Source organism: Cheilinus undulatus, linkage group 1, assembly GCF_018320785.1.
Source record: "Cheilinus undulatus linkage group 1, ASM1832078v1, whole genome shotgun sequence".
NCBI lineage: Eukaryota > Metazoa > Chordata > Actinopteri > Labriformes > Labridae > Cheilinus > Cheilinus undulatus.
In genome coordinates this window covers 6170340-6448600 of record NC_054865.1, presented here as the reverse complement: position 1 = coordinate 6448600, position 278261 = coordinate 6170340, and the positions used below count along the sequence as shown (strand labels likewise).

General features: G+C 39.1%; 7 protein-coding genes across 13 annotated transcripts; 2 read left to right on the top strand and 5 right to left on the bottom strand.

Annotated features, from left to right (window-relative positions):
* Window positions 1–54835: 54835 nt before the first annotated feature.
* On the bottom strand, window positions 54836–63272 carry LOC121511456. Its single transcript, XM_041790163.1, has 7 exons — window positions 63233–63272; window positions 60920–61270; window positions 59232–59558; window positions 56336–56386; window positions 55893–55943; window positions 55141–55227; window positions 54836–54942 (listed from the first exon to the last, which is right to left on the bottom strand). Exons 1-7 carry the CDS (start codon window positions 63270–63272, stop codon window positions 54836–54838), a joined length of 1014 nt encoding a protein of 337 aa, XP_041646097.1.
* Window positions 63273–73749: 10477 nt separating this feature from the next.
* On the bottom strand, window positions 73750–94235 carry LOC121513781 (T-cell immunoglobulin and mucin domain-containing protein 2-like). Of its 3 annotated transcripts, XM_041793751.1 has the most exons (12): window positions 94121–94235; window positions 90845–91195; window positions 86443–86769; window positions 83428–83514; window positions 82647–82697; window positions 76344–76394; window positions 75917–75967; window positions 75489–75539; window positions 75062–75112; window positions 74634–74684; window positions 74171–74257; window positions 73750–73972 (listed from the first exon to the last, which is right to left on the bottom strand). In XM_041793751.1, exons 1-12 carry the CDS (start codon window positions 94158–94160, stop codon window positions 73866–73868), a joined length of 1305 nt encoding a protein of 434 aa, XP_041649685.1. In that variant the 5' UTR covers window positions 94161–94235; the 3' UTR covers window positions 73750–73865. The 3 variants fall into 3 exon arrangements, with proteins under 3 accessions (XP_041649685.1, XP_041649693.1, XP_041649701.1); XM_041793759.1 differs by lacking the exon at window positions 83428–83514; XM_041793767.1 differs by lacking the exons at window positions 82647–82697; window positions 83428–83514.
* A 12803-nt stretch (window positions 94236–107038) lies between these two features.
* On the bottom strand, window positions 107039–211263 carry vps13c (vacuolar protein sorting 13 homolog C). Of its 4 annotated transcripts, XM_041793276.1 has the most exons (84): window positions 211103–211263; window positions 195498–195541; window positions 195299–195341; window positions 193972–194067; window positions 187110–187211; window positions 184935–185044; window positions 184144–184203; window positions 183998–184057; window positions 182473–182553; window positions 180121–180178; window positions 179401–179528; window positions 179088–179194; window positions 178449–178623; window positions 177409–177471; window positions 177179–177320; window positions 176207–176307; window positions 174767–174909; window positions 174470–174662; window positions 173830–173944; window positions 173617–173753; window positions 172277–172409; window positions 172065–172182; window positions 171852–171984; window positions 169262–169334; window positions 169070–169170; window positions 168824–168977; window positions 167964–168043; window positions 167315–167374; window positions 165360–165513; window positions 165162–165278; window positions 164967–165070; window positions 164661–164828; window positions 159850–160154; window positions 159611–159758; window positions 157970–158078; window positions 157704–157837; window positions 157207–157363; window positions 156987–157066; window positions 155235–155294; window positions 154561–154714; window positions 154341–154460; window positions 154161–154264; window positions 151843–152010; window positions 151379–151683; window positions 151048–151195; window positions 149235–149373; window positions 148963–149084; window positions 147629–147795; window positions 146754–147007; window positions 146163–146389; window positions 145581–145673; window positions 145071–145304; window positions 144857–144988; window positions 143984–144073; window positions 143011–143166; window positions 142146–142410; window positions 141657–141817; window positions 141427–141548; window positions 140429–140726; window positions 139601–139990; window positions 139249–139353; window positions 136328–136483; window positions 136082–136207; window positions 135864–135997; window positions 134756–134882; window positions 134191–134426; window positions 133801–133945; window positions 133230–133370; window positions 132360–132441; window positions 130319–130388; window positions 129428–129539; window positions 129214–129327; window positions 128284–128414; window positions 128093–128174; window positions 127852–127965; window positions 124654–124729; window positions 124340–124503; window positions 124215–124260; window positions 122497–122620; window positions 116710–116824; window positions 112298–112389; window positions 111773–111896; window positions 110937–111020; window positions 107039–110845 (listed from the first exon to the last, which is right to left on the bottom strand). In XM_041793276.1, the coding sequence occupies exons 1-84, from the start codon at window positions 211200–211202 to the stop codon at window positions 110744–110746; spliced, it is 11097 nt and encodes a 3698-aa protein (XP_041649210.1). In that variant the 5' UTR covers window positions 211203–211263; the 3' UTR covers window positions 107039–110743. The 4 variants fall into 4 exon arrangements, with proteins under 4 accessions (XP_041649210.1, XP_041649223.1, XP_041649214.1 ...); XM_041793289.1 differs by lacking the exons at window positions 193972–194067; window positions 195299–195341; window positions 195498–195541; window positions 211103–211263 and adding an exon at window positions 190181–190278; XM_041793280.1 differs by lacking the exons at window positions 193972–194067; window positions 195299–195341; window positions 195498–195541; window positions 211103–211263 and adding an exon at window positions 187358–187411.
* Window positions 211264–221387: 10124 nt separating this feature from the next.
* Window positions 221388–226293, top strand: LOC121513508 (agouti related neuropeptide). Of its 2 annotated transcripts, none has more exons than XM_041793316.1 (4): window positions 221388–221400; window positions 222171–222364; window positions 223573–223670; window positions 226093–226293. In XM_041793316.1, the coding sequence occupies exons 2-4, from the start codon at window positions 222226–222228 to the stop codon at window positions 226279–226281; spliced, it is 426 nt and encodes a 141-aa protein (XP_041649250.1). In that variant the 5' UTR covers window positions 221388–221400; window positions 222171–222225; the 3' UTR covers window positions 226282–226293. The 2 variants fall into 2 exon arrangements, with proteins under 2 accessions (XP_041649250.1, XP_041649241.1); XM_041793307.1 differs by having other exon boundaries at window positions 223570–223670.
* Window positions 226294–229207: 2914 nt separating this feature from the next.
* LOC121509846 (chymotrypsin A-like) lies at window positions 229208–232178 on the bottom strand. Its single transcript, XM_041787549.1, has 7 exons — window positions 232121–232178; window positions 230472–230575; window positions 230306–230385; window positions 230055–230133; window positions 229792–229972; window positions 229521–229654; window positions 229208–229442 (listed from the first exon to the last, which is right to left on the bottom strand). The coding sequence occupies exons 1-7, from the start codon at window positions 232170–232172 to the stop codon at window positions 229281–229283; spliced, it is 792 nt and encodes a 263-aa protein (XP_041643483.1). The 5' UTR covers window positions 232173–232178; the 3' UTR covers window positions 229208–229280.
* Window positions 232179–238894: 6716 nt separating this feature from the next.
* On the bottom strand, window positions 238895–241464 carry LOC121509782 (chymotrypsin B-like). Its single transcript, XM_041787447.1, has 7 exons — window positions 241373–241464; window positions 241049–241152; window positions 240869–240948; window positions 240644–240725; window positions 239832–240012; window positions 239590–239723; window positions 238895–239184 (listed from the first exon to the last, which is right to left on the bottom strand). The coding sequence occupies exons 1-7, from the start codon at window positions 241422–241424 to the stop codon at window positions 239023–239025; spliced, it is 795 nt and encodes a 264-aa protein (XP_041643381.1). The 5' UTR covers window positions 241425–241464; the 3' UTR covers window positions 238895–239022.
* Window positions 241465–253951: 12487 nt separating this feature from the next.
* galr1b (galanin receptor 1b) lies at window positions 253952–270297 on the top strand. Its single transcript, XM_041790149.1, has 4 exons — window positions 253952–254044; window positions 254192–254911; window positions 259532–259597; window positions 268781–270297. Exons 1-4 carry the CDS (start codon window positions 253952–253954, stop codon window positions 269108–269110), a joined length of 1209 nt encoding a protein of 402 aa, XP_041646083.1. The 3' UTR covers window positions 269111–270297.
* The last annotated feature ends 7964 nt before the right edge of the window (window positions 270298–278261 follow it).

The following is a 278261-nucleotide window of genomic DNA, read 5'->3' as shown; positions in this document are numbered from 1 at the left end:
TGGGGTTAGTTTTGAGTAAACAAACATTTTGACAAGAAGAAACTGTAGCCATAGACCATAGACCATGACTAGATTTGAAGGATAATTTAAAATAAAATTGACAATTGAAATAATGATGTGCCTTGCAGTTTGCAAAAAGATGTATATTCAAGCACATCTTTAACTACATCAGCCTGGTTTACTAACTTTAACAGACCAAAGGTAGGCTATATCAAAGTGGCCTCATCAGCCTGATATTCTTCTGAATGCAGCCTTCATTGAAAAAAAGAGTTTCGAGACCAAACAGTTAAATTCACCCAGAAAGTCAACTCTTGAATTAAAATGAGCAGCAAAAAGAAAAATCACAAACTATCTGAGTGCAAAAACAAGCATGCACATCCTATTATTAGTTCATTAGTTACTACCAGGGTTAAAATAGGCCCTGAAATTTGCAACAAACGAGCCCTGTTTAGAAACAAACAAAAACATTTCAGCAGTACACAGATTTTGAATTTTAAGCGGACTTTTCTCTGTCAGTGAATCAATAAAACGTTTTGCTTGGATTCGATATTCAATTCATCTTCTGATGGCACGTACTGTAATTACAGCGAGCTGGACAACCGCAGATGCTTTCTGCTCGTTCTTTTATTTTCGATGTGGATGGCACATCAGAGGGGCCGTCCTGCTGCAGTTATGATGATTTCAGACACTGTACTAAAGTTTGCTCTGAAGAAATGCCCTGACATTTGAGAATCTACTCATGGTTCTGCTCTCCCTGTGTGAGCGTGCAGTCATACCACCGAAATATCAGAAATTTATCCACGTAAGGAGCAGCTTATTAAGGCTGTGTCCCCACAAACTGCACACCACAAACCAGCTGCATGACTCAAACAGGTCAGAATAGCCGAAAAATACACAGTCTGTGCCTAAAAGGCCAGCTGGAAGATGTGGCCTTTTTCCCCAACAGTAGCATCCTGATTATGAGGGCCTTCCCTCAAAGCAGTCAGAGAGATTGAACAAAATATGTGGAAGAATATTTTCAAAAGTAACCAAGGTCTCTTATAAAGAGGGAGAAGGGAGGGTCAGCCTTATGGAGGGGGCGGGGCCTATGGTGGTCAGCAAAAACCTCAGAAATCATCACCTGTTAGAGGAGCAAAAAGAGTGTTTTTTGCAATACTAGGACCTTCAAATAGATCACAAGATGCCAACAAAAGGAGAATCCCTGGAAAAAGCTGGCCTGCTGATTTAATGACAACACTTAATTGGGAACATTTTTTTTCCCATTTATGTCTAAAAGCTAACATAAGCCAGTTAAAAAAGGCTAACACCCCCACTGCTGATCTGAAGCACAATCACTGTTATTGATTCACATGCTGCAAGGTCAACATCCAATAGGCCTTTCAGGGGTGCTGACATTTCTTTGGGCTGACCTGCAGGTGACAAAGTGTCATACACCAAAATATGATGTGAGCTTTGTTAGTTGGTTGGCTTGCTACTGTGAGGATATTTCTCATATGTGTCATTTATTTTCCAGAGCCTGATCCTTTCATGCCTCTGCAGTGGTGATAGCCAGGGCTTCAAGGGATTTTCTTCAGACTTCGCACAAACGTCTGGTTCAATTCAAAAGTGAACTTATTAAACTTTGAGGCTCAGAGGTCAAAGGTTAATGTCACTGGGCTTCATGTTCTTCTCTTGTTTATTAAAGTGATATCCCAAGAGCGCTTTGAGAGATTTTCTTCAAACTTTGCACACATGTTCACTCAGACTGAAGGTTGACTGAAATCATTTCAGAGGTTCAAGGTTCAGATCACTGTGATCTCAAATCTTGTGAGCACAATATTTCCTGATTGCATTGAGGGATTTCTGACAAATCTGGCACAAAACTACACTTGACTTGGGGGAAAAGTTATCAAAATTTTGGAGGTCAAAGGCCATAGAAACTTCCCAGCCTTTCTATAATTATATTTTAGCATTAAAAATATCATTTGGGTTAAAGAGCTTCTACATATTGGTGTATTAACCATTGCAGAAACATCAGAAATGATTATGGTAATTACCAATGCTGTTATGCACGTATGTGTGTGTGTGTATACATTTTTATATGTGTATGTAGGTGCATGCATGAAGGTGTAAACATATGCATGTATATATAATTACCATTATTATGACTCACCTTATGAGTATTGTTCAATTTAGTATTTAATCTACTGTTATTATTATATGTCTAATATCACTGTTGTTTTAATAATAAAAATTACTTTTGTGTTGGTACTATTATTATATTTCAATTTCTGATTCAATTGTCAGTCTAGCCCCATTTATTTTATTTTATTTTATTTTATTTCAATGTACCTTATTTTTAGGACAACTAAACTTCTTTTATTGCCCTCTTCTTTCCCTTTAACCCACAAGACTGGAATAATATATACTGTTTAAGCCAAGACAACCTACCACATCACAGACTATACAACACCAAGGCCATAATAATGTCTGTTTTTAATTTTTCTTAATCAATAGATTTTGTTTGTTTGTTTGTTTGTTTGTGTTTCCTTTGTTACTGTCCTGTGTGTTTATTTTCACTTTATTACCAATAAAAAAAAAAGAATAAAATATGGGTTTATGAGATTTGACAATCACTGCATTCTGTTTTTATTTACATTTTACATGTTGTCCCAGCTTTTTTTGAATTTAGGTAGTAGTTCACTATTTCTTGATTGGAGGAGTTTTCACTGCTCTTTTGTCACGCTCTTTTTAGATACAAGTTCAAAGTGATTATTTTGTCTTATGTGGGTAAAAATGTTACTGACAACATGAACGTTTCCAGTTTTCAGGTCTGAGGGAGCCTAAATCACCAGAGGGAAAAACTGTTGTGATGAAATGAAGTGGACTTTAATGTCTATCTCTGTCTAATAATGAACCTCTCATAGCTGGTTTGGTATTTTTCATCTCCAGTGTTTGTTATTTAGAGTCTGTACTGAATAAGTTATCTATAATGAAAAGGACAGATTGAGAACTAAAGTTAATCACACTTCAGTTTCTAAGTTAGACTTTTCTTATAAAGGATGATCAGTGAGAACTTCAGTTCATTTCTGCTGACGCTGATGTACATGTGTTTCTATAACTATGAGCTTTGATGAGAATTTATTTCATATCAGCATGAAAGAGACAGAGTCATACTTTAAAGGTGTTCTCATGTCAAAATTCATCCATACTGACAGAGAACCACCAGAGAGACTGTTTTTACACACTAATATCATCTAAACTTGTCCTGAATTTAAAGAAACATGATATTCAACCCAACTTCAAAGACATTAATGAACTTCTACAACCTTGAAATGCCTTTTTGATGGGACACAGAGGAGCAAACATCCTGCAGGCTTCCTGAAGTTAAAGGATGTTTCATATCTGCTGCTCCCTAAAATAAACCTCCACCCACGACCTGTGACTCTCACACAGAAGCACACAGACTCCCACTCCCACCGAGCAGATAACAGTAGAAACAGCCGTCCCTGTGATGATAACGACATGGCAAACACTCTGTGGGTGTGTTTGATTTGTGTCACCGAGCATTAAAATCTGGATGAAGACCCAACCTGTTACCAAACTGAAAAATAACAGTAAAAATATCAGTCTATCTGTAGGTGATCATGCAAAGGCCCAGTCCTCTTATGAATTAGCCCTGCCCTGATGTTATAAACCAGTGGTTCTCAACATGGGGGTCGGGACCCCTTGGGGGTTATAAGACACTGAAAGGGGGTCACCAGATACCTTCCAAAAACAAAGAATATCTTAAGATGATGTAAAATTGTATATTTTACCAATTCTTATAAACAATGAATGTGCATGTACTAAGCTGTATAATAAAAACATGGTCATTTGGTGAGATTGATGCTGAAATCAAAGTGATATTTAAAAATCCTTGAAATTCAAGTCTGCACATGACTATTCTTGATTTTGAATTCAGATATGCTTCAACCACCAGTGGGGCTCCTCAGTCTCTAGAACCTTTATTTTGGGGGTCCTGGGCTGAAAAGTTTGAGAACCCCTGTAATAAGGTGTCCCAAATCTTGTTTAAATGGGGTTGAAGTGCTGAGGCTGCATGGCCCTTCAAACTTTGATTTTCCAGAGGCTTTCTCTAAACCCAGTGTTACAGGATATCTCCCAGAATGCCATCAATATCATCTAAAAGGATGGCACCAATCGAATTTCACAAATAAATGTTGTTTCAATGCATTATGCTCCTTTTTATTTCAAACAAGTATTTCGAAAAAAGGTAGGAAAAACAGTAGAAATGTCCAGTTTTGTCTGCACATCTGTTTATTTAACTCTCTGGTACCCCTTGTGCCAAAAATGTACACTTAGTTGATTTTTTTTTAATTGTCCTCTTTCATAATTAATATTATCATGTATTTTATTTTTTGTTCATTTTTGCACAATTTTCAAAATTCTGTCCCAGCCACAACAATCAGCCTGACATAAATAAAGTAAACCTTTTTATAGCGTTAATATCCTGGTGTGCAAAAAAATGCGCATTGAAACCCATTCAAACCACTTCTTTTGATCCATACGCCATTAAGGCATGAATCATGCATTTTCTGGTTTCTGGGCTTCATTTAAGAGTTGGGGCTTTACATTTGCACCTGGACCATTTATTCACACTGTGACATCGCATTTAACATATATGGGCGAGGGCAGGAAATACATGTTTTTTTCCACCAGATTTCAGTGTTGTACTGCCCTTTGCTTGCAAAAAAAAATCGTTTTTTTTATGTATTTTGCATCTAAAAATGCAGTGACATCATCAATGAAACATGGAATTTAAAGGGTTAAAAAAATTAAAATGAATGAGTATTTGACATTTATGATTAGGGCTGACCTTAAATGAGAAAAATATAATTCAATAACAGTAAAACAATTTTAAAATGTATGATATTTATAACATGATTTAAAGGTGTGCATTTTTTTGCACAGAAGGTTGAAAAACGTATTTTAAAGTAATTGACCTCACAAAAAAACTTATTATGCATGTTAACTAATATTGCTACTAATCAATGACATATGCCAGGCTGCAATCATCCATGAATAAGTTATTCACTTTCAGTGTAGTATCTTAAAAAAATCAATTTGTGTTTTTTTTCATCAAAAAATGTTGTTTCCATTGCAAACATGGCAATTAAAAGGTTAAAAGATATGACAATTATTGATTATTTGGTGTTTTTGTTAAAGGCACAAGTTAATGAAACAAGGAAAAAATTAAACAATTAAAAATAAACTAATGTAACTTTTTCATTTACAGTAATAACCCCACTGTGCATCTTTTGCACACAAGGAGGAAAATGAGGCAGCAATTTGTAGGGATACCAGAGGGTTAACGCTGTTAAGGTCAGACCAGTCAGCTGGCCAGTCAAACACAGTAACAACACAGTCACAAACCAGTTTCTGGTAGTTCTGGCTTCACCATCTCCATACATTTCTCATCAAACATGTTTGATATTGCCTTTGTCTGGTCTCATGCAAAATGTGTTTTCAATGACGTGAGCATCATCAACAACCAATGGGAGCCAGAGTTGTGTGTAAGCGCATTAAAACACCCTTTATCAGGTAAGTAACTGAATGATTTGGGAAAATAATCTAATTTTGATTTTTTTATATTGTGATTTGATATGCAATTATTTCTGAAGTTCCTCATCTTAGGTATTTTCCAACAAATACAAGCAACGAATCATTCTGCAGTATAACCAACATAATATTAGATCAAACAAGGGCTAAAAAGAAAATTAATCTTATTTTATATCTAATTGTGATGATTTTGACTTGTTTTGCAAATCGGACATAAATTCTAGTAAGGGAGTGGTGATTTTGATGTCATTCTCATTTTCAATGAGAGAAAACCTACAAAAATAAGGAAAGTGGATTTTTTGTAGACTATTCTTAGAAATGGCATTTAAATGATTGCATGGCATGTAATGCATAACCACTCTGCTGCAAAAAAAAGCATTAAAACTGGTATTAGGCACAAATTTTGTGTAAAATAAAAATATCGCACTTTCTTTGATTTGAAAATTGTAGCAGCAATTTAATCTAATTTACGATTAATTGCCCTGCCCTCATAGCAACGCAGCCCAGTGACTTCTCTCAGCAAATCAGCGTACTCCTTCACAGAGAGTGACATCACGCCCTTAGACCAATCAGCAGTGCATCAAAGCTTGTCTAACTTCTCTTTACTCATAAAAGTAAATCATCATCATTTTAATGCATTACAATAACACTCTAAGATTGAAAATTTGAATCTTCACGTATTATAACGTGTGCCCAATTAGGGGTTAACATGAACATGAGCATTGTTAAGCCTGAAGCAGCTGAATGTCTGCTCATAACTACAGAGATTGAGGATTTTTCTGCTCAGAGCTGCAGGCAGATCTCTGCTGTGTATCTTCTCTGTCAGTTCATTCCAGGCTGACATGATCGGTTTGGTAAACCTGTACCCGGTCTTTCAAAGTAAAAGCCCAATCAGTTTGTTTCTGTGGTGAGACAACTCAAGTTTTCATATGGTACTTTTATTCTGAAGTGTGTCTGGGGTAGTTCTTCAGTTGCAGTAACTTGCAAAGTTACTTCAGTTTATTCTCATAAGGAATCGTATTCTAGGGAACTCCAGTCTTTGCAAAATCTTAGTCTGGGATTAAAAACTCAGCGACTTGCTGACAAGTCTTTTAAAAGTATTAGCACAGTCCTCTAGTGCAGGGGTCAACCTTTTCACCCCGCGACCCCCAAAATAAAGGTGCCAATGACTGGGGACCCCCACTGTACCTGAAGGTGTTTGAACACAGCCATGCACATTCAAGAATAGTCATGTGGCAACAAGGCTGTCTATTAAGGGGGAAGAATGGGAGAGCTTTCTGGGGCCCAGCCAAACTGGGGGCCAGCAAATCATGGTCCATTGTAAAGTTAGACTGTGGTATTTTATATTTAACCTGAATAGAAACCACTCTTATCAAAGAAACCGATTTTAAATCATTTGTGTCTTATGTAGCCCTCTTAAAAATGTAAATCCCTTTGTCAAAAACCAAACTTAAAATACGTTAAAATATCTAAAATGGGTTAATAATGGCAAAAAATTGTGGAAAAGGTGGTGAAATTAGACTTTTAAAGTAGCAGAAATGGGTTAGAAATGCCAAAAATTAGATAAAAGTGGTAAAAATGACCAGAAATGGCAAAATATGGGCATATAAAGTATTAAAAGGGGATTCAAAAGTGGCTGAAATGGCCTGAAAGCATCAAAAATAGGTGGAAATCTGGTGAAATGGTATGAAAATGGATATAAACTGGCAAAAAAAGGGTTAGCTGGGGCAGAAATAGTCAGAAACTGGCTAAAATGGGCATATCAAATTGTGAAATGTGGCTTAAATTTGGTAAAAGGGGTTAATAGTGGGAATAATGTGTCAGCAGAGTCAATAATAGGCAGAGAGTTGAAAGATTTGGTTCAGAAGTGGCAAAAACAGGCAGAAAAAAAGGGTTTAAAATTGACAAAACATTGATTTTAAGTTGCAAAAATATGTTAAAATTGGCAAAATTGGTGTAAAGTGGCAACAGTGTAGTTCAAAAATGTTCTTAGTTTTTTAAGGCACCTAAGGACCCCCTCTCAGCATCTCGTGACCCCAAATTGGGTCCCGACCCCAACATTGAGAACCCCTGCTCTAGTGTAAGGCCAGCATTGATGTTAGGGTTATAAGATCCAGTCTTTGTTTATTTACCCGCCTGTAGTACATGCCACAGCATTTTCAGCACTCACATCCCTCAGCGGAGGAAATTCCCTCGGTGAGGAATGCTCTGAAACTCAGGTGTGAGCGCTGCTGGTAAAAAAAAAAAAAAGCCCCAGCTGTGGACACAGGCCCTAAATGTGTTAGTAAAGCATTAACTCTATCCTGAATTAGAAATCCTGCTCCAATCAGGCATGAGTGAGTTGATGCAGAGATGGTGCAACCAGTGCTGATGTGCTTCAGCATTTCTGAGATTGCCTTCAAAGTGATGAAACAGTACTGGCTGATTTATGTGCAATCAGATAAATAATAATGAATCATCACTGTAAACCTTTTGTGTTTAATCTAAAACAATAAACAAAGCTCTGACTTTGTTCAGAGGACTTTCTAAACACAGAGAGCTGCAGACGTGTCAACTCCTGACTAAACTCTGATAAAACCTGTTGATGTTTCTATTCCAAAAAGAACAACAGAGTGTGGCGTTAAAAACACGCCTGCACAATGGAAAAATCTGTATCAGATCTCATAAATCATGTGTTGACCCCCCCTGAAGGGCCCCACCCTGCCTGGGTGGAGGTTTAGACCACCCAGACTCCATCACTCAGACTAACCACTGTTTGCAGTTTTATGGGGCTGTTTTTAAATGGGGCTTTTGTATTAAACACAGAGACGCATTCCTGAGCCGCAGCCTCAGGTGAGACGCACAGAGACAAAGAGAAGGCAGCACTTTATAGTCACATAAACATTCATCTCCACTGCGCTGACACGTTTGTGTCCTATATTTGCCCTGTTAAATACTCATTTTAGAGGGAGAGTTTAATGTAGTTTTAATCCTTTTATGGTCTCTGTTTCCTGGAGGATGCAGACGTTTGACAGGCTGTGGGGGCATTAGGAGGAAGTGGTGTAGCCAGACTTTTAACAGGGGTTGCCCAGCTGTGGTGGTGTAACGTATGGCTCTAAAACACAAGAATATTAAAGCGCAACTGAATTTCAACACTGTCAGTCCTCATCACTTTTATCTAATAATGTATAATAAGACATCAGAAGTCACAGGTACAAGTGCTAACAAAGGCAAATGTGCCATGAAAAGAGAGCTCTAAGCAGCCTGCAACACAGCCCAAAAACTGCTGCCATAGATATGCCCTCATTAGGAGGGGGCACTCATCACCATGAGAAACACTGAACATGTTTGAGTCAAGTCTCCAGGACTAGACCCAAACACATTCTAGCACTTTGGGTCCTCACTAAGCATTTTTGGAAATTCATAAGCGAGTTGCTTGCAGCCTATGCTGACTTCTGGAAGGCGTTCAACTCAAACTGGAGGATTCTGGAGCTCCACAGCTCGTCCAGCTGATGTCTGCCCTATAATCTGGTCCAGAGTGCTGTGAAGAGTGGTGGCTCCATCTCTGACTTCTTCTCAGTTGATTCTGGGGTGAGGCAAGGGTGCATCTTAGCCCCTACACTCTGAAGTACCTGTATAGACTGGGTAATGGTGCAGGGAACAGGGGCACAGAACTGTGGAGTCACTTGGTGACGATTAGATCACTGATCTGGACTTTGCAGATGATGCTGTGATCCTTGTGGAGACTGTAGATGTCCTTGTGGGGCTCTTAACTTGCTGAGCAGGCTAAAGCGTCAGGAATGCACTCCTGGGCAAAACAAATATCCTGGGATTTGGGGATGCCTTGGATGCTTCAATTGAATCTGTGTCTGTGAATGGTGAAAGTGTAAAAGTTGTGTAGCGGTTCAATCCATAAATTTGTTGACTATTTGTTGAGATAAACTGCAGACATGGAATCATACATGGGTGATGGGTTTGCTGGGCAAGGCAGTGTGGTACTCCTGGTATCTGAGCATGCAGACAAAAATCAGAGTCTTTTGGTCCTTGGTCCTCCTGGGCTTACTGTACTCTTGTGAGGCCTGGGGTCTGACTGATGGCCTGATGCACTGGCTGGACTCCTTTGTGGCAACTTCTCTCCAGCGCATTGTTGGGTATCATTGGCAAGACCGTGACTTTAATGCTGACATGCTCAGGATACTCGGGATAGGAAGGGTCAGCTGCTGCATACTGGGTGCCTGGGTTGGACCATGTGTGTTGTGGAGGAGTTAGCTGGGAGGGGGCACGGGCCTGGCACAGGCCAGGATAAGGGCCATCAGAAGTCCAGAGAAGGACAGAAGCAAGGTTGACACAGCAAAGAACCGAAGTGACATATGCTCCTATACCTGAACTGACCCAACATTGGTTTATAACAACATTCAAACAGAAACAGACCCTTCATATTAAATTCCACATGGCAGTGTTCCATGAAAAGTCCCTGAGCATGATGCTTACTGCTTGGGGATATTTTTTTTTATTTATATATATTTTTAGTAAGCTTACATATGTATTTGTTGAGAAATGCTGAATTGGATTTTCAGCTTTAACAGTCAGGTGTTGATTGTATTCTGGAGGATACATACAATAAAAGACAGAAAATTGACTGGTGACATGTCTTTGTGTGTACATAATCAATAATATAGATTTGTGAAATATCGATGATTATTCATTTTACTCCTAGACTCAGAGGTGTAGGTGATGGTTTTCATTCTCACTGGTCTGTCCACCACAGGGATGGTCGTACAGAACAGGATGTTTGGTTTATACATCTTAGTATGCATGGGATTATTTTGAATAGGGTAAATTTTTGTTAAGAGACTTTGCCAAAATTAAAAGTATAACTTATATTTCTATTTAAAAAAAAACACTACATTAAAAATAAACTAATAACACATGTTAGCCAATTATATTTCATGAACGGTACTAAATTCTAACCACCAGTAGATCCTGAAATGAAACCTGAAAGAGAAAAATACATCAGTGTGACTGATTTATTGAGCTCCAGAGGTCACAGACTATAAAATCTGCCTGACCCGTTATCAGCAGAGTTCATCTGATCTGAGATCAGTCAGATGGCTGAACAAAGGATCAATCAGTCTTGATTTTTATAGCTCCAGTTCATCAGGGAATCTTGTTTCAGGTCACTCTATGTCCTGTCACAGTAAAACTGAAATAAGACCGATGCATGACCAGGCTGCTTAACTCTTAACTCTGCAAAGAAATCAGAAAAACCTTTATGATGCTTGAAAAATAACTGTTAGAAAAATATTCAATGTTTAGTTTTAGTCATAGGTTCTGAATTTTAAAGTTCAATAGGATGAAAAACAGCAGGAATACTTCAACACAACAGAAGCTGCCCACAGAAAACGGATTTCGAGATATGAAACTTACTTTTTGGTTTGACAAATGTTTTTCTTCTGCAGTCTTAAGTTTAGATGTTAGTAAATTCAAACTCTTTTTAATTTTATCCCTGACCTTTTGGTTAAAATAAAAAAAAAATCAACATAAACAACCTATGCTAGCATAAGTGCTAGTAGCTAATATGAAAGACTTTATTATGGCTGTTCAGTCAGGGGCAGTTGTGATACTTTTACAGTTGTGTTGCAATAGCCATAACCCACTACAAGCCATACTGCCTCATGTAAGAACATGCCAACTTAATTTTTCTTTTTAAGAACAGATATATTAAACAAAAGAAAAAAAGGCATTATAATCAATCTTGTTTATGTAGCGATGTTAATGTGTCTATTTTGCACAGTTTATTAAACTTTAGCTACAGAGAGTTCTTGACTGGTGAATCTGAAATTATTTGGATGTATCCAAATAATATATGTACTGAGTAGAAAATAATTATTTCTGTGACTTATTAATGCAATGAGCTGTGGTGTGTCCATAAATAGATACATATTTTGCTTTGATTTCATATTACAGCCCACTTGAACTGAGGAAAAATCCTTATTAATTTTATGTGGTACTGTAGCAGAAATTCAGAATACTTTGGAGCAGTGTTACTCAACCCTGCTACACCAAAGAGCCAAACTGTTAAAAAAAATACCCTTGCAAGAGCCACAATCTAAGAGGTGAAGTGGCAAAAATGGTCAAAAAGTGGCAAAGAAGTGGCAAAAATGGGTGTAAAGGGGGAAAATAGGCATAAATTGCAAAAACTAGGTTAAAATGGGGAGAAAAGTGGCAAAAATATGGCAAAAATGGCCAAAATGCAGTAAAATCATGGCAAGAAAATGAGTGAAATGTGACTAAAATGGGCAAAAAGCAACAAAAGTCACAAAAATGGCAAAAAGGGCAAACAAAAGTGCGGGGAATTGCAAATAGCAAAACTGGAAAAAAGAGAAAAGAGCCAAAAATTTGATAAAAGTTGCAAAAATGGGCCAAAGGTGGCTAAAAGACGTGGCAAAATTAGTTTAACCCCCCCCCCAAAAAAAAATTGATGCAGCAAAAAAACAAAAAAAACAAAAAAACAAAAAAACAAACAAAAAAAAAAAAACAAAAAAAAAAGAAAGAAAGAAAGAAAAAGAAAAAAGGGGAACAAAATTACAAATAAGGGCAATGGAAATGTATGGGCAAAAAATATAAAGGTTGGCAATTAAAGCCAGCTGCACACGAATGCAAAACAAACTGATTAATGAAGCCTGCAATGGATAATTTTTGAGGTCAAAGTTGAGCTTTTTTAAGGTTTCCTGGGCAAAAAATATTTCAAATAAAGACATAGAAGAGCCACAAATCATCACAAAAGAGCCACACACCACTGAGAGAACTATCACTGCTTTAGATTAAACCCTAATCAGAAATATAGAGGGTAAATATGATGTTTCTGGTCAATGTTACAATTGCCCCAAACACTGTTACATTACGGGGGCAATTATAACACCCTGACTACTTTGATTGAACTGAACAAAACAGTCATGCCTTTATGAGTTAAAATACAGCAATAGCTTTATTAACTCATGCAAGAATAGATGTTTCTTGTATTTAAAAATGCTGTGTGCATTCCAAGTAATCTGTGAGTTATGAAGGAAAATGTGAAATGTGAATTTTGAAAATTCACACAAAAAGGGGCAGGAGTACAGAGACTAAATACTGACTGGACAAATCTGACACAGGAGAGACTAAGTGCACAATCACAGTGGAGAGAAACACAAGAAAGTACAACTAGACGTGAGACAAAAGGAACAAGAACTCCAAAATAAAACAGAAAACTCAGCAAGTGTGTAATTTTAGAGAAACACATGAAAACATGGGGAGAGAAAGATGACAAACAAAACCAAATATTACAGACTTAAAACTAAGAAAACTTTGCAGAAACACACCAGAGAGAATGGAAACACAGGATTGACATAATGTACGACAACATGCTGATCATTCTGTTATTAACATTATTAACTCTGATGCTAATGTAATGCAGAGGGGATGCTGGTGATTGTTGCTGTTAGACTTGAGCAGATCTCAGATTCCGCTGCAGAGTCCGGCTGAAGGGCACAGTTCAGGCCACAAGCTTTTACGGCCCTCTCGGCCGTCTTCACAGGAATAAAGTGAAAAACTGTTAACATTCCTGAGGTTATTGTTTACAGAGGAGCCTGAAGGCAGCACGCTGTCAGTCATTAATCAAAGACTTTTCTGATAAAGATGGAAAATGTCTGCTCTGTTGTCTTTGTTTGGTCTGTTCATGGAAACACTGAGCATGCCTGTCAGAACACGCTGAGGGAAACAACACTCCACACTACTGTCTGTGTTAGGAAATACCAAGAATTAAGACTATTAATAACCATCAGAACAAACACATCTACACCTCATCAAATCAGCTTTAAGTCTATCCTCAAAACATCGACAGACCTGGATCAGCCTGCTCAAGCTACTTTTTTCTTTTTGTAAAAGCAGATTTAAGAATTTAAATTGATAAACAGTGATCATGCATACCTGATATTTCTATCTGATTTCACTTATTTTGACCCTCATGTGTTTCTGCATGTATCTGTCTGTTCCCTTTTAAATTGTATGATGGAAGACTTTTTATGTTTTTGTCTTTTATTTAATGGCGGTCAAACAATTGCTTTAAAAAAACATTATTAGATTCTGCATTTCAAAAGTTAATTGCAATTAAGAATTTTAAATTGCATGCTTAAAATTCACTTATTTAATGGTAAACTTTATGACTAAATAAGTGAAGCAATTCTCACCAGTGTATTGATTAAGGGCTCAAATGGATGCAAAGAGATGTGCTCTATGATGTTGACTCTTAGATTTATTTTTTAAATGAAACGAAGCTCACGAGTTACTTCTGACAATAATCTCGAGTGCAATCATTCACACCTGACATGCATCTTAATCAAATCACATTACTAACGTGACGTCCTCCTAAATTAGTGGGCTATTTAAGCTGCAAGATTCCTGGTATCTTCCTCTGCAGCAATCACTGCGCCTAGATCAACACTGTGCTCTCACCTTCAACCCACCTCCACCCCAGCATCCACCTGTTGGCTCTGACTAGGGGTTTAAGCTGTTATCTAATCACTCCTCAAATTCTGTATATAAACCTGGGAAGTGTGATTAAGTCGGAGCCTGACCCATTATGTTGCATAATAAATGCTTAAACAAACTATGTGAGATTATTGGCTGAAATGAGTGCTGCAGGGATGCACCGCTGTGGTCTGAGACCTTAAATTACAGCTAGGAAGCAGCTATAAAGCGCTTATTCTTTCAAATACACTGTTCAACACTGTAATGCATTAACAAATATGCAGGAGTGCATGTACAAAATGACCCCTACCCCGGTCAAAGTGACAGCATTTACACTTTTCAGAAGTTAATATTTAGTTTCCTTCTCTCTGATAGTAACCTATTTAAGGTCAACAAATAATGCTTTTACTTTGTAATCTTTCGTAAGTCAAGTGAAGAGTACATTGCTTCCTGTTTGGATAAAAAAACACCTTTATTTTGAAAGAAAATGAAAGTCAATGAAAATATCCAAAGAGGGGAGCACGGATGGTCGGGTGGCTTAAGGAGCTTCCCATGTACACGGGCGGCCCAGGTTCGAGTCCGGCCTGTGGCCCTTCACGGCATGTCTCTCCCCACTCTCTTCCCTGTTTCTGAATCTATCAACTGTTCTTCTTCTGTCAAATAAAGGCATGAAAAAGCCCAAAAATAAATCTTGAAAAATAAATAAATAAATAAATAAACTAAATGAGCAATATTCACTTGATAAAATGGCAGATGAATTTTCTGTAAAGACTGGAGGAATTGTGTTTTTTGTCCGTGCATACACTCTGGCAATTCTTGAGAACATAAAAACTTAAGAATAATTAAATAGATTTTCTTCAAACTTTGCAGAAAATGCTCATTCAAACACAAGGATGAACTGAGTAGATTTAGGTGGTCATAGGTCAAAGTTAGTGTCACAGGGCAAATGAGCGTCTATTACTTAACACTATCCCTCAAGGATGCTTTAGGAATTTTCTTCAAACTTTGCACATAGTCTACTATTGCATCTACTGTTGCATGACAGCAAGAAGGTTCCTGGTCTGAATCCCAGCCAGGACCTTTCTGTGTGGAGTTTGCATGCTCTCTCCATGCGTGCGTCCCTCCAGGTACCCCTCCCACAGACATGGCTGTTATGTTAACTGATGACTCTAATTTGGCTGTAGGTGTGAGTGAGAGTGAGCTTGGTTGTTTGTCTCTGCATGTCAGCCCTGTGATTAACTGGTGACCAGTCCAGGATGTACCCCGCCTCTCGCCCCATGGCAGCTGGGGGTGGTTGAAGCCCCCTGCGAGCCTGAAAAGGAAGTGTAGAAAATGGAACACTAAGATCTAGTCTTGTCGGGTGAATATGGCTTAAAATGAGCGTAATAATGAGCATAATAATGTTTTGAGGAATTTTGCCTCATCTACAATTTAGTTTAACAAAACTTGGATTGATTTTGCAGGTTTTATTTATAACACAAACAAAATGTATCACATTGATTTCTTTAAGTTAGATGCATCTGTATAAGCCTTTAGGCTGAAACACAAAAACTGAACATGTACAGTGCCATCAAAAAGTATTTGCCCCCTTTCTGATTCCTTATTTTTTTGCAAATTTATCACACTTAAATGTTTCAGATCGTCAAACCAATTTTTATATTTCACACAGACAACCAAGTAAATACAAAATGCAATTTTTAAATGATGATTTTACTAAGGGGAAAAAAATCCAAACCTTTCTGGCCCTATGTGAAAAAGTAATTGCAAAACATTGAAGTGTGATAAATATGCAAGAAAATCAGGAATCTGATGGGGGCAAAAACTTCTTTAGGCACTGTAGGTCCATATTTTTTGTGGTCCATTTATCATGGTGTTATTAAAAAAAAAGAACTGTGGTGTCATTCCTTAGTTTTGGTCTTTGTAATGACTCACAGGGGTTGTTATATTCTTCTGTTTCCTCTTCTTCTAAAAATCAGGATAAGGTTGTCCTGCAACTTGATCTGGTTTGAACTGAACCAATGCAATTATACCAAAGAAAAACTACACCAAAAGTAAAAGATAAGCTGATTATTGATTAGCAAAGCTGTGAATCCAAACCCAGATAACTGATTCACTATTACAAACATTCACTGTAAGCTTTACAGCCCTATGACTGACCATCAGATGTGAGAAAACATGGAACGATGACTCTATGGTATCCTGAAAAGTCAAAAGGGTTGGTAATAAAGAGAAAAGTAATAATAGACATTACATTTCCACTCAGGTTTAAAAACAAACGTGCTGATGGGTTATTACACTGAATAAATGATGGTGATTAGTTCTGTTACTTGTATATTATTCTGAATCCCACAGATGCTGTTGATGCTTTTACACTTGTAATTGAGCGCTGCAGCTCAAAGTAACTCAAGCAGACTGTGAAAACAGAAACCTAAGTGCCTGTTATCTTCCAGAAGAAAAACAATCAGCTCTGTTAATGAGCTCCAGTGATGTTCAATGAACATGTCAGTCTGGAGGAGCTATGTCTCCTCTCTGCAGAAACAGTGAAATATTCATCATGTTTAACATCACAGGACTGTGCAGATATATCTATATAATATTCTTCTATCATTCCTGGAATTGTTATGGCCCAGTTGAACATTAAATCATCTTTATGGAAGGTCTTAGTGGAATTCTCTGCAGCAGGATGCAGGTTGTTGACCCTAAGGCTGTCAGACAGACCAGAGGCCAAAGCCCCGCCCCTGCTCTGTCACCTGTCCAGCCTGCAGGTGATCACCTGGCAGCCAGAGCTCAGGTGTAAACAGTTAACCAGTCCACTATCATAAACAGAAAACCCTGCAGACAGAAATCTGAGCACAATGTATCCTGAAAATTGCTCCTCTTTATTTAATTGATCCTCCTTTTACAGAAAGTTAAAATTGTTTTCCACACAATTCAACATATTTTTTTTCCATCCAAACTTTATTTGCTCTGTTATCTGTTATCAGCAGCTGACCCTCCCTGCAGGTGTAAATGAAGCCTCCTCTAATCTGTTTTTAAGTGCTGTTGTAAAACCATAGAAGTCATCCAGAGGGTCTCCTCCTGTTGTTTTGTTTGTGATGACTTCCATCAGTGGGGTCAGGGGCCCACAAAGAAGAATTTAAGATGCAGTTAAACTGAGTTAAACGTCTGATCATGTTTAGCCTGGATCTGACCCCCATCTGTGCTCTCAATAATGGAGAAACAGATATTTTGCTATTCAGTTCCCTGGAGGGGACGGACTCGTCAGAAATGAGAGGCATCTCTTCAGCAGCAGTGATACAGTTTGTGTTGGGTCAGGAATACATTTTTAAGAAGCCTTCAGATCATCAAAGACAGGGCTGTAAAGAGGATCACTGCAGTGTGTCCTTGGACAAGACACCTTAATCCAGGTTTGCTCCCAGTGTCTCATCAGTGGTATGTAAATAGTTATGGATGCGTTTAAATGGGATTAGCTCATGCTGATGGCCAAGTCTCATACTCCAGCATCAGTGTATGAATGAGGAGTGAATGGGTAAGCGTGACCTGTGGTGTAAAAGCGTTATTACTAGTCAGATGACTAGAAAAGCAAAAGCAAGCTTAAGTCCATTTACCATCAGCAAAATTTGTGAAAGCATCACACTACTACAACCCAAACTCCAAAAAAGGTGGGGCGCTGTGTAAAATATAAATAAAAACAGAATGCAGTGATTTTCCTATGTCATAATCCCATATTCATTGACAATAGAACCTAAACAACATATCAGATGTTGAAACTGAGACATTTTACCATTTCATGAAAATATTAGCTCATTTTGAATTCAATCTCAGCAACACATTTCAATAAAAGTAGGGATGGGGCAAAAAGGCTTTTAACCTTTTAACAACACAAAACATTTGGAGCATCACAGAAGGAAAAATCTGGTTAATAAGACTCAGGACTGTTAAGCTGCTAGAATCCTACAACAGAAAAGAGTGGGACAACATTCCTCTTCAAAATCCAGCATCTGGTCTCCTCACTTCCCAGATTTTTACAGACTGTTGTTAAAAGAAGATAGGATTTACAATGGTAAACATGCACCTGTCCCTACCTTTTATTAGATGTGCCATATTTTGGTATGAAAATGGCAAAATGTCTCTAACATCAGATGTGTTGTCTGTTCTATTGTGAATACAATATGGATTTATGAGATTTGATAATCATTGCATTCATTGCACCCCAACTTTTATGGAATTGGGGTTACAGTTAAAAAAGCTCCAACTATGCCGAAATATACATAAAAGTTATGTAGTTAACAGAGATTAATAACTTGCAGCCCAGTTTATGAGGGCAGCTAGGGTTGTTTCTTCCTTTCCTTTAGCCAAAGGCAGTTCCTTCAGCCTGGTTCCTTTCTTGGAGCCCTGGTTCTTTCTAGTTGCCAAATTCAAAGTTGCCTTCTTTAAACCATTATATACATTGTCTCCTGCAGGCTGGTTCCTTTTCAACAGTTCAGGCCTTTCAGGTATCATCATCCCTCTCTTCAGTTGAGTTCTCTGCTGTGTCTTCCTGCCAAGTACTAGGGCAGATCAGGGTCTTCTCGGCTCCATACTTCTTTTCTAGAAACCTTTTTCCTTTCCAGGAACCCAGGTCTTTTCCTGCAGCTTGTTTCCATTCTAGCAGCCAAGCTCATTCAGGAAGCCCAGGGTTTTTTCATCAAAGTATTTCTCTTCAAGCAGCCTGGTTTCTCTCCTGTAGCCAGGTTCCCTCAGTGGGAACCTCGGTTCTTTAAAAAAGCCCAGAGTCTTTCCTGCAGCCCAGCTCTTTGCCAGGCAAGCAATGCAGACCATGTACCTCCAAAAAGCCCGGTTCTTCATTAGCAGCCTGCTTTCCTCTGGTCCAGTTTGACTCCTGCAGTGAGTTACCATCTGGGTTCCCTTCCAACAGGCTGCACCTTTTTAACAAAGAACCTGGCTGCTAGTTTCCAAAGATTTGGATGCAGTTCAATTTTCCCAGCCTTGTCCTTTACCTGCAGCTCACATCATTTTTGGAACTTAGTATTTTACCTGCTGTCTGGTTTGTTTTAGCCACATTGGTGGCTTTTTTTCTCACATTCAGCTGAATTTGTTTCTTGCCACCCAGCTGCTTTTCACCTGCATTGTTCCTTCACAATATCCAGGTTACTTTCCACCAGTCTGGTTTATATTTGCTGGCCCAGTTCCACTCCTGCAGTCAGATTTCATGTGTCCTGATGAAGCTGTGGTGAGGAGTCCACACTAAACTCTACATGACAAATGCAGCAATGCTGGTGGGTCAGGTAATTTTTAAACTGGGTGCAGTCATTTCAGATAGGAGTTTTGTGAGACGGATGTGACCCATGACAGAGACTGAATCTGATCAGCCCATCAGCTTTGTGAGGTCTATCTTTTTTGGTAAGCTTGTGAATGTCCTTGAAATGCGGACAAAGCTTATGATATTATAGAATAAAGGGGAAAAACGGTCCATTATTGACACCAGAGTAAACAGACAATACAGTGTTGCCAAAAAGTGTTTGCCCCCTTCATGATTTGATATTTTTTTGCATATTTGTCACACTTACATATTGCAGATTATCAAACTAAGTTTTAATAGCCAAAGATAACCTGATTGAATACAAAATGCAGTTTTTAAATGATTATTTCATTTATTAAGGAAAAAAAAAAACATCCAAACCTCTATGTGAAAAAGCCATTGCCCTCTCAACCTATAACTGGGTGTTCCACCATTGGTGGCAACAAGCAAGCATTTGTGATAACTTGCAATCTTTCACTATGCTGCTGATTAATTTTGGTCCACTCTTCTTTTCAGAATTGTTGTAATTCAGCCACACAAAAGGGTTTTCCAGCATGAACAGCCTGTTAAAGGTCATTCTACAGCATTGCAATTAGATGGCCTGATATTCTCCTTGAGAAGGTTCTGGAAGAGAGCAGAATCCATGGTCCTCAGCCCCAGACTATTTACCTACCATCATGTTTGACTGTTAGTATGTTGTTTTGATGAAATGCTGTCTTGGTCTGCAGTGGTTTTGGCCTTGGAACTCTCCCATGGATGCCATTTTTACCCATTCTCTTTCTCATGTTGCATCATGAACACTGACCTTACCTGAGGCCAGTGAGGCCTGCGGGCCGTTAGATGTTGTTCTGGGTTCTTTTGTGACCTCCTGGATGAGTCGTCGATGCACTCATGGAGTCATTTTGTTTGGCAGGTCACTCCTGGGAAGGTTCACCACTGTTAAAACTTTTCTTCATTAGTGGATAATGGCTCTCATTGTGTTTGGCTGGAGTCCTGAGGCTTAGAAATGGCTTTGTAACCCTTTCCAGACTGAAAGGTGTCAATGAATTTGTTTCTCATCTGTTCATGAATTTCTTCTGGATTACAAATTACATTCAAAGTGGACAAAACTGAACTTAAGCAGTCCTGGTGGTCTGGTGCTGGTTCCCTGGACAAGCACTCCCAACCATTTCTAGCAGTCTGGTTCCTATCCTCTGGTCCATTTCATTACCTGTAACTGTTTTCTTTTTGGAAGTGTGGTTCCCCTTTGACAGACTTTCATTTAGCTGCAGCCTGATTTTTACCTGCACCCGTTAAACCCTCACTTTTCAGCAGCATAGCTCTCCTGTGATAGAGAGCTCCTCACCTGCAGCCTTCCTTTCTAGCAGCCTGGTTTGAATTTTTCAGGCAGGCCGAGCAGTGATACCTGAAACCTGCAAACCCCTCTCCGGTCTCTTTTAGTGTTTTCAGAGCAGACTTTATGTTCTACATGGGAACAGATTGTGAATCAGAACAGATGTTGGGATTTAGTGAAACACCTTCAGCGTGCAGAGCCATTCCAGCCCGCACTCCTCTGGTTCGGTTTGAACTCTGACTGATATCAATCATGGTTTTCAGGAATGTTTGGGAATGTGAACCAGTGGAAAGTGGGTCAGGAATTCCAGGCTCGGCTTCACCAGAAACACGACCACCACATATTAATGGAATTTCAACAGCGGAGGTGGAAACATTGCTGCCTGACTGACAGACGTATTTCAGCAGGAGGGGATAGAGAGGGGGGGCAGGATAACGGTGGAGTTAAACATGAACATCCTCAGCTGCAGTGAAGACAGACATCCAGGAGGAGGAATTTAAATCCTTTCACCAAATAAAAACTCCTGGATTTAAAATATAACTAAAGTTCACTATATGCAAAAAGCATAGTACCAAAAGTATTTAAAAAGTGGCTCCTATATGTGATTAATATTAGTGTTTATTAGTGCACTGTAGAATCTGCATCCTTATTTCTATGCTCAGTGTTTGCTTTATATGAATACTCTGAATGGAGGTGGCTGCAGCAGTTAAATAAACTGGATTTAAAGAGTCAAATATTTCCACTGGAGTCATGAGGGAGTAGAAGGAGGAAATGGTGTTGAATGTAAATACTTAGATGAAGAAAAAGTCATCAAACTGTACTGAGATGAAACATCTTAATGTTTTCACTCTTATAGCTTGTTTGCTGTGTTCCAATTCAGGTGATAATATCATACATAGTTGCATTTTCCCATGGGTAGCAATCCTCTAAACCAGGCCAGAGCACACACCTTATTTTTAAAATCAAACTTTATTCAAGTATCAGCAATGGACATAACCTGACTCATCAGATTGACTGACTCCATAGCAAGGGATACTGTATATTTCACATCTATCTAGGCCAGTGCTTCTCAACCTTTTCAGCCCATGACCCCCAAAATAAAGGTGCCAGAGACCAGGGACCCCACTGTACCTGGAGGTGGATGAACACAGCCATGCATTTTCAAGAATAGCGCAGACAAGGCTGTTCATAAAGGGGGAGATCTCTTGGACCCAGCCAAACTGGGGGCCCATGGAGGTTAGCAGAACTATGGTCCGTTGTGAAGTTAAGCTGTGAAAACCATATTTTATACTTGACCTGAATAATAACCACTCTTATCAAAGAAACAAATGTATTTATTTATTCATTTGTGTAGTGATTCGCCTTCTTTAAATGAAAAAAACTTCTGTTAAAAACATGATTAATGTGGGCTAAAAATTGTTAAAATTGGATAATTATTGCAAAAAAATGTAGAAAGTTGGGAAAATTAGATTTTTAAAGAATATATTTGGGTTAAAGTGGCAAAAACGGGCATAAAAAGTGGTACGAGGGGGTTATAAAGTGGCTCAAATGGCTTTTAAGAGCAAAAAATTGGAGGAAATTAGGTGGAATGGGATGAAAATTTGATATAAACTCACAAAAATGGGTTAACTTTGGTTAAAATAGGCAAAAAAAGGGTTGTAAAAAGTTATTGATGGAGGCAATAATGGGTCAACAGAGGCAACAATAGGCAGGAAGTGGCAAGAATTGGTTTAGAAGTGGCAAAAACAGGCAGAAAATGTGACAGAAAGGGTTTAAATTCGACAGAAATGGGTTGTAAGTGACAAAAATGTTCTAACATTGGTGTTAAAAAGTGATGAAAAGGGGTTGACATTAGGTAAAATTGGGGTAAAGAGGCAACAGTGTAATTTTGAAAATATTCTTAGTTTCTTTTTAAGGCATCTTGTGACTCCCTCTCAGTGTCTCGCAGCCCCTAGGGGGTCCCGACCCCAAGGTTGAGAACCACTGATCTAGGAGATGGTTTTTGGTTTTTGTTTCTTTGACGAGAATTCCTAAGGGTGATTAGACGAATGTTTTGTCCGCCACATTCATTATCAACAAACATGCGAGCGTGCACAGCCCCACACAGTGTTAGAACAGATGATCTATTTAAGTATTTGATGAAAGAGATATTTTAATATTCTTGAAGTTGCATTGTGTAAGGTAATTAGCAATAGCATGCTGGAGGAAGCCAGGCCATAGCCTGAAGCGTAGCAGGCGCTAAGCTTAAACAGAGTTTCAGGTAAAAATTGGTTAAAAAAAAGATTTTAAAAAAGGGAAAAAAAAGTTGGCCTGGTTATAGGAGAAAGCGTTATGTCTTTTTTGTTTTTTTTACTCAGAAAGCCCCTGTATTTGGCACTATTTTGTAATGCGAGCTTCAGCTATGGGCTACATGCTCTTCTGCCTCAGCATATCTGATCAGCTGTGAAGTCTGTGGGCTCTGTAAGAGGAAACAACATTAAAACTGAAATAAAACTAGTTATTTCAGCTCAGTCTTCCACTTCAACTGCTGGCACAATGTTATCATAAAGTAAATATATCATGTCATTGGATGAGCTCCTCTGATCAGGGTTAGTTTGTCCAAGTTTTCTTTAGAAAGTTAAGGAAGGTTGCTAAAACGCCGGTGTCCAGTAATGCAGGAAACCCTGGATGGAGTGTGATGACGGCTGCAGGAATCTGTGAGCTGATAGCAGGTCAGGCATGGGAGCATATGCCTGTTCAGCACTTTACTTTTGTCGACCTTAGTCCTGTACTTCACTGCCCACCTGATGGTCATTGTCCATGATTGTACCAGACCCCTGCCCAACCCATCCAGTTATCCTCCCAGCTGACCCCTCCACCATGCACATGGTTGCCCCCAGCGTCTGGACCAGCTCACCTGGGCACCCAGTATGCAGTGAGCTGGATCAGGCCCAGGAAAGTGTGCCAGATGCCTGTACAAGCACAGGTACTGCTTCCAGCAGCTGACCCTACCCATCCCCGCATTCCTGAGCGTACCAGCATTAGACACAGTGTTGTCAATGATACTCGAAAATGCGCAGAAGAAAAGTTGTCATAAAGGAGTACAGGCCAGGCGCCTCTGGCCATCATTAATCTAGGCCTCACAGGAGTACAGCAAGACCAGGAGGACCAAGGCTCAAAAGACCCACCCATATGCTCAGATACTGAGCAAGTCTATGGTTGCGCTCAGCCTTACAGTCAGCAGATTGATGGATTATGCCACCAAGGTAGGTGAACTGCTCTACAACTTCCACACTCTCACCATGCAGAGACACAGATTCAATGGCAGCAACGAAGGCATCCCCAAATGCCTAGATCTTTGCTCTGGCTCAGGAGACGTGCATTCGTCATCCTCCTCACTCAGCAAGTTAAGCAGTGAGCTCCTTTCCTCCATCAGGAATGTCCTGAAGAAGCATTGATAAATCCCACTCTCGACAACTGCAGCTTTCTGTGTGAACAGTTTCCTCACATACACCAGGTAACTTGAGATCTCTCCTGCTTATTTGACTCCACTGATGTGTCTCTCCCCTCGTTCTTTCTGCAGTCTCCACCTGTATACCTAGACCCTGTCCAGACAGAGACAAAGACGATACATTTCCGTTTCATTTTGAAAATGTTTTCTGGAAAGACGGGATCGTTTCAGGAAATGTCTGCATTAGCATGGAACCACTGAAAACGACTGAAAACGCTGTAGTACATATGCCAAGCCTGTAAGTGGTGCTGTATTGCTGCCATGGAAATGCACCAAAAAAAAGAAGAAGATCACAGAAAACTGCCACAAGCTTTCTCCTAGTTGCCCTTCTGGTTGTTCTCTTGTATATGTGGTTATTTGTACCTTGCCTCTCTCTGTAAAGCACTTTGGTCAGCTAGTGCTGTTTTTGAATGTGCTATATAGATAAATTTGACTTGACTTCTCTGCAGTGGATTTAAGAACATCTGGTGTACACTGTTCACCGTGGTGGTAGAGGAACATCAGATTTTGCTGTAAAAGCCATAATAAGCTCAATAACTTCTGCAGCACACACTCCCGCAATCCGCCAATCCGATGTGCACATGCAGGGTAAGTGAGCTACGCTATGTATGATGTCATCGTTTCAAGAAAGATGCAGTTGGCCCGGAGATGAAATGGTAAGCGTTTACAGATTTGTTCAGTCTGGGACCTGGTTTCAAAAAGTAGCATTTAAGGCCTCCCAAAACACAGTTTCCATGTGGATGAAACGCCAATACGACACAAAAAGTTTGCGTATACTCCTTGATTCATCTCCGTGTGGACGGGGCCTTAAATGTGCCAATTCACCATCACCTATTTGTATTTGCATTGTGCGCCTTACACTCAAGGGGGCCCACCATGAGCCTTGAACACCTTAAATCAGGGGTGTCCCAACTATGGTCTGGGGGCCAAATGTGACCCGTAGCCCATATCTAGAAATAAAATAATAAATGGGAGATGATGAAGCTTGTGCTCAACTGTATTGTACTTTTTAGTTTCAGCACTTGGCTGTGCGACCATGTTGATTCTGTAGACATTTTGACGAGAGCATATCTTGATTAATAATGTCCTGATAGATTTTTGCAGCAAATGGCAGCACCAAAGGCATTGTCAGCTATTAAAAAGCCATTGAGGTGTATTCAATTTCTTTACATGTATTAACTTACACTGGATTGATCCTACTTAAATATCCTCAAGGCGAGGAATGTGAAAATGGTCGCCCCCATTCTTATATATTTCTGTATGTGGCCCGAAGCAGAAAAAGTTTGGACACCCCTGCCTTAAATGAAACCCTAGACATACTGTAAAACTGCCAGGCTGTCTCCTCCCCAGCTCCTTTCCTAGCCCCACTTGCCTCAGCCTGTTTGCACTGGAGCGACTGGTTTTCTCTTACAACAAGGAGGTTTGAATATTTTGGCATTAGCGTATTGTATTGTATCGACAAAAGTTCAGTACTGTGCTCTGTGTTTAATACTGTAATTTGCTTCTTTTCCTCTTCCTGTATGTAAATGAGCACTGTGCTCCCCATGCCTCATTCATCCCATATGCAGTCAATCCAAGTCTGCTCACAGAGTGGAGCAGACTTGCTTTTTAACAGCTTTTCCCCCTTAAAGGAAACAGTGATAAATTGTAGAGTAAATAAACCAATTGGAGAAAAAGTTCAGAAACTTGACTAAACTCAAAAATTCGGTTTGATATAGCTTTGCTGCTATGGTTAAAAAGATGTCCTTGAGTCCCCTTGAGCCTAACCCGGCCTGGGCCTAAAGGGAGGAGTGGAAATCCTGGCCTGACCCAGGTCCAGGCCATGGGGCCACATTGGATCAGTCTCAGACCCAAGCAGAGAATCTAACCTCTATGCTCAGTAAAGATGAATTTAGCAATCATTCAATGACAGAAATGGAACAGGGCCCAGAACAGATCCCTGGGGTCTGCCTGATGTAACCGGCAGTAATCTAGCCTGGGTTTCTCCCCTTACTGAGAACCTGTCTTCTATCATATAAATGATTTTGAAATTAGCCTCAAGCGCCCCTTTCACATCCAGAACTGAGCAATCTTTAAAGCAGCATGACTCAAGCAAAGTTCAAAAACATATTTTATCCTTTTATATATTTTTAACAGTCCAGGTCCATCAAAAAAAATGTGGTAAAGTCTTAATTATTCTGTCTTTCTTTCCCTTTGTTTAATTTTCATTTTAATGTCTCAGGTTAGCCTAATGTCATATCTCTGTTAAAGCTCTTAAAGCTTCTAGAGCTGTTCTGTATGGGAATGGTGCCTTATAAATAAACTTGCCTTGCCTTGTCTTGGGGTTCACCTAGTCATTGCCCTGTGAAGTCATAAGTAGACTAGTTTGTTTGAAGGGTTTTGAACCCTTGCATCTCCAAACTGATCATAAACAGCAGTGACAGGTGGTCAACAGTGTAAAAGAACAGTCAGCCGTCTCCAACAAAGTCCACATGTAGGCCAGACACTCTGCTGCTTCCATCTGAGTGGTTCTGCAAACTTAGACCAGGAGGTCTCTGCTGTATCTGGTCACCAGTCGGAGGTGTTTATGGAGTTCCCAGTCAGCTGTAGGTTTATGTGAATTTATCAGTCCAGTTAAAGCTCATCACTTTAAGCAGAAACAGCTTCATATTTAGTCTGAGTCTGCAGCAGGGTAACTAATCTAAACGGAGTTTACAGTCGTTGGGGGTGGAGAACATACCTGGGGGCCGAGTTAACCCTCACTCTGCTTTTTCCACTCAACTCAGTAACCTCCCCCATCCTCCCTGCTCTCTCTTTGTTTATTTTACTTCCATCAGGATCTTTTCTTTCCACAGAGAGAGAGAGAGAGCTGCTGCTGCTGCTCAGGTTCAGAATCACTGAAGTGCAGAAGGACGAGGGTCCAGAGCAAGAAGATCACTATCACTATCACTGCCATATAAACACCATTATCAGTCTCTTTAAACATCACCATCATCACCATCCATGCTATCTTCAGTCCAAACAACATTATAATCAGTACAACACCTTCACCTTCATCACAGAAATTACCATAATTACAGTCATAATAATCATCACTGGAGCACCATCAATTTAATCAGCATTATCACCATCATCAACACTATCATCAAATTCATTTCCATTACAACACAATACTTCTTATCAGGACATAATCTTCAGCTTCATCCCCACTGTCACAAATCTAAATATCACATAGGATATTATCAACATGATAAAATCACAATCATCATAACTATCATCTACAGCAGTGGTTCTCAAACTGGGGTCCAGGGACCCCTGGGGGTCTGTGATATTCTAAAAGAAATTATTAAAGTAATGCCATAATTTATTTTGAATTATGACGTTCTTGTGTTTCAAATACATGGGCAAGACGGGATGTAAATAAAGCAACGTTGGTTCAGCACGTCGATCAAAGGTTCGTAAGTGTAAAGCAGAAAGCCTTCCACATTAAGGATGTGAGTCTCCTCCTCCTTAGTGTCGACTTTGGGATGATCTCGGTGTACAGGGTGTTATTAACGCCATGAGATTTCTCAAACATCACCGGGTTCTCCAACCATGCCTAAATCGTACTCATCATGGCGTCCATGTCCATGTGCTCTGGACATGGCGATTGGATCTTTCTGTAGAATAGTAGCAGTTTTATCAGAACTGGTTGAGAAAAGAATGTTTTTGTTGAGAAAAGAGCCCAGAATCACATTAAAGGATCTTTAAGATAGTTTTGCTCTCCTCCCAGTCAGTTTAGACATGACTTTCTTTCATCAACTGTCTCAAATTAATAGTTTTCAACCATAGCAGCTACTGTGGTGACTTCACTCTGAAGGTGCATGCAACCTCATATGCTTTGTCACCCTGGTTAGTCTGTTATCAATGAAACAGAACAGTTGTCTAATCGCCCTTTAATTATCCCCTTCCCATACACTTTCATAGGGCTTTGGACGGATGGATGTGATACATGTCCCATGAAATGGTTAAGTGAAACAGTCTGTCCAGCTTTCAGCTTGGATAACTTCTTAAAACTTTTAAAAATGCATCTGCAGTGCTTTGCATATGGGGACTTGAATTGAATAAAAGTGTAATTTTCCAGGCATATATTTTGCAATCACAGTTTTAAGTGAAAAATCTTGTCTCATCTGGTTTTCATGAACCCATCCCCCCCATGGCTTAGTCTCATCTCCGTCTTGTCTCGTGAGCTTAGTGTCTCGTCACACCCCTTGTCATCATCATTTTGTTCTCACTGTCACATCGTCACAGTCATCATGGCACTTACTCAATGTAAGAAGCTCTCGTCTGACTTAACCACAAGACCAGCACACCTCAGTGAATTCCTTAAAACAAAACAAAAAAATCTCATTCATAAATGCTGTGAAAACAGTGAATAGGCCCTGAGACTGGTCTAAGCCATCTCCCATGCAAAGCATGTGATAATGGAGCACACGTGTAAGAGTCGGGGGAAAACTGACAACACACACAGTGAAGCCTGATTGTTTAAAACATTTAATTCAATAAATATCAAACTTTACTCCATGCTCCACATCTTAATAACCCTTAAACTGACAGTTGTATTTTTTCACATGCCATCCTTCTATCCATCCATCCACTTTCTTTTTCTTACCTGGGGTCAGGTCGCAGTGGCAGCAGGTTAAGCAAGTCAGCGCAGACATCTCTCTCCTGTGCAACATTTTCCAGCTCCTCCTGGGGGATTCCGAGGCATTCCCAGGCCAGATGAGATGATCCCTCTTAGTCTAGCCCAGGGTCTCCTTCCAGTGGAGGTGACCAGGAGGCATCCTGATCAGATGCCCAAACCACCTCAGCTGGCTCCCTTTGACATAAAGGAGCAGCGGCTCTACTTCAACAACCCTTTGGATGTCCAAGCTCCTCTAAGGCTGAGCCCAGCCACCCCCCTAAGGGAATCTCATTTGGTTCACTTGCCCCATTCTATCTGCTCCGTGCTGAATTCATGCACGGGGCTTCGGCGTCTGGCAGAAATAGAAGTCCAACATATCTGCTGGAGGAGAGATGCAGAGCAGCGGAGCTGGTGGAAGCTAACTTAACACGCCAGATGGATTTATTTCTTGGATTTATAAATACAGACAAAAAAATAAAGGTTGACAATTAAAGCTATAGCTGCACAAGAGTGTAGCTTGCATTGGATAGTTTCTGAGGTTAAAGTTTCCCTTTTTTTTAGGTTTTCTGGGCCAAAAATATTTCAAATGAAGTCATAGAAGAGCCACAAAAAATCACAACATAGCCATTGTGGCTTGAGAGCCATATGTTGAGTATCACTGATTTAAGTCAAAGGTGTTTGTGGATAAAAGCAACATGTGGCCCAAAAGTCATTGCTATCAAGGAAACAATGCACGTTCTGATGGGAAGTTAGCCTGTCCTCAAAACTAGTCATGAGTCTCAAAAATTCGTGTCTGGATAAGCTGAGAATCACACAGTGTACAGATAACTTTATGGACTTTATGAGTAGTCAACCATGTAAGCACCAAACCTTCTTATCAAACTTGAATCACTTTTATATAAGACAACCAAACCTTTACACCCCTTCTGAAGAGACAACTACACCTCCTTGACCCCCCTAGGATGACTCACTGACTTCATCAAACCTCATCATCAGGCCCTCAAACATCTTTACACCTTGATTCCAAGCCACCAAACCAGGCTGATTTCCTAACTCAGCTCCAAAACCTCACTGGCCTCATATAAAGACCACCAAACCCCACTGACCTCATTTACAGACCACCAAACCTCACTCTACTTATTCACCAGATCAACAAAACCTCAAGGACCTCACCACCAGGCCACCAAACCCTTCTAACCCCATCATCAGACCTCTTTATCTAAATATTGTTTGTTTGAGTTTGGTGAAGGACTCTAACTTTGGTTGGGACGTCAAATGTTTAACAAGTTAACTTCAGCAGGTCACAACGTTTGTTTCTGACTGTGTAGAAATCAAACATCCTCCTCTGCTCGGCCTCAGGCAGCTGGAAGTCATTACCACCACCCACCCCCTCCTTGTCCTACGTCCCACTCTCTCTCCCCTCCCCTTCCCTCACACACAGCCTGACTGTGTTTTCACCACATTATAAATCCATTCAGGACGCTGAGCCAAGTGTGTCGACTTTAACAATATGTTTACTGGTTAGCTGGAAGATCCCAAACACGCCCAACAGAAAGCGTTACATCTACACTTTTAGAAAGCTCAGAGAATTGCGAGAATACTTTGAGCTATTGTAAGAAAACTGAGGCAACACTGTAAAAACACTTAAACACCACAGAGAGAACAATACGCTGAGACAATGTGGCTTTAGTGACGCACTTCTACGAGGAAAATCGAGAGAGAACATTAAGATCAGTGTGGGAACACTGACAACCCTAATCGAACACTGTAACCGCAGATAGAGAAAAATCAGCATCTCACTGAGAGCTCACATTTTATTTTATCAATCAGTCTCTGTTAATGTTCTGTCAGTGGTGTCAGTTTTCTCATAGCGTGTTCTCACAGTTCAACCTTAATGTTCTCTCAGGGTCTGAATCCTAAAGAAAGGGCTGCCTCTAAAAGGTTTAAATTGTGCATCACTTGCTCCCGCTTTACAAGGTGTAACTCAAAAGCATACAGCACTAATGATATCCAGAAGCAAACATGTGACAAATATTGTCCTGCTCCAAGCAGTTTGCACTTTTTTGTGTCTTCATGTGAACAAAGCTACCTGCACCGTTACTCTGCCTGGAGCTGCACTATTATTCTGATGGAGCTAAAGAATTAAAATCAGCTTTATTGGCCAAGTATGCTTACGCAACAAGGAATTTGACTCCGTTAGATTGGCTCTCTCCGTTAGCATTTTAGCACTTCCAGTTCCCTAGTCTGAAAGTCTCTGGGATTTTTGAAAAAGTTTTCAGTTAAATGCCTGAAATAAGGTCTGTGCTGAACTCAAGCTCAAGAGAGTTTAATGTTTTATCCTACAACGTAAAATACATCTGAAACGTACCCCATCTTTGAATTGTGTATCTGTTCACGTCTTAATAAGGCGGTTGCTAAAAGAAAGCTAACAAGGACTACAGTGTTTGTCAGGAAGATTATACGCCATCATCCGAAGCATGGCTGAGCCTGGCGTTCACTTATATCCAAGGGTGATGACATTAAATTCAGTCGACCATGTTGTAGTTCAATATAGCATGATGTTAGCTTTTGACTTTCGTCAGTTAGATTGACGAACCAGTTATGATGCTTATAGTATCAATTTACGAAGATTATCTTTGTGAACAAACATTCAAGTTTCATAAACTTTAACTGGACACAGATCTTATTTTCAGCAATAACTCAAAAACCCGTTGAAAATCCCATGGGCTCGACGCCGAGGGAACCTATGGTACGCAGAGTTCCGGGTTTGCCTACAAAATTACATCACAACTGCACCACTCTATCTGGCAAGAGTCTAATCTTCACGTATTTTGTTGCTCTGATTGGCCCGTAAAGATGTGACAGACAGAACGTTCATCTAATCACCCTTCCATTTTTTTTTTTTTCAAAGGCTCTGCCCTTTCCCAAACACCATCTACGGTCTATGGGAGGTTTTCCAGATCTGGCATTTTAGGTTACAAGAAGTAAGCATTAAATACAAAAACTGTAAAAATATAAAATATTAAGATTTAAATATGCACAGGCTTTTGTAAGTATTTTTATAGTACTGTATATACAAGTCCATATGTCTTGTAAATGAGATTTTTGATCTCAATGAGGTTTTCCTGGTTAAATAAAATTAAATAAAATATGCAGTGATAGTATAGTTGCAAGACCAGACATGACATGTCAGACTAGACATGATCAGAGCATAAACATGCAAGGACGTGGGCAGATTTATATGTGGTAGATAAGAAATTTTAAGATGGTTGATCAGTGCGATGTGCATATGTAACAGATAGGGAAAATAAAAATGCATAAAAAATATTGTTTTTTTATTTTTTTGCTATATAGGATAGTTTTTTAATGTATTGAGAGTTCATTTCACCAAAACCCTCTGTTTTATCCATGTATTTTTAAGTCTTTACTTTACTATTGGTGATATTACAGCGCCCTCTGGTGGCAGTAAGAGTGTATATTGCATCATTTCCGCCCTCTCGTCAGCCTATTCAGAGCTCAGAGGTATGTACTCGCTCTAGCTTGTTCATAAAGTGCAAAAATAAAATTTCTAAATTTGATTTAACTGCTAAAACCAGTTTTGTTGTTATGAGTATCTGTACAGGAGATGGAATGAATGACTTTTCTTGTGTATTTAGTCTGTAAATCAGGGTTAGAGAAGGTTAGCTTAACACGTGTTTGTTATGTGTGCTTGTGGGCTGTCGCGGCCATTACATCTTCTATGAGACACGTTTTGAGCATTTCTTTTTCTCGTGTTAGGCGTGTTGTGAAGATAGAACCCATGTTGACAGCGCTTTGCTCTATCTGAATTCATTCAGGTATGTATATCTTGCTGTGCATTTGTTACTGTGTTCATAAAAAGTTCATTTGATGTTCACTGTTGTAAAATGTGGTTTCAATGCACAGCACTTTATGGTAAGGCTTTGCAGAGTCTTTTTTTATGTATTTTATGAACTTTGTATGAGTCTGCTCAGAGCTCGACTGCCAGAGGTGCGTTGTGAAAATAGCACCCATGTTGACAGCGCTTTACTCTCTGAATTAAAATCAAGTCAGTGAGCGAGTCAGCCTCCTTCCACACACAATCAACAAGACAAGACGTGATAAAGTGACCATAGTGTTTAAAGCTGAAAGGGGTAACCATAAATAAAGGACAATACTCGCGACTTAGAAAATAAAAGTAAGGTAAAAGTAAGAATTTGACTTGGATTAGTGAAAATGTGGTTAGTAAATGCAAAAGCAAGATAAAGTAACAATACCTCCAATAGCTAAAACATCGTAGATGAATCAAAATGGAAATATGGTGTTCTTAATATCGCTTGGTTTTTTTACAGGCTAATACGTTATACCTAGGTCCAGAAGAGGGAAGCTTGGAAAGGGTTGGAGTTGTCTTCAAGAACCTGTAATATTCTCATATATTATAGAGATAAAGAACAAAATCAGCAGTATGTTAACAATAGACAATTTACAATGAAAACAATATTCATAAGTTAATATATAACAAGGATATTGTCCCATATTCCTCTTAATTTAATTTTTAAAAATCAACATATAAAATATCATAAAAGACAAGAAGTTCAACAGCTCCTCCGACGCTGTTTTTTCTTTGAAAATTATAAGTATTTCCTCTTAATTTAAACTGATATAAAAATATTAAAATAGCCTACATGATGAAAATAATCATACAATGCAGCCAGACGTGATATTTTACTTTGAAAGTTAGAAGTATTTCTCCCCATTTAACATGAAATATAAATATACACAGATATTAACATGCAACAAGACGTGATCTTTTACTTTGAAAAAACAAAAACAGAATTAAACATACAGTACGACCAGATGTGATCTTTTATTTTGAAAATTAGAGCACGGGTGTGGGACATCACTGTAGCCTCCAGGAGGTCTTTACGCTACGCTACCTATCTGTCAATCAGAATGCTAGCTAGCTTAGCTGACAGGAAGTTGAGCTCAGTAGCTGCTTTTTAAAGAGCTTCACCGTATATTTTGCTGCAGCTATTCATTGACTTACATTTGTATAGATGCCATCCAGCATGCGGTATTCCATGCTGGTTGGCTTCTGCTGTTTGTCTCTAAAGGAGTTATTTTAAGTGAGCTGTGGCCGTCAGTGTTTTGCACGGTGGCTTGTTTGATAGTTAAAATAACATTACAGACCAAATATTACCATTTAGTGCAGTGTTTCTGTGCCCTCTGGTTATTTTAGGACATCTTTTGGACTGGAAACTATCAGCTTGATCTGGCATCTGCAGGTAATTGAGAGTGCACCGAGCTGAAAGCAGAGCTAAGAATTGCTACAGAAGCAACAATGCCAACTAAAACATCAGCACCAAAAAAAGAACACAACAGCTCAGTAGGAAAAAGGGGGAAGCAGCACTGAGTCTGAAGGTTGATCTCCAGCTCTGATGATAAAGCAGGTGTCTGACGGTCTTCAGCTGAGGATAATCCAGGCTTTCAGACAGGCGTGGCCCAGCTGAATCACAGAGAAAAAGACAACTCCCTTTCAACGAGAGGCAAGAGTGAGTCAGTGGACCCGAAAGTTTGGTATGTACGTAAACAATTTGCACATTATTCCTGCCCAACTGTTTAAACGTGGTGGTCGGCCTGTGGCCTCCGGTGAAGCTGATGCTCTGCGGCTTTGACAGAAAGAGTGAAAATGCTTTCCAGGTTTGTTTCTGATGCTGAGCGTGTGTCAGGATGTGATTCATTTTTTTTTTTTATACCTCCCACAAGTCAAATTTAATGAGTTTAACTTCCAGCAGAGAACAAACACTGTGACTCACTGCTGCTGTTCAAACAGTTGCCTGTTAAACTCAGGTTTATACAGCAATAAAAACTGTTGCACAAACAACAGGGGCCACATTAAACAGAAAGCTGCACTCAGGCAATCTGCAGGGATGAAATACCTCTGTTATACTGGTTTAAGACCAGTTAAAAGCCAAATGAAACCAGTTTGACTGGACAAAGAGTGCAGACAGCCTTGAAACAACGGAAGAGATAGAGAAGAGGAGAAACACCCAGCGATATAAAGTCAGTATTTCTGGTCTTTTTTATCAGAGACAAAGGAAATCAGCACGTCCTGAACAAACAAAAAAGAATCAGACTTTAATACCTAGAAATTCAAAATAGAAATTTACTGGAAATGATCAAACTCTGATCCTGCTTCCCAGAAAAAGTTCAAACAGGAAATACAGATTCTCACGATGTGGTGAAATATTCAGAGACAGGTTTTTTGCACAAGTTCATGAATCACCACCCATAAAAATCTTTTTTTACATTTACCACTCTTTCACTATAACTCCAAATCTGTTTGTAACTGTGGTTTGCTTTCAGCACGTCATTGATCTGCTGTGTGACATTCAGATTGTTCCTATTAACTGAAGCAGGCAGGGAAGAATGAGGTGCAGTAGACTTGAAAGAGGGTCAGATTTTCTGCATCACCAACTGAATATCTAGGTTTCTGTGACACATTTTGTGCTGTGTTGACTGAGTGGTTTTGTTCAGTGTCATCACAAATGTTTTGTTACATGAGCTTTTTACATAAATTCTTCTATTTAAGACACATGGCTTATAAACTGGCATTTTCAGGAAACAGATTAAACTTATGGTGCTGTGAAATAGAATTTGCCCGACTACTGATTATTTATTTTTTGGCATACTTGTCATACTTAAATGTTTCAGATCATCAATCAAATTTTAATTCAAGACAAAGGTAAAAACAAAACAAAATTTTTAAATGATGATTTTATTTATTAAGGGCAAAAAGCCATCAAAACCCACATGGCCTTAGTGAAAAAACATTTTCCTCCCCTTGATAAATCATGATTTAACTATACAACACATCATTGAAGCATCCAAAGAAATTCAAGGATGGATATGAAAAAAGGTCATTGACATCTATCAGTCTGGAAAATGTTACAAAGACAGCTCCAAGGCTTTGGGACTCTAGCCAACTACAGTGAGAGCCATTATCCACAAATGGAGAGAACTTGGAACAGTAATGATCACAGAAGAGCCCAGAACATTATCGAAACAGAACATTATCGCAGGCCTCATTTGACCCAGTTAAGGTCAGTGTTCATGATTCAACAATAAGAAAGAGACAGGGCAAAAATGGCATCCATGGAAGAGTTCCAAGGCGGAACCACTGCTGACCAAAAAGAACATCCTGATGATCCCTGAGATTTCTGGGAAAAGATTTAGTTGAGTAATGAAACAAAGGTTGAACATCTTGTAAGGTGTGCATCCTGTTACATCTGGAGTAAAATAACAGCATTTCATTGGAAAGACCCTCATACCAACCGTCAGACGTGGTGATGGCAGTGTGATGGTCTGGGGCTGCTTTGCTGCTTCAGGACCTGGACCACTTGCTGTGATTCATGGAAAAATAAAGTCTGCTCTCTAACAGAAAATACTGAAGGAGATCGATTTGTGATTCACGGTTTTCTGACAGCTTGAAGTGCTTTTTACACCACAGGTCACTTTACCCATTCACATTTTATTCACAAACTGATGGCAAAGGCTGCTGTTTAGTGTTAAAGTGTATGAGGTATTCATGCACATTCACACGACACTGTCACAGAAGCAAACTGGGTATCGGTTTCTTAGCCAGGGACACTTTGACACCTACCAGAAAGTCCTGAAGGAGAATGTCACCAGCAAGTCCACCTCTGAATAGATTAAAATAACAAAATGAAGTCAAAGTCTGGACTTTAATCCGAATGAGATGCTGTGGCATGACCTTAAACAGGCCATTCATGTTCATGTTCAAAACCCCAACGTGGCTGACTTAAACAATTCTGCAAAGAAGAGTGGGCCAAAATTCCTCCACAGCGATGAGAAACACTCATTACTATTTACTGCAAATGCTTGCTTTTATTTATTGCAGCCAAGGGTGGAACAGCCAGTTATTAGGTTTAGGGGTTTTCACATATGGCAAGGTTGGTTTGGATATCAAATTTAGCCAGAAGTTGAGACAACCACATTACTGCCTCCCATTGGGAATGACATAATACACTGTACATAGTGTGATATAATCAAATTGGTCAAGGATGCTGACGATCCCACTTTGAGTTTGACACCCTGACCTAACATGAATGACATGTATCCTCACACTAACCAAAAGGTTAGCATTTGACCCCTTGCTAAGCCCTGCCCCTCTTGGTTACTGTTGCTATGCATGTCGAGCTTTCACATCCACCGTGCTGAATAACTAGTTTTCCACTGTGTAAGCAGGGGGTATTCTGAAGGAAATAGTACTATCAAATTTGTAACGAAAAGTGTTCAAAAATATCAGAGGAGACAGAAGTGTCCTCAACACGCTTGCAAAAGCTACATGCACAGTATTAATTGTTGACAAAGTGTAAGCAGATAAGTTGGCATTAGGCTAAATGCCTAATAACTAACACATAAGCTAGCACATGGCTTATGAAGGAAGCAAATATTAAATGAACATGTCATGCTAAATATCTTCGGTAAAGTAAAACTACTGGATTTTGATCTAATCATGGATGGAGGATGTAAGGAAGCTGAAACCTGGAGGACTGCAGACAGGTTAGTAATATATACAGGAAGCAACAGCATTGAGTTGAACTTCTGTTTCAGCTGATCCATGGACTAGAGCAGTGGTTCTCAACTGGTCTAGCCTCAGGACCCACCAATATATTTGATGACAAATCACAATCCATAACAAAAAATAATAATAAAAAATCAACAATGGAAGTTTTAGTTAATGTGAACTTCAGATCTTGGATGGAACAGAATTTATGACAGGAACAAGAGACAAGACAAAACTCTCGTTTTACACCCCACCTTTCCCCATGATAATGTGTAAATTTTAGTCAATTTTCTAGAGGTCTTGAGAGTATACTTTGGTAACATGATGAAAGCAGCTCTTTTATTGCAAGAAAAGGAGAGAAATACAGTGAAATATTGATAAAACCTTTAAATTTACCCATTAACACAATAAAATAAACGCTATGGTTGCATTATCTTCATAGACTTTTGCCACCATTTTTTTTTCCAGACACACATTCGTGACCCACTGAAGATTGCTCCATGACCCACTTTTGGGTCCTGACCCACCAGTTGAGCACCACTGGACTAGAGAACACCAAAGTAATCTTAGTGGAAGTTTATCTTTCTCTTTGCCACATAAACCGCCGTGGTTGGATTTTATAGTTTTAGCTGAACATTAGGCTGCAGCTGAGTTCTTCAGCTGATGAAGAAAAAGACGTTAAGACCCCATTTTTATTGAAATACTGAGTTTAAATGTGGTGTCTGATGAGAACTGATCACTGGTTAGCTGTTTCTTGTAATAGTTTGTTGGTGTTTTTGCTTATTTGGCTGTTGTATGGTAGTTGCTAACGGGCTAACATGAAGCTAAGTGCTGGTGTTTAATGCAACAGTGTGTGTGTTGTAACAGACTGTATGTACAGTTGAAACCAGAAGTTTACATACACTATATAAAAAGGCACACAAACTTTTTTTTTCTCACCGTCTAACATTAAATCAGATTAAACTTTTCCTGTTTTTGGTCAATTAGGATTACCAAAATTATTTCTATTTGCTAAATGCCAGAATAATCAGAGAGATCATTTATTAGAAAATTTTTTATTATGTTCTTGAGAGTCAGAAGTTTACATAGATTTCATTAGTATTTGGTAGCATGGCCTTTAAACTGTATGACTTGGGTCAAACGTTTTGGATATGCTTCCACAAGCTTCTCGCAATACTTTGCAGGGATTTTGGCCCATTCCTCCTGGCAGAACTGGTGTAACTGAGCCAAGTTTGTAGGCCGCCCTGCTCGCACATGCATTTTCAGCTCTGCCCATAGATTTTCAATGGGATTGAGATCAGGGCGTTGTGATGGCCACTCCAAAACATTGACTTTGTTATCCTTAAGCCACTTTGTAACCAGTTTGGCAGTATGCTTAGGGTCATTGTCCATTTGGAAAACCCATTTGCACCCAAGCTTTAACTTCCTGGCTGATGTCTTGAGATGTTGCTTCAGTATTTCCACATAATGTTCTTTCCTCATGATGCCATCTATTTTGTGAAGTGCACCAGTCCCTCCTGCAGGCAATTTTTTCTTTCTTCAAAGTCAGAAGTTTACATACACTAAGATTGCTATGCCTTTAAACAATTTGGGAAAGCCCAGATGATGATGTCATGTCTTTGGAAGCCTCTGATAGGTTTATTGACAACATTTGAGTTAATTAGAGGCACACCTGTGGATTTATTTTAAGGCACACCTGAAACACACTGCTTCTTTGTGTAACATCATGGGAAAATCAAAAGAAACCAGCCAAGATATCAGGAAGAGAACTGTGGACTTGCACAAGTCTGGTTCATCCTCGGGTGCAATTTCCAGATGCCTGAAGGTGCCACGTTCATCTGTTCAAACAATTATATGCAAGTATAAACACCATGGGAATGTCCAGCCATCATACCGCTCAGGAAGGAGACGGGTTCTGTGTCCCAGAGATGAACGTGCTTTAGTCCGAAAAGTGCATCTCAACCCAAGAACAAAAGCAAAAGACCTTGTGAAGATGCTGGCTGAAGCTGGTAAGAGTGTGTCATTATCAACAGTCAAACGAGTCCTGTACCGACATGGGCTGAAAGGCAACTCTCCCAGGAAGAAGCCATTACTCCAAAAGAAACATAAAAAGCCAGATTACAGTTTGTAAATGCACACAGGGACAAAGACCTTAATTTTTGGGGACATGTTCTGTGGTCTGACAAAACTAAAATTGAACTTTTTGGCCATAATGGCCATCGTTTCATTTGGAGAAAAAAGGGGGAAGCTTGCAAGCCTGAGAACGCCATCCCAACTGTGAAACATGGGGGTGGCAGCATCATGTTGTGGGGTTGTTTTGCTGCAGGAGGGATTGGTGCACTTCACAAAATAGATGGCATCATGAGGAAAGAACATTATGTGGAAATACTGAAGCAACATCTCAAGACATCAGCCAGGAAGTTAAAGCTTGGGTGCAAATGGGTTTTCCAAATGGACAATGACCCTAAGCATACTGCCAAACTGGTTACAAAGTGGCTTAAGGATAACAAAGTCAATGTTTTGGAGTGGCCATCACAAAGCCCTGATCTCAATCCCATTGAAAATCTATGGGCAGAGCTAAAAATGCATGTGCGAGCAGGGCGGCCTACAAACTTGGCTCAGTTACACCAGTTCTGCCAGGAGGAATGGGCCAAAATCCCTGCAAAGTATTGTGAGAAGCTTGTGGAAGCATATCAAAACGTTTGACCCAAGTCATACAGTTTAAAGGCAATACTACCAAATACTAATGAAATGTATGTAAACTTCTGACTCTCAAGAAAATAATAAAAAATTGTCTAAAAAAATGATCTCTCTCATTATTCTGGCATTTAGCAAATAGAAATAATTTTGGTAATCCTAATTGACCAAAAACAGGAAAAGTTTAATCTGATTTAATGTTAGACGGTGAGAAAAAAAAAGGTTATGTGCCTTTTTATATAGTGTATGTAAACTTCTGGTTTCAACTGTATGTAGGAAACAGCTGATCATGTTTTTCATGATGTTAGTTTAAATAACCAACATACAGAAGATAAAATAGTGATTTAAATAGTAAACAGTAATTTTCACGCTCTGATCATGTGTAATCCGTGTTAACAGGCAGGCTGTAACACAGCTCAGGTTTATTGTCAAGCTCTGTTTTTATGGTCAGAACTCAGACAGAAATATGTGGCCCATTGGGACAAACAGTGAAACAAGACTGCTCTTGTTCAGCAGAGTAATTTAAGAGATTATTACATTTTAATCTAATGATGAGTTAGTTTTTAATTTACATACTAACTAATCATAGGCTCTGCCTCTGTTCATGTGGTTTCAGTCTTCCACACTGTTATTTATATCTCACGTCTTGCTTCTGTTTTTTTTTTTTTGGCTTTGTGAAAGCGGAACATTCAACACCCCACTGCAAAGATTTAAAGGTCCCGTAAGCTCACTGCTTTGGTACACTAGCGTCTGCTAAAAGCTTGCCAGGCCTCCCATGCATAGTTTCAGTTGCTAAACTAGGATTGGAGAGTGACCGTTCCAGGGAGGCGCTTAGCGGAGACTCAATTGTTTCACTTCCTAAACAACAACATCAAACAGATCTAACACCCAGTCTTTCCCCACTCTGTTTACATCCAGCAAAGTCAGTACAGCTAACTAACTGGACTATTATTCTAGACATGTTATCACATTTGCATTTCAACTTCTGTTTAAAGGGTAGCCAGTCTGTATTCAGAGGTTTCAAAAGTATTCACATTCATTACTCAGGTAGAAATATAGATACTAGGGTTTAAAAAGACTTTGGTAGAAGTTGAAGTATCAACTCCAGCTTTTTACTCAAGTAAAAGTGTAAAAGTACTGGTTTCAAAACTACTTAAAGTATAAAAGTAAAAGTAATGTAAGGGGGGAAAAAATGCCATTAAGGACAAAAGCTTAGGCCACACCACAGGGGCCAATTCCATTCTACCATTCCATGTCACCATTCCATTCCATTATACAATTCCATTCTACCATTCCATTCTATTCTACCATTCCATTCCATTATACTTTCCATGCCATTCTACCATTCCATTCCATTATACAATTCCATTCCATTCCATCATACAATTCCATTCTACCATTACATTCTATTCTACCATTCCATTCCATTATACTTTCCATGCCATTCTACCATTCCATTCCATTATACAATTCCATTCCATTCCATCATACAATTCCATTCTACCATTCCATTTATTCCATTCTACCATAGTGCACTACCCAAAAGACTACCAAAAAAAACATGTTTCTAAAGGCCATAATGACTGAAATGTTATTTTAAAATGTTAATGTTGAACAATTTGGGGTGCACCTGTTTCAGCCGCATTTATGCCCATTGAAAATTGACACATTTTGGTACAATGAAAGTACATTCAAGAACCACATATGTGTGCTATTGAGCATTAACGTGTTTCATGGAGCAGAAGATATGTTGACTAGTTGCCTATAAGTATTGGTCTTCCTGGCTACCAACCTCCTCGCTGGTGCTTGGTTGGGACACTTCACTCGAGTTCTCTTGAGTCTCTGCCACAGACATCTTCGTACTAGACTACATACGTCTGCTATTTCCTTGCTGGAGTGTGACGAGATTTGTGTCATGTGAGCAGGTGCAATGGATCGTGTACAAACCGATAGGGTGTCAGAATGGTGTTATGTTTATACTTCTCATCCAACCACAATCAACTTCACCCCATCCAGATGGCGCGGTTTATCTTGATAGGTTTAAGGGTTTTTTATTTGTGTTTATTTGTATGAAAACAAGCTGAAATGAAATAGGTGTAACGAGGTTATTTTTAAAATGTAAAGAGTAGAAAGTACAGATGATTGCATGAAAATGTAAGGAGCAGAGGTAAAAAGTCGGCTGAAAAATAATTACTCCAGTAAAGTATAGATACCCAAAATTTCTACTTAAGTAAGGTGACAAAGTATTTGTACTTCGTTACTTGACACCTCTGTCTGTATTTATACGGTTAAGTCCACAATAGTCGCTGACAGCATACCATGACTGGTTGGGATCACTCTGGTAGTGTTTCCAGTTTCTTGGCCAAGAAAGGACAAGTTTTTCATAGCGTAGTCAGACATGGTGATATTGCAAAAGACAAACAACATAATATAGTCTGATCGAGCCATTCAGCATATATCTTGTTTTTTGAGGATTTGATTCTAAATAGGACGAAATTTACGAAAAGGAAAAGATGCTGTATTGAAGAACATGTAGAACTAGAGACTGAGGTCATGAAGTCATTACATGAAATGTTTAAGGAATGAATCAACAACTAAGACGACTCATTTATTACACTAGTGATGTCTCTGTAATTACTGCCATTACACTACCCATTCACCCCACATTCCCACACTGATGGCAAAAGTGTTTATGTGTCTTAGTTAATACTGTTCATGCACATTTGCACACCACTGACACAGCGGTGGGAACAAACTTGGGTTCAGTGTCTTACCCAGGGATGCTTCGACATGTGACTGCAGGAGCCGGGGATCAAACCCCTGATCATCTACTTGAAAGTATCCGACTCTACCACTAAGTCATGGCTAATTTACAATAAATCAGCGTCTACTTCCAGTCTGTGAGTGCACCCTCAGAGCTGTAAAATAACAAACTGACCTCAGAGAGAGTCACAGCCTCCACATCACTGCTCTCTGAAGTGAGAAGCTGCTGGAGTCTGAGCGTCTGAGGGAAACTGTGAGTCAAACGTAAACCTGAAGCGTTTAAGATGAAGAAGAGGAGGAGGAAGAGGTCAAAGAGCTGCACTTGTTTGAGTTAAAGGAAGGATAAAGTAAACAAGAAGCTCTCTGTCACTAACGTTTGATTACAGTGAACGCAGCTCTGCTGTAAACATGCTGTGGCTTCAGCAGGTCAGTGAACACTTCACTGTCCGCTGGTTCATTCAAAGAATCATCATCTCATCTTACTGTAGATGAAATATGGTGAAAACCAGACTCTGGATCATTTAGCTACACATAAATGCACACTGACTGAATCTTAAAGGCAGCTTTACACTTGGAGTGTTTCCTGAGACATTAGAGCTCATGTTTCTGGACACTGAAGGTGTTTGCAGTAGCTTTTTCAGGCTTAATGGGTAGGACAGCTGAGGATAGACAGGAAATACAGGGAGAGAGTGGGAGAAGACATAAGCCAAACAGAGCGGGATTAGGATTCAAACCTGCAACCAGTGCATCGAGGTCCGTAGCCTCCGTATACTCCTGCTCTGTCCACTGAGCTGAACTGCCCTGGTGTCTCTTTGTTTGATGGTGTTCTCATCCTTCTGCTTATTTGAGTTGTAAATATCAGAATGCATAATATGGGAAATGTATTAGTTGTGCGTTTATCATTGGTTTGTGTTCCTCTCACTGCAGGTGGATTGTTTTGAATTTGTATCATTTATTTGCTTCATCTTAAATGTGTATATAGAGTGACCACACATCCCAGTTTGACCAGTGCGGTCAGGGATTTCCTCAAGCATCAGTCGATGGCCAAGCAGAGTTACTGTGGGTGGGCTGCGAGAGGTCATTTACAATAACTCATAATCATCGAAGTATAAAAAATTGTGAAAATCACATTTAAACATCAGGCAGGAAGGATAATCAACACAACCCAAGTCTTGCTCTAGATTTCCTTACATAATAACAGGAGCATGGGAAAATAATCAGTTGAAAACAATAACAAAGTCAAAAACAAAAACTTTAGGGTGGCATGAGGGGTGGATGTGGCAAGTAAGTATGGCCTGGGGCAGTGGTTCCTGCCATATAAAGAAGCTACTACCCCCAGGCCCAAAATCCAAACATAACAGGCCATCATACACATGTCCTTGCTAAAAAAAAAAAAAAAAAAATCTATGTATAAACTATAAAATATTACAACAGCATAACTGAAAAAATATAAAGCAATGAAAGGGATCTGTTATTTACAACAGTGAAATGAAAAATTTCAAGTGTAAAAAGTCTTGGATTAAAAAAAAAAACTAAACATTTTTTACTTTAAAATCATTAATATACATGTACCAAAACTTGGAGTTCTTAAGATTATAAAGTAAAAAATTGAACCACTATTTTGAGTTTAGTTTCTTGTGGCTTTTTTAATTTACACTGTTGTAGATTTTTGACACTGGAACTTGAAATTTTTGAGTTTCTGTTAAAGTTGAAGACTTTTTCAACTCAGAATTTCAAAGGTTTTTTTCTTATGGTCACAACTGTTTCAACTTTTCTAGTGAAGGTTTCTTGTAAGCGTAAGACTTTATGATCTCAAGAGATTTACCTTTATCAAACATTTTTGATATTTACAGTTTGAGGTCTGGTAGGCTACGGTGCAATTTGGAGTAGTAAATAATCCTGTTGACAGCACACATGAGGATTATTCAGACAAATCATCCTTTGCAACAAGGCTCCATCAGGGATACCCTCCACAAATCTTGCCGCAAATCGGGCTTAAACTCCTGTAGTGTGTGTCCAGCCTTAGGACCAGTGAGGCAAGTCTCACCATTTGGGATCATATTGTATTAAATCTAAAAGTACTTTATTCTTCTATATGCCATTTTTTCTGACTGCATTATAATGGTCTTGAAAGAGGATAATTTGTTAGAAATAAATGTACTTGTCCCACTTAGTTTTAACTAGATGTGGCCCAAGCAAGCATCAGCAACAGAATCAGCCTGATTACCCTGATTCCTATGGTAATATACTGCATTCCTCTTGTGCTAGGACTGAACAATTTGCAAAAATAATCTTACTGCGATTTTTTCAAAAATATTGCAATTGCAATTTAGTATGTGATTATTATTAGCTTCCTCATCTCATTTATTTTTCAACAAATTCAAGCAATAAATTACTCTATACCATACCCTACAACCAGTGAAGAACACTAATCATACATTAAACCATTTCATTAAAAAATGGATATACAGAGATGCTCCCTTCCACAGAGCACATAGCTAGAACCCCCCATATGGATAGAAACCTTTAAGACAATGTATACTGAAAACCAAGAAATCATTTCAGAAGTAACTAATCCATAGCAGCATGAATCTGAATATGAGTATGAGGGCAACAAGCTTTAAGCTATAAAAGAGGAGGCTGGGGTGGAGGAGGTAAAGCTTTGCCAGCAGCAGTGTGGTGCATTAGCATGACTGCAAGCAAGGTTAGTGAGAAGTATGAATATTTAGATACACTGCTGTGTTGAGAAAAAGAGCTGTGATTGGCTGTGGGAGCTGGGAGGTGATTATCAGTATTAGCTGGTGAATCAGCGTTAAGCTCCATCAGTATTAGATAGAATAAACTGGGGCAGAACAATGAAATATATGATTGCAGTTATTGTTGCTGATATTGCAAATTTGTTATCAGTTGCTTTATTGTAGGGGCTTATCATTTTTATGTCACTTGTTTTGATTAAGAAAATAAACATAAAATCAGAAAAGGAGGATTTTTGTAAAACATCTTTAAAAAATAGCACTTGATTGTTTGCATAATGTGTATAAACTCTCTTCTACAAAAAAACAATCAATGTATTAAACTGGTATTTTGACACATATCAAGTTAAAGCAATATTGCAGCTTCTGCAGTTTGTAAATTGCAGCAGGCCATATTGCAGTTTAATCTAATTTGCGATTAATTGCGTAGCCCTTTCTTGTATGACTGTTGCACAGGAGGAATACAGCATGATGCAGGTTTCCCCTGTCTCATTGTTCCTATTTTCCTGTCCGTTGCTTGCTTTTAGACGGGTTAAGAGCAAGGAGAGAGGCAGATTACATGGCATTAAGAGTGTATGAAAGGAATATTTCATTTATATCACTCAACTGAGCTTGGTAGCTTTCTGTTGTGAAACTATTTGTGTTTGTGTTTTCTGTTGATGCAAAGCATTTTGAATACATTTGTGCTTTGCCTGTTAAATAAATCAAAAGAGTTTTGAGTATGCGTTCATGCTGCTTCTGTTTTGATTTGTGTTCCATCATTTCTGTAAATACAATGTATTTTGAATATGCATTATTGTGAGACTGAATTGATTATATTCATACAAATTCCTGCACAAGACCTGCCCTCTCTGTAAAGTGTCTTGAGATAACTTCTGTTATGAATTGGCACTATACAAACAAAGATTGATTGACTGTCATTCACAGGTCACTGACACAGCAGTGGGTTAAATGCCAAGGACACATCAACATGTGACTGCAGGAGCCTAGATCAAACCCGAAACCTTATAGCTGAAAGACGACAGAATACCTACTGAGCCACAGTCAAAACAGGCACTCACTACTTAATGTAAGTAGTTTAAGTATTAAACAGGATATATTCTGGAAAAAAAACAACGTTTTTGCTTGAAAATCTGCGTCCAGGACTCCTGGACAACCTTTCAATGGGCTCTAAAGTTCCTGGGTGGTTTCCAGGGGTCATTGAAAAGTTTTTTAATCCTAACCCTCCCCCTGAGGCCTTTCAGGGTGAGTAAGAGGTCACTGAGTTTCTGCAGGTTTGAGGACAGCTCCAGGACCTGTTGAAGAATCACTAGAGGGGTTTCTAGGATCATTGAGAAAGAACTAAAGGCAGATATCTAGTAAACATGATCACAAGTGATGCTGAAATGTGCTGAAGAGGAAACGAGAACATGAGCACAGACAGGCTTTGATCAGGGATTAGTTTTATCCACTCTCGGAGGTCAGAGTGGACTTTTCAGACTTAGACTCTTTGTTTGATTTATTTTGGATTTATTTTGACAAAAACTATCAAAGCTTCAGTCTGCTGCTCAGCTGCCTCTTAAAATAGACACTCTGACTTTTCCAGACGGGTTTCATCTGGTAAAGTTGTTTTCATTGCTGAAACACTGACAGATCCGCCCGCTGGACTCCAGGATCCTTGAACAAGTTCCAGGAGCGCTGGAAGGATGGACGATCCCCGAGGGTCAGTGAGGAGATTTCAGGACTCCTTGAAGTGGTTTAAAGAGGTTTCCTGAGTTTCAAGTAAAGTTTGAAAGACATTATTCATGCATTGAACTTCTATTCATGCATTCACACATCTGTGCTGGAATATATATTTATTTTTATAAACACACAGCAGGTAATTATACGGCTGAATGCCCCCTCCTGTTCTTTAATTGTTGATTTGAGTTTGCACTTTCCTCTCGGTCATTACACCATGAGGACATGCTCATCGGATGCAGGTAGATTACAGGTGTGTTTTATTCTCCAGGTGTGTGCTGTTTAATGTTCTCATACAGGTCATAATTATTCCCTCCTGTACCAACAGGTTTTCATATTTTATACAGATCTCTTAAATCACTGAAGAATAAGTTTAGTTCAGAGATCAGTACCAGCTGGAGAATAAAGACCCATAGGTAAGGAGTTTTAGATGAAAGTTTCAGTCCTTGATGTTGTTTACCTTTATTGTGGTTCAAACTTATGATGAGGTAGCTACCTGACTCCTTTGTTGGTTTGCCACAGGTGAGCCTTTGTCATCTTTGAAGCTCCGCCCTTTCAGGAAGCAGAGAGGCAGGTAGAGGAGACTCAGCAGAGGAGGGGATTTTCCACAATCACTTCAGGCCTTTCTCAGACTGGACTTGTCTCTGAGTGAAATCTGTTTGAAGTCAGGATAAAAATAACTCCTTATTCTTTTAGCACTCCTTTTTTAAGCATGGTTAGAGCAGGGGTCTTATTTTTCAGTCATTGTAGAACATTGGTTCCCAACCTGGGGTATGGGACCCCCAGGGGAGGCGCCAAAGATCATGGGCAGGGTGCAAGGCTTTGTCTGATCTGAGGCTGCCAAAAATCGGATTTGTAAATATTGACCAAAACCATGATAAAGCAGTTATAAAGTAGTTTATTCAAAGGTCTTTTGATAAGAAACGCATGCGCAGGCCTTTTTGTAGGGCTTTATCAATGAAACAACCAAAATCTATGTTGATTTTTGATGGCAGTGTGTCCCTTTTTCTTCACTCTAGGGTCCTAGGGAGGGGGGCTCCGCTTTTCTTAGGTACATATAGGGGGGCTACATGGAAAAATGGTTGGGAAACACTGGTGTAGGATATTTTTTTTTGCAAATTTATTGGAAAATTTAGAAAATGAAATATCACACTGACTTAAGTATCCACACCCTTAACAAAAACACATTAAATTGATTGGACATCATTCAATTTCTCCATAGAAGGCTTTTATAGAAGAGCAAAAACCAAGCCATGAGGTCAGAGGAACAGCCTGCAGAGCTCAGAGACAGGATTGTTGCAAGGCACAGGTCTGGGGAAGGCTACAAAAAAGTTTTTCTGCACTGAAGGTTCCCAAGAGCACAGCGGCCTCCATAATTCTCAAATGGAAGAGGTTTGGCACATCTAGGACTCTTCTAAGAGCTGGTCGCCCAGCCAACCTGAGCAAACAGGTGGAGAAGGGCCTTAGTAAGAGAGGGACCAAGAACCCACTGACTGAGCTCCAGAGATCCTGGATTAAAGTTCCAGTATGTAAACCATCCCTGCAGCCCTCCACTGATCTGAGCTTTGTGACTAGAAGGACGACTCTCCTCAGTGCAAATCACATGAAAGTCTACTTAGCTTTCACAATGACTTTTTGTTGGAAACTCCAAGTGGGCTTTTATGTGTATTGCACTTAAGCCCAGATTAGTGGATGCTGCTTTTTTTTTCTTTTTGCTCTTAACACTAATTTTCTCTCACTGCACTATTTTCTCTCTTTATCTCTTCTGCTACCTTCCTGTCCTTCTCTGATCTCATATTCCTCTCCTGTCTGTAAATCTTCTTAGCAGTAGATATGTTTGTTGTTTGTCTTTATTTTTAACATATTTGATAAAACTGGCCTTCACTCATCAGAGCCCATGTCCCTGAAACATGGCTCACACATATGGCACTGACCTGCAGGGATGTGATGAGTCTTCGCTTCCCGTCTCAGCTGTTCAGGAACAGGGAGTCATCAAACTGTTGTCAAGGAAACCATAAATCATTGGAAATGTTTCCGTGGAGACAGGATAAGGAGGTGGTTTATCAGCAGACTGATGTCCTGAAATGAAAATTATTAATCAGAGAGGAAGCTGGACCTCCATCATCACCAGAAACTGGACAACGCTAAACTCTGGTGACACGACAGGATGAAGAGCAAACTGCTGTCCTCACACACTACTGTTAATATTCCACTACTGTGGAGGAGAAGACAACATGTGGATCACAAACTGGAACATCCTCAGTGTAATATGTGTGGAAGACTACTTCAACATGCAGTTTTTAAATGATGATTTCAGTCAAGGTAAAAACAAAAAAGCCATCCAGACTTCCTGGCCCAGTGTGAAAAAGTCATTTCCCCCCTTGTTAAGTCATTTTGATAGGAAAGCTGGGTTCAGTTTCACTAGGCACACCCAGACCTGATTACTGCCAGGCCTGCTGAATCAAGAAATCGCTTTAAAAAGGCAACACAAAACCAACACATCATTGCATCACCCCTAGAAATTCAAGAACAGATGAGAAACAAAGTCATTGACATCTATCAGTCTGGAAAGGGTGACATTTCTTAGGCTTTGGGACTCCAGCAAACCACAGTGAGAGACATTATCCACAAATGGAAAGAACTGAACAATAGTGAAACTTGCCAGGAGTTGCTGACCTTCCAAAATGACTCCAAGAGTAAATTGACAACTCATCCAGCAGGTCATAGAAGAACCCAGAACATCATCTAAAGGCATGCAGGCCTCCCTTGACTCAGTTAAGGTCAGAGTTCATGATTCAACAAAAAGAAAGAAACTGGACAAAAAATGCTATCCAAAACCACTGCTGACTAAAACAAACACAAAGGCTCTGCAGCAGGCATGGTCTGATACTGCATGGAAAGGTTTGGCAGAGTCGGCAGAAATAGTAAGATTGGGGCGCGCAGATGGTTGAGTGGTTAAAGGCGCGCCCCATGTACGCAGGCAGCCTGGGTTTGAATCCGCATGCTCCCCACTCCCACTACGTTGTCCCTGTTTCCGGGTCTATCCACTTTCCTCCTCTATCTAATAAAGGCATAAAAGGCCCAAAAATAAATCTTTTCAAAGAAAGGTATAGTGAAGACTTCTTTGATCAAAAGTAAGTAACAAATAGCTGAAAATAGCATAAAAATAGCATAAATGGCATAAAAGTAGCTGAAAAAGGCATTCGATAGCTAAAAAAGAATAAAATAAGCTGAAAGTAACCTTCAAAAAGCTAAAATAGCCTAAAAATAGCTTTAAAAAACATAAAATGCCATAAAACAATCTGAAAAGGAAATTCAGAAGCTAAAAAAAGGACAAGAATAACTGAAAGTAGCCTAAAATAGCTGAAAATAGCATAGAAGTAGCCGAAAATAGTCTCAAAGGAGCTGAAAATTGGATTTGATGGCCGAAAAAGCATAGAAATAGCTTAAAATAGCATGAAATAGCTGAAAATAGTGGAAAAAATAGCTGAAAAAAGCATAAAAGCTGAAGAGTACAATACCTGAATTGCGAAGAATGTGAAATCATTGCTCAAAATATAGAGTTTGCTTAACAAAAAATTGAACACTGCCTTATTGACAGAGTAGCCTCTTGAGTATAAAGGCTGAAGGTGTGTGAGATTGAGCGGTGAAGCAAAAGCAGCTTGAAGTACAATAACAATAAGTTAAAGGTGGCAAAAATGGTCAAAAAGCAACAAAAATGTGTGAAAGGGGGTGAGAATGGGGATGAAAAGTGGAAAAGGGGTCAGAAAGTAACAAAATGGGTGAGAAGTGACAAAAAATGAGTTATAGGTTACATTAAATGGTCCAAATGTGGCAAAAAATGAGTGAAAAGTGACTCAAATGGGCAAAAAGCAGTGAAGAGTGGCAAAAATGGGCAAAAAAATAGGAAACAAGTGGTATTTAGTGGCAAAAGGCAGCTGAAATGGGTGAAAAGTGATGAAAAGGGCAAAAATGGGATAAAAGTGGTGAAAACGGGCAAAAAAAGAAGAGGCAGGTGGTATTTAATTGCAACAGGTAGCTTAAATTGGTAAAAAAAAAAAAACAGCAACAAAAATGGTGAAAAGGGACACAAATTGGGATAAAAGTGGCAACAAGAAGTGGCTAAAATGGGCAAAAACTGGGACAAAAGTGGTATTTAATGACAAAAGGTAGCTTAAATAGGTGAAAATTGGGAGAAGAAATGGTGAAAAAGGGCAACAATGGGATGAAAGTGGCTGCAAGTGGTTAAATAGGCAAAAACTAGGAAGAAGGTGGTATTAAATGACAAAAGGTACCTGTATTTTTTTGTCACCTCTAACCTAGTTTTTTGCCATTTCCTGCCTTATTTGCAACTTTTTCGCCCCATTAATGTAACTTTTCATCAAGGTTTTGCCATTTTATGCCTACTTTTTCCCTTTTCATCCTCTTTCACCCCTTTTTGCCACATTTCACCGCTTACATTGTGGCTCTTGCAAAGGTATTTTTCAGTAATTTGGCTCTTTGCTTGAGCAGGGTTGAGTAAAACTGATTTAAAGCATCATAACAGAGATTTGAGCCAGAAAACGGACTTTGTCTCTTTTTCGAAGGTCAACAAAAAGGTCAAGGGGCAGGCTAATGGTGTGAGTGCTTTCCTCAGTTCTGATTATAACATTTTTGTTTAAATTTGAAGGATCATATTTCTCCTGAGTGGGCATGACTTTAGCTCATTCAACAGACACGCCCACACCATCCTGAAGCAGATTGCGAAGCTGAATTTTATAAACTTAAAGATGATTTATTTGATTGAAATGTGACCTGGGGGTTCATAACACAGTGGCCTGTTATACAACAAACCTAAATACCGATCTATTTCCCCTTTACAGGGTCTCAACAGAGAGAAAATCAGTAAAGTGGCTAAAATGGGTTAAAAGTAGCAAAATGGGGACAGAAAACAGTGAAATGCGGTTATATTTGACAACATGTTTGGTGTAAAAAGTGGTGAAATGGGGTCAATAGTGGTAATAATGGATCGTCAGAGGTAATAAAAGGCAGGAAGTGTCAAAAAATTGGTTTCGAAACAGAGAAAAGTTGCAGAAAGGGGTTTAAGGTGGCTGTAATGGGTTAAAAATGGCAGAAACGGCTTTACAGTGGACAAAATGGACTGAAAAGGTATAATGGGATTAAAAAGTGGCAGACATGGGTTATAAGTGGCAAAAAATGGTAGAGAAAAGTGAGGAAAAGGGGTTAAAATGTATCAAAATTGGTGTAAAGTGGCAAAAATGGGCATAAATTATTTCAAAATGATGATGAAAAGTGGCTAATAATAGTGATGTGATTGGGTGTGAAAAGGGGTTAAAGGTGCAACACGTGATTTTAACATCAGTACCCAATAGCAGTGCTACACCATTTTCAGCTCCAAAATGAAAAATGTTGCTCTGATTGGCCCGTGGACAGTACTCGAGATGAGGGGGGATGAGGGGGGATGGCTTCCCCCCTGAAATAAAAATGGTCAAAATCATCCCCCTTCTAAAACGGTCATCCCCCCTTTCCATCCCTTGAGCTATTTTTATCAATGAATGTTGAAATATTACTATTTTAACACTGGAAATATTACCACCATTTCAACATTTAGGAGGCTTTGAGAGGGCTTGACATTTACACCCGCCAACTAGCCAAATGTGGGTGGATTTAGGCCGTGGCAGGTGCGCGCTGAGTGCGTTCGCTCTCCCTTTCTCTCTCTCTCTCTCTCTCTCTCCTGAGCAGCACAGAAACTCTAATCACGTGTGGCCTGTATATACACCTGTTATTCTGCAACCTCTCTTGTCAAAAGTCAGCTTCTGCTATAGTAGAGGCTATAGTAGATCCTTTAGTTTGTGAATTTATGGTAAAACTCCATAAAGCTCCCGCGCTGGTTCTGATCGATGTCGTGGAAATTCCTTGTGCTGATCAGCTGTTTTAAAATCAGATCACGGGTGAAAACAAATAAAGAAAACGTAGGAATATTCTAAGGTGATATAATAAAATAAAGCCTACTGATAATGACACAGAAACATAGTGAGAGAGATACAAAAAAGGATGAGCTGCTGTGCGAGGGAAGGGGAGGGGTGCAGGGGGGATGAGGGGGGCAAGATCACTGGTTTATGCTAGTTTAATTCTGAGGGAAAAACCCCAATAAAACAGAGCTAAAAAAATGTGGGCTTAATGTTATGATGAAAATAAGTCTTAAAAAAGTCAGATAGACATTAAAAATGTTATCTTTATTATTGCAACAAGCAATATGATCATTGAAAGCTCACAAAAATGTGAGAAAAATGGTCATAAACCCTGGCTACAGCCCTGACCATCCCCCCTGTTTTTTTTTTTTACAGCTCGACTACTGCCCGTGGAGATGTGACAGACAGAACGTTCATCCAATCACACTCAGAGTTTTTTTTTCAAATCCTCTGCCTTTTCTCAAACGTTTCCTATTGAAGCTTTCCCAGATGGATGTGTGAAACAAATCCACCTGGCATGTCAGGTTAGGTCTTTGGTGAACTTGTAGGGATCTCTGTAGAAGGCGGTCCTTGTTCACTCTTTCTTCTTATGTTGTTTTCTCAGGCGTTCTGCTCTTCGCAGCGTTGCCAGATGCTGCTTGATGTCGACCTGAAGCACCTCAATTCCTTTCCTTTCCACTTCTGTGGCCCTCTTCCACCGTTTCCTCAGGCACCTTCTTTCTTTCACAAGTTGCTCAATTCCTTCACTGCCTCCTGGACTTGAGATGAGCTGATGGTTTCTTCTGAGAACAGAGGTTCTTGCTTTTCACTCCAAATCTCTCTGCGCCGTAACTGTAGATGATTTCCCCCATCTTCTCGACGCCCCCTTTCAGAGTTTGTAGGAGATGGACAAGGTCTGTGTTGATGTTTCTCCACTCCTTTCCTGGCAGGATTTGAGCCACAGAAGATCCTTCTCCGATGTTATCTTTTTCCAGCCGCAGATGCAGCTCTGCAACTTGGGTCCTGCCAGTGCTGTTTCTCCCTCAATAGCCATGCTGATCATCGGTGTCATAGTCGTTTCCATTTCAACGTTTCTTACCATGTGGTCCATCAGTGAGTCATCTTGCGCCCCCGTTCTCGCAGACTCAGGGGGTATTCTTCCTCTTGAAGTTTTCGTAGCCATGGTTGGGTGGATCCAAGCCATTACGTTGTGACCGAATCCTGCCGACATGGGTAGCTAGCCCATGCTGGCCCCTTTATATCAAATTCAAATGATCACATTTCCTGTTTTACTTGACCTATTGACATCCAACACAAACTGAAAGAAAGCTTAAAAATGAGGCGTTTTACACTGAGTGATTGCAGAATGTGGCTTTGTTTTCATGCTATCATGTGACAAAAAGAAAACTTTTAAAAAATGGTGACACTTTTCAATAATTATTTTACTCGCTTTATTTATGTCATGAGACTGAGTTTACGTCTGTATAAAATGGGTCATACTAATCAAATCAAATCAAATCAAACTGTTGCTCCTGGTTTTCTTGCGGATGTAGAGGATGAGGATGATCAGCATTAACACACCAGCCACACACACACAGATGACCAGAGGAACGAGGTGACCTGGAGAGACAATGGAGAGAAAATACATGAAAGTTTATATTTACATGATTGACTGGTCGGTTGTTGTTTAATTTTGTCATGATGAGCCAAACAATCACAGGTTTATTAGACACCACATATACTGTTGCAGTTTTCCCAAAAGAAAAAAAACAGTAATATCATGGTCAGTTTTTGATGTTATAACTTTTTCAGATTCACCTGTAGGTAGTGTATTCTGAAAAATGAGCCAGGAGCTGTCAGAAGTTGTCTCAGTCGTCAGTGGGGGACTCTCAGTGGAACTGGGATCTGAAACAGGGTTTATGAATAATCATTAAATTAATAATAATTAACACAGCTACACACCTCTGCCTTTATTACAGGGGTGTCAGACTCAGTCACAGCAGGGCTGGGTTCTGGATTTAGGTCTGACCTGAGGGCCTAACAGGGTCATCATTTAACCGTAAACTCTCAACCTCAACTTTACCAGTGACAATTTTTGCAAAAAACGTGGCACTGATGATAAATGATTCTGAAACAAACAAACAAACAAACAAAAGACAGGGGAATCATAGTTTAAAGGCTAAGATTTTTAAAAAATTAACGTAACGAGATTTTACAAAGACAAAATGATAAGTTTGAAGACTAAAAAACTGAGAAAAAATAACATCTTATTAATGCAAAAGGTCAACACAGAATTCAAGATTTGAAACAGTGTTTTAAATTGAAAATATATGAGATAAAGGGTCAAAATCCTGAGGTTAAATGGTCAAAATATAACTTGAAATTCAAATTAAGGAGTTGAAAAGTAATAAAAACTTAAAATATTTAAAGAGATAATATTCAGTTTTGAATTTAAAAGTTCACATGATGATGTAACATTTTAAATTATGAGTTCAAAAAGGTTAAAATATCAGTATGAATTCTAAATTGTGAGTCTCAAAGTCAAAATATGAGATAAAATTTAAAATCACCAGCAGAAGTCTTCTCAGTCGTCAGTGGGGGACTCTCAGTGGAACTGGGATCTGAAACAGGGTTTATGAATAATCATTAAATTAATAATAATTAACACAGCTACACACCTCTGCCTTTATTACAGGGGTGTCAGACTCAGTCACAGCAGGGCTGGGTTCTGGATTTAGGTCTGACCTGAGAGCCTAACAGGGACAGCATTTAACCATAAACTGTCAACCTCAACTTCACCAGTGACAAGTTTTGCAAAAAATGTGGCACTGAAGATAAATGATTCTGAAACAAACAAACAAACAAACAAACAAACAAACAAACAAAAGGGAATCATAGTTTAAAGGCTAAGATTTTTAAAAAATGAACGTATTCGTTCAAAAGGTCAAAATATGTGCTCCAAATTAAAATTATGGGTTTTAAGGTCAAAATATGAGATAAAATTTAAAATCACCAGTAGAAGTCTTCTCAGTCGTCAGTGGGGGACTCTCAGTGGAACTGGGATCTGAAACAGGATTTATGAATAATCATTAAATCAATTATAATAATGAAAACAGCTACACACCTCTGCCTTTATTACAGGGGTGTCAGACTCAGTCACAGCAGGGCTGGGTTCTGGATTTAGGTCTGACCTGAGAGCCTAACAGGGTCATCATTTAACCATAAACTGTCAACCTCAACTTTACCAGTGACAAATTTTGCAAAAAACGTGGCACTTATGATAAATGATTCTGAAACTAAAAAAAAAAAGAAAAAAATTAAACTTTAAATTCAAAAATAAAAAAAAATCAAACGTATTAGTTCAAAACATAAATATATGAGCTCAAAATTGAAATCATGAGTTTTAAGGTCAAAATATGAAATAAAATTTAAAATCAAGAGTTTTATAGGTTAAAATATGAGATTAAATTCTAAATCATGATTTTTAAAAGGTCAAACTGTCAGTCTAAGTTTTAAATTGTGAGTCATAAAGGTCAAAATTTAAAATCACGAGTTTTAATGGTCAAAATATAAGATAAAATTTGAAATCGTCAGTTTTAAATGCTAAAATATAAGATAAAATTCTAAATCATGAATTTTTAAAGGTCAAAGTGTGTCTTAGTTTTAAATTGTGAGTCTTAAAGGTCAAAATGTTAGATAAAATTTGAAACCATGATTTTTGAAGGTCAAATGTGGCTGAAAATTTAAAATTGTAAATCTTAACATTCAAAACATTAAAAAGTCAAAATCAGCAGTTCAAGTACTAATTGTGAGATGCAAAATTGAAAATATTAAATCAAAACACAAATTCATTTCACATTCCTGACATTTCACCTAATTAGTGCCCAAGCACTGACCTAGGGTCGGCGAGGACCGTATTGTTTCTGTTTTTTCTGTCAAGTTGAGGCCTGTTTTGGGGGCGTTAACATACCCCAAAACTCAACAAACTTTCCCTAAAATTGTCCCCCTGTGGAAATAGCCATCTGGTGGTGGAATGGTGCAAGTTCATCACACAGTCGTCTCTGGGGGGCGCCAAGAGTGAGACAGGGCCCTGGGTAGGACCTACATGCATGAAAATCAGTACTCATATGTATCATGATGAGATGACAAAATAATTACATCATGACCACCCTCTAAAACGTACAAGAACCACAGTACAGATGCAGAAAAGTCAAAATTTGGCCTTTTTTGGCCTTTTCTATTGACGGACACTTTGCACATTTGAACGAACTTGTCCAAGGGATTTTATCTGATTGACTCCAGAATTTTTTTACTCAAACTAGACAACCTTGAGAGCTAAAGTTGTGCAAACTGTGAGTGTTCTCCATAGAGCGGGGTCGTTATCGTTGCCTATTTTCTGCTGTGAGATTACACAATATTGCCCTATCATGTGAGATTTGCTGCAAGTGAGAAGTTTCATAGGAGTAACAGTGACTTCCTGTGAAATGGCCTTATAATGAATTGCTTACCAAAGAAGAAATTGCCCAACCCTGTCTCTTCCTGTTGCCAGTGAGGGTGCTACATCAAAATGACTAAATTAACCCTTGAATATGTAGAGGGCAGACCTTGAGCCTACATGTAAAATTTGAAGGCAATTCGATGTTTGGTATGAGAGTTGTACATACTTCCTGTCAAATTGGAGAGATTAAAATGCTTGCCATCTTAAGTAAGAAACATATCTGTCATATTGGCCAATTATGAGGCCTTCCTTTCAGAGCTCAAAAGGTTGAGTACAAAAAGAAGAATGAAGACATGACCCATTTGTGTAATTTCCTGTTGGCAGTGGGTGTGGGTGTGGGGGGGATGTTTGCATTTGAGTGAGTTCAGTGTGATACTGTTGTCTTGCATTAAAGAGCAGAAGATCATAGAATATTGTTTACTAAAGTTATAATAGGTTAAAGTCTTTTGGCCCCAACAAAAATGCTTTATTTAGAAATAGAGATGAACTTGTGGACTTCTTGTTGGGATTTGGACATGGGTCCAGGAGGCTCTTTTGTAGGTCCATATGCAGACCAAGAATCATAAGTCTAGGCTGGATGGTGTGCAGGGGCTGAATATTCAAAGGGGGAATTCAGAAAGGTTCAATTCAGAGGGGTGTGCATTGACAAAGTAATGATTTTGAATTGAATGTGTTGAGAATTAATGTGTGTACTTTCACTGCAAAAAATGTAAAAAAAAAAAAAAAAAAAAGGTTCAGGCTTTGGTCACGGCCACTCCCTACAATGAAAACTCCCAGTTCGCTTAACTTTAGATCTCCAAGTTGTCTAGTATGAGCAAAAAAAATCTGGAGTCAATCGAATTAAATCTCTCAGACTAGTTCACTAAAAAATAAAAAATTGTTAATCATCCAAAAACGCCAAATTTTTACCTTTAGCTGGTTGTAGTGAGCTTTCTGTACATTTTAGAGGATGGCCCCAAGAGACTTTTTTTTTCGTCTTATCATGATACATATGTGTACCAGGTTTCATGCACATAGTTTGTACCCGGTTCCCGATCTAACGTTTGCCTGACAGACTTTCATGATTCCACCTAAATATGAAAATTTCTACTGGGGGAAAATTTTCAGTAAAGTTTGGAAAGTTTTTGACCTTGTTAAAGCCCCCAAATTAACAACAACAACAACAACAACAAAAAAAGCATACAGATACAATAGGGTCCACACTGACTGAGGTTGGTGCTCGGGCCCTAATTAATAATCTCTGTCCCTTTCCAGGAGATGTGGCGTGCAGGATCAGTGACATCTTTTCAATAAAAGGATTTGCAAGTCACCTTGCTGTTTTTTCTCACATTTCACCACACATCCCAACTTTTTGGGAATTAAGGTTTGTAAACATCGCATCAGAAATGTCCGACAATCACACAACACTCACCAGCAATGACGATGAGAGGGAAGGTGTTGTATGAATCTGAGGTCAGCGCTCTGCCATAACCACACCTGTACCATCCAGTGTCAGACCTGGTCATGTTTGAGATGGTCATCTCCAGTCCAAATAGGGAACGTGTGCTATACTCAAGGCTGAATCTGCCTCTCTGAGCGGCGTTGCCATTGGTTTCAACAAGAATGTCTTCTTCTTTAACACAGTTGCCCCTGCATAGGAACTTCCACCCTCCAGGGAGGGGATCACTGCGGCATCCATGTGTGTTGGTTTCTCCTTCAACATACGTATAAGCAAACCCAGATTTTCCATGAACTGGCGCTGAGGAGAAGACAAAAGATGAACAGTAGCTGTGATTAGCTCCTCTAAGATTTAGGTGTAACATGATCCTCTGAGTCATTTAGCACAGCTAATACTAGAGCACTAAGGGGTGGATCCACTAAAGAATAGTGTGGCTTCATGAACAGCTTTTACTGTAAAAATGGCAATAATGATTATATCTACGGTGGCCGAGAAGGGTCACTACACACGCAAACGCCACAACACTTGTATATTCAGAAAACACATGCAAACTCAGAAAACACCTGCATCGATTTTACATTATGTGCGCTGCAAATGCCAAAACACCTGAAAACTCAGAAAACACCCGCAAACTCAAAAAAAGCATGCAAACTCAGAAAACACATGCAAACTCAGAATACACATGCAAACTCAGAAAACACATGCAAACTCAGAAAACACATGCAAACTCAGAATACACATGCAAACTCAGAAAACACATGCAAACTCAGAAAACACCCGCAAACTCAGAGAACACATGCAAACTCAGAAAACACCCGCAAACTCAGAGAACACATGCAAACTCAGAAAACACATGCAAACTCAGAAAACAGAAATGTTTCCAGGGGACCAATATCAGTGACAGACCCACCCAGTGATGTAGCGAGCTAGCTTCAAGCTAACAACGTTTCAAGATTGCTTAACATGCAAGAGTTTGCAGGTGTTTTCTCAGTTTGTGGGTGTTTTCTGCCTTTGCATGTATTTTCTGAGTTTGCATATCTTTTCTGAGTTTGCGGGTGTTTTCTGAGTTTGCATTTGTTTTGGCATTTGCAGTGCATGTGTTGTAAAATCAGTGCAGGTGTTGTCTGAGTTTATGGTTGTTTTCTGAGTTTACAGGTGTTTTTTGAGTTTGCATAGGTTTTCTGAATTTGTGGTTGTTTTCTGAGTTTGTGGGTGTTTTCTTAGTTTACAGGTGTTTTCTGAGTTTGCGGTGTTTTCTGAGTTTGCATGGGTTTTCTGAGTTTACAGGTGTTTTCTGAGTTTGCAGGTGTTTTCTGAGTTTGCATGGGTTTTCGGAGTTTGTGGGTAATAATATTAATAATTATAATATTTCAAGTCTTTATTGAATATAGCCATTAAACATTCACGGTGCTGCTGGAAAAAAGTGGACCTTTAGGCTAATGACTCTTAAAAAAGCTAACTGGAGTCAGGAGTTTTTTGAGAATTTGAGCCAGGTGTAGAGCTGTGACTAACAAAAACACTCAAGAAGCACGCTCTGCTGATGTCAACCATGCCTCACAAAAAAAGATCTCAGAAGACTTTCCTGTCTGCTGACCCTGTGTTGGGATTTTGAAGAGACACAGGGATGCATAGATAATGTTTTTAATTGTCTTCAAACTCACCATCAGTGACTCTGACCTGAACATCACAGTGAAATCGCGGGTAGTCGGCCCATCCGAACCCACTACTGTAGCGCCCTGAGTCGGACTTCTTGAGGTCTGTGATGGTTATGATCAAAGCGCTCACCGATTTGACACCCTTTTCTTTTCTGTATTGGACACTGTATCTGCCATTCACAGCCAAATCAGCATCTGTTTCAACAAGAATATTCTCTCCTTTGCAGTCGTCCTTACAGAGGAAAATCCTGTTAAAATGCCCCGGGTAATGACAAGTAAAGGTCCCATTCCCGCCCGTAGCTCCGGTGTAGATGTTGAGTCTGGCAGTGATGGGATGAATGTTTCCAGCACACAGAGCTGTGGGAGAATCAGAACAAACCTACATCAATGCTGACTGCTAGAACTTTCTTTAGTGTAGACCAGGGGTTCTCAACGTTGGGGTCGGGAACCCCTTTGGGGTCGCATGACACTGAGAGGGGGTCTCCAGATGCCTTAAAGAATAAAGATACACATTTAAATGACACTATTGCTACTTCATACCAATTTTACACAATTTTAACCAGTTTTCATAAATTTTTCAACAAAGTTTTGCCTCTTAAAACCCATTTTTGTCCATTTTAAACCCTTTCCACCACGTTTTTTCTGCCTGTTCTTGCCACTTCTAAACTAATTCTTGCCACTTTCCTTTGGCACTGTTAACCACTTTTGAGGCCTATTTTTGCTCATTTTAATACATTTTAACCACATTTCATCATTTGATATGCATTTTTTTGCCAGTTAAACAATTTTTTCCCCAAATTCTGTCTATTTGTCTGCCTTAATTAACCCTATTTGCCAGTTTATATACATTTTTCATCCCATTTCACCAAATTTCCGCCCATTTTTATCACTTAAAAGCCATTGCAGCCACTAGTTAATCCCCTTTTACCACTATTTATGTCCATTTTGCCACTTTAACCAATTCTTTGGTATTTTTGTTGGCACTTTTACCTAATTTTTGCCACTTCTAACCCATTTCTACTACTTTTAAAACCTAGTTTCGCCACTTTTTCCACCAATTTTTGCCATTATTGACCCACTTTAGTTATTATTACTTTTAACCCATTTTTATTCTGGTTTTAACAAAAGGGGTTTGCATTTTTAAGAAGGATATTTACTACACAAATGAATAAAAAAAGGTTTTTTTTTCTTTGATAAGAGTTTTCATTCAGGTTAAATAAAAAATTCGGATATCACAGCTTAACCATGATTTTGCTGAGCTCCCCAGTTTGGCTAGGCCCCAGAAGGCTTTCCCATTTATCCCAGTGGGGATTAAGTGGGGGTCCCCGGTCTCTGGCACCTTTATTTTGGAGTCGCTGGCAGAAAAGGTTGAGAACCCCTGGTGTAGACTGCAGGTTTACCTCATATTATACTTCAGTATCATTAACCCATACACTAATGAACCAACCATTATCTTCTTCCCTGATCCCTTCAGCTGTCTGCTAAACAACACATCACTGAGTGATGTAATGCAGGGTATGCCGCATAGGTTATACAGTGGCATGAAAAAGTTTAGGCACCCCTGGTCAAAATTTCTATTAATGTTAACAGTTAAGCAAGTGGAAGATGAAATGTTTTCCAAAAGGGTGTCAAACTCATATTGACTCCAGGGCCGGATTTGCTTTAATGACACATCCTGAGGGCCGTACTATTTGGTCCAGAGTTGTAAAAGTCAGTCACAGCAGGGGCCAGATACTGAATTAGGGAATACGGGATTTAAAGTAAATATCATGAGTGTAAAGGTCAATATATGGGATTTAATAGTCAAAATCACGAGTTGAAAGGTAAATATATGGGATTAAATAGTCAAAATCACAAGTTTAAAGCCAATATATGGGATTAAATAGTCAAAATCACAAGTGTAAAGGTCAATATATGGGATTAAATGGTCAAAATCATGAGGTTAAAGGTCAATATTTGGGATTAAATAGTCAAAATCATGAGTTTAAAGCCAATATATGGGATTAAATAGTCAAAAGCATGAGTTTAAAGCCAATATATTGGATTGAATAGTCAAAATCATGGGTATTAAGGGATGGATGAGGGATTTTTACCCATTCTTCCTAGCAAATGTTCCCAGTTCTGTGAGATTCCTACAAAAATAATACACTAATTGTGCTTAAAATATTGCACATGAGTAAGTGTTTCATGTTCAACTTTATGAACAAACAGAAAGTGTGTCTCAACAACTGGCATTTGAAACATTACTGCAGTGATAATAACAATTATTATTTTTATTATTGATTATTTTAAAGATGTACTCTGTTAACGAGTCCTTACCTGATAAGAAGACAAAGAAGGCAACCGCCTGGATATTCATGCTGAGTTTATCCTGGTGGAGACAGACAAAGAAACTGACTGAAGACTTCTGTCCTATGTTAGTCTCTCTGATGGAGATGCACCTTTGAATTTAAGTCACTTTCATAAGTTTTACTTCTGCATTTTATTTCAAGGAACTTTTTAAAAAAGAAAATAAACATGTACAATTACAAGAGAATATGGTTTTAACAAAGGTTAACTCCCATCCTTCCTGTATGAGTCAGCCTATACCACATAAATTTATCAGAATCACCCAGGAATAGGATGTAATGGTTTCACATTTTCATGTGTTTAAAGTCTTTGCAGCTTAAGCTGGGATGACTTTCTTCAGCTGCATGCATGCAGTAGTGAGAAATGAACCCATCTCTGCTGTCAGTCTCATACACAGTCTGATAATGCCTCTGCAAAATAACAGAGTTTTCAACTTTACTTTTAATCATCCAGATTTTAGAATAAAAGGGTGATTTTCCTGAAGTTCAACATTTGAGTACGTTCACGTTTAATTTTTGACATATCTGGAAATGTGTGCTGTTTTAATCTGTGTTTCACTATTTCTATGTTACTGTTGTAGCGATATGAAATATCACTGATAAATGTTGAATAAACCTTGTGTAAGGGCACCACCGATTGATAGTCAGTCTCAAAAATTGTAATTTTAGAAGTAATCACCAATTTTAAATTATTAATTAATAAAATTAATTATGAATCAGTCTCATAACTCAAGTGTGACTTCTCCATACAGCGACTAGGTTACTTCCCAAAATAAAGCAGAGAAATGATTAAGTTTTACAGATTTATTGCAAACCACAAGATTACAGTGTATAAACCATGTAACTAACTGAATTATAATTGGGACAAAGGGAGCAGGAGATGGATAACTATAGCAATAAAAGTAATATTAATACGGTCTGATGAAGGATGAATTTGATTATGATCCGAGAGAAAGTGTTATGGTGTTGTGGGATGTAAATTTTGGTAAATAAACCAATTCAATTAGGTTAGTTTAATGGGACCGAGCAAACCCACCACCCCCCAGAGAACTCTGGATCAGAGATCGCCTACCATAGAGAAGACTGAGTCTTACTTGAGTATAATTTAATTAATATTTGCATCATTATTATTAACACAGTCATAGTACTTGGTTATTTCAAGTTAATGTACAGGTAAGTGATAAGGAAAAAAATAAGAGCCTGTAGCTTCAAGAAGATCTGATGAGCTTGGTTGTGCTAGGTGACTGTGTGCAGACGGCATGAGAGCTGAGAGGAGCTCACAGTTTTTCTGACCATGTTCAGACTGTTGGGAGGTTTTTCGTACATATTTGAGGCCGTGTTGGACAGAAAACGCAAGCAGTTGGATTCCGCTGTGTATTTTATTTTTTTGTATTTGTTGTTCAATAAATCTGAGAAGGCGAATTTTTGTGGGAGACGCACTTTTTGAAACACGTGTCAGTCATAAGCTCCGGTGGATGGTTTTACTGGAAAACCTACAACACTGGAGACTTGGTGGTGCTTAAATGGGTCTCTCAGATGACAGTTGAACTTACAGGCGATATCTCCTTCTCAGGTCCAGTTGGCTTGTCAGATCCCAAAAATGGACGGTTATTATTTTGCCCAATTAACTAAAAATAATAATAATAATAATGGTGTCTCTGGTCAGTTAACACCACTTTTAACGTAGTTACTAGAGGAAAATAGGTAGACTGCCTCGACTGTGACGTCAGGGCTCAAATGCTAAAAATCAAACAAGCTGTGGCTACAGGAAGAAGGTCAACGGTATAGTGTCGCACTAGGAAAGCGGCTGGAATTATTTATTTATTTATTTTTTGCTCTTTTTATTGGCTTATTGCAGAGTACAAAACATTTATGTACAATAAAACAATTGAATAGAATCTGCAAAGAAGGAAACAAAATAAAATAATCCCACCCCACCCTCCCCTTCTTGGCACACTCCCTCTGCACATAAATCAACATCGAGACAAACAGAGCATACATAGACAGTGTTTAGGCAAAAAAAAAAAAAAAAAAAATGTAAATACACAAAATAAGTCACTGTATAAAGTGACCTCAGAGTATAAAGTCAATGTGTCCAGTCTTTAGCTCAGTTTGGTGTAAATACAAATTGTGTGCCATTAATTAGGGCAAAAAATAGGTTCCAAATATTATCAAACTTTCCTGATCGTCCACAAATTGACAGCCTAATTTTTTCAAGTCTTACAAAATTTAAAACGTCCTTTAGCCACTGTGTATCAGAGGGAGGTAGAATAGACTTCCACCTTAATAAAATTAACCGTCGGGCAAGAAGAGTGGCAAAGGCCAAAGTGTCTTCTTGTGAGGAAGAGAGGCTGAGTGGGGGCAGCAGAACCCCAAAAATAGCTGTAAATGGATTTGGTGGGATCAGTACACCTATAATTGTAGATAAAGTGGAGAAAATTTCTTGCCAGTATTTAGACAGATGTGGGCACTGCCAAAACATATGAATATAATTAGCTGGGGTTCGATGACAGTGATCACAAGATGGTGATACATCCTTGAACATTTTTGCCAAACGTTCTTTAGTATAATGAGCACGGTGTAGAATTTTACATTGAATAAAACAATGTTTGGCACAAATAGAGGATTTGTGCACTCTGCGTAGAGCCTTATTCCAAATATTTTCTGAAATCTCCATTCCTAAACTAGCTTCCCAGGTTGTCCTATAAGCTTCCAAGGATTCTGATCTAAGTTTATGAATGTTAGAGTATATAGAGGACACAGCCCCTTTAAGAGATGAGAGAGCATTCACAAAGCTGTCAATATCAGCGTCTAGAGGCAAAGCAGGAAAACATGCATATGTCTTTGAGACAAAGCTTCGTACTTGAAGATATCTAAAAAACTGGCTTTTTGGCTAAGAAAATTTGGTTACTAATTGTTGAAAAGAGGCATATACCCCATCTATAAATAAGTCCCTGACGCACCTCACCCCCAATTGAGCCCATGTTGAGAAAGCATTATCTATCAAGGATGGAGTAAATAGGTGATTGCCAATCAAGGGAGATTTAGTAGAGATTGGAAACCAAAATAACGACAGAACTGAGCCCATATTTTCAATGATGATGCCACAATAGTATTCTTTGTATACTTGGAGACAGAGGAGGAGAGCTGTGAGTGTAATAGAGACTGTAATGTGACCGGATGTGTGGAATTAGCCTCTATAGTTAACCACATAGGAGGATCCTCAAGGTTTCCGTATTGAATCCAAAAATTTAGATTTCTTATAATCACCGCCCAGTAATAAAATAGCATATTTGGTCATGCCATCCCCCCCAACTCTTTAGCTCTTTGAAGTGACTGTAATCTTAACATGGGTTTTTTCTTCTTCCAAATAAAATCTAAAATAATACCGTCAAGTTTACGACAAAAGGAGCGGGGAATGAGAATCAGAATGTATTGAAACAAATACATAAAACGAGGTTAAACATTCATTTTTATTATATTGATTCTGGCAGCTACAGATAATTGTAAAAGGGACCATAGATCAAAATCGCATTTAATTTGAGTCATTAGCGAAGTGAAATTTCTCTTGAATAGTTTGTCATATGTATCTATTACATGAATGCCTAGGTAATCAAAGCGTGTCCTGGCTAATTTAAATGGTACATTTTGGAGGGGTAACAATCAGAAAGTCCATTGATAAGAAACAGCTCGCTCTTGCTAAGATTTACTTTATAACCTGAGATTTTACTAAAAGAGTCAAGAATAGAAAGCGCTACTGGAATAGACTGAGATATATTTGAAGTGAATAGAAGGAGGTCATCTGCATAGAAAGTGAGTTTGGATTCCACTCCATTTCTGGTAATTCCTGTGAATTTAGGGTGGCATCGAATGGCGATAGACAAAGGCTCTATAGCTATAGCGAACAAGAGGGGGCTGAGTGGACATCCCTGCCTTGTGGATCTTTGAAGTGAAAAAGGGGTTGAATTTAAGCCATTGGTTTTTACTGTAGCTTGTGGTGAAGAGTAGAGCAATTTTACCCAGGTTATAAATTTAGCACCAAAACAAAACTTCTCCAAAATAGAACACAAATAACTCCATTCCACCCTGTCGAATGCCTTTTCGGCATCCAACGAAATCAAAGCCTCTCTGGAAGTGGAAGAGTCATTGTTATACATTATATTGAACACTCGCCTCAGGTTAAAGAAGGAATGCCTGCCTTGAATAAAGCCTGTTTGATCCATTGAAATGATGGAAGGGAGTGTGGCTTCCAGCCATCGTGCTAGCTATTTAGATAATATTTTAAAATCTACATTAAGTAGGCTTATTGGCCGGTATGAGCTGCAGAGTAACGGATCTTTTCCCTTTTTTAATAATAAAGATATACAGGCCTGAGATAAAGTTTGTGGAAGGGAGCCACGATCAAAGGATTCTGTATAGGCTTCTAGTAATAATGGAGCCAATTTCTCCCAAAATACTTTAAATACACACTGCTAAGCGGCTGGAATTATAAGCGGCTTAAGAAAATCTCAAAGGCCAAAACTTAAGAGGGAAAAACTTAGGAAAAAGCCCAAAGAAAAGCTGGCGGCCCATGGAGTAAAAATGAAGAGTAACTAAGACAAAGAGCGACATCACACGAACACAGCCAGTGTAAGAGTAAGATTAGGGAGAGTATGTGAGGTGAAGGAAGCTTAAGAGAGTGGAGAAGAGAAGACAGGAGAAAATTAAGAGTATGATAGCGGGACGCTCCTTTAAAGTGGGGGTATTATGCCTTTTTTCAAGGCTTTACACCATCTCTCTGATACCCACGAAGTAGCTTCACATGGTTTACATCAACTCCTCATGTTTCTCACACTGGTGTCCTGAAAAAGCTTTATTTTAACCTCCATCTGAAACGCTTTGTTTTCGCTGCTGTCTCTTTAACACCCCCCGTTCCACAGACCTACTTTCCTCCGATTGGCTGATTTTCCGGGGGCTGGCCGGTGGCAGGACTCAATGTTTTGCCCCCTCTGATGTGGCTAATGTTGTTATGCTAGTAGTTGAAAATTTTGAATGAACCGGTCCAACTGAGTAAAATATGGTGAATTTTGATATACGCTGTACGTGTTAGACCCGGAGTCTGATCCTGATAGTCTGGAGCACATGATTTTAACATCAGTACCCAATAGCAATGCTACACCATTTTCAGCTCAAAAATGAGGGAGCTGTTAGCCAGGTAACCATTGCTATCAACTCATCACAACTAGGCAGGGCCCAGTCTCTCTGGGTTTGTCAGGGGCCCAGAGCCAAATCAGCAGGGGAGTTAAAACAGCACTATGTAACTTTCACTTTTTTTTTTGTTTTGCGGCGCCGGTGGACAAAAGCGGTAGTGCTTTACCAGAAGGAAGACTCAATTACCCATGAGCGCCAGCGCGTACGGCCGTAAAGATGTTCATTCTTGTCTGGGCATTTATCTTGTTACTCTCCCGGTTTCTTTTTTTTGTCTCCTCTGATAAAACTTTTCTTTTCTTTGGGTATTTCGCTGCTTCTGCCATGATAACAACTCTACATTTAGCTTTCGCCTCAACTTCCCTCTTTTCAACGAATCGGGAATGAGGGGGAAGTGACGTCTGCCGTAAAGCAGTCAAAGCAGTAGAAATTTGTAGTTTTTTAGTGTGGAAGGGTTCCTACCATCCACCTCGAAGTTACATTGTGCCAGTGAAGGCGATACAGACCCCCCCAGACCATGACAGAAGTGTCATTCAACCTGTTGTAAGGTGATGTACCATCACAATGACTCTCGAAATATTGTATTAAGGTGGAAAAACTACAGTGCTGCTTTAAACAGTGTTAAAAGAGAGAGAGACTGGTGGCATCCAGGGAGGGTTAGGGATCAAAGTTCTGGATTGATTACTATGGGAAGGGAAACCCAGCTAGAGCTGAAACCAGACATCAGCCATAAAAACATTTAAATGTGACAGAGCGATGAAGAAAGAGGAGAATGTCTCCAACAGCACCCAGAAAGATGCAGACAAAAGACTTAATTTACTGGTTTTCATTTATATTTATATATGTATTAATATCTGAATGTACTAACAGAGGAAGAAGACCCAGATGAACACCTGCTGGATGGTCATGTTTAAACCCTGACCGTTTCTTTGCAACTTTTTTCCCTCTAACAGACCAAGAAGTTAATTTCTGATCGTAAGAGCGTCCATCCTCTAATAGCCCCGTCTTTAATCCCATCTATTTCCTGCAGGTTTCCTGTCAGAATCCTCGCTGTTCTGGTAAGTCAGTTCAGGCCACAGTGAGTCAACAGCATGCAGAGTATGATAGAAAGGATAAACTCAGAAACGACCAATGACAGAGAGATAAACCTGGATGGATAACGAGTGTCTACACAGCTGAAGAGGAGAAAGTATAGCATCCACACTGGTTGTGGCGCCAGGGGTATCTGCCTTGGGTAAGGCTGGTCTTGCAACCCACCAGGATGTGTTTGAGAGTTGCTGGGGCAGCACACTGGAGACAGGCTGGATCCTCCTCAAACCAGAGATGTAAGTTGGTTGGAGAGGGCAGGACGTCGTATTTGGCTCTGATGGTAAAGCTCAGGATACTGGACTCCATGTTCCACAGCTCACTCCAGGTGATTTTTCTCCACTCCACGGCATCCCACTTCATCCAGCGGCCTTGCTTGGCTTGAGACACAGCCCTAGCACACCTATCTGCCTCCTCCTGGTGGCACACCTCCTCTATCACAAGGCGCCAGCGTTCTACTGGAGTAGCCCTCTGCCATGTGGATGTTGTTGCTCCCAGGCCTAGGCCCCCTCTGCCAATTTGGACTTGGCCCACTATGTCTCAGAGTCTCAGGGCAGACTTTACTTGTGCCACTGCTGTGCCAGGCCTCCACTTCCTCCCTGTTGCCAAGGTGGGGGCAGCACCTCTGATGAAGGGATCCCGGGATTCTGTGAGGGTCATTTCAATCCTTGCTTTGGAGCATTTGTATTCCTCCACCAGGCTTGAGATTGGGAGAGAGAGAGCTCTGTTGCCGTACAGTCCTATGCCGGTGAGGCATCTGGGTAGTCCAAGCCACTTCCTTACTTCCGCATTCACCAATCTTTCCAGCCGCTTGGCATGGGATAAGGTGACCTCATAGATGGAAATTGGCCACATGAGGTGAGCCAAACTGTAAGCACCAGAGCTTCAGCTTCCCTGGGAGAGCAGTGTTGTTTATTTGCTTGAGGCCGCGGATGGTATCCTGCCTGAGTTGTTTCACCTGTTCGGCGTCTTTGTACCAACAACCAAGGCTTTTGATGGGCTCTTCCAGTATCGTTGCTATCGGCTCATTGTTAATATGGAACCTCTTGTTGGCGAGCTGGCCCTTGACGATAGCGATACCGCAGGATTTGCTGGGTTTAAACTCCATTCGTGCCCATCTGTTTTAGCCTGGAGTTTGTCCAGCAGGCGCCTGGTGCATGCCTTAGTTGATGTAATAGTTGTCATGTGATCCTTAAACGCCCTGATCGGAGGAAGGCGCAGTCCACTCTTCAGGTGTTCCCTCCAACCACCCACCAAGAAGCTCGAATTATTAACTCCATCGCCATGGTGAAGGCCAGTGGGGAAATGGTGCAGCTCGCCATTATGCCAATCTCCAAGTGCTGCCAGGCAGTTTTACTATCCTGGGTTGTAATGCAGAGCTTGAGATCCTAGAAATAGGCTTTGACAAGCCTTGTGATGCCCTCTGGGACTTGGAAAAAGTTGAAGGCTGGCCACAGCATCCCATGAGGTATTGACCTGAAGGTGTCGACAAAGTTGTTCTTCTGCAGAAATGCTGAGTCTTTGGGCCACAACACTTAAGAAAATCTTTCCTTCCACGTTCAGTAAACTGATCTGGTGGAACTGGTAGATGGTTGCAGAGTTCTTCTCTTTAGGAATCATGATCCCACCTGCCCTTTGCTATGCCTTAGGTATGATGCCTTTTTCCCATGCCACTTTCATCAGCTTCCAGAGGTACTTCAAGACACCTGGTGTGTTCTTATAGAGCCTAAACGGAACGATGTTGGGCCCAGGGGCTGATGCCATTCTTGCCCGTTTTATTGTGGTCTCAACTTCACTCCATGTAGGGGCTCTTTTGTCCAGCTGGTGCTCAGGTGGCTGGATTGGTGGCATGTCATCTGGGATGGTGGCTAGGGCATGCCTCTGGTTGTCAGAGAAGGTCTTTCTCAGGTGCTCCTCTAATTCCCCTCACAGGTACTTTAAGGATCCCGGTTTTCTCCTTGACAAAGAGGTCTTTGGTAACCTTGCAAAGCAGATGGATACGCCCGTTTCTTTGTTTTTCACTGGCGAATCCATCTTGCAAAGCTCCCATCCGAACCATTTGGCCCGGGTTAGAAAGTGACAGGACCAATCAGCAACAAGGGGCAGTACTTTCAGGTGCAGCAGAGTCGTGATGTAAACGAGCAGCAGCAAGAGCTCGTGCAGTTATAGTCGCCATGTTTCGCGTTATTCCTCACTAGCTGCACACGTGCTGCTTAATAGCAACTACGTCACGTGTTTTGTTGCTCTGATTGGCCCGTGGACAGTACTCGAGTTGAGGGGGGATGAGGGGGGATGGCATCCCCCCTGAAATAAAAATGGTCAAAGTCATCCCCCTTCTAAAACGGTCATCCCCCCCTTCCATCCCTTGAGCCATTTTTATCAATGAATGTTGAAATATTACTATTTTAACACTGGAAATATTACCACCATTTCAACATTTAGGAGGCTTTGACAGGGCTTGACATTTACACCTGCCAACTAGCCAAATGTGGGTGGATTTAGGCCGTGGCAGGTGCGCACTGAGTGCGCTTGCTCTCCCTTTCTCTCTCTCTCTCTCTCTCTCTCTCTCCTGAGCAGCACAGAAACTCTAATCACGTGTGGCCTGTATATACACCTGTTATTCTGCAACCTCTCTTGTCAAAAGTCAGAAACATAGTGAGAGAGATACAAAAAGGATGAGCTGCTGTGCGAGGGAAGGGGAGGGGTGCAGGGGGGATGAGGGGGGCAAGATCACTGGTTTATGCTAGATTAATTCTGAGGGAAAAACCCCAATTAAAACAGAGCTAAAAAAATGTGGGCTTAATGTTATGATGAAAATAAGTCTTAAAAAAGTCAGATAGACATTAAAAATATTATCTTTATTATTGCAACAAGCAATATGATCATTGAAAGCTCACAAAAATGTGAGAAAAATGGTCATAAACCCTGGCTACAGCCCTGACCATCCCCCGTTTTTTTTTTTTTACAGCTCGACTACTGCCCGTGGAGATGTGACAGACAGAACGTTCATCCAATCACACTCAGAGTTTTTTTCAAATCCTCTGCCTTTTCTCAAACGTTTCCTATTGAAGCTTTCCCAGATAGATGTGTGAAACAAATCCACCTGGCATGTCAGGTTAGGTCTTTGGTGAACTTGTAGGGATCTCTGTAGAAGGCGGTCCTTGTTCACTCTTTCTTCTTATGTTGTTTTCTCAGGCGTTCTGCCCTTCGCAGCTTTGCCAGATGCTGCTTGATGTCGACCTGAAGCACCTCAATTCCTTTCCTTTCCACTTCTGTGGCCCTCTTCCACTGTTTCCTCAGGCACCTTCTTTCTTTCACAAGTTGCTCAATTCCTTCGCTGCCTCCTGGACTTGAGATGAGCTGATGGTTTCTTCTGAGAACAGAGGTTCTTGCTTTTCACTCCAAATCTCTCTGCGCTGTAACTGTAGATGATTCCCCGCATCTTCTCGATGCCCCCTTTCAGAGTTTGTAGGAGATGGACAAGGTCTGTGTTGATGTTTCTCCACTCCTTTTCCTGGCAGGATTTGAGCCACAGAATTTAAGGCTTTTGTCCATCCATCTTCCTCTTGACTGCTGACCGTGGCTGGATGGGGTCTGGGCTCATGTCCATTGGTGGAGCTGTGCCTGGCTGAGCTTCGTCTGGGGTTCTGATACCCTGTGGACTATGCTGAGTTTCCTACCATTGGGCTTCAATCGACTGATTTACCCTACCTCTAAGGAAGTGGTCAATGCGAGTTCCCTTGGTAAGCTCTTTCAGGCACTTTTTCCTGCCTTGGTGGATCTTGAGACCCTTCTCCGATGTTATCTTTTTCCAGCCGCAGATGCAGCTCTGCAACTTGGGTCCTGCCAGTGCTGTTTCTCCCTCAATAGCCATGCTGATCATCGGTGTCATAGTCGTTTCCATTTCAACGTTTCTTACCATGTGGTCCATCAGTGAGTCATCTTGCGCCCCTGTTCTCGCAGACTCAGGGGGTATCCTTCCTCTTGAAGTTTTCGTAGCCATGGTTGGGTGGATCCAAGCCATTACGTTGTGACCGAATCCTGCCGACATGGGTAGCTAGCCCATGCTGGCCCCTTTATATCAAATTCAAATGATCACATTTCCTGTTTTACTTGACCTATTCACATCCAACACAAACTGAAAGAAAGCTTAAAAATGAGGCGTTTTACACTGAGTGATTGCAGAATGTGGCTTTGTTTTAATGCTATCATGTGACAAGCAGAAAACTTAAAAAATGGTGACACTTTTCAATAATTATTTTACCCGCTTTATTTATGTCATGAGACTGAGTTTACGTCTGTATAAAATGGGTCATACTAATCATATCAAATCAAATCAAACTGTTGCTCCTGGTTTTCTTGCGGATGTAGAGGATGAGGATGATCAGCATTAACACACCAGCCACACACACACAGATGACCAGAGGAACGAGGTGACCTGGAGAGACAATGGAGAGAAAATACATGAAAGTTTATATTTACATGATTGACTGGTCGGTTGTTGTTTAATTTTGTCATGATGTGCCAAACAATCACAGGTTTATTAGACACCACATATACTGTTGCAGTTTTCCCAAAAGAAAAAAAACAGTAATATCATGGTCAGTTTTTGATTTTGTAACTTTTTCAGATTCACCTGTAAGTGGTGTATTCAGAAAAATGAACCAGGAGCCATCAGAAGTCTTCTCAGTCGTCAGTGGGGGACTCTCAGTGGAACTGGGATCTGAAACAGGATTTATGAATAATCATTAAATCAATAATAATGAAAACAGCTATACACCTCTGCATTTATTACAGGGGTGTCAGACTCAGTCACAGCAGGGCTGGGTTCTGGATTTAGGTCTGACCTGAGAGCCTAACAGGGTCATCATTTAACCATAAACTGTCAACCTCAACTTTACCAGTGACAAATTTTGCAAAAAACGTGGCACTGATGATAAATGATTCTGAAACAAACAAACAAACAAAAAGAAAGGGAATCATAGTGTAAAGGCTATGATTTAAAAAAATTAACTTATTCGTTCAAAAGGTCAAAATATGTTCTCCAAATTAAAATCAGGAGTTTTAAGGTCAAAATATGAGATAAAATTTAAAATCACCAGCAGAAGTCTTCTCAGTCGTCAGTGGGGGACTCTCAGTGGAACTGGGATCTGAAACAGGATTTATGAATAATCATTAAATTAATAATAATGAAAACAGCTACACACCTCTGCCTTTATTACAGGGGTGTCAGACTCAGTCACAGCAGGGCTGGGTTCTGGATTTAGGTCTGACCTGAGAGCCTAACAGGGTCATCATTTAACCATAAACTGTCAACCTCAACTTTACCAGTGACAAATTTTGCAAAAAAACGTGGCACTGATGATAAATGATTCTGAAACAAACAAACAAACAAAAAGAAAGGGAATCATAGTGTAAAGGCTATGATTTAAAAAAATTAACTTATTCGTTCAAAAGGTCAAAATATGTTCTCCAAATTGAAATCAGGAGTTTTAAGGTCAAAATATGAGATAAAATTTAAAATCACCAGCAGAAGTCTTCTCAGTCGTCAGTGGGGGACTCTCAGTGGAACTGGGATCTGAAACAGGATTTATGAATAATCATTAAATCAATAATAATGAAAACAGCTATACACCTCTGCATTTATTACAGGGGTGTCAGACTCAGTCACAGCAGGGCTGGGTTCTGGATTTAGGTCTGACCTGAGAGCCTAACAGGGTCATCATTTAACCATAAACTGTCAACCTCAACTTTACCAGTGACAAATTTTGCAAAAAACGTGGCACTGATGATAAATGATTCTGAAACAAACAAACAAAAAGAAAGAAAGGGAATCATAGTGTAAAGGCTATGATTTAAAAAAATTAACTTATTCGTTCAAAAGGTCAAAATATGTTCTCCAAATTGAAATCAGGAGTTTTAAGGTCAAAATATGAGATAAAATTTAAAATCACCAGCAGAAGTCTTCTCAGTCGTCAGTGGGGGACTCTCAGTGGAACTGGGATCTGAAACAGGATTTATGAATAATCATTAAATTAATAATAATGAAAACAGCTACACACCTCTGCCTTTATTACAGGGGTGTCAGACTCAGTCACAGCAGGGCTGGGTTCTGGATTTAGGTCTGACCTGAGAGCCTAACAGGGTCATCATTTAACCATAAACTGTCAACCTCAACTTTACCAGTGACAAATTTTGCAAAAAAACGTGGCACTGATGATAAATGATTCTGAAACAAACAAACAAACAAAAAGAAAGGGAATCATAGTGTAAAGGCTATGATTTAAAAAAATTAACTTATTCGTTCAAAAGGTCAAAATATGTTCTCCAAATTGAAATCAGGAGTTTTAAGGTCAAAATATGAGATAAAATTTAAAATCACCAGCAGAAGTCTTCTCAGTCGTCAGTGGGGGACTCTCAGTGGAACTGGGATCTGAAACAGGATTTATGAATAATCATTAAATCAATAATAATGAAAACAGCTATACACCTCTGCATTTATTACAGGGGTGTCAGACTCAGTCACAGCAGGGCTGGGTTCTGGATTTAGGTCTGACCTGAGAGCCTAACAGGGTCATCATTTAACCATAAACTGTCAACCTCAACTTTACCAGTGACAAATTTTGCAAAAAACGTGGCACTGATGATAAATGATTCTGAAACAAACAAACAAAAAGAAAGAAAGGGAATCATAGTGTAAAGGCTATGATTTAAAAAAATTAACTTATTCGTTCAAAAGGTCAAAATATGTTCTCCAAATTGAAATCAGGAGTTTTAAGGTCAAAATATGAGATAAAATTTAAAATCACCAGCAGAAGTCTTCTCAGTCGTCAGTGGGGGACTCTCAGTGGAACTGGGATCTGAAACAGGATTTATGAATAATCATTAAATTAATAATAATGAAAACAGCTACACACCTCTGCCTTTATTACAGGGGTGTCAGACTCAGTCACAGCAGGGCTGGGTTCTGGATTTAGGTCTGACCTGAGAGCCTAACAGGGACAGCATTTAACCATAAACTGTCAACCTCATTTTCACCAGTAATAAATTATGGGTAAAACAACGTGGCACTGATGATAAATGGCTTTGAGATTTCACAAAGTCAAAATGATTAGTTTGAAGACTAAAAAATTGAGAAAAAAATAACTTATTAGTGCAAAAGGTCAACACAGAATTCAAGATTTGAAACAGTGTTTTAAAAGGCAAATATATGAGATAAAGGGTCAAAATCCTGAGGTTTAATGGTCAAAATATAACTTGAAATTCAAATTAACCCTTTGATGCGCAACATAAGTACCCCCCCTCTAATGCGCAACATGGGTCAAAAATGACCCGCATTCATTTCCCTGTCTATTTAATGCTGGCTGAGTTTATCTTTGTTCCATCTTTTGAAATAAATTAATTTTATAGAAAAATTGCTACAAATATTCTTTCAATATGCTTTTTGTGATTACCAAATATCATTATTTTATTTTTTTTCCTCTTTATGTTATGAAAAAAAAAAACAGTTTTTATATTACAATGTCAAGTTTACACACATGGGTCAAAAATGACCCATCCTTCCATGTGTGATTTATAATTGAATGATTTGATCTTGTATTATTTCTTTAGCAGTAAGTGGGGCCAAACACTTTTGTAATCAATATTTGCAACTTGTTTATTTGTACTTTTGTCACAAATACACAGAAAACAGATAAAGCAGCGACTGAACTGAACTGAACTGTACTTTAGTTCTATAACAGAAAACTGCTGAATTGTGTTCTGTGTTCATTTAAACACAGCACTTCAGTAAAGCGCAAACTACCATCCTAATTTTTGCATGCCTCACAAAAGATCACAGTCTTTTTGTGCAGTGGTGGCTGTGTTGTCTTTTTTTAACCCACATCTTCCCATTGCCTCGATGACATGCTTATGGAGTTTCAGCGTGCCCTCCATGCGCCTCTTCATATATGGTATTACAAGCTCTTTGCCCAGCTCCTAATGTGAAGCTAACTGTTGTTGTTTATGAGTTTAACGTGGGCGTATATTGTCTAACTGACTGCGTGTGTAAGGAAAAGTGCACAGTCTCGATTTTGATACTTTAAACCACCTACACAAAGAAAAATAAGAGAAAGACTTTGTGCAGTCGGTTCAAGGGTCTAATCATGTGTCTGTAATAACAGGGTAATAATTACCGTACTCAGGTTTACTGTCGGCTTGGTTTCTACTGTCTCCGTTTTGGGTCAGGTCTGGAAATAAAATGTCCTAAATCCAATTTAGCGCAGACTTGTATGTATCAATGTATCACAGAATGTCAGATTTATGTGTTTTGCTGTTGTTAATGCAGCAAAATAATGTTAAAGCAAATGTCCGGTAGTTGTTCTAAATGGCCGGAATTCTTGAGGACTGCCGGTCATTCTGACCGGGGGAGTCTAGCGAAAACGCTGCTATATAGTTTTATTTGATGACTTGTCTAAGATAGCTTAGCTTGATGCTTGAGTATGATAGATTAACTCTTTGACCGAAATAGTTTAGCTAATCACTGACTAAGATAGATTAGCGCACTGATCAGCTAAAATAGCTTAGCTAACTACAGTAATTTTCTAAACTGTCTAGCAATAAAATTAGCTAAGTAGATAGCTAACTGCAAATGTTAGAAACTAAATTAGGATGAGCTAACTAAAACGGATTAGCTCACTGTTTGGCTAAAATATCTTAGCTAGCCACTTTTCTAAGCAGCCTAGCAATGCTAACTACAAAGGTTATCAACTAAATAAAAAAATGAAATAAAGCATAAATAACATGGATTATCTCTGTCAACAATTGTTTTAACCGTCACTCTCTGACAAGGAATGTATTCTTCCTCCTAAGGTAACCTAAAATTATCACATTATTTACAGTAATTTTTTAGAACTGTCTTTTTATTTTTTCAGAGGTAAGGTTGTAATAATTGTAAACAACAACAAAAAACAAAATCTTACATCTACCAGATGTGCAAGGGCGGCTGTGTTGAGCTGTGAAGTGTCTGAAACACATTACAGTATCCCACAATGTACTTTTATGTGTGCAGTTCATTTCTGACCCGTGTGTGTAAACTTGATGTAGGAATACAAAAGGTCTGATTGTTACGGTGGCCCTGAAGGCCAACAGGAAATAAATATTTCAAAAGCGCAAAATATATTTCAGAAAACACAAAAACATTTAACAATACACAAAAACATTTCACAATACACAAAAACATTTCACCGATCGCAAAATACATTTCACAAAACACAAAAACATTTCACAATACACAAAAACATTTCACAAAACACAAAAACATTTCACACTACACAAAAACATTTCACAATACACAAAAACATTTCACAATATACAAAAACATTTCACAAAACACAAGAACATTTGACCGATCGCAAAATACATTTCACAAAACACAAAAACATTTCACAATACACAAAAACATTTCACAAAACACAAAAACATTTCACAAAACACAAAAACATTTCACAAAACACAAAAACATTTCACAATACACAAAAACATTTCACAAAAACACAAAAACATTTCACAATACACAAAAACTTTTCACCGATCGCTAAATACATTTCACAAAACACAAAAACATTTCACAATACACAAAAACATTTCACAAAAACACAAAAACATTTCACAATACACAAAAACATTTCACAAAAACACAAAAACATTTCACAAAACACAAAAACATTTCCCAAAAACACAAAAACATTTCACAATGCACAAAAACATTTCACAAAAACACAAAAACATTTAACAATACACAAAAACATTTCACAATACACAAAAACATTTCACCGATCGCAAAATACATTTCACAAAACACAAAAACATTTCACAATACACAAAAACATTTCACAAAACACAAAAACATTTCACAATACACAAAAACATTTCACAATACACAAAAACATTTCACAATACACAAAAACATTTCACAAAACACAAAAACATTTCACCGATCGCAAAATACATTTCACAAAACACAAAAACATTTCACAATACACAAAAACATTTCACAATACACAAAAACATTTCACAAAACACAAAAACATTTCACAATACACAAAAACATTTCACAAAAACACAAAAACATTTCACAATACACAAAAACATTTCACAAAACACAAAAACATTTCACCGATCGCAAAATACATTTCACAAAACACAAAAACATTTCACAAAACACAAAAACATTTCAAAATACACAAAAACATTTCACAATACACAAAAACATTTCACAAAAACACAAAAACATTTCACAAAACACAAAAACATTTCACAATACACAAAAACATTTCACAAAACACAAAAACATTTCACAATACACAAAAACATTTCACAAAAACACAAAAACATTTCACAATACACAAAAACATTTCACAATACACAAAAACATTTCACAAAAACACAAAAACATTTCACAATACACAAAAACATTTCACAAAACACAAAAACATTTCACAATACACAAAAACATTTCACAATACACAAAAACATTTCACAAAAACACAAAAACATTTCACAAAACACAAAAACATTTCACAATACACAAAAACATTTCACAATACACAAAAACATTTCACAAAAACACAAAAACATTTCACAAAACACAAAAACATTTCACAATACACAAAAACATTTCACAAAAACACAAAAACATTTCACAAAACACAAAAACATTTCACAAAACACAAAAACATTTCACAAAAACACAAAAACATTTCACAATACACAAAAACTTTTCACCGATCGCTAAATACATTTCACAAAACACAAAAACATTTCACAATACACAAAAACATTTCACAAAAACACAAAAACATTTCACAATACACAAAAACATTTCACAAAAACACAAAAACATTTCACAAAACACAAAAACATTTCCCAAAAACACAAAAACATTTCACAATGCACAAAAACATTTCACAAAAACACAAAAACATTTCATAATACACAAAAACATTTCACAAAACACAAAAACATTTCACAATACACAAAAACATTTCACCGATCGCAAAATACATTTCACAATACACAAAAACATTTCACAATACACAAAAACATTTCACAATACACAAAAACATTTCACAAAACACAAAAACATTTCACAATACACAAAAACATTTCACAATACACAAAAACATTTCACAAAAACACAAAAACATTTCACAATACACAAAAACATTTCACAATACACAAAAACATTTCACAAAAACACAAAAACATTTCACAATACACAAAAACATTTCACAATACACAAAAACATTTCACAATACACAAAAACATTTCACAAAACACAAAAACATTTCACAATACACAAAAACATTTCACAAAAACACAAAAACATTTCACAATACACAAAAACATTTCACAATACACAAAAACATTTCACAATACACAAAAACATTTCACCGATCGCAAAATACATTTCACAAAACACAAAAACATTTCACAATACACAAAAACATTTCACCGATCGCAAAAATACTTTTCACAAAGAGAGAGGACATATTTGATTGCAATTAAATGTTCCTTTGTTTTTTACAGTTCTTTACACTGTGAAACACTTGTTTTGAGTGGGATGTAGTTGAAGTGGACGATGTGTTGAAATAAATGGTCTGAAATTGATCTCTCTGTACATAAATCTTGTTCAGACTGGTCAATAGACAAGTTAATATTCAGTGATATGGCTATGCAGGACCTTTATTTTGAAATACCTCAAGGCGGAAGTGGGAAGTGGATAGTGCATGTCAGCAGCTTGACGCTAAAAAGCGCTAATAGAAGACGATAAAAGTTCTGAAGAAAATATGTCGATTACTCATGTACAGCAGTGTGGACCCAAATTTGATGACCAACACGCCGCCAAAATACAATGACAGGACGCAGGAGGAAAAAGATGCGTTCTCAGTTCAGCGTAATGAGTGTGCATCAAGCTGCAGTATCAAAACGTTTACTTAAAAGATCTTATTTTAAAAGATATTACCGACAAAAACACGATAATGATGAATAAAACAGATGATCAAAACTAATCTTCTGCTTTATACATTCTTTTATTGTCATTTTTATTCACTGAGGCGAAATCTACGCCTGATAGTCGATAGTCAGCTCCTTCGGCAAAGGCGGAATGTTTTTGTGTTTTGTGAAATGTTTTTGTGTATTGTGAAATGTTTTTGTGTATTGTGAAATGTTTTTGTGTTTTTGTGAAATGTTTTTGTGTATTGTGAATGTTTTTGTGTATTGTGAAATGTTTTTGTGTATTGTGAAATGTTTTTGTGTATTGTGAAATGTTTTTGTGTTTTGTGAAATGTTTTTGTGTTTTGTGTAATGTTTTTGTGTAATTTTGAGAAATGTTTTTGTGTAGTGTGAAATGTTTTTGTGTTTTGTGAAATGTTTTTGTGTATTGTGAAATGTTTTTGTGTATTGTGAAATGTTTTTGTGTTTTGTGAAATGTTTTTGTGTTTTCTGAAATATATTTTGCGCTTTTGAAATATTTATTTCGTATTGGCCTTCAGGGCCACCGTAGATTGTTCATAAAGTAAGGAAGGGAAAATAAAAATGATGATTTGTACATTTCAAAAACAAGATATTCACTGCATAATTGGAATAGTTACTGATAAAAAATTTTTTTGAAAGAAATATTATAGAAACTCTCTGCCATTTACATGAAATAACACAGGAAATAGATATGGGTCATTTTTGACCCATGTTGCGCGTTAGAGGGGTAGTCATGAAAAAAAGTGGTTTCACTCAAAAAGTAAGACAGTGGAAAATCAAATAAGGTTTTTTATGATTAAAAACAAGTTAATTGAGGAATACCTGGAGGACTGAATGATGAAATTAATGTTTTCCAAAGATATAGATAAAAGAAACTCATCCGGGTCACTTTTGACCCATGTCGCGCATCAAAGGGTTAAGGAGTTGAAAAGTAATAAAAACTTAAAATATTTAAAGAGATAATATTCAGTTTTGAATTTAAAAGTTCACATGATGATGTAACATTTTAAATTATGAGTTCAAAAAGGTTAAAATATCAGTTTTAATTCTAAATTGAGAGTCTCAAAGTCAAAATATGAGATAAAATTTAAAATCACCAGCAGAAGTCTTCTCAGTCGTCAGTGGGGGACTCTCAGAGGAACTGGGATCTGAAACAGGGTTTATGAATAATCATTGAATTAATAATAATTAACACAGCTACTCACCTCTGCCTTTATTACAGGGGTGTCAAACTCAGTCACAGAAGGGCTGGGTTCAGGATTTAGGTCTGACCTGAGAGCCTAACAGGGTCAACATTTAACCATAAGCTGTCAACCTCATTTTCACCAGTAATGAATTATGGGTAAAACAACATGGCACTGAAGAAAAATGATTCTGAAACTGAAAAAAATAAAAAATCAAAGTTTAGAGTCAAAAATTAAAAAAAATCAAACGTATTAGTTCAAAACATAAATATATGAGCTCAAAATTGAAATCATGAGTTTTAAGGTCAAAATATGAAATCAAATTTAAAATCAAGAGTTTTATAGGGTAAAATATGAGATTAAATTCTAAATCATGATTTTTAAAAGGTCAAACTGTCAGTCTAAGTTGTAAATTGTGAGTCATCAAGGTCAAAATTTAAAATCACGAGTTTTAATGGTCAAAATATAAGATAAAATTTGAAATCGAGGTGACCTGGAGAGACAATGGAGAGAAAATACATGAAAGTTTATATTTACATGATTGACTGGTCGGTTGTTGTTTAATTTTGTCACGATGTGCCAAACAATCACAGGTTTATTAGACACCACATATACTGTTGCAGTTTTCCCAAAAGAAAAAAAAAACCAGTAATATCATGGTCAGTTTTTGATGTTGTAACTTTTTCAGATTCACCTGTAAGTGGTGTATCCTGAAAAATGAACCAGTAGTCATCAGAAGTCTGTTCAGTCGTCAGTGGGGGACTCTCAGTGGGACTGGGATCTGAAACAGGGTTTATGAATAATCATTAAATTAATAATATTGAAAACAGCTACACACCTCTGCCTTTATTACAGGGGTGTCAAACTCAGTCACAGAAGGGCTGGGTTCTGGATTTAGGTCTGACCTGAGAGCCTAACAGGGTCAACATTTAACCATAAGCTGTCAACCTCATTTTCACCAGTAATGAATTATGGGTAAAACAACATGGCACTGAAGAAAAATGATTCTGAAACAAAAAAAAATTCAAAATAAAAAATCAAAGTTTAGAGTCAAAAATAAAAAAAAAATCAAACGTATTAGTTCAAAACATAAATATATGAGCTCAAAATTGAAATCATGAGTTTTAAGGTCAAAATATGAAATAAAATTTAAAATCAAGAGTTTTATAGGTTAAAATATGAGATTAAATTCTAAATCATGATTTTTAAAAGGTTAAACTGTCAGTCTAAGTTGTAAATTGTGAGTCATCAAGGTCAAAATTTAAAATCACGAGTTTTAATGGTCAAAATATAAGATAAAATTTGAAATCATGAGTTTTAAAAGTCAAAATATGAGATAAAATTTGAAACCATGAGTTGTAAAGGTCAAAATATAAGATAGAATTTAAAATCACGAGTTTTAATGGTCAAAATATAAGATGAAATTTAAAATCGTCAGTTTTAAATGCTAAAATATGAGATAAAATTCTAAATCATGATTTTTTAAAGGTCAAAGTGTCTGTCTTAATTTTAAATTGTGAGTCTTAAAGGTCAAAATATGAGATCAAATTTGAAACCATGAGTTTTGAAGGTCAAATGTGGCTTAAAATTTAAAATTGTAAATCTTAACACTCAAAACATGAAAAAGTCAAAATCAGCAGTTCAAGTACTAATTGTGAGATGCAAAATTGAAAATATTAAATCAAAACACAAATTCATTTCACATTCCTGACATTTCACCTAATTAGTGCCCAAGCACTAACCTAGGGTCGGAGAGGACCGTATTGTTTCTGTTTTTTCTGTCAAGTTGAGGCCTGTTTTGGGGGCGTTAACATACCCCAAAACTAAACAAACTTTCCCTAAAATTGTCCCCTGTGGAAATAGCCATCTGGTGGTGGAATGGTGCAAGTTCATCACACAGTCGCCTCTGGGGGGCGCCAAGAGTGAGACAGGGCCCTGGGTAGGACCTACATGCATGAAAATCAGTACTCATATGTATCATGATGAGATGACAAAATAATTACATCATGACCACCCTCTAAAATGTACAAGAAACACAGTACAGATGCAGAAAAGTCAAAATTTGGCATTTTTTGGCCTTTTCTATTGACGGACACTTTGCACATTTGAACGAACTTGTCCAAGGGATTTTATCTGATTGACTCCAGAATTTTTTTACTCAAACTAGACAACCTTGAGAGTTAAAGTTGTGCAAACTGTGAGTGTTCTCCATAGAGCGGGGCCGTTATTGTTGCCTATTTTCTGCTGTGAGATTACAGAATATTACCCTATCATGTGAGATTTGCTGCAAGTGAGAAGTTTCATAGGAGTAACAGTGACTTCCTGTGAAATGGCCTTATAATGAATTGCTTACCAAAGAAGAAGTGGCCCAACCCTGTCTCTTCCTGTTGCCAGTGAGGGTGCTACATCAAAATGACTAAATTAACCTTTGAATATGTAGAGGGCAGACCTTGAGCCTACATGTAAAATTTGAAGGCAATTCGATGTTTGGTATGAGAGTTGTACATACTTCCTGTCAAATTGGAGGGATTAAAATGCTTGCCATCTTAAGTAAGAAACATATCTGTCATATTGGCCAATTACTGAGGCCTTCCTTTCAGAGCTCAAAAGGTTGAGTACAAAAAGAAGAATAAAGACATGACCCATTTGTGTAATTTCCTGTTGGCAGTGGGTGTGGGTTTGTGTGTGTGGGGGGGGGTTTGCATTTGAGTGAGTTCAGTGTGATAGGTTAAAGTCTTTTGGCCCCAACAAAAATGCTTTATTTAGAAATAGAGATGAACTTGTGGACTTCTTGTTGGGATATGGGCATGGGTCCAGGAGGCTCTTTTGTAGGTCTTATGATGACCCATATGCTGACCAAGAATCCTAAGTCTAGGCTGGATGGTGTGCAGGGGCTGAATATTCAAAGGGAGAATTCAGAAAGGTTCAATTCAGAGGGGTGTGCATTGACAAAATAAATGATTTTGAATTGAATGTGTTGAGAATTAATGTGTGTACTTTCACTGCAAAAAATGTTTAAAAAAAAAAAAAAAAAAGGTTCAGGCTTTGGTCACGGCCACTCCCTACAATGAAAACTCCCAGTTCGCTTAACTTTAGATCTCCAAGTTGTCTAGTATGAGCAAAAAAAATCTGGAGTCAATCGAATTAAATTTCTCAGACTAGTTCACTAAAAAATAAAAAATTGTTAATCACCCAAAAACGCCAAATTTTTACCTTTAGCTGGTTGTAGTGAGCTTTCTGTACATTTTAGAGGATGGCCCCAAGAGGCTTTTTTTTGTCTTATCATGATACATATGTGTACCAGGTTTCATGCACATAGTTTGTACCCAGTTCCCGATCTAACGTTTGCCTGACGGACTCTCATGATTCCACCTAAATATGAAAATTTCTACCGGGGGGAAATTTCCAGTAAAGTTTGGAAAGTTTTTGACCTTGTTAAAGCCCCCAAATTAACAACAACAACAAAAAAAAAAAAGCATACAGATACAATAGGGTCCACACTGACTGAGGTTGGTGCTCGGGCCCTAATTAATAATCTCTGTCCCTTTCCAGGAGATGTGGCGTGCAGGATCATTGACATCTTTTCAATAAAAGGATTTGCAAGTCACCTTGCTGTTTTTTCTCACATTTCACCACACATCCCAACTTTTTGGGAATTAAGGTTTGTAAACATCGCATCAGAAATGTCCGACAATCACACAACACTCACCAGCAATGACGATGAGAGGGAAGGTGTTGTATGAATCTGAGGTCAGCGCTCTGCCATAACCACACCTGTACCATCCAGTGTCAGACCTGGTCATGTTTGAGATGGTCATCTCCAGTCCAAATAGGGAACGTGTGCTATACTCAAGGCTGAATCTGCCTCTCTGAGCGGCGTTGCCATTGGTTTCAACAAGAATGTCTTCTTCTTTAACACAGTTGCCCCTGCATAGGAACTTCCACCCTCCAGGGAGGCGATCTCTGCGGCATCCATGTGTGTTGGTTTCTCCTTCAACATACGTATAAGCAAACCTAGATTTTCCATGAAACGGCGCTGAGGAGAAGACAAAAGATGAACAGTAGCTGTGATTAGCTCCTCTAAGATTCAGGTATAACATAATCCTCTGAGTCATTTATCACAGCTAATACTAGAGCACTAAGGGGTGGATCCACTAAAGAATAGTGTGGCTTCATGAACAGCTTTTACTGTAAAAATGGCAATAATGATTATACTACGGTGGCCGAGAAGGGTCACTACACACGCAAACACCACAACACTTGTATATTCAGAAAACACATGCAAACTCAGAAAACACCTGCATCGATTTTACATTATGTGGCCTGCAAATGCCAAAACACCTGCAAACTCAGATAACACCTGCAAACTCAGAAAACACCCGCAAACTCAGAAAACACATGCAAACTCAGAAAACACCCGCAAACTGAGAAAACACATGCAAACTCAGAAAACACCCGCAAACTCAGAAAACACATGCACACTCAGAAAACACCCGCAAATTCAGAAAACACATGCAAACTCAGAAAACACATGCACACTCAGAAAACACATGCAAACTCAGAAAACACCCGCAAACTCAGAAAACACATGCAAACTCAGAAAACACATGCACACTCAGAAAACACCCGCAAACTCAGAAAACAATTGCAAACTCAGAAAACACATGCAAACTCAGAAAACACCCGCAAACTCAGAAAACACACACAAACTCAGAAAACACATGCAAACTCAGAAAACACCCGCAAACTCAGAAAACACCTGTAAACTCAGAAAACACCCGCAAACTCAGAAAACACATGCAAACTCAGAAAACACCCGAAAACTCAGAAAACACACGCAAACTCAGAAAACACATGCAAACTCAGAAAACACCCGCAAACTCAGAAAACACATGCACGCTCAGAAAACACCCGCAAATTCAGAAAACACATGCAAACTAAGAAAACACCCGCAAACTCAGAAAACACATGCAAACTCAGAAAACACCTGCAAACTCAGAAAACACATGCACACTCAGAAAACACCCGCAAACTCAGAAAACAAATGCAAACTCAGAAAACACCCGCAAACTGAGAAAACACATGCACACTCAGAAAACACCCGCAAATTCAGAAAACACATGCACACTCAGAAAACACATGCACACTCAGAAAACACCCGCAAACTGAGAAAACACATGCAAACTCAGAAAACACATGCAAACTCAGAAAACACCCGCAAACTCAGAAAACACCTGTAAACTCAGAAAACACACGCAAACTCAGAAAACACATGCAAACTCAGAAAACACCCGCAAACTCAGAAAACACATGCAAACTCAGAAAACACCCGCAAATTCAGAAAACACATGCAAACTCAGAAAACACATGCAAACTCAGAAAACACATGCAAACTCAGAAAACACCCGCAAACTCAGAAAACACACGCAAACTCAGAAAACACCCGCAAACTCAGAAAACACCTGTAAACTCAGAAAACACACGCAAACTCAGAAAACACCTGTAAACTCAGAAAACACACGCAAACTCAGAAAACACATGCAAACTCAGAAAACACCCGCAAACTCAGAAAACACACGCAAACTCAGAAAACACATGCAAACTCAGAAAACACATGCACACTCAGAAAACACCCGCAAATTCAGAAAACACATGCAAACTCAGAAAACACATGCACACTCAGAAAACACATGCACACTCAGAAAACACCCGCAAACTCAGAAAACACATGCACACTCAGAAAACACCCGCAAACTCAGAAAACACCCACAAATTCAGAAAACACATGCACACTCAGAAAACACCCGCAAATTCAGAAAACACACACAAGCTCAGAAAACACCCGCAAACTCAGAAAACACCCGCAAACTCAGAAAACACACGCAAACTCAGAAAACACCCGCAAACTCAGAAAACACCCACAAATTCAGAAAACACATGAGTTTGCGGGTGTTTTCTGAGTATGTGGTTGTTTTCTGAGTGTGCATGTGTTTTCTGAGTTTGCATGTGTTTTCTGAATTTGTGGGTGTTTTCTCAGTTTGCGGGTGTTTTCTGAGTTTGTATGTGTTTTCTGAGTGTGTGGTTGTTTTCTGAGTATGTGGTTGTTTTCTGAGTGTGCATGTGTTTTCTGAGTTTGCAGGTGTTTTCTGAGTGTGCATGTGTTTTCTGAGTTTGCAGGTGTTTTCTGAGTTTGCAGGTGTTTTCTGAGTTTGCGGGTGTTTCCTGAGTTTGCAGGTGTTTTCTGAGTTTGCATGTATTTTCTGAGTATGTGGTTGTTTTCTGAGTGTGCATGTGTTTTCTGAGTATGTGGTTGTTTTCTGAGTGTGCATGTGTTTTCTGAGTTTGCAGGTGTTTTCTGAGTTTGCAGGTGTTTTCTGAGTTTGCGGGTGTTTCCTGAGTTTGCAGGTGTTTTCTGAGTTTGCATGTATTTTCTGAGTTTGCGGGTGTTTTCTGAGTGTGCATGTGTTTTCTGAATTTGTGGGTGTTTTCTCAGTTTGCGGGTGTTTCCTGAGTTTGCATGTGTTTTCTGAATTTGTGGGTGTTTTCTCAGTTTGCATGTGTTTTCTGAGTTTGTATGTGTTTATTGAACACATGCAAACTGAAAAAACACCTACAAATTCAGGAAACACATGCAAACTCAGAAAACACCCGCAAACTCAGAAAACACCCACAAACTCAGAAAACACCCACAAATTCAGAAAACACATGAGTTTGCGGGTGTTTTCTGAGTGTGTGGTTGTTTTCTGAGTATGTGGTTGTTTTCTGAGTGTGCATGTGTTTTCTGAGTTTGCATGTGTTTTCTGAATTTGTGGGTGTTTTCTCAGTTTGCAGGTGTTTTCTGAGTTTGTATGTGTTTTCTGAGTGTGTGGTTGTTTTCTGAGTATGTGGTTGTTTTCTGAGTGTGCATGTGTTTTCTGAGTTTGCAGGTGTTTTCTGAGTGTGCATGTGTTTTCTGAGTGTGCATGTGTTTTCTGAGTTCGCAGGTGTTTTCTGAGTTTGTATGTGTTTTCTGAGTTCGCAGGTGTTTTCTGAGTTTGCGGGTGTTTCCTGAGTTTGCAGGTGTTTTCTGAGTTTGCATGTATTTTCTGAGTTTGCGGGTGTTTTCTGAGTGTGCATGTGTTTTCTGAATTTGTGGGTGTTTTCTGAGTTTGCAGGTGTTTTGGCATTTGCAGGCCACATAATGTAAAATCGATGCAGGTGTTTTCTGAATTTGTGGGTGTTTTCTCAGTTTGCATGTGTTTTCTGAGTTTGTATGTGTTTATTGAGTTTGCGGGTGTCTTGCGAGTTTGCATTAATTTTGGCATTTGCAGCACATGTGTTGTAAAATCATTGCAGGTGTTTTCTGAGTTTGTGGTTTTTTTCTGAGTTTGCGGTTGTTTTCTGAGTTTGCATGTGTTTTCTGAGTTTGTGGTTGTTTTCTGAGTTTGCATGTGTTTTCTGAGTTTGCAGGTGTTCTGGCATTTGCAGCGCATGTATTGTAAAATCATTTCAGGTGTTTTCTGAGTTTGCAGGTGTTTTTTGAATAAGCAAGTGCTGTGGTGTTTGCATGTGTTGTGACCTTTTTCGGCAATGGTATATATCTGATCTACAGCACACTTGCAAAGGGGAAATCCATGCTAACCACAAGCAAACTGCTCAGCTGAGCAAACTAAGGCCTGTCACATTTACATGTGCAAGAAAAAGTTGGTGAACCCTTTGAATGATTTGGTTTTCTGCTTTAACTGGCCATCAAATGTGATCTGACCTGATCTGCATCTCAGTCACAAATATAGAAGAACACAGTGTGCTTAACCTAATAGCACACAAATAATTATAATATTTCAAGTCTTTATTGAATATAGCCATTAAACATTCACGGTGCTGCTGGAAAAAAGTGGACCTTTAGGCTAATGACTCTTAAAAAAGCTAATTGGAGTCAGGAGTTTTTTGAGAATTTGAGCCAGGTGTAGAGCTGTGACTACTAAAAACACTCAAGAAGCACGCTCTGCTGATGTCAACCATGCCTCACAAAAAAAGATCTCAGAAGACTTTCCTGTCTGCTGACCCTGTGTTGGGATTTTGAAGAGACACAGGGATGCATAGATAATGTTTTTAATTGTCTTCAAACTCACCATCAGTGACTCTGACCTGAACATCACAGCGAAATTGCAAGTCGTTGGCCCATCCGAACCCACTACTGTAGCGCCCTGAGTCAGACTTCTTGAGGTCTGTGATGGTGATGATCAAAGTGCTCGCCGATTTGACACCCTTTTCTTTTCTGTATTGGACACTGTATCTGCCATTCGCAGCCAAATCAGCATCTGTTTCAACAAGAATATTCTCTCCTTTGCAGTCGTCCTTACAGAGGAAAATCCTGTTAAAATGCCCCGGGTAATGACAAGTAAAGGTCCCATTCCCGCCCGTAGCTCCGGTGTAGATGTTGAGTCTGGCAGTGACGGGATGAATGTTTCCAGCAAACAGAGCTGTGGGAGAATCAGAACAAATCTACATCAATGCTGACTGCTAGAACTTTCTTTAGTGTAGACCAGGGGTTCTCAACGTTGGGGTCGGGAACCCCTTTGGGATCGCGAGATACTGAGAGGGGGTCTCCAGATGCCTTAAAGAATAAAGATACACATTTAAATGACACTATTGCTACTTCATACCAATTTTACACAAATTTAACCAGTTTTCATAAATTTTTCAACAAAGTTTTGCCTCTTAAAACCCATTTTTGTCCATTTTAAACCCTTTCCACCACGTTTTTTCTGCCTGTTCTTGCCACTTCTAAACCAATTCTTGCCACTTTCCTTTGGCACTGTTAACCACTTTTGAGGCCTATTTTTGCTCATTTTAATACATTTTAACCACATTTCATCATTTGATATGCATTTTTTTTGCCAGTTCAACCATTTTTTTCCCCTCAAATTCTATTTTTCTGCCTTAGTTAACCCTATTTGCCAGTTTATATAAATTTTTCATCCCATTTCACCAAATTTCCGCCCATTTTTATCACTTAAAAGCCACTGCAGCCACTAGTTAATCCCCCTTTACCACTATTTATGTCCATTTTGCCACTTTAACCAATTCTTTGGTATTTTTGTTGGCACTTTTACTTAATTTTTGCCACTTCTAACCCATTTCTACTACTTTTAAAACCTAGTTTTGCCACTTTTTCCACCAATTTTTTGCCATTATTGACCCACTTTAGTTATTATTACTTTTAACCCATTTTTATTCTGGTTTTAACAAAAGGGATTTGCATTTTTATGAAGGATATTTACTACACAAATGAATAAAAAAAGTTTTTTTTTCTTTGATAATAGTGGTTATCATTCAGGTTAAATAAAAAATTCGGATATCACAGCTTAACCATGATTTTGCTGAGCTCCCCAGTTTGGCTAGGCCCCAGAAGGCTTTCCCATTTATCCCAGTGGGGATTAAGTGGGGGTCCCCGGTCTCTGGCACCTTTATTTTGGAGTCGCTGGCAGAAAAGGTTGAGAACCCCTGGTGTAGACTGCAGGTTTACCTCATATTATACTTCAGTATCATTAACCCATACACTAATGAACCAACCATTATCTTCTTCCCTGATCCCTTCAGCTGTCTGCTAAACAACACATCACTGAGTGATGTAATGCAGGGTATGCCGCATAGGTTATACAGTGGCATGAAAAAGTTTAGGCACCCCTGGTCAAAATTTCTATTAATGTTAACAGTTAAGCAAGTGGAAGATGAAATGTTTTCCAAAAGGGTGTCAAACTCATATTGACTCCAGGGCCGGATTTGCTTTAATGACACATCCTGAGGGCCGTACTATTTGGTCCAGAGTTGTAAAAGTCAGTCACAGCAGGGGCCAGATACTGAATTAGGGAATACGGGATTTAAAGTAAATATCATGAGTGTAAAGGTCAATATATGGGATTTAATAGTCAAAATCATGAGTTGAAAGGTAAATATATGGGATTAAATAGTCAAAATCACAAGTGTAAAGTTCAATATATGGATTAAATAGTCAAAATCACAAGTTGAAAGGTCAATATATGGGATTAAATAGTCAAAATCACGAGTGGAAAGGTCAATATATGGGATTAAAAAGTCAAAATCACAAGTTTAAAGGTCAATATATGGGATTTATTAGTCAAAATCACAAGTTTAAAGGTCAAAATATAGGATTAAATAGTCAAAATCACAAGTGTAAAGGTCAATATATGGGATTAAATAGTCAAAATCCCAAGTGTAAAGTTCAATATATGGATTAAATAGTCAAAATCATGAGTTTAAAGGTCAATATATGGGATTAAAAAGTCAAAATCAAGAGTGTAAAGGTCAATATATGGGATTTAATAGTCAAAACCACGAGTGTAAAGGTCAATATATGGGATTAAATGGTCAAGATCACGAGTTTAAAGGTCAATATATGGGATTAAATGGTCAAGATCACAAGTGTAAAGGTCAATATATGGGATTTAATAGTCAAAATCATGAGTTTAAAGGTCAATATATGGGATTAAATAGTAAAAAACATGAGTTTAAAGCCAATATATGGGATTGAATAGTCAAAATCATGAGTTTAAAGCCAATATATGGGATTTATTAGTCAAAATCATGAGTTTAAAGCCAATATATGGGATTAAATAGTCAAAATCCAAAGTGTAAAGCTTAATATATGGGATTTAATATTCAAAATCACGAGTTTAAAGGTCAATTTATGGGATTAAATAGTCAAAATCATGAGTTTAAAGCCAATATATGGGATTAAATAGTCAAAATCATGAGTTTGAAGCCAATATATGGGATTAAATGGTCAAGATCACGAGTGTAAAGGTAAGTATATGGGATTAAATAGTCAAAATCATGAGGTTAAAGGTCAATATTTGGGATTAAATAGTCAAAAGCATGAGTTTAAAGCCAATATATGGGATTGAATAGTCAAAATCATGAGTGTAAAGGTCAATATATGGAATTAAAAAGTCAAAATCATAAGTTTAAAGATCAATATATGGGATTGAATAGTCAAAATCACAAGTTTAAAGGTCAATATATGGATTCAATGGTCAAAATCATGAGTGTAAAGGTCAATATACGGGATTTAATAGTCAAAATCATGAGTTTAAAGGTCAATATATGGGATTAAATAGTCAAAATCATGGGTATAAAGGGATGGATGAGGGATTTTTACCCATTCTTCCTAGCAAATGTTCCCAGTTCTGTGAGATTCCTACAAAAATAATACACTAATTGTGCTTAAAATATTGCACATGAGTAAGTGTTTCATGTTCAACTTTATGAACAAACAGAAAGTGTGTCTCAACAACTGGCATTTGAAACATTACTGCAGTGATAATAACAATTATTATTTTTATTATTGATTATTTTAAAGATGTACTCTGTTAACGAGTCCTTACCTGATAAGAAGACAAAGAAGGCAACCGCCTGGATATTCATGCTGAGTTTATCCTGGTGGAGACAGACAAAGAAACTGACTGAAGACTTCTGTCCTATGTTAGTCTCTCTGATGGAGATGCACCTTTGAATTTAAGTCACTTTCATAAGTTTTACTTCTGCATTTTATTTCAAGGAACTTTTTAAAAAAGAAAATAAACATGTACAATTACAAGAGAATATGGTTTTAACAAAGGTTAACTCCCATCCTTCCTGTATGAGTCAGCCTATACCACATAAATTTATCAGAATCACCCAGGAATAGGATGTAATGGTTTCACATTTTCATGTGTTTAAAGTCTTTGCAGCTTAAGCTGGGATGACTTTCTTCAGCTGCATGCATGCAGTAGTGAGAAATGAACCCATCTCTGCTGTCAGTCTCATACACAGTCTGATAATGCCTCTGCAAAATAACAGAGTTTTCAACTTTACTTTTAATCATCCAGATTTTAGAATAAAGGGTGATTTTCCTGAAGTTCAACATTTGAGTACGTTCACGTTTAATTTTTGACATATCTGGAAATGTGTGCTGTTTTAATCTGTGTTTCACTATTTCTATGTTACTGTTGTAGCGATATGAAATATCACTGATAAATGTTGAATAAACCTTGTGTAAGGGCACCACCGATTGATAGTCAGTCTCAAAAATTGTAATTTTAGAAGTAATCACCAATTTTAAATTATTAATTAATAAAATTAATTATGAATCAGTCTCATAACTCAAGTGTGACTTCTCCATACAGCGACTAGGTTACTTCCCAAAATAAAGCAGAGAAATGATTAAGTTTTACAGATTTATTGCAAACCACAAGATTACAGTGTATAAACCATGTAACTAACTGAATTATAATTGGGACAAAGGGAGCAGGAGATGGATAACTATAGCAATAAAAGTAATATTAATACGGTCTGATGAAGGATGAATTTGATTATGATCCGAGAGAAAGTGTTATGGTGTTGTGGGATGTAAATTTTGGTAAATAAACCAATTCAATTAGGTTAGTTTAATGGGACCGAGCAAACCCACCACCCCCCAGAGAACTCTGGATCAGAGATCGCCTACCATAGAGAAGACTGAGTCTTACTTGAGTATAATTTAATTAATATTTGCATCATTATTATTAACACAGTCATAGTACTTGGTTATTTCAAGTTAATGTACAGGTAAGTGATAAGGAAAAAAATAAGAGCCTGTGGCTTCAAGAAGATCTGATGAGCTTGGTTGTGCTAGGTGACTGTGTCGGACGGCATGAGAGCTGAGAGGAGCTCACAGTTTTTCTGACCATGTTCAGACTGTTGGGAGGTTTTTCGTACATATTTGAGGCCGTGTTGGACAGAAAACGCAAGCAGTGGGATTCCTCTGTGTATTTTATTTTTTTGTATTTGTTGTTCAATAAATCTGAGAAGGCGAATTTTTCTGGAGGACACACTTTTTGAAACGCGTGTCAGTCATAAGCTCCGGTGGATGGTTTTACTGGAAAACCTACAACACTGGAGACTTGGTGGTGCTTAAATGGGTCTCGCAGATGACAGTTGAACTTACAGGCGATATCTCCTTCTCAGGTCCAGTTGGCTTGTCAGATCCCAAAAATGGACGGTTATTATTTTGCCCAATTAACTAAAAATAATAATAATAATAACTCTGGTCAGTTAACACCACTTTTAATGTAGTTACTAGAGGAAAATAGGTAGACTGCCTTGACTGTGACGTCAGGGCTCAAATGCTAAAAATCAAACAAGCTGTGGCTACAGGAAGAAGGTCCACAGTATAGTGTCGCACTAGGAAAGCGGCTGGAATTATAAGTGGCTTAAGAAAATCTCAAAGGCCAAAACTTAAGAGGGAAAAACTTAGGAAAAAGCCCAAAGAAAAGCTGGCGGCCCACGGAATAAAAATGAAGAGTAACTAAGACAAAGAGCGACGTGGCACAAACACAGCCAGTGTAAGAGTAAGATTAGGGAGAGTAAGTGAAGGTGAAGGAAGCTTAAGAGAGTGGAGAAGAGAAGACAGGAGAAAATTAAGAGTATGATAGTGGGACGCTCCTTTAAAGTGGGGGTATTATGCCTTTTTTCAAGGCTTTACACCATCTCTCTGATACCCAGATAGTAGCTTCACATGGTTTACATTAACTCCTCATGTTTCTCACACTGGTGTCCTAAAAAAGCCTTATTTTAACCTCCGTCTGAAATGCTTTGTTTTTGCTGCTGTCTCTTTAACACCCCCGTTCCACAGACCTGCTTTCCTCTGACTGGCCAATTTTCCGGGGGCTGGCTGGCGGCAGGACTCAATTTTTTGCCCCCTCTGATGTGGCTAATGTTGTTATGCTAGTAGTTGAAAATTTTGAATGAACCGGTCCGACTAAGTAAAATATGGTGAATTTTGATATACGTCCGTACGTGTTAGACCCGGAGTCTGATCCTGATAGTCTGGAGAGAGAGGGGGAAGAAAACCAGCAGCAGCGAAGGATAAAGCAGGACGTATCTGTTTGGTAAGTGTTTAATTACTGTGTTTCTAAATGGCTAAATGGCTAAAAGGCCTTGTAGTGGTGGAGATAACCACAACAATTGTTCACTTTGTGATACAAGCATGATGTACAGTTATAGCCAAAGGCATTCCAAAGAAAACTGGAAATGGAGGCATCCCGAATTTTCAACATGGTGCCCATGGAAGCCATTTTTCAAAATGGCCACCAATGATAACTGTTTTCTCATCAATTTTCTTATCAAGGATGATAATAAAGGATGATGAAGAATAAAAAAATGAAGAATAATTATTTTGACAGTAGTCATGTGTTACAGACAATGTAATAGAGTGGATGTCGAAGCACAGCCAGGGCACACAGGTGACACCACTGCTGTGAGGGGTCCAGTGTCAGCTAAATACATTAGCCATTAACATCACTATTTCTGTAGTCAGTATCAATCTACTCCTTTTAGTGATAGTTTATTGGTAGCGTAGTTTAGTTTCCTAAATGCTATCTAATGTTAGTCCCACATCTAGTTGACATTGTGCATATTTAGATGCAGTTAGATAGCTGCACCTGAATTGACAGGATGTGCCAGCGCGGTAGAGCCGAGCCAAGGGTAATGGGGCTTTACATGACTTCATGTAGTTACTCGGATGGTGTACAGATCGCGCAGGAATTAAATGGCACTGGATGAACGATCGGGCTAGGTGTAGGTCAATTTTTACATCTGAACCTAGTTGTTTCCCATACCTGAATGTATGTTTCTGGTGGTAAAAGGATAACCCCTCGGCCTTTACTGTTAGACAATGTCGATAAAATTGTTCAAGAACTTCAAACTTGTGCATCTTGATGGTCAAAGACCATCAGCTTCTTGGATAGCTAAGACTGACTGGAAGCTCTGTATCAAATGCCAAGAAGACAAGACAGAGGCATTGACATGTCCTTTGCAGTCCAGGCGAACAGACAAAGGAAGTGGATACAGTTCACTTGCAGAGCAACTGATTCAGTTTAATGAACTTGGCCAGCTCCCTTCAACACTCCCACTTGAAAGACTGGACGAGGGCCAAGGTTGAAGCAGCCATGGTTGCGAACAAAGCTCAATATCATAAAAAATGCAGGCTGAACTATAATACAACTATGCTGCAAAAAGCACAAAAGTGAACACTGGGAATAGGCAGTGTAAGTCATGACCCACAGATAGAGTACAAGTGCACAAGGTCCAAGTTATCAAGTACTTCTGAAATGAGACAAGACACCCGCTTTTTCCGCAGAGAACCTGCTGGCCATGATGGCCTTCGTGAAGCTACACCATTTCAGTTGGACCAATGTGTGGCACTTGTGCAACCTTACTTCAAGACACAGAACTACTGCGGCAACTTAGTGCTGGGGATATGATGGCCATTGAAGCAAAGTATCACATCAAGTGCCTAGTAGGTCTCTATAATCGTGCCAGAAAGGCCAACCTAGAAGGTCTTGATGATGATGGCCAGGGAAATGCAGCATCAGTCTCCTACATTGTGTTTGCTGAGCTGGTACTTTACGTAGAAGAGACCAGGCAAGATGAGGAGACAGCTGAACTTGCACAGCTCTACAAGTCATAAATGGAACAGCTTGGAGTAAAGGTTGATACCGGAATTAACTCTACTCGACTGAGAAAGAGAATTCCTACTGAATTCCCTGATATGCAATCATTCAAGAAGGTAAGAGATGTCCTGATGGTTTTTAAAGAAGATGTTGGTGCTGCTCTTGCCAAAGGCTATGAGCAGGACAGTGACAAAGATGCTGTGCACATCCCATGTGCTGCACAAATTGTCTGCCGTCAGATATTTGGCGACACCAAATCATTTAATGGTTTCCCTGGAAGATGCCAAGAGGACTCTGTGCCACCGTTGTTGCTTACCCTGGTGAATATGATCTTAGAGGGACCCAGCATCAAGGACCAGATGGCAGAACAAACATCGCCAGCTGCACTTGCAATCGCTCAGTTGCTTAAATTCAGCAGTGTAAAGCACCCATGGGCACCAGGCACAGCAGTTTTTGTAAGACATAGGACTTCACAGGAGACACCAGTTCCTTTATATATAGGACTGATGCTGCAAGCCCACATGTGCAAAAGGAAACATGTAGAGAGAAAGGCACTCCTGGGGTTGAGCATATCATGATCGTGTTCTTCAGCTCTTCACACAGATGGGGAACAATGTCTGCCAGCAGTTTTGAAAGAGAGCAGTTTTTTACCTAACCTCCACCCTTTCCAATGGTATGGTAGACAAATTAAACTAATTAGGTCCTTAATATCAGTAAATATCAATTCCTGATGAGAAAATTGATAAGAAAACGGTTACCATTGGCAGCCATGGCTGCCATGGGCACCATGTTGAAAATTCTTGATGCCTCTATATCCACATCTCGAATGCCTTTGGCTATAACTGTACCAAATTTCATGCTTGTATCACAAAGTGAACAATTGTTTTGGAATTTCTAGTTTTGCTGCCCCACTATTGTGGGGGCGGTCTGTTCCTCTTTGCTGACAGCACGGATGAACCACGAACCAGTCAGGAGAGCCTATTGCGATGACCTCATCAGTTTGCTCCATCGAAATCTCATCTCGGGAGAATCTCAGAGAGATTTTCAATGAACCGTTTTCATCAGTTTACACGCACATTCCAAGATTACTGCCTTATATGTTTATCTTGTGGTTTGAAAATTTGCATACGTGGAGTATGGACACCCAACATTGTGACTTTATATTTATGTTTTAAAAAACAGAAAAGTATAATACCCCGTCTTTAAAGCCAGAGGCAGGGTTGCTGTTATTCCTGGGCTAGGAGAAAGTATCGTGTTTCAGCTTCACCCTTCATCAGATAAAAATCATACTATACTATAAAAGAAAGAAACATTTATAGCACCAAGGAAATAAGATTGAGACACACACATCCTGGATTAGCTCTCATTTTCTTAGGTATGCTTAACTTTTAATCATGGGAAAGTCACATTAATAACTATCATTATATGAGGTAAGCAAAGATAATATAAACATTATACATAGTGATGGCATGGCAACATCAAATCATCTTCTGCATAATCAAACAAGATGAATGAGCATGCACAGTATTAAAATCTAAATATTTGAGTAGTTACAGCCTCTCGTATGGGGAAGCTGTGATAACCGAAACGGCCTGTAGTGGGTGCTTGGCAGATTTCAGAGTCAGGCAGCATATGTCCGTTCTCAGTTGTTGGGAGGATAAGATTAAAGAAAAATATATCAACATGCTGCGTTTTTCATACTTGAGATGCATATGGTGCATAAGGTATTGTTAAGAACAAACAAATAATTATAGTCCTTTTGGGGATTTCCAGTCCACGCGGAGAGGACACAGGGAATTTATGACCGCCCGGATGTTCTGCAGTTGGCACTGGCAGCTGTAGGGATTAAAAAACAAAAGATGCCCTGAAAACCAATACATTTATTTTTGTCCACAATTTTTTTAATGTAATCATCTTTTAGGGGCTGGATAAGGAGCTTTGAGGGGCATGATATGAGCCCCAGGCCTCCAGTTGATGATCACTGCTATATACAGTTGTGTCGTATTTGTTCAAGCCAAAAGGTGCCAAAGACAAATTTTCCTCCTGGTCCAGCGCTGCTTGTGGTTTCTTCAAATTTGGTTTCAAATTTACAGCCCTCCTGGGTTCATGAAGTAGAAGAGCAGAGAGCAGAGCAGTACCTGAGCCAAGCTCAATGATTGGTGGACGAAAAAGCACCTTGGGCTCCACCTGGTGGATATTCATAGAACCATGTATTTACTGACTGGTTTATACCGCTGTGTAAAACTGGAACGTCTGTATTGATATCTGTGTGCTGTAGCTTTACTAAACCTTTCAGCACAAGTGATTGTGTTTGTGTGTGTAGAGAAAAGTAGAGAGAATGTCACTGCGAGTGTACATGGGGAACCTGGTGCAGATATAAACAAACACCCAAGAATACAAATAAATAAAATAAGACTAAAATTTTAAATTGACTTTTTTTTATTTAGCTCTCTCAAATACAAAATGCAATTTTTCAATGATGATTTCACCTATAAGGTAAAATAGCCATCCAAACCAACCTGGCCCAGTGTAGAAAAGTAATTTTCCCCTTAACCCCATTAACTGGTTGTTCCTGCCTTGGAACAATGCTGTGGAGGACTTTTTGCACACTCTTCTTTGCAGAATTGTTTAATTCAGCCACATGGAAGGTTTTTTCAAGCAAGAACGGCCTGTTTACAGTCATGCCATAGCATCTCAATCAGATCAGACATTGACTAGGCTGCTCCAAAACCTTTATTTTATTTTTTTAAGCCTTTCAGAGGTGGACTTGCTGGTGTGTTTGGGATCACTGTCCTGCTGCATAACCCAAGTTCATTGAGCTTGAGGTCATGAACTGATTGCTAACCATTTTCCTTCAGGATTTTCTGGTAGACAGCAGAATTCATAGTTCCATCAATCACAGCAAGTGGTCCAGGTCCTGAAGCAGCAAAGCAGCCCCAGACCATCACACTGCCACCGCCATGTTTGACTGTTGGCATGATGTTCTTTTTATGAAATGCTGTCAGTTTTACTCCATATGTAATGGGACACACACCTTCCAAAAAGTTCACCTTGTTTCTTTTCAGTCCACAGAATATTTCTCCAAAAGTCTTGGAGATCATCAGGATGTTTTTGTCAAATGTGAGACGAGCCTTTGTGTTTTTTGGTCAGCAGTGGTTTTGGCCCTAAAACTCTCCCATGGATGCCATTGTTGCCCAGTGTCTTTCTAATGGTTGAGTCATGAACTCTGACCTTAACTGAGGCCAGTGAGGCCTGCAGTTCTTTGGATGTTCTGGATTCTTTTGTGACCTCCTGGATCAGTCGTTGATGCACTCTTGGAGTCATTTTGGTTGGCTGACTACTCCTGGGAAGGTTCACCAATGTGCTAAGTTTTCTCAAATTGTGGATAATGGTTTTCACTGTGGTTGGCTGGAGTTCCAAAGCCTTGGGAATGGCTTCATAGACCATTCCAGACTGAAAGATGATTTTTTTTTTTTTATCTGTTCTTTAGTATCTTTAGATTGCGCCATGATGTGTTACTTTTTGAGACCTTGTAGCCTACTTCACTTTGTCAGACAGGTTCTATTTAAGAGATTTCTTCATTCAACAGGTCTGGCAGTAATCAGGTCTGGGTGTGGCTGGTGAAGTTGAACTCAGCTTTCCAAAAAATGTGATTATTCAGAGTTAAATCATGATTCAAGAAGATAAAGAAATTCCTTTCTCACATTGGGCACACAGGAAGGTTAAGATGGCTTATTGTTCCCCATAATAAATGAAACAATTTTTTAAAAATTGCATTTCATTTTTATTTGGGGTATCTACAGTCTGCTCTAAAGTATTGGAATGGTGGGCCCAATTCCTTTATTTTTGCTGTAGACTAAAAACATTTGGGTTTGACACAAAAAGATGAATATGAGACAATAGATCAACATTTCAGCTTTTTATTTCCAGGTGTTAGAAGATATTATTTGTTTGAACCCATCCATTTTTCATGTAAGCAAATATTGGAATATGTGACTGACAGGTGTGTTTTGTTGCCCAGGTGTGTCCTATTACATATATTATTCACACAATAAATAGTGCTGAATGTCTATGCTCAGTTTCAGATTTGGGTTTTGACTGTGCAGACTGCATTTATAGTTAGAGGTGTAAACAATATAAAAATCAGAGAGCTGTCTATGGGTGAAAAACCTATAGCGATTGTGGATCTGAGAGAAGATGTGAAATCAATCAGAGCCATTTCACAACAATGGCCATAGACAGTACAACCATTAGGAATGTCCTGAAGAAGAAAGAAACCACTGGTGTACTCAGTAACAGATGTGAATGGGTAGACAAAAATAAAACAGCTGTTGATGACAGAAACATTGTGAGACCTGTAAAGAAAGACCCTAAAAAAACTGTTAGTAACATCAGCGACAACCTCCAGAGGACAGGAGTGAAGGTATCAACATCTACTGTTAGTGACATCAACAACAACCTCCAGAGGACAGGAGTGAAGGTATCAACATCTACTGTTAGTGACATCAGCAACAACCTCCAGAGGACAGGAGTGAAGGTATCAACATCTACTGTTAGTGACATCAGCCACAACCTCCAGAGGACAGGAGTGAAGGTATCACCATCTACTGTTAGTGACATCAGCGACAACCTCCAGAGGACAGGAGTGAAGGTATCAACATCTACTGTTAGTGACATCAGCCACAACCTCCAGAGGACAGGAGTGAAGGTATCAACATCTACTGTTAGTGACATCAGCGACAACCTCCAGAGGACAAGAGTGAAGGTATCACCATCTACTGTTAGTGACATCAGCGACAACCTCCAGAGGACAGGAGTGAAGGTATCAACATCTACTGTTAGTGACATCAGCCACAACCTCCAGAGGACAGGAGTGAAGGTATCAACATCTACTGTTAGTGACATCAGCAACAACCTCCAGAGGACAGGAGGGAAGGTATCACCATCTACTGTTCACAGAAGACTTCATGAACAAAAGTACAGAGGCTGCACCAGAAGATGCAAACAACTCATTAGCAAGAAGAACAGGAGGGCCAGGCTGGAATTTGCCACAGAGTACAGAGACCACCCTCAAACATTCTGGGAATTTTATGGACTGATGAGACAAAGAAAAACCTTTACTAAAGTGATGGAAAGGCTAAAGTTTGGAGAAAGAAAGGATCTGCTCATGATCCCAAACATACAAGCTTATCTGTGAAACACAGTGGCAGTAATGTCATAGCTTGGGCTCTGGGACGCCTCTTTTTCACTGATGATGTAACACATGATGGCAGCAGAAACGAACTCAGAAGTCTACAGAAACATTTTGTCTGCCAATTTAAAGAAAGATGCAAGTAAACTGATTGGGAGATCCTTTATCATGCAGCAAGATAATGACCCAAAACACACTGCCAAAACAACAAAGGAGTTCATCAGGGGCAAGATGTGGAAGGTTTTAGACTGGCCAGGTCAATCTCCAGATTTGAGCCCTATCTAGCATGCATTTAATCTGCTAAAGAGGAGACTGAAAGGAGGAACCCCCAAAACAAACAACACCTGAAAGAGCCTGCAGTGAAAGCCTGGAAAAGCATAAAAAAGAAGAATGTAAAAGTTTGGTGATGTCAGTGGGTCACAGGATTGATGCTGTTAATGCAAGAGAAGGATTTCCAACTAAATATTCAGTCTTATTCACTTTAATGGATTGAGTGATTGTACTGTATTCATGTATTTTAAGCCTCATGAATTAATGTTTGTTTTATCTTGTGACCTGCCAAGGGACAACAGATGCAAATTAGCATTTTTGCTAACTCTGGTGCATTTACAATATGTACTCCGTACATCTGTATATTAATGTGCACTGTCCCTTTTAAATAAATAAATAAATAATAATCTGCTCAATGTCTCTCTGTTCCAATACTTTTGCTCACCTAAAAATGTGGTGTTCAGTTACAAATAAAGCTGTGTATCAGTTCCAGATGTAAACACCTGGAAATAAAAGCTGAAATGTTGATGTCTTGTCTCATATTCATCTTTCTTTGTCAAACTCAAATGTTTTCAGTCTACAGCAAAAATAAAGGGATTGGGCCCACTGGTCCAATACTTTTGGAGGGGACTGGACGTCAAATATTGACATTTGTTTCATGATCTGAAACATTTAAATATGACAAGTGTGCATAAAAATAAGAATTGAGGACGATGGGAAATATTTCTTCACTGAAATGTATGTATAGACAGTAAGTGTGCTAAAAGGAAAAACCTTTTTGGTTTGACTGTTTTTAGAGCAGCGTCATTCCCGTCAAGCCTACATCCCCTTTAAAACTGATCCAAAGGTAAAAATGACTTCTCTGTTGTGTTCAGACATGGTATCTGATTAAGGCTGACAATCAAAGACATCTCCCTCATTAGTTCCACTTTTATTTTTCTTGTAATATTTTTATTATTCTTACATCTACCTGTACCCAAATAAAACTTCAGAGAGAAATGCAGTAGAATCTAATCAAATCCCTCCAATTAGACATAAAGCTCAGCGTTTTATAAAAACTGGATGTTGTAAATCAAACATCTGAACCAATCAGCTCAGAGCTCAGACATGTGATAAACATCAGTTCATTCTGTTGCATGGAGCCAGAAATCAGCTGTTTCTGTTCCTGTTCCAGATGTTTCCCCCAACAGCAGCAGACCCGAGGTCACGTTACAGCCGGAGAATTACCCAGGGTGCACTGGGAGCAACCAATCACATCATACTCCAGCCTGAAACTGACCAATGAAAAAACAGCTGGGTCTGTTTTGAATTTATTAATATGTCAGCAAAACATCCAACATCTGGTAATCATCAGCATGCTTTTTTTTTCTACTGTTGCCATGATGAAGGAGTTCAAAGCAACGGGCCCTCATAGTGTTACCAGTGAAACCAGTAGGGTTTTTATGGTGCTGAAAACTGGACAGAATATTAACCTCTGAACTGGAGTCTAGATTCAGGCCAGTGTGTCACTGATGCCCCCTGCTGGTCTGAATGAAGCGGAGAAAATCTCCAAATAAACAATTGTCATTTTAAATCAAAAGAAAGAGGAAAGAAACTCTTTGTTCTGAGTTTGCAGGATGATTTAAAACCAAATAGACGGATCGTTATTGCCAGGTATGAATAAGATGCACCTTGATATGATAGCCTGTGACACTCTTGGGAACATGTTATCTCAAGAATGCTTTAAGGGATTTTGTCCAAACTTTGCATCAAAGTTCTCCCCGACTCAAAGATGAGCTGAATACATTTTGGACAGCAAAGGTCCAAAGGTTACTGTAGGGTAACTATACTTTGTGAGCACAATATTTCATGAATGCATTGAGTGATTTTTGTGAAATTTGACATAGATTTACACTTAGACTTCAGGATGAAATGGTTAGAGTTTGGAGGTCAAATGGCAAGGTGCCTTTACATAATGTGAAGTCACAGTGACCTTGTACCATCTTGTACCTTCTAAATGAAATAGGATTACTAATCACGACCACAAAAGCCAGCCAAGTCCCTCCTCTTGACTCACCAATGTCCCTTCAATGTCCCTCAGTTGTTTACATCATGGAGGCTTAGAACCACCAGGTGGTAGTTTGATGCTACCAGAAGACCTCTAGGGAGATGATCCTTATCAAAACTAACTGAACTGGCTCATTTTGATGCAAAGGAATAGCAGCACTTCTCCAGGTTGTGTCTGCAGGGTTTTAAAAAGTATTAAAAGGTCCTAAATGCAAGCCACTATGGCTCTTGAATTTTGAAGCTGTTTTCATTTTTTGTACTCGTTTGATTTGGCAACAGCCTTGGTCAAGGACAAAAAATGATTTCACTAAAACTAGAGACAATTCATGGGCTTTATGTTGACTGGACTACAACTATTAAGGGTAGAAATTACTAAAATGTAACTAAAACTAAAAAACAGCATTTCAATCTGATAGCTGCCAAATTTAAAACTGGAACAATAACAAATACTATCTTCATTTTCTTGACTGTTTTGTCTCATTTTATCTCACAATCTGCACAAAACATGCACATACCTGTGCCACCAATATAACTAGTTAGGATTTAAAGATGCAAAGGGGTCTTAAAATATATCGAGAGGATATTGGGGGGGAAAAAGTCTTAAAGTATTAAATTTAATGTCAAATCTCTGTATATACACTGTTCTCAGACATGTCTCTGCCTATGACTCATTACTCCATATTTTATTATTATCATTATTATTTTTAATAGTATCATTATTATCATTATTATTGTTATAATAATAATATTGTATTGTAATTATTACTATTTTTTTTTTAATTCAATAGTTAATTTCGTATTTATTTTACAGATTGGTGACCCTTTGTCCATCTTTACTTCTGAGAGACTCTGCCTCTCCAAAATGCTCCTTTTATGCCCAGTCATGCTGTTGCTGATTAAACTATTTTAAAAATGCTCCTCCTGCTGTTTTTCATTAGTAACACTTACTTTTCCAGCCTTTTGTCACCCTGTCCCTACCTTTTTTTCTTGTGTTGAAGCCACCAATTTTAAGTGAGCTAATACTGTTCTATGAAATGGAAAAATGTCTGTATCATCTGATATGTTGTTTATGTTTTATTGTGAATAAAATGTGGGTTTATGAGATTGGAAAATCATTGCATTCTATTTTAATTTACATTTAACACAGCGCTCTAACTTTTCTTTGATGAATTGGGACTGTGGAATCTGCAAAGTTGGAAAGATGTTTTAGGTTTATAAAAAAAAGTCATATGTATGGCATTTAAAAACTATCATCACTTAACAGGCAATAAGAAAAAAGCCTTAGATAGATAAGCCCCCCACAAAAGCACAGCAGTCATCAAGAGTTCTTCACAGATTTGTATTCAGATCTTATTTTTCTGCAGCAAACAAAAAGGAGACAATTATTTGGTTACAGCAAAGATTATAAAGAAACAAACTCAACAACAAAAAGATTTAAGGTTCACATGTAAACAAGGCACCTCCATTAGTTTTTAATAACAGCTCTAAATCTTCGGTAGGTTAATAGAGAAAAATCTTAGATTTGTTGATCTAAGGACAATCATTTCACTTTTCTCTTCTGTGATTATCATGATTCACACTGTTTATTTCTCTGAAGAAGAGTGGCAGCACAAATTCATCATCATCAACAACACACTGATTATTGCAATAGCTTCTTTAGTGCAACAAGTTGTTTTTATGGCTTCATCTTTAAACATTCGGCAGTGCAACCTGCAGGCAAACAGCAGGGACTGAAATACCCACGACAGTCCATCTGAAGAGACTCAAGTCCAATAAAAAACAAAATATTAAAAAAGAAAACCCTCACACTGACTGGAAGAAATAACTTGCATAATTGAATTAATACAACTGTAACTGAGTTTGATTTTTAAAAAAATAGCCCTAAACTCCTTTAAACATCATTTCAAATCCTCCAGCTGTCAGTTTTAACATTCGTACATCGGCTTGTGTTTTACTTTCAGCAACATTGTATCATATTTCTTTGAAAATAGATGTTACAATAAAAAATAAAAAAGCAGAGAGCTCAAAAGGAAATACCGATGTGACAATGTGGACTTTCATAATAAGGAGACACTGAAGACTGTATAAAAAGATGGACGGCGTAACAGCTTCACAGAAGTGAAGCTAAGTCATTTAAAGGTCCCTGTGCTCACTGGCTGCAGTATTTCAAAATCAAAGCCTTTCTAATGTGAACAGATTACAGATTAAGATTTTATGTTATAGGGGAGTAATGTGGCTCCACAGCGACAGCGAGAGGAAAGAACACTCACATGAGTCACTGAACTTTGGATGACGTAACGACTGATTTAAACCGACAAGAATCTGGACTGTGGCAACGTCAGGAAGCTTTGATACTTTATCAGCAAAATAAATGTGTTTTTGAACATCAATACTGCTTTAACAACTGATCTGTCCTGCACAGACTCTGGCTCCAAATGTCCAATATGTCATCGCCCATCCGACTGAGTTTAATTACACCAGGAGGAGCTAGAGATGTGTCGTCCATCTTTATACAATGGGAGAAAGAAATTTCATCAGGGAGGCAAACATCCACCTACCAAGTTCTGTTTTCGTACACCGCAAAAACTCAAATCTAAGCACATGTATTTGTCTCATTTCTAGTTAAATATACGAAAATATACTGACTGATGAGGATGCACTGGTGTAGATAGCAATTTTGGGTAGTAGTGCTAAAACCAGGCCCAAGTATTCGTATTCAGAACATTACAGAAACCAAAATAGCTTTACACCATGATGTTTGTCTCTCTTATTAAAGCAGGTATGCAAAGTTGTAGCCATGTCTGCAGTTTATCAATATTGTTACTAAAGTACAATGAGGACTACAGTAAAGCAGGCTGCACACTATGCACCACTTCACTGTCAAGAGGAAGGTTAAGGAAAATCTGATAGCATTAAAACATCTTTCTCTCTTACTAAGAACTTTAAAGGTATTATTTAAGATACGTATGTTAAATTTAGCATTTTAATATCTTTGTTTTAAAAGTGACCAGTCCTATGTCGGGCTCTCTTGTTACGCAGGCTGCCATTGGTTGTAAGGTCAATTGCCAAAACTCCCCTCTGGAAAATGGAAACCCCCCACATTCATCATTCCTGGTGAGTTAAGACCAGCAGTACTCAGTGTTGCTTCCCTCTGAATACTACTTGTTGTTTTAATTGATGACTGTTCATAAAAATGGTACCTCATTAAATGTATTTACCAATAAGATAACAGATTTTGATTTTCAATCAGAAATTAAATGCACTTAAAAAGTGCACTTCTGCATTCCCGCTGGGAGTGACACCATAGCGCAGTGGTTGCCAAGGTGGGTCACTGTGTCTGCATTTTGGATTGGAGTAGAAAAGGTGTACCCACTACTGGGCAGGAGAGTGGCTCTTCCCTTTCGCAACATCCTGCCAGTGTGAGATAGGGTTTTCTGCTGTTGCCTCAATCAAGATAAAGTCCAGATCAAAACTGTAGATAAAAAATAGAACTGAGAGAGGAAGTCTCACAACTGCACCCAGGACCCGAGAAGCTCTGTCGCACAAAACAATCCAACAGAAATCAATGAAATTATTGTATGACTAGAAGTATAAATCTTACAAAATGCTCACAAAGTTTAATTTTTAGGGAATTGTTCATTTTCAGAGAGTCAGTTTTTCAAGACTGTTTAAGAACATGGTTGCTGTTATTTATGCAAAATTTTTTCAATGCTTCTGTCTTGTGGCAAATAAAAAATGCAATTTATTGGCAAAAATCAGGGGCAAAGATATGTTTGTTGTGAGTTCATGTTTTTTAAATTTAATTTGTACAGTAAGGGGTAGGGAGGGCCTGGGAGAAAAAGTTTGGGAACCACCGCCATGGAGCCTGAGCATCCTTGGATCCAAGAGCAGATGAGAATTCTGGAACCACTACCAGTGCACCTTTAGGTGCATTTCTCCCTCATAATAAGAAACTTATGAATGAATATGAAACGTCGGTTTCTATTAGGTAAATATGTCTTATGTGGTGCTGTTTTTATTTAGTACCTCAGCTCGAAACAAGAGGTTAACAGTGGTACTAGTGCATCCCGATTAACTGATATAAATGGGTCAAATAATTTCAAATTATAAAGCACACCAAATTCTCTTGTATAATGAGATATTTTTAACATCAAATTAGACAAATACACTTTAGATTTAAGTTTTGCAGTGTAGGCTGTAGAAAATACTAAGAAAATTAGCAGAGGAACACCTTCCCTGCTAAGTTTTACTGACCTTTTCCTGTAACAAATAAACTGATATGCACATCTTGAGCCTTGAAAAATAAAGCAGTATTTGACTTTCAGGTATAAAATATACATAAAGTTGTTAAAAAAATGGTGTGGGTGGTAGTTAGATTTTCAAAACATCATTGACTTCAGAATTTGATGACAAAAATTAGTTAAGTTCAAAAGTAATGAACAATAAAGTAAAAAATGTAAAGAAAAGAGATTAAAAGTGAAATAAAAATGAGAAAAAGATGGCAAATCATACACAGAAGTGCAACAAAAGTGGTAAAAGTGCCATTTTCTATTCACAGTGTAACCTGCAATTTCCACGGAGTCTGTCTGCAGCTGCCCACGCCGCACACTTTGGAGCTCTTTCTAGACAATCTTTGGGTTTCCAGCATGTGCTGTGGTCTCTGTGGAGCGTGCCAGAATCTCCACTCTGCTCTGCTTATATGACATGCAGCAAGACTATCTGCAGAACCCCTGCCATCAAGTTGAACAGCCAATTGATATGGGAACATGCACTGCATCTGGTAGATTTCAAAATAAAACACCAAATACAGAGAGACTGTCCCAGTACTAAATTAACCTGAAATCAGGAAGTAGAAGGCTGCAAACACAGGCACTATGGGAATTTCAGGTAACCCTTTAGACAGACAACTCAGTAAACATAGATATGGCAGTTCCTGCAAGTGATTTAGATTTTTAAAATTGTTGTTAAAGGTACAGTGTGAGATGTTTTATGTGAGATTTCTATAACTCAGCATCAAACAGGAAGTGACTTCAGTGCTTGCTGTTCTGTTTCAGGAAGCGTTGTGACTTCTGTCTCGCCATGCGGTGCTGCTGCTGAGCCACCTGAGCATCTGATATGGTCGCCTGCAGCTTCTGTTGGTAGTCATGGTAACAAAGTGAGGGAAAGGTGGAAGGGTAGAGATATCTATAAAAGACAAGTAAAAGAACATGGAGTTGTGTTTACCTGAGCGATGACTGTGTCTTTGAGCTGGACGCTCCTCACCGGCTCCTGATTGTCTTTCTTTGGCAGCTTCAACTTCTGCTGCTCCTGAAACAGACAGACAGAGAGTGGGGCAGGCGGATTGATAGAAAATGAGTCAGATGGACAGTGGGATGGTAGGACAGGGATAAAGTAAGAGAACACTCATCCATCTCATCCACTTCTGAGCCTTTCTTTGAAAATCCCTGTCCTTTCCAAACACTTTGTACATGAGGTTTTTAGATGAATGTGAACTATATCCATGCAGTGGATATACACTCCCACTCAAAATTTTAAGACCAGTTGAAAAATTGTAAGAATTCGCATTTTGCACTGTTGGATCTTAAGAAGGTTCTAAGTAGAGCTTCAAAATGCAAAAAGAAGAAGTGGGAGTGAGGCAAAAAAAAAAAAAAATTGAGTAACCAATTTATTGAAAACAATTAAACTGAAATAGGCAGTACATCAGCTGATCAAAAGTTTAAGATCACAGCTCAAAAACCCCCAAAATACCCTCAAAACAGAAATAAAAGTTTCAAAAAAGGACTCAGTAATGAGTAGCTCCACCGTTCTTGTTGATCACTTCAAAAATTGGTTTGGGCATGCATGATGCAAGTGTTTCCAGGAGACTTCCCTAGCCATCCATCCCCAGTCTTAGACTGAGATAATAAGGCTGGGCACAGATGGACACTAACCAAAGGTGAGACGATCTAACCAAGCGTTTAAGAGACAGAGAGAGTCGGGTGGATAACAACTGAGATAGATGGGACACAACAAAATCAGATTAGGTGGACAAGGAGAAACAGACAGACTTGTTCTGTTACCTTGCAGTAGATCTTTAGCTCAGTTCCCATCACAGCTGGAGGACGGTAGAAGTTATCATACAGACACTCCCACTCTTTGTTGAAATGACCCACAAAGTCGATTTCCTTCACACACATGACCCTCCTGCACAATAACATGAGCACATTTTAATAATCAAAGAAAACAACATATTTAAGCATTTGGTAACACTGTAGATGAAGAAAAGAAAGAACTCTAGAAAAACAAACAGACAATAAATAAAACATCAATCACATTATAACGTGCAAACAACAAATACAGCAAAACGAAGAATATATACAAATGCATGACAGTGCCAAACAACAGACCACACATCTGACAGTAAATTACACAACAAACATTTATGAACACTAAAAACCCATTGTAGCCCAAGCTAAGCAAATAATAATGGTGTAAACACAACAAATAGATAAAATAAATTACAATAGATAACATAAATAACAATACTTTCTAAGACAATCTAAGATAATACAGAGCAATATGCTGGTGTTTGTGAGGGTTGTTACCTGTTGGTGACGATGATGTTGGTCTTTCGGTGTCCAGGATACAGACAGTGGTCTCTGAAAACCTCACCCTCCAGCTGTTTGATCTCTGAGCGCTGGAACAGGAACAAAACATGTTCAAACACATTTTTACATGTAACTTTGACATTATATTCAGCTTATTAAAACAGTGTAATTTAGTGAAGCAAAGTAAAGGAAAGTAGGAACTACAGTTCCCATCAGCCCTTGTGTACCCATTATCCTTTGCACTCCACTCAGCTTGATCTAAAAGCGTGAAAATGATGATACTATGAGTGGCGTGGGAGAGTAAGTCTACAGGGAAGATTTTGAAATTGTGGAGACTTCCAAATCTGACGTGTGGAGGCATTTTGGTTTCTTGGTGTTAAGAAATGAGAAAAGGTGATGGACATATAAAAACAATGTGCAGACAGTGCCAGCCTACAGTGATGGGGAGTATGAGTAACACAAGGTGCCACTTGGTAAATCACCATCCCAAAAAAATGCGTGAAATTGCAAGGAGGAGAATCCAGCCAGGCAAAAGGCTCTTAAGAAAGTGTTCACAATCCCACTTCACCAGACAGCGTTAGAGCTTAACAGATCACAAGATGTATTAGTGAATATATCTCCAAAGACCTACAGCTGTTTTCAGTGGTGGACAATGAGGGTTTTAGAAGGTTTGTAAACACACTGGAGCAAAAGTATAAGATTATAATTTTAAGCCTAATGCACACCTACGGCACTGATTTTGCCATGTTGTAATACTTAAAGTGCAACTGTTATTTGATAAATGCAGTGCTCCCCCCCCCCCCCCCCCAAGTTCTTATATGTTGTTTTGACTTTTTATTACTGGACTGTGAGCTTTTGATACCGTTACATCCTTAACTACACGTGGTGCCAAATTAAATAACTCTTCCTCTTTAGTGTCATATGAAGCAGCACGACATCCACTTAAGAATTATCAAAGTATTTCAAAGTATTGTGAATGTTTTTACAGTTAATCTAAATTTGACATCTTGCTTCTCCTGTGTGCCTTCCGTGATTGCACACTACACTGCAGTCTCATTTCTGTATATGGGCTTAAAAGGGGTGTTTCTCTTTGTCAATTAGGAGGATCCAGCCTATGAGCACCTGGCATTCATTAGCTGAAGAACAGGTGAGAAAAGTTCAGTAACTATCGTGAATCCCACATCTGTTTCACTTAAACTATTAAGACCAGTCCTTCACCAGGAGTGACGTATGTGTTGGGTCATTGTTGAGTTTGAAGACAAAGCGAAGACCAGGACCCAGTTTTGCTCCTGACTGCTTCAGGCTTTCTCTCAAAATCTTCACATAGCCTTCTCTCTCCATGATTCCTTCCACCTTGACGAGATTCCCAGTTCCAGAAGCATCCCCACAGTGCAATACTTCCACCACTGTGCATCATGTCTTTCCAGAGTCTTCAAAATCTTTCTCTTTCTACCTTTGCTGGGCTTGTTCTGGACTGTGTGGCTCACTTTGAATTTCTTGATGATCATTCTCACTCCAGTTTTTGACACGTGGAGACATTGTTACAACTTTCTACATCCTTCTCATGCTTTATGAGGATCAACAATTTTTTTTTATGAAGTCTAAACCGATTTGTTTTTGCCATGATGCTTTCTCCAGTGCAGCTAAAATTCGTACTGAAGATTTTTTTTACTGTTTGTGAACTAGAAGATAACCCTCAATTTTAACTTGATTTTACAAGCTTTGAGCATTACAAAGTTGAAGCACATCACTGCAAAAAGTGTTATGGCTCAACAAAAATATCAGTTTTAAAGGGGATATCAATTTTAACCCTGGTAGTTTTAGTTTTTTTGTGAAATAATTTTGTTTCTGTGTGCAAAATAAAATGATGGATGGGTGAGGGGTAATAATTTCTTCCTCATCTGTAGAAGAAAGAGGTCTGTTGTACTTAAAAGTAGAAATATTCTGCAGAACTGAGTAGGAAAAAGTGAGAATGAGGAATGTAGTTTTATTAAAGATCAGGTTTGAAAGTTACAGAAGCCACACACTGTTACAACTGAGGAGAAAACACAAACACACAAAGTTACACACAGCACAACAACATGAGGATTAGAAGTCATGCGACAACAGCGATGAATATAATCAGTTCAGATTTACATGTACATATAAATCATCACAGAGACACAAATATTAAACATCATCTACAAGTCGGGAATGGAAAGTGATGCTACAGTCTTTTACAAAAATAGTGCTAAGATCTATGGGAGGAAAAACAGTTCGATAATAAAATAATCTCCAATGTTTGATTCATGTAAGTAAATTATAAATGTCTGTAAACAAAACTATAATACAAGCTGTTATTTAGAAATGGTAAACAAGCAAAAAAAAAATTTATATTAGTAAGATGTTTCAGAAATAAAAAGCAGATTATTTTTCCTTGTAGAAAAAAGTAATAAAACTGAGCAGAATGTAAAAATGTCTGAGGTATGAGAGGAAGAGATTCGTTTTTTGGCATGCATAAAAACCTGAATTAGCACAATATTTATAGGTGTGTATATAACAATATTCATATATTTAGATATTACTAACAATATTTATACAATAAGGTGGAAATTACATTTCATATTTATATAGATTATGATTGAATAAACTTTAGACTGGTCATATAAAGGATTAATATAGTTTATGGTCCTTAAAGCACTTGAAGGATAAAGTAGACCCAAGCAAACCCTGATTATTCCTCATCCGGCTGCATGTAAGACAAACACAAGAAGAAGAAGGAAAACAGGAAAAGGAAAGAAGTTAGAGGCAGAAAAAGCAGAACCCACAAAGAAGAACACTCAGTTATTCGAAGGGATATTCTGCAGGAACCAAGGTTTTGTTGTTGTGATAAAAAAACAGTTGATAAAAAACAGCACACACTGAAGGTGTAAACCTACACTAGACGGGTTTTACTAACTTAAATACAAGAAGTTGAGGTCGTAGTCATTCTTATTTTCACCTGTATGTAGCCAGTGTTAATTTTGGCAGCTATTTTTAATTTTATTTTTAGTCTTTAAAAGAAATGCATTTTAGTTTTAGTCATATTTTAGTCATTTCTATCCTTTTAAGTTTTAGTCGGCGAAATCTCAAAATATTTTAGTTTAGTTTTAGTCCAAGCATTTATTTTCTTGCCAAATCATAGTAGTGTTTTCTCTGCACTCTGCTAAACCTGGGGTCCCTGCTTTCTACAGCTTAATAGATACAGATGCATTGTATTTTAACAGATTTACCCACAGTGGAGAAATATCACAGATTTTGAATGTTCAACAAAAACTTCATTACATTTTGGTCTAGTTTTAGTCATCTTGACAAAAACTAAACTTAGTTTTTGTCAGTTTTAGTCATCACAGATCTATTTTTGTTAGTCTAGTTTTTGTCATAGAAAAAAAGGCTGTCGACGAATAGTTTAAGTCATAGTCTTAGTCGACGAAATTAATACTGTATGTAGCCGTTGGTATAATAAGATTGGAGACCACTGCTGTACACTATATACCTGGCATACTGGTCCCAACAGCTGCACCCCACCATCGTCTACTGATACAAAGACTTTACCCCAACTATAACACATACAATTTAGATGGTTCATTCACTTCATTCAGTCAAGGAGGAGAAAAACAGCCTTAAAGCAGTAACATCTACACTATATGGACTAAAGTATTTGGCCACACCTGCTAATGACCGAAATGAGGGGGTTCAATCAGACCTGTTGCCACAGCTGTATAAAATCAAGCAGCTAGCCATGTGGTCTCTCTTTGATTGGTGAAGACTTCACACAATGGTAAGTTTCGCAACATCAAATTTGAGAGATAAAATGAGGGGTGACGAGTACCTTATTCTAATGTTCTTTTTAAATTGTGTGATCTTAATTTTTCTTGTCTTTTTGGGTCTTGCCCCCTGACAAGTATCACATTTAACTGAAATAACTAAAACTAGCAATAAAAACTGAAAAAACTAAACAAAAATGAAGCATTTTTGCAAAATAAAATTCAATTAAAATTGGAAACAGAAATAAAAACAAACTAAAAATAAAAAATAATGAAAAAGCAACTACTCTAACCTTGTATTTGACCCTTATAAAGAACCTTGGACATTATTCATGGTTGTAGGATGTCTTGTGAAAGCTTGAGTAGACCCTGCCCATCTTTTCTAACATTTCTGCAGCTTTATCAAAATTAATTTTGATGCTGTCAAATGTTCCAGACCTGAGCTGTAAAGATGTTGAATTTTACAAAATTCTAACAGCAACCTGTGGCCCTATAACATAGGAGTGCACACTAGGGCAGACATAAAAATTGGAAGAAAAATTGTCTAAATAGTGTTATAATGGAGTTGCAAAGTTCTTTTGTTGTTGTGAAGAGTGGTGTGAAACAGAGTCATTGTGATTTTACCTGAAAAAGGTCAAAGCCCTGCGACTCCGTCAGGTCATATGGTCGAATTATCCCGTCCTCCCTGATCAGACGCACCGGCCTCAGTTTGGTCACTTCCTCCGTCGACTCCGCCACTCTGACATCACAAAACACACAAATTCTCATAAACTTCATGACTTAACTAAAATAAGAGTTAATAAAAAAAATACTTTAACTCAAAGTGGATCAGTTTAAAGGGAGTTCCTCTGCATGTGCTCTCATTAAGTTCATCAATAAATAAAACGTTGTGGTAAACACCACAACGTAAAGGCTGGTGAAGCAAGCAGTTTCACCCTCACCCACCACTGTAAGATACACCTGTTTAACTGCTCATTAATGCAAATATCTAATCTGCCAATCACATGGCAGCAACCAACGAATTCGGCATGTAGACATGGTCGAGACAATGTGCCCAAGTTATAGCTAGGCATCAGAATGGGGAGAAAAGGGAATTTAAGTGACTTTGCTTTGGATGTTGGTACCAGTTAAGCTGGTCTGAGTATATGTACATTTGTACAACATTCTCTAGGGCCGTGTTTCCCAACCATTTTTCCGTGTTGCCCCCCCCACATGCTCCTCAGAAAAGCGGAGCCCCCCTAGGACCCAAGAGAGAAGAAAAAGTGACACATTGCTACCAAAAATCAACATAGATTTTAACTGTTCCACTGATAAAACCCTAAAAAAGGTCCATGCATACTTTTCTTAACAAAAGAACTTTGTATGAACTACTTTATAACCGCTTTATCATGCTTTTAGTCAATATTTGCAAACCTATTTTTGGCAGCCTCAGAGCAGACAAAGCCTCGCGCCCCCCCTAAGATCTCTGGCGCCCCCCCTGGGGGGTCCCGGACCCCAGGTTGGGAACCAAGGCTCTAGGGTTTACAGGGAATAGGGGAGAAAGAAAATATCCATAAGCAGCATATTTCTGGACCTTGTTAATGGTCAAAAGTCAGAGGAGAATGACCAGACTGGTTGGAGCTCATAGAAAGACAACAATAACTCTAAAAACACCCATTAATACCAGGGTATGCAGAAGAGTATCTCTGAATGCACAACACTTCAAACTTTAGAGCAGATGGGCTACAGCAGCAGAAGACCAAACAGGACACCACTCCTGCCAGACAGTTTTACCAAAATTGGACAATATATACTGGAATAATTTTGCCAGCTTACGATGAGAATTTGGCGATGCCAACAACCATGGCATGTTCAAAGTCGCTTTAACCACCTTCCCTACTCACTGATGCTCAGTTTGAACTTCAGGGCATCATCTCAACCATGTCTACATTCCTAAATGCATTGGTTGCTGCCATGTGATCAGCTGATTAGATATTAATCTTAATAAGCTTCTGAACAGGTATACCTAATAAAGTGGCTTGTGAGTGCATATGAAGTGCACACGATGCTGTTAAATGCCTCTACCCGTCTAAATATCTCACCTTTCTTGACCTCTACAGTGACAGCATGAAACAGCAACGTTTAACAGGTTATCAGGAACTGACTGATGTGTTACATGACAGATGGATGCCTCATACAGAGGGAGAGGATGATGAAGATCACTGAGGCAGTGGGGAAGTGTTTCAAGAACAGAAGCAGGTTGTAGAGGCAACCAAAGATTTAATAGAATTTTAAATGTTTGAATTTATCACCTCAGGTTTGATTTAGCTCATTAAGTCATGTTCATGAGTTTAACTAAAACCTGACATAACTTTTAATTGTAGCAAATATTGATGGTTATTGATTAGAAGCTGCTCACAAACATCAGCATTACATTTTAAACATTACTAAATGTTTCCAACTTTCAGTCATGGTAATATCTAACGCAACTGTACTATTTAGCAGAGTTTATATCTTCACTAAAGATGTTAGTAAACTATATTTTTTCATGAGAAAGACCAGACTGAGACTACCTGAAAAAACTAGTGCAAAAAAGTAAGTTCAGTTTTGGTCAAGGAAACTAAAATAGGTTTAAACAGGTAGAGCTGGACTGATGGACATTAAAAATCTGTGATATTAACCTGGTATGTGTGTAATCTGTCAAAACACAAGCAGAGATTTGAAGAAAGAGCATTCAAGGTATGTCAGCAGGACTGGACATGAACTTTTTTGCTTACCAGCCACCGGGACTAATGGATCTGCAAAGTTACTAGCCACTCAGAATTTTCATAAGTCACAATTTTGTTGTTGGCAAGTTAGGTTTTGTGAGCCAACGAAATTCCCTAATAGACCTGATCAAAATAAGTTCTCCTTTAATGAAGCACTTCTCCCAGCGCTGAACAGAACAATACAGAGAAATGTGTCAGACTTTGCTCTTACAGACAGCCGCTGAGACATCAGAGATGAGATGTTTTGGTTAAATTCTTGGCTGATTCTGATGTCTGATTTTTCCTGGTCTTACCTGCGGACACCAGTGCTCTGCAGATAATAATTTCCTTCCTTAAGGCACTACAATTGTTGGCAGATACAAATGATTTGGGGATTTTCTTTGATAAAACTAATAATAAAACACTGACTGTTAATTAACTGCTTTTAAAGGGAATTAAAAAAACTGCAGCAGGCTACATGAAAATCTCTGATTCAGAGACAAATCTCCACTAGAACATGCGGAGTGTCAAACCTTGCCATTTCCTGTGTCCTCCTTTAAACTCTGACCATCATTCATGCTGGAAGTGACTTGAGTTAAAAAGCTAAGATTCAGTCTGTCATATCTATTGTATATCTCTCAAATATAAACATATTCACACTGTATTCATTAAAGTTTCTCATCAAAAACTACATGTTCCCATTTTTATGTGACATTTAAACACATCATAACATATAGAATACAGTTGTCTAATTTACTGAGGTTACCTGAACACATCATTTTTTCCATCTTCAGCTCGTAAAGTTCACGATTTAACTTCAAGTTTGCCGATTCCACCATGGATTTCTACACTGGATTAACATTGCTAAAAAACAGGACTTACTCAAAGTTTTGGAGCACTTTTATCTGAGCAGCTGAAGAAAAAAACTGTCCTGAAGCAGCTGAAGAGAGTGGTATGACCAAGGCTTGATCCTGTGTTGTTGTTAGCACCTTTGCTAACATCAGCAATGATGTGCTTTGCCTGAAGGTGGTACTTAAGACTCATTGTGATTTGGTGTAAAGACAGTTCTTCACTGCATCATGTACTCACAATTTTGGTTTAATCTTAAGTAACATTTAAAAAGCTTTTTTAAAAAGAAAATTGCCATTAAGCAGACCTGAGTCTGTCTCCTCACTCATCACTGCTGGCTGTGTCTGACCTCTCACCTCTTCACCCCCCAGGCACCTAAACATCCGTGCTGGATGACTACAGGAGAAAGTTGTGGTCAAACTTAGTCATATGATTAAATTGCATCATTATTTTTTTAACGCGTTAAGTTTTCAAGATTAATCACAAGCATTAACGTGTTAATGTTAACAGCCCCAGTCTTTATATGTGTAAAGTAAAATTTTAAAATGCATTAAATTATCTGTTAAAACACTGACTGCGATGTACGCATTGAGAATGTAATTAAAGTGGCCTGAAGCATATCAGGCTGCCACTTCTGTGTTGGGTGTAAACCAAAACCTTAAGTTTTGTCACTTCTGTGACTAATCTATAACAAACTGTCTGCTATTACCATCAGTAGTCAGAGCAGTGAGCGCTGTGCTTACAGGCGACACTGCAGTCAAAGATGTGTAGGGATGAAGCACCAGGAAGATATATAACAGACCTTAATTGAGTGTATTTGCTCTATCAGCAGCACCTCTTCTGGTCTATGTTAGATTATAGTCCATGACAGCACAGATGCTCTAATAGACAATAAGCACTGACACCACTTTCAACGTGCGACAGGACTGCTCAGCCGGGCTGAAAACAGATGAAAAACAGACTAATATCCGTTTAAATTAGGGATATTTGGACTGGACGGAGATACGTACTGTTTCCTAAAGATACAGTGGACGGTTTACATTGATATATGGTTATATTTCAAGCTCTACTTCAAGCATTTATAATGGACCTTGTTTCTAGTATACACTGCAGAGTCTGAAGGCAAACATCAGCCTGGTCCATCAGTGATGGTGGGAAACTGAATTAACCTTGAAAAGTTCTGATTTGAAGCTACTCTCATGTGGCTGATCATGTAAACTAAACATAACTTTGAACACAGTTAGAAATAATTGATGACACAATAGTAATGTAATAAGGTTTATAAAACAAACAAAGACACAAAAAAAAAAAAAAACAGCCACTCAGATAAACTGTTTTCTCTCTCCTAACTCTCTAACCATATCTCTAATCCTCTCTTTTCCATTTCCTCCTTACATGATTTTGGGACCTAAATAAGAAAAAAAATTATTGTCTGATATATAGTTAATATAAAAAAGGCACTATCCATTTTGATTCATTTTTGTTAAGAAACACTGCAATATTTTACAGGGAGAAAATATATCAGTTTTTTTCTAATATTGCTCAGGCCACACTGGAATTTTGTTCTCAGACTCATCCTGATAAACAGAAATGTGTCAGAACCAATCCAGCTGAGTGATGTGGTAAACTAGTCAGCTGATCCCTGAGCAGATGTCAGGTGATTCTGGATTTTATTTTGCAAAGATTCATGTGACTGTTCCAGGGTGTAGTGATGTGTTTTCAGTGATAAAGTTGTGTCTAATACTGTGTACCTCTGCCCTGTGGGTTGTCGTGTGATTAGGTTACATCATATCTCTTATTCCTGTTATCCTGCTGCAGAGCTGCACATTATGGGCTATAAAGGAAAGGTGTAGAGTGGGCACATAGACATACAGTGGACTGCGTGCAATCTAGATTGTTTCACCAAAGTGTTACAAGTCAAAAAATAGTTTTCATTTTTTGGATCCCAAAATTGCTTGTGTTACGTTTCTTAGTATGTAAAACTATGAAATAAGTTATTTTTATTGATAGTGGCCTAAAAACCCCACAGAGTCACATTATCATCACTGCTCATGACACATTCAGAGCGTACAGTGCACTCTGACGTCTTCTTCACTGCATGCTGCATTCTTCAGCTTGACTGAATTGAGAAGTGCACATTTCATGTACTCAGATCAAGATTTGACACACCCCTCAGGGGTGTAGCCTGTACGACTCAAGATGCCGCAGCAAGCTGAGGGGGCGGGGCTACGAGCATTGTTACGATGATAAATGTCGTATGAATGAGTGATGAAGATTTTATTTATAACACGATGCAGAAACTTACCACCGCCCTGCTTCCAGACAACAGTAACATGCAAAAACACACAGAGCTGCCGCTGAAGCTCGTCTCCTTCATCTCACTCATTGGTCTGACTCGAGCAGACAGGAAATGTTTAATCATTGCCAATAGAAACATGATCTGGTTCTGACCCTGATTATCAGACTTAGAGCACTGATGAAGGAGCCCAACTTCAGCCATCTTAATGGGAAATACTCACACACCAACACCACAAGAAAAAAGAAAAAACTCCAGGAAACAACGATACAAGACAGAAACAAAAGCAGAAAATGTGAAATTAGTGAGCAGACAAGAAGAAAACAGAAGCACACAGACAACACAGAAGATTTCATTGAGTGAAATCCTGGAAACAGTTCATAGTAGCACTAAAAATACCAGAGAAAAAGAATACAGGTATAGAACTGTCTAGAAAACAAAAGAAAATTTCACACCAAACTGGATCGATCTAAAAGATGAAAGACATAATCTGAGAACAGAAACACAGATGTTCTAAAGGTTTCATGAAGTGCAGCGTACCTTTGGATGCCCTGGAAGGTGCTGCTGGCCATGTCCACGATGCCACCTGTTGGCCGAGCCACCACGCCCACCAAGCCTTTCCCAATGCCCTTAAAGAAACCTGCTGCTCCCTCCTTCTTCGCCCCTGCATAGATAGAGAAGGACATAGACACTCTCAACCATCACTACTCTAAATCTACCTTTGTTTATTATATCCTAAATTAAACTGTTATTTATCACCTCCATAGTGAAATCTAACCTTTCATATTCTCACTAATATCCTTATAATCCAACCTCTTTTTTGTGTATGAAAGCAAATTTTAAGGACTGAATGTCCCCTTTGGGAATGTGATTGTGCCTGGTTGTCTGTCTCTATATGTCAGAGCTGTGATTGAATGGCGACCAGTCCAGGCTGTACCCCGCCTCTTGCCCAGTGACAGCTAGGATAGGCTCTAGCCCCCTGTGACCCCCAACGAGATAAGCAGTATAGAAAATAGATGGATTGAAAAAGTAGTGCTACATCTGACTGCACAACAATCTCTTCATTTCTGAATTTAAAGGCACTGGAAACACAAACAGACTTAATTTAGACCTTGTTTATTTTCTCTAACTGCATGGTGCAACGGTTTCTCTGTACAGTGCATTCAGAAAGTATTTAGACTCAAATATTCTGGGATCAACTTTTAATACTTTTTAAGACCCTGCAGACAGCCTGTATTATGAATGAAGCTATGAAAAGAGAGCCATCACTTATCATAGGCTGGCCTACATTAGACAATTTTCAAATGTTAAAGTGTAAACCCTCAGCTCAGAGCTAACTCCACCCACTTCAGACTAGGGCTGGACGATTTTGGAAAATAATCTAATTGTGATTTTTTTTCCCCCAATATTGCAATTTCAATTTGATATGTGATTATTCCTTAACTTTCTTTTATTGCCAAACAAGGGCTGAACAATTCTTTAAAAGTGTTTGATTCTGATGATTTTGACTTGTATTGCAAATTGGATATAAATTATGGCATTGAAGGGTTCTTGTCATTCTTATATTTAATATGAAAAAGTAAAAAAAGAAGAGGGTAGGATTTTTTGTAGATTATTCTGAAAAAAAAAAATAGCTCTTGAATAACCCCATATGTCATGCATAACATCTCTGCTGCAGGAAAAAAAGTTTAAAACTGTTTCTCTGCCCCAAATTTCACTTCAAAGAAAAAATGCACCTTTTGTGATTTGAAAATTGCAGCAGATCATCTTGTGATTTAATCTGATTTCTAATAAATTGCCCAGCCCTACTTCAGACTTTTGAAAAATGCACAAAAAATGGGCAGTTTGGTACTGAGAGGAGGCAGGGGAAAAAGGACAGAGTTTTCCAGATGAGGCGGGAGTGACAGTGATGTTCCCTTGCCAGAGAGCGATCTTTAGAGGTGGAGGATTTTTCCCCTCCAGAGTCCCCTAAAGCAGACTGTAGAGTGGTGGTGGACCGTAGTAGTCCTGAGCACTATCTGTTTGGGCCATTGGCTCCAGCACCGGCTTTACTAATGCCGGAGCTCTCAGAGTTGAGGCAGTGCAGGTGCAGGAGAGGATAGGTGTGGTCTACAGGTTATATAGAAATGTTAAAATATCTAGAGGTGATGAGCAAGTAATGTGCAAACGCCTGTATTTACAGTCTTTTTTTGGTAAATGTGCTTAATGAAAGTCATCCTGTTTGAATCAGTGATTTTTAATTACTATTCAACACTCACCCTCCACAGGTTTGGTGACGATGCCTGTAACTCCGCCTACAACTCCCTGCAGAGACAAGAGTTTATCAGACCATCACTGCTGGCCTCAGATTAGCTGATTTAATGTTTACGTGTTCTCTCTGTACCTTCAGCAGTCCTTTTCCTCCTTTAGCCAGACTCTCTCCAAAGTCTTTGGGCTGTCTGTTCATCTCCTCTCGTCGTTTCTGTTGGTACTCTTTGTCCATGGTGATCGCTGCCAGACCTTTACCCACAGACCCAGTGATCCTGGAGACCATACCTGCAGCCCCACCTGCAGGAAGACAGAGGGAGGACACAGTGAAGTGATTATACAGACTGCCACAAAGTTTTATAAAAGTATCACACAGTCTGAACTTGTGAGTCTTTAATATCAACAAGTAGACATGACAACAGATGATCATGTTCAGGCATAGCTTCTTACCCACAGTGTGACCCAGCAGGCTGCGGACTCCGATCACAAAACCTTCTGCAAACTCCTCAGGACCCTGAACAGCCCCCTGATGGACACACAACAGCAACATTTATCCACGTGCGGCCAACATGAGTGAACTATCCAACTACTACAAGAACTAGACTTCGATGTATCTGAAAATAATTTCACACATGAGAGAGTTTCTCCTTGGTAAACTCTAACACAGCTTGAATTTCATTTTGTTTGCATGTTAGTAGGTCACAGCTTTCAGACTACATGTTTGAGCGCCATGTCTCATACCTAATACACATGGAGAATCTAGAGAATAGAGGGCTCGTCTGTATTTTCTTCTATTGTTTATACTTATTTTTTTGGGTACTTCTTGGCCAAAATAGAGAGGAAAATAATAAAAAAACAAACTTAACTTGTTTCAGCAAATATGTTCAGTTGTGTTCAAAATAACAGCAGTGTGTTTGAAAAAGTGAGCAAAGCTCAAAATCCTACAAAAATTAATTTTGTATACAGCTAAATGCACTGGGAACACTAAAAAAATTACTCCAAATCAATACATGAGGAAAAATTGATCATTTTTGTTATTACTTAATAAAAAGTGAAGAAAACGGAATATTAGGGTATTCAAAAACAAACTCAAACATTTACTGTATAAACTGAAAAAAATTCTTGAAGATTTAGCTTTCCTATGAATCACTGAACAAAAATTTAGTTGTCTAACCACTGTTTCTGAGAACTGCTTCACATCTGTGGAGTTGACAAACTTCTGGCACCTGTGAGAAGATATTCCAGCCCAGGATGATTGGACTATATTCCACATTCCCTCTGCATTTCTTGGTTTTCACTCAGAAACAGCATTTATGATGTCAGCCCACAAGTCTTCTATTGGACTGAGGTCCAGGGATTGGGCTGGTCACTCATAATCTTGTTGGTCTGGAACCTTCTTGAAACACCCATTTCAAGGAAATATCCTCCTCGGCATAAGCCAACATGACCTCTGCAAGCGTTCTGATGTCTTCAAACTGATCCATGATCCCTGGTATGTGACAAATAGACCTGACACCATAGTGTAAGGAACACACCCATACCATGATCATTGCTCCACCATGCTTCACTGTCTCCAGTGGACTGCTGCTTAAATTCAGTGTTTGGGGGTCGTCTGACAAACTGTCTGCTGCTCCTAGACCCAAAAAGAACAATCTCGCTTTTGTCAGTCCACAAAATGTTGCTCCATTTCTCTTCAGGTCAGTCAATGTGTTCTTTGGAAAATTATAACCTCTTCAGCACATGCCATTTTTTCAGCAATGGGACTTTACAGGGCTTCTTACTGGTAGCTTGGCTTCACCTTCTTTGATTATCCTGGATCCGATCACTGGCAGAGTCTTTACCAATTTGGCTATTCTTCCATCCATTCGAGCGGTAGTTTTCTGCCATTTCTTTCTGGTTTTGGTCGCCATTTTAAAGGATCTGAGATCATTTTAGCTGAGCAGGCTATCATTTTCTGCACTTCTTTATATGTTTTCCCCTCTCCACTCAACTTTTTAATCAAATTTCTTCTAGACAACGTCATTTTACTTAGATTCTGGGAGTAATGCTCTACAACCAGCATGAACATTTGCTGCCTTTGACCTTAAATAAGGGTCACCTGTTTGACACCTGTTTTACAGAATGAATGACCTCACTGGTTGAACTCCACACTGTTGTTATTTTGAACACATCCTTTTAAATCGATGATTCATTTAGACAAGGGGTGTCAAACTCATATTAAGTCCAGGGCCAGATTTGTTCCAGTGAGACATCCTGTGGGCTGAACTATTTGGTCGAGAGGTGTCAAAGTCAGTCAATGCAGGGTCCGGACACTGAAGTTAGCTCTAACCTGGGAGCCAAACTGGGTCAACATTTAACCGTAAACTGTCAACCTTATTTTCACCAGTAATAAAATATGAAAAAAAAAACAAAAAAACAACTTAACAGTGAGGATAAATCATTTTAAGCCTAAAAAAGACAAAATGATAAGTTTAAAGGCTCAAAATCTGAGAATAAAGTCAAACTTATTAGTTCAACAGTGCAAACACCAAATTTAAAAGGCAAATACATGAGAAAGTGAAAATCATGAATTTAAAGGTCAAAATATGGGATTAATAACCCAAAATCAGGAGTTTAAAAGGTCAAAATATGATATAAAAAGCAAAATTAAGAGATTAAAAGGCCAGAATATAAATTAAAAAGTAAAAACACAAATAAATATCTTTTACCACCTTCCTGACTTTTAATCTAATAATTCTTAATCTGTGCTTTTCATACTTTTATGATTTACCAAGTAGAGCTGGGCAATTAATCGGAAAATAATTAAAACTGACATTTAGAGCCTAAAACCAACAAATACCTGCAAGGTCAATTATTTCAATTTTTTTCCCTTGTAATATCTCCTTTGACTAATGCACCACCCCCTTAAAAACTAACTACTAGCTCTGTAGCCATGTGATAGGCAGCAAGGTAGTTTCATGCGCTGTGTATTTTGATTTCAGTTGTCTCAATAAATAACCATAAATTTTTAATCTCTGCATGTTCCTCTCAGTTATTCGTTTTGAAATTATACAGATATTTACAGAACAAACAGAGTCGGAGGTTGGGGGTGGAATAATCGTTCATTAATTGTAATCGAGGTAAAAAGCCCAATTGCGATTTTGATTTTTGCCATAATCGCCCAGCCCTATTACCAAGGATTTTTTAATTAATCAAGGTTAAGTTTACACTTTTATACTGTAGGAAATCTGCAAACTTCAAACTGGTGGGCCAGTTAAAATAAAATATGATATGATCTTGTGGGCTGAGTATAACAGTATCACGGGCCGGACTTGAGTTTGACACCTCGATTTAGACAGAATCAGCAGCCTGCATGTCATGAATGTTGGATCTGTTAGCTTTCTATTACTCTGCTACACCTACTAGTAAATTATTTACCACCTAGAAATATAATTTCTACCAAAAACAGTAATGGATCTTGTTAGTGACGTTCGACTGTTATTATTTTAAACACAACTGTGTATCACTTTTCAACTGAAACTGCAATATGTGCATGTACTATAGTCATATCATGAAGATGTGCAATGTTATCCATGTGACCTCATGTTTGCCACTTCTTGTCAGAGAGTGAGCATGGTACAGTGGGAGCTGCCTGTGTATGTGTGCTACCTGGAATGGTTCGTAGAAGAAGGCCTCCACTCCCTCAGACAGACCTCGGATCAGTCCAAACGGGTTTCCCAAAACATCCAGACCCAAAACAAGGACGTACATCTGCTTCAGGAACTGCACACAGAAACAAACTGGTGTTAAATCTGAAGCTCAGGATGAGTTTTCACATTTAAAACTTTTAACAGCAGCATGCCTAAGACAGGAGGCTCCTGATGTGCTGATAAACCGACAGCTGTCATACCTGCTCAGTGTAGTGTCTGACGACAGTCCACATCAGTTTGTCTCTGCTGTAGAACTGGTACTTCACCTCGAAGAAGGCCAGTCTGACAGAGACGGAAATACAGAGATTTAACATGACAACATCATCTTCATAGCCCAGCATGCATCTCTCTCTTATATAAACAACACTGTGAGCAGCAGGAGGTTTCTCACTTGAAGATGAGGTCGTCCACATCAGTCAGCGTGGCGCCGATACTTTTGAGCAGCAGGTTAAAGGACTGGATCGCCGCTACATCCTTGGACGAGTCTGAGCCGCTCGAGCCAAGAGACAGACTGAGATGGAGCTGAAATATCAAATATTAAGTCCATTTTGAAGAGATCACAGCACATATGAGGGCATGACTGATACCATACATGATGTAAGGCAGTGTAAATAAACTGAATTAATGTTGTTAAAAATAAACCTAAGGGACTTTAAGCCTTATTCACCAACCGATCTTAGGAAAAATCCCCACAGAGATTTTGTTCTTTACTTAGTCTGATGTGTGCCATCACTGAAGAGGGAGCTGTCACAGTAAGCAAAGGCATCCAGTTTATCTGTTTGAAGTGTAGCCTTTATATAATCAGCCTGTTTCGGTTTTATTTTGGACAGCACTACATCCTCTTTAGAGCCTCTTAACTAGCCTGTTATTTTTACTTTGTGCCTAATGTGCAATCATTTTTACCATTTTAAGGTTTTAATTTAATGATTCCTAATGTCCATCTACTTCTCTACTTGACTGTGTGACTCCTATTTTTGCACACAGCCCTGCAGTCTCATGCCCCTATATGATTATAACAGGGGTGTCCCTCTATGCTAAGAAATATGCACCTGTTTCCAGCTTATGACAACATGGTATTTGCCAGTTAAAGAGCAGCTGTATAAAGAACAGAACAGTTTGAGAACAGCTGTATGAATCTGTCCCAGACATTTTTAAGGATCTTTTTAAGAACACATTCATAAAGAACCTTAGAAATGTATGGTGTATGAGGCCCATTTATTGAATTAAAGTAATTAATAGTATTTGGTGTTGAAAGGCTTCAGTTTAGGTCTGACACAGTTAAAAAGATTACAAAAAAGTTAGAGCATGTGTGTCTCCTTACCTTGATGGGTGAGATGTGGAAATGTTCAAAGAAGCTGAGTCCTGACGCATCGTTGCTGGACACCTCTGCCAGCTCGGCCTGCAGCAGCTCTAGATCTTTCTCTATCAGCTGTGTCTGAAACAAAACAAAACAAAACAAAAACATGACTAATAAACAGTCCATGTGCTGTAAATGTGTCAGGAAGTTCATCCTCCAACCCTCTGCCTTGCTCTACCTTCTGTCTGTCGGCCTGGGGGTCAGCAGCCGGAGTAAACAGAGACAAGATGGCTCCCAGGAAGCCCTGATCGATCTTCACTGCCATCTCCTGCACCAGGGCCATGAAGTACCTGGCATGCAAACAAACATGAATATGATTCATCCGTTTTATCCATTGCATCACGGTTTTAGACTCGGGCTAAAAATCACAACTAAGTCAAACAGATTCACTTAGCTATTAAAACAAGCAGAAAAAAACATGATTATGATGGTAAAAATGCTTATATTTATGTGTTTAGTACAACAACCAAGGCTTTAATGCTTCAGTTGGTCTCCATTGTAGGAGGTGTTTATCTCATAACTGGAGTTACCATCAGAATCCCTTCAGGTAAGAAGTTAAGCACCACTGTTGCATTAAAAACTAGGGATAATTCATGCAGTCATACAACAAATACATCTGAGTGAAGAACAAATGCCATCACACACAAGGCAGTATCAACCCCCTTAGTAGGTGGTGGTCATACTTGCAAGTGCTTGCTTAACAACTAACAAAGAAGAAGGAGGAGATGCAGCAAAAATGAAGAGGAGTAATATAGTGAGATGGCACAGTGGCGCTAGAAGATCGGCCAGCTTCTTTAAATCACTTGGAAGGGGACATGTTTGGTTTGCAGCATGGTAGATCCTTAGAAACTTGTTGAATGTTTTGTTTTCCTCTCTTTTTTTAATGTTCAAAAGACCGCAGGGTGTAAAAGCTATAGCAGACAGCTCTAAACAACAATAGATGGAGCAGACTGTAAACTTCACTAGTTCCAGGTACGAACTGACCCATGACCTTTGTGTGATGTTAAAGTCCTACTTTAAACCGAGCTGATACAGATGATTCTTTAGATGACTTCTGATTGTGACTCACTTGAACTGCATGACGTTGCTGTGCTGGTTGAACCTGGTGATGATGGAGACGTCAATGAAAGGCTTTGGCTCTGTTTGAGCAAACATAAAGAAACCCAAAGAGAATCAAAGACACATTCCTTTATAAAACATTTTCTTTTCCCTCTGTGCTTTCTGGAAATAACAGAAAAAATAGACATCTTAATAAGGGCTGTTAAATGATTAAAATTATTATCCAAATTAATCTCAGGTTTCTATGGATTAATCATGATTGATCACATATTGATGCTCGACTTCTCTGTTTAGAAAGGTCCTATGCTCAGTGATGGTGGTTTGATGCAGCGTTCCACATGAACTCCCTTCACTCACCATCGATGCTTTGTGTTGAGGTGGTACTGGTATTGTGTTGGTTAAACAATAACTTCTTCTCAGAGAGTGTATATATCACTTTGGTTTTATTGAATGTTTCATCTTTGGTTCCCATCCAGAAGGTCATCATGTTTATCCAAATTATCTGTTTTCTTTGTCTGTTTGGATAGATACTACTGTCTGACTGCGAGCTGCAACAAGTGCAGATAGGGTGGAATTGAGGATATGTTGGAAGGCTCGTTCTGTGCATGCATTAAAAAAAAATTAATTAATTAATCATGTAACTTAATCATAACTTGTTAATGCATTATTTTTCACAGCTCTAATCTTACTACAATTAAATGGCCTACCTTTACAGTATATCAGAGCAAAAAAAACATATCTATTTTAGGGCTGCCAAAATTAATCACATTAATCTTATCCAGCTACGATCTACAATTAGTGCACTATTTTTCGTTGCAATTAATCGCATGCTTTATTGACCGTTTCAACAAACTTTGGTTAAGCTACATTGCAACTCACCGCAGCCAGGGTGATGCTAAGTAAGTCCATCACTGCTTCTTAACATGTCATTTTACTTCAAAAAAAACTCACCGACAGATCAATGGATGAGTAAAACACCATCGGAACCATCTGTTATCAGACATTTACCTTTTCACTGTGCATTTATTTCCTTTTATTTCTATAACAAGTTCCTTTTTAAGGTTAAGTTCATGTTCAAGTTTGAATCAATCTATAAATGCAAGTCTGTATCTAAACTGTGAGTAAGTTATCATTAATTCAAGAGAGTAGAAATATCCAAGAATGTCACACAAACAGTTTAAAATGCAAAATTGTGGAATTTTAGAATGAGATAAAAAGGGTGCAATTAATCACGATTAGAACATTTAAAACTAAATGTTTAAGATTATTTTGGGGGCATTTTTGCCCTATATTTAGATAGGTTAGCTGACGAGAAACAGGAAATGTGGGAGGACATGCTGCACCACACATGCACCGAGACAGAGAATCAATCCCACGACCTGTGCATTGAGGACTATAGCCTCCTCCAGTGGGTGCTTGCTCTACCCAATGAGCTACACAGGTGCCTGAAAAACAGTCATCTTAATACGATGAAACTGTCTTCCTTTGTAGTAACACCAAATGTTACACATTACCCTGAAGAAAAATTTTACTTACGTTCTTTTCAAGTTCACTTTTTCCTTCAATTGTCAAGGTGATTTTCTTCAGGGATGTTAGTTTTTATATTTTGGTTGTTTTGTTGAACTCTTGAACATTTAACACATTACTATAGGAACACCAGCTTTGTTACTCAAAGACAAATACTGTAGGTCGAGGTCTTGAGAAAATCCTGGAATCCCAGGTACATATTCCTAAGCCACTAAAAAAACCTCTGTGATCAACTATTGGGCCCCAACCCAGAAGCTGAGAACTACTGGCACAGACTGACTGATGTTGTGGCTTATGATGAAAGCACAGAGGAATGAGAGGTTATGTTTTACCACTCTCTAACCCAACCAGCCTCGTCATGAGACATTTTAAATGCTTTCTCTTTTAAAGACCTTTTAAAGACATGTTTGAAGAAAAGGAAGCCTGATGATACATCTCAGAAACACCCCATGAGAGCTCAGTAAGCTCATTAGTTTAACAGGAAATAAAAAGAAAGAAAAGACTCTGAAAGATAAGATGATCACCTGAGTCCAGAGCGATGGATTTGGGAGGAGGAACTGGATGGAAGACAATGGGGAAGATGGCACCTGGCAGCTGGTTATCAACCTGTGAACAGAAACCACATCAGCTATGGCAAGCACTTCAAAGCATGTGTAGAATAAAACAGAGGAGAGGGCATTTAGTGCCATTATAAAACATACGACTGAAATAGGAAGATACTTCAGCTTCAGTGTACCACATTTAGGTATAACAGTCTTACAATGACAGCCTGCATTCAAGAAATATAGTGCATTGTAAAGTGGACAGTTTTTATTAGAGGGTTTGAAAAATGGATACTGCTCCAGGGTAATTTGATATGGAATGGCAGGAATGTAAATTGCACAATATTAAAGTGGGGAATAGGAGAAGATAATGTTCTCAACAATGGATGTGTGTCAAGCAGCAAATGCAGAACTGGAAAAAGCTGCAGTTCCTGGACTGTCTGCTAGAATGTGGCTACAGAAGTATCAGATATTAGTTACAAATCCCATTTTTACATCAGAAATAAACATTTTACAGCCTGGTTAAAACATGACTTTAGTGAAATTTGTTGATGTCTTAAATGACTTTATTATTTACTAACTTGTCTGAATTGCTTTACATAAGAATATTGAGATATGCATAATTAGGAGCTGGCTGATATAACTAACTCAGAACAGTATAGCTGTTAGTCAGGAAGCTTAAGACCCACCTCAGCCCCACCTCTTTGTTTGTAGGCTGATCTGAAATAATTTTGTGACAGCATTTTTAATACTGCAGTTGCCAAAGATTGCAACCAAAAGCCCCATTTACTGATGTCACTCAGTCTTTGCCCAGTATTTTAATATTTTCCACCATCTTTTGAGTGTTTTTACCTGTAGCCAGTGCAGCTGGGCTCTCAGGCTGCGCTGATGAAGAGACTGTTTAAACTCCACCTGGATCCCTGACAGGAAGTTTCTCCTGATTGGGCAGGAAATTGGCTGACGCATCATCATGGTGGCCCCTGAAAAGTTCACCTGACAACCGATGACATCACACACTGTCACTCATTCTATTGGACTAACAATGAAATATTGTTTCACAAGAGAATACAAAGTGTCTTTATGCTTTTATTTGCTTAAAAAGCAGCATGTTTCAGCTGAAAACTAACAGGACTGTGTGGGTGCTGAAGCTAATAGATTTGAAGAACTACATGAGGGCTGTCAAAATTAAATGCATTAATTGCAATTAGTTACAATCCACAATATGGGCACAATTGTTTATAATCTTGATTAATCTTATGCTTTGATATATCTTTCAGCACACTATGGTTAATTAGTTAATAAATGAGTTCTTTAACTATATCAAGTCAGGATCACAATGTCTTGCCGTATTGTCATTTGTTCTACCCTCTAAGAATTCGGGCAGTCTAAAATGTACTGATAAGAGTTTGTTTGTGTATCTGACCTCTATATTGGTCTCCAGTTTGACCCAGCCTCCTTCTGTCTTTGTGTTCAGCTGATCCTGGTACGTTTTCTCCAGCAGGTTGATGTTTTTCTGACTAAATGGCTTCCATCGATTCTTTGGCTTCATCTCCCAAACAACACCTGAGCTGTAACACAAAAACACTCTGTTCTTCACCTGGTAAAGGGTTTTCCTATTGATTAGATAGAGGTGACACCTGCTGATTTGATTTTGTTTACCTGCTGTTGTTATGGAGTTTACCTGTTGATGTGATTATGTTTACCTGCTAATGTAATCATGTTTACCTACTGAAGTGATTATGTTTACCTACTGACGTGATTATGTTTACCTGCTGATGTGATTATGTTTACCTGCTTAAGTGATTATGTTTACCTGGTGATTCCGATGTATGAAATCTCCTGTCGGCTTGCATTGTTAATAAGTGACAGTCCCAGGTTTTGCAGTGACACCTTCACTTCCTGTTGGAATTGCTCAAGTTCCTCTGCCTGCCGAGCCTTCGTCACCACACCGACATCTTCAGTGAACAGCAGCACCCGCTGGCGGCCATCCAGGAAGGACACCCAGTGGACCTGAGACAGGCTGTCATAGGCGAACTGACCCACCTCGTCCTGAACCAAAGACCAGACCAGACAGTCAGAGGACTTGGATTGGACATTTGTATTTTCTTTGAAGTATAAACACAAGTGACTTTCTTGTTAAAATACGTCTCAGAGATGTTCTTTGTGCTCTCCTTGCTTTTATTAAAGAAGACAGAGCTAGAAATAGCAAAACTGTGAACTTTGATATTATCCTAGAAAAAAATCAAAAGATTCTGATATCTTCTTCAATGCCACAACAACAAAAAAGTCCTTAACATGTATAACTGAGAAATGAACAATTTTTCCACATTTCTTTCTGTTAATTATTTATGAATCTAGTCAACCCAATAGTTTCAAACCTTTAACAGGTCTAGCTCTCCAGAATGTTCCATGCAGTTCCAGCAGAGGGTTCTGACCCCGGCCGGGTCGTCCCACACAAACCGCCGAGCCTCCCCAGGTTTCAGCTGATGGGTCACTGTTGAGCCACTGAGGAAGAGATAAAGAGGACGACTTAGGATACTACCACACTGTGAACAGGAAGACATAAAAGGTGGCATCAGTAACTTATGTTTGTAAACTCTAGATCTGTTATCACAAAAAAAACAGAAAAAAGAGAAATGCCTGTTTGCTTTTTGACACTTTAACACTTAAAGGCAGGAAAGTTACTTAAATATGAATGACAATAATCTATTAAACAGTTAAAAGCTTCATATAAAAAAGGAAAGAGTTAACATTTCTGCTCTGTTATTTGGACCGAGGGCTGTCACTCCTCCAAGATGACTGAGGATCAACAGTGATGGAGCCTCCTGCTGTGAAAAGTAACCCACAAATTCCACATACTCCAATTGCGCAGGGATCTGCTAGCAATGCGTACTCTGGATCAAATCACTCCCTTTTTAGTCAGTCTTTGAAACTCCATTGCACATGCTCCGGTGTGTCTCCTGTGTGTCCCTACAGTGCCACTCCACTCAGCTCGAGATTCATTCAACTTTAAAATACATCACAGTGCACAGACTCCTGGTAGTAAATTTTACTATATCAACATTATGTCTATGAAAAGTTAACTTGTGAGATGGAAAATCACAGAATTTTACATGAAACCACACATCCTTTGTAGAAAACAAAGTTTTTTTGCTTCTACCATTCTTGACCCATGATAGAAGCAAAAAACAATCATGAAATCATGAAATCATGTTGATATAAATAACAAATCAACCCCAGAAAGCCAAAATAATCTGTTTACATTCTCCCAGCATGAACTCATAGTTATCCTGTGATTTCAAGTCTCTAGCTGCTTGGGGTTGTGCGGCACAGCGCTCCAAGAACACTTCTAGTGAGCAAGTTCACTTGCCATCAGTTGGAGCAAAGCACTGAGCACCCGTTGCATGCAGTGATAGCGGAGTATGTGGAATTTGCGGGTATGGCTTACCAAACATGAGTGTGCTTATGTGAGAGTTGATGTCTGACCTCTGCCTGTAGCTGAGGTTGACCCAGGGTGTGTGGTTGAGCAGCAGAGCCGGAGCGGCTCCTTCGTAGTAATCACTGAAACTTATAACCGTGGACATATCGGAGATGTTGACGTCTACGATGATCCCACCACACTTTAATACAAACACATGCTAAATGTTAAAAACACCTCTAAGAAAACTAAACTCCACTGTGACTGGTTGGGCAGAGACACTGACCATATCCAGGCTCAGCAGGGTGCCGTTATCCTGCCGGTTAAATAAGAAACACTTGGAGGTAGATTCAGATCCAACCACGCGGATACACAACTTCCCTGAAGTGTTCTCTGGCCACAGGGGGGCACACTGCAAACAAGGGTAATAAAACAATAAATGATCCATTTTACTCCTGCAGACATTATGTCAAAACATTGCTCACTGGGGGTCTAATATGGCCTGTGGGAGAAAAACATAACTACTGCTCACCTCAGTGGAAGCCAAGTAGTGCCACTTAGTGGAGTTGGAGTTGATGATCTCCCCCACCTCTAGCTCGTATGACGACTTGTTGACCAGTGTGTAGAACGGACTCATGGTGACAATCCTGGTCAGGTTGAAACTGCTCATCTTGATACTGACTCCAACCTGGACAGAAAGAATGATGCACAAAATTACGACATCCAGAAAACAAAAAACAGGGAAAAAAAATCAAACAACTTCTTCATCGATCAGATTTTTGCCTTTTGAAGGTCACATAATCTATCTGTGATAGATTATGTGTCATAATCAGACACATAATCTGTCACAGATATGGATATCATAATGCACAACTATTGTATCTCCACAGGCTACTGTTGAGAGAGGAAAGAGAATGAATATGAATGTGTCATCCTATTTCATACTGCAACTCTTGAAGCAGTCAGAACACTACAATAGGAATCAATGTAATTAAGCTGATTTTGATGCTGATGCACAGTCATGTCACATTTAGATAAGACATAAAGATAGTAGCTTAAGCTTACTTCACATTTGCACAAAACTCCTGAAAATGACCATAATCTTTGAGAGTCGGTGTCTTTTAAACATGTATGATCATCCTGTTAGACATAACAGCATTATTAGATTTTTCCCTAGGATTTGGGGTTTTAGTCTAATGTTCAAGTAATAATTTAAGAACAACTTCTGATGGCGCTGACCTACTGCACAAATTCTATTCATCCATGAAGCTCTGCCCAGCTCTGCTGCCCACATGTCTTGAATTAAATATATTATTTTCAGTAAAAAACACAATGTAAGCTGCTTATTACTAAGTATTATATTGCTGCTACTTATAATGCATGTTGTTGCATCAAAAACTTCAACTGAACATCTCTTTATGTCAGAGTTTACTGATGAAGTTTGCAAGTAACATTGCAGACTTCAGTCTCTGTTGACAGACTGATTCTCTCCAAAAAAACGCTCCAGCGTCCATTCAGCATGCACTAATGTCTATGCATCTGCTCATCATCACTGCTCAGTTTATTATAAACTACAGCCATGGACGAAAGTATTAGCACCCCTGGAATTTTTCCAGAAAATACACCATTTCTCACAGAAATTGTTGCAATAACAAATCTTTTTGGTATACACATGTTTATTTCATTTATGTACATTGAAACAACACAAAAAAGCAGAAGAAAAAGCCAAAATTGACATAATTTTCCAAAAAACTCAAAAATGGGTCAGACAAAATTATTGGCACCCTTTTAAAACTGTGGGGAAATAATTTTATTTCAAGCATGTGATGCTCATCTAAACGCACCTGTGGTAAGTAACAGGTGCTGGCAATCTAGAAATCACACCTGAAGCCAGTTAAAATGTATAAAAGTTGACTCAACCTTTGTGTTGTGTGCCTGTGTGTGTCACACCAAGCATGGAGAAGAGAAAGAAGAGCCCAGAATTGTCTGAGGACTTAAGAAGCAAAATTGTGGAAAAATATGAACAATCTCAAGGTTACAAGACCATCTCCAGAGATCTTGAAATTCCTTTGTCCACTGTGCGTAATATAATCAAGAAATTTATAACCCATGGAACTGTGGCTAATCTCCCTGGACGTGAACGGAAGAGAAAAATTGACAAAAGAATGCAACGCAGGATAGTTGGAATGGTGGATAAACATTCTCAGTCAACACAAATTCAGGCTGTCCTGCAGAGTCAGGGTGCAAAAGTGTCAGCTTGGACCATACGCCGTCTTCTGTATGAGATGAAGCGCTATGGAAGGAGACTGAGGCGAACCCCACTGCTGACAAAGAGACATAAAAAAGCCAGACTGGAGTTTGCAAAAACGTTCCTGAGTAAGCCTCAAAATCCTTCTGGGAGAACATTTTGTGGACGGATGAGACTAAGGTAGACCTTTTTGGAAAAGCACGTCATTCTACTGTTTACAGAACGCAAAATGAGGCCTACAAAGAAAAGAACACAGTACCTACAGTCAAACATGGTGGAGGTTCAAAGATGTTTTGGGTTTTTTTTGCTGCCTCTGGCACTGGGTGCCTTGACTGTGCGCAAGGAATCATGAAATCTGGAGACTACTAAAAGATTTTGGGCCTCCATGTAGGGCCTAGTGTTAGAAAGCTGGGTCTGCGTCAGAGGTCATGGGTGTTCCAGCAGGACAACGACCCGAAACATATCTCAAGAAGCACCAAGAAATGGTTGGAGACAAAGTGCTGGAGAGTTCTGAAGAGGCCAGCAATGAGTCCGGATCTAAATCCCACTGAACACCTATGGAAAGATCTCAAAATTGCTGTTGCAAGAAGGCACACTTCAAATCTGAGAGACCTGGAGCAGTTTGCAAAAGAGGAGTGGTCCAAAATTCCAGTTGAGAGGTGTAAGAAGCTTGTTGATGGTTACAGGATGTAATTGGTTTCAGTTATTTTTTCCTAAGGGTGTGCAACCAAATATTAAGTTGAGGGTGCAAACAATTTTGTCCAGCCCATTTTTTTTTAGTTTAGTGTGAAATTATGCCAATTTTGGCTTTTTTTCTTTGGCTTTTTTGTTTTGTTCCAATGCACATAAATGAAATAAACACACGTATACCAAAAAGATTTGTAATTGCAACAATTTCTGTGAGGAATGGTGTATTTTCTGGAAAAATTCCAGGGGTGCCAATACTTTAGTCCATGACTGGATAAACCATCAAACAGGTCACATATCTGGTAATTTTGTTTCCTGTTGATTTTTTAGTAATTCTCTTCTGAACAACTCATAATTACAATTTAAACTAATCATATCAGCCAATTCATTTAAAAAAAATTGAGTTCCAATTGGACTGAGTCCCATAAATACAGTGCATGTGACTAAGCAGATTGGCCAGGATTAGCCGGGCTATAGTTTTACTCTTTGTTTTCTTGTTGAGTGAGTATCAGAGTTACCAGGTAGTCCATGTTGCTGGCAGGACAGCGAACACAGCCATAACTCCCCACAGTGTCCAGAGAAAAACCGTCTGACCAGGAGCTGGTAGAGACACACAGCTGGAGCTGAAACAACAACACCACAAAGGGTTATACCAAACACTGTTAAATGCTATCAAAACGGTTAGAAATTGGTCAAACCGTGTTTAAAATCAGAACAAAAGCACAGGCACAAAGACAGAACATTTGGATCGATGCACCACTGCAGGATTCACATTTCTTTTTGCAGTTGTCCCACTGAATTAAGGAAAGAGTGTTGTTTTTTTTAAATATGGGTGTTTTTTTGGCAGAGATTAGGCAGAGATGAGCTCACCTTGCTCTTACTGAACAGGTTCTTCTTCCTGAAGGAGAACAGGATAATGTCTCTAAAGTCTGCAGGGTGTTTGACCATCAGATCCTCTGATTTGTACTGCACCACTCGGGACGTTTTGTTGATGATCCAGTACGGGCTGAAGATAGACAGCAGCACACGGCCAGATGTCTTCGTCACGTGAATGCTCACATCCATTGTAATGTTGGTGTCTGAGTCACAGGTGAGACAAACAGCAAAGAACTCGGGAATCTCCTGATCGATACGGATGTGTCCATGCCAGTCTCGGCCCTGGTACTTCATCAGCACCAAGGACAGGATCTCCCCAGAGACACGAGCATTCAGGAGGTCTGACGTGCTGCCCTCCAGGAGCTCGTAAGAGTCTGCAGAGCTCTGAGGAGCAAAGACCAAAATAGATCAGATTTAAAGTTGTCATAACAATTTAAACAGTATAAATGCTGTTTTGATGTCTTAACAAAAAAGAAGTCCTGTGCACCAAATAATCAGAGCTTGTTGTTTTAAATGATCAAAAATTGCAGGTAAACTCCAGTTCAGTCTAATTTTTACAAATACGATGCTAAGGCTTATATTCTGGAGTACTTCAACCTGTTTGTGTAATTCAGATAGAGTGCCTGCAATTGTTGAATGATTCATTCCTCTTCTTTGCACCTGCCCTAAATGAAAAATGTATTTTTTAAGCCATACATTTTTTGGGATTCTATGATTATCAAAATAACTATACACTGTGGACTTAGTGGATTCATAAACTAGATGAACTACATCTAACACAGATCTTATCAAAAGCCTTGTATTATCTGAGTGGCTGTGTACCTCCATCATGTAGCGGATGGTGTAAGGCAGCAGGTTTCGTAGCATGGCCACAGGGTGGAGGTGAATGACATACGCAGGGTCCCAGTCCTCCTCTCCATGACTAGCGATGTGTCTCAAGTCATCAGGAACAGCCAGTGTGCTGACTGTCAGAGGCATCAGGCTGTTGTCTGTCGCCGGACACTGAAGCACTGACTGTACCTCTGAGCTGCGGTGAATCTGCTCCTTCCACGCCATGCAGGTAGAGGACTGATGATACTGATCATCAAGACTTCCTGCTGGACGTATAAACAGCTGACACCTGGTGCAAGAGTGGACAAATACACAAACACTGTCAGCAACTGCAGCTGTTGAGTTTTTCCCATACAGGATGTGTCCCCAGAAGGAAAAACCATTCTTTCTGTCTGAACGCTCGCTAGCAAAAGGTACAAAAACATCAAGGATTAGATGCTGCGATAAACTGTTCACTAGAAACATGTCTGTATACACCTTTTGCATGTGATATCACACGGTCCTGTTTCATTCAAAATTACAAGTTTAAATGTGATATCTGAGTAGAACAGACTGCTGGTTCTCTGTTGGACAGATGTTATTTGGCTGTTGCAAGCTGCTGTTTTATGATAGTAGCTACAATGCTAATGGGCTAACTGAGAGCTAATATGACGCTAAATGCTGTTGTTTATGTGTTAAATGCAGGGCATATGTGTGAGAAACTGCTGATCAAACTTTTCACTATGTTTACTTAAACGACATACCTACAGATTAATAAAATAATGACTTCTCTCAGTCATTTTCAAGGTTACATAATTCTGTGTTAAGAAGTGGGCTGTAACTATTTTGTCACTTATGTTGCTTTTACTTCTCCAAAATACACTTCCAAAAAAACTATCAACCGCTAGCGCTCTATACATACTTAATGTTAAGAGCACTAGAGGTACTATTGCTATCCAAAACCCTTTAACACAACTTTGATGGTGCTGCATGCTAACTAAACAACCTACCTGTACGCTTCTAAGGGGATGTGAAACTCTGTCTCAGGTAGAGCCAGCCCAACGCTCTGCAGGCTCCTAGATAAGGAACAATACTTCAGGATGGTGAACGGCACTGAGAAGTGGTTCTTTATCTGAAATCAAACGGACAAAAAAAATCTCACTCAGGATGTTTGTTTGGACTCAGACTAAGTATTCAGATTTCAGAGGATTGCGTGATCACATTTCTGAGTGTTCCTGACCTGCAGCGGTGAGCGCACAGTGATGACTTTGTTACCCTCAGAGGCATCGATCTGCATCAGCACAGAAACCGCCTCCTGCTGCATCGGGCCACGGATGTTGTAGAGACGGCGTCCTGGTTTGTCCACCGCAATGTTGGAGATCTCGCTGTATCCAGAGGGAACTGTTGGATCAGAGACCAAGAAGTCATGTTTAACTTTATTGGTATTTTACCTGTGTATAATAGAATCGAGCCTGACTCCGAACTAAACTATGTAAGGAACAACATGCTGCATTTTAAGGTGTGTGGAATTTAGAAATGTTATTTTTTGTGCTTTAAATTCAAACATTACGATGTAGCAGATTTTAAAATTCTTGAAAACAAACTAAATGAGAAAATATACAAATAAAAGTAATGGAAATTCACTTTGAGATGGTTTTTCTAAATTACATAGGCAGGTTAGTTAATGTCTCTAAACCAAAGGATTTGAGAAACATAAATGTGTTCTGACCTATGCTGAGATTGAACAGGCAGCTCTCCTGTCGCTGCAGAGCTGACAGTTTTCCTCGTGAAGACGGCTCAAACATGGAGTGCTCCAGGTCCATGCTCTGATCCACCGGCAGCTCGTGTAGTTTTCCCTGCGATGGTGAAGACACCGGCCTGAGGTTGGCGCTGTGCTGCACGATGAGAGGAATTCCCAGGGAGTTTCTGATGGTGAAGGGGGCCTTCTCCTTCAGGGAGTAGTCAAACGTGGAGGCTGTGCCCTCTGAGAACGCCTGATCAAAAAAACAACAGTAATGACAGATTAAGAACATTTGGCAGTAACCATTTTTGATGCAATTCACTCTTTAAATAGACGATTGAGAAAAGATTAAGTCCCACAAGTATCTTAATATTAATAGCTTTCTGTTCTTAAAAGTTAATGGGCCTTAAGAGGTTCCTAGTTCCTCAGAAAAAACTACATTGGTTTCCTGATGTGTTCTAAAACAGCTCGAATGTTCACATGGCTTCTTGTTTTAATGAATGCAACGTCCTTGAAAGCTTAAAGCCCATGCATGTTTTTCCGAAGTACAATACATCACGCTTTTATCTGGAAAGTCCTCACACATTAAAGTAGACAGGATGAAGGAAAAAGTCATTAAATCTAGGGATCAAAATAACTGAAAAGAGGCAGACTCTAGCCATATCTCATTTTTTAAATGAATTTTAGTTGATGTAATTTTACAGTCATCGTATTTGATAACAGAGGAAATTTTTGGTGGCTGTCAGAATCTTCTTGAAAACAGTGTGAGAGGATTTTAGGAACAAATATCCTCCTTAGAACAGCTGTTGAATGTGCCTGGTGTTTGTTATTCCTGCCGTGCTGTGTGTTTTACCTTAGAGAGGTTCTGCAGGACGTTCAGAGTGCACTGTGAGACCGTGATATTCATGGTGTCTTTGGAGCAGATGCTGATGGCCGTGCGAGGATCAGGAAGAATGACAAAGTCGTCTCCATGAACAGGACTCTTGTCCTGGAGTGGGTTGTTTTTCATCTGCAGGATCGAGAACATGAATGAGTCTTAACAAGTTAATTCATCTTAAATTTTACTGTGTGATACAGAATAAAATTCAATATTATTCTCTGTGATAAACCACGGAAACATAGTGAAAGGTCTTGGTTGTAAATTCTATAAAATCAATATTCTTGTCCAAATTAAATATTCTTGTATAAATTTATATCCTTCTGAAATTAATAGAACTTTAAGCCTTTAACAAATAAGATCAGTCCCTATCACCTATACTGCAGCCAGCCACAAGGGGGCGACTGAGATATTTTAGCTACACATTTCTAGAGTTCTCTAGATGTCTGTCACTGAGTTTGATGCTAATATGCTGTGTTGTGATTTTCTAAAAACCCATGGAGGAAACAGATCTGTGAAGATTCTCAGAGAAGGGAAATTGCACTCTCAAAGAGCCTTATGTGGAAAATTATTGCTTTAATGAAGCCACTAGGTTGAAGGTTTTCTTTAGACTTCAAGAAAAAAAGTTAAACCATAGCATGCAATATTGCTTCCCTCTCAAATTTTCTAAAATAATAAATCCTCTGGGGGCTGGCTGGGAAACTGTGGAGGGCCTGATGTGGCCTGGGCCTGCAGTTGATTATCACTGTTATGGTGTTGACCAAGATGCTACCCTTCTCTTTAAATTTAATTCTGGATATTTTTGCCCTTTAACCTTTAAAGGTTCAACAGCAGCAGAGAGAATAAATGTAAGGAGGGAGTGTCAGAGGGGGTCAGTACACACAAAACAGTCAAAGGCTGGGGGTTGAACTGGTGTCCTTGTTGGCTAACAGCAGACAAACAGATTTACCTCTAGCTCTAGGTTCCACCTGCGTTTGCCGCTTTCCACTCGTTCAATCAGAGGCTCCCAAACTGCATGGGTCTCATTGAAGTAGTTCACCTGCAGCAGCACACACATGACAAATGTCAGCATTTTTCTTTACTAAACACTTTCACAGCATTCATGTTTATTTGTTTTTATTGCTGGAGTAATAATCAGAATTCACAACCCTCAGAGAAAACAAGGGCTTAAAAATAAGATGAAAACAGCACAGTTTTTGGTGTTTCTCCACAAACAAAGTTGACAAATCAGAGATAGATACACGATGGATAAAAAAGTAAATGCTTTTAGCCTCTTTGCTGCGTTCACATGGAACACTTAAACATTTCAACTGTGAACACTTGTTCTTATTGGTCAGTTTAAAACTAAAATTATGAACTATTCTGCTTTTAAATGTGACTGTTTTTTACTATGATGAAGACATTTTTTTAATCGTTCTGATTGATGCATATTTATTTGTTTTTACTGTTCTCTCGAACATCATTGAAAATGAGGGCATGCCCATAATGATTCTTCGAGATTAAATAAAGGTTGAATGAATAAACAGCCATGTAAATATCCAAATGAAAAGATTACGCAAAGTTAGCCTTGTCATTTTTTTCCACACATGTGCTTAATATTTAAATGCTTTTTTAAATTGTGTTTAAGATAACATTAAAAAAAACATCTGAAATGAAGGAACAATTTTGATGAGCAGAAGACATGTCAAAAAAGAACCGTGTTGAACCAAGTTACAAGGCTGTTTGAGTTTCCGATGTATGTCTCAGCTTGGTCTTCTGGTGCTATTCATGTTGATAAAACATCTAACTAGCATCAATGTAAGGACTAAAGGACATCTCTCACCTCTAGTGTCATGTCAGCTTTCAGATTCAGCAGAGACGACCAGTTCTTTGCAGATCCGTTGAAAGAGGACTCGGCCAGGAGCAGTGGGACAGTCCGATGGCCCAAACCAGACTCAAGAGTCACCTGGACCACCTGTGAGGAGACAACAACTCAGTAACAGGACTGTGAAGTTACAGGAATATCCTTGATTTTAAGAGAAGATGAAGTTTCTGACCTTTATCTCTGCGTCAAAGCTCTCGCCGACATTGCGTCCATCCTGCTCTGTGAAGCTCTCAGTCACCTCCATGGCCTGGTCCACTCCCAGGAACCAGTAGTTACAGTCGTAGATGTTCATAACGGACCAGAGGTCAGATGTGTCGGCTTTTGACTCAGTACTCTGCTCGTCCTCCTTCTTCACCGTCATGGCGGCTGTTATTGTCATCACTGTGTTGAGGATGAATGGGGAGATCTACAGGACAAAGAGGGGCAGATACAGACCAGAATGGCCTCACTGATGGTTTAATACAGTTATTTATAACTAAAGATCTACAATGTCCGAAACATTCCCAGAAAAGCCAGCTTTGTGACTTTAGACTCAACAGATCAAGATTCCCCCTCATTGCCCCTTTCTGTGCTAACACTCTGTTACACCACCATAGTCTTTAAAAAATTAAAAAACATACCAAAAACATGATTTCAGTTCTTTTATAATCCCCTACTTTTATATGAAACTAAATATTTGTACCTTGACAATGACTTCCTCTACCACCACAGAGCCGCTCAGTGGCTGGTTGGGGTGGGTTTTGGTTTCCAAGGCAACAGAACAGGGTCTCAACACCTGTTAGAGAGAGTGGGACTGATCAGTCAAAGTACAAAACATGTTAAAAGTCTCAATCTGAAGGGGACTGAAATGTTCATGGTCAAGGTTATCATCAGAATCTCTTCATAATGTTAGCTCTGCTTTTGATTAATTCATTAAGTTTTACAGTATGATTGAATTACAGAGTCTCAAGTTTTTAATATGGTCCTTTTTAAACAAGCAGGGCTTTAAAAGTTGACTTTTATTCAAGTTTTTATTCAGATCACATGGAAGCTCTCACTGATGCAAAATGAGGCAAACATGGAAGTCCCAAAAAGTGCAGTTCCACAAAAATGGAGTAAACATGGAAGTCCTATGAAGCAAGTCAGAGCAATCGGTGGGTTTGAAGCTGATAGAAGTCAGGTAAGAAGCATTACTTGGTTTATTAAAACATCGTATTACATTAGAGTAATAAAAATGTCATTGTTGTTCTGCTGTGTGCTGCCATGAGCCCTGCTGTGGTCTTACTGTAGTGACGGCCTTGTCCTCCTTGTTTCGGATGAAGGGACAGGCCAGGACTTTCAGCTCCCTCAGGTTAGCTCTCATGTTCTGGGTCCCATCCGCCTCGCCCTGCAGGCTAAAGTCGCACTGAAATGAGGCAACAAGGGCGGGAGCATCAGCCTTCATCAGGCTGGCCACAAACACCACTTCTGGGTCGACCACCACCGCCCGAAGACGAGTCCTGACGGCTGAGGCTGCAGAGAGAAGACAGACAAACAGCTGTTGGGAAGATTTCAAAACATCAGAAAGGGTTTGGATTCAACTTGAGTGTTTATTTAAGGCTTGGTTTTTAAGATAATCACTCTCAGTCTTCTTCAATGGCATTATCTATGAAAAATCTGTGTCAGTATTAATTTTTGTCTTAATTTTCTATGACTTATCAATCGAAATGGACTTGTTCTATTGACTGCCCTGGTTAGAAAATATTGTTTTCTTAGAAGATCAAAGAATGATGTCCAGACTTTTACTCTAACACCTCTTAATTATTATTTATTTGATTATTCCATAATCTCTTTTTTTCTGAAATGTACTGTCATTGATTTAATGATCCAGTCTTACCAGGCTTTGACTCGGCTCTTGGCTCAGCAGTTTGTTTCAGCGGCAGTCTCTCGCTCTGTGCAGGAGCAGCACTCGGTGTCGAACTCTGTGGCAGAGCCTTCAAGAAGAAATCAGCGACAGCCATCAGAAACTCAACGCTGGCACAAAGGTAGAGTTTCTGCAGGACGGCCACCACCTCCCTCTCTGCGGGGCTCTGACGATATGTCACATCGATCATCACCTCAGAGCTCTGCTCATCTCTGCGACCGAGCATCCTGCAGCCACCGGTGGAGACAGAAACACAAAGGTTTAAATAAAAAATGATGCTTATAATAACAATAAATAATGGCTGACTAAAATAAAGCATTAAGCATATGAAAGGAATCCATTAAAATCACAGGCAAAGCCCTGCACACTGTCTAAATTGCACAAAAACATTCAATCTCTTCAACTTAAATTAAAACTTAACACCAAGAAATAAAAGATTTTTAAATATTGTGTTCTTAAGACCTCTTTATTTCTTGCTGTGGAATTAAAACAGGCATTAACAACGTTTAAGTACAACCATATGAAGGTTTCACATTCTTGTAATGTTACAACCCTACTGTCACTTCAAAATAAAATATTTTTCTTCTAAAGAAATGGAATGCTTAGACTTTGTTTTTAAAATTTCTGCAGTGCAGAGAGGGACTAGAAGGGAGCACTAGAAGGTGGCATAGATTTGGAGCTAATCAATTTATAAACTTATAAACATCTGAAGAAGACACCAAAGAAAGTCTTAGTCCTGTGACAGCAGCCTCTGTTGCAGTCTGGAGCTCATCTTTTTATTGAAAAGAGCAAAGATGGTGATTAAACTATCATCTCAGTGAGAGATCAACCCCTCATGTGACTCCTACCGTGATGTCACTCTCTCCATGCCGCTCCTCAGATCGTCCAGCGTGCAGTCGGTGAGGACGGTGGCCACCTCCATGCTGCCGTTGTTCATAATCTTCCCTGAAGTCCTCAGCAGGTGCAGAGCGAACTCGCCTAGTCTGAGGTCCTCCTGGTGACGGAGCTCAGAGGGCTGCAGAGAAGATGACCAGCTGTCACACTAAGGTTGCAAAATGTCTGACACTCTAGCATGGGATTAGTATTACCTGGTGAGCTTTAATCATTCATGTATTACCTCCTGTGTAATATTGGGTGCTGTGCATTCACACTGGATAAGTGAAGTCTGTGATATACTTTAATTTACTGACCATTATGAGTGCAATGTTGAGGCACTGCATGACAAAAATCAATAAATAATGCGCAAATTCTTGTTTGAAAAATTTCATTACTGTACTGCTCTTTGGTTTGATTTGATTTTAAGACCACCGCTGGACTACAGAGAAAGCAACAGATTTAATCAACTCCTCTCTGTCTCAAATAGGCATGCCCGCACCTCCTACTTTCTGTTCTCTGGTTGTGTTTGGGCAGACAGAAGGTAATCCACACAGTGGAAAAATATCACAGCATTTAAATGTCCTTCAGTTCAGCTCCAACATTTCAGTCTCATCCAGTCTCTGTAACAAAAATGCATCTTCCTTTCATTAAAGTTTTTATTTTCAGTAATCTTGTCTTATCCTGGCCTAGTCATTTCTTCCTCGTGGAATAAAGGTTGGTAATGAACATTTTTCATCATAGTTTTAACAAAATTAACTCTATCAAAGTTTAAAACTCACAAAGGAAGGGAATCTGAGAATCATAAACCAGTATGTCTCAGAACAGGAACAGATAATAACAGCATGAACAACTTTTCTGGATTACAAAATCAACTCAGGAATTTTATGATGGTGCAGAAATACTGATGTTTTGACATTTGAAATGTTACTGGTGTGGAGAAGGGCAGAAAAGAGCAATTTCAGCAGCAATCAAACAAAATCCTGCAGCTTCCTACAAATTTGTGCAGAGGTGTCGGTGCATTTTGAGCTCTTTAGTTCACTGCTACTGTGAAACAATCCTAAATAAGATCTTATCTCTCTGTATTACATTTTGTAGGCGATTCTCTCTACTTTATTGTGCACTACCACATCCCATTGCTCTCTTTTTCTCTCTCTGCTAGTGGAAGCTTAGGTTGAAAATATGACTGTGTATCTGTTTTGGCTGTCTTAACTTTGGTATTTTTGATGCTGATGAATGTAAAAACAATGCTTATGATCCAGTTTAAACCCTGTGAAATCAAAAAAGTACCGACTTGTGCTCTTCCTACCTGTTTTGGGTCAGTGCCATAAAGAACCAGGCCAAGAGACTCAATGTTGAAGCTGAACTTCATTGTTTCCAGAGGTTCCTCTTCTACTTCATCGCTGCTTTCTGTCTTCTTCTCAACATCACCTGAACTCAAAAGACAGAAATCAAATCAACAGAAACCTTTAACAAAATACTTTTTTTTCCATCTATAAATACACAGAGCATCCTTTGTTCCTCTTTTAAAAATAAAATAATTTGTGTGGACTCTACTGGACATGATTTCATCTGTCAGACCTGTGGGGGGGCCTCCAGCTGCTCGAACTTGCAGACTGGCCTCCTGTTTGGGGGCAGTGGACTCCAGACTGCTCGCCTCTCCCAGATTTTCTGTCAGGATCCTCAGCAGCACCCTCAGGTCATCCTGACTCAGCCCCACCTTTAGACCGAGCACAGACAGAGCGCTAATTAAACACCACCCTGCTGATCACACGTGGCTAGATGAGCATTGTGTCTAAATTCTGATCCAATAAAAACTCAGGCCACTACAAACCAGCTGAACTCACTATTCACTACACAAAGGCGACTACTGGTACTGCACTTCAGCACTACAGACACCAATTATACCTTTGGTGGTGTACATGAAAACTGGTTGCAAAAAACAGAATAGAAGAGTTACAGTCTGACAGAGGAGAGAAATCCCTACAGGTTATTGACCTTTTTTTTTTTTAAAAAACAGCAGAAAATCCTAAAAATGATCATTTTAAAACCAGAGCACAGGTTTCAAAGCTTCTTTGGCTCAGGACTGATGTGAAAAGTTTGAGCTCTTCCTGGGGCCAAAACTCTCTAAAACATGCATTTCCATAATGTCTGCAAATTTAAATTTTAAAAAAGGAGGAAAAGGCCAACAGCTGGGATAGGCTCCAACCCCTAAGACCCTGAACGGAATAAGCAGTGTAGAAAATGAATGGATGGAAAAAAAAAAACCTGTGACTATTGCACTATTGTATATTCTTTTATTGGAGTTCTGTATCTTAGTTAAGATTATGCAGCTAGGCTTCAATACGTGGAACTTATTTCTATTTCATGGACTGCAAATAATGATTAAGGCTGTGTTTTTATTAGTGGACTAATCTGTGTAGGATTTTATATTTGGTATGAGAAGAAGCTTGCAGAGAAATCTAATAGGTGAGAAAAGCAGTGAAATTGGTGTAAAAAGTAAAATACAAAGTTTGTAAGAGATTTGGTGAAGGTCAGCTACTGGCTTAAAGATTATGCTGCTATGCTTTATTTTGTATTTTTGACCAGTGATCTTGGGCTACTTTACTACCTGTTTAGATGAAAACTAACTCTTATTTTGAAAGAGGAAAAGCAAATTTTATTGAAAGTCGTGACAGCAAATGAACTCAGAAAAGATGAGTTTATAAAAAGTTATGAAGTGAATGTAAAAAGCAAAAAAAGGAACAGAGGTAGAAGTCAAAGTGTAAAATGTGTCCCCTTAGAGGCATTCAGATTTTACAGTGATTATGATGTTTTTGTTATTTTTGTCTGTTATTTTTTGTGCTATGAAATACATTTAAAAAAGTCAGTGGATGCTTTGAATTGAGATGTCTGTCCAGTTAGTTTATTTTAAAGCTTTCATTACTGAGAACATCCATACAACAGACTGAGTACTTTGCATTTCCAAAGGATACAGTGAAGTCGGCATTCATGAACAAGATGGGGCAAGATGTCAGCTACCAAAACAGCAGTCTTCTATCAGGCATTTTACTCTGCCAATCAGTAACCCAATAAAAACTAACCCTAGGAAAAGTTAAGGCTGATTTTGAGGATCTGGTGTAGTAGCTCTGATAGTCATTTTCCTCTTAACACCTACAAGATGTTTCTGTAAAATCATCATCAGTATGTTCATAAATGTGTACAGAATCTGATAACAGAAGCAGACAGCCTCACGGAGCCCTTATTAATCATACAGTCCTCTGTTCTTGTGGCTTGACGGGGCTATTTAAAAGGCTCAGTATGATTTTTCACCTCTAAAAACCAGCATCACTTCTGATATGAACGTTTTCAAGCTCATCAGTTCCTCCTCGTCTACCTCCCTTCCCCCCCCTACCTTCATGGGCTTCAGATCGCCATTGATCTCCACAGCCACCATCTTCTTGTACCAGGAAGCGGCCAGGTTCCTCTTGATGTTCAGATTCAGGTTTACAGGTTCAAGCAGCTCGATGTTGGGCTGACCCGAAGCTGGATCCATACAGGTCCTGATGAACAACATGAAGCAAGAGTTTGAAGCAATATTCTGTTAGTCATGGCATGTTTACAAATGGTTAATTTATCTTCTTGTTTTCATACCAAAGGTACGTTAGAAAAACAGTTGTGATAATATGTTGAGTTTTGATTTGGCTTCAGGTTGTTTCTGCCTTTCTTTTAAATCAGATTCTCACCTGGAAAGTTTCAGGTGTTTCAGCTGGATATCCATATTGTCGATAATCGCCGGCAGAGGGCACCCACTGACAGGAAGCTGACTGAAACTGTTTCCCACTGTGATCAGACCAAGGTCCATCACAAGTGCATCATTGGAGGTGGAGGACTGGGGAATGATGATGAGTGGGGCCTTCAGATTGATGTCCATGGCTAGACGGAAACTCTTTTGAGCAAAGTCTCGAACACTCGACGCCGCCTTCTCTGCAGCCTGAGCCGTTGCAGCGCTTACGGCTTCTTTAGCCGTCTGGAAGTTGTTGGTAAAGTTCTGAATGCAAACACACAAAGTCAAAAATGACAACAGAGTAGATCTTTCAAGAATGTACACAAACCTCTAAATCTATATCCAACTACTAAAACACATGAGTGTTATTTACAAAGGTAGTATTTAATTTTATCAAATTTGGCTCGTTATTGTGAAACTCACCAGCAGAGACATGATGAACTTGTGCAGGTAAACCACCTGGATGCAGCCCACATTCAGCTTCAGGCGACCATCAGTTTTAGAGGCGTCGGCGTAACCTGCCCCCTCTGTGGCATTTGGCGTCAGACTCATTGTGAAGCTAAACACTTCGTCACCCACTATGGAGATGGCCTAAAAGACAGAGACATCACTGTTATTTAAGCTTTACTACACCTGGCTGTAGCAGGATGAGAGGATTTAAAAGGATTAAAGTCAGGATAATGCTTCAGTTTGTTATGAATCAATATCAGAGGTTAGTGAGCCTAAGAGAAAATTTTAAACACTGGGCCTCATTTACAAACCGCTCTTAAGAAGGAATTTGTTCTTTATAAATTCTCTTACACAATGTTTTTTAATGATTATGACAAGGGATACCGCAGCTAATCGCTAAAACGGTTACACTTGTTTATCAAATTAGCCGGTGTGAGATTTAGGAGTTGGTTAAACTAATTAGCTATCATTTTTTATAAACACAGGCTTGAAATCCCGGTCTATAATGCTCTTTTAATCTGTAATGAACCTCCCTACACTAGAGGCCACTGTAGCTTCAGTTAATGGCTGCTGCCTTCCTGTCTGGCACGTCATGGATGTAAACATGAGAAGGTATGACAGTTTTTTAAAGTAGTTAATGGAAATAAAGTGGTGTGTGGGCTGTTGAGGTTTGAACCCACATATAACTTTCACCCAAAGTGAAAAGAAGCCTCATATCAAAGCACGATATTAATTTGCAAAAGGAACAAAAGCTGGCGGAGCTAGCTTGTAATGTTAGCCACGCTGTAGAGAGTATATCAGGCTAACATCACACTCGCTGACACAATGACCCCGTGAGGAATTTGGCTGTTTTCTAGTAAGTTTTTCCTCTTTAGACAAGTCGGTTAAATGAAATGTAAAAGAGCGTTTAGCCAAATAGGGAAATAGACGCTTATCCTTAACTATGACATTCACTTACGTTTTTTGTTTATATCTGTCATTAGTTCTAAGCTAAGGACAAAATCTGAGATGATCAACAGCACTCTGACCAACATTTAAGTGCTGCTATGAGAAGACAAAAAGTTGAATTGTTCCTTTCATTAGTACTTAAATGTGCCAGATAAATACATAGATAGAATGGCACAATACAATAGAACTTTAATTTTATTTTACTGCATTTTAATCAATTTAACAATTTTATTTAATAAAATACATGTCCAAATATGATCAAGAATTACTTTAAAGGAGCAGTGTGTGATATTTAGCTTAGTAGCATTTAGCAGGACAAACTTGGTAAAAGTAACACATAATATTTATTGAGTAGGCCTCTCAAAATTAACGTTTGATCTCCTGAATACAAAAAAATATTTTATTTTGTAGTTTAGTTTAGAATAATCCTTTATTTTTCATAGGGACTCCATGGAATACTACAGAAGAGACCAAGTAGCAGTGTTCATTTTAACATCTATTTTTAATTTCAGGCTTTGTCTTTTGATCACATGCACCCATAACTGTAAGTTTTAAACAAATCATACTTGCTTTGGGAAAAAATGACCCGCCATGCCTGATTTAACCATTTCTTTTTTAATTTATCTGGAAAGCATCCTTGTTACAGTTTGATACAGGTTGTTTCTGATTAAGGCACTGTCTGAACCAGTGATTTCATCTAATCTATGTGTTTGTAGCATGTATTTAATATCCTCTACTGGTGTTAAAAATATAATTAACTCTTCTACTTTGGCATCTTTTAGAGCAGCACTACATCCACTTTAGAGTTATCAAAGTTTTTAAAAGTATTGTGTTTGATTATAAAGTTTATTTTAATTTGGAGGTTACTAACATCTTGCTTCTTCACTCCTTCCTGTGTGCCTTCTGTGCTTGCACACTGCCCTGCGGTCTCATACCCTTATGTGGAAATAAAGGGGAGTTTCTCTAAGAGAAATGTACATGTCATCATTGGCATTCACCAACTTTAGAACACAGGGTTGAACCATTCAGCACTTTTAGAACGTGTTTTGAATCCCAAGTAGTTTTCTTTTTTTATTTCTTAAAAATAAATTCAAGAATAAAATTAGGAAGATATCAGTAAATGAAGACCAATGTAACTCCTTAAAATCAAATTTTAGAATAAAGAAGAACACGAGGTTAAAATCAACATTTTTATCCAGCAGATCTTTTCTTGTCACACTACCGTAATTTTAAACCATACTATGGTACTATAAAAGCCCAACATCCTCCATTTCTTTTTCCATATCACAGCAACAAAAAGTACAAGATCTAGACACAGAATATTGGATTAATGTTCTACTAACCTTCTCGTGGATGCTCTTCGGATCGACATTTATGACGAGAAAATCTCTCAGACTGGCTGATATGTGAGTTTGGGCTCCTTGCATCAATAAAGAACCATTTATACCTGCAAGACAAACTAGATGAATCAGTGTTTATGTTGAAGATTGGGAGCAAATGAAGGCTCATGTGTGAGTCCATACCTTGGATCTTGATGTCGGCCATGTTGGAGCTCTGGTCGCAAACCAGGACGTTAAAGGCACCCAGGTTCATCATCACCTTGAGGTCAATAACTGTACTGTCTGCAGGTGACACTGTGGCAGCTGACAGGAAAAGACAGTTTAATATAACTAACTGTGCAGTGCTTTGTTTACAAAACTTCTACAGGAAAGCTCTGTGTATGTATGATGAGTGTTTACTGACTGGACTTGGTTGCAACAGTCTTATCTTCTGTCTTTGGTTTGATTTCTTTTTCTGGCGAAGACTGACTAGCAGATGACAACGCAGCAGACACAAAATTCATGGATGATAGCAGAGCCTCGGTATGAAGCATGACATCAAGAGAGGTGAAGGTCACCTGGAGAGAAAGGGAGAGGAAAAGCAAGATTAAAATAGTGAAGCAGCATTTTTATAAGTGGCCTCCCTTTTTCCACATTTGAAACATTAGACATTTTGGCAACAGATAATCCACTGGAGGGCATTTTTATCATTGATCAGATTTTATTTAAAAGGTTTTTAAATAATTCACAGATCAAGTTGATTAGATAGTGGTCTCATAGAAGTGTGTATCAAATATGATACAGTAGGCATTAAGGGGTTAAAGTCCCCTGTATGAGCAAAGCCACCAGAAACTAGACCCCAACGACACTAAATAAGCTCCAGCAGCCAAAAATCATCCAAATCAGTGTCTGCTTGTGAGCAGAGTGAACATTTCTCATGCTTTTTTAAAGGTTTATATCACATAAAAGTGGTCCTAAATAGAAAGATAGGAGGTTTGGGCTTCTGGTCATTTTAACTGACATTGTCAGAAATCTCTGACAGCAAAAATAAACTCAAGGTAGAGGAGGAAAATGTTAAGTGTGTGGTTATAAACTCACATTGATCATCTTCTCTGTGTTCTTGTAGACTGTAGAGAAATTTGGTCCTGAGCGGTCAGCCTGAGGAAAAGCAGTCAAATTACACAAGTTTAAATAGACTGAAGATCTCTGCTCATGGGCTTTCTTCTGCTCAGACAGATGATGGCACATACAGCTGTGTTCAAAATCATATCAGTCCAACCTCACTAACCAGATCAGTCACTGTGTTTGGTAGAGATTATATTTGGACACGGTAATAATTTACTAGTAGCTGTAGAAGAGTGAAAGAAAACCAGCAGACCCAACAGTCATGACATGCATACTGCTGATTCTGTCTAATTGAATCATTAATTGAAAGGGACATGTTAAAAAATGGCAGTGTGGAGTTCAATAAGTGGGGTCATCCATTCTGTGAAAACAGGAGTTAAACAGGTGACCCTTATTTGAGGACAAAGACAGTAAATGTTGTTCATGCTGGTTATAGAGCATTTCTTGTGAAAATCTGAGTAAAATGGGTCATTCCAGACATAGTTCAGAAGACCAGCATACTTTTATTAAAAAGTTGATTGGAGAGGGGAAAACATACAAAGAAGTGCAGAAAATGACAGGTTTGGCAACCAAAACCAGAAAGACAAGGAAGAAAATGGAAAACTACCATCTGAATAGATGGAAGAATAGCCAAATGACAAAGGCTCAGCCAATGATCAGCTCCAGGATGATCAAAGAAGGTCTAAAGTTACCTGTGAGTACTGGAACAACTAGAAGATGCCTATGTGAAGCCAGGCTTTCAGCAAGAAGCCCACGCAAAGCCCAATTTTTTGAATAATGACATGTGCTGAGGAGGTTACAATTTTCCAAAGAACACAGTGACTGACCTGAAGAGAAACGGAGCAACATTTTGTGGACTAATGAAAGCAAGATTTGTCTTTTTGGGTCTAGGAGCTGCAGACAGTTTGTCAGGGGACTCCCAAATACTGAATTCAAGCAGCATTCCACAGAAGACAGTACAGCATGGTGGAGCAAGCATCATGATATGGTGATGTTTCTCATACTATGGTGTCAGGTCTAATCATCACATACCAGGGATCATGGATCAGTTTGAAAACATCAAAATAACTGAAGAGGTTTGGTTGGCTTATGCCAAAGAGGAAATTTCCTTGAAATGGGTTTTTCAACAAGACAACCCCAAATACACCAGTAAGAGCGCAGCATCACAGCAGCCAATCCAATCCCTAGACCTTTATCTAATAGAAATCAATAACAATAAAAATACTGTTTCTGAGTCAAAAACAAGAAATGCAGAGGAATTGTGGAATGTAGTCCAGTCGTCCTGGGCTGGAATATCTGGTCACAGGTGTCAGACGTTAGTCGACTCCACAGATGTGAAGCAGTTCTCAGAAACAGTGGTTATACAACTAAATATTTGTTCAGTGATTCATAGGAAAGCTGAGTCTTCGAGCATTTTTCAGTTCATACGGTAAATGTTTGAGTTTGTGAAGAAAAAAACAGACTGCTATTTTTGAATGGCCAAATATTCATTTTACGCCACTTTCTGTCAAATAATAACAAACATGATAGATTTTTCTTCATGTTCTGATTTGGAATAGGATGTGCAGTGATCCCAATGCATTTAGGTTTATAGAAATATAAACTATTATGAGGATTTTGAGTTTCACTCACTTTTTTAAACACACTGCTTTTATTTTGAACACAACTGTATGTGTGTGTCTCTACATATAATCAAGTTATAGGGTGAGTTACTGCTGTCATCACCTTGAAATACTGCACTTTGAGCAGTTCAGCTCCAGATCCCACAGATGAGCTGATGAGACACAGCGGGTCACCGTTCCAGTCTGAAATAGGATGTAAACAAAAAAGCCACATTGTCAGTGGCAGCATTTCTGAACAACATAAAGGTCTACAATTATGTAAGTATGTTCTTCAATAAGGAGGAATGATAAAAATGACCACTGGTCTGTTAAAAGGCTCTCACCTTTGAACTCATGGCACTCTAAAGTGATCTTCTTAATGTAAGTTGAGGCACACATGTCGTACTTTCGGACTTTGGTGTCAATGCCGAGCTGAGCGACGTGAAAGACCAGGAAGGGTGACTCTTTCTTCTCTATAGGTTTCTTTAGGGTCAGCAGCACCTTAAAGCAGAAAAAGAATCAGATAAAGTATCAGCAGATGAGCTCATGTCTTTGTTGGTGCATGGGGTAGAACTTTTAACTGACCTGTTTTGATTTCTCTAAGCCTAAAAATGCTGCATTTTTTGTGTTATTAGGGGCATAGCTGGCTTGACTAGCAGGTGGATGCACTGACAGGTGAAACTGTTTTCCACCTCAGCTCCAAGGTGTATTCCATATATATTTGTCAGAATCAAACCCTGCAGAGAGGACTTGGTTCCCGTCACAAACAGTGATTCATTGATTCTGTCAGAAACACCTGAACAAAACTTCTCTAAATATTCTAGACATGTAGATGTGATACCTGTTTGAGTTCAAAGTTGAGGAGAACGTTGACTGTGTTTTCAGTCAGATCTTCGTTGGTGGTGATCTGAACCCCATTAGATCCAGTCTCCAATGGCAACACGTCCAGCTGCTGCTCAGCAAGCTCCGCCTTCTCTGTGGAGAGAAACGGGTCAATTTAAGGACATGTCTCTCTTCCTCAGACCTCATTTCAGAGCCTCATAAAGGAAAAGAAAGCATGCATGGCAATCATATGTCACACCCCCATCATTCAGTGAGAACAGTTACCTTGAGCCACTTGTGTCTTGACATCCATGCTGTGCTCTGCACTACCATCCCCGATGTTCTCCACCATGATCTTCATCAGCACTCCAAGGTCTTCCTCACCCAGACTCATCTAACCAACAAAACAACACCTTTATGTCTTTAATAATGATAATAACTCTCTCTCTCTCTCTCTCTATATATATATATATATATATAAAACACCTTTATAAACAGATGTTTACAAAGTGCTTTAACAGACAGCAAAAGCAAGAGATCAGGGATTCACAAGATAAACAAATTAGCAATAAACCAAACAGAGAAAGTCTTGATAACCAAACAGAAAAATAAGTTAAATGAAGCATCACATGAAAGCAATTCTGTAAAAGTGAGTTTTCAGGAGTGATTTAAAGATGTCACTGAATCAGCAAGCCTTATCTCCTCGGGCAGGTCATTCCAAAGTCGAGGGGCCCTGGCAGCAAAACCCCTGTCTCCTTTAGGACCCCCCATGAGGATCTAAGGCTGTGTGAAGGCTCATAAGGTGTCAGCATCTCAGCGATATAACCTGGGGCTAAACCCATAAGAGCCTTAAAAGCGATCAATAAAATCTTAAAATCAATTCTAAAAGTAACAGGCAGCCAGTGGAGGGAAGCGAGGATAGGTATGATGTGGTGCCGTCTGTTAAAACCAGTTAAACGCTGAGTTACAGTTGTCCAGTCGGGAGAATATTAGGGCCTGTATGATTTTTTTTCCATATCAGCAGGGGGCAGGATGGGTTTGATTATTGAGATTGTTCCAATGTGAATGAAGCAGGACTGTACAACTGTTTTCGTATGTTTTTCGAAGGTGAGGTTTGCATCAAAGATAACTCCTAAATTTCTGGCTGTGGTGGTGATGTTTGAAGACAGTGGACTGAGGGAACTTTGGATCTAAAGGATTTTGAGGGTTTGGGTATTTGAATAAAATTAATTCTGATTTTGAATCATTTAATTGTAAAAAAATTTTGGCCATCCAACATTTAATATCTTTGAGGCAGTTAAAAACAGCAGCTAGGCTAGTCAAATCACCAGGTCTCAGCAGGAGATATATCTGTGTGTCATCAGCAAAAAAATGGAAAGATGGGGACGTGCAGATGGCCTAGCAGACTAAGGCTCTACCCATGTATGCAGGCGGCCGGGGCTCGAATCCGGCCCGTGGCCTTTTACCCCATGTCTCTCCCCACTCTCTCTCCTATTTTCAGCTCTATCCACTATTCTCCTCTATCAAATAAAGGCATGAAAAGCCCAAAATAAATCTCAAAAAAAAAAAAAAAAAGACAGACTATGATGTTTAATGATAAAACCTAAAGGAAGTTAAAGGAAGCATATAAATAAAATACTTTCTTTATAACGTGCATATTCATTTAAAGGGGATAACCTGATAAAAACATTTTTGAACATTTACTTGGATATCTGGAGTATCAAACAACACACAGAAAAAGTCAATTCAAGTGACGGCATAGAGTCATAGTAAAACCTGCCCTAATGTGGGACCTACACCCACAGCTATTGAAACTTGCAGGAGTAATTGTGTACTTGAGGCATAGACATTTCATTTAGACGACAGGATACTGTAAAATGGTAGAAAAGAGGTATGACAGGTCTTCAGCAAACATGTGAAACTCACATTAAGGGAGTGGATGACTCCTTGGACCTTGACTCCGGGGATCTTAGTGAACCAGGCAGCAGCCAGGTTTCTGGTGATGAGCAGCTCCAAGTTGATTGGCTGGAGGATCACGATGTCTGGCTGAGCAGAGCCTTGTTTTAGTGTGGTCCTGAAACACATAAAAAACAGCATTGTGATAAACATTTTAATAAAAATAATGCCTGATTTCACTTAATGATTTAATGATGAAGTGTTGATACCTGGAGAGCTTCAGGTGAGTCAACTTGACGTCCATCTTCTCCACCACTGCTGGGAGAAAAAATCCATCAGCTGGATGCAGAGAGAAGCTGTTTCCCACCGTGATCAGACCCAGATCTACCACCACGGCATTATGGGAGGTGGGTGACTGGGGGATGATAATAAGCGGAGCCTTCAGTTTGATGTCCATAGACAGACGGAAACTCTTCTGAGCAAAGCCCCGAACGCTGGACGCTGCCTTCTCTGCTGCCTGAGCTGTTGCAGCACTCAGAGCTTCTTTGGCAGTTTGGAAATTATCGATGAACATCTGAGGGATGAGAGAAAGCAGAAGTGAGACCAAAAAAGAAAAAAAAAAAAGAGTCAAAGGATGGAGAAGGAAACAGTGAAGGAGCGAAGACAAAGGGAGCCGTTCACTGCTCAGACAAAGCATATGGTCATTTCTGTTTCAAAACTTCAGATGAACAATCAAACCCCTGACTTGCATCAGAATCATTCATCTGATGTTTTTCTTACTCATAAGATTAAAACACTGAAGACAATGCTTTTATTTATGATTTATACGTTCAGAAAAACATCTACCAGAGGTTTAATGGTCCAAAGATGTTTTTGAAACAAAAATGAAGTTCAAAAAGTTAAAAACCTTTTTATCAGGGGGGAAGTGAGGTCACACAGGCAGAGGTCATGTGAAAAAGGGGGCGGGGCAGTGAGAAGGGTCAATGATGGCAGCTGAGTGAGTTGCATAGCACTGATGGAGAATAACTGTCACATGTTGTGCATGAAAAGCATGAGTTCCTACTGTTTTGGATCGTGCCAAACAGGCTGTTAAAGCTTATCGACCTCAACAATACATCAACATGTGCTGGTTTCTGTTTGAGTCAAACTGGGTGCAAACTTCAGTAAGATGCTCTTATCAGTATACCGCCTCGTCCTACAGAGTAACCATAACCCTGATGATTTTTAAGGTGGACTGAAGGTGCGGTGAGTCTCTGAGTGAAGCTAAAGCAGCAGGTTTAATGCAGTTCAGAGCTGCATGCTGGAAGCTGTACCTCATCAGCAGACGCATACTGAAAGCTAAAAGAAGCCTGGAAGAACAAAACACATCAAACAGAGCAGAAACATGAGACACAAGAAGCTGTAGAGAAAAAAAAACATGCAACAAGAAAGACAACAAACATGTTCACTTTTCACATTAAAGACACAGCAAACTGAGAGACACTAAGAGACACGTTTTCCCTTTAATTGACTCGTTAAATCTATTTTTATTCCTACTGTCGTTATGGTGCAGTATTTGATATTCTATCTTATTTGCAATTAACACTTAAAAGGCAATAATCAGTTAATTAGCACTAGCTGGAGTGTTGAAGTGATGCTTTTCCTCCAGGAAGTTTCTCGGTCATAATGAGCGATGGGTCACACCTCACCTCATGTCTAACGTCATCGTTCTCCAGATCAACTCATAGACAGTTTGACTGCAGTAGTCAGGTTTCAACCTATAAAACTCAACTGCAATGCATATTTCTACAGCCTAGACTCCAAAACAGTTGGGGCACTGTGTGAAATAAGTTGTTGAGACATTTTACCATTTCATAAAAAAAATGTTAGCTCATTTTGAATTTGACAGCAGCAACAAATCTCAAAAAGTAGGAAAAGGGTAGCAAAATCTGGAAAAGTGGTAATAATGAAGAACAGCTTGGAGGAGAATTTTACAACTAAATAGGTTAAGTGGCAAAAAGTCAGTAACATAACTGGAGCATTTTAGAGAGGCTGAGTCTCTTGGAATTAAAGATAGGCAGAGGTTGGACAATTGGAGAAATACTGTGTCTTAAAATTGTGGAACAGTTTTAGAGAAATGTTCCACAATGTAAAATTGCAAAAACTTTAAATATCCCACCATCTACAGTTCATAATATCATTAAAAGATTCTGAGAATTTGGTGCAATCGCAAGGGACTAGGCAGAAGGTCAATATTGAATGCTTGTGATCTCTGGGCCCTCAGACAGCAATCCATGAAGCAGGCATGATTCAGTACAGGAAATCACCGCATGGTCTCAGGAACATCACTGGTGTTTTGATTTTCAGTCAACACAGTTTTCTGTGCAGAGTCAAAGCTGTATCATGCAAAGAAGAAATCATACAGTATGTGAAACAGATCCAGATATCGTGCCATCTACTCTGGGCCATTTAAAATGGACTGGAGCAAAAGGTAAAAACTTTTCTGTGGTTAGATCAATCATAATTTGAAATTCTTTTTGGAAACATGTGCGCCAGGGACCACCCAGGTTGTTATAAGCACACGGTTCAAAAGCCTGCATCTCTGATGGTATTGGGTTGCATTAGTGCCTATGGTCTGGAAAGGCACTATCAGTGCTGAAAAGTATAAAGAGGTTTCAGAGCAACATATGCTCCCACACAATGTCTCTTTCAGGGAAGGCTTTGACTATGTTAGCAAGACAATGCTAAACCACATAAAGCATTCATCACAACAGTGTGGCTTCAATGTGGAGGAGTCCACGTACTGAATTGTCCTGCCTGCAGTCCAGACCTTTCACCAATAGAAACATTATAAAACAAAAAAATCCAGCAAAGAAGACCCAAGAGTGTTGAGCTGCTAGAATTGCGGAGCAGACAAAATGGGATAACATTCTCCTCCCAAAGCTTGAGAACCTGGTCTCCCTACTTCCCAGACATTTAGAGACTGGTGTTTAATAGAAAAGGGGATGCTACACAGTGGAAAATATGGCCGTGTCTGTACTTTTTTGAGATGTGTTGCTGCCATCAAACTCAAGATGAGTTAATATTTTTAATGAAATAGGAAAATGTCTAAGTTTTAACATCTGATATGTTGTTTAGGTTCTATTGCGAATAGATTATGGGCTTGTAAAATTTACAAATCTTTGCATTGTTTTTTTTGTTTTGTTTTGTTTTTTTTTTGGGGGGGGGGGGGGGGTTGTTTTTTTAACAGTGCCCAAACTTTTTTAGAAATGGATTTGTAACACAAAATGTAGAATTTAAACACTTCATGCTCAACTTTTGAGATCTGGAGCTTCATCATTAATAACACTACTAAATACCCGTGCAGAGGTTGTCAGGTTATCAGTTAAAAAAAGTTTTCTGGGGGTTTAGTTACTCTTTAAGCATTACCTTCTGTCTTTATTTACATTTTAGACAGCATTATTGGGACTGTAGTTGTAAGTGCAAGTGTTTTCTTCCCTTAAACGCTCCAAAAAGTGGTTCTGGCAGTGAATTCCTCTTCATTTTCTCACAGATTTCACCATGCCTGCAAACACCAACCGCTGATGATAATAATATATGCTGCCTTTGTATAAAACAATATAAATACAAACTACAGTACTACATTATTATTTATGACCCACAATAAAGAAGTGAAAAGAAGTTACCCACACAGTTTGAAAGGATGGAAATCTGTCATTAATAATGAATTAAGGGGAGCCCAGTGGACTGTGGGATATGAGGTTCCTACAGTACAGAAAATCTAGGCAGTCTTGCCTTTTTCTCAATTTTGGCACCAAACTCAATGCTTCATACTCCTTAGCATGATGGCAGCTTGTGGCTTTGTTCCTGGATTGAAGTTGTTGCTAAAGGGATTTTGCAAATATTCAGTGGAGGATTCAACTGGTAAATTTACCCCCAGAAGCAGAGCTGTCAAAAAGGTGTGAGGGGTCACTGCTGAGCTATATTTGATCATTTAAAAATGAGCGCAACTCCATGATTGACAAATGAGGTTCCTGCAGCACAGTGTGCACCAGATTATTAGAGGAGGAAATGTAACAAACACTCACACAAAAGTCATTGAACAGACCAAAACTGTGTGTTTCAAACCAACTATAGACTGTCCAGCTGTGGGCTTTATCCACCTGAGGGTTTGTTGACTAACAGTAAATTAAATGTGTGGTTAGTGGTAGTGGCAAGATACCTACTTTACCATCAATTAATCAATTAATCAACTTGTATTTGTATAGTGCCAATTCATAACTAGGGTTAGGTATTATTTCTTTTTTCCAGTACCAAAGCTAAACAATACTTTTCGAAAGGTGCCTAAATTGTGCCTGAATCAATATTTTTAAGGGGAAAAAGTGTTGTAAAGGTCTGCAGCTGAATAAAAGTTGTCTCATTACTGTAAATGATTCAGAAACTAGATGCTAACAGAACATGTAAGTAGGTGCAACTTCTTGATGATGTATTTCATGCCTTTCCTTTGGAGTGATGTGGATTGTGTTGGGGTGTCGGGGTACCAAAATGAAGCACCAAAATCCATCTTGTGTTACAGTACGGCTTGTATCAGATATGTTGATACTGGAACTATGTCACTACCTGATTTTGATACTCATCCTATTTATAGCCACAGTTATCTCAAGTCACTTTACCGAGAGGGAAGGCCTAGACTGTACTCTTTGCTCTACGGCAGAGACTTCGACTTCAAATGCACAATATGTCAGCCTCCTTTGAGTGAGTAAACTGACTTCACTTCTGTACATTAGGACGTCTTTATACAAAGTTAGATCTCCAGGTAAAGGAACTCGAAACTGAGCTAAACTAAATAAAACTGCAAAGTTTGTCATACTTCTGTCAATATCTGACTTCCCTTTTCTCAAAAAGCATGCTGATATTTCAAATATGTTGAGTCACTGTGGGACATAAAGTGTGATGAAACAAACTCTCACAAGGCTGCAACACAACGAGTGTAAAAACAGTGAAGATTGTGAGTATCCTGTGACTGAAATGAGTGTAACATCAGATAATGTTTGTATACAGTATGCCTTTATGTTTGCTAATAAAAATATGAAAATCTGACCAGCAGTGACATGAGGAACTTGTGCAGGTAGACGATCTGGATGCAGCCCAGACGCATGGTAACCTTCCCATCCACCTTTGACATGTCACTGTATCCCTCCCCCTCTGTTGCCCCCGTATACAGGGACAGTTTGAAGCTGAACACCTCCTCACCCATGATGGACACCGCCTAGAGAGTGGAATGATAATTATTACCTGTACACTTAACATCATTGATGGTCAAACACCATCAGGCTCTAATGTCTGATGATAAAAATGAACACCAACAAGCACAGAATCTAATATCTGAACGATAACTGCTCCTAACCTTTCTGTGGACGGTTTTGGGGTTGACGTCTGTCACCACAATGTCCCTGAGTCTGGCGAACACCTCCGTCTCCTTCGCCTGCACAAGCACTGAAGCATCAATTCCTGCAGGGCGGTGAGGCGTCACACGATGGTTACTCTCTAACAGCCTGAGTATAAAGCTCACTTTGCTTCAGTTTTCTTTGATTTTTCTTACCTTGGATTCTGATGTCAGCAATGCTGCAGCGGTCATCACACACCTCCACACGGAAACAGCCCAACATGGCAAACAGCTTAAAGCTGAACACACCGCCATCTTTGGCAGCTTTGGACACTGCAGAGAGAGCAGAAACCTCATGTATCCCCCTCCTCTCAGATACAGGACACAGTGTAACACCTGTGAGCGTAAATTCACCTGTCCGGCCTTGTTCGATCTTCTCTACTTCTTGTTTTTTGGCGTCCTGGTCTCGGCTGGTGCTGGGTTTGGACGGCATGGCGGTGTTCAGGTAGTTGATGGTTGACAGCAGAGCTTTGGTGTGGAGGAGGAAGTGCAGAGAGGAAAACTCCACCTGAAACACAGACAGGTAAAAAGCTGTGAGACACCTAAGGACACGTGGAGATTACTAACATGGAGACAGATAATTCTTATTAATTCAAGGGGACTTGCTACAAAGTTTAGAAGCACTTTTCAGCTGATCTGAGAGGAGGAAGAAGAAAATTGCTGTGTAGCAGCTGAGGCTAGTGATATGATTGCATGCTACTAAAAGTGCAGCTGGAGTCTTTTTCTTCAAGCCAACAGTTGAAGGTTGAAGACATTTTGTTTTAATTTGATGCACAATGCCTATGTTCTCCTAGCAGAACTGATGCATGTTTTAACACCAGCAATGCAATACAGTGGCATTATGTCAGGGCCTGTGAGACTCTACAGCCGTTTCGATAAGTTAAAACGTTGCTGATTATCAGGTTTTAACAGACCCTGACCTCTACAAAGTACAGCTGAGACAGCTCTTATGCCCCCTAGTGAACAGCTAAATTATCCAGGGAACACGATGCACATCAGCTGTGCCCCTATTTTAAACCAAATTGGTCCAGTGGTGAGAAAGGGCGAGAGCCAGGCTATTCAATTGGAGTATGTCAGGCCCCTGACGTCATTTTTAGTGGCCCTTCGAGTAGACTGGTAATCATTTTAAAAATAATGCGCACAGTAGGATTTGTTTATTATATTTGTATGATTGTCTGTAACAATTATTTCCCAATTTATTGGTCCCACCTCACGTTGTCTCATATTCTGATTTACACAGAAACTCTCATCACTGCCTAACAGGCGCTGCTCTCCACTCCAGTCAAGACAAAATGCCTCTTTTTTCAGTTCAACAACGAATGGGAAGAGAACTGTGTGTCCATTGACACCACCTTTTTCACCATGCTTTCAGGTCTGCTGTGAGAAGATTTTGGAGCAACCTCATGTTAAAAGCAAAGAAAATGCGCAATTTTTAAGGCTTTTACAGAGTAAGAGACTGCAAAATCAGCATCACTAGGAAGGTATGGATTTTATCTGAAGAGAGAAGGCTGTTTTCAAACAGAGACTGTATAAGCATTCAAGTGTCAGCTGAGGAAGAGAAATCCCAAAAAGTTGTTTTAAGTTAAAAAAGATGTAATGCATATGTCATGCAATATTTCTCTGGCCCTTTATTTGGGAACCTTTTTCAAGAACTAGCCCTCAATCCAAACTAACTGAATAACCCTGGGGTAGAGCATGGAAAAAGGAAAGACAGTATGTGTAAAAATTGGTGCTTTGTTCATTTTTTAGTGTGTTGAAATTTACACAAAAAAAACATTTTTGAAAACTATTATCTAAACAACGGAAATTCAGTTTTTATTTCATTTTTCTAAAATAAATCCTGTTTTATTTGAAGTCAGCCTTATTTCCATGAGCTGCATGTATGTTTTTTGTTTGAAATACAAACCTTATTTTATTTAAACAAAAGATAATAATTTAAATGGACCTTGTAGGATTTTATTTGATGCCCCTTGCTGTCAACAGATACCAACATGCATGCAGCAAACATACATGCATGCATGCAGTATTTCTTGCAAAAGTTCCCTGGCAAAACATGTAACCATTTGCTTTCACCAGTGTTACAAAAATGATTTGTCATTCCCTGAGGCTTTATCATTGTCAGACAACAGCCAATAGGAAGGCAGTTTAGGTATCTTTATTACTGGTAGTTTAAACTTTTCCATAACTCTCTGAGTACATAACCACTGATATCAAGTAGTCATAACTAATTAGAGATGGAAGCAAGGATTGTATACTGCCCAGATTTGGGACTGCAGCAAACTGTTGCTATAGAAACCTCCTTCACCCACCTTCAGTGTTTGTACAGTGTTGTTGAAGACTGTCTGGAAGCTGGGACCGTTTTGCTCAGCCTGCAGGACAGAAACGAGAAACACATTCACAAAAAGAACAGGTTTACGTATTTATATTCTCAGGTTTTAGTGTCAGTTAGTAAATGCTTCGTTTTTAGTCAGCAATAAAAACAGCTCTACATCTTAAAAGTGATCTCTGTCAAACATAAAACACAATTTTGATCGTCTTGGTTTCTATAACTTCACTTATCACTGATTAATTCACCTTTCATTTGTTTTATTTACTTAATCACACCTCAGGCTTCTCTTATCTCTCCAGTGACTTAACTCCCCTGAACTTCCTTCACTGAGTGATCCATCTCTGTTTTTTAACATCCATCTATCATCTTCTTAGATATTGTAATCACTGAAATTACTTGTTCCTTAATCTGATTGTACTACAAATTAAATAAAAAACTAAACAGTTTGCTTTACAGATAGAAAACAACAAATAAAACAAATAATATCAGTTTCCCTTCATGTACAACAGAGACATGGCTAAAATGGCTAGAAAGTGATTTTCTACAACAGTTTGGCCAAAGCACTGTCAACCATCAGATAAATCAGTTTTCTTGTTTGGTGTTCCTCAGCAGATCAGGTGTGTGCTCACCTTGATGAACTCCACCTTCAGCAGGTCTGAGCCCTGCTGTTCTGAGGAGCTGATCAGGTGCAGAGGACGATTTCTGCCATCTGAGGAGAAAACACAAAACAACATTGGTCTAGTTAAGTTTTTCATACTTGTGTTAGAATAAAAGTTTTAAAAACTCAAAATTCCAAAGAAGTTGGGACATTGCGACATTTGAGGAATAAGATTACACATATTCTGTGATCTTTTTGTGTTATATTCAACTGATAACAGCACTTAAACAAGATATTTGGGGTTCAAGCTTGTAATTTTGAGTATTTTTTTGGACATACACCACTGTGCAGAGCTCTGAGGCACGTCTGTGGCAAGTAAGGTGCCTGAGGGCCCCATTGGGCGACAGAAGGAGGATTGACACAACCCCAGTCATGCTCTGGATGTCTTTGCATTTTACCAGGGGCATGGGAAACTAATCTGATGAAATAAATAAGTCTTCACCTTTAGGGTGGAGTAAGGGGTGGATGTGATGAGTAAGCATGGCCTGCCGTATGAGCAGGTATAGTCCGGTTGCCTCGAGCTCCTGGTCATGCTATGGATGTCCCAAGGACCCCAAAAAAATCACCTGTCTCCAGGCGTATTATCAGAAAAGGCCATGACAGAAGGGATGCTGTCGAGCTTGACCATGGCTGCTTAGCATCATAATTGTGTCGACACCCCCCTCTCCAGCCCAAGGGTGTGGCATATCGAGTCCATGATGAATCCTTGGCACCATACATGCCTAAAACTATACATACACTTTCTGAATAGCATGCCTTTAACATGTTCAACAGAAGTTGGTACAGGGGCAAGAAAAAACTGTGAAAGTTTTTCAAAGTTTTTCATGCTACCTGGTACGTCACAGTAATCAAGCGTTATCCTGCGCAGATAGGAGGTGACGGTCATGTCAAAGGTCCGTTTCTTCCCTTCAGCTCCAAGCTGACAGACGCTGAATGAGAGGACGGTCTTCTCCTGGTCCACCTGACGGGTCAGCTCCAACAGCACCTGAATACACCACACAGTACTGTCAGACATGAGCCCAGAAACTTGAAACTTTATGTAACTATGGACTTAAATGATCAGAAAAAACAACAAACCTCTTTGACTTCAAACTTGAACTGAAGGTCGGTGAGCTCCTCCAGAGCCAGTCGCTGCTGATCATCGTCTGTCGACTTCTCGCTGGTGTCTTCATCTGAATCTGAAAACCATTTGTTTTGAGTCATATAAATAAAGAACAATTCTCTTATTTCTAAATTGTTTTAATGTCAATCAGAAGAGACAGCACATACCGGTTTCTATGGCGTCAAGGAGGGAGGGGTGAAGGCTGAGTGGTCGAGGTCTTGCTTCAGCCAATGGCAGCACCTTCAACAGGAAACAGCCCCAAATATGGTAACATCAGTCAAGAGCTATGAACTTTGGTCGTTATTTCCCTTAAATCACCAAAACTACACCTAACTTTATTATTTCCCGAAAATGCCACCTTCACGCTTTTAAACTGCATACTCAGATTCCTTCTCAATTTCCTGAAACCTCTCAAAACATATCAATGACTCCTTAATTTTCCCACCAGTCTTCTAAATCATTAACTTAACCTGTAAACTTCATCAGCTACAAAACTCTAAACTACTTCTTTAACCTAACTGTTACTCTTAAAACTCCTAAATCTCTTTCTTTGCACTTAAATTCCTTATTTAACTCCATTATAACTCCCTTAACTTTCTCATATTTTTCCTGAACTGCTAAAAAACTCCTTAGGCTCTTACTTCTCTACCAAAATTTAACCATGACAGTCAGAACTCAGACTCAATATTTTTAAGTTCAACAAAACCCCCAAAATTAAGCCTTTAAACTTTTTCATAACTCCCTAAACTCTGAAAAGACTCCTTTAACTTTGAGACGATTTCCAAAACTTGATTATAACTTCCTTCACTTTGGCACAACTTCATAAAAAAATCTGATTTCCTTTGACGTGATATAATGTCAAAGTATGATATCTTAGAATTCTGCAAGACTCTCTACATGACCTCTTAAACTTTGACATGACTCCCAAAACTCAGGAGAAACAGTTCTGACAAGACAACTAGAAAGCCTTTTAGTGAGCTGGGTGGTTTTGCTCAGCTCTGCAACAACACAGAGCTGCTTTTCATTTAAACCCTTGTGGCCTTTATCAGATCAGCCAAATGAAGCTATATTTTCTTATCTGCAGTTATCCTATTAATGTCTGTGTGACCTTGTTCTAGAAAACGTGCAAACATGGAAAGCAAAAAGCAAAAACAACACCCATTCCTGAACTCCACGTGCATGCAAGGAAAGCCTGAGGCAGGGAGAGAAAAGCTCATACATAACAGAGAAGGCATCAGTGACAACATCATGACATTGATGAAGTCAGAACAGCGTTAAATGGAAGAAATGCAGTGAAGGGTCAAAAATGTGGTTTGTAAAGAGAGAAGGAAAGACTAGTCAGGCTAGCGCAGCTGAACCAAGGCAGCCTGAGTGCAATTAGCCAATTGACCTATCACTAAGCCCCGCCACAAGATTAACATTTTTCTTGCAGCTGCATGATACTCAAACATCCAGCTCATAGACTTCCATAGAAAAAAAAGCATTCAAAATGTTGATTTTCCTGTGTTATTTTTAAAATCAATCCAGTTGTAACATAGAAAAATGGTCAAATGATGTACATAGGGTAAAGCCTCATCTAAGCACAGCAAAGTGTCTCCCGTATATAAAGCTATGTGGCAGCGCACAGTCAGATCATGTAAAAGTAGTATTGGTTTAATGTAGGGCTAGGCACTTGATTGAAATTTAGATTAAATCGCAATATGGCCAACTGCAATTTTCAAATTGCAGAAGGCACAATACATTTATCAATCTGAAATGTGTGACAAAATACCGGTTTAATTTTTTTTTTTGCAGCAGAGATGTTATACTCTACATATCATGTAAACATAGAAGCGTCTTTTTTAAAATAGACTACAAAAAAAATCTTTTTTTGTGTGTTTTTGTAGATGTTTTTCTTATCAAAATGATATAAACATAAATACTTTCATTTAACACAACAATTCATGGAGAGTTTGCAATATGAGTGTAGACAATTTCAATCAAGTATTTTTAAAAAATTGTTCAGCCCTAGTTGTATATATTTATGCTGGTTAAAGTATAGAATTATTAATTGCTTAAGTGAAAATGCATATGCAATATGAGGGAACTAAAGAGTAATTGCATTTCAAATTGCACTATTGGAAAATAATCACAATTAGATTATTTTCTCAAATTCTTCAGCCCTAGTTTTAAGTGAAGCAAACACGGTATCTGTTATTATTTATTACCATCCGTTAAAAAACAAAACTGAGGAAAAAAGAGAAACCAACTCTTAAACAGGAGCCCTCTCACATTAAAAAGACTGCTTATAGAACTGGTTCATTTGTGAACTGCAAAACTCAGAGAAATAAAAAAAACTACACTCCAACATGACCCTGATACTCAAAAATAAATTTGAAAACTTCTTTGAGATACTCTCAAATAACTTTTTATTCATGCCGTGACTCCTGAATCTCAGAAAAAGCCTCTAAAACTTCTGCGTTTTCTCTGTAACTTCTTCAATAACCTACTTAAGTTCTCAAACACTCCCTCAACTCTACTTTCTCTTCCAGGATTGCACTGATTCTTCAAAACTCTTCCATAGCTCTTCACTGCCCTAAAATTCACCCCCGTACTTCGTCATGCTCCTGTCTATCACCAGCCCACATGCTTTCTCCACCACTCCTCTGTTTTTGCTGAGAGGCACTGATTGAGTGAACTTGGTAAAAACTGCTCACAGTGGATAATGTTTGATTTCAGTGTGTGGGGCTTCATTAGAGCAGACAGTATTAGGTGTACCTTCTCAGTGGGCGTGGAGGGGGGTGAGCCCTTGGTGGGCAGTGGGATACTATCAACCAGCTCCAGGACATTGTGGATCTTCTGGTCTGAGATCTTAACATGCAGCAGTGGCAGCTCTCCTGACACCTTTAACCTAAACCACAAACAAGACAAAATTATTGATTGAGTACAGGTAAGCCCACAGGTGAGTCTGCACAGGGATATGATACATACCTGGGCATCCTGGCATCCTTCTCAACCATACACTTAGCCAGCTGGACAGTTAGATCCATGGGTTTGAGGATGTGTTGGACTGAAGAATCCTGCAGCCGTGCTGACTTCCAGGCTTCCCCTGTGAGTCATATTGAAGTGATTTAACTGAAACTAAACCCTCCAGGCTGATGTGTAGTTAAAAATCAGAGTGTATTTATGTATTAGTTGTGTACCTGACTTGCTGTAGAGCACCTGAACTCTTCGTAGCTCCACGCTGTATCTTTCATAAGCTCGATCCATGATTTCCTCCAGAGAGGAGAAGGACGATGAGGACGAACTCAGACCGCTCTGTTCAACACTGTTTAACTGTAACATACATATTTAACCAAACACAAAAAAGTCAACACAAAAAGCTGCACAACATCCGGCCTGTTAAAGAAATTATGATGCTGTGCATCCTGGAGGAAATTTAAAGGGGACATGTTTTACCCCTTAAGACAAGTTTATTGGCTCTGAGGTCCCCAAAACTTGCCTGTGAAGTCTGTTGCTGAAAAAACACTCCAGTATTGGATTTTTGTACGTTTAAAAAACCCTCTGTTTCAGCCCCACTCAAAACGAGCTGTTTCTGTGTCTTTGGCTTTAAATGCTACTGAGCTGTCTGACTCCGCCCCTGACTCTGGCCCTCTCAGGAAATGGATGTGACTTAATGGATGTGGCTCTCCTGAGAGGAAGATCAGGAGAGGAGTGTGGAACTTTCTTTCTTATCAAAACTGGGGGTGGTGCTAACTCCCCACATGACATCATGAGGGCAAAAACTGAGGACATCTTGTTTCAGCACACAATGTCCGAAAAGCAGAGAAGGGGGGTTGGGGTGTAGATTTTTCTGGTACTTGAAGGGATTGTGGACAGGCCAGGGGCACATATTTTTGCTAAAAAGGCTGAAAAAGGGATTTTTGCATAATATGTCCCCTTTAAAAAATAACCCTTCAGACCTGGAAAAAAAAACTAAGCATCAGTGATGCATTGCTTTTAAAATGCAGTACTGCCATTATAAAATTCCGACATACTAGGCTTGTTGCATGTGGTGGGGTTTTCTGGTTGCGTCACTACTTATGTCATGCTACCAGACAGTTTGTTGTTCCTGCTGTGCATGATTGGGCCTGATATTTGACAATGAGCTGCGATATTGCTTTCAGGCCAAAACCTGGCTAAGTTTGTGTAGTCTGAACCTTACTTTTCCAGCCTTTTGTTTCCCTGTCCTTACTTTTTCAGATATATTACTGCCATGAAATTTAAAACAAGCCAAAGTTATTTATGAAATTATAAATGTCTCAGTTTTAACATCTGATATGTTTTTTATTTTCCATTGGTAATAAAATATGAGTTTATGAGATTAGCAAATCCCACTTTACACAGCGCCCCAACTTTTCTGGAATTGGAGTTGTTCAAAATATCATAAAATAGGTTTAAAAAGATCCTCGACTTGGGCAAAAATTTCCAAACTGTTTTCTGAAAATTCTCAAATTAATTCATATCTTGAATGACATGAATTGAAATTAACAGAAGAACTGACCTGTAAACTACCAAAGTCTACAATGATGAGGTCCGACGTGTTGTTATAGAAACCAGACTTTGGTACCAGCAGGTAGGACGGCTTCAGGTTAATCTTCAGGTCCAGAACCTTCCTGGTCTCGATGATGTGAGACAAACCTGCAAAGAACTCAATCCATTAGATGATCATGAACATTCTTATACTGAGTTTTAAAGAACTTCGTCTGAAACTGACCTGTGGCAGTTTTCTCTTTGAACTCCTCCAGTTTGGAGAGCGTAGCCGACGTCAGAACCTCCAAATCAACACCTTTCCCTGTTTTGAAGAACTCAGCCAAACTGTTCACCGTCAGCTGAAGAGAGCAGAAAAGGACATTTCAGATAAGGAAACAAATTAAAAAATATGGACACAGTAAACCAAAACCCATCCTGTTTCCAGCAGGCTACTGTCTTCCTTAACTGTGATTGGACAGACACCCACTGTGCCAATATTTTAAAACTCATTTTAATCAATACCCATATTTAGAAATCTTTAATTTTGAAGAACATCTAGTGTCTCCTGTGCAAAGAGAGGGTAAGTAGACAGTCTCCAAGTTGTTTTACATCTGGGGCCCTTTGGGTGTGTGGTGCCCTTAGTAACCACATATACCTGACTGTACAGTTGTACATTTTACCAGTATTTAAGGCTGATTAATACATAAATAAATTATAAATTGGCAGAAATTTTAAGATCTGCTGATGTCGATATCATAATGTTTTGCAACCTTAATTAAAAAAAAAACCCTAACATTTCTAAAGCAAAGTCTCACCACGGTCATAAAATTATCAAACTCAATTAAGAATATAATTTTGACATTCAGTCTGTAAGTTCTCTTTACCGCGTCGTAGATTATCTCAACAGGCTGAGACTGGACTCTGAGCAGCTGGTCAGCCTTGCTCTCCTCCGGGTTTATCTCAAACACAACGCTGAGCAGAGAGGAGTCTGAATCTCCCACAGTGGCGATGAGCGAAGGTACCGCCCCCTGCTGCTGAAGACCTGTAACGTACCAGTGCTGCAGCCCAGCCTCCACCCTGCAGGGGGAACCAGAGCACTTTCATTTATTAATACACTGATAAAAATCCTGGAGGATGAGCTGTGTATGTGCCATAACACAAAAAGACTGCTGGAGGCTCACCTGAAGGCTTGAGCTCCAGGTCTCTGAGATATTTTTGTGCTGAGGTCGATCATCTGGACTTTGAGGATTTCTGGGACGTCCGGCAGCTCTCTGACCGTCACAGAGGTCCTGAACAGCTGGAAGGTGACGACCACTGCCACATACTAAAAACACAAACATACAAAAAGGCTGAATGTTCTTTTCTGAACTTGAGAAAGCTACATATTTACTCTGTTACAGCTCCTCTACAGTGGAGTTTTGGAATGACAAAGAAAAATATTCTTTAAAAACATTTAAGAAAAGTAGCCATTTAATAACTATTACACTTGAAAATATTATCACTACATTTGAATATTTGAAAACAAAGTTGCACTACAAATCATACACTCATCATCAGGAACTTTGACTTCAGTCATTACAAGGCCTGCTAGCAAATTATGGTCAAAATCAGAGGTGGACAGTAACAAATTAAATTTACTTGAGTTACTGTAGTTAAGTTTTTTGTGTACTTCTACTTTTATGAGTCACTTTTAAAATCAACCATCTAATTTTAGTTGAGTGTATTTTTGAGGAAGTACTGTACCTCATGACATTTTAATATGGCATCTGTTAATGAATAAAAAACTAAATGCTAAATTACAAAAAGAGGAGGGTCAAGTTTTCCATCAACTACACGAAATTGGCCATTTTTTTAGTTTTTTGGTACCTCTTGGCTAACCTGACTCGCCAGATAGACTGATCATATAACTATTACATGGGCAAGCTCCAATACAAAGTGTTAGGGAATGGAAAGACTTTTCAAAAAATTCTCAGCAGTTGATTGGATGGACGTTCTGTTCACCACGTTCATTACAGGCCAATCAGAGTGACACGACAAAATGAGGTTGTACACATGCTAACCAAGCTGAATGGGCAAACGCTGCTGTATCTGTTAACAGCGAAGCATGATGTGGAAAAAACGTACACCGAGAGCAATCAGGTTGCAGTGTGTGGAGTGAAGTGGGCAAGTAAGAGGAGGTAGAGGGAGGTTTAAAGAATAGCTAAATGATTATTTCTCAAAATAGTCCTTATTTAGTTAACTTATTTTAGCATATTGTGGCAAGCTAGTAAGTTAGAAACTGTCCATGCTAAACAGAAAAAGAAACAATGCTTATCTAACACATTTCAAACAGACAGAAACACTAGCCAGATGTCTCTAACTAGAAGAGTTTTCACACTTGTTACACTAACTCATTCTTGTTATCTCATAGAAAATGCCAAAAAGGAATTAAACAGATGCTTAAAATACTGTCAACTCATTTATAACAGGATATTTATCGTCCTATTAGTCTTTGCCCTGACATATTGGTCTAAACTCTGAGCAACTGTCCCACAAGGGTCACTATAATGTCCTTGCGTTGGAAAAAAAAAAAAAAAAGAGAATAAAAGTGAAAATGAACATGAAATGGTAGGTGTGCTCACCTGCTTGGGTAAGGCCAGGTTGTGGGAGCTGCCGCTGTAGCCGATGGCGGTGTAGAGTTTCTTTTTCTCCTCTGTTGTCATGATCTCGTCCAGCCCAGAGGCTGAAACACAAGTCAACATTAAATCATCTCTTTGCTTTGCAGAAAATCTTTTCAGAACATCTGAGGCAAAAATCCATTATCAGATGTTGATTTAATTCTATTTTACAATTTTTTTTTCTTGAGAAGAATATTCTCTACTATTACACTACATTTAAAACTTCTGTTTAAGTGCACCACACATTTTTCAGTGTAAAACACATATCTTTTAACTGCATTTTTGCTTCACTGGGTTGGAAAATGTTCAACTCTCCTTGAATATCGTATGATCTCATGGGTTCAATCCCCAGCTCCTGCAGTCACATGATGATGTGTCCTTGGACAAGACACTTAACCCCAGTCTGCTCCCACTGCAGCATCAGTGGCATGTTAATGTATATGGGTTTGTATGAATGGGAAATACTGAAGGCCAATTCTTTACAGTAACCTTTTCTTTCAGTGTGTGAATGTGGAGGTAATGGCGGTGCGGTGGAAAGCACTTACAGTATTTCTAGTATTAGTACTAGAAAAGCGCTGTACCAAGTAAAGTCCATTTCAATTAAATTGTATTTTACTAAAAAAAAAAAAAAAAAAAAAAAAAAAAGTAAAAGAGTTGCCTTGCTGCCAAAAAAATCTTAAGGCTGCTTTGACTATATTAACTATATCTAACTATATTTAAATTTAGGATTCCAGGTTATAATTTTACTAAAAAGCTGCTAACTCTGAAATCTAATAAATTATTCTTGAGCGACCCGGAGTTCCCCAAAGTTCTATCTAACATCTACATCTTTTCTTTATTCTACAAAATTTTGTCTTATTTTCATGAAGAAAGCACACAGATTTTTTAAAGTGAAGCAGCTGCAGTGATGGTTTTCTGTTTTTAGATACCACTCACTCTCTGATTCCTTGCTCTCCTCTGGCTCCTGTTCCTCCTTCTTGGCCTTTCGACCGAACCAGCCGCTAAAGAAACCACCTCCTCCTCCCTGCTTTTGGCTAGCCGCCTTCTTGGCCAGCTCCTTCTGCCCAGACCTGATCACCTGAAACAGGAAGAGGTACAGTTTAACTACTCACTATTTCTGTCTGCTGGTCAGTGGTCAGCAGTCAGAGCAGCTTTCTCCTACTTACCTCCATCTGGGCCTGCTGCCGGGCTAACGTGATGTTGAAGACATCCAGAACTTCCTCCAGATCCTGAGAGAAACAAACAGACTTCAGTTACTCCAGTTTATTTAGAACAAAAACAATCACTATGAACCAGCTTAATTCCAGAGCTGAGGCACCACATTATTTGTAGAGAGGAAATCTTTGTGTCATCAACAGCCTGTAGCCGGCTTTTACTTCAAATATCAAGAACAAGGCCTTTAGCATCAATAGTTTTTATTTTTGGTAAGTATTTTGTCAGTTTCAGTCATCACAGATCTATTTTTGTTAGTCTTAGTCTAGTTTTTGTTGTGGAAAAAAGGCTTAGTCGTAGTTTTAGTCGACGAAATTAACACTGGTGTACAGTGAACTGACCAGAGTCTGACTGAAACAATGTTGAACATTTTTTTTATCAATGTCCCTGCATGCAGTTTTATCACTGTTTCATGCTGATTTTACAGCTGGATTTTGTGTTTGGGTATTCAGAAAAGTCTGCAGATGTGTCGTTGTTTCTCCCTACAGACAGGAGATTTCAACCACAGCTGGTATAGATTCAAAAGTCAATCATCTATGAATCCATCCAAAGTTTATTCTATGTTATTTTTATCTGCACTGTTGTTCTCTACAAAACAAGAAACAACTGAAGTTCTGCTTCCTCCAAGTTCTGCTTTCCCCTCCTCAAACCCCCAAACAATGCAGCACAGTTCCTCCTGTAAAAACTGAGGGACACCTCAGGCATCTAGTACAATAAAAATATGACATACATTCAAAATATTAATATTTAGAAACTAAAAAATACATTAACTGCTTAAACATACTGAAGTTTTTCATTCTTCTTATTTAAATAAAATATTTTTTTAAACAACCACTTATCACTCTTGCAGCTTCTCTGTGTTTTTTTTTTTTTTTTTTCAAAATAAAATCATGAAATGCTGGAGAGACCAAAGCAACCTCTGAAAAGTGGAGAAAATCAGCTGTTTGGAAAGATTCTCCCCCTCCTCTCTTTTTTTTTTAACAGTGATGCACACCTGGATTTGCTGCTCGACCTCTGGGTTCGGCTTGCTCTGACTCAGCAGTTTGTTCTTGTAGGCCGTCTTATAGGCCTTCAGGTTCTTTCTGTGCTCCTTGATGTTGGACCAGGACCACATGTGGCTGAGGCGTCTGATGTGGACCTCCAGGATGCTGTTGAAGGCGTACCTCCACCTAGCAAAGACAACAGCAACAAATATAATCATCACACAGTTCTCTTCCTTGGTAGCCAAAGATTGGCCTTTTTCAGATGGACTGTGATTAAAGCCTGTTTCCCAGACTTTCCAAAAATCAATTTATTAAAAATACACACAGCATTAACAAATCATTAGTTAACCAGTAACTCAATTTAAAAGCAATATTACCAATTTATATGTCATCTACACAAATACAACACAAAAATGCTTCATTGAAAATGAGATTTACATCTGAGATAAAGAGCTAAATGTAAAAAGCAAAGATAAACAGCTATATTGACGTACCAAAGATGATCTCAGCAGACATTTATGACAGATTAAAGTAATGTCATTTAAGTCCTGGGCCTGACTCAGCAGATAGCCAATCATATTTAATAATCATCTGGTGGCTGATCAGACTTGGAGGTCAGACTTGAAGGGAGATTTATGAGATTTACTGACCAGAGTTTGGCTTTGTTGTGGACTGGAACGTCAGGCCTGAACTTCCTGTAGGGGGCGTTCTTGAACATGCAGTCAACAGACTCCAGTACCTCCACCATGGACAGATACTGCAGAGGAAAACAACATACTTAACCACAACACATCAACAAAGCTGTCAGAAAGCAAAGTTAAAGTTTGTTATCTACAAAGATATGCAGCTAGAGCTGACACCAGCCAGTGTAGAGCAGAAATCTGGACTATAGGATACCTTGGTCAACAGGATTCACTAAACATAACAAAGTTAACACTTTCACTGGTGTAACCCTATACGTACCTGTGGTTTGGTCATCTCTATGGCGATGTTCTGAACCTCAAGGTGAAGGTTGGCTTTAGGAGTCTTCAGCTCCAGCTCAGCATTTGGGTTGATGCACATTTTAGCCGAGGCAAAGATCGGTTTGAAAACTGCAAAGAGAGCAGCCAGTGATTCATTCAAATAAAAAAAACTTATAATACATTAATCATCACAGATTTTAATGACTTGAGTAGCTGATTGATGGCATTTGCAATCCCTTCTCTGAAAAGTTGTGACACTGTAAATTGTGAATAAAAACAGAATATAATGATGTTTAAACACTGAATCCCACATATTCAATGAAAAAAAAATCACAGACACCACAAAAAATGTTGAAAAAACCCCAGAAGTGTAATACTTTGCCAAGAATTCCACAATCATCTGAACTTAGCCAACGGTACGTTTCTCTGTGAGGGTCAAACTCTTCTCACAGAAACCAGAATACGAAAATATTCTTGGCAAACATCTGACAAGTCTGCATTTTCTCCACATACAGCCCAAATATAACAGACGTTACAACATTTCTTTAACAGTTACAACACGTCTTAAACCAGATTCAAGAAGTTTATCCTGTGTCAAACAGCCAGAAGTTAATATTCCCTAATGTCAAACCAACCTTGTGAGTTCAGATTCCTCTGGAAATAATGAAAGGTTTAAATGGATTTATCACCAAAGCAGTGCTGAATAAAAAGATGAACTCACTGTACTGATAGTGAGGAAGTTCCTGATTCTTACTGCTAATCCCACATTTCAGCTGGTCCTACAGGAAGAGAGAAAGAGGGACATTTATATCTAAACAGACAACAGTAAAGCAAACTGAATTCTGACACTTAAACAGGGTTAAGCAGTTTAGTTTCTATCAGTGTCTAACGAGATCTGTCATCTTGCAGTTATAGCTTCCACAAGCGTCTACGTTTCTTGTGAAATGTGAAGGTAAAGCAGTGGGTGAAGAAGAAGGGCTGAGGTAGTTTTTCACATGAGCCTTGCACCTTCAAAATGCATCGAGTCCATCACTGAGTCAAAGAGGACATTTGTGCAAAGTTTGAAGAAATTCCCTCGAAGCATTCTAGAGTGATTGCCTTCATGAGTGAGGGCCATAAGGTCTAATGACCTTTCCTTTTGACTTCTAAAATCTAAACAGTTCATCCTTGAGATGGACTGGACAGCCTAAGTCTAAGAAAATCCCTCAAAGGGCTCTTAAGCATTCACATTCAGAAGAATGACCAGAATGGTTGGAAGGCCTCAAAGTAATGCCTTCGGACTATGTTGGTGCAGAGGAATTGAGCACAACAAACCCATTATGCTTTATTTACATGTCCACCAACAGAACATTACTGGTACCATTTGTCACCATGTGCAGTTATACAGTCCCCTCCAAAGTTTTAGATAAGTGAGGCCAATTCCTTTATTCTAATTTTATTTTAATTAATAATGGTGTAGGTCCTGACTTCAAGGTCCTATTTACCAGGAATTCTCACCACAGTATGCTGTTTCACTTAACCCTTAGAGCCCTATGCTGTTTTTAACAAGTGCGTCTCACCTGGACTTCTGTTATGTTATGGGACTATTAAAACGAAAGAAAAAAAATACATGGGAATTAAAATCAAAGATTTTTACATATTACACAAGGAAAACAACAATGACTGTGGGGTTTTTTGCTAAACTTTTCTTCCAGCTCTTGGGGACCAAAAAACTAATATATTAATTTCTTGACATAAAGGCCTCAAAATACTCATTTTTACAAAAACAAAGTCCTTGTGCTGTTGAGAATTGAAGTAATTATTCAAAGCAGTTCCTGTCTGCAGTGACAAAGGGGCACATCACAACCTCTCTGTGTCTCTTTCTCTCCATTATAAGTCATTCAGGCTCTCTTCTCCAGTTTCTAAGTCTGTGTACAAGCACTGTTTGGAAAAGCAATACAGGACAATGGAGTAGTCTGCCATTGGCTGTCACAGCCCAGTCACAATGCATTCTGGGATACAAACAGATAATGCGGCAGCAGTATCAGCTACTACCTGCAGGCACATTCAAAATAATGGACGAAAAAATGGATACCTAGAATGGCCGTCTGAGGCAGCAGACCCATGCCTAAGCAGTGCCACCAAGGAACTCATGCTCCCATTGATTACTATGGTGTTCAAAATTTGAAGTCTGAGAAAAATCGAACGGGTGTGCGGATCATCACCAAAATCTAATCAAGTTCACAATCACAGTTTTTTTAATCTCCCAAGGAAAAAAAGGTTTACACCTTCCTCTTGCGTGATGATTTTCATGCAGCAAGGTCCACAACATGCATTTTCTGTGCAGCTTTTTCAGTCTTCTTGTTTCTGCTGTATAAATTTTGCACATCCACAGGATGTGGTATGATAGCTATGCTCTCAGCTTGTGGTAATTGCTGTGAGACAGACTTTCATTTTACGAGACGCTCTGCCCTCCTCCACCTGTCACTTGTCCTTACTGAGAAATGTTCTCAGCCAAACCAGTGCTCCACAAGGTTTAATTTCTTAACACTAAAACTCCCCATTTTCCTAAAATGCACAATTATGACCAAACAAGGAAGAAAAGCGGTTAAAAGGTGGTGCCAAACCAAGTAGGTCTGGTCCTTGTCATGTGTTCCAGCATATTCTGAGCAGTGAGGCGGCCACTTGAAAAACACAGTAAACAGGGCAACTTTTTAATCACGATGTCTTGTGCAGTGTGTGACATTAGGAGCTGAACACACCTGCAGTAATGACTTTGAGTGTCTCAGTACACTTTACTGGGATATGAGACCTCTTAGATTTAAATTTGATCCTAAAGTGCAGCTTACACTAGATTTTACAGTATGAAAAACAGGCTTCTCTATGACCTCTCTGATTGTTGATGACTCACAATGATTTTAAATAAATAATTAAAAGGAAATACTGGCAGTGACTTGTGATCATTGAGCTACTACACTGACTGCTAAAAGACAAAAAACTAAACAAACAAAAGACAGGGCTGTTCCAGCTTGTGGGTTTAAAGGTTTATTTAGTGAGTATTTATTTCCACTCACTCACTCATTTATTTACTCACCACTATGTTTTCCCATGAGCCTTTGTAGAAGATGGGACTGTTTACGTTCCAGTAGGCGCAGAGACTCTCCAGACGCCCGAGCTGACACAAACAAAAAACATAAACGCGTCAAAAGCAATAAAAAAAACAAATTAAACTGTATCCTACTGGTTTTACTGACAGCATGGTTTGAAAGGATCTGGAGCATTAGAAAAAATGATGCAGTTTTAAATGTCTTCTTTTCATCTTTGCTTTAATTTGCACAAAAATCACACATCTGTCTTTTTGTCTGCTAAACTAATTTTAGAAACATTGCTCATTTACTTTTCTGCACAGCTAAAACAAAGAACACTCCAATCCCTCACCAAGACCATTAATAATTTTGGGATTTTAATGCTGTCAATAAAATCATAAACAGTATTGCACCTTTCACACACAGCTTCATTACTTGGTTCTTTAATACTCTTCAGTATTTGCTTTCATTGATTTATTATCCATGTTTCTTATTTTCAGTATGTTTCGGTTTCTTTATTTTGATCCAAAATAGTTAAATATTTAGCTCATGAAATTAGAACAGGGTTTATACAGAACATCTGACATTGGATTTAATACTTTTCAAAACCTTTTTCAAGACCCTTTTCATACATTTAAAGACCTATCACAATTTTAGTTTCTAAAATTGTGAAAGGTCAACAAGGTTGCATTAATTTTTGTGCTGATAGTAATACAAAAATGTGGCAAAAAGAAAAGATCTTTTAATTGTGACATAGAAATTAAGATTTCCTTTGAATATTTTGAGATTAGACTAAAAAAAAGTATCATATACCATAAGGTAGTTGAATAGAAGGTCTTGATTTTAAATCAAGATGCCTAAATGTAGCTATCCTAATATCTGGAAGTATCCATTTACAAATACTGCCTTTAAAACTAATTTACAAAAGCCTACAATTAGGTATTAAGGGGAAAAAAAGCAATGCAAAATTGGCAATTTAAGGATACTTCTAATCATTAAGTCTGATTTGAAAGCATTGATGCGTCAGTGATAACTTTACGGTTGTAGCTGATCCGCCAAAACTCACAATAATGTAGCTATATTATTTTGAATAGTTTATCTCCATAAGGCTGGGAGGAGTTCAGGTCAGATCTGGTAGAATAAAAAAAAAAATCTCATGTGTAATTTAATCTAGATAAATATAAAACAAAAGCAGAAAAAATAGCCTACAACCTCTTTAGATGAACAGAAAACAAAAAATGAAATTAAAAAAAAATTAAAGATTTAAAATATAAGTTTGGCTTATAAGACTTTTTAATACTTTTAAAAGCCTTAATTTTGGCTGAACTGATTTATCAACTTTTAAAACTCTTTGAGACCCAACAGACACCCTGACAGATCATTCCATTCCAGATACATAGGGGTACTCAATGTCTAGTTTTACAAAGACACAAGGATAAATAAAGTCTTTCTGATACTAAGTCTGGTTTATCATAATTTTTAACACAATGTTTAACACCAGTTGATTCTTAAAGTGTGGAGGGCATCTGTCACCTTATAGATGATCTTTGCAGCTTCATTCAGGATACATGGCTTCCAGTTTTCATCTGAGGTCTGAAAGATAACAAAGACAACAACATGAGTCAATAATAACACCTGCCACAGACATGGCCAAATAAGTGTGTCTTTGTATGTTTTACCAGTAAGCTGAGCTCTGATAGTGTTACTCCCATAGACAGGGGGTGCTTTGGGTCCGACAGCTAAAACAAACAGAAAGACACATTACAGTTAAGCAGAATCTGCTCGGAGAATATTTCTGTTTTACAGTGTTACAACGTCATTTAGCAGACACTTAAGTCCAAAGCGACGGACATCTGAGACAGACATTCCTGATGTTAAGGACCCTGCCCAGTGGCCAACTCTGTATACTGTGCAGGTACCTGGTTTTAAACCCTGTACCAGAGTCAGCAATATAAACCACTAAGTTATCCAGCTCAGTCCATGGACAAGGGATGGGGATGATAAATCTATACCACTATCAGAACATTTCCATTATTCAGTTAAGAGAAAAATATATTTTTGACAGAGCATGCATAAGATGAATAAAGTGTTTACTAAGACATTAAACAGATGGTGACTCAAGCAGTAATGTGTATTTCATATAAACAATACATTTCCCTCCAAAAAACTGTAGGCATTGATGTCCCTCAACACAAAAAGAATTTTTCTTTTTTTAAGTTACATTTGAATCAGCATCATTGTCCAAGTTTCATCTTAGAAGAACTGTTGTACGTCTGTACAACAGATATGATAAGATCACTTCACATTGCAGAACCCACGATACTCAGTAGAAGTAGGAATAACCAAAACCTTGATAGATTTTTGAGTTTTGAAAAATGAACAACCAGGGTGCAACCACCATTCCTTATGTAGATACAGGTGATTTAACTCCGTAGAGCTCAGACAATGTCACTGTTGAACGGCTACTCACATCATCCTCATAGCGCAGGTGGATGCTGCTGATCTTGATCTGCAGGTTTTTGATCACCTGAGCGGCCAGCTTCTCAAAAAACGAGTCCTTCTTCTCCTCTTGAGGTTTTTCTGAAACAAACAGAAAATAATCAAATCTGCAAAACCAAACTCAAGGAGAGTCAGACAGGCCAAACCAGCTTCTTCCAGGATCATACTTCGAAAGTAAATTAATATATTGTCATTTATCCATAGAGATAAAAACTCTGAACCAGTACATCTAAAGAATGAGTCAGTATATGATGTTAAATCAATCGTGTGACAAGTTTAGACTCATAGGATGCAACAATTCATTTAAAATGTTAACTTTAGCCACATTTTGTGTAGAAATTTTAGGAGAATTTTCTGATAGATTCATTATTGCAGTCAATCAGTGTTAATTTTAACAGCTATTTTTAATTTTATTCTTAGTCTTTTGATTACCTGTCTTTAGGTTTTAGTCAAATTTTAGTCATCTCTACTCTTTTAAGTTTTAGTCAACGAAAACTCAGAAACATTTAAGTCTAGTTTTAGTCAAAAAAAAGTCTTTACATATTAGTCTTTTCTTTTAGTCAGTGATTTTATTCTCTTGCCTAAATCTGGTACCAAATCATGGTAATGTGTTCTCTGCACTCCGCCAAACCTTGGGTGCCTGCTTTCTACAGCTGAGAGGCAAAAGAGACACAGATGCATTGTTTTTAGACAGATTACCCACAGTGGAGAAATATCATAGATTCTGAATGTCGGACAAAAACTAAATAAGATTTTGGTCTCATTTTAGTCATCTTAACTAAAACTAAACTTACTTTCTGTCAGTTTTAGAAATCAAAGATCTATTTTGGCTAGTCTTAGTCTAGTTTTTGTCACGGAAAAAAAGGCTTTTGAACATTTTTAGTCATAGTTTTAGTCGATGAAAATAACGCTGCAGTCAATTACTCATCCTTTGCATTTTTGGAAAATTGTATGATTTAAATTCTGCCTTCTGACTTGTCCAAATGGTCATATTTTGGATCGTAGTATGGGAAAATTAGTAAGAAGTAATCCTGGAAATAGGTCAAATCCCCTGCTGCCAAATCTACAATAAAAACTAACATCTACCATCTGGACTAGATTAATAACAGGATGTTGAAAATATGTCTTTTAATCATAAAAAGCTAATATGATGACTCGGGACATTTGAACCCTTGCATTAACATTAAAATCAGTCTGAAAAAACATCTCTAGCAGGTTAGAAGGTCGTCATCACAAACTGGACTCCAGTGGGTGGGACGGAGTAAATGAAAAACCTTACCTGCTTTGTTGTCGTGTCGTTTCAGTTTCTTCAAGCCTTTTTTTGATTTTTTATTCTTTTTAAATCCTTTTCGGACTTAGGCAGCATTAAAGACAGAGACAGTGGTTTGAGACAGAAAAGCCCGAAAAACACACAGAGAGGAAGCAAGAAGCAGAGACTCATTCATCTCCATTAATAGGTTTAGTATCTGCTGAATGTTCAGCAGCAGTGTCAGGTCTATGTGATGCCATTATGTGGAAACAATCTTGTATGATTTTAACATGCACTGACAGCCCTCTGTGATGGCTTCTACCTCAGACAGATGTGGTGTTTTTTTACAGGTGTGTTAGTTACCGTTCTGAGGCTCCTTGTAAACAACGCTCTCCAAGCTGAACAGCAGGTCTCCACTTTGAGACGCTGACAGCAAAGGCAGCATGAACAGTGCAGAGGAAATGTTAATACATCCATTTATCTATCAGTCTGTCATTCATCCATCTGTCTGTCTATATACTCCATTAGATTGGCAGCACAAACAAAGCAGCAGTAAGAAATAAAAGAGGTGGTTCCCATCCCTGAATTTCACCAGAAGGATCTTGTCATCCAGCTTTTCTAATGATGCTTAAGCTGCAGTATAAATGCTGTGCTGTTGAATACCTGCTGTTACGTAGTATGTTATTGTGCGTACAGCTGTAATGGTGTACTGTAAATCAACACTCTCTAAGTTTTGACAATAAAAAATGAAAGCTAAATCACCAGGAAGCTTCACATCAGCACATTAAACAGCCACAGAGAGCAGAAAGCCAAAACAGCAGCAGCAGAACAGCACAAGCCAGGTGAGTGGTCAGGTGTTAAAGGGTAAGTCAATACTCAGAGATCAGCCTGTCTCACCTCTGCGTGCAGCCATCTGTAGAGCCTCCTCGATGCGCTGCAGCTCCTTCTGCTTTGCCTCCAGCTGGTAGCACTCCTCCTTGGCAGCATCGTACTTCAGTGCTGTGAATAATACAAAAACAAGAGTCACATCAGATGAAACAAGTTCTGTTTTTCCACCAGCCACCTCCACTACCAGAAGTTCAATTTAAGAACAGTCAGAAGAATGACATGATAATGTTTTTAGGAAGGTTAGCCTCAGTGCTAACCCCAAAGCCAGTGAAGAAAAATAGGGAAAAGTAGCTACTTCTGAGATGTTTCTACAGCTGTTATTGTTGTTTTCAGACACATATATACACTGCTCAAAAAATAAAGGGAACATAATCATCACAATGTAACTCCAAGTCAATCACCTGTCCATTTAGGAAGCAACACTGATTGTGAATGAATTCCACCTGCTGTTGTGCAAATGGGAAAGACAACAGGTGGAAAGGAGAGGCAATTAGCAAGACAACCCCTAAAAAGAAATGGTTTTGCAGGTAGTGGCCAAATACCATTTCTCTCTCCTCATCCTTTATGGCTGATTTTTGGTTACCTTTGCACTTTTCCAGTGCCCTAACCACTGGTGGTAGCATGAGGCTGTATCTGCAACCCACAGAAGTTGCTCAGGTGGTGCAGCTCATCCAGGATGGCACATCCATGCATGTCATGGCAAGAAGGTTTGCTGTGTCTCCCAGCATACTGTCAAGAGCGTGGAGGAGATACCAGGAGACAGGCCAGTGCACAAGGAGACATGGAGGGGGCTGTAGGAGGGCAACAACCCAGCAGCAGGACCACTACCTGCTCCTTTGTGCACTGAGGAACAGGAGGAGAACTGCCAGAGCCCTACAAAAGGACGTCCAGCAGGCCACTGATGTTTCTGCTCAAACTGTCCGAAACAGACCCTATGAGGGTGGTATGAGGGCCAGACGTCCACAAATGGGGCCTGTGCTCACAGCCCAGCACCGTGCAGCCCAACTGGCATTTGCCAGAGAACACCAGATTCGCCATTGACGCCCTGTGCTCTGTACAAATGAGGGCAGGTTCACACTGAGTACATGTGACGTGAGATGCCGTGGAGAACGTTCTGCTGCCTGCAACATCCTCCAGCATGACCGGTTTGGCGGTAGGTCAGTGATGGTCTGGGGAGGCATATCCTTGGAGGGCTGCACAGACCTCCATGTGCTAGCCAGAGGTACCCTGACTGCCATTATGTACCGGGATGAGATCCTCAGACCCATAGTCAGACCATATGCTGGTGCAGTTGGCCCTGGGTTCCTTCTAGGGCATGAAAATCCTCGGCCTCATGTGGCTGGAGTGTGTCAGCAGTTCCTGCATAACGAAGGCACTGATGCCATGGACTGGCCTGCCTGTTTCCCAGACCTGAATCCAACCGAGTACTTCTGCGGCATCATGTCTTATTGACTGTCCAGGAGCTGACTGATGCCCTGACCCAGGTCTTAGAGGAGATCCCTCAGGAGACCATCTGTCTTCTCATCAGGAGCATGCCCAGACGTTGTAGGGAGTGCATACAGGCACGTGGAGAGCCATACACACTGCTGAGCCTCATTTTGAGTTGTTGAAGAATTTCAAAGAAGTTGGATCAGCCAGAGAGAAAGACACTCAATAAAATTGGAGTTATTAACAGTGAAAACCATGTAGTCTACCTTTTCCAAAAAAGAAATTAACAGGAAGGAATAGATAAAGCATCAAATTGATAAGAAGAATCGATAATGGCATTGATATTGATAAAATCTTATCAATTCCCATCTCTACTCATGGTAATACTTAATGCTCTGATACACAACAAACTGATTCCTAGGGCCCTTTAACTAGGAACCCTCAAACTAAAACCCCTCAAACAATAATCTATTTCTAAGAAAGAGGAACCTGGTACCTTAATATATGGTGCCCTTAGTCTTGATGCCTGGTACTTGGTATCCTGATATCTATTACCCAAATGCTTTAACCCTGTTCTAAGAAAATTTAGTTCTAATTTCATTGCACCCCCGACACCCTAATACCTTAATAAAAAGTTTATTAATACCATCTCCCTTATACTTATCTTGATGCTTTGTAGCCCAACACTTAGCACACTACAAACAGGTCTTAAGATCTTTTAACACCCTAAAATCAGACACCATTAACCAAAAAAAGTAGACTAATAAACTTATACTTTCTCATATACACTATTCTTTTCTACTCTAGTATTTAGTATCTCAAAACTACGTTTCTAAATAAATTCTAAAATGTACTCTGATACTTAGCGCCCTAATACCCCACAGCTTGAAATGTTGTATCCAAATACTACGTACCCTTAAAATCTTAACCCCGACACCGGCTACCCTGATAAATAGCAGCCACATACCTAATGCTTGTGAACTTAACATCCCAAAACTTTCTTTGGAACTCTCTATACTGTGCTATTTAGTTCAATAATACCCTGCACTATGACTGTGTTTACATGGACTTGAGTATTCAGATTTCTGTCAGTTTTTTAAAATATCCCGGTTTCTATGCACATACATCTTCAGAAACCAGGATATGACTTGTAACCAGGATACTGAAGTCCATGTAAACACATTCATTGATGCCTTGGTATTAAAAGTCACATACTTTTAACCCTGATACTCGATACCCTGATTCATGAACTCATACTAAGTACTATAGTTATGAGTAAACTAAAACTCAATGTTAAAATACTCTGTACCCTGAAACCTATGTCATTGATACTTTGTACTCCAGTATCTGGTACCTGATACCAAGTACCCTAATATTCAGTACTCCTAGACCTTGTACCCCTTCCCTGATGTTTGTTCTATGACACCTTTTGTCCTCATGTTGGTCCTGGGTTCTTTACTGAATATATTTTGATACCTATTATCCTTTAAATTCCCAAATAAACACCACTAAGTTACAAACTTGTAGTTCTTTTTTACCATCTCCTCATTGGACGTTGTATGAAAGCCATCACCCAGCTCGACTTTAGCAATACATGTTCGCTTTACTGTTTTCAGATCATTCAGATTTTGAGTTAAAAGAGTACCACACACCAATAAATCCCCTTGAAGTCTCCAAGAAAAGTCACAGGATCAAACTGTAGTAACTATTGACGTTCAGATTTAGGAAGAAAATCCCAGATTGGAAACCAGCTAAATCTACTTGAAACCATCAAAGTTCTGAAATAAAAAACATTAAAAAGAGTGAGAGGTATGTAAAAGACAGAATCAGACACAGGGCTGCACGATTTGGTCAAAGATATTTCCTTTCTTACAGGATAAAGCCACAGAGGTATTCCTATTTTGACAAAAAAAAAAAAATCTGTGCTGTTGACATTAGTCCCTCACACATTATGAGTCAAATCTGAAAACCCTCTCAGTAAAGGCCCTCCAGCTGAGAAGATCTGTTAAAACGGACAGCTTTTTGAGAAGGAGAGCAGTATGCTTTACATCAAATCACATTACAATTAACGATGCGATTACAACTATCAGTCCATTATTTGTTGTGGCATCGTGCAGCCCAGACAGTAACAGAAACCTGACCGCACCTAAACTTGAACCACCACCTCTGAATCTTGTCTTACCGTTAAATGGGCACGATTGAACCTTAGATCCAGCTGGAACACACACACAACAACTGAGAACGTGCACCGATCATAACTGATGAACAAAAGATCATTTTATAGGTAGAAGCTCCATCTCCAGACCAGTCAATCAGAAAAAAACTGTTGAATATTTATGAAATTGGTGAAATATGACCAATGTAACACCATAACATCACTGTCATGCGAGCAAGTTTATAGTTGTTCAGCTGTTATTTGAGTAAAGATCTTTACAGGACCTTTGAGAGAGCTCTTCAGTGTTACAACTTTAGATGAGAGCTACTTCATTGTGATTAGGATGAAGTCAAGGTTATCCCTGAAAGGGAGGCCTCCTATGAGCACATGGGGCTGAAACTATGGCTATGAGGATGATTGGGGCTAAACTTAAATTTGCTGACTTTAAAAACCTTGGGAGTTTACCATCTGCAAGGCCGCAAAGCAGGACAAGTCTTTTGCAAACTTGCAAAATCAACAAAGGCAGAGCCAATCTTGGAATCCACTGATTAATCTCTGATAATGATGTAGCATCTGGGTCAACTTTTGAGGGGGTTGAATGTTACCAACAGTTAGTTATTAAAGACTTCTTATCCATGTGCTGCAGTGGTGTACAGTCTGACTAGCTACATGAAAAGAAAGCTTGGAGACACATTTTGGGAAGAATCCATAAAAGAGATGGGGGTTGCACCCACAGACAGAAGAGCTGGCTGATTTTGTGCACATGTGATTGTCACTTTGTGATCATCACATCAACATGTGTGTGATGTCAGTCACATTACTCAAAGCACATCATGTTGCCTAACTGAGATGTATAAGGAAACTAAAACTGCAGATTTCCTCTGACCTTATAATCATCAACAGAAACCTATCTCATATCAGCACAAGTAGTCAGAGAGCTGAACACTGTATGCAGAGTCTATAATGCATGTAAAACATAGAGGCTATTGATAAGAGCACCTGCTCAGACTTGCACAGCTGCTCCACATCAGCTCATCAAGTTTAGCGGTATATCAAGCTTGATCCAACAACTGCTCATCGCCTGACTGGTTCATTCACAGTGGTAGACAAATAAGACCTTTTTCAAAATGCTGTTTTAGATTATTTTTGCTTAGTGTTTTCTGCCTAAAACTAACACTACCTGCTCTGTGCTACAGGACTCTCAATCACCTTGCCTGCCCAAACACTCTCACTCTACCAACAACCAAGCTCCCTCTCTTTGTCTGCACTTCTACAAAAAAAATATCATTACATTTCAAACTCCTAAGACTCTGGATCCAATCTCACTGAATGTAACAACAGATGACCCTGGGGCCAGCACAGATACACCAGCATGACTGTCAAGGCAGACAGGTTAAACAAAAAAAAAGTGTATTTCCACATTTTAAGCAGCACCTTTTTCCAGTACTTGTTAAAGCTGTCCCACACGAACGGTTAACAGTGCTGATGTGCAGTGCACATAGTAAAATGTGGGAGTGACAGTCCACTTAAGTTCAAACTGAGAATGCAGAGGAAAGGTGACTTCAGTGATTTTAGGCATACCATGGTCGTTGATGGTCTGGCAGACAGAGGAAAGAAATGTTGCAATATCTTTTTTTCCAGTATTGTTCAAACCTAACTGGCATCTTTGCCAGTCTTCTACTGTCATAACACTGGGATTTAACCCCCTTCCAAGTTCTAGCTCCACTATTGCTCCTTTTTAATCAGCTCAGTGCCACACTTTCCTGTAGCTAAGGTTCCAATACCTTTTCTGTCCTCTGTGTCATAAAAATGTCCAATAATGCTGCAGAGTAAGCTGTAACAGATTGTCAGCACCTTCTAAGTCCTGAGCAGTCACTTATATGGTCACCAGAAAACTCTGGTTTGGCAGGAACTCAAGGAGCTGTTGAGGAAGAGTTTCAGTCCCCCTCAAGAAAGGTCTGCAAAACCTCAGATGGTGGGCTCTGTACACTGTTGGACTGTCATGATTTAAACATCTTTAATGGAACAAGAAAGTTCAATTTATCTTGTCAGCTTTAAGAAAACTAGCTGCTTTTTTGGGAGGGGGGATAATCTGGTTTAGTCCAGCCCAAACATCAGTGGATGAAATGTTTACCATTACAAATCCTTGTGAGATATTTCTAACTGTCTAATTGTTTAAAGGAGACATATTATGCAAAAATCACTTTTTCAGGCTTTTCTAACACAAATATGTGCCCCTGGCCTGTCCACAATCCCCTCAAGTACTAGAAAAATCCATTCCCTCTCCCCCTCCCTTTCTCCACCTTTCAGAAAATGTGTGCTGAAACAAGCTGTTCACAGATTTAGCTCCTGGTGACCTCACCAGGAGCATAAGCACCCGCCCCCAGGTTTGGTTGGCCCTCCCCCACGTGGAGGAAAGTTCCGCCCTCCTCTACTGATCCTCTCAACTACCAGCTGAATTGCTGGATAGCTCAATGGATTATCCTGCCAGACTACAGTCTGGGAGGTTGTTGGTTCAAATCCCAGTCAAGTTCTAACCTTTGGATAAAAGTGTCTGTAGTACCAGGAGTACTGCATCCTTTTCCTGAGAGAGGTGTGGTCAGGGGTGGAGTCAGACAGCTAATTACCATTTAAAGCCACAGACACAGAAACGGCTCGTTCTGAGAAGGGCTGAAATAGAGGGGGTTTTAAACATACAAAAATCCTATACTGGAGGGTTTTTTTCGGCAACAAACTTCACGGACATGTTTTGGGGACCTCTGAGACCAATTTAAGCTTGTCTTAAAAGGGTATAATATGTCTCCTTTAAAAGCAGACCTCAGGGTCCACAATAACCCTCAGTTAGGTGATATAAGTTGCCTGTGTTAAGGCCTGTGTACCTCTCTTGGGAGAAATGAAACACTGAGTACCAACACTGGTAAAGATTTAAACACTGGGCCCCAGACAGCCTCAAGGTTCTGCAAGAGAAGCCAAGTGCTTGGATGGTGTAGAAGAAGAAAAAGCAGAAATCTGTGAAACTTTACATTGTTTAGTGCTAAGAAGACTACAGACTGATCCAGTGCAAAAAGAAAAAAAAAATGACAGGCAGGGTATTTTTTGACAATCTTAGCCCCCTTCCAGAGCTTTAAAATGAATGACATTAAATGTGATTGGCTGATCTGGTAATGGAGCAACTACACCATAGACAGAATTCACACACATTTATACATGGATTCTAACAATGAAATATTAAAATAATAGCAGTCTGCTGTCCAAAGATATGACCTGGATAAAGAAACCATCACTTACTAGCTCCAGGGACAACCAGCAAGTAGAGTCCTTCCAGCGTAGCGACCACAGCATCGTTGTAGAGATTTTTCCAGGGAATCTTCAGTGTCAGCTTCCCTGAAAACACAAAAATTGACAGAAATGTTCACAGCAGCTGTGAGTGGTTCTGGTAACAGTTGGTATGTTCAGACCAGAGGTTGCATAAACCAAAAGTTTTCCACCTCAGATTTAACTTTTTAAAATAAAAAATGCATCGTAGAGGTGATCAAATCCAACAAAAAAACAGCCGAAAATCAAATCAGCAAACAAGCTAACTATATAGTTAAATGTTTTTTTTGTGTAAGCCATACGTCACCTTACAGTGGCTCTGAAGGTCAAATCTAGTGACAGTGCAGAATAATGAATGTTGTCCATAAGGCAGGGAGATTTGATCACCATCATTTACAGGAGAAACATAAGATACAGGCCTTTATTACAGTCTATGACACTTGTGTTGCTGCCCATATTGTTTCTGAGGAGTGGTGGGGGAACCTTGTAAAGCATATGGATTTGCCAGAATCCACACATCTGTCATCAGTTCACTCGTTTCTAGCTCCAATCTAGAATGTTTGTGCCGAACCAACAATAGTTCAGACCAGTTATATGAAGAGAACGAAGCAGTAGCTACGGGCGGGGTTTAGTTGTACTGTAAGCTGTCAGCAATGGCTGCCATTATAGCACTTGGCTTGGATACAGCTAGGTGGCAGTTTTATCAGAACTGCACCACCTTCCTTTATGAAATAAAGAGCAAAGAACAGGACTGAAAGCTTTTCATCATGGAGAAGGTGCTTTTGATGTCCTGCTTCAGCATGAGTTTTCCAGAGTTACGAGGGCTGATGGACTGATTAGCTCAGACGCAGCCACAGTGGCAGTTTTACCAGATTTACGTATGTCACATTTCTATTAAAATAAGAACAAAGAGCCACACTAAAAGCTTCTTTTGGCTGAGATGATGTTGTCAATCTTCTTCTGACCAGCCTTAGCATGAGTTTTATCCACATCAAGCTCCACTATTCATAAACTACAGCAGGAGCACAGGTTCATGCTGTGCATGTACACAACCTCATTTTGTCTTGTTGCTTTGACTGTCACGTAATAAATGTGACAGACAGAAAATATTTTTGGAAAAATTCCTGCCCCTCTTAAATGCTTACAATGGTATGGAGATGTAACAGATGAAAGTGAAGTATATCCATGCAATGAATAAATTAAACTGTCTATCTGGCCTGTCAGGTTGTATTTGCTATCTTGCTAGCTCTTACTAAAATCTAACTTTGTAGTTATTGTTCAATTTTGTGGAAGAACTCACCGATCTGTCCGGCCTTCACTTTGAATGGGACATCAAACTCACTCTGAAACACAATAACCCCCACTCATTATCACAATGAGACGTCTATTTCATTTAAAGTGACAAAGATTCTCTGTATTTATGTATCTCACACAGAGCAGGCCAGTCAGAAACAACATGTTTGATCACAATCAGAGGCTGGAGACACAGCCAGACTTACCAGAGCGTTCTCCTTCACCTTCAGGTTCTCAAGCACAACATTTCCTGCAGAGACACAGAAAAGAAACATCATTAGGGTTTGCTATTGTTTAGGTTTTTCTGATACTAACGCAATATTGGAATTTGTAGAGCACTGCCAGTTCCTTAACAGTGCCTGAATCAATACTTTTGGGAGAAAAAGAAACAAGATGGTGGTCAACAACATTAACAAAAAAAACTTTTACATGGAAAAGATACCTTAGAACTTCAAGTTGAGCAAAACATAAACTCTTAAATAAAAAAATACCACAAATAAATCCCCACAGTTTATAAAAACAAACCCAACTACAATAAATGAATTACATTTTCTACAAACGACTGTACCGTTACTCTTCACTGAATCTTCTTTTAGACTTGTTAGCACATTTAAAACTGATCTTTTAAAAGGCATGTAAACATGCAAGTCCATCTGATCTCATACATGGAATCACACACCTAGTTAAAGCAGTTGGACACTGTTTTAAGTCTTGTTGATACCATGGTCTTGGTAAATACTGGATTCTGATTGGCCCTGGAAGCTCCATGTGTCAATTAAGTTTCAGTAAGTGGACACCTATGAAACTTCTCAGGTGGTTCCAGTCAAAAAATCTTTACAGTGTTCTAAATGAATGCACTGCAGCTGTTAGATGAGAGGAGTAACCATAGTATCATAAAGCACTCAAATACTCTGACAACAAAAAATAGCAAATTCAACATAACAAGGAGCAACATCATAATTTCATCATAAATACGGTGGATATGACAAATTTGATGACTGGGACGCTGCTGAGGAATGTTTTCACAGCCCAGTGTCACTGTCAATCAGAGCTTTGCTTTTCCCAGTGACCAAACTTCTGGCTACAGCTGGTGATAAAAGCCGGGGGCCGAGTACACCATCTGGGCTTGAATACAGATGGTCTTATTTCCTACATCTGACATAGCTACGACTGATTTTCAGGCTCAAATTAAGACAGAGAGGTGAGTGTTGCAAAATAACACAGTTCCTTTCCATTCTAACGTCTATCAATCTGATGTCAGAAGATTTAAATAAGACAAACCAAAGGAAAATGAGCCAGTATTTCTTTGTAGCCAAAGGAAAGCTTCTTATAAGCCAACATGATGTTGTCTGATAAATATTAACGTGTTCCTAACGGTTTTAAAAGCCCCTGCCCTGCTCTACTCTCTTTAATTACGCCATTTTTCCATCAAATTGGCAACCCACCCATAAAAGGTATTTCATCATTTCCTTAAATGGAATAATTTGACACAGTTGAGTAAGAGAAAAGTTGGCACACATTGAGAGAATCAGCACCTGCAGGCCAAGGACAGCTCTGTGTTACATCACCTCATAAAGCATAAAGGAATATTACGCTATTGTTCAAACAGAGCTGGTCTGCTAAAGCAAAGCTTTTCATCAGCTGACTACGTTTACATTTAAATGACTACTCCAGTTATTTGTCAAGTCCTCAGGTGTTGCTAGGAGAACAGCATTGTTGCTTTTTTGAAACCCTTAAATTTTGAGAGCATAAATTATTGGTTTTGTTGATTATTTTCTTTGGCAGGTGACAATGAGAGAAAAAAAGAACTAGACAAAACCTGTGTGACGTCAGCCATTTGATTACAATAGTTGGACTCAAACAGCTTTTGATATTGAAATCGCTGTCTCAACTGAACTTTGGATCAATCTTACAGCAGAAGAACCCGCCCACTGAGGTCAACTTCCTGTCAACTAAGATATCAGTAACGCTAGCCTTCTGGTGGTAGCATCTGCCTATCAAGCTATCTGTCAATCAAATGAGATGTGCCAATCAGTGCACAGTGAGGTTTTTCCTAAACATAATCGAAACAATTGTGGTACAAAAAAATTCACGAATACGAATTAGCAGCCAGCCTCCATGTCGTCCATTAATCCCTAATAATTGGACACCTTTACCTTTAACCCTTACATGTATACACGTAATCAGACCACACAGGCCTAGGTGTTCTGCACACACCTCCACATCTCCTTTAAACCCAGAAGTTGAACAGCTAAAGACTAAACTTAGCTGATGTTGTGTTGTCATCTTCCTTTGGATATCACAATAAGCTAGAGCTTTGGATCTCAACCTGGGGTCTGGAACCCCCTTAGGGGGCAACAGAGATTTCAGGGGGGACGCAAGGCTTCATCTGCTTTGCGGTTGTTCAAATTTCATTTGCATATGCTAACTAAAGTCATGATATAACACCTATGAACAGTTCATAGAAAGAAATTTGACTAAGAAAATGTCTTTCCAGTCTTTCCAGGATCACAATTGTAGTAACTGTCTCACCAAAATATATCACTCTTTTTTTCTTGGTCCTAGGAGGGGGCTCAAATTTTCTTAAATGCAGATAGGGGGGCTCAAAGGGAAAAAAGCTGAGCCAGAGGGCCAGTGCTCATCTCATTTGCATCAAAAGTAAAGCTCGGTACAAAGCTGTAAAGGTTATGTTTTCATGGTCTGATCTACAAGCTGCTCGAAAACTGCTTCACACAAACATCAGGAAGTGCTTAGCAGATAATTATGCTCTGTTTCTGAACAATGGAGGGCAATGCTAGACAGGTCACTGAGCAGAGAATGTAAAGAAGGTTCATCTTTGGCTCTGACATCAATGAGAGTAAGCATAATGAAGCACTAAAATCTGTGTTGTGATTTGGCCTGGTTGGATGTGTTGGTACTGTACCTATCCCTATACATGGTATATTTTTATTAGGGATGTACAGATGTATGAGTTTAACATTGGTATCATCAGCCTAGATGTTCTTCTGTTTATTCACATCAATCTAATGTTGGCATTCAGCACACCTAACAGTGGATTCATAGAAGAAATTACTATTATTATCATTGGGGAGAAGCTTTGACCTGCTAGACAAACTCTGATCTGTCTCATGATCAACCATGATAGAAAATGTCGGTATGGTGGGAGTCTTGCACCAAAAAAGTTATGAAAAAACATGGCATTGGTATCAGCCTTCAGCTAAACTGGCATCTTAAACTGTGGCATCAGCACTGACTTTTACAATCAGGGCATTTTTATACCCTTCATATTATAATCAAAGCTAGGTGGCCTACAAATCAGCAAAAACCAGACCTTGGTGGACAGACACAACTTGCATTTCAACACCCGAGGGTCTTTGTTCTCAGACAGCAGCCATGAAAGCTGACAACAGTGGAGGAGAATGCTGCAGATCCAGCTAGACACTCAGAGAAAGGTTGAAACACTCGAAGCCCATCAGGTGAGAGAAAAGCAGATGATCTTGTTTTCTTGTGCTGTTTGCTTTGTGTGCGACCCCGAGGATGACACCATTCACCCTGGAGCATGGGATGTTCTCACTGGAGACTGTATTTACAGCAGGAACAGGATCACTGAATCCTTCAGGACGTGATCCCCGCCATGGTCAAATAAAGACAACAGTGGTGAATAAGACTGGCTGCACAGAGAATTCAGAAACATCTACATCAGTCAGACTGGAAAGAACTCTTCTCATCTGCTATTTGAAAACACAAGTGGTTGTTTGAATGTTTCCTCTTCTTGAAAATATTTTAACTATCGTGTCAACAAAGAGAAAAAAAGGACGACAGTGAAAACATGATTAACAATGCAGGGATGTCAGAGAGACAAAGCTTGTTGACACTATAGATGATGACTTCAGTCTGAACATATTTTGCCTACCCAATAATCATGTTTCTAGAACAGCCCTCAGGAGCTGATTGTTCCCCTGCATGCTCTCAGCATCTTCAGGTTATTTCCTCAGATGTCAGATAATCAGGGGAACCTGTTTGCTAGGATTCTCTCACATATGATTATCTGACCTTAACATATATGACAGAGGCATGTGAGCACATATGAGGTGATTTCAACATGTCCAGGTTTAACTAGTCTGATCTCCACATCAATATGAAGCAATGTGGTTAGAGTTTTAATGATTCAACGTGTCCAAAATGGTATTTTATTAGTAGCAGAAATGGGTTAAAAGTGGCAAAGCATAGGCAAAATGTGGCAAAAATGGGTTTAAGTGGAAAGGGGGGCATACAACTGGCAAAACGGGTAAACAAGGACAACATTGGCTTAAAAGTGGCAGGAATCAGTGGAAAAGGTGGTAAAATTGGATTACAAAGTGGCAGAAATTGGTTTAAAAGCGAAAAAAATGGATTAACTGAGATAGAAAAGTTGGAAAAATTGGCAAAATTGGTTAAATCAGAAAAAAAGGCATAATAAATAGTGAAATGTGGTTAAAAATGGCAAAAAAATGAGCCTACAGAGTGGAGAAAACAGGTTGACAATGCCAATGGGCTGACCGAGGCAACAATAAGTGTAATGTGGCAAATATTGGTTTATAACTGGCAAAAATAGGCCGAAAAAGGTGTGGAAATAGTTAAAAAGTGGACGCTGTAATGTAATAAAGGAATAATGGAATACTGTTATTGGCCGAATTGGTGGGAGAAAGTGGAGAATGTAGGTTGAAATACAGCAAAATTGGTGTAAAGTGGCAAAAAAAGAGGCAGAATGGGTGCAAATTTTGCAAAATTGATGAAAAGTGACAAAGAACGGTGGCAAATTTGGTCAGGAAAAGTTGTTAAAAGCTGTCACAAATAAATAATTCAACATTAGAACCCAACAATAGTTTGACAAAATATTCAGCTCCAAAATGGAGCAAAAGCACACTAGCACCAATTAGGGCTGGGAAATGAATTGCAAATGAGATTAAATCGCAGCACGGCCTGCTGCAATTTTCAAAACCGCAAAAGGTGCAATATTTCTTTAACCTGAAATTTGTGTCAAAATACCAGTTTAAAATTTTTTTTTTTTTTTTTTTTTTTGTAGTAAAGACATTATGCATTATTTATCATGCAATCATTTTAGCGGTATATTTTTAGAATTGTGTATAAAAAAATACCATTTTCCTCTTTTTTTCTATTTTTTTTTTGTTAAATATGAGAGTTATAATTTAAATTACCACTCCCTCAGCTCATATCCAATTTGCAAAATGAGTCGAAATCATCATAATTAGATATTTTTTCCAAAATGGTTCAGCCCTGGTTTAATCTAATATTGTGTTGGTTATAGTATGGACTGAATTAATGCTTGTTTTTGAAGTAAAATACATGAGATGAGGAACTTAATAAATAATCACATATTAAATCACAATCGCAATATTAGGTAAAAAAAAAATTGCAATTAGATTATTTTCCTAAATCAGTCAGCCCTAGCACCAACGCCACTTATCCAACACTCATGCACTGATATCATCAATAAATCCCAACTGAGGGGGCTCATTCTCTGGGTTTCTCAGGTGCCCATTTTCGGGGTTTGTCATTGGCCCCTTGTCTGGGTTTGTCAGGGGCCTATTCACTGGGTTTTTAGGGTCTCTTTCAGTGTCTCATGATCCACAAGGGGGTCCCAACCCCCACAGTGAGAACCACTGTACTAGGGAGCACAAAAACCAACCTTGGCCTGACCAGCTGCTCTCGTGTGGTTGGATGGATTTCTGACATTTTGATATTTTGGTCGTACAACAGCACACGTTAGTGCTAAGAGCAGAACTACGAGGAGCTTCCTCAAGTCTAAGGCCTTTGGAACTGTTGGACAGCATCTGAAAATCACCTCAACAACAGCAGGCGTGCCTGATGTGCCTTCCCCTCCTATCTTTAGAGATGCAAACTAGTCATGGTCTCAGGAGTATTATCTTATGTAACACAAAATACATTTTTGTTTAGCTGACTAGTCTAGAGTGAAGTAAAGGCATTCTGTAAACTGACCTCACATTGCAACAGTTAAACAATGGCACACAACAAACATGTTAAGTTGGTCTGCAGTATGTGAATAATGTTAGGAGCGCTTGCACTGCAGGTCTTCAAACCTTTTTGCAGATGAAAGTCCACATTCCTGACCTGAATACTGTCACTTAGTGCTTCAGTTAAATGTGAGTAGAACCTGACGACTCTGGACAGCCTCTGGACAACTTTGTCCCCACATTCTACATCAACAGTGCTGAACCATGCTGCTCCTAGGAGATGCTATCAATGCTAAGGCAGTTAGCGGATTTTTAGACTGGAGTAAGCAGCACTGCAGCAGCAAGGCAGCTGTCATCAAGGTCAACTTCCCGTCATCTGTCTTTATAATACTTGTCCTAAATAAAGGCTGCTTTACAGCATAAACTGAGGTACTGATTAACTGTTTTACTTCATGTGTGCTTCAATGCATGTCCCTGCAGTGAGCAATCATGGTGTGAAAGGGACTGAACAGAGAACTTTTGCCAAGGAGGCCACAGTTTGACTTCAGAGCAACACAACACTGATTTGTGGTTGAAGCAAAAACCCCAATCTTTTTCTGAAACTAGACAAAATCTGCCTTCTGCTCAACAATCCTGGTGAACATTGAAACCTTTGTAGACTGGTTGGATTGAGGCAAAAATACTGTTTGATAATGTTTATAATAAGGTCATGCTTTGAGGAGGTATTGAAAGGTTATCACTATTGATTTGGGTTTCACACAAGCGGTCTGCTTGGTGACAAAGAGCAAGAGAATTCTCACCAGTCTAGGGTTACCAGCTTTTTAACTTCCTATTTTCATCTGGCTGTGCTGAAGCTGCATCTGAAGAACAGACATAACACCATAACAATAAAACTAACTTTGAATATATCTTTCAAAACCAGGGTAGCAGGGTACCTCACAGGCAAATTAAATTACAAGGGATTAAAAAGCTGACAGACAGAAGACAGTTACATCAAGATGTTGAAAAAAAATATATATATATACATATATATATATAAAAAAAACACCAGTTAAAAAGGAGCCCTGAGACAAAAAGGGAGTTTTAAGTAAAGATTTAAGACCGAGTAAGGCTTGGCTGATCTGAGATCCTCTGGTAAAAAATACCCAAAGCTGAGGAGCCTGTTAGGCCGCCGAAGACGCGATCGAGAAAGTTCAGACCAGATAATTCTAAACCGCCATCAGGCTCAAACAAAATAAAAGATCACAAATGTAAGGAGGGATTTGATTTGTGCAGTTTGAAATGAAACCCTGTTGAGGCTCTGTCAGAAGGATGAGGAGTTTCCTTCATTGCAGGGTTAACAGACTCAGGGCTTGAACTAAACCTGCTTTCTGGAATGAGCCTCAGAGCAGACCCAAACAGGAACACAGACATGTGAATGCACAGAGCATCTGGTCAATTTCAAAATAAAACACCAGGTACAGACAGATAATTGTTTATCAGATTAACAGAGCAACAATGTGTCAAAACAGGAAGCAAAAGAATGACAAATCACCCTTAGAAAAGTCAAAGTAACAGGCCGTGTGTGCTGCATGAGTTAGTGATGATCCACTAGCTCTGGGCTGACACAGACACAGCGGGAGCAGGTGTGTGTATCAGAGCAAAACCACAACACAGATTAAAACTCGACACTGCGATATTTGCAAGTTGATGTTATTTGTACCGGAAAAAGTGTGTTTACAGTGCTGTGAAAAAGTATTCTACCCCTTCCTGATTTTGTTTTTTTGCATATCTTAAATGATTTAGACTATCAAACAAATTTTAGTATTAGTCATCAATAACCTGAGTAAATACACAATGCAATTTTAAAATAATTATTTTATTTATTAAGGGAAAAAAGCCATCAAAAACTACCTGATGCTTGTAAGAAAATCAGACCTGTCTGACCAGGTGAACTCGGCAAAAAAAAAACAACAAACAAACAAACAAAAAAACAAAAAAACAAAAGCATCATATTATGGCGCCATCTTAAGAAATTTGAAAATAGATGAGAAAACAAAGTCATTGACATCTATCAGTCTATTTCTAAGGCTTTGGGACTCCAGCCAACCATGGTGAGAGCCATTACCCACAAATGGAGAAAACTCTGAACATTGGTGAACCTTACCAGGTGTGGTTGGCTTGCCAAAATGAATCCAAGTGCGCATCAGCGACTCATCCAGGAGGTCACAGAAGAACCCAGAACAACATCTAAAAATCTGCAGGCCTCACTTGACTCAGTTAAGGTCAGAGTTCATTATTCAACCATAAGAAAGACACTGGGTAAAAATGGCATCATGGGAGAGTTCCAAGCAAAACCACTGCTGACCAAAAAAAAAAAAGAACACAAAGGCTCGTCTCACATTTGACTAAAAACATTCTGATGATCCCAAGATATTCTGTGGGCTGACAAAACAAAAGTTGAACTCTTTGGTGGGTGTGCATCCTGTTACATCTGGTGTAAAACTGACACAGCATTTAAAAAAAACACCATACCCACAGTCAAACATGGTGGTCGTAGTGTAATATTCTGGGGCTGCTCTGCTGCTTCAGGACCTGGACTTCTTGCTGTTATTGATGGAATCATGAATTCTGCTCTCTACCAGAGAAAATCCTGAGGGAGAAAGTCCCACCATCAGTTCAAGCACACTTGGGTTTTGCAGCAGGACAATGATCCCAAACACACCAGCAAGTCCACCTCTGAATGGCTTAAAAAGATAAAGGTTTTAGCGTGGGCTAGTCGAAGTCCAGACTTAAATCCAACTGAAATGTCATGGCATGACCTTAAACAGGCCTTTCATGCTCATAAACCCTTCAGTGTAGCAGAATCAAAACTATTCTGCAAAGAAGAGTGGGCCAGAATTCATCCACAGTGATAGGAAACACTCGCTGTCAATGCTTCCATGCAGTTATTGCCAGCACAACCAATTTTTAGGCTTCAGGGACAATGACACCTATACCTGGCCAGTATCAGTTATAATGTAAAATGGCAACAATGGCCTTGGAAATAGCAGCATATCGGATATCAGCAAAAGTCGAAAATCGTTCAGTGCTACTTGGAACCATGTTAGCATGTTTTAAACTCTTCTCATCCAGTTCAGCCACTCAAGACAAGAGGACAAAAGAGAAGCAATCTGTTGTGAGAAAACTACCTTTCCAAAAATGCTCACCGGAGCTGTCACGATGTCTTCACAGCAACTACTACAGACACTAAAGTTTGAAACACCCAGCAGAGAAACACAACGTAACATCTAACTAAATACATGTTCAGGAATTAGTGTAGGGCAATAATGTAGGGTTGAACGATTTGCAAAAGTAATCTAATTGCGATTTTTTTTCCCCAAATACTGTGATTTCAATTTGATATGTGATTATTCTTGGGTTAATCTTGTGTATTTTTCAACAAATTAAAGCAATAAGTAATTCTATAAATAAGACCATGTGCATTTAAAACAATGAAATTATTTAAGAAACAATTAATTCATAGTAACATGAATCTGAATATGAGGTTGCAACAAGCTTTAAGCTATAAAGGAGGCAGCTGGGGTGGGGGAGGTGAAGCTGGCCATCAGCGGATCGCAGCTGGGGTATGACTGTTGTGAAGTAACGCTAGGCTTCTTCAGTTTGCCCGTATTGCAAATGTGATGTCATTTGCTTTGTTTAAGGTATTTTGATAAAGAAAAACATACATAAAACTAGGGGTGGGTAAAAATATCGATTAATCGATGCATCGCAATATTTCCTCCCCCAATTCAATATCGATTCAGCAAATCCTCTGAATCGATTCACCTCCTGGCCAGTGGGGGTCGCTGTGCGTGTGATTCGCGTTGTATGGACGGAGGCCGCACTCGACCAAACAACAACCAACCATAACCATGTTATGTGAGGTTTATCACAATTTCCAAGCGGACAGAAACATTATTTAAGTTTACATGCACTTTACTTTTTCAGTGTTTATACAGACCTGTCATGTTTTTTACTTTTGTACTCCATCTGCATAAATAAGTTATTATTGTACAAATTTTTATTTTCAGATGTTTTATAGCTCAAAAATGTGAGGTGACTTACCAAATATGTTCACATGGGCATGAAAATAATTATTTAAAAATTGTCAACAGGTTATTTGTGTATTTCTACTTCTTACTGAATCGACATTGAAGCATTTAAATCAATATCAAATCTAATCAATATTGAATCGAATCGCAACCTAAAGAATTGAAATCGAATTGAATCGTGAGGTTCTTAACAATACCCAGCCCTACATTAAACACAAAAAGGAGGATTTTTTTTTAAACCGTTATAAAGATAATGACACTTGAATGTTTGCATAATGTGCATAAAATCTCTACTGCTTCAAAAAATCGATTTATTAAACTGGTATTTTCACACGTTTCACGTTAAAGAAATATTGCAATTTCAGCGATTTGTAAATTGAGCAGGCCATATTGCGATTTAATCTAATTTGCGATTAACTGCCCGGCCCTACAATAATGTGCATTTAAATCATTTCTCTATTCAAGCAAATTGCTGAATTTTCTTCAGAAGGCCAGCAAAAACAAGGCAATATTCTATGCAGATCTTGTCAGATGAAATTTAATCAGCAGTGTTACTGATTTGTCTGTTGATATTTAATAATCAGTCACTGTTTGGCCTGTCTTGAAGCGATAACATTGATCGAGATCTGCTGGTTTCCACCTGGTCTAACACCTCCGGGTTATTTTCCCACAGAGCTGTCGGATAATTGGCTGAACCTGTCTGTTTGGATTCCTCTGCGTCACATATGACTGTCTGACTAACGTGTGATGGAGACGTGAGGAAACATCAGATTCAGGTTAAAATGCTCTGGTTATCATAAAGACCACATCAGTGCTGCTGAAGAAATAAAGTTGGTATGAGATCTAATCATGATCACCCAGATAAAATGTCGACAGATTTCAGCCTCTTAAATGAGGGTATTTATCATTTTTATTTGATTTTCTATCATAATAATCCAAATCTTCTTTGTATTTTGAGTATTTTCTTGCCTTATAGCAACATAAAGCTGTAGAAACAATTAATCCACAGTATTAGTAGCAGATTACTAAAAATAACAGTGGCTGGTTGCAGCCCAGCATTGTTCAGAGCTGCAGGAACAAGACAAAAGGAGACACGTGGCTTACTAGTTTATGACCTGAATCACTGAGTCTTTACTGTTTGATTGTAGGCAGAGTGGAGTATTACAGCGTACTTTGTCTTAACTCCATGTTGAACAAACACAGAATTAGAGGACAGGCCAGTAAAGGCAGGTTTTTACTGCAGATCTTACATTACTGTGTGCAGTTGAGCAATTCAGTTACAGTGAGTTGGGAGTTTTAACCAGACACCACATGATCCTTTTAATCATATTTCTCTTTTTTAACTTTCTTCTTCTACTGTGTTTTAAAAAGTCCAGAGTCATCACAGCCATCGATCAGGCGATTTCAGAGCGTTTCATGCCTCCGTCTGTTGACAGGCTGATTTCCTTTTATAGCAAGTCTTGGCACCTGCCTACAGTGAAGCCAAAGCTATGACTAACTGGTTTGTTGACCTTGCTATTACTGCGCTTGACAGGCCAGCAAACCTGCCTGACCTGAAGTCCATAGAGAATCTATGGAATATTATCAAGAGGGAGAGAAAGCAGCAGAGCCAACAGTACAGACAAGCCGAAGGTCGCTATAAAAGAAACCTGGGCTCCAAAACACCTCAGCAGTGCTTCAGGCTGATCACCTTCATGCATGCTGCAGTGATGCAGCAATTTGTGCAGAAGGATTCCTAACCAAGTACTGAAACTTCACAGAAAGGGACACTCATTTCTGCTTCAACTAGAGCTTCATCTAATCATCATCATGATTAGGGCTGGGCAATTAATCGCAAATTAGATTAAATCGCAATATGGCCTGCTGCAATTTACAAATTGCACAAGTTGCAATATTTCTTTAACTTGAAATGTGTCAAAATACCAGTTTAATATATTATATTTTGCAGCTGCAGATATTTTATGCACATTATGCAAACATTCAAGTGTCAGTTTTTATAATGATTTTATAATGATTTTATAGAAATCCTCCTTTTCATGTTTTATGTATGTTTTTGTCAATCAAAATGAGGGACATAAAAATGATAATGCCCTTTAATAAAGCAAATGACATCAAATTTGCAATGAGAGAATTGATAAAGCTTAATGTCAGTTCACAAATGTCATGTCCCAAGTTGTGATCAGCTGATAGCCAGCTTCACCTCCTCCATCCCAGCCGCCTCCTTTATAGCATAAAGCTTGTGGCACCCTCATATCTAGATTCATTCTACTATTACTAATTGTACTAATTGAATAATTTAACTGTTTTCAATACACATTGTTATAAATGTGTGTATTTATATGGGGGTTTTTAGCCATTTGCTCCCTGCATAGTCATAGCAGCTGCATGACTAACCCAGGGAGCATCTTTTGAGCAGAGAGCCTTTTCTGCCAAGTAAAACTGTAGTAGATCCATTCTGCAATAAAATGGTTTAATGTATGATGAGTTTCCTGGCAGAATGTAGACTATAATATGGAATGATTTCTTGCTTGAATTTGTTGAAAAATACATAAGGTGACGAACCTCAGAATAATCGAATATTAAATTGCAGTTGCAATATTGGGGATAAAAATCACAATTAGATTATTTTTGCAAATCGTTCAGCCCTAATCGTGATGTCAGGCAAAAATCCAATGTCACACGTCCCTATGCTTAATCTTATTTGAAAAGATCCAGCAACCATAAACCCAACACTAAAAAATGTTTAGCATAGAGTGGCAAGGAAAATCTTGACAGGCAGAAATTTTGAGCAGAATGAGACTCATGTTGAACAGCCACCTGCTCAACTGTGTGGAGGTGTGGCAGGAAAATAGTAAATTCATGACTGTCCAGGCAATAAAACTTGAGCACTTCTCACATATGCAGTTAAAGCCGAGCAATTCATTGGAATTTAGGTTAAATCTCAATATGGCCTACTGAAATTTTCTAATCAGAAGCTGCAATATTTCTCTGACCTGAAATATGAGTGAAAAATTCCATTTAAAACATTTTGTTGATGCAGAGCATGCAAAGACTCAAGTGTCATTTTTTTTAAAGAATAGTTTGCAAAAAAATCCTACGTTGCTTCTTTTGTATGTTTTTCTTAGGGATGCAAGGTATTATCAGCATGATATCGCTATCAGCAGATATTAGCATGAAAAAAGTGAATCATTGGTATCGGCAGATATTAGCATGAAAAAAGTTATTTTTTTGGTACGGGCAGATATGAAAAATTCTGCTGATGTTTATAACCAATATTTTGGCTTTAAAGTCTGCCTGTATCCGCTGTAAATATTGGACGTAAGGATAAATAAGTTAGTGGAGTTTTAAGCTGAACTTACAGATCTACATCAGCATTTTTTTTATTATATATTATCATTCTTACACTATAAAGTGTGTTTTAAGGACTAACATTTTTTAATTTGCTCATCCTCAAACTTTAAATTGTGCAATTAAAGGCTTGAAGTAGTTATTACATTTTAATGTCAGTTTGACTGAATCTAAATTGTAAATAAAATTAGATAGCACAGAAATCCAATATTGTGCATTCCTAGTTTTTGACAAACAAAATTAGAATGATGGGGCGCAGATGGCCTAGAGGTTGGCTGGCGCCCCATGTAAGCAGGCGGCCCGGGTTCGGCCCTGAGGCTCTTGCAAGTCATTCCCTCTCACTCTTCCATCCCTGTTTCTGACTCTATCCACTGGCCTATCTCTACAATAAAGTAGTGCTAGGTAATTGAAAATCAGATCAAATTGCAATATGGTACGCAGCAATTTTCAAACCGAAGGAGGTGCAATATTTCTTGAACCTGAAATCTGTGCCAAAATACTAGTTTAAAACCTTTAAATGTTATGCATTACATGTCATGCAATTATTCAAATGTCAATTTTTAGAAAAGTCTACTAAGAACCCAACTTTATTCATTTCTGTACATTTTTCTTATCAAATATGAGAATGGCATAAAAATTATCTCCCCTTTAATACATAAATCAATTTGAGTCAAAATTATCACAGTAAGATATTTTTTCGAATAGTTCTGTCCAAGTTTAATCTAATATTGTTTGTTATAATATAAACTTAGACTCAAAACAAGAGTCAATAGCAACACCAAAATAAGCTGTTTGGCATCGGCAGAGAAGATTGGCACATTTTTCATAGGCACAATCCACATACTCAGCTCTGCTGCTCATCCCACAAATGCATGCTCCTTACAAATGTGGCATCATTTAAAAGGGTAATAAACAGGCTTTCCAACAGTATAAGACTTATTACCAAGAAGCATTGTTACAACAAAGAAATAATCTACCAAACACAAATTTCCTTACTTTTTGTGCTATGTTTAGAATGAATGATGATTAATGTGTAGTGTTTTTTGGAAAATACATACTTAAGAAATAACCGCATATCAAATCACAATCCCAGTATTAGAGGAACAAAAATCGCAATTAGATTATTTTCCACAGTCGTTCAGCCCTTCAATAAAGGCAAAAAATAAACAAATAAATAAATAAAATTTTAAAGAAAAAAATGAGTGGCATAAAAATGATCACTTCCTTAAACACAACAAATCAAATTTAATTTGTAATACGAGTCAAAATAAGCACAATTAGATATTTTTACAAAGTCATTGAGCCCTATATGCAACCGTGAAAGTTTCAGGATACCCTACCCAGAAAATTTCCTGACTTGCTTGTTTGCACTTATCTCCTAAAGCAAGAAGTCGTCCCACAATTTAATGCCTGTCAGCCATTGGAATCGTGGGGGAGGGGAATATGAGGAGGCTAGAGGGTAAAGTTCATGGTTAAGTCAGGGTAAAAACTGGGCTTTCTACATTAACATATGAATCTCACCCAGTAATTAGTAGGAGTTTTGGTGCAGTATTTAATCTGGTTTTATTCTGTAAAGATGCAATGTCACTTGCATCAAGAGTGAAACAAAAAGAAACATTTGAAAAGCCAACTATGTGAAGCCAACTGAATCACAAATACATAAAAGAATGATCTGTTCCATGGTACTACATTTTTTGTTCATGTCCATCACATGCTTTGTGTCTGAACTCCTAAAACAGAATCCAGCTCAACAACAAGTCTCCGTCCAGACAGAGGATATCTGTTTTCACCCTACAGGACATGCAGACACTGTGTTTGTGTTCTGAGCTGATAAGCAGCAAGTTTGATCTTTCAGTAAACTGAATTAAGCCTATTTGCCAGTCAGCGAGATTAGCAGCAGTTTCAGAAGGACAGCCCACACAGGCTGATCTGAGATCAGACATATTCACCTGGACAGAGCAGAAAGGTGCAGACAGGACTGCCTTTAGAGGAGCTGACAGTTCCTGTTATATTTACTGTGGTAATAAAACAGGGAACCACATAACTGGGTGGGTTTTTATAACCCGGTAGTCATTTCGGCAAAAATGAAACCCAATGACAACATATCTGGACCACTAAAAGGCGCTCTCTTCCGCTTTGGCATCGCTGTGTTTTGGTAGAGATGTGGCAGTGACAGCAGAGGAGCTTTAATTTAAGATTAAATAGCATCCTTAAAGCAACAAACTAGTTCGTTTAAATACAGCCGAATATGAGAGTAGACAAGGTTCTTGAGAGTACGATGTTAAGAAATGACAAACAGCTGATAATAATTGTACAGAAAGCCTGAAACTCTGAAGTGGTGTATTTCCAAACGGAATTTGGCACGTCTCCATACGTTACAGCGTTAGCCGCATGCTAGCTCCTGACTGAGCTTACCTCCCCAGATCCCGATCTTCAGCTGGGATTTGTCCAGGTTCTCCACATAGTCTCCGATGAACCTGTTGAGCAGGTCGCTGACCAGAGACTCGAAGACCATGACTGAAAGCTCCGGGCTGGACCCTGTGAGAGGGTCTCCGAGAGCCTGCACCTGATTTCCTGTTCAGCTGATGTATATATGACCGATCGATGCTCTCTGGGATCACGTAGCGCTGTTGATCGATTGGTGCTGTCTGCGTGTTGACAGCAGTGAAAGTGTGAGGGATAGCATCGATCAGTCAGGTGACGGTGAGTCAGTGAAGGAGGGGTTAGAATAAAAAGACTTTGACTATATTTGCATTTAATCTCTTTAAATACGTCTGACTCACAGTTGGAGCTGTAAACTATTAATGGCCCCCATAATACCGGAGTTAACGAATACTTCAGTGTGTGTGATAGGCTACAGCAAAGAGAAAACAGACTTAACTCTCTGTGATGTGATATCTTAATCTATTTATTTTATTTAACTTTATTTGAGGAAAAATGTTTAACCCTACTTTTTGGTTTCTTGGAGGTCCTTTTTGATATATCAAAAGTACCTCAGATCTGTGTGTCTGGATGGTGTGTTAGTTAAACCTGTTTCAGTACCAATTTTGTAACAGTATTTCTAGAGGAACCAAGGAAATCAGTTACAGTGGATGCAGTAAACAGGTCATCTCCTATAGAAGACAGTGAAACAGTCCTCTGCAGCCTCCAAGGACCCAAAAACACCATCATCTACACATGCACCATAACTCATTCATATCAAAAAGTTTATTTTGATTGGACAGTCTGGATTCCATAGTCATTATTATATTATTAACATCAATGACAATGCTTTGACCCTTTAAAATCTACCATTGTGCAAGTCTGCCAGGACATATTCTTACATTTTTACATATTGTAGTGCCATTTTTAGGAGTACTTTTATTTGCTTTACATCAATATAATCCTTATGTCCCAAGTTTTAATAATATGCATGGATTATGCCTTAACTACTACAATAAATTGCTTAAAAGTGCAAGAAATCTAAAAAAAAAAAATTAAAATAGTTTTTGTTTTTTTTAACTATTTTTCAAAATACAGAAATTGCACAGCTGTATCCCTCAAATATGTAAATGTCAAAAAGTTGCACAATATCCTTTGGAGTCTGTACATAACTTGCTTTTTGAGACATATTCAATTTTGTGACCTGTAAAAAAAAAAAACAAGCCAGATGAGTAGTTGAATTCTTCATCCAACACTGTAGTTAGTTCAAAAGCTTCACGCCAGCTCTAAAACTGTTTGGCATGACTAGGGTTTTGCAAATCCATAACAACATATGTGTGGAAGTGTGTCAAAGGTGTGTGTGATGGATGTCTGGTGTGTGTGGGTTGTGTGTCTGAGTGTTTTTGTAAAAAAGAAGAGGTGAAATGAGAGCGAGGACGAGTATGTGTGCAGGCTAAGTTCTTCAATGTATTCCGCAAAAAAAATACAACTCCTGGGAGAATATGCCACTTCCTGTTGTTGGGGTGAGGAGCCTATGAGGTAGACAATTAAGAATCATGTGACGGGTCATGCCCACAACATGATGACGTTTATTTTAATGTAGGAAGTGCTGCAAACACCCGTGGTCTCGTTTATAATGATTTTTGTTATGTGCATTTTGTTGTGTATTTTTACAAACCCATCACTGCAACGAAAAAGCTCTCTGAAACATGGTGAATGTGTGAAATGTTAGTGTAACTCCCCAGATTTTATATAAAAAAAGAATGATCGATCTATCTTATCCGGTTTCAAATCTACCGCCAATCAAAAATGGATATGCTTATTGTAGCGCCGGTGCTAAGCTGGGTTCTATAGGGTTAAAAGTTATAACTAAATGCTTTTTGGTCCTAAACCTTTGGGCCCTTTCTCCCTACCCCTCTCCTGATTTATTCGATCAACTGTATTCTAAACTGCAGCTCAAAATCCAGCTGATCAAGTAAATCAGGAGAGGTGAGGGGGAACAACAAGCTGTCCAACAACCTGATCTTCTGTATCAGGTGTACTGAAGCAGGCAGGTTTCGAAACATACAGGGAACAATGCTGTCTCCAGGACCAGAGAAGCCCTACTTCAGCATGACTGGTCTGTCAAAAGTGACCTAACTGTGTAATGATGCCCTGAGGCAACAAACAAAACAAAACAAAACAACAACAAAAAAAGATACTTCTGTACATAGTCTTGTACATGTGCATATCTTTATTTATGACATTATTTCAATTTTATCATGTGGAAATAATAGTTTACAACATTCAATTTTCAATTTGTTGTGATAACCAACACAGTAGAGGTGTCAGTTTAATGACAAGGCAACTGGATCACTGCCTGAGGGCAAAATCATAATGGGTTAAAGTCTGCTCAGATAGTGTTCATAGTCCATTACTGCCCACAGTTTTTCAGTTCATTTAACTTGACAAATACAAATCTTTTTACTGGAGTTTCTCCTGGATCAAAGTTTTTTAAAAAAGTGAAACAAATGTAAAACAGTCCCAGACTGTACAAAGGCCTATTGTGTATCAGTGTTCATAAGCGTGTTGCCCTCTTGTGCCATCATTTGTCACAGTTTTTGTTTATTTCACAACTTTGCATCAGTCCTTTTTAAATGTGTTTTTCTTTGAGTCTCTATGGGACGTGTTTTTATGTAGAAGTTCCAGTGTAAGGGTGGCGCCCTCTGCTGGGGCCCCTGCAGACCTGATTTGCTTAAACTCAGCTGAAACACAGATCATTTCTTTTTTCTTGGTAAAAGTACTATTCAGTTTGGACTTTAGCATGTTTGTATCACACCAAACATAATTATTTTTCTGTTTTCACATAGACAAATTAAGCAATTAAATGGTAAATGAGGAAATTCATGGTAAAGTTTTATGTACAGCTTTTAGGGCAATAATATTTAACTAATGGGATGTCTGTTTTCATGGGTCACTTGCACAGATTTTGCTTTTTACAGTTTATCTTTTACTAAAGACTGATCATTTTAGAAACCATATACACAGTTTTATCATATTTTTGGTCATTCATGGTTAGCATAAATAAATAAATAAATAAAAGTAAAGAGAACAGAATAAGAAGTTGAGAAAGAGTTGAGAAAAAGCATCCGGTTAGATAAAATGTTTCATGTGTATTTAAGCAGCAAAAATAAATAAGCACCTGACATATTAAATGTGATTAAAAAAAAACAAACTTAAATGCAATAAAAAGTTTCATAAGGACTCCAGATTTATTTATTAGAATTTTCTGGCAATTATACTATTAGATGGTTCGGGCAATAATACAGTTAAATAGATTTGCTCTAAGCATGCTATGGGCTAATTGCTCCCATGCTGCCATATTTAACTGGCTTTACCCAGGCTATGTTTTACTGATCCCTCTGCAAACTGCTTTTTGCAGCACTCCACCCAGCTCCTCCTTTATGCAATATCTGACTTAATCAATGTCATTCTGTAGTCATTGATGTCTGCTCTGATCTGGGTTTACTGTGGCCTTTCTCCCTGTCTCAGGCTTTCCTTGTAGGCACAGAAAGAGCAGGAACATGTGCTGGTCCTGCTTAATGCTTTCCATGTAGACCCATGGTAGAGCAGGGGCATCCCAGAACAGCCTTATTGCCAGATATCAATAACAAAAATAAGAGCAATTACCTAACTGCGAATAAAGAAAAACAGTTACAACCACACATTGTGCGTGTTTCTTCACAAAATAGTCCTAACTGGGTTATCTAATTGAGTATAGATAGTATAGGTTTGTATTGTGGCTCTTGCAAGGTATTGTTTCAACAACTTGGCTCTTTGGTTGAGGAGGGTTGAGTAACACTGCTATAGACGGAACTTTGTGACCTTTGAGAGTTCAGGTTTAAAAGCGTGTGGCCACTAGGGGGCAGCAGAGTTAGGATGTAACATTCACAGTGTTTGTTAAAAATCCGCAGTGATGCCTAAAAGTGTGTGTTGTGTTTATAATACTGATTTTTTTCTCAGGTAACTGACATCTATTCGTGCAGAGTTCACTCACTGTTTCTTCTCATGGAAGTTGTTTCAACTCCTTTTTAAATGGACTTCTCTTTTCATGTGCAGACAGTCTTGATTTTTTTTTATTTCACATTTGAAATAAATGGAAAACTCTTGTGCACTTCTGAAAAGATAAACTCTCAGTTAAGAAAGCCCTATATCCAGTTATGTCCTAAACATTGGACCCCATAAGTCAACTGTGCAAACCAACAGTCAGCAAAACGCCAGTACTGTGCCTGGATTGCCAAGTGGGACCCTTTTTGCTGGTGTGTTGTTCAGTGAGCCTTATACTGTTTAAGCACAGACAGTAGATCAAGATAAAGACCATCAGTCATCATTATTGCTCATGCATTGCAGGTATGTGTCCTTTTTACCTTTCTGTGACATGCTGAAAGCTTCATGACGTCTGCCTGAGGCCCCGATACACAATTATACACGACGGGGGCTGTTTGCTTTGTTTTTGAGTTTCAGGATTAGAGCAAACACAGAAAGTATCGCTTTCAAGATAAAACCTTTTAGCATCCTCTTTAAAAAGTTTTTTTTTTTTACAACAATAACGAATTTTACAAACCCAAGTGTGAAATATTTTACAGTTTGACAGAGCTGCAGAAGCTCTGAAAATCTGTGATTCTGTGGGTTTCCTATGGTAAGAACTAAACAGAGTCAGCCTCATAGCACGGAAATGCATACTGATGAAGAATATGATGGCTAGCCCAGCCTAGCCAATTGTTCTTCAATGTAATGTATGTAATGTAATGTATATCATCAAATGATTTAGAGAATCTGAAGATATCTTAAGGGACAAGGCTGAAGGTCAATCTTGGATATTTGTGATCTTCAGGCCCTCGGGTGACACTGTATTAAAACAGGAATGATTCTGTTATGCAGAAGTATCCAAACTATGGCCCGTGGCCAAATCTGGCCTGCAGTCCATTTCTGATTGGCTGCCAAAGCAAGTTTAAGGAAATAAATAAATAAATATAGCCAACATTGCATCATGAGGCTTATGCTTGACTGTATTGTGCCTGTTAGATTCAGCACGTGGTGCTCCTGTGCTAATTCTTTAAAAAAAAAAAAAAACAATTTGAAAAGAACAATTTATTGATATGTTTTTTCATGACTGGATAGAGACAAATGTAAATGTAAAAATATTGGCAAAAAATAAAATTATTGAAACACGCTTGTTGAGTAAGACAGCAAATGTCAGTACCAAAAGCATTCAAGAGGCGACGCCAGTGGTAGCTGGAACTAACCAGGGCTCCTCTGACCGTTATTAACTAGCCATTTAAGCATACTCAATCAGTAAGAATATTGCCTATTCTAGATTGGTTTTACTAACTTTAATATCCTCTGAGTGAGGTACATTAAGTGGCCCCACTGTCCTTTATTTCTGTCTGTGGCCTTCAGTAGGAAAAAGTTTGGACACACCACATGGGCTCAGGAACACTTCCAGAAATCACTGTCAACATATTTCACTGTGCCATCCATGAATGACAATTAAAGCTGTATGATGCAAAGAAGAAGCCATATGTGAACACGATCCAGAAACTCCTCTGTCTTCTCTGGACCAAAGCTCATTAAAAATGGACTGAGGCAAAATGGAAAACTGTTCTGTGGTCAGATTAATCCAAATGTGAAATTCTCAAACCACAGATGCCATTTTACAGACTGTTATTAAAGAAAGGGGATCCTACACAATCATAAATAGGCCCTGTCCCTACTGTTTTTTTTTTTTTAAGTGTTGCTGCCATTTATTTCTAAGTGAGTCAATATCTTTCGTGAAATAGTAAAATGTCTCAGTTTTAACATCTGACACATTGTTTATGTTCTATTCTGAATAAAATTTAATCTCATAAAATGTATGAGATTTGTAAATCATTGAATTGTGATTTTATTTATTTTAAAGCTTGCCAACCTTTTGGGGTTCAGGGTTGAATTTATCAGTGGCTTCCAGGATACTCAAGGGGGTCAAGGACTGTATATTTTAACAATATTTACTTCCTGAAGCAGCAGGAGTTAAGTGGCATAGTGCAAATACAAAAGACCTATTGAGCTAAATATGCAACACAGTTTACATGAAAGGCGGCCTATAAGGGGGATAAAGAGGAGAGCTTTCTGGGGCCCATAGAGGTCAGCAAAATCAAGGTTCACTGAAGAGTTAAGCCATGATAACAATTTTAGATTTTAATCCTGAATAGTTATTTATTTGTGCTGTAGTGCAAATATAGCTTTTTCTTTGAAGATGTTAACCTCTTTTCTTAAAGCAAACAATGTGGATGGCCACATTGACTTAAACAGAAAGACAAAAATGAGATAAAAGCTGCAGAAATTGGTTAGGAAAGACAAAAATGGGTGGAAAATTCTGAAAAGAAAATGAAAAGTGGCATAATGGGTTTAAAGAGGCAAAAACAAGATAGTAGCCACAGAACTGAGTTAAGATGAACAAAAATAGGTGGAAAAATTGTGAAAAGCAGTCATAAAGTGGCAAAAAGGGGTTAAAAGTAGAAAAAATGGGACTACAGCTGTAGAAATGGGTTAGGAAAGGCAAAACTGGGCAGAAGAATTGTGAACAGTGTTTAAAAAGTGGCAAAAACAAGATAATAGTTGCAAACCTGGGTAAAAAGGGGGCTAAAATGGTCAGATAAAAAGTTAAAATCTTTTTAAAAGAAAAGTATTACCTGCTTATTTGTAAAGTTAACAACATGGATGGGCACACTGAAATAAACCATTTGGAAAGTAATGTTAGACTTCCGATCTAGACCATGATAGGCACAAACAACTAGATACCAGAAAATAAACACAAAGTCTAAACAAACTTTAATGGATAATAATTACATTATTGTGAAAAGGGGCAAGGTATGGCGAAAAGCGGCCCAAAAGTGGCAAAACTGGCCAAAAAGCAGCAAAATAGACATAAACTGGCAAAAACATAGGCAAATAAATGAGACAATAGAGGCAACAATGGGATATAAATGTCAAAAAGAAGTGTGTTAAGTGGCAGTGGAGAATGGGCCAAAGGTTGCAAAAATGGGCGTGGCTAAGCCGTGGCAAAAATTAGCTTAAAGTGGCAAAAAATGTGTTTAAAGTGCCTTAAAAGGGCCAAAACAGCAAAAAAGGATCAGAAATTGTAAACACGTGGCAAAAAAGGGCAGGAAAAGCATTGAAAGAGACTTTTCAGGTCCGAAACAAGGGAACTGTTAACCAGGATGCTAGCACCAGTTCTGCACGTAGCGTTCACATGCATTGACATCAATAGATCACAACTGTGTAGACCCATTCTCTTTTGTTGTCAGGGGCTCAGTGAATTCTGTGGACAGCCCTGTTTATATGTCTTTGTTTACAACACCATGGTTGGTTTGTTCTGTTTTTCTCTGTTCACTCTGACACTGTGGCATTTTTATTGAACTTCTTAATGTGAAGGGATCATTCTGAATGTACGTAGAAATTTTAGGCTGATATCTGCAGGTCCACCTAAAGCTTCAGCGTTTCGACTGTCTTTAAATCCCATTGATTCCTACCCAGTTTTTTTTCCATTTCCTGACTTCCGTGCGTCATTGGGATCAATCGATTGCAGACAGCCTTTATCACAGTCACCATGGTTGGGCTTCAGAACGCCTCTCAGAAACATACGGGTGAAGCTATTGAGACTGCGTCCATGTTTATACAGTCTATTGTCTGAGGCAGGCTTGTCACAATTAGAGTGGCCTTCTTATTGTTTGTGATGATGACATGATGCTCCACGCCAACCTCTGGTTTACATCTGAAACACCTCGTCTGTTCAGGTTCACAGTATCGCCATAGCGACAGCCTAACTTAAATCAAAACACAACCCTTGTTGTTTTTGTTCATAAAGAGGTCCAACATGTTCTATTAAAACACATTTCCTCCTGATGGACAATAATCAGGGTTTACCTGACAAATGCAGCTCTGATGTCATCGGCGTGTCACGGTTCAGAGAATCAGCGCCATATTTCATGGACGGGGACGAAGAGTTTAATGTGGAAGCAGATTGAGGAAGCAGCTGATTTAATGTTCTCTAATCCCACGCACAAAGAATTCTTCCTCAAAAACAACACAGATAATAAAAGAGGATGGGCTCTGTTCATCAGTATGTTGAAGAACATTTCAGAAAGATCCGGAAATTAATTTTAAAAATGTTCAATAAAACACACAGAGGAAGATCAGGGAGTTAACATGGCTAAAAACATCAGTTATTAACTGGACAAACTCTTTTTAGAAATATTCCAACACAAATAAAACCTATGTCCAACCATTAAAATGGAAATGTTTGATACAGTTTCTGCCATCTGCTTTGACTTTGTTTTAAAGGTTGCTCAATGAATATGTTCTCAGTTTCTCAGCATTGTGTCACTCACTCACATTTTTAAATGTTTTTAGGAAATAAAAAATCTGTTTTTATTGAATGGACCATTTTCTTTACTTGGGTAGGTCAGTATTTAGATAGGTCGGTAGGTGAGTGGGTGGGCTAGCTGGGTGGGTGGGTAGGTTCATACATACATACATAGAAACTTAGATGAATAGATGGATGGATGAATATAAAGTCAAATTTCAGTATGATTTACCCCAATTTGAAATCTGGCCCACCAAAACCAACTTAAACTGTAACATGACGCCAAAGGTTTTGACCTACACATTTTTATTTCACAGAGAAATTCAGTTTGAACCTTTGGTTTTCAGATACATTTGGGGTACAAGGAGAGTGTTCATCCATTTCTAAGGCTTGGTGATTGTGAGAGCCATTGTCCACAAATGGAGAAAACTTGGAACTGCGGTGAACCTGATGAACAAGATGACTCCGAGAGCGCAAAAGACTAAATTTTGCCATTTTTATGTGACATTTGAATGCCTCCTAACATATAGAATACAGTCGTCTAATTTACTGAGGTTACTTGAACGCATCATATTGTCGTCTTCAGCTTGTAAATTTTGCTAATTACCTTCAATTTTGCCAGTCCCACCACAGATTTCTACACTGGATTAATAAACAGGACTTACTCAAAGTTTTGGAGCACTTTTATCTGAGCAGCTGAAGAAAAAACTGTCCTGAAGCAGCTGAAGAGAGTGGTATGACCATGGCATGATCCTGTGTTGTTGTTCGCGTCTTTGCTAACATTAGCAAAGATGTGCTTTGCCTGAAGGTGGAACTTAAGACTCGTTGTGCTTTGGTGTAAAGACAGTCACTGCAGCATGTACCCACAATTTTGGTTTTATCTTAACTAACATTCACCAGCTTTTTATAAAGAAAATTGATTGTCACAATGTGTCAAAGTGTCTTTGATAGCTAATTACCTTTTTTTAAGAGAAGCTGGAAAATGAGAGAGATGTACATTTCAAGCCAACACCTTAAGCTTCAATTTAATGTAGGAATGACCACTGAAAGATGTATTGATGATGAGCAATTCACACTAGAGTAAAAAGTGTGACAACCAACCCTGTTCTCCCCCTACTTTTGCCCACCTTCTTGCACCGTTACTTTCTCTTTTTTCATCCTAGATTCATCCATCACCGACCTCTTATATCTGTTCACTATTGCATCAAACAATACCAAGACAGGCCGGTTGGCTTCATTTCCCGGTGTGTGAACTAGTGTTGATAAGTGGAACTTAATTCAAGAAAGCCGTGGCCCACTGCTGGAGTCACACAGTGCTGAGAGCAAACAACCAGGTGCTGTCATCCCTGTTAAAAAAAATATTGTATCATTAGAATGACCACAACTATTCTCTAAAGCTGGGGAAAAATAACTGTTGCTTTGAGTAAGTTTCCTCAATCTAATGAATATTGTATCAGTAATAATCAGGATGTTTTCCCAGAGAAAATCACATTCAAGGCACTAATTGATAGCTTCCATTTTTGCTGTGCAGTATAAAGAAGCATGCTTTCAGTACCATGGTGGATTATCCGTGTGCTGCATGTCTGTGGTTGTATTCATCTGTTTTTCAGGGAAAAAGATCTCTCTGCTGGTGCAGAGATTCATTTAATCTTATATGTTTGATGAATTAAATTCCTATCTTAATAATGCTGTCGTACACCCTAGCGTTCACCCTAATATACTGCACGTGCCTATAAAATTGACTTCCATTCTCCATCTGGACTCATTAGATGCTCTCTCCCAGGGTCACACATCCCTCCATTCATTACCCTCGCTGGTCATGTGACCTTCCTCCCCTCTGGTGGCCTTTAAATTGCCCGATGGCCTCCTGAGAGAGAGAGAGAGAAACAGCGAAGACTTACAGCAACAGGTGAGTAACCGCTCTCTCGTTTAGTCAGTCAGGGTCTCTCACCCACTCTCTTTGATACGGCTTCATTCATGAATCAAAAACAGAACAATTTCAATGATATGCAGAGTGACGTCAACGTTAAAGGTCTGTTGATATTCTTAATTTTGTGGAATTTACAGAAGTGTTTTCTGGAATGGACATTAATGCAGAAAGAAAAAAATGACTTTCTTCTTTTTAACCCTTAAAAAAAAAAAAATTCTATTTCTATGTATTTTATATTTTTTCTTCAATCAGTCGCATGCCCACTGAGGAGGAAAGACTGAACTCTGGGATTTGAATCCGACTTTTGAGGGTTTTTGCTGTCAAGTTCAGAAATTTTTCTCTCTTGTGTCTTTACTGAGTTTAGAGCAGTTTCAGCCTTTTATTTTGAAAGTTTCTGTCACATGTACAAAGATTTCCTGACGGTCTACCTTCTTTTTTTGTGGTGTGAAAATAGGCATGGTCAGATGTTCTGTATTTGACCTCTGGTGCTGCTGTAGGCAGACTAATGTAAAAACTGAAGGAGCTGCAGATTTCACACTTCTACATTGGCTTCATAATTCAACACTGGAAGTTGGCACTTGATTCTCAAAGAGCAATCTCAAAATATTCCACGCATGCAATCAAATATGCGGGAAAAAGTCTAAAAATGCAGGAATTATAATTCGATATCTTTAAATTTAATTCACAGACCTTTAAAGACACAGTCACGACTTCCAGTGGAGCTGATCTTGTTTTCTACTCAAACACAGGCTCTTCTTGGAGAAGCTGAGGATTGTGGGAGTTGCAGTTGTCTCTCACAGCAGGATGTTTGGCTTTGTGCTGCTCTGCTGCTGCTCCTTCAGTTTGCTGCGCCTCTCCTCCTCTTTGGTCCATGGAAACGTCCCGCTGGATGAAGGTCCAGCAGCCGGACGCAGATCTGACTCCTCCTTCATGTCTGACATTGGTGAGTAACAACCGTTCAGTCAAAACACTCCCAAGCACCAAACGAGCTGTCACATATAGGTGTAGAAATCTGATTGTGATGCTCCCATTGGGCTCGGTGTTTTATTTCAGGAAAACTTTTACATACGGTCTGCTTCAGGATGGGTTTGCCAGTGTATCCAATAGTAGCTATTGGCTTAGATAAATGTGGGAAAGCGGCAGTTCAATTGAAACTGGACCGCATTCACACTGAAAGCTTACCTCAACCGAATAGATGCTCTTGCACATCTCCTGACTCGCCTTGGCATCAATTTTATTCACAGAGAAGATCCAACATCAACAATCTGTGGCAGTGGTAGCCTGTCAGCTGAGGAGTAGCGCATGTGTACAATGTCATTTTGTCTTGTCTCTCTGATTGACCTGTCATGAACGGGACGGGCAGAACGCTCCTCCAATCACCCTCCATGAATTTTTGAAAAGTCCTGCCCTTCCTGAACACTTTCTATGGGAGCTTTCCCAGATGAATTTGAAATACATCAATGCAGTGGAGATATGAAACAGTGTGTCAGGTTACCTGCTCCTTGCATCTTCATGAATCTTTTCAGGGTGAAGATTTGCCAAGTCTCTCCTCATGTTACCTGTATTCCCCATCAAGTGTGTTACCACAGTCTGGCAGTGTCTGCAAGTTGCTTTTTGTTTGTCAGTCACCTTTTTTCCTTTCTCGTTTCTTGAGATCAGGAAACTAAAATGCTTCCACACGTCAGATTTAAAGTCTCAAACCTCTGTCACTCAGTTCTCCCTCGCCATTCGTAGCCTCCACCATTTTTGTGCTGTTAGATTAAGCCAGGCAACAATGACGGGTATGCAGGGGCCAATGGTAACTGTTCATAGTTCCCACTTCCCTTCGTTCTGCTCCACTGAAAAAAAAAACTACACTTTTTGCTGAAAACTGAGACTGACTGGCACATTTATACAAATCAGTGTTGAACTTTGACTCATAGTGCATTAGTGATGTTTGTCTGCTGGTTAAAACAGAAACAACGATATAAAGAGGTGAGCTGTCACCTTATCTGCTACGAGAGTTGAAGCTGACTGAGGCTACAGTCACATTATACTTTAGATTAACTTTAAGTGCCAGAACTGTGTCAACTGTAGTTTTCATTTCTTCAGAAAGAACAACAGCATATTAACTGATAACCAGTCAGCTGTTTTCTGTCTGATGTCCAGCAGAGAGAGGCCACGCCCCTGATCCTCCACAGGACCCTGTCCTCCTACCTGTGGACTCCGTGGAGGATCACTTCCTGATGGACACAGGCTCCTACGATGAGGTGGGTGTGACTTACGGGGAAGAGTGGGGTGAGATGAGCCAGTTTTTATTCATGCAGTCCTTAAGATCAGAAAAAATGAGACAGAAGTAGAATGAAAACATGATCATTTAAGATCTGTTCTTACAAATGAGATTATCAGCATGAATCTAAAACAGAGGTGTCTGAAAATATGACCCCCCAAAAAAGTGTTCCTCTGGCTCAACTCACCAGTTCAGGGGGGAGTTGATCTGAGTCAGGAGGGTAAGTTAAGCCATCATGGGGTGAACACCTGAGTTTAAAGTTTAAATCTTAGCATAATTTCTTTAACAAATAGTTTTAGTTATAAATCTGTCAGAAAAACACCTGTTAGTTTTGGACCACTGAACAGTCTAAACCTTCATTCAGTGTTCTAGTCATCATGGTTGAAGGTAATATGAACCTTGTAGTTTATCCAGCCTATTTAGGATAGGGAAGTTATAATTACAAAGATTTCAACCAACAGATCCAAGTCTGTCTGATTCACTTCTGATCATGAAGCCTAAAACAGGAGGGGAGAGGTTAGATATTCTGCTTTGTGGCCAGTGAGTCAGGACTAAAACAATCCTTGGCACACAAAGCAGAGGTTTCATTTGTCTTTCTAATCTAGTTATGATTTAGAATAAATGAAAAACACTTGATTATGGCACACAGAGACAGAAATTCGTCTCATAGCTCATAGCTACCATTCTGGAAAATAACACCTTTCTTAAAGATTCAGCCAGGTCTTTGTTAAAGTGATATGCATTTAATCCAAATGCACATTCAACAATAGTCAAGTGTAAACAAGGCTGCCAATAAAAGGGGATAAAAGAGAGAGTTTTTGGGGCCAGGCCAAATTGGATAGTCAGCAAAGTCATGGTCCTTTGTAAAGTTAAGCTGTGATAACTGTTTTAAATTTCTTACCTGAATTAAAATCACTCTCATCAAAGCAATTTTTTAAATCATTTTGTGCAATAGTATATAGCCAACTTTGAAAAAATGTAAATTCCTTTCAGTAAGAACAACATTAAAATGGTTAAAAATGTCTGAATAGGGTCAAAAATTGCAAAATTTGTAGAAAAGGTGGGGAGAGATTTTAAAATGGATTAAAGGTGGAAAAAAACATATTAAAAATTGCAACATACATAAGCAAAAGTAAACAAATTGGGTTTAAATGGCAAAAACAGGCATAAAAAGTCTTAAAAGGGGTTAACAGAAGCCATTCTGGCTTGGAAGTGACAAAATGTGTGAAAAAGGCAAAAAAATTAGATTAAAAAGTTGGAAAAACTGAGTTTTACAGGTAAAAAATGACTTAACCAAGGCAGAAAAATGGGCAAAAAGTGGCAGGAATGGGTTACATGGAAAAAGGGGCATAACAAATTGAAAACTGTGGTCAAATGGCTGTAAAAAGTGATGAACAGGGGGTTAATAGTGGCAAAAATGGGTCAACAGAGGCAACAAAAGGTGGAATGTGTCAGGAATTGGATTAGAAGTGGCAAAAATGGATGGAAAAAGTGGTAGAAGGGGTTTAAAAATGAAAAAGGCTTATAATGGGAAGAAACTGGCAGAAAAGGTGGTAAAATGGAATTAAAAAGTGGCAGATATGTATTAAAGGTGGCAGAGATTGGTGGTGAAAAGTGAGGAAAACTGGTGGAAATGTGGCCAAATTGGAGAGAAGTGCAAAAAAAATTCAAAAATAAGAGGCAAAAATGGGTGCAAATTGTGCAATATGATGAAAAGTGGTGAAAGGCAGTGGCAGGACTGCGTGGGAAAAGTGGTTAAAAAGTGGCACAAATAAATACTTTCAACATTAGAACCCAATAATAGTTTGACACACTTTTCAGCTCCAAAATGAATTAACTGTACACCAGGACGCTCACACCAGTGCTACTAAGGTTGAAAAAAAGAGTTTGTAGTCTCAGTGAGGTTTTCCTGGTTAGATAAAGCTTAAATACAATTTTTAAAAACTGATCACTTACATGCATTGCTGTCATCAATAAACATAAACGTTACTTTGATTTCAGCATAAATCTCACCAAATGACCATGTTTTATTTCACATTGATCTAATTTTATGCATATATGTTCATACTTATGGCATCTGGTGACCCCCTCTCAGTGTCTTTTGACCCCCATGCTGAGAACCACTGCCCTATGGGTTTTTGGTCTGGAAGGACTAACAGATATAGAGACAGACCACCTGAAAACATCCTGGTCCTGGCTGCCACTGAAGCGTTACAGTACCATGACAAACATCGTTCACGCTGGGTTTTTTATTTTCAGGAGTTTAAATGAACATCAGGAGTCAGTCAGAGGATATGACAACATCAACATCAGGAAGATGTTTTAGAAATCTCTCCTGACTCGTTCTGGGACTGAAACTTTTGAGTTTAAAACCCTGTAATTTTTTCCGTCCTGTTTTCCAGGACTCCGCAGGCTTGCAGCTGCAGGGTCGGGCCATGCGTTCTCCTCGTCGGTGCATCCCTCACCAGCAGTCATGTCTGGGTTACCCACTGCCCTGCTGCGACCCCTGCGACTCCTGCTACTGCCGCTTCTTCAACGCCATCTGTTACTGCCGCCGGGTGGGCCCCGCCTGTCCACCCAGACGCACCTGATGACTCACAACAGATCTCACACCTGTTCAGAACCCGGTCTGCTGATAGAACCATGCCGCTGCTCTGCCTGTTTCATGTTGTAAAAATGTGCTCTTTGTGAAATAAACAACATTTTCAGAAGTCAAGTTAAGAGGTTTGGTGACAGTCATGCACACAACAACAAATCAAAGTCTTGGTAGTTTAGAAGAACCACATGGAGTGCAGTTGTGTACAACCCCAGTTTCAAAAAAGATGGTAAAAAACAGAAAGCAATGATTTACAACACACAAAAAGCCATACTTTATTCAGAATAGAACAGAAATGACACATCACATGTTGAAACTAAGAAATTTGACCATTTCATGAAAAATATTGGCTCTTTTTGAATTTGAGGTCACCATAACACCTCAAAAAAGTAGGGACGGGGATACAAAGTGAACTGAGAAAAAGCAGGAGGATCATTTTGCAACAAATTAGGTTGGTTAGCAACAGGTCAGTAACATGGTTGGGCATAAAAGGAGTGAAGATGGGCTGAGGTTCACCAATCTGCAAAAAATGTCTAAAAATTGTGGAAGAATTCCAGAAAATATGTAAAGGTGTTGAATATCTCCCCATCTACAGTCCATAATATCAAAAGATTCACAGAATCTGCAGAAATATCTGTGCTTGTTACTGGCCAGAGGATGAAAGTTAATGGTTCTAATGGCAGATTTTCATGTGCAAATCCTGCAAGATTGTTTAGATCAGGGGTGTCAAACTGAAGGCCCAAGGGCCAAAATCCGGCCCATGGAACATCTGAATCCGGCCCGCAAGATGATCTCATATTTCTGTTATAACTGGCCCATCAGTATGAGGTCTGCGGATTTCCTCAGGTATAAAAATGTAAACGTATCCTTGATTATTTAAGATATCCTTGTTAAGTCATAAAAGCTGAAAAAGTAAAGAGAAAAAAAATTAGATAAATAGTCAGGAATGTGGGAAAAGAAACTATTTTCTGTTATAATTTCATACTTTCAATTTTGCATCTCACATTTAGGACTCAAACTTAGGATTTTGACTTTTAATTTCATACTTTGAGCATTTCAACTAGTAGTTTTGAATTCTCATATAATATTTTGAGCTTTAAGATTCCTAATTCTAAATTTTGAGTCATATTCTTTTTTATCTCATATTTTCAACACAACTTCATGTTTTGACCTTTTTGAACTAATAGATTTATTTTATCAGATTGTGAGCCTTTAAACTTATCTTTTTACATTTTTAAATTTCATAAACATTTATGCTCAGTGTTAAGTTTTTTTTTGTATATTTCTTTACTGGTGAAATGAGGTTGAGAGTTTATGGTTAAAAAGGTGACCCTTTTAGGCCCTCAGGTTAGACCTGGATCCAGAAATCTGGCCCCTGCTGTGATTGAGTTTGACACCCCTGGTTAAGATAGACAGTCACAGAATAGCACCATCTCCTGGGCAGAAAGTGTAACACCACGTACAAACTGCAAGGTAAATTGCAAAATGTTTGAAATAATTAAAAAAAATAACAATTAGCCTTGTAGAGCCTGTACTGCACCAAACATGACTGGAACCAACCAGCATCATTTGAAGAGAATGAGGTGGTAGCTTTGGGCGGGGTTTAATCATGCTGAAAGCCAACAGCAATGGCGTTCGCTAATGTAGCAAGATAGCTCAGATGTAGCAGCAGTTTCATCAGAACTTTTCCAAATTTCTTCTTGAATTGCAAAGAACCACACTGAAAACTTTAATGAACGATGAGATGTTTTCGCTCTTCTGCTGACCTGCTTTGCCATAACCTGGCATGCCAGGAAAAGCACTCGTAGACAGCAACTGGGAAAGGGCAGAGTGTTTGAAAAAACCTCGGAGGGTGATTGGATGAATGTTCTGTCTATCACATCTTTACAGGCCAATCAGAGCAAAAAAACATGTAGCCACTACCACTACCACTTTACAAGGAGTAAACCCCATAGGCAAAAGCATAACGTAAACCGTGACAACTGTAGACATGTCAGTACACGACTTTTGTCATTTTTGAAAAGAAAACAACTCACTGCTTCTCTTTGTTCTTCTTTTAACAAAGAAACATTGTCAAGTTCTGATAGAACTGGCGCTTTATCAGCATCCATGCTAATGTCTTCCACCATATTTGCACTGCCCTTTCCCAAACACCGTCTATGGGAGGTTTTCCAGGTGGATGTGTGAAACAAATCCATCCAGCGTGTCAGATTAGGAAGCAACAGTTTTAGAGCAAAACATGCTCCCATCCAGGCAACGTCTCTCTCAGGGAAAGCCTTCATATTTCAGCAAGACAGTTCTAAACCACATACCACATCCATCACGACAGCATGGCTTCACAGTAGAAGTGTCCAGGTGCTGAACTGGTCTGCCTGCGGTCCAGACCTTTCACCGATAGAAAACATTTGGAGCACCATCGATGAAAAATTTGGCAGCAATACACCAGACAAGAATGGGACAACATTTCTCTGCCAAAACTCCATCCACTGGCCTCCTCACTTCTCAGACCTTTGCTGCTGAGATGTGTTGCTGCCACCAGATTCAGAAAGAGCTAATATTTTTCATGAAATGGTAAAATGTCTCAGTTTCAACATTTGATTTGTTGTTTATGTTTTGTTGTGAATAAAATATTGATTTATGAGGTTTGACAATCATTGTATTGTGATTAAATTTACATTTTACACAGTGCCCCAACTTTTTTGGAGTTGTATTTGAATAGAAGTGATGGTGGGTGGAGTTTAGCAGAGCTTCTCTATCATTGTCTTTTGTTATTGTTTGGATTGAGGGCAACATTAATTTGACCCTCTTAAACTTCAACTGAATCATTTTTTAATTTGGAAACTTTAAACATCATTTGAGTTATGTAACCATCACTTGTTTATACAATCGACGTGTACAGAAAAAGCAGAGACAGATCAGGCTCAGAGTTTCTGTGATTTATTGATGCCTCATATATTAATGCTTTCAGTCTGAAAGCTGTGTTGTGAGATGAGCTTAGTTGGAAGCGATGGTCTCGTCCATCCAGGAGCGGAGCTCAGTGACACGGGCGTAGACGCCGGGCATGGTGGGAGTGCAGGTTCCACTGCCCCAGGACACAATACCAACCAGGGTCCAGGCTCCAGCCTTTTCGCAGACCAGGGGGCCACCAGAGTCACCCTGAAAACAAACAAAATGAATAATTAAAAACACAGTTTGAAGAAATAAAGCTCAGAGGCTTCTGTCTGCACCACCCACCATGCAGGAGGAGGCTCCGGAAGCTCCAGCGCAGATCATCAGGTCGCTGATTCTGCTGCCCCAGTACTGTTTGCACTGCTCGTTGGTCAGGAGGGGGAGGGCGGCCTGCTGCAGGAGGGCGGGGGTGTCAGGAGCTACAACACAAAACAGTTTCATCATTTACACCGACACACGGAATGAGATGGAACTCTACACTAAAGAAGACCCTCATAACCCCTCTGAGATCTCTGCCCCTCTCTCCTGATTGGTCAGCTGAAGCTTTTGCTCTCACCGTTGTAGCGGGTCAGACCCCATCCGCTGGTCACACATCTCATGCCTCCGGGGAAGTTGTCGCTGGTCTCGGCAACGCACACAGGGGACACACGCACGTTGAGCTGGGCAGGGCTGGCCAGCTTGATCAGAGTGATGTCGTTGTTGATGGTGTAGCCGTTGTAGCGAGGGTGCTTGAAGACCTGGCGGGACATGACGAGGTTGTTAAGACTAACAGAGGGATGGGGCGTTGACGGGATAAGAGGAGATGTTACTGTCTCTCACCTGGCCGATCTTCATGACCTGGACAGCTTCAGCGTTGGAGGAGCGGTCATGCTCGCCAAGGATCACACGGTGGGAAGTCCTGCAGGGAAGATTCAAGGAACAAATATGAGGCGGCCACTGGGGTCAAAAACATCTGAACAGCTGTTGAATATGACAGGAACATGACAGGATGAAGGTGGCTGAATGAGGGAGGAAAAAACAGAAATATGATGGTAAGGTGGTGAAACAGGTGAGAGGGTGGAGATGTTTACCTGACGCTGCAGTGAGCAGCGGTCACCACCCAGTTCTCACTGATGAGAGAGCCACCGCAGAAGTGGAAGCCGGTGTAGTCCTGAAAGAGATCATCAACATTAGTCTGTGTTTGTGTGAATGTGGGTTTTACTTTTGTATTTGTGGTGTTTGTGTGTGAGCTTTTACCTGCAGGGACACCTGCCAGGGCCAGGAGTGAGGCACAGCCTCCTCACCGTTCACAATACGGGAGTACCCGGTGATGACGGGGGGGATGGCGGGGGAGCCGCAACCTGGGACGACATCGTGAAATAATCAGTAACATAAACGCTGATGAAGACGGTTATTTTTTGACATTATAAGAAGAGTGTGTTTGTCAAGAGGCAGACTTGGTCAAAATGCAAGATAGAACACTGAGGAGTCAGACATTTAGACACTGCAAAACCTACAGGAGTGGATTTGTTGAATTTCTGATCAAAATGTCTTATTACTCTCAGTACAGCCCACATCAAGCCAACAAGTCAGGGTAACCATCTCATTTTAAGCAGGGGTGGAAAGTAACTAATTACATTTACTCACATTACTGTAGTTGAGAAACTTTTAGTTTACTTTTACTTTTTTCATTAATTTTAAAATCAGTAATTTTACTTTTACTTAAGTATATTTTGAGGAAAGGGCTGCATGGCGGCACAGGGGTTAGCGCTGTTGCCTCACAGCAAGAAGGTTCCTGGTTCACTTCCTGCTCAGGGCCTTTCTGTGTGAGGTTTGCATGTTCTCCCCGTGTAAGCGTGGGTCCTCTCCAGCTACTCCTGCTTCCTCCCACCACCAAAGGCATGCTCTTTAGGTTGATTGGTGACTCTAAATTGGCCGTAGGTGTGAGTGTGAGCGTGCCTTGTTGTCTGTCTCTATGTCAGCCCTGTGATTGGCTGGTGTCCGGGGTGTACCCTGCCTCTCGCCCAATGATAGGCTGCAGCCCCCTCGACCCCAATGGAATAAGCTGGATAGAAAATGGATGAACTGGATGGGTTTTGTACTTTGTTAGACTTCTGGTAACTAGAATTAGATACAGACCTGTTTTTGTTTTGGAAAAAAAGTGCAGGAATTTGGGTAGATGGAATATTGTGATATGAACTTATCCACAGAAAAAAGGAACTTGATTGGATTAAAAAGGAAATAAGGGATCAGTAAAAAGGTAAATGTTTGATAACTCATGATACAGATGACACTTGACTGTTCTACTGAGCTGTCTGTGAGTTTTCTAAAATAAAATAAGACATTAAGGAGCAGAGGTGGACTCATTTTATATCAAGGAGGCCGCAGGGAGATTCTGCTGTAACAAACGTGCTGCAAGGGGCAAGCATGCAATTAACGTGATTTTAAAAACCACTATTTATAGAACTTTTTTGCATTTTGATGAAAAAAAAACAAACAAAAATAAGATCCAACAATTTTCATTTTTGCACCCTAATTTTAGAAACTTCATGTTGGTATCAGTGTCACAACAAACACCTTGCGTTATCTACTATTTTACAATAAATTGGTGTATTTTAATTAAAAAAAGTAGTTGAAAACATCAGTTAATGTCATACAGTCAATCAAGGGTTTACAGAGGTGATAAATCAAAAGAAAGAGGCTTTTAAGACCTCCTGATTTAGTGAACACTTGCTTTAAAAATAAAGTCACCTCCTGCAGTAGATCCAAAAAATTGCAGCTTAAAGCTTCTTAGAGTCAAGTTCTTGATACTAATATAAACCCACTATTTTATAGTCAGGACTTAACTTCTCTTCTTTACCCATAATGCCTCACTCTCAGCTGTGATGTCAAGGAGTCTTTCTCACCGTAGGCGGCGCCGACGAAGGCAAGGCAGGAGAGGATCCACAGGAAAGCCATGGCTCGATCATGTCGGGTCTGTCTGAAGGAGCTGCTTTTATACAGGCAGGGCAGTGATGTGATTGGACAGGACGGGGTGACACGGGACAGGACAGTATGGAATGGGACATGTTATCAGGGGTGGTGGGAGTTTGGACAGGTGGAGCTGACGGAGAGTTTTCCACCTGAGGGAGGAGGAAACAGGAACGTTCGAGAAGAATGAATGACACTAAAAGAGTTCTGTAACGTTGGATTATTTCCATTTTTATTCCTCATCCTCACACATTTATTCATTTAAATCACCACAAAGTGCACTGAGGGAGAGCCTGGGTTTACAAGGATGCAGACAGCCAGTCACGGGCCTCTACAATATTCTGTTTGTGGCCCTGTTTTACTTGTCATGCACACTAGCATACACTACATATTTATTATATTTGCCTTTAGTATAAACAGAAACAACAGGGACAAAACAGATTAAAGAGCATCTACAGGGTGGTAACTGTTTTAGCTTTTCATATTTTCTCTCTGACATTTTGCTGCTGATTTAGTGGTGACATTATATAAGAAGAAGACTGACTTTATGAAGACGAGCACAGCGGGCCAGCTGCTGCTCTGTTGGGCTAGATGTGGCCCATTACATCTGACCAATCAGGTGTTAATTTAATAACTAGATGTTTGTTATGGGTCAACACCATTTCTCCTCTGAAATAACTTTCAGCTCTTCATTTATTTATTTGAATTTATTCAACCAGGAAAACCTCATTTAGATTAAGAATCTCATTTACAAGAGTGTTCTGGCCAAGATGGGAAGCAACACATTTAACAGAGATGAAGACATGAAACATTAAACATAAAAACACTACAAACACAGATCAACCAACTCCTGAGTCACAGAGCAGAAAATCAACAGTCCAAGCATCTACATCCTGATGCATCTTCCTCCAAAACCTTTAATCTTAACATTTCAAAGACATTTTAAAGACGCACATTTCCCTGCAGAAGATTTCAGGCTGCAGGAGCAACAAATCCAAAACTCCTTTAACCCATTTCAAGACGGATTTCAGACACAGAAAATACAAGTCTTGTTATCACACAAGTGCAATGGAAGCAGGTTATGTATGGCTTTCAGTAAGGGCATGCCAATGATTTTGTCTACATGAGGTCAAAGAAGCCAACCAGCTCAATCATACAGAATTCAATCATGAGTTAAGGACCTACTGATCTGTTATAAACCATAGCACCCCATGGTACAGAGTATATGAAGATTCAAGGCATTGGGAAAATGCATGCATTTATAAAGCATCCCCGTAATCGATCAGAGACATAAACGTGGGAGCAACAAGCCTTTTCTTTACAGCAAAGGAAAAACAAGACTGATTTTTCGGGGGATGGGGGTTCATATTATTCATTATGGTACAAGTTCAGTGGCATTTTTTTTCTGCCAGTTGAGGGCCTTTGCACAAGTGAGGCCTCCTGGCTGCAGTCTTGGCTAAACTGTACATCAATTCACCCAGCAGACAAAGTTCATAAGCAGTTTTACCTTTAGACAAAGGTAGACAACTACCTGGGGTATCGTGCTCTTAGCATTGGGTAAGGACACAGTGCACATATTAACAAAAATCATGATGAAACACAGATTTCATACTTTATACGTAGGTTTTCAAATATGAAAATAATCATGTAGAGCTATTCTCTGAGGGTTTCATCGACTAAATTAAAACCATTGTTGAAATTTGACTGCAAAGTTTCACTGTTTTGTGTGGGTGCTGGGGAAGCTCAGCTTTTCTTTAGGGAGGGCTCCAACGAAAAAAAGCTGGGATCCATCACTCTAAAAGGCCTTAGGGTACAGGCAAAAAGCATTTAATGTTTGTTGTGCACCGGCTTCAATATCAATGGTGAGTATTAAATACGAGAGTGTCCAAACTGCAGCTCAGATGACAAATGCTGTCCATGGTCCACTTCCCACTGAGGAGCTGTAGTTTAACAATGGCTTCATTATTCATCACAGGAAGTTGCCACTTGGTTCTGACAGAGCAATCTAAAAATATTTCATGAAGTTTATTTTTCAGATGTCAAATATGTACAAAACAGGGTCTAAAAATGCAGGAACTGTTGATTTATATCTGTAAATTTGATTTTAAAAAATCTTCCTGGCCTCCGATGTGACTCAGTCACAGCCTCTTTTTGGAGAAGCTGAGGATTGTGGGAGTTGCAGTTGTCTCTCACAGCAGGATGTTTGGCTTTGTGCTGCTCTGCTGCTGCTCCTTCAGTTTGCTGCACCTCTGCTCCTCTTTGGTCCATGGAAACGTCCCACTGGAGGATGGTCAAGCAGCCAATCTGACTCCTCCTTCTTCATGCCTGACATCAGTGAGGAAGACAAATTAAATCAAAAAGCTCCCAAGCAACAAATGAGTTTTATGACATGGGTGTAGAAATTTGATTGTAATGTCTGTTTGTGCTAAAAAATGAAGGTTTTGGAGTTGCCTAGTCAAAGTCCAGACTTTAAGGGATATTCCAGATGAGGTACACAACAGCAGCAGTTACATTAGCCTCCAGTGATTTCAGTGAGTATTGCTCCTTCAAGAAGGACTCAGGAAGCTAGGCTGTAACAGATGGGTTTTTCCTCGGAAATTAGCAAGTTTTTAGTAAAAATAGGCCCAAAACAATGTCGGTTCAAACGTACACACTATCCAAAATTGTTAAATCTTTTATTTTATACCAAGTAAGCCTCTTTTATGTCACTATTTTGCAATGCAACAGCACGTAGCTGTTAGCCAAACCTGCACTGCAAAATAGTAACAAAAATGCTGAAGTTTTTGGGGTAAAAGATAAAATACTTCAAAAGTTTTCAATAGCGTGTACATCTGAGCCAACATTGTTTAGTGGCCCATTGTGACCACAAACTTACTAAATCCAGCAGAGAAACTGTACCCATCTGTTAACCCTATAGCAGTGGTTCTCAACTGGTTGAGTCACAGAACTCATGATCAGCTCCTCAAGGAGAATTGCAAACCAAAATTTGGGTAATATATTTGGTCAATCAGATGTATTTAATAAAAAATACTAGAGCTTGGGCCTAAGATGGTACAAAAGTTTACAGAGTCTCATAGACAATTTGACACAATTTTTTTCCCAGGCATATATCTTGCAGCCCACTAAAAAGGGCTTCATGACCCACTTTTGGGTCCCAACCCACTAGTTGAGGACCACTGCTCTATAGCATAGCTTACCAGCCAGTACAACCAGCAAGTGAGTCCTTCTTAAAGGAGCAATGCTCACTGACATCACAGGAGGCAAATGCAACTACAGTATACAGCTACATACTTCATATGGCCATACTTGAAAATTACAGAAATATCCCTTTAACTCTAACTGAGAGGCTCTAGCATGATCTTAAACAAGCCTTAAACAAGCCAGTTATGCTCAAAAACACTCAAATTTGGTTGGATGAAAACAATTCTGCAAAGATTAGTGTGACAACATCTTTCTCAGTGATGTGAAAGACTCATTGCCAGTTATTGCAAATGCTTACCGTTGTTGCCGCAAAGGGTGGAACATTATTAAGTTTAAGGGGCAATTAGACAGGGCCAAGAAGGTTTGGATGGCTTTTTCCCTTGATAAATGAAATCATCACTTAAAAACTGAATCCATTTGATGATCGGAAACAATTAAGTGTGACTAATCTGCAAAATAATATGAAATCAGGAAGGTGGGGGCACAGGGGGGTGATACTTTTCCACAGCACAGTATGTCTCTGTAGATTTGTCTGTGGATCATTGCGTTCATATGTGTAGGTCAGATGGTTCAAACATGTGTTTGTTTCCCAGCACAGGTTTTATCGGCAGCAGCTACACATGAACATCACACAGATGTTGTATGATGCCCTGGACCTTCACAGAAACACTGGAACATCAGAGCTCTGAGTACTGAATCAGTGCAACATCATTTATAGAGAAGATATCAGCAGTTACTGTTAACAGTAATCTTTTTTATGACCACATCTTCTGTTTTTCCTTCCATTAAATCTTATAATCATCGCTGTCCTCTACCTGTACTAATGTATTATCATATAACCACCAAGTCTCTTCACAATAAATGCGTCGTATCAAAAATCTACATTTAGGGTTGATCTTAATTCAAACAACAAAGTTGTTTGTGCTCTTTGATACACACTACCTTAACTATGGAACGTCTAAAATGAGAACAGAGAACATGCTTTATATAAGAATAATATGATACATAATTACATTAACCATGATGAGATTAAGGTCTAAAAACACAGAAAGCCCTAGTAATAATGTAAAGTGCTTATGCGGTATGAGTTGGCAGGCTGACTGCATGTATGATAAAGAGTAGATAAAAAAAAGACAGTAATAGCTCTGTCATCACTGACAAGTCATACAAACAACAGATGACTGTTTGAGAATAATGCTCTAACAGTAACTTATTTTTGTCTTAGATCTGTTCTGGTTTATTGCCTGAGGGTGTCACAGCAGCAGGCCTGGCCTTTTTTAAAGATGCATACTTCATAACCAAGTATATGATGATTACATACAGAGATGCATTCACACATCTGGAGCTCTGACCTCTGATCAGCCTTTTTATTACATAATTCAACAGCATTCATATCATATGCTCCCTCTGTAATAGTTAAACGTCACTGATGTCATGAGAAGTTTCTTTGTTACGGTGCCTATAAAAGTATTCACCCCCCTCAGATGTTTACACTTTTATTGAGTGTACAAATCAATCATGGCATGTATAATTTAGCTTTTTCCTCTAATGTCAAAGTGAAAACAAAGTATTATCAATTAAATTAAAATATACAAGGTAAAATAAGTGAGTGCATAAATATCCAACAGAGGTCCAGCCAGCCAGAGCTTGTTGTCTCACAATTAGTGAAATGGCGATCAACTGAGTGCAGTGAATGTGTCTGTAGTGATCGTAGTATAAAGACACATGTGTCCGGGAAGTCTAGACACTGGTTAATCAGTATCCCTGGCTACTATTACACCATGAAAACAAAAGAACACTCCAAGCAACTCAGAGAAAAGGTTATTGAGAAGTAAAATTCAGGGGATGGATAGGCCCTGAACATCCCAGAGTTCAGTTAAATCTATCATCAAGAAATGGGAGGAGTATGGTAAATGTGTGAATCTGCCTAGATCAGGCTGTCCTCACAAACTGAGTAAGCGTGCAAGATGGAGACTAGTGAGAGAGACCACCAAGACACCTATGACGAAAGAATTTTACACAGGGTCCCTCTTAACCAGCTGGACAAGCAACAAATGTTGCATCATTTTTACAAATATCAGTGCATTTAAATTTATTTTTGAACCATATTTTCCAGATTTAAGAGCAATATTTTTTACAGTGGTCTAATTAAATTTACTTGCATTATTTCACAGTGCTGGACAATACCATTTTGACATTTTTAAAGGCAGAGCAGGGCCCCCTGCTTTTTGATTTCACTTTATTCAATACAAATTTCTGACTGTTGACCAATCCATTTAGTTGAATGAAATAAAACACACTTTTCATTGCAGGATTCCCAAGGGCCCCTCCCTACCTTGGGCCCTGGGTAATCAGCACCCCTTTAACCCCTGTGCCACACCCATGGTCTGCATACAACAACTGTTGCCCAGGTTCTTCACCAGTCAAAGCTTTATGGGAGAGTGGCAAAGAGAAAGCCACTGTTGAAGAAAACTCAGATAAAATCTGGACTAGAGTTCACCAAAAGGCATGTGAGAGACTCCATGGTCAAGAGGAAGAAAGTCCTTTGCTCTGATGAGACCAAAATTTGGCTTTTTGGCCATCAGACAAGATGCTATGTTTGGCGGACAACAAACACTGCACATCACCACAAACACAACATCCCAAATGTGAAGCATGGTGGTGGCAGCATCATGCCGTGGGGATGCTTCTCAGCAGCCAGCCCTGGGTAAAATGAAAGTGGCGAAATAGAGGAAAGTCTTGGAGGACAATCGTTTTCTATCTGCAAAAGAACTACAGTTTGGGAGAAGATTTATTTTCCAGCAAGACAAGGATCTGTCTATGCTGACAGAGCCTGAGCAGTTTTACAAAGAAGAATGAAGTAAATGGAGTAGTTCTGGTGTGTTCTGTAGTAAATGGAGTAGTTCTGGTGTGTTCTGTAGTAAATGGAGTAGTTCTGGTGTGTTCTGTAGTAAATGGAGTAGTTCTGGTGTGTTCTGTAGTAAATGGAGTAGTTCTGGTGTTGGTGTTGGTGCACTGGCATTTAAAGCTCCTGTGTTCTCATTTTCTTTGTGTGTTAGAAGTATTTCCCTAGTTTGTATTTCTGATATTCGGTGTGTCATTTAACGTCCTTCCCTCCCTGTATTCCTAGAGTTTTCCTCGTAGCAGTTCCCCAGTTTCCTGTTTTATTTTGTGTTTGTGTTTCATGTCCAGTTTGATTCTGGGGTGCAGTTTTTTGGACTTTTGTCAATAAACCATTTTTCTCTTATGTGGTTTTAATTCTTATTTGAAGTTGGCAGGTTTCCTCATAGATATCACTCCTATCAGACCTCTGATTTAGACAGACTGCACATTTAAAGGACTCCTCCTTTTTTACATCCCTGATTGGATTACATTAGAATGGCCCTGTGGTGTGAATTTCTTCTAGCCAACCTCCATATTTAAGGGTTGGCTCACCTTTCATCCCTCTAAGATACAATAAATACCCCAAGCATATTTCAGTTAAAAATATAAACAATCAAACACATCAGTAGGTTTAGATGTTTTTATTATCATTAATGATCCACACACTCCAGAGTGGGACTGCCGGGCCGAGTCGGGGCTCTGAGGCCAGGTGGGGTTTATGGCCCTCGGTGTGAACAACGTTGCCTGTTAGGATTTAGTTGGCAGCGAGAGTCTGGTCAACCCAGCCACGGAGCTCGGTGACGCGGGCGTAGACAGCGGGAGTGGAGGTGGAGCAACGGCTGCTTCCCCAGGACACAATACCGACCAGAGTCCAAGCACCATCCTTCTGGCAGACCAGGGGGCCACCAGAGTCACCCTGAAAAATAACATTATGTTAGAAACACGACAAAAAAGTGCCTGCAAAGGATAATGAAAGACTAAATGTTTTCAATCAGTTATCACTGTCAGTGGTTCATACTGCAAACATTTCCTGAGCATTAGGGCTGACACTTATTTCTTTAATCAACATAAACTACATCTATATGACTGTTTATCCTGTATTTTTAGAAATATCAGTCTGTCTTAAAAATATCTTAAATAGCCCAGCTTGAGCAGGCAGGTATGTGACAGGCTTAGAGAAAAGGGCTGCGATGGTAAAGACAGATGAAACAGTTGTTGGACAGATATGAGAGATAAAAGACAGACAGAGACTGGGCTGACTGGTTTAAGACACATAGGTGAAACAGGTGTGACACAGGTGAGTAGGTGGGCGGGGCCTCACCATGCAGGAGGTGGCACCAGCACCACCAGCGCAGATCATCACATCGGAGATGTTGCTGCCCCAGTGCTGCTTGCACTGAGTGTTGGAGAGCAGGGGCAGAGCGGCCTGCTGCAGCTCATTGGGAGTGCTGGGAGCTGTGGGACGGGAAATAACAACCCTCAGACACACTTCCTCCTTCATCTTTCAAAAAAAAAAAAGTCCCGTCGGAAACCTTAAGATTTAAGATTTCAGTGCAGGCTCACCGTTGTAGCGCATCAGACCCCATCCAGAGGTGACACAGGTCATGCCAGCGGGGTAGTTGTCGGTGGACTCAGCCAGGCAGACAGGAGACACGGTGGTTCCCAGCTTGGCGGGGGTGGACAGCTTGATCAGAGCAATGTCGTTGTTGATGGTGTAGGAGTTCCACTGGGGGTGGGTGAACACCTAAAGAGAGTGGAGGAGGCATAAGTGGAGGGATGACAGTCCAGGGCAGGTCAGGCTTTCTGTCTGGGGCGATCCAACATTTATTCATCCCTATTTAACCCCCATTAATTGGATCTGCTTTAACTTCTTCCTTCAAAGTATCTATGGATGTTTTATACTTGTTAGTGTTGACAACATTTTACTGGATTTAAATTTCAGTAGTTAATCTAAATAAATCAAATTTTAATTTGCATGTTAAAACGGTGCAACAGCTGTGAGCTAGTTCACGCAGACAGCTGGACAACCCTACCCAACCCTAACCCTACCCTGCAAATATCCTCCCGATTTGATTTAGGCTGAAAGATTTACGCTCTCTCTATTGCAGTGCTGTTGCTAGCTCTGCCCTACACCCTTGCCTTTAACCCACATCCACCCCAGCATCCACCTGTAGAATCTGACAGGGGTTTAAGATGTTATCTCATCACTCTGAAAAATCTGTACGCAAAATAAATCTGCAAGGAGTGATGAAGATGGAAGTTGGCACCAAAGAAAGCTTCTTAAAGCAACTATCCAATCAAATTTAATATTCTTGGATGGCACTCTGGACCAGTGGCTTGTGCATGAAGCTGACTGGCTAATGGGTGCTTCTCACCCTGCCGGGCTTCAGGATCTGAACATCCTCGTTGGTGCCATAGCCCTTGTTGTGCTCTCCAAGAACCACACGGTGGTAGGTCCTGACAGGAAACAAAAACAAAAAACAGGGATTTAAAGGTCACAGTATGGTATTAAAAATGTGAGAAATATCTTAAACCCTCTGAAGGAACCAATAAGACTGAAGCTGACAGCTATAGGTGGGTTACAAACATGCTGAACTGACCTGACGTTGCAGTGAGCGGCGGTCACAACCCAGTTCTCGTTAATCAGAGATCCTCCGCAGAAGTGGAAGCCGTTGGATTGCTGAAGGAAAAGTAAGACAAACTCAGTCTCTATGAAACAACAACACAAAGTAGAAGAAGACAAAGGAGCAGTTTGTGTTTGTGATCAGCATCTGTCTCACCTGGAGAGACACCTGCCAGGGCCAGGAGTGGGGCACAGCCTCCTCACCGTTGACAATACGGGCGTAGCCAGTCACCTGGGGAGGGATGGCGGGGACACCGCAGCCTGACAGGACAACAGGTAACAGGTGTTAAAGGAATATTCCGGTGTTTTGTTATATCAAATCTTTGAACTAAGAAGCTCTGTGGCTCTAAATGAAGCAGCTTGATTTGGAAAGCTTTAGTAGAACTCTGACTGAGAAACTGTTAACTGTTCTTTGATAAAGACTTATGACAAGTCATGTGTGTAATAATGTGTCTAAGAGGAGTGTGTGTCTGAATCTCACCATAGGCGGCACTGACGAAGGCGAGGCAGGACACGATCCAGAGGAAGGCCATGTTGTCGATAATGTGTTGGAGAAGCAGGCTGCTCTTTATATACTTGAACCTGCCTGCTATCAGCCAATCAGAGAAGCCGCTGGTTTGTGCAGCTGCTTATCAGGCATGAAGTGAGGTGAGCGTTCTCACGAGTCACACACCCTGACATCCAGCTCTCTGATTGGCTGAGAGTTTAAAGCAGTCAGCAACAATTTTCACCAAAACTTTAGCTTTAAACAACAGAAGAAGCTCCTAGATCAGTCAGTAAGAGTCAGAACTTTGATGCATATTTTAAAAACTTGTATCAAAGAAGAAATAGAAGAGTGAGTCGTTTATTGTCAAGTGACCCAAATATCAGTTTAAACACTCCAGACATGCACCAAACATCTCCCAAATGCTTATGAATGAAACGATAATAAACAGATGTACGATATGTTCAGTCACCAATGAAGAAACAAATACAAACATGTTTATAACAGTAAATTAAATATAAATGAATCAGTTGTTTATGGGGGATCTGGTTCCAACACATGATGGTCTGTATTTAAGAGATTTGGCACAATACCTGGATGTTTTTAAGCTCTTAGAATAGAGGATTTATTCTCCAAAACACTTCATGCATGAAAAAATATGTAAATAGCTTACACAAGCAAGTGTTTCTGTCAAATATCTAGTCAAAATTTACACTTTCTCTTCAGTTAGATTCTCCTTAAGGCCTTAAAACACATTTCTGTGATATAAAATTGAAATGAAGAGGTTGATGTTTTTGTAAAATTTAAAAATATACAGAAGAGGAAAGGAAACAATACAAGAAATTGGACAGGATTTTATTTTTGTGTGTGCATAATCACTTAAGATATTTTTGACTTAATTGAAGAAAAAAAAGAAATATTTGACTTATTGAGGAATCTACTGTCACTAAATGACATGTTTTATTTGGTGACAATATTAAAAGTGTGCATAGAAATGTTAAGAAGAGACAGTGGACTCTTATTACATGAAAACTCCTGGGATGGAGACAGTAAGAGTCCGAGGTTTCAGACTACTTTGTGAGACAGGTCATGTCAGGAATGGGAGCATATGCTGATTCAGCACCCTCTTGGTCCTGTGCTGCATCTCTCCTGGTATCCTCCCATTTGACTCCTCCACAGCAGTGTTAATTTCGTCGACTAAAACTATGACTGAAACTATGACTAGAACTATTCGTCGACAGCCTTTTTTTCCATGACAAAAACTAGACTAACACTAACAAAAATAGATCTGTGATGACTAAAACTGACAAAAACTAAATCTAGTTTTCGACAAGATGACTAAAACTAGACTAAGATGTAATTTAGTTTTCATTGAACATTCAAAATCTGTGATATTTCTCCACTGTGGGTAAATCTGTCGAAATGCAACACATCTGTAGGTTTTCTGTCTCTCAGCTGTAGAAGCAAGGACCCCAGGTTTGGCAGAGTGCAGAGAACACACTACCATGATTTAATACCAGATTTAGACAAGAGAATAAATGCTTGGACTAAAAGTAAAGACTAAAATGTGAGGACTTTTATGGACTAAAACTAGACTAAAATGTTTTGAGTTTTCTTTGACTAAAACCAGACTAAAACTTAAAAGGATAAAAATGACTCAAATTGGACTAAAACTAAAATGCATTTCTTTCAAAGACTAAAACTAAAATTAAAAATAGCTGCCAAAATTAACACTGCTCCACAGTGCACATAACCACCATGAGGTCTGGTCCAACAAGGCGCAGATGCTGCTCCTGTATCCAGAAGCTGACCCTTCCCAACCCTGCTCTCCTAAGCACATCAGCCTTACACACATGTCCTTGCCAAAGATATTCAAATAAATGTTACTCATAAATGTGCCAAAGAGAAGTCATCATAAAGGAATCCAGCTGGCACCTCTGGTCATCAGTCAGAGCTCAGGCCTCACAAGAGTAAAGTAAGACCAGGACTACCAAGGACCGAAAGACTCTGACTTCTGTCTGCACACTCAGATACAGCAAACTCCACACTGTCTTTCTTAGCGCTCTATATGTGAGGCCTATTCTGTGTTTTTTTCAGCCTTGCAGTCAGCGGATGGATGGATTACATTGCCAAGGTAGGAGAACTGCTCTACAACTTCCACACTCTCACCATTTAGAGACACAGATGGCAGCATCCAAGGCATCCCCAAAAGCCTGGATCTTTGTTTTGGCCCAGGAGACGTGCATTCCCAGTATTTCAGCCTCCTCATTCAGCGAGTAAAGAGCCCCTACAAGAACATCTACAGTCTCAACAAGGATCACAGCATCATCTGAAAGGGCTAAGACACACTCCTGCCTCAACTGGGTAGAAGTCAGAGACGGCGCTGCTACACTTCCCAGCACTCTATACCAGATTATAGGGAAAACATCAACTGGATGAATGAGTAGAGCTCCAGCATGAAGAATCGATAGTGCCAGAATGCCGTTTACCGTAGACCTCGAAGGTGTAAAGCTCAACTTTTCAGGCCGGTGATGCAGCAGCAGATCACAGACACTGTCCAGAAGTATGGCGTACAGAGAAGTCTAATACCCCCATAGTTTGTGGCATCTATTTGAGCTCACAATGGGGAAGCTCTGCCCGATACAACTCCTCAAAGTATGCCATCAGACACCTTTACAGGAGTGCAACGTGGAGAGGATGCAGCTGCCTTGAGGCTCTATGGCCTGTAAGCCAGACGGGCATTTCTTGACCCTCTATCTAAAGTTACTCCACTCATTGTTGAATTCTCAATAAAGATTTGAGCCAAAACATTTTCTTGAATCTTAAAATTTTAAAATATTCTCTATCAATCCCATCTAAAAGATTTAGGTTGTTTTTAATCAGACTATATATGTTGTTTTTTATGTAAGGGGGAAAGACATTTTGTAATGATACATCTTTGTCACATTTTCTTACATCACAAAAATGTAGCGAATAACAGGGGTGTGTAGACTTTCAAATTTACTGTATATTATATAAATAAAGTAAGAAAATGACTTATCTTTGTGTTTCATCATTTTCTAACTAAATGAGCTAATTATTTCCATCATGACATCCATGTACTCTTTCCAAAAATAGACTCAGTACATCCAGTCAGCAGCTGTGTGTTTGCATGTGTGTGTTCATGTGTTAATGTGTGACGCGTTGACAAACTGATAACACACACCATCGCTCTGTAGAGTCAGCAGAAAGTTTAACATGAAAACATAAAAACTTTTACTGGATTCATGCAGTTTGTGCCAAAAAAGAAGAATTTAATCCCAACTTTCTGATGTCAGACTAAAAACCGTTATTTACTGATACACTAAGGGCAGTGGGTGTGTATATGCAAGCTTCATTAACCACGTCTGTGTTAACTGAACCGTGAGACGCATCCAAGGTTTGGTTGAGGCATATTCAAGCCACAAATGATTTACAGTTTTCCTGTATGAAAACAAAGATCACGGCAAATTTAAACTTTCACATTATTATCTGCAGCGGTGTCGTGGGGCTTGCAGAAATGGGTATTCTCTTAATTTATATACTCATCATAGGGTACACTCTTGGTTTCGAAATGGGCCTACTGTATAGAAATAACTGTTTACCTGTTTATACTCATATACATCAGTGATCATCTGCATACAAAATAAATGTACATGTTTAACAAATATTCTAAAGTAAAGAAGTTCAAAAACTGTAAAGAAGGTAAATTTAAGATGGCAGTCTATAAAAAGTATTTTCATTTGTTCAGCATGTGTGGTTATACATTAGTAAACAAGCAGGTACATATTTTAAATGACATATATTTTGAGGAATCTGATCTCACGCTGATCTTATTTTTACCATGATATCTCTTCATGGGATGGTATAAGTCAAAAAATTCAGATAAAAGACTCATGACTCCTTTAACTGCAAAAGCAAATACAGTAACTGGAAAAAAACCTGATAAACTTTAGTTTTTTTCATTGTGTACTCCAGGTTTTATCAGTCAACAACAGCTTTGTAAGATATTTCTGTTTTGTCATGTCCTTTTTCCTTTTTTTTAAACTGCCCAGAACACACTGAAAACTTTTGTTATATATAAAGTGAAGGAATGAAATGAGTAATTATTTCTTAATATGCTACATTAACATATTTTTCTCAAAGAACTCTATAGACCTGTTTTAACCTTCATTTAATCAAGGGATAGGGATACTGGATTTTTGTCGATATCCAACAAGCCTGTCCACCTTATTCTTAGCCCCCGATGATACTGTGTGTGAAATGTGGGCACTATTTCCGGTACTTTCTGTCTAAATGGGACTTTGTAAAGAAACGAGATGCTGGACGTGATAATTAAAGCAATTTGGAGACTAAAATATGAAAACTTTGTCTGTTACACCTCAGACGGGATAATAATATTATTTCTGTGTCCTCTACTAGAGAAGACAAAGTGAAGAATTTACCTCAGATAACCTAGACCAGCATATTTAGCTAACTTTATTAACTTCGTATCCGTATAGACCAGTGGTTCCCAAAGTGGGGGTCGGGACCCCCGGGGGGGACAGTGAAGGGGGTCATGAGATGCTTTCCAAAATCAAAGAGAAATTTAAATTGATTTAAAATCCTATTTTTTTTGTAAGAAAAATATTGATAAAATGAGTCTTATTTAAGATAAAAACCACCCCTGTCATTTTCAGTTATTTGTTCTACAAATAACTGAAAATATATCATTGTCTTCTTTTTCAGAGCTAACTGGGAGATAATTGACCTGATCTCCAACTATAAAGATAAAACGAACATTTTTGAGTGTTTGATTTTTCGTTCACATCCACGCCAACTAACAGAGTTTGATGAAGGACGTTTCTGTGATGTTTTCTGGGAAAGTTCCATTTATCAGCAGCTGAGGAGCTCCACGCCCCCCTGTTTCAGGTTAATGATTGGTCAGATGTGTCAGGTAGAGGAGCTCCGTGATTGGTCAGTTTGTTTCAATGATGAAAAACATCATGGCTGCTCCCTGAGCAGAGGACAGATACAGTAAGAGAAAGAGCGCCCCCTCAAGGCAGCTGTGAATGAACCCATTAATTTAATTTAGCAATATTTCTGATGCAACAGCTGCAGTGGGACTACGATCCCACTGTCAGACCTGTAGACTGACCCAAACCCTGACCCTGAGGTACTTACTGAATATGACAGTCCATCACAGGTGAAGCTTTCCCAGGTGAATATTTTGTCCTTTAACTTATTCATCATGTTAGTTGAACCTGAGAAAAAGATTTAAACACACGGAGCTGAAGCCTGGCTGCTGATTTAGCCCCCCTCATTATAATTACTTCTCTTTGTTTATGTGAGCAGAGCCAACAGAGAGATGATCTGGCTACTGTCAAACTGTCGTTATCACTCATGCACTCTTGGAAACTTGGAAATTTCAGGACAGGCTTGCTGACAGGACGTCTTTGACTCCACTTGAGCCCGGTCTGGCCTGGGCCATGAGCCATAAAGGGCCGAGCTAGGACTCAGGTAGAGAATCTGACACCCAGCTCAGCTTAAAAGGGTTTTGCAGTATCAGCTGTATATTTGAGCCAATGCTTTGGATTAAAATTTGTTGTTGGCCCCTACTTACCCTTGACTCCAAGCTTGTTTTTCCTGCTGATAAGAGGTTTCCCAATAATAAAATGTAGTTTTCTTTCACCGAAAAGGAGTTTCCTCTAAGTTTGTTCCATCAGCAGCTTGTTAAACACCCTTATTCTCCAGTAATTGCATTTTTATTATTTCAGGAAGTATGGAAATGAGTTTAAAAGAGAAGGAGGAGGATTTAATGGCATCAAAGTTGATTAGTGGAAGAAATAAGTGTGGGGAGCTCACATCAATGACAATTTTCTTTGTCTTATTCAGAGAAAATGTAATAAAAAATCTCAAATGACTATTCAGTAAGATTAAAACAGAGACTACACCTCACTTTACTGCAGGAACTTTACATTTATATAGTCATTCAATCTCTTTTTCAACCATATACAGAAATCTTTATGAAGTTAATTACACATAATGTGACTAATTGTTCAGCTTTGAGTGATCTGACTCATTTAAGAAAACCACATTAAAGGTGGATTTACAGGATTGCTGTTCTGGAAATGGATTCTTGACCAAATCTGTCACTTGGATAATCGTCTGTGTGAAGTCAGGAGGATTTATGTACAGTGGGGGTTGGCATCACGAGCTAGCTACAGTTCACAGGGCCGAAAAGGAGTCCAAAGCAGTGGACCTACTCTCAACTATCAGCATGTAGGTCCTAACCATGATGAAGTTTATATTTCTGTCTGTCAGGCTCAGACTGTGTTTTTCTCTGAACATGTTCTCCTCTCTGTATTGGTGTTTGTGGATAAGTGAGAGTTATTGTTTTGGTCCTGTGATGGACTCCAGCATGTCGGAACAACATGACGGGAACACTGAGAGACTGAGAGGAACATCGACACACTGAGAGAGAACATTAGAGGACAGTGGAGCTCAGAGAGACCTGCAGAGACACATCTGTGTGCTAAAACCTATCATTATACAATAAGAACTTTATGGAAATTTATTCAGTTTGGAGATTCATGAACTTTCATCAAAAGTTGTGTCTGCCTCAACATCAATCCAAAAGAAATGCTTTTGTCCTGTGATTCATCTCAGAGTTTTACCACAGACAGAGGGTTGAAAGCCTGTCTCCATTAATGAGGCTCAGACCACAGAAATGGCCAGGACCCTGCATTTCATTCAGCATAATTTTTTGTTTTCCTCTTTATTATTTCATGTTTAATCCACCACAGGCTGTACCGACTATCACTGATAGCTCTAAATAACACTGGATGGAACAAAGGAAATGATTCAAATGTATATTTTGCACAAGCAATTAAGTATTAGCTGCTCTAATCTTAGTAAAAGAAAAAAATTAATAAATAAGAGACATCTAGAATTATAAATCTGAGGATATAAATCTGTTCAGTAAAACCAAACATTATGGTGTCATATTTCATGGTATAGTATAGTATAGTATGGTATAGTATAATATGGTATGTATAGTATAGTATAGAATAGTATAGTATAATATGGTATAGTATGGTATTGTATAGTATAGTATAGTATAATATGGTATAGTATAATATAGTATAGTATAGTATAGTATAGTATAATATAATATGGTATAGTATAATATAGTATAGTATAGTATAGTATAGTATAAAATGGTATAGTATAATATAGTATAGTATAGTATAGTATAGTATAATATGGTATAGTATAATATAGTATAGTATAGTATAGTATAATATGGTATAGTATAGTATAGTATAGTATAGTATAGTATAGTATAGTATAGTATAGAATAGTATAGTATAGTATAGTATAGTATAGTATAGTATAGTATAGTATAGTATAGTATAGTATAGTATAGTATGGTATAGTATAGTATAGTATAGTATAGTATAGTATAGTATAGTATAGTATAGTATAGTATAGTATAGTATAGTATAGTATAGTATAATATAATATAGTATAATATGGTATAGTATAGTATAGTATAGTATAGTATAGAATAGTATAATATGGTATAGTATAGTATAGTATAGTATAGTAGAGAATAGTATAGTATAATATGGTATATTATAGTATAGTAGAGAATAGTATAGTATAATATGGTATAGTATGGTATGGTATAGTATAGTATAGTATAATATGGTATAGTGTAATATAATATAGTATAGTATAGTATAGTATAGTATAGTATAGTATAATATAGTATAATATGGTATAGTATAGTATAGTATAGTATAGTATATTGTGTAGTATAGTATAATACAGTATAGTATAGTATAGTATAGAATAGTACAGTATACTATAATATGGTATGGTATTTTTAAACAGTTTGTGGATTATGTAGTCAAAAATTCTGCTTTAAGATAATATATCACACTCAGTCATCTGCAGACAGACAGTAAGAATGGGTGTGTGTGTGTGTGTGTAGGTGTGTGTGTGCGTGTAGGGAGGGGGAATAAATGTGAATGTCTGGTTACATTTTGGGGGTTTGTTCAGGAGCAAGACTTGGTGCAGATTTAAGGTTTAAAGTGGGGGTATTATGCCTTTTTTCAAGGCTTTACACCATCTCTATGATACCCATGTAGTAGCTTCACATGATTAAGAGCTCAAAACTAGAAAAGCACTCAGAGAACACAGACCTCCACCATTGGCCCTATCTCACAATAGTGAAGAATCCTTTAAAAACATTCCTGGATCCAGATGGTGATCCGGATCACTCCCAAAATCTGATTCACCAATTACTTCCACCCCGGTGGGATGGAAACACGGTGAGGCGAAGCTTTGGCTTTGCTACGTGTGGACTGTGTGGGAGAAGAACCCATGGTCTCACCAGACAACTGAGAGTCATGGCAGAGGGTGAATATTCCCCTTTTCCTCCCAGCATTGTGAGTATTCTTGCTACAATTTGCTGTCTTTCTCTCTGTTTATGCTCCAAATCTTCTCCTCGACCGGGTGTGCATCTTTCAAACTCTATAAACTCCAAAACTTTGAATAAGTTACTCATGTTCGCCATCTCCTGGTGTAAAGTGGTAACAGCGCAGACCTCTGCCATTAGCCCTATCTCCCAATAGTACAGAATTCTTTAAAAAATTCCTGGATCCAGATGGTGATCTAGATCAGTCCCAAAATCTAATCAGTTCTTCCTTATGCCATTTCTGACATTTCCTGAAAATTTCATTAAAATCTGTCCATAACTTTTTGAGTTATGTTGCCAACAAATGAACAAACCCACCCGATCACATATCCTCCTTGACGGAGTAAAAACTCCTCATGTTTCTCACACTGGCGTCCTGAAAAACCCTTATTTAAACCTCCGTCTGAAACGCTAACTGTGCATATTTCTAACACAATGCGTTGATTCTATACAATTAAATGTCAACATTTGATCTAACTCATCAACATTGTTGGGGGTAACGCGTTACAAAGTAATCCGTGAGAGTACTCAGATTACTTTTTGTTGGAACGTAGCGCTTTAGTTTTACATTTCAAATAATCGTATTAGTTACATTTTCATAAAAGTAATCCGTTACTGAAAGAAAAATCCCAAATTCCCTCTCTCATCTGTGGCTTCAAACAAAGAATAAAAGGAAGCTCCTTGAAGCATCTGCTCTGTTTGTCCTTCTCTCTTCCTGTAGTCATAAAGGTAAACATTCTGTGCCATTACATGTGCATTGTTAGCTTGTTGAACCAGCCAGGTGTCTGTCTCCATTCAAATTTATTTAAAAATCTGACTGCAGTAAAATCACCAACCTCTCATTCACTAACAGTCCACAGCTCAGCTGTCCTACCTGAGTGATGGTTGCTACAGACATACAGGCATACACCCAGGGTCATAAACATGTGATTATTTCTAATATCATAAATTATTAGAGAGGAAATGAACTCTGGGCTCTGTAAACATGCTGTCTGATCACCTTCTGTTCACTGTAACACGTCTTATTATTAGACGACTATTTGAATCAACCCTAACGTTACAGCCTGTAGTAACCATGTAGGGTGTAAACGAATCATGGCAGCAGTCACAAGCTTTATAAAGGTTTATTCTCCAACTGGATCAATATTTACATTTGCTGAGCAGCTTTAGAGGAAGTCTTTAATGTGCAAATGCATCACAATGTGGTGAACCTGAATTATTCAGTGACAAATCATTTTCTTCACTAAAATGTTTGATTTAAGAGATTCTAACCAATATAGATCAAGAGCATTTTTAACCATGCACATGACCTTATTCTAATGGCTTTCATAGGAGACTATTAAAAATGAACTAACAAGGGCATGGTATGGTGCAGAACGGCTACGAGACACAGGGTAACACTTAAGTCTGCAGGGGCACAGGAGGCCTAGCAGTTAGGCTGCACTCACATCCAGAAGCTAATCTTCCATGCGATGTTTTAAGTTGACCTATGGTTTCTTTCCTGCATATCATTTCACACTCTCTGTAATTTCCGACACTTCCATGTCAGGTCCATTTTGAATAAACACATAGACACCCAGAGAATACACTACAAAGGTCTGCAGGAGGCTGCAGCAGAGGGTACGCATGTTACCCAAAGTGCCAGTCCCAGTGGAAACTCCCAAGAACTGACCTTACAATATTTATTCAATCAAAGCAGTAAATGAGTATAAATGATGCCCTGAAGGTTCAGTGACCTCCACAATTCACAAATGGAAGAACTTTGGCACAACCAGGAATCTTCCAAGAGCTGGCCGCCCAGCCAAACTGAGCAATCAGGGGAGAAGGGCCTTAGTAAGAGAGGAGACCAAGAACCAGATGGTCACTCTGACTGCACTCCATCCTGTGTGATGATGGGACAAAGTTCTAGAACACGGGTGTCAAACTCAAGGCCCGGGGGCCAAATGCGGCCGCGGTGCAGTTTTACCCGGCCTACAAGATTATATCTGAATTAGAATTGGCCTGCTGCTATGAGGTCTGCAGATATCCTCTAATATAAAAATGTAAATTTAACCTTAAAGATTAAAAGAAGATCCTTATTAATTATAAAAAACTGAAAAAGTAAAAAACAAAAATAATTAGATAAAAAGTCAGGAATGAGGGAGAGAAATCAATTTGTGTTTTCATTTCATATTTTCATTTTGCATCCCAAGATTATGACTGAAACTTAGGATTTTGACTTTTTATTTCATATTCTGACTTTTTAAATTCATAATTTTGACCTTTTTTCTCATATTGTGACATTTTAGATTCACAATTTTCATTTTAAATCAAATCTTGACCTTTTAAACTCCTAACTTTGACTTTTAATCCCATGTTTTCACTTTTTAAACTCTGATCGAGAATTTGATCCCATATTTTGAACTTTTAGAGTCACAACTTTTAATTCTATCTTCTAATTTGACTTTTTAAACTCTTGATTTTGTATTTTATCTCATATCTTGACCTTGAAACTCATGATTTTAACTCTTTATCTCATATATTTGCCTTTTAAAAACTTTGTTTTGACTTTTAATTTTGCATTTTGAACTTCAGGACGTATAAAGTTGAACTTTTATCTCAGACTTTTATTCTTTTAACTCATTTATTTCTTAATTTACTCAGTAAAATTGACAACGTGATAATTAATAATTTTGCCTTTCTTTTTTTAAAACCTTATAATCCTTTTTATCACTGTTTAATTTCCCCTTTAATTCATTACCTGTGTAAACACAGTTGACAGTTTTCAGTTAAATCTTGACCCTGTTATGCCCCCAGGTTATACCTAAATTCAGATTTAGGCCCCTGCTGTGATTGAGTTTGACACCCCTGTTCTAGAAGGACCATCTCTGCAGCAGGACCGCCCTTGGCCAAAGTCAGGTCCAAAGCAGACTCTGATATGAGGCCCCCCCAGCACTGCACCATAACATAAATAAATTTCTGTTTCCATTTTGTCATGATGGGGTACTGAGTGTATATTAATAAGAAAAAAACTGGTTTCTTTTGACTTTGGCAAAACACTGAAAAAAGCAAAGGGGGTCTGAATGCACTGTATATCCACTGCAAAAAATGAAGCATAAGTTCAGTCAGGAAGACTATGGATTCACATTTTCAGTCTAAATTCTCTCTAATAATCACACCCTTACACCACTACTTATTGTCTGCTATTATTTGCTGAAACTGCCTTGCAAGGGGACGTCATTGTCTGTGGGCTTCAACTGTGGGATGTCACCGGGAAATCAGCTGTCTCGTCACACGGCCTTATTTAGCCAATTGCATGACACCTCTGTCTCATCGTTGGCCAATCATCGCTCTGCTCTCCTTTAAAAATATGCCTCTCTCTCTCCCCTAGTTCTCTCATGCTGACGTTTCACGTGACCCTCCACCACCCCAATCACTGCCAGTCTGCAGATCAAGTCCTAAACATTTGCAGTCCCTCAAGCTTCCACCACCAGTATCCAGACTCCTCGATCTCAGAAACTCCCCATAGAGTCCATGCGCCAAAGAAATTCTGTCAAGTTAATTTCATTTCCATGTCACTCTTTATTAAACAATTCCTTTTTTTCTATATGATGTGCCTCTCCTGGTTGAAATATAGAGGAAAAAGGGAAAACCTTCAACTGATCATCGTTCTTCATGTAACTTAGTCTAGCAGTGATGTATGGAGGCAACGCTGCAGCTATAAATCTCTTACAGATGCCCTTTTCATAAATGCCAAACGTCCTAATCATTTTTTAGACTCAGCAAAGAAAAGCCATTCTCAAAGAACAGAATAAACTAGAGCAGAGTAGTATTCTACTTTTCATGCCTGCTCTGCTCTCTGGCCCCTGCATGGTCTAATCTGCTTGTATAATTTTATTTTTGATCTAATGTCAGTAATACTGCATACTGTGGGGAAAAAACAGCTTTCAGATGGGCTTCAACCATCCTGATGAATTTAATAGAGAAAATATATTTCTTATGATAAGTCAAATTGACATGATTACTTTGATTTTTTTTTAACTGTTTATTAAAAATATGGAATCGTCAAAGTCTGGAACAGGGTGGCACCTGGTGTGGTCCATAAGATCTCGATAATGGCCCAGGCCACCCCTGGATCCGCCCCTGAATCTCATCCAGCGAAAACTGAAAGGAGCCTGATTCCATCAATGGGATTTTACTCTGAAAGGGTCTGACAGGAAACGGTGTATCTCCGCGGTCCTTGTCGCGCCTCCACCAGTCTGCAAAGTCCGGACTCTGAGGCTGGTCGTGCTTGAACCAGATCATGGGCTCAGTCTGTCTCTGTTCCCTCCTCCACTCTCTGCTTTAACCTCCAGCTCCAGCAGCGGAGCTCCAACATGCTGCTGCCGGGAAACGACTCTTCCGGCTGGGCTGAACTTTCGGAGTCTAACCGCTCTGAGGTGTTCGGCAGCACGGCGGAGAGCGGCGGCGCGGGACCGGAGGCGGTGATTGTACCGGTTGTATTCGGGCTGATCTTCGTGGTGGGGGTGGTGGGGAACTCTCTGGTGATGCTGGTGATCGGTAAGGTGAGGTACACCGTTGGAGGGGGAGGAGGGGCGAAGCACCCCAACAGCCCGACCAACATCTTCATCCTGAACCTGAGCGTGGCGGATCTCAGCTTCCTCCTCTTCTGCGTCCCCTTCCAGGCCACCATCTACTCTTTACCGGAGTGGGTGTTTGGAGCCTTCATCTGTAAGTTTGGACACTACTTCTTCACAGTCAGCATGCTGGTGAGCATCTTCACTCTGGTGGCCATGTCTGTGGACCGCTACATCGCTGTGGTGCTCTCCAACAAGACTTCGTGCGTCAGGAGCCGCAGAAACGCGCTGGCAGGTGTGTGCGTAATTTGGATACTGTCTCTGTTGTGCTCAGTGCCTGTGGCGCAGCACCAGGTCCTCACCAACCACCCTAAAGCACCCAACAGTACCTTCTGCTGGGAGAGGTGGTCCGGAGCGTACAAACCCATCTATAAGGTGACCATCCTGGTGATTGGATACCTGCTGCCGCTGCTGCTCATCAGCTGTTGCTACGCTAAGGTCAGTTTAAAAAGTGCTAAATTATCAGGATAATGTTTGACTGTGTGCTGCAGTAAAACACTGATTAATAACAGGAGCAAAGGGCGCACTCAAAGTCCCTGCAGTCATAAAATCTGTGCGTAAAAACCCAACCGCGCACAGACAAGCAGGAAGACTACCGGTGGGAAGTTTCAAAATAAAAAAGGCTACAAGAAGAAAAAACTGGGTTGAAGATTTGGATTCTTTTGAAAGTTACTGGGCCTGTAAGATTCGAGTTTTAGTTGCTTATTCAAATGCAGCCAAAAATGCGAAGAAAAGGAAAATGAAAGTGATGCTCATAGGGGCTATGGTGGCTTGCTCTGAATTATCTATGGCCCAAACAGTAAACACAGCCAGTATGAGCATCAGTGAGGTGAAATGCATGAATGAGATTACTCTGACTTAAAAACACAGTCCTTAGAGTGAAAACGTTTTTTGTATTCTCAGTTTTTAAAGGAATGTGTCATGGTGGATGTGATAAGACATGCAGTGTACTTCAGTGTTTGCTTTAGATTTGTCGAGAGGGACCCAACTGCAGTCAAGATGGCCAACATGGGCATTGCTATCAGTGTTGGGGGTAACGCATTACAAAGTAATCCATTAGAGTACTCAGATTACTTTTTTGGAGTAACAAGCAACGTAACGCGTTAGTTTTACAATTCAAGTAATCCCGTTATTAGTTACATTTTCATAAAAGTAATCCGTTACTGAAAGAAAAATCCCGAATTTCCTCTCTTTTCCGTGGCTTCAAAAAGAGAGAAAGAAAAAAGAAGCTCCTTGAAGCATCCACTCTGTTTGTCCTTCTCTCTTCCTGTGGTCGCGTTGGCACGTGCCAGCAGAAGGTAAACATTCTGTGCCATTATGCGCGTGTTGTTAGCTTGTTGAACCAGCCAGATGACAGAGGGAGCAGCAGGCCACTTCGGAAATATCCCCATTATGATGGATTTTTGGATAAAAGGGGCAAGAACAGCATGGTGGTGAAACGTAAGTTTAAAAGCTCTGTTTGCTTTCACTGAATCAGCTGTTCAGCTGTTCCAGTTACACACTGTTATTACGCACGGTGTTGGAGTGATTCTGTCTGCCTCTGCTCAGCTTGTTGTCTGATTGTGATCATGTTAAAGAGCTGTGAAGGTTTTCCTGTCTGTTAGTGGTGTTCTCAGGCTGCAGAGATACAGATTATGGGCTGTTAATTACACGGTATATTGGCATTACAGTCTGCACATTCAAATGCAGACGTGCGGTCGTTATCTATCATTTTTACAACTGCCAAGAGGAACGAGTGGCTAAAGGGTTTTAATATTTAGTAACGCAAAAGTACTCTAACGCGTTAGTTTTAGAAGTAGGTAACGCAGTAACGTAGCAAATTACTTTTCTCAGTATGTAACGCAGTGATCTAACGAGTTTGTTTCAAAGGTAACGCTACCCAACACTGGTTGCTTTACATCCAATCCATGCCGGAAGTCCCAAGCGGAAGTTTCTTCTTCGTGTTGGACTCAGCTGCCAGTGTTTGTCAGTCTTCTTCGTGCTTAAGCCTAACCCTTGGTGCTGGATCTCAAATATATCACCTTCCTCACTGCCTTACCCTGAACCTAACCACTTCGGTTTTAATGCCTAAGCCTAACCTCGGACGTACGGACTTCCGTTTGAGACTTCCGGTATGGACTGGATGTATGTCGGCCATCTTGTCTGCAGCAAGGTACTCTTGGATTTTTCTGACTCAGCCCAAGTATACGTGGTGTAATGAATTTGAGTTCAGAGTAGGCAAACAGTATTAGCCTTACAGCTATACTAGCAAAAATACTGTGTAATAAAGTTTTAAAATCTAAATTTAACTCTTAAAACCACTGAGGTTAGAGTTCAGTTCCTCTGAGGTTTCCTTCATTGACAACGTATTCAGATTTTAAAAATGCATTATTAAAACAAACTAAGACATGAAGATACTCAGGAAAAATCAATCACACATTTTAATTGAGTGGTCTGAGATCACTCTCTCAAATACTTTTTTCTGGGAGATAAAGTTTTAATCTTGAGAATTTGATATAAATTTCTGCACATTTTGGAGCATAGAAGAGCAGAATTTCTAACCTTGCAAAGCAGATGAATTCGCCCGTTTCTGTGTTTCACACTGGCGAATCCATCTTGCAAACCATCCGTCTGAACAGTTTGGACCTGGTTAGAAAGTGACAGGACCAATCAGCGACAAGGGGCAGTGCTTTTGGGCGAGGCAGAGTCGTGACATAAGCATGCAGCAAAAAGAGGCCGATGCAATTATGGTAGAAGACAATAACATGCTGCTAAAGCGCCGGTTTTATCAGAACCTTACGGCATTTCTTCGTTAAAAGAAGAACAAAGAACAGCTGTGAGTTGTTTTCTTCGCAAAAACGTCAAAAGTCGTGTACTGACATGTGTACAGTCGCCATGGTTCGCGTTATGCATTTCTCTATGGACTTTACTCCCTCGGTAGGTGCGCAGCTTGGTAGTGGCTTCGTCACGTGTTTTGTTGCTCTGATTGGCCCATAAAGATTTAACAGACAGAACGTTCGTACTATCACCCTTTGAGTTATTTTTCAAAGGCTCTTTCCTAAACACTGTGTAAGAGTGGTTTACCAGATGGATGTGTGAAAAAATCTATCTGGCGTGCCAGGTTAACCAACATCAATATCAGCTAAAATAAATCCTTAAATATTGGCTTATTGGATTTGAGCAAAAATCCAGTGTCCATGTCCCTAGACTAAATAAAGGTTAAAAGAAAATGGCTTTAGAGTTCATTAGTAAAAATGTAATTATGAAGCATAATTAGAAATAATTCTACATTATATTTCTACTTTTTTAAGTTCTTAGTGTGTACAGGGCAGTTTAGAAAAAAGGAAGAAGGGCTTTAAAAAAACAGAAATATACAAAGCTGTTGTTGGCTGATAAAACTTTTATAAATCACAAGTTTATCATTTTTATTTTCCAGAGTTACTGTATCTGCTTTTAATGAGTCATGTCTTTTACCTGATTTACTTGACTTTTAACATCCCGTGAAGATTTATCATGGCAAAAATAAGATGATGTCAGATTGAATCAGATTCCTTAAAATAAATATGAAATTTGAAATATATTGCTGCTTGTTTACAGGTATTTAACTTCACATACAGTGCTGCAGTGTCATTCAGCAGATGCTTTTATCCAAAGCGACATATGTTTGAGATAAAGTAAGATCTAGACTAACCTTGCAAAGCAGATGGATTCACCTGTTTCTGCGTTTCTCACTGGCGAATCCATCTTGCAAAGCTCCCGTCTGAACAGACTGGGCCAGATTAGAAAGTGACAGGACCAATCAGCATCGAGGGGCAGTACTTTCAAGCGTGGCAGAGTCGTGACATAAGCAAGCAGCAACAAGAGGCCAGTGCAATTATGGTAGAAGAGCTTAGCGTAGATGCTGCTAAAGCGTCAGTTTTATCAGAAATCGATGTCATTTCTTAGTTAAAAGAAGAACAAAGAACAGCAGTGAGTTTTTTTCTTCTCAAAAACAACAAAAGTCGTGTACTGACATGTCTCCAGTCACCATGGTTCGAATCATGCAGTTCTCTGTGGAGTTTATTCCTCGGTAGCGGCTACCACATCACGTGTGACAGACAGAACGTTCATCCAATCACCCTCTGAGTCTTTTTTCAAAGGCTCTGCCCTTTCCCAAACACTGTCTGTGGGAGGTTTTCCAGATGGATATGTGAAACAAAAATCCTTTTATGGACACACCTTAAAACCAATCTCTTGTGGTTTTCAGAAGGTCATAAGTTTTGCAGTATTAAGGACATGTCTAATAATAGCCTGTTGTAGCTGATTGTCAGGAGGCTAAGGCCTGTCTCAGCTCCACCACTTTGTCTGCTTTTAGGTTGATCTAAAGTTAGTTTGACAGAGTTTCAATGTGGGAACCACTGGGGATTGGCCTCTAGAGACGGCTTCAGTATCCAACGTCACTCAGACTTCATCAGATACTTCCATGTTCTAAAGCTGATGTTGAAAATAAATGTTATTTTTTCTTTATTTATCTGATATATTTGGGTGAAAACATTCAACTCCTCTGTCCCAACCAAAATATTCTCATGTTTTATAAACACATTGATACAGGGTTATGTAATGGCAAATATTTAGACATGAGATTTCAGTCTCTCTGGGTGTTTCTATGGCACGATAAGAAGATAAAGTCTACGGGAGTTTTTTATGGCTTAACCTGAACGATGATATACACAGCAGCTAAAAGCACAGATCAGGTGACAAAGGGTTAGCCCACTCATTATTTAATGATAGTATATTAATTCTCATTTACTCTCAGCTACAGTCAATATACCAGGATAAACCAGATTTATCCTGGTGTACTGACAGCTCTCAATTCTATTTTAGTGAGGAGCAAAGAAATGCTTGCATATTTGATTTTTTTCTTGATTAAAAGCCTCAGTCTACTGTTTCTGATTTTAATCCTTAAGTCTCATTTTTCATCGTTTGTCAGTTACATCAAGCTCTTTTGAATCACTGGAACAGTCAGTTATGTCTAATTGTAGATTATTTGTGAATAACCATCATGTTTGTTAATCACACTGTGTTGTTTCTTGTTTCCAGGTTTTGTTTCATCTTCATAAAAAGATGAAGAACATTTCTAAGAAGTCTGAACGCTCCAAAAGAAAGGTAAATCTGCCCTCACTCCTTAAAGGTCACATATTTTACCCCCTTTAAGACAAGCTTATATTGGTCTCAGAGGTCCCCTAAACATGCCTATGAAGTTTGTTGCTGAAAAACACTCTAGTATTGGATTTTTGCATGTCTAAAAACCCCTCTGTTTCAGCCCTACTCAGAAGGAGTTTCTTTGTCTGTGGCTTTAAATGTTAATGAGCTTTCTGACTCCGCCCCTCTCAGGAAGTGGATGTGGCACTCCTCATCCTCCTTCCTTTTTTGTTTCTTTCTTTTTGGGGCCATAGAAGAGAGGGAATTGGGATTTTTTTCTTTCCGTAATGGATTACTTTTATGAAAGATGTAGCTTTTGACAGATTACTTGAATTATAAAACTAATGTGTTACTACAAAAAAGTAATCTGAGTACTCAAACAGATTACTTTGTAATGCTTTAACCCCAATACTGCTTGTGAGGTGACTCATATTTTGTTAGCCAGGTGAGAATGGTGGTATCAGGTGAGGTTTCTGCTGACAGCCAGGTGTGGTTCACCTTACATGCCATTGCATGGGATATGTCTCACATCCACCTAGGCAACCGCCATCGTCTGTGTTGGGGACGAGCAGAACCTTTGGAAAAGTCTTGTAAGCTGATTGGATGATCGTTCACATTCATTATGGGCCATGACACGCAGCTTGGGAGAGTGAACTCACACAATATCCATGTTTAAAATTGTTGTTAAACATTAGTGAAGCCAGCTGGTGACACAAAGTCACGCTGAAGCCAACAAGGAAAAGAGCAAGAATGTCTTTTCACCAATGAAAGCATTCAGTTTGGTTTCTTGCTCTTTTCATAAACAGAAACTTCCAGGTAATGTAAAGCTGAGCTTATTGCTACGCCAGACATACTTGTTCCCCAGCTTGTTGTACAACTAAACCCCACCAGTAGTCTCTTCAAAGGACACTAATTTCCCTTCAGTTCCTACACTGGGCATGCTTACTTGCCACATAGATCTGCCTGACGACAGACATGTAATCTGGACAATCCATTGGCTTTACAAGTTTACACTATAGTTATATCCACACTAAACTCTTAAACATCCACCGTTGTGTACAAGCTAGCAGCAGTTTTAACTAAACCACATCCATAGACACCACCCCTGTCTTTTCAAATGACCCTGATTGGTCCGGACCATTGTGATTAGCTGTTAGATACCTGCAGGATCCACTGCAGTTGCACTTTCTTTTCAACTCCTCTCTGTTCCCTCTGGATTGTGGTATGTTTCACAGGACACATTGTATAAACGCTGTTATTGCTGCTAAAAATCAACAAGTTGGTCTTCCTTTTTTGACATTTACATAACTCAGTGCTTGACGTTTGCTACCACTACTGTGGCTGTGTTTGTTGTGCTTCTTTCTTCAGCCATCTTGCTTCCTGATTGGCCATCAGTCCATTTGACATAGCACCCATCTTCCAAGCAAAGAGTGGAAGGTTAAATCATTCTTTCACAGGTCACACCACAGGAATATCTGGGAAAACACACTTTACAATCAGGCTTTTACTGACGTTGGTTGGAAGAGGGGAAGCAGGCCCAAAAATGGCACCGATATCTGGTAGTGTGTACCACACTTCGGGTGTTTAGATTGGAACTGGTCCACTGTTGTGTTTCCTTGTGCTGCTTACAGGTTTAGGACACTGTAGATGGAATAGAGGCTCCCAAAGAGAACCAGATGCCATTCTTCAATTATCCTGAGACAGCCCCTAAATTAATAACATCACAGATGCAGCCTGCAGCGCTCCAGTCTGGTCTGTGATCAGCCGATAATGATGAAAATGATGAAAGCGTGGCGTCACTTTGACTGAGAGTGGGTTTTTATCATGTCTGAATAATAAGAATGATCCAGTTATGGTTTAAACAGCTGCTGGTCACAGGAAGCATTCTCACCCTTTGCAGCCACACAGCCGACAGAGCTCTGAGAGCGCTGAGGATGAACATCAGTCACTCTCCGTGTTTGTGAGTGTGACAGGGAGTTCATCAAATCTTCTATCTTTATCCTCTGTTGATCAAACGTTGCAGCAGGACCACGGCCCTGGAGATAGCCGCTCGGTTGGCAGCAAACAAATTGAATGATGGTGCTACCTCAGCTGCCCCCACCATCCCCGTCACAGCCAGCAGGTGAAACCAGGAAGACAAGCCTCAGACGGAGACTCGGTGTTAGGGAGGCCACCCTTGTTGACTGGCGACAGTGTGCAGACGTCCTGTTACGGCAGATCAGATCAGTTAGCAGCAGACCGTTTACAGCAGGTATCTGCGGCTCCTCAGGTCAGTGGAGCAGGAACAAAGGCTGCTGGGTAAATATTTAGACAGTAGGACTAAGAATAGAGGAGATTCCCTCAGTGTCTGACTTTGAGAAACAACGACTGAAGGGAAATCAGTAAAAACACTCTGAACTCTCTGTGGAAACAATCAGACATTTTCATTTAATAACGCTGGTGTTTTCTTTCTGTATTTACACTTTGACCTCACAGCAGTAAATCATGCTGAAGGTGTTTAATGGCTGCTCAGAGACAGTCCAATTCTGTTTTTAGCTGTGAAATAAAATAAAACATGAAAAAAATGAAGAAGATGAGCCAAAGGCACAAATTCCAGCCCAGATCTACTGAATAACTGAATATTTCAGGATCCGAACCTGGAGACAAGTGAGACCCAGGATGTCAATTTATCATTTGAGCTTTACTATAACGGAATAAAAACATTTACCTTGCCAAGATGCAATAAACAGCTCATAATCATACACTATAGCAGATTAAATGGACATTGTAAAACAATTTATCCAGCTGCAAACAGCCAACAGACACATTCAGGGGCAAAGCAGAGAAAACAATTCAGAATCTAACAGCTAGAAATAAAGGTAAGTTTTTTTGGGATGTCTAATTCAGGCACATCATACCAACTAGGACTATCAGCATTAATGCATTCATTGAAATGTGATTAGAGGCAGAATTGAATGCATGAAAGTTTTAGGGTCACTTTAATGGCATGCTGCTATCTCCCTATAGCAGGACCATAGGTACTGTAACAAAGGTAGCAGTTGGATACTATTCCATTTATTGTCTTCCTGCTCTCACAGTGATGGGAAAATAAGACTGGACCTCTCCTTTGCAGCCTATTCAGTTAAAGATGTGTCAGACTGCTCATTGCACAAGTCAAGGGTAATCTGAAAAGTGTGATACCAAATAATGCACCTTTTTACCATTCTTTTCAGATATTTTCTTTATACTTTCCATCTGTACTTATTTCCATGTTGTCTTTCAAAATAAAACCAGGGGTTTGTTTATCATCTGAACAGGTATTAAAATGTACCCTAAGCTTCAGACACCAAGGAGTAAACCTGGGCTCCCTGCTTTCTACAGCTGAGAGGCAAAATAGCCACAGATATATTGTATTTTTACAGATATACCCATAGTGGAAAATGGCATGGATTTTGAATGCCCAATAAGAACTACATTACATTTAAGTCTAGTTTTTGTCATCTTGATGAAAACGAAACTTACTTTTTGTTCATTTAAGTCATAACAGATCTGTTTTTGTTAGTCTCAGTCTAGTTTTTGTCATGGAAGAAAGGCTGTTGACAAACACTTTTAGTCAACGAAATTAACACCGGAGCACTCAGACTGTGCAAGTAAAGTCTGGACAGACTGTGCCAAAAATCTGCAGGTTTCCTTTAAAGAAGTCGCACACACACAAACAGCATTGCCATCCATGTCAGCTGCAGGTCCAGGGTGTGGGGGGCCTTAGAAAATAACTCCTGCCGTTGTCATTATGAGTTAAAATGCTGTCTGACAGTTTGCAAAGGAAAAAAACACCCCAAAGTTGAGGATTCTGCTCGTGGTTCTGCTTTGACTGTGGGAGTGTCTGGAGTTGTACGACCAAAATATCAAACATGTCAGAAATGCATCTGATCAGTCGGGAGCAGCTGGTGGGGCTGTTGTTGGCCTTCTTATACTGTATGACGTCAATGCACAATCCGACTGAAGGCTGGCTTGACTTCCAGGTGAGTCTTGCAACTCAAAATTTGTGGCTGAATCTGTTGAAATTCGCTCAGTAAAATTTTTTGCTCTGTAACAAAGAAAGATGGTCAATTTCTGATAAAAACGCTACCATATGAATACCCACATCTGAGATAATTACTACACTGGCAGCAGTCAGTGCTATCGTCCTCCAGTACAACTAAACCCAATCCGTAGCCACCACCCCCATCCATTTTCTATACCGCTTATTGGGCGAGAGGCAGGGTACATCCTGGACTGATTGCAAGTCAATGTGGAGTCTCCTTGGTAAAATTTTTGTCTGTGTGCTGCACACATGTGGCTGCCAACACAGTAATAATTGGACTAATGTAAGTCATTTTGTACATGCACTCCTGCATAGTTCCTAAAGTGTAACAGAGTCAAACACAATTTCATAGAAGTGGTCTCTGACCTCCATTCAGGTCATGATTTTAGGCCACACTGTTGTCCAACCACTGGTGATATGATAGATATTTGTTGGGTAAATGACATGAAGCTTGAAAAAGGACTGTTGTGTTTAAATTGGGTCCTGTAAGGAAATAAATCAACATATAAGAAGGATTATTTGCTCATCTAGCCAGATTTCTTTTGCAATGATTAGGGCCTCCCCCCTGCTGATTATCACAAAAAAACATGCTATTTTATGGCACTTCACGCCTCCCTGGTGAGGTGTTCTGGGCAGGTCCCACCAGGAGGAGGCCCCGAGGAAGACCCAGGACACGCTGGAGAGACTATGTCTCTCGGCTGGCCTGGGAACGCCTTAGGATCCCCTGGGAAGAGCTGGATGAAGTGGCCGGGGAGAGGGAAGTCTGGGCTTCCCTGCTTAAGCTGCTGTCCCCGCGACCCAACCTCGGATAAGCAGAAGAAGATGGATTGATGGATGGATGGATGGATGGATGGATGGATGGATGGATGGATATGGTACTTCAAAATTTGTCCAATAATAAAACCAAAGACTACTTCACTCTCAACGGCCAAAACCTAGCTAAAGGAATTTTAGGGGTTTCTGAACCTGTTTAAGAAAGAAAAACTAGAAGTGAGACCAAGGTGTCTTTTCCGTTCCTGTCCTGAATGAAGGACTGTTCTTCAAGCTAAGGATTTTTTAAAATTTGAACTCAAACATCAGCTATATACATCTGAGAGGTTGTCAGTGAACACATCTCCGTCAGCTCTGTGTTTGCAGATCTGAAGTGGACAGACTCTTGTCCACCTCCTGTCCTCTTCTCTCTGTTTGGTTTATGGAGCTTTCACTTCATCTATCAGTCCATGCATCCACCTGCACTTAAACTCTGTGCACATATAGTCTTTGTGTCTCAGGGGTGGACTTTTGTTTTAACCGTCATGGCTGTAGTCATTCCTGATTTTGTAGAGTGTCTGTGGAGTGTTATGGCTCTATTTTAGTACTATAAGGGATTGTTTGGGGGCTGTGTCTGGATCTTGTTTATTGAGTTGGCTGCAGACAGGAAGAGACTGTTCTTGTGAAGTGACGTTACGGTCCTGATGGACAACAGGAGACGACAACTCAAATTTATAGGGTTGACACGATCTTGTCTACTTTCCTAGAGTGTGGGGAGTGTTTGGGATGTTATTTGAGAGCATTTATGGACCATTTGTGGCACATTTACAGGGTTATTTATGGAGTGTTTAGACAAAGAATCTTACAAATATTTAAGGAGTGTCTTTAAATAATCCTGCAGTGTTTGGAAGTGCCTTGCGGTGTTCTTTATCAGTACCTCTGCAGTATCAGAGGGATTTTTGTTAATATTTGGAAAGTGCCTCTGCAGAATTTTGGGTGTATTTATGCATGGCTTTAGGATTGTTGTATTTGAAAAGTTCTGGGTTGCACCAGCTAGAGTGCTATGAAATGCATTTGCCCCCTTCCTGATTTCTTATCTTTTTGCATTTTTGTCACACTTACATGCTTCAGATCATTGAACAAATTTTAATATTAGAGGGGTGCAGATGGCCTGGTGGGTTAGTCACGCCCCATAGACTGTATGTGTTTGGTCTCTGGCCCCTTCCTCCATGTGTCTCCCCGCTTTCTCATCCATGTTTCTGATACCACCCACTGTCATCCTCTATCATTAAAGGAATAAAAAGCCCAGAAATATATCTTTGAAAATATTATTAGATAAAGATAACCTGAGTAAATTTTTAAATGATAACTTTATTTATTAAGGGTTAAGAGCCATCCAAACCTACCTGGCCCTATGTGAAAAAGTAATTGCACCTCAAACCTAACAGCTGGTTGTACCACAGCGGTCTCACCGGTCCTCTGCTACTGCACCCGTATTCAACTTTTCTTACTTGTGGGTTTTGTTATGTCTGTTTCTTCTTCTTCTTAATTGATTGTTTAAAAGTGGTTAGTAAAGAGTTAAACGCTTTGCTGTTGCCTAGACTGGCCAGGAATAGTCACCTGTGATCAACGGTTACCTCCATTTAGACCAACTGTAGAAAGAACTCAGACGTATTCATCATGGGACCAAACCTAGACCAGGGTGAATACAAGAACTGTTTCACTCCTACATATTACCTTTTATCATTAGACTATAAGCACTATTTAGCCTTTTGAATAGGCCAAAGAAATTTTTCACTTTGTCAAAAATTACAATAATTAATTGACATAAATGAAAACATGGAATAAATGACACTCCTTTTGGAGGTTTTTGCTCTGCAGGAAGTAAAAGCATGTTGTTGACTGAACAAGGATGACATTGGTGCTCTTATTATCAGGTTATGCTGCCCTAGATTTGGCTGGGCCCCTGTCAACCCCAGTGAAAGGACCCTCCCCAGTAGTGATTTATTAATGATATGTTTATTTTTGTTGAATCATTAGCATTGGTGCTAGCTATTCTGGCTAACCGTTAAAGTTTGGAACTTTAAAGTGTGTCAAGATGTTATTGGGTCTGATGATGTGCCACTTTCTTGCCTGTTTTAACCACTTTTCAACCCATTTTGTTAGCCTTTTTTGTGCATTTTTGGCCAACTTGCCTCTTTTCACAAATTTTTTCCCCACATTCAGCCACTTTTCATACGTTTTCCCACCAGCAGTGTAAATTTCATCGACTAAAACCATGACTGAAAGTGTTCGTCGACAGCCTTTTTTCCATGACAAAAACTAGACTAAGGCTGGCCTCACACTACAGGATTTTAAGCCTGATTTTAGACAAGACTTGCCTCCCCCGATGATTGTGGGGGTGTATACCGACTGGAGCCTCGTCGCAAACGATTATTTGTCTGAGAAGTCTGCATGTGTGTGGTGTCAACACGATTCATTTACTGCTCCAAATCGCGTCGTAACCTCCCAGACCCTGAATCATAAACATCAAACATGTTTGATGTTTACGATTCTAGGTCATAGTGCCGCTGATGGAGTACCCACAACAACCAATGAGATTGAGCACACCGGTAGCGTCACCAGATGAATCATATGTACTTTCACCACTCACAACTATAAACACAACAGTACCTTAATTCCAGCCAGGATTTTGTCCTGGGTTTTCCCCCTGTGTTATGATTGTTGCTTCACCTGTAATACACGCCAGGACAGCCTGTTGTGGCGAGACAGCAAGACAGTATACACAGACATCGGTGTTTTTTATTTTTTATTTTTCTGAAGTCAGAAGAAGAAGATCACTCGAGGTCGTAGTCAGGTCGCGGGTTTGTAGTCTCCAGTGATCTTACAGTCTGGCTGAGTCGTCTAGTGTGTGTGTTCAGAGGATTAAAGATGAAAAATCTTTGGATATTGTCCTGAAGTCTGTGGTCTCTCATGGTTTTAAAATAATTTCAGATTAAAAAATCGTCTAGTGTGTGGCCGGCCTAAGACTAACAGAAATAGATCTGTGATGACTAAAACTGACTAAAAGGTCAGTATAGTTTTTGTCAAGATGACTAAAATGAGACTAGAGTGTAATGTATTTTTTGTCTGACATTCAGAATCTGTGATATTTCTCCACTGTGGTTAAATCTGTCAAAAAACAACGCATCTGCGTCTCTTCTGCCTCTCAGCTGTAGAAAGCAGGGACCCCAGGTTTAGCAGAGAGTAGAGAACACACTACCATGACTTGGTACCAGATTTAGGCAAGAAAATAAATGCTTGAACTAAAAGTTTAGACTTAAATGTGAGGACTTTCTATGGACTTAAACTAGACTAAAATGTTTCTGAGTTGTCGTCGACTAAAACTAAAAATGTAGAAATGACTAAAATGTGACTAAAACTGAAAGACATTTCATGTAAAGACAAAGACTAAAATATAAGAGCTGTCAACATTAACACTGCCCACCAGTGTCACTATAAATCCATTTTGCCACTAACCTCTTTCCACCACTTTTTCTTTTCTTGCCACTTTTTATCCATTTTGGCCACTTTGTACCCATTTTTGCCTCTGTTGACCAGTTTTCAAACCTATTTTTGCATCTTTTAACTCATTTTTGTCCCTTTTTATTCTATTACACCACACTTTTTTTTTAAATCTATTTTGCTGCATTAAAGCCATTTTTCCACTTTTTAACCCTTTCAACCACTTTTCTGCCCATTTTGCCACTGTTATCCATTTTTTTACCACTTGTGTTTCCTCTTTTCTCCCAGGTTTTCCACTATCAACCCTTTTTTGCCACTTTCATGCCAATTCTAACTGCATTTCAATCTTTGTAATGCTCATTTTTGCCACATATAACCCCCTTTCACCACTTTGTCTGATAGTTTTTACAGTTTTATTTTATTTTAATTTGCAACACTCTGCCTATTTTTTGCTTCTGTTACCCATTTCTGCCACTACTCTAGTTTAAACCCATTTTTATTCTGTTTTAAGAAAAGGGGTTGAAATTTTGGATAAATACATAAATAAATTCTTTGTTGCTTTGATAAGAGTGGTTGTTGTTCTGATTTATATGTTCGTATCAGCTGTGGTGATTGTCATCAATAGATAATCCTTTCGGTATCAGCATCAGAAAACATGATCAGGGCGTTCCCACCAAACACCTGTGCTGTATTTATGCTGGCTTTCTCCTCAGGAGGATGTTTGTTTGTGTAAACCATTCCTGGTGTTTGGAGAATTTTCTGTTGCATTAATTTTAAAGAGTGCTTTGGTCTCACCTGACTCAGTCCAGTATCATCTCTGCTTCTTACAGACGGCTCAGACGGTTCTCCTGGTCGTCACTGCCTTCACCATTTGCTGGATGCCCCATCACATCATCGCCATGTGGGTGGAGTTTGGCAGGTTTCCCCTGAATGACGCCTCCTTTGCCTTTCGCATCGTCTCCCACTGCTTATCGTATGGAAACTCCTGCGTTAACCCCGTCCTCTACGCCTTCCTCTCAGAAAACTTCCGCAAGGCCTGCCGCCAAGTCTTCACCTGCCACTTCATGTTCTCGCCACCCCCCAAAAGCAAGGTGGTTCGTTTCCGCACGGAGAACTTCTCCACCACGCACTCCAACACACACTCCACCTCCAACATTTGAAGAATGGAGGGACAGTATCAGATCAGTGATGAAAACCTTTTTCTGGAGAAAGAAGGGCAGCGAGTGAAGGTTTCTCTGTTTACAGATTCTGCATAACTATAGAGAATCTGCAGACGTAGGACCTGTTAGGTATCAGAGGAGTAAGAACAGTATCATCCTGCAGTATTTCAGCAAACGGACGGTTGTTTATATGGTGAGCAACAAGGGTTGGTTTGCTATCCCCCTTAAAGCATTTCTGGAACCCATTGGTGGCAGTTGAGACATTTGCATGCAACTGCAACTAACAGTCGTTTCTTAGACGATCTCTTCTAACTCAAACTCCACTCTTGCCTCCTAAGTTGTTTGTCAGACTGTAAACTACAGATGCACCTGGCTTCTATTTTCTCAAAGTAAGAAAAACCCCATGGAGTGTAGAAAATACTGGATAAAGTCTGAGTGAGGTATGCTATTTAGTTACTGAAGGAAAGTTTTTGAGTTCAACTGCAGCATATTGAAAACACAGCCTTAACTTGTTTTAGATGAACCTAAAATCAAAGAAGTGGCTCTTAGGTGGGTCTTAAACATCCTGACAAACAGCTTCATCATGCATGCTTGCAGTTACATCAGCCATTATGTATAAATCAGTCCCCTTGTTTAAAGACTTATGAAAAATGCATCCCCTTCCAAGTATGCGTACATAAAAGCATGAAATATTCAGACCATAACTTTTTTAAACAGGCTATAAACATGTTTATTTCTGTTGTGACTTTGGTGCTCCTGCAGCCAGCTTCAACTGGACGATAGAGGGACTGCAGTTTTTCTGCACTTCCGCCATGGTTTCAGTTTTCAGCACCTTTCAGCTTCGTGTGACATGTATGGCGCCGTTATATGTACACATGTGGATAAAACTGTTGGTACCCTTCCATTAAAGAAAGAAAAACCCACAATGGTAACTCAAATAACTTGACTCTGACAAAAGTACTAATAAATAAAAATTTACTGAAAATGAACTTTTGGAAATCACACATTGCTTTTGAATTGTGGTTCAACAGAATTATTTTAAAAACAAACTAACGGAACTGGCCTGGACAAAAACCATGGTAGACTAAAAAGACTGGAAATAATGTGACCATAGGGACATATGAAACTAAGGTGTGTTCTGTAATTAGCTTCACAGGTGTTTTCAGACTTGTAATCAGTCTGCCTACTTAAAGGGTGAAAGGTCGTCACTGTGTTGTTTGGTATCATGGTGTGTTCCACACTGAACATGGAGCACAGAAAGCTAAGGAGACAGTTATCCCAGGAGATTAGAAAGAAAATGATAGACAAGCATATTAAAGGTAAAGGCTACAAGTCCATTTCCAAACAGCTTAAAGGGATATTTCGGGATTTTTGAAATTGGGTCGTATGAGCTGCTTGGTTATAGTGGCATTAGCCTCCAGTGGTTTCTGTGAAAGTTGCTCTGGTGATTATTGCAAGCTCAGAGAAATCCGGCACATAGTGGCTGTAGAGGGGATTGTTTTAGTAGTTTAACGAGTTTTACAAAAAAAGAGGCCAGGAAAATATGTTGGCTCGCCTGTACGCTGTGTCGGAAAAGTACTAAGCGTATTCATTTTTCCCTAAAAACTCCTTTGCGTAAGGCAATAATTTACAATCCAGCATTTTGTCTCCTTCCGCCACACACTGATATCCTCTGATCAGATGTGTGGGTCCGTGGGCCTCTGCGGGGATAAATAACACCACACCAAGCTAAAACACAGATAATATGAGCGATTTCAACTCGAGTGGTCCTGAGCATTGGCTTGCATTTTCAACACCTACACCAAGACATAACTCGGGATCTCTCCTGCCCAAAACTTTCAAATGAAGTTTCTCTGCTCTCTCTTTCAGACCTCTGACTCTCAATCTGTGTAAGTTCTTCTTCTGTATACTCTGGTTCATACAAATATCCTCTCGTATCCACAGTAAACATCATCACATCATCGTTTTAGCCTGGTGTGGTGTTATTTATCTCTGCAGAAGCCCGCAGACCCACACAGCTGATCAGAGGATATCAGTGCACAGCGGGAGGAGACATAATGGCGAAAGCTGCATCGTAAAGTAGTGCCTGACACAGAGGGGTTTTTAGGGAAAAATGAATCGCTTTGTACTTTTTTGACACAGTGTACAGGCGAGCCAACATATTTTCCTGGCCTCTTTTTTTGTATAACTTGTTAAACTAAGTGGATAAAATGATCCCATCTACAGCCACTATGCAGCGGATCTCTCCAAGCTTGTAATAACCACCAGAGCAACTTTCACAGAAATCAATGGAGGCTAATGCCACTGTACTATAGCCAAGCACCTCATACCACCCAAGCTAACCAACCAGATGAAGTAATTAATCAACAATGGCTTTTTTGTAAAAAATGAGCAGTGTTTCAGTAACATATAATTTCATTAAAGGCATGCTTTTTTTTTAGTTTTCCTTGGCATAGGGGTTGAGAAAAAAAACTTTTCCACCATGCAAAAATGTTTGGGTCCTGTTACACCCAAGAAATGAACCTTCATCCTCCTCCTAGTGTGGTACACAAATTTCCAGTTGTTAAAAAATTGAATGCAAAAAAAGCAAAGAAAAGAGATAATGGAATGGGAGGTGCAAGGGAATTCATGGACTCATTTTTTAAAAGCTGTAAGCAGTGGAGTAAAAGTGTCATAATCTACAGTGAGATTAAACTGTGCAGCCACTGATTTCACCCTCGCTTTTTGTTTGAGTCTGTTAGCCTGTATCAACAACACGTCCTCTCTGGTAGGAGCAGTTCAATCAGTCTGGAGAGGAGGAGCAGGGAGGAGAGATTCAGCTGCAGCCTGTGGATGACAGGAGACAAGAGACAGACAGGAGGAGGGACTGAGCATGGGGCCCATGGGACTCTGTTCTGACTTTTGATATCTCTTCTCTCTTTTTTTGATATCACCATTCAACTAAAAATATTGAGAAAGGATATTTTTGTCCATATTGACCAACCCTATGAGTGTTAGTGTGCTGAGGAAGAGGAGGGAGGAGGGCCTCTTGTGTCAGCTTGTCCTAGACTCAGGCAAACCTGTCAACTTGCCTGGTCCTTGGCACCAAAATGTCAGTAATTTCCTGTTTTCATATTAACAAAAACTGCCAAAAGAGTTTAAATTGCACAAAAGTACTTGTAATACATCAGTACCAAAATATTGCTAATGTATTTGTGCAATTTAGACAATATGCAGAACTCTGCCTGCATTTAGATTTTGCCCTCTTATATTGGATTTTTTTATACATTTTATATCTACAATCACCATGGTTCATCCAAGTATCAGACTTTTAATTTGATAGTTTTTAACATTTGGTTTTAAGAGAAGTAACAATAAAGCTTCAGATTATCAAAACTGTTGATGCTTCTGAAGTTTAGATTACATCAGTGGTTTTCAAAGTGTGAGGCAGGACTCCCATGGGGAGCGCCACAGGACTTCAGGGGAGGCAGGGAACCATAAGCAAGAAAAAAGGCAATTTGCTTTGCTAATTCCTGTTGTGCATGGGGCAAATTGGACTATTTATAGTTGATGTAGAGACTATAGAGTACTAGAGTCGACTGTTAAAGTTAGGATTTTCCTTAATTTGGTCCTGATGATGCTCCACAGCTAGTGTTTAATTTACAAAGATGTACATGCTAATGACAGCATCAGGGATGTTTCACACATCCATGTGGTAAACCTCCCATAGCCAGCGTTTGAAAAAAAAAAAACTCAGAGAGTGATTGGATGAACCTTCTGTCCGTCACATCTTTACAGGCCAATCAGAGCAACAAAACACATTACTTCGTAGTTACTACTGAGGTGAAACGCTACCGAGGAGTAAACTCCATAGAGAAATGCATAATGTGAACCATGGCAACTGTAGACATGTCAGTACACGACTTTTGTTGTTTTTGAAAAGAAAACAACTCACTGCTGTTCTTTGTTCTTCTTTTAATGAAGAAATGTTTTCAAGTTTTGAGGGGTGTTTTTTTTTATGTTTAATGCATGGAAATGTCATTAGAACTAATGGCAATGACCTTTGACCTCCAAAATCTAAATCATTTATCCTTGGGTCAGATGAAAATCCCTCATGGCATTTTTTAGAGATTATGTTCACAAGCAAGGGAGGCACAGGTGCCACGTATCCTTGACCTTTGACCTTAAAAGTTTAATTGCTTGATTCGGGGTGGACATTTATGCAGAGTCTGATGAAACCCATCAAAGGTTTCCTTTGATACTGGGTTCTCAAGAGCGGCCCAGAAAGAAATGCCTCCAGCCTCAGCTGTTCTCAGCACCAAGGCTTAAAACCCAAAAGTAGAAGACTTATACACAATTATTTGTTTGTGTGTGATGCATGCCCTATAATACTTTCCATTCCCTTACTCACTGTAAATGAATGCTTTCCAAAGAGATCAGCGATAGTTTAGCATGCTAGAGATTGCACATAAACCTTTCCTTTCCTAAAACAAGCATGCGCCATCATTTCACTCTCAGGTCGCCTGTGCTCAGTCTTCTATAGATGGTCATTATATTACGACTGATAATCAGATCAGCTTTGGAGAAAATGCATGACAACTGTACCTCTGAAACAACACTGTTAAATTCTTTCACATCCAACAACATATCCCATTCACTCAGTTATTGTTTATCACTGTAAAAACTCCCCTTTTCTTACAGTTAATTAGTAAAACATAAGCATTGTGCAGGTCTGCATGCTCATCTGAAAGACATTATAGTAAGTACATCAGAGAATGTGCTTATCTACCACCAGGTTACCAAACCACCGCTGACTGAGTCATCTGGTTTGTGATTTATTTCTGTGTTTTGGAAATGTGATTGCTACTTTGTGAATAAAACATTGAATAACATTTGAGGCTCTGTTGTTGAGTTTGTTTCAATCTGATCAATAGCTCTGATGTTTCCTATCTGACCACTAGGCGGAGCCAAACTTAAACTTCACAGACATCATAGAGACTAAAATCAGTGGACTGTAGTCAAAGTTTGTTCTATCTCTGTGTCTAAAACCAGAAGGTTTTTCAAACCTGACTTCTATTTCACTGTAAATATCAAATACTAATCTTCTTTTACAGGAAAAAGCCTAAAACTTGTCCAAAGGGATGTATCAATACCAATACGAATCTAATATCTGTGCCATTATATAAGTTTAACATTTCTCTGCACATTTATAGTCATGACATAATGTATTAGATGTAATTCTAAATTTTAAATTATTATTATTTTTTAAATCTTTTATCTATTAATAAAGTCACTTAAATTATATTACATGCAGTATGTTACTTTGTAGAAATCTGTTTTCACTTGAGAATTATTTTGTATTTCAGTGTCATAAAAGCCTAATTACATCAGCCGTGATTGATTTAGAGAATCACTAAAATGATAAAATACCTGCATTTTTATAAGTTCTGTATGAGTAAAGGACTGTCTCCCTCTGGTCCTTGCAGGCATTTCAATTCTGGACTGTCTGGCCAAAAGCTGCACAGATAGCCACCCTAGCTGAGATCAAGTTGATGTGGCATAACTGCTTTACTGTGTGTTCCCTTTGCCTTGAGCTGTTGACCAACCTGCATTATGATCCAGCACTGAAAATATCCAAAATTTACAGCTTCAAGGGCCTTAAAGTAGTTGAAAGCTGATATTTTCTCCTCTCAGATTAGGAGCTACTAAGCTTTGCTAACTGTAAAAATACCATCTGTGAAAGATGGAGGAAGTTTTTTGTCAAGTTTTGTCGGATTGAAACCCCAGTAAGTCAAATACACATCTACTAGCCTGCTTAAACCACTGTTTATAAGGAGATTGAAAGAGAAAACATGACATACCAGATATTGTTCCTGAAGACTAACTGGGGTTTTGAGATTCCCCCATTAAAAAACCGTGAACAACTGGCAGTAGGGTTACCAGGAAGTTGCTGTAAAATTAACGGTATATTTCTGTAGCTGAAATTTACAGTTAGTTACTGTTTTTATAAATACAGCAGAAAGCTGTTATTGTAAACCTTAACAGAATAACACTGTTGAAAAGATTAGCAGTTTTTTATCGTTTATTTACACTTTTTTTAAGAGGTATTGTGGCAAGCTGCGGTGAGGAACGATTCATAGACAAACTGGAAAACTTTGACTAGCCCTCATTCAATGAGCATGAGCAGCTATTAATAATTGTAGACACAGCTACATACAGGCAGGCCAGTCTGCACCATTAACCCCCTCACTCATGGTGTGACACTTTAAAAGAATACCCTCCCCCAAAAACACTAAGGGAATTCCCTTGCACAAAGTAATACCCATAAGTCCCTGCTCAAGGTGACTGCTTCCTGAATCACCACAGTATATTTACAGATTTTTACTGTGAATTGTAGAAAAATACTACACCTTGCTGTGAGTTCATTTCCTTCTGGCAAAACTGACAAACTAAAAAAGCACTAGGAGAGCGCAGACCTCCGCCATTAGCCCTATCTCCCATTAGTAAAGAATCCTTAAAAAAAATTCTTAGATCCAGACGGTGAACCGGATCACTCCCAAAATCTAATCAGTTCTTCCTTATGCCATTTCTGACATTTCCTGTAAATTTTATCAAAATCCGTCAACAACTTTTTGAGTTATGTTGCTAACAAACAAAACAAACTAACAAAAAAACCCTGCCGATCACATAACCTCCTTGGCGGAGGTAATATTCCATTAAATAAATTATCTGTATTCAATTTTTAGCACCAGTTAAGCTCAAGCTAATGTTAGCTGGCAAAGAATTTGCTCACTCTGTGTGCCTGCAGTGTTTGTGCGTCATGTCAAACTCTAGCTAACGCTAATTTTACAAATGACCTCAAACTTAGTAAATGATGGTTTTTGCCTATTCTAACTAGCAAAAGCAGTAAGACATTAACCTGTTTATTGTTAGGATGGAGTTGGATAACAATGTGACTTTTAACTCCACTCTCCCTCCAAGCATGTGCTCTCACCTTCTTGTTCCCAAAAATGCAATGTAAAAATACAAGAAATGACTGTTTTCTTTCCTTGAAGCAGTAATACAGTAAAATACTGTTCTAAACCATTATTATACAGGGTTGTCCTGTATTTAAACATAACGGGATCTTACTGTTGAAATTTCCCCGTAAATTTACAGCAATCCGTTAGAGTGTAGACAACGTTTTGTGCATGTTTTTGATGCTAAAAATATTGCAAATGCTAACAGCTAGCAGCTAATTGCTAGCTAACGCTCACTAAGCTAATTCATAGTTTTAGACTGAAGGTTAACTAGGTTGGTGAGGACTGAGTGAGTATTGTTTCATTTTTAACATCAAAGCTCCTCTGGTTAAGTGAAGCTAACACAAGAAAATTACTTAAAGGGAAACTTCAACATTTTGGCAAATTCGCCCATTGCCATAATCCCTATAGTCTTACTAATAGGTTTGTTACTATTGGTTGTCGGTGCAAGCTGAGTTAGGAACTGCTCAGCTAATGCTATGGTGTCTTACGGTATTCCGGCTTTCCCTCATCAAACTCATCAAATACACTATCCAACAACTCCAAAATGCTCTTGTGGACAAGTTGTGACCTGCACATTCACCACGCTATGAAATAATAAAGTGTAATTATGTAACATTACGACACATGAAGCAAATACTCAGAACTATTTCTTGAGTAAACCACTGGGCGGAGTGACACAGTGCAGCAGTCATGTCTGGAGTGTAGTTCCGGCTTTGCATTTACCTTTAAAACGTTTCTGTTTTATGAGGATTTGTGGCTCTTTTATGTCTTTAAAAAGTCAACTTTAACCTCAGAAATCATACATTGCAAGTAACGTTAATCAGTTTGTTTCCCACTTATTTGTGTATTTCCAGTGCCTTTATTTTCAATTTTTCCCCTTTTTTTGCCGCAATATATTTTTTCTATTTTTTATTTTTAAAAATATCAACCTTTAGCAAATAATGTGTCATGTTCGGATGCCAGAAGCTGATTTTTATGTTATGTCCAAAGTTAAATTTGAACTATCAATTCAATGACAGATTTTTTTTTGTTTGTTTTGTTTTGTTTTAAAGCCCAAGTTTGCCACTTCTTTTGCCCCTTGTCACCATTTTTTCTATTTTGTCCTGCTTTTTCTATTTGCAATTTTTTTTTCCAATTTTTTGCCATGTTTTGCCCCCTCTTACCCATTTAAGCTGCCTTTTCTCATTGAATGCCATTTTGTTTTCCACTTTTGTCCATTTTGGTTTCTTTTCACTCATCTTTTGCCACATTTACAGTTGTTTGACCATTTTGCCACCTGCAACTCATTTTTAAATCAACTTTGACCCCCCCCCCCCATTTTTGCCATTTCTTGGCCAGTTTTTGACCATTTTGTCACTTTTGTCCATTTTAGTCCCTTTTCACTCATTTTCCCGACATTTTTATTGTTTTTGACCAATTTTGCCATCTGTAACTCATTTTTTGTTATCAATTTTTGCCATTTTTCACCAGTTTTCGCCTCGTTTATCTTGCTTTTTGCTATTTTCATTTTTTTTCTCTCTTTTTGCCATTTTTGCCCCTTCTTGCACATTTGAGCTGCCTTTTGCATTGAATGCCACTTTTTCCCCATTTTTACCACTTTTGCCCATTTTGGTTACTCATTTTTGACACCTGTAACTTATTTTTAATCCATTTTTGCTACTTTTTCTCCGCATTTTTGCCAACTTTCACCAACTTTTTGCCACTTCTTTACCTCTTTTTGACCATTTCATCACTTTAACTTATTTTTATTGCTACTTTAACCCATTTTCACCACTTTTCACCACTTAGCCTAGATTGTGGCTCTTGCAAAGGTATTACTTAACAGTTTAGCTCTTTGATTGAGCAGGGTTGAGTAACACTGGGTTAGTTCATGTTTTGAAGTAAATTAAATTGTTTAAAGCTGTTCAAAAATCTAAAAGTATTTAAGAAAAGAGACAAATAATTCATTTGTTAATGTATAAATGCTTAATGTGTAGATTCATATTATTATACGTATCCTCAGTTTTACATGATTAGATACTGTGATAAATGAAATGATAAATGAAATCATCATCGAAACCTGCATTTTGTATTTACTTAAGTTCTCTTTTTCTGATGATCTGAAACATTCAAGTGTTACAAGCATTCAAGGAACGGCAGAAAAATATAGA

What these genes read in the sequence shown, in the direction of transcription:
- LOC121511456 (XM_041790163.1), bottom strand. Translation starts at nt 63,272, where the DNA reads ATGAATATCCAGGCGGTTGCCTTCTTTGTCTTCTTATCAG. An exon ending in TCAGGTCAGAGTCACTGATG is followed by an intron (nt 59,559 to 60,919) that starts GTGAGTTTGAAG and finishes TCTTCTCCTCAG; the next exon opens with CGCCAGTTCATGGAAAATCT. An exon ending in CCCTCTCATCGTCATTGCTG is followed by an intron (nt 56,387 to 59,231) that starts GTGAGTGTTGTG and finishes ATCCTGTTTCAG; the next exon opens with ATCCCAGTTCCACTGAGAGT.
- LOC121513781 (XM_041793751.1), bottom strand. Translation starts at nt 94,160, where the DNA reads ATGAATATCCAGGCGGTTGCCTTCTTTGTCTTCTTATCAG. An exon ending in CTTCTTTGTCTTCTTATCAG is followed by an intron (nt 91,196 to 94,120) that starts GTAAGGACTCGT and finishes ATTCTCCCACAG; the next exon opens with CTCTGTTTGCTGGAAACATT. An exon ending in TCAGGTCAGAGTCACTGATG is followed by an intron (nt 86,770 to 90,844) that starts GTGAGTTTGAAG and finishes TCTTCTCCTCAG; the next exon opens with CGCCGTTTCATGGAAAATCT.
- vps13c (XM_041793276.1), bottom strand. Translation starts at nt 211,202, where the DNA reads ATGGTCTTCGAGTCTCTGGTCAGCGACCTGCTCAACAGGTTCATCGGA. An exon ending in AAGAGCCGAGTCAAAGCCTG is followed by an intron (nt 146,390 to 146,753) that starts GTAAGACTGGAT and finishes TTCTCTCTGCAG; the next exon opens with CCTCAGCCGTCAGGACTCGT. An exon ending in GGTGGAACCTAGAGCTAGAG is followed by an intron (nt 143,167 to 143,983) that starts GTAAATCTGTTT and finishes TCGATCCTGCAG; the next exon opens with ATGAAAAACAACCCACTCCA.
- LOC121513508 (XM_041793307.1), top strand. Translation starts at nt 222,226, where the DNA reads ATGTTTGGCTTTGTGCTGCTCTGCTGCTGCTCCTTCAGTTTGCTGCGC. An exon ending in CTCCTTCATGTCTGACATTG is followed by an intron (nt 222,365 to 223,569) that starts GTGAGTAACAAC and finishes TCTGATGTCCAG; the next exon opens with CAGAGAGAGGCCACGCCCCT. An exon ending in ACACAGGCTCCTACGATGAG is followed by an intron (nt 223,671 to 226,092) that starts GTGGGTGTGACT and finishes CCTGTTTTCCAG; the next exon opens with GACTCCGCAGGCTTGCAGCT.
- LOC121509846 (XM_041787549.1), bottom strand. Translation starts at nt 232,172, where the DNA reads ATGGCTTTCCTGTGGATCCTCTCCTGCCTTGCCTTCGTCGGCGCCGCC. An exon ending in AGGTCATGAAGATCGGCCAG is followed by an intron (nt 229,973 to 230,054) that starts GTGAGAGACAGT and finishes ATGTCCCGCCAG; the next exon opens with GTCTTCAAGCACCCTCGCTA. An exon ending in CCGGAGCCTCCTCCTGCATG is followed by an intron (nt 229,443 to 229,520) that starts GTGGGTGGTGCA and finishes GTTTGTTTTCAG; the next exon opens with GGTGACTCTGGTGGCCCCCT.
- LOC121509782 (XM_041787447.1), bottom strand. Translation starts at nt 241,424, where the DNA reads ATGGCCTTCCTCTGGATCGTGTCCTGCCTCGCCTTCGTCAGTGCCGCC. An exon ending in CTTCGTCAGTGCCGCCTATG is followed by an intron (nt 241,153 to 241,372) that starts GTGAGATTCAGA and finishes TTGTCCTGTCAG; the next exon opens with GCTGCGGTGTCCCCGCCATC. An exon ending in AGATCCTGAAGCCCGGCAGG is followed by an intron (nt 240,013 to 240,643) that starts GTGAGAAGCACC and finishes CACTCTCTTTAG; the next exon opens with GTGTTCACCCACCCCCAGTG.
- galr1b (XM_041790149.1), top strand. Translation starts at nt 253,952, where the DNA reads ATGGCCCAGGCCACCCCTGGATCCGCCCCTGAATCTCATCCAGCGAAA. An exon ending in TGGGATTTTACTCTGAAAGG is followed by an intron (nt 254,045 to 254,191) that starts GTCTGACAGGAA and finishes TTTAACCTCCAG; the next exon opens with CTCCAGCAGCGGAGCTCCAA. An exon ending in TCAGCTGTTGCTACGCTAAG is followed by an intron (nt 254,912 to 259,531) that starts GTCAGTTTAAAA and finishes TCTTGTTTCCAG; the next exon opens with GTTTTGTTTCATCTTCATAA.